The 268,920-nt window shown below is 36.8% G+C and overlaps 8 protein-coding genes and 1 non-coding gene across 26 annotated transcripts in view; 3 read left to right on the forward strand and 6 right to left on the reverse strand.

Moving 5' to 3' along the window:
- Positions 1-8,922: 8,922 nt before the first annotated feature.
- LOC129268423 (uncharacterized) lies at positions 8,923-35,476 on the reverse strand. Of its 2 annotated transcripts, none has more exons than XM_054905974.2 (8): positions 35,259-35,476; positions 26,570-26,752; positions 24,977-25,145; positions 24,137-24,597; positions 19,537-19,723; positions 18,713-18,858; positions 16,494-16,564; positions 8,923-11,150 (listed from the first exon to the last, which is right to left on the reverse strand). In XM_054905974.2, exons 2-8 carry the CDS (start codon positions 26,714-26,716, stop codon positions 10,754-10,756), a joined length of 1,578 nt encoding a protein of 525 aa, XP_054761949.2. In that variant the 5' UTR covers positions 26,717-26,752; positions 35,259-35,476; the 3' UTR covers positions 8,923-10,753. The 2 variants fall into 2 exon arrangements, with proteins under 2 accessions (XP_054761949.2, XP_054761951.2); XM_054905976.2 differs by having other exon boundaries at positions 19,543-19,723; positions 35,259-35,347.
- A 1,199-nt stretch (positions 35,477-36,675) lies between these two features.
- LOC129268897 (alpha-1,3-mannosyl-glycoprotein 4-beta-N-acetylglucosaminyltransferase C-like) lies at positions 36,676-67,761 on the reverse strand. Of its 5 annotated transcripts, none has more exons than XM_064104496.1 (5): positions 67,583-67,761; positions 59,577-59,813; positions 51,623-51,750; positions 45,352-45,448; positions 36,676-41,782 (listed from the first exon to the last, which is right to left on the reverse strand). In XM_064104496.1, exons 2-5 carry the CDS (start codon positions 59,680-59,682, stop codon positions 40,626-40,628), a joined length of 1,488 nt encoding a protein of 495 aa, XP_063960566.1. In that variant the 5' UTR covers positions 59,683-59,813; positions 67,583-67,761; the 3' UTR covers positions 36,676-40,625. The 5 variants fall into 5 exon arrangements, with proteins under 5 accessions (XP_063960566.1, XP_063960564.1, XP_063960568.1 ...); XM_064104494.1 differs by having other exon boundaries at positions 59,577-59,792; positions 67,583-67,738; XM_064104498.1 differs by lacking the exon at positions 67,583-67,761 and adding an exon at positions 59,918-60,038 and having other exon boundaries at positions 59,577-59,792.
- Positions 67,762-70,287: 2,526 nt separating this feature from the next.
- Positions 70,288-85,438, forward strand: LOC135155558 (uncharacterized). Its single transcript, XM_064105032.1, has 3 exons — positions 70,288-70,840; positions 82,893-83,192; positions 85,401-85,438. Exons 1-3 carry the CDS (start codon positions 70,288-70,290, stop codon positions 85,436-85,438), a joined length of 891 nt encoding a protein of 296 aa, XP_063961102.1.
- A 350-nt stretch (positions 85,439-85,788) lies between these two features.
- Positions 85,789-104,566, forward strand: LOC129267982 (uncharacterized). The gene is made up of 12 exons (XM_064104500.1): positions 85,789-88,402; positions 90,877-91,144; positions 93,723-93,856; positions 94,787-94,851; positions 95,164-95,230; positions 96,262-96,383; positions 97,358-97,456; positions 99,057-99,158; positions 99,832-100,032; positions 102,286-102,399; positions 102,943-103,077; positions 103,574-104,566. Exons 1-12 carry the CDS (start codon positions 86,851-86,853, stop codon positions 103,826-103,828), a joined length of 3,114 nt encoding a protein of 1,037 aa, XP_063960570.1. The 5' UTR covers positions 85,789-86,850; the 3' UTR covers positions 103,829-104,566.
- An 807-nt stretch (positions 104,567-105,373) lies between these two features.
- Positions 105,374-118,872, reverse strand: LOC135155471 (uncharacterized). 3 transcript variants are annotated; one of them, XM_064104501.1, is made up of 8 exons: positions 118,661-118,872; positions 116,194-116,366; positions 115,654-115,731; positions 112,350-112,518; positions 111,832-111,899; positions 110,955-111,083; positions 109,629-109,839; positions 108,136-108,408 (listed from the first exon to the last, which is right to left on the reverse strand). In XM_064104501.1, exons 1-8 carry the CDS (start codon positions 118,860-118,862, stop codon positions 108,233-108,235), a joined length of 1,206 nt encoding a protein of 401 aa, XP_063960571.1. In that variant the 5' UTR covers positions 118,863-118,872; the 3' UTR covers positions 108,136-108,232. The 3 variants fall into 3 exon arrangements, with proteins under 3 accessions (XP_063960573.1, XP_063960571.1, XP_063960572.1); XM_064104502.1 differs by having other exon boundaries at positions 118,713-118,803; XM_064104503.1 differs by lacking the exon at positions 109,629-109,839 and having other exon boundaries at positions 105,374-108,408.
- TRNAA-AGC (transfer RNA alanine (anticodon AGC)) lies at positions 106,341-106,411 on the reverse strand. The gene has a single exon. It is a non-coding gene; the product is annotated as a tRNA-Ala (tRNA).
- Positions 118,873-118,992: 120 nt separating the features above from the next.
- LOC129268896 (uncharacterized) lies at positions 118,993-131,886 on the forward strand. The gene is made up of 8 exons (XM_064104504.1): positions 118,993-119,159; positions 120,077-120,271; positions 122,821-122,959; positions 124,078-124,235; positions 126,320-126,403; positions 127,865-128,051; positions 129,894-129,953; positions 130,419-131,886. Exons 2-8 carry the CDS (start codon positions 120,149-120,151, stop codon positions 130,715-130,717), a joined length of 1,050 nt encoding a protein of 349 aa, XP_063960574.1. The 5' UTR covers positions 118,993-119,159; positions 120,077-120,148; the 3' UTR covers positions 130,718-131,886.
- Positions 131,887-141,523: 9,637 nt separating this feature from the next.
- On the reverse strand, positions 141,524-233,629 carry LOC129268420 (cytoskeleton-associated protein 5-like). Of its 11 annotated transcripts, none has more exons than XM_064104506.1 (45): positions 233,542-233,626; positions 225,051-225,219; positions 223,240-223,433; positions 222,524-222,650; positions 217,070-217,321; positions 216,375-216,510; positions 214,907-215,004; positions 213,893-214,006; positions 211,766-211,870; positions 211,025-211,114; positions 209,844-210,008; positions 208,325-208,453; positions 206,501-206,704; positions 204,420-204,509; positions 201,130-201,240; positions 200,100-200,192; positions 198,871-199,056; positions 197,457-197,554; positions 196,503-196,686; positions 195,879-196,124; positions 194,570-194,668; positions 193,559-193,672; positions 191,119-191,247; positions 187,834-188,028; positions 186,994-187,191; positions 185,604-185,726; positions 181,121-181,234; positions 179,806-179,955; positions 179,117-179,320; positions 177,647-177,782; positions 171,756-171,949; positions 170,425-170,573; positions 168,539-168,562; positions 165,893-166,087; positions 163,958-164,057; positions 162,027-162,203; positions 161,487-161,674; positions 160,423-160,498; positions 159,357-159,545; positions 157,707-157,865; positions 156,934-157,035; positions 155,482-155,674; positions 152,830-153,041; positions 150,053-150,088; positions 141,524-147,722 (listed from the first exon to the last, which is right to left on the reverse strand). In XM_064104506.1, exons 2-45 carry the CDS (start codon positions 225,105-225,107, stop codon positions 147,606-147,608), a joined length of 6,252 nt encoding a protein of 2,083 aa, XP_063960576.1. In that variant the 5' UTR covers positions 225,108-225,219; positions 233,542-233,626; the 3' UTR covers positions 141,524-147,605. The 11 variants fall into 11 exon arrangements, with proteins under 11 accessions (XP_063960576.1, XP_063960575.1, XP_063960582.1 ...); XM_064104505.1 differs by having other exon boundaries at positions 152,830-153,044; XM_064104512.1 differs by lacking the exon at positions 185,604-185,726 and having other exon boundaries at positions 233,542-233,629.
- Positions 233,630-237,420: 3,791 nt separating this feature from the next.
- The window catches only part of LOC129268418 (protein cycle-like), a 57,568-nt gene continuing 26,068 nt past the window's right edge, over positions 237,421-268,920 (reverse strand). Inside the window, exons 7-14 of the mRNA XM_064104516.1 lie at positions 267,950-268,067; positions 265,744-265,899; positions 264,164-264,306; positions 262,600-262,706; positions 252,701-252,807; positions 251,690-251,837; positions 246,959-247,159; positions 237,421-246,217 (exon numbers count right to left, since the gene is read on the reverse strand). Coding sequence (XP_063960586.1) covers positions 245,734-246,217; positions 246,959-247,159; positions 251,690-251,837; positions 252,701-252,807; positions 262,600-262,706; positions 264,164-264,306; positions 265,744-265,899; positions 267,950-268,067 — 1,464 coding nt within the window. The 3' untranslated portion in view covers positions 237,421-245,733. The remainder of the gene's footprint in view (positions 246,218-246,958; positions 247,160-251,689; positions 251,838-252,700; positions 252,808-262,599; positions 262,707-264,163; positions 264,307-265,743; positions 265,900-267,949; positions 268,068-268,920) is intronic.

A 268,920-nucleotide genomic window follows, 5' to 3' on the forward strand; every position in this document is an offset into this window, starting at 1 on the left:
TAAACTACATATATAATTGTATATTCATTTTTTTCATTCTGTAATACTAAGAACTGTCATCTATTAAAGCATTACTCTGTTCTACGTGTATGCTAAAAAATAAATGTGCATTGCCACAAGATGTGACTTTCTCATTGTCAATAAAAAAAATTGACTTTGATTTTCTGGAAACAAAACTTCTCTTGTATTGTACCAGGAACTAATAATATGAAACAAATAAATCGTCTATCTTTCCTGCTGTACATGTACCCAGGAATATATTAAAACTTTATACACTGCAGTCTCGCTCTTGAACAGATCAAGTAGCTAAATTCCATTTACTGTGATACTAAACATTTTTGTAAACAATAATATATATCATATATACATATTTTCTACATTGATTTTTTTTAATTTACATTGTTTTTTACACTTACATTATTCACAAAAGAACATACATGTAATTGGTGCTCATTGCATATTTATCAAGTTATGTAATGATTGCAGAAATGTATTTGTGACATTTGCATACATACATGTACACTGTGACAAGGTGGTCATATACATCTACATCAATACAGCGTACGCCCATTGACACTTCTCACCTTGGCAATTTTTAATTTCATGATCTTTCATCACACTACACATACATGTATATAACCCATCTCTAAAATTGCAAATTTACATTATATCAAATGTGATAGAAATCATGAACTGGTCTTTTGGCATACAATCACCTGTAGATAGACAGCTACTTGAAAGATTCTTTTAAAGGACAAATCCACCCCAACAATAAGTTGATTTGAATAAAAAGAGAAAAATCCAACAAGCATAACACTGAAAATTTCATCAAAATCGGATGTAAAATAAGAAAGTTATGACATTTTAAAGTTTCGCTTAATTTCACAAAACAGTAATATGCACATCCTGGCTGGTATGCAAATGAGGGAACTGATGACATCACTCACTATTTCTTTTGTATTCTATTATATGAAATATGAAATATTCTAATTTTCTACTCATTGTCAAGTGATACAACGATTGATTCCTCCCTGAACATGTGGAATTAGCATTGTTCAATACTATATGGTTCAGTCAAGTTGGTCCTTATTGTCAAAGCTATAAAAAAGGAAATATTGTATAATTCAAACAATAAAAAACAAAAGAAATAGTGAGTGATGGACATCATCGACTGACTCACCTAGTTGTGCAGATCACTGTTTTGTGAAAAATAAGCGAGACTTTAAAATGTCATAACTTTCTTAATTTACATCCGATTTTGATGAAATTTTCAGCACTATGCTACTTTGATTTTTCTCTATTTATTGAAGTCAACATTTTCCTGGGGTGGACTTGACCTTTAAGGAAGTTCACCCTGACAAAAAGTTTAATGTAAAAATAGCAGAAAAAATACTGAGTATTGCCGAAGGTTTGAGAAAAGTCCATCAAAGAATCAAAAAGTTATTAGAATTTTAATTATTTGATTTGTGACATCATGATCATACGTGAGCAGCTTTCCTACATACGGATACCATATGATAAAAATTCAATGAAATGTCATTTTCTCAGAAAATGGAGAATGGTTTTTACTGTACCTTCAGTACATCAATAGACAAATCATTTCACACCCGTTCCTAAAGAGAAAACAAAAATAAGTCGTCATGAACCATTGAAAATTTGAGACTTATGCATTCTATATTACATAACATATGGGGCAGCAGCTCAATTATGACGTCATGAATCCAAAACTTAAAATTCTAATATCTTTCTTATTTCTTAATCTTTAATGGATTTTCCTCAAACCTTTACCAATATTTTATCATGAAATTCCTTTCTGTTATTTTTACAACAAACTCTTCTACAGGATGATCTTCCCCTTTAACTGAGCAAAATACTAGAAGCGGAAACCTAGCTCTGATTTTTTTTCTGGCATTTTTTCTCTTTTTTTTTTTTTGGGGGGGGGTCGATGTTTGCGATTTTAGGATACGAGTGTGAATAGCGTAGAGCTCATGATTTTTCCACAGCACTTCATGACAATGATGTAGTAGTAAAATATACACGGAATTTCAATATTTACATGTGTAAAAAAAAATCACTTATACACTGACCGTCGTTGGCCACTCACAATGATCCAAATGGGAATGCGATTTAAAAGACTATACTAAAAGTGTAACACTAGGAATATTTTCCATATAAAAGTAGTGCCAATGGAATCAACATCAAATTATCTCATTTTGGCAAGTTCTATAAAGGAAATTTTACAAATAACTACATGTATTTGTCTGTATTTTGGACATTTCAGTATTATCTGGCAGTTTGAAAATGGGAGTGGATTTTATTTTACATATCATCGACCCTAATTTTGGTCATTCTGTGAGAATTCGCTTGCCCAATTTGATTAAGTAGTTTTGGTCTTTACTTCAAAACACTTTCCTGACTCTAACTTTTACTTGCCCTGGGCAATCGGGCAAATGCTTATGTAGCACACTGCAGAACCACTAGACCACATTATCTCTATAAACCATGTTCATTGCTTGTAAAAAAAACACATAATTCTCTTCTTGATGAATGTGATGCACCATACACAGAGCTGCCAAGTTGTATTTTGCATTTTCAGTATTCTTATCCCCAAAAATCAGTAATTTGACTAAAAAATCAGCATTTTTACCGTGTGAGATAAATATTTTGTATTTTTCCCCAAAAAAGTGTATTTCATAATAAAATGCTTGGCGCACTCGCCCATCACGGCGCTCAAGCTGCATGCAAGCTAAAATGCGCACTGCTCTTGCAGATGAAAAAAAAAAACATTGAAACTTGTGTACATGTATATCTCACCCTGGTTTTTACAAAATGATTGAAAAAAAAAACAAGTTACCTGAAATTACATTGATCTAATAACCATATTTGTGTACGTTTTATGAAATAGAGACATATAGAGATGATTTTTCTCAATAAATTTCGCATTACGAAACTTTGTGTTTAAAAATGGATCTCCTCTGACACCCCAATTTCAAATTCCAAGCTTCTTTCACTCGCCCCCCCCCCATCCCAATATCAACAAGGAATGGTTATCCTTAAGTAAACAAACACGCACTCTCCCAGCTAATCCACCTTCCCCCAAGGAGAAGTGACCTTCATAAGGCCTGGCAGAGAGGGAGAGAGAGCAAGAGAGAGAGAGAGAGAGAGAGAGAGGGAGTTAACTGGGGGTGATTTTTTAAAAACTTATTGTTATTTCGGCTATTGTGGGTCATTTTGCATCGTTCAAAATTTCAGTTCGATCTCCATCTAAATTTTGAATCGTTTTTAGACATGCTAATGTCCTAAAACAAATAGAATACAAATATATTCTTTCAAGATTACTGTCAGCCAGGAAGCTCTGAAGAGTTTGTTTATACTATTACGTAACAAGGACAGCTGCAATCCCACTCCATGCCGTTCATCAGCCTGATGTGGCGGCATGCGCAGTGTTTTATCAGCTCTTATCAGCAGCTGCAGTCACTAAATCGACCCCACCCCAGTTTAAACGAGAGAAATGAAACTTTCCCAAAAACTGAAAGTGGGGTGTCAATACCCCACTTGAGCTCCCATTGACTAACACGCAAGACATTATCAGCAGTCAGATGAACCCCACCCCAGTTTAAACGAGAGAAATGAAGCTCTCCCAAAATCTGAAATTGGGGTTTCAAATACCCCACCTGAGCTCCCATTGACACAACACGCAAGGCAATGGAGTTCCTGTGTTATAAGCTGGTGGGGTATTTTTTAAACACAGGATTCGCGTAATGGATTTTGTAAAATACAAAAAACATATTTTTTACAGAAAAAACATACTGCCGTATTTTGGTTGCAAAAACGTACTAAATACGGAAAAATCGTACTACTTGGCAGCTCTGTATACATGTATCCTGTTACAAATAGAATGAAAATTGTCAGAAAGTACATGTAAATATTTGCAATGGTTGTGGTTTAAGCCCGGGGGGGGGGGGGCCACTTCCATTGACGAGTGGATACCATGCGCGACCATGGGGTCTCGAAAAGCACCCTAAACAAGTATTTTCCATATTCTGAAAATGCACCCCTTAACAATTATTGGAGTCTGAAACCCTACCCTAAACAAGTATTGGAAACAAAACGATACTCTTGGCAAGTATTCCCTAAAATGAACCCCTAAACAAGTACAGCAATATTGTATTGTTATGTCATGGGTCCGTCGGTCATCGGTTTTACCTTTACACACCATTTGATTTAGTGCGGCCCCACCTTCCACACCTCGCGCAAATCGGACTCTAAACACGTAGTGTTGGGGCAAAAAGGACATCCTTTATAAAACATTTGAATCTTGTTTTATCATCCCCGCAAATTTGACCCTAAACACGTATAACTTTCCTAGCGAAATAGATACCCTTTTTTCATTATTTTTGTGTTTTTGACACCCTTAACACGTTACGTACATAACGTGCCCTATCTTGAAAAAGACACCCTTTTTACATGTTTTTTGGTCGCGCATGGTATCCACTCGTCAATGTAAGTGGCCCCCCGGGGGGTTTAAGCAATCAAACATTTCCATAATAGTCCAAGGATCTTTAGAAAAAAATTCACATTAATAACTCTTCAAGATATTGGTTTCTAACATTCATGTTTACTTTGTTTTGAAAAGGAAGGAAAAAAATCCAAACTGAAATGACCTTGGTTGATACATTCATGATGAACATGTTTAATTTTTCTTGTTTACTATGGTTTGGTATGGTAGGCTTATTTTAAGATCTGATGTTCGCTGATTTCATAGGCCTACAATTAAAATTAATAAAAAGAAATTAGCAAAATTACTGCCTATATCGTGACACTGCCTGAACCTCAAAAGAATGTCAAATATTTGTTATTTACATTTTACAAACTTCATTGTAAATGTACACGTAGCAGTTTTTAAAAAGAAAGCATATATTAAAGTAAAAATTACATCAAAAGAATGGTAAGGATTTTATAACAAGTATATAATCTTGTCTGATTATATTACATACACAAATGATATATGTATATTGATCTTTAAAGGGTATATGTAGTACTTACCTTTACTAATCATTATTTACAGTTAAAATGCACTTTAAACATGAATTGAAAAGCTATCTGGCACTCAATGGCTTAAAAATATAACCTTTAAAAAAGAGGGATTCTCAAAGATCAAGCTATTGAAAATTATGTCTGGGAACTACAGTACATGCATAACATTTCTATGATACTATAGCATGAGGAAAGTTCCAAATAGAGAAAAGGAATTATTTAGAATTTTATAAAAATTTGATTACATCATACTGGACATACAGTACATGTAATATGAGATGAACTTTGTTGCATCCTTGTATTCCAATTTTTTTTTTTTTCCTTCATTTTTTCACTACCGATTCATGATAATTAACAGAAAAAGACCTGGGCCCCGTCTTACAAAGAGTTGCGATTGATCCGATCAATCGCAACTAGGGACGGCCAGCAATGTCAACATCTATAGATGCATGTCTGTTCAAAATATTTCCTAACTATGATGTATATTCATGCATTTATTGTTTTCATGAAAATTCATTGTTTCTCTTTGTTTACATTGGGCAAATTTCCTGAACAAAAAAATATGACACTGATGGATTTTCATAGAGTTACGATTGATTGGATCAATAGTAACTCTTTTAGTTATGATTGATCTGATCAATTCTATGGAAATCCAGTATTGTAATTTTTTTTAATGTCCTTTTTAAACAAAAAGAAGCACATTGAATTTTCAAGACAACCATGGATGTATGAATACATCAGATATTTTGAACAAACATGCATTTCAGATGTTGGCGTTCCTGGCTTTCCATACTGTAGTTGCGATTGATTGGATCAATCGTAGCTCTTGGCGAGACAGGCCCAGGGCCCTGTCTTTCAAAGAGTTACGATTGATCCAATCAATCGTAACTATGGAAATCCATCAGTGTCATAATTTTTTCTGTAGGAAATTTGCACAATGTCCTTTGTAAACAAAGAGAAGCGCAGTGAATTTTCAAGAAAACAATGAATGCATGAAAATACATCATAGTTCGAAAATATTCTGAACAAACATGAATAATAGATGTTGACATTGCTGGCCGTCCATAGTTGCGATTGATTGGATCAATCGTAGCTCTTTGTGAGACAGGCCCTGGAATCTACAATTTCCTCACAGGATTCCCATGGCAGTGCTTTCATAATGATAGACTAATTAGAAGCTTGACAATGCTTCTCATTCCTTCACACGAGGGTAGATTATATAATTATTACTCTACAATTATTCTTTTCATGAGTTATTATCACTGTAAATATAATCAGCATATATTATATAATTATTACTCTACAATTATTCTTTTCATGAGTTATTATCACTGTCTGTAATATAATCAGCATATATATATGTATATATATATAATTTCTCTTACATCTGTGTTTAAGGCAAATTTTTTTGTCTTCTTTCGTTGATCGTAATGCGCCTTAACGCCCTCTACCTTCGTCTTTACGTCTACATGTATATGTGTATTATGACGGAATAAACCCATTCATAGACTTCGACCTTTTGTAGGAGGTAGGCATATATATATATATATATATATTCCAAGGCAAATGTAGGAAATTGTTTTAAAGAATGGCATACACAAACAATGAAAGAGCAATACACGTACATTCATAAACAGGGGAAAACGTTATTAATGGGGGGAGGGCAAACAGTAAAAAACATAACATTTTTTTTTACATGTACTTTTTCCCCCAATATTATTAAATTACATATAGCTGGAAAACTCCTCATGTTTGATTATCATAGCAATGGTTAGGTTACCACCCACACTGAGTGCCAGCAATTATGTCAGGGAAAATCACTGAAAGTCAATCCATGAACTGAAACATTTCCTGTTTCTCCTACCCTATTCTACTGTATACCACTGCTAGGTTACATCAAATTAAGGCAGTTTTTATCACATTTATAATACTGTTGCCGATGACCATATTGAGAAATTCTCCCTTTCTGTCATTTTTCCTTTTATCTTTTGTGAAAATGGAGAAAAACAGACATGGGTCAAACCCTTAATGGGAGATCTGTTGATGCAAGCCTTTAATAGTCTTTGCTAGTGTCTTCCGTTGGTTATCATTCAAGGGGTACTCCAGAATGAAAATAATTTGATTTGAACAGATAAAGAAAAATCATACAAACAAAATTCAGAAAATCTGATCAAGATCGGACAAGGAATAAGAAAGTTATGACATCATAAAGATTTGCATTATTTCGGTGAAACGGTTCCATGCATGTCTTCATGAATATTCAAAGAAAAAGTTAGGTTTATTCAAATTTTTAATTAGATATTCATTGCTACAACTTATTTTATCGAAAGGGAGAGATATCATTCACACTTGTATGAAAAAAAAATAATGATGATTTCATATAATAACATAAGAAAAAGGAAAGTGGGGATGTGACATCATCAGCCCCCTTATGAATATTCATGACAATATGCATATCTGTTTTCACATAATACTGCTAAACTTTAAAATCCAAATTTAACTTTGTTATTTGTTATCCGATTTTGATGAAATTTTCAGCATTTTGCTCTGTGAATTTTAGTCTATTTATTTAGATACAAATACTTTCAGCCCGGAGCATCCCTTTAAAAGAATATTTACAAAATATTAAACATCTCTTTAGTTGAAAAAATACATGTATATATTTACCAGAAAAATACTAGCAGCGTAGAAAATTGAACCCTAAACTTGTAATTCCAGCAAAAGCCTTGAATGTATACCACTGTACTATGGGCTGACATTTCACAATCATAACAATATTTTCATCTTTATCTTCAGTAATTGAAAAAAAAATCTTAAATTTTAATAAAAATAATGCCTCTAGCACCATCTACTGTGGTCGGAGACATAAAAAATATGGTTACACTTCGTAATTCCGAAGGTTCGTAATTCCAAAGGTTTTTTATTCCGAAGGTTCGTAATTCCGAGACACGTAAATTGCCTATACCTTGATGTTCGTTAATCCGAAAACGTAAAAGGGTTCGTTAATCCGAACATTTGTGGCGTTATTCCGAAGGTTCATTTTTCCAAAGTTTGATAATCCGAAAAAGGAAATAAGGTTCGATGTTCCGAAGGTTCGTTAATCCTAAAACGAAATAAGGTTCGTTGTTTCGAAGGTTCGTTAGTCCGAAAACGAAATAAGGTTCGTTAATCATTTCGTTTTCGGACTAACGAACCTTCGGAATTACGAACCTCATTTCGTTTTCGGATTAATGAACCTTCGGAATTACGAACCTCATTTCGTTTTCGGATTAATGAACCTTCAGAATTACGAACCTCATTCCGTTTTCGGACTAACGAACCTTCAGAATTACGAACCTTATTTCGTTTTCAGATTAACGAACCTTCGGAATTATGAACCTTCGGAAATACGAACCTTCGGAATAACCGAACATTCGGAATAACGAAGCTTCGGAATTACGAATGTATGCGAAAAATATATATATACGGTATTTGCGATACTCTCACCACCATCTTCTCCCCCACCCCACCCCTTCTCTCTCTTTCTCTTTATTAATAAAAGTCCTTTTAAAAGCTGCTTTATAAACAGCTGCACTACTTGATGTTTCAATGCAAGTATTTAGATGACAAATTAAAATAACATTTTTTGCTATAAACCAAATATGTACATGTACATGAAGTTGAAACTACAAATGTGGTAATATATTAGAAGAACTTTTAACAAATGTTAGGATTAAAACATGTACAGTACAATATACTGTGCATTACATAGAGATTTTTTAAGATTGTATTTATATACATGTATATATTCTTAATAACAATATACAACAAGCTTGATTTTTAACTCATTACTTTAATATTACACTGAGTTGTAAGATTAGCATTTGAAATGCAAACACGAGTCTAAAAAATTTCCATGACATACATACAAATTACAGGAAACCTAAGATACAATTACTGGTTTTGTATATTACTTGGATTAAAAAATCCTTGTTTTAACACTGTTGTTCGACTGTAAAGGCATGTACCTAGATCCAAGAAAATCTCAATAAAGGTGAACATTAATGAATACAAAGACAAGGCCTGTATAAATAGAGGTTTGTGATCGATTGCGATATTCCAAGAATGATTCTGATTGGACGACAATGAGTCTGATCAACACAATACACACGCAATAAGACTGGGCTTTTCAAGTTTGCAATTAATCTCTACCGTTCGTATATTAACAGAGCCCCAGACAAGGCTTTTTCAGAGTTCCTTTCTTTACACAAGCAAGCCGAAACATACATCATAATAATCGATATTAAAGGGGAATCCAACCCAAATAAAAACTTGTTTTTATAAGAAAAAGAAAATCAGACAAGTTGATAGGTGAAAGTTTGAACAATATTGGACAAACAACAAGAAAGTTATAAATTTTTAAAAGTTGTAAATATTGGTAATCACTATACCCATGGAGACTTCAAATTGGCCGCATATGGGATGTCATAGTGATGTAAGGCAAGGACTACTCTTCCATGTACTCCAATACATATTATGGCTAAAATGTCATTTTTTCCCAAAAGTTTTATTTCAAATTACATTTTTCTTTCATGAGGACATAAAACAATATACTACCTGGGTTATATTTAGATTACTGCCCCAGGGGAATGGGTACTTAGGAGAAAACCACAAATCCCTGATAATAAAGTACATGGCCTATGGGAAAGTTGTCCTTGCCTCTTGTCATAATTTACTTACCCAGTTGCCAATTTGAAATCTACATACTATAAATGATCTCAATTTTAAAGCAGCTATAACTTTCTTATTGCTTGTCCGATTTCTTTCAAACTTTCACCATTCTGTTTAATTGATTTTTCTCCTTCCCAACACAACACTTTATGGCCAAGGCTGGATTCCCCTTTAAGTACAAACAGATCACAAGTAAAGACTGCTGGATTCTCTCATTCCAGTGGGCTGTGGACACAAACTGTTGGTAAAGCGTCTGCCTGTCGAACCAAAGGTTGGAGGTTCAAGTCCACCCCTGGCAAACGACTGATGCAGGCTGTGTTACAGAGGAAAACAACCTGTCCCTTGCATAGGACGTTGAATAGAAGCCCCGTGTAGAGGAGAGTCACCACCTCTGCATGTTAAGAAGCCACTGCACTATTCGTATATAAAGAGAAGAGAAAAACCCTGGTGTAGTGGTCCACCTGCACTCCCCCCAATCAGTTAGAATCGGGAGGAGAGACCCGCGGGTCATGGTGATTCAGTTCGCTTTTCACCTCCCAGGCACAGCAGACCAGAAACAAATAATAAAAATACTTTGTAAAACATATAGCAACCTGGATGACATGTCATTTGAGTGTCGGTCTTTCCAGTGTACACGTAGGTCCACGCTCCCACGCCCCATCTGGACATGTCTGTTAAAATCGCCCCAGGACTGGAACAGGACGATGTCCTCGAGCAAGTACTAGGGCTAGAGTAGGCATGATGAAACCACTTGAGACTGCAGGGAGAATCAGACGAAGCAACACATTTTGGTCCAGACCTCCTATCATGCCGATCATCAAAGCCACGCACTGCCGATGACCTCGAGACTCTCAACGCGAAAAGCCAAATCTCGCACTCTTCGCTAGGCCAAACTTGTGTCGTACCCCAAGAAAAAGAAGCTTGACAAAAAAATATCCATGACAGAACCACTGCTCAGCTTTGATAAAGAGTTCAGGAGCCCAATGCATGATGGATAATCACATACCTACTTTCCTTTCTTGCTTTTGAACTTGTTGAAGAACTTGGACTGAGTTTCCTTCTTCTCTTGGTTGGCCGGTTTGTGGTGGGGTTGCGGGGCGTGGAACTCTTGTTGGATGACGGGTTCGGATTTGGAGAGGTGCTGGTGGTTGCACCTAATTGGTGCGACACCAGCCCCGCCCACTGCCCCGCCCACTCCTCCCTCAGATGGAGCCGAGGAATGCATGTTGGATGGATTCTTATTACTCCGGCTGAGAAGTTGAAGAATGTAGTCGCGCTCCTGTGACTGGCCGCTCATCAGAGCGTCGGGAAGCTGATGGATCGCGTTCACATCGTACACTGGAATGAAGCGACGATTGGACCCTTTCGTTTTGAATTCCCTTTGCATTGCATCAAAGAGTTTCCTAACAAAAGAAAAATAATGATATTAGACTTGAGATCAGGTCATGCCATTATAAAATGAGAATAATAAATACACTTGCTTATATAGTGCTTTACTTTATCAAAAGTCTCTAAGTGCTCTACATTAATGCAGCATTATTCCCCTGGCTTAAAGTAGAGCAGCTGTTACGCGTCTTAAGGGAGAATGAAACCCTTGAAACCAGCTGAATCCTTATCAAAGAGAAAAATCAAAGAAACATATTGTTGAAAGTTTGAGGAAGATTGAATGAATAATAAGAAAGTTATGAGCATTTGAATATTGAGATCACTAATGCCATGTAGATCCCCCCATTGGCAATGCGACCAAGATCTGTGATGTCACACACGTACAACTCCCTCATTACTTTAGTACTAATTTCACTTATATTCTCACTTTTATAGAGTCTATCACAAGGTGAGGTGTTCTCTTTATGAGAGGACAAGTACAGAAGTTTCATAACATTATATCATTGATGAATCGTTTGTCATATGATTAGAATGAGCAAAAAGAGATGTATATTTTCAGCGTCCAAAAGATGAGAGTTGTTCATCTGTGACATCATAGATCTTGGTCGCATTGCCAATGGGAGGATCTCCACAGCATTAGTGATCTCGACATTCAAATGCTCATAACTCTTCTATTGCTAGTCCTATTTTACTCAAACTTTTGTTGATCGTATCCTTTGATTTTTCTGCTTTCACAAAAGCTAACTTGTTCCAAGAGTTTCATTCTCCTTTAAGGAATAAATTCTTACCAGGTACCCATAAGCCTCACCTGGGTTGAGTGCAGCAAATTTCTTGCTGAAGGAAAACATGCAATAGCTTGGAATCAAACACATGTCCCTCAGATTGATATACAAGAGTCATAACCACTAGACCGCAACACCCCCATATCAAAAGAAGCATAATAATGTAGCTTTTGGTTTGAGCCTTTTGGTAATATTTGTGCATAGAAAAATCATTATTCTGATACTTGAAAATGGGATTAAACAATATCATTCTGTTTGAACATCCAGTCCTTCCATTGATTTGCACTCTATCCACAGACACTGCAATAACCATAATGATCACTAGGCGGTTTCAAACCGCCTCGATCACAAGAATCCCCGTTAAATTACGAGAACATTTTTAGGCTAAAAAATACCCATTAACTATTCCTGCATTCACAACGCCCCGAAACATACCCTTCGGCATAAATTCCTGAAGTTAGGAGCATGCGCAGTATGGTCTAATAAGCAGGCAAGGCGCGAGATTCAAAACCACTAGCCCAGCAGCCACCCACGGCGCCCGCGCCCAACGACACGCTGGGCTAAAAGTTCCCGTAAATTGCTTTCACATTGCCAAAATACCTGCGACCTTGGAAAAATCCCCGCGAAAGTTCTCGTAATTTCGCCAAGTACCTACTATTTAGCAGGTATTTTCTTTCGGGGAAATTACGCGTAGTTTGCTTTCACATTAATACCTGGCATTTTCTGATCGGGGTAAATTTCCCAATCAGAGAATACCTGGAACTGACGAACTTCGAGGCGGTCTGAAACCACCTACTATGACAGAACAAGAGGCCATTCTATGAAATTTGCCCAAACCAGAAGCTGCCTTGACCTGAAGAAACACTTCTGTAGTCAAAGAGTAATAAACAGATGGAATAAGCTCCCCAGTCTGCCATTGATGCTCCCACAGTCCTCAATTTTAAGAAAGAACTATCAAACCTGGGTTTTTAATGTATATGGGTCCCCTGGGACCTCCTTAACCCTGCCACACCATATTTCCTACTGTTTATGTATATACCTTGCTATGATGGGAAGGTGTGTTAAGTTAAAAATAAGCAGCACTATTTCCTCACTTGCACTCATGAAAATAATATAGACTATTTGTGAAGTCATTATTACATAATTCTTGTATTACCATGGCACATTTTTCTGATCTGCGTGAAGCCCAAATATTTATTTTGGCTATTTACGGACAGCCTTTCCCAGCGGCCTATTGCTGGTGTTGGGGTGGCAGGTCAAATATTATACAAATATACTGGGTTTGAGAAAGTAAAGTGGAAATATTTTATCCGAGGTTGGTTCCGCAATCACTATTTTACCCGAGGCACGAAGCCCCGTGGGAAAATACATGTAGTATATCAAAATTTCCGGACCAACCGAGGATGAATACTTCCACTATACTTTCAAAAGAAACGCCCGGTATACTGGATCTGGATGTATACAATGCAGGGCCCTCCAGGGCACAAACGCATCGGGTACTTGACCTGAATTTTGCAGGGACCGGCAGGTGCAATACACCGGGTGAACACCCTACTCTTTGACGAATAGTGTATTGGTTTTAACGTACATAGGTTGTGACTCTCATATACGCGGGACCAACATTTGCATCCTTTCCGATGGACGGAGTGATTTCCAACTGCGTTCACACCTGCACTGAATACACTGTTGAGGCACGTTAACACACAACGCTATGGCATCAGACTTTTTTTTTGTTAGACGCGTTTCGGCATGAGCGGGACTCGAACCCCTCACGTTGAGATAGATCTACATGTACGATCTTATCCGAAACATGCGCTCTAACCGACTGAGCTATGCTGCCTCTCCGTGCTTGATTTATATCCCTTCCATATTACAGTTTGAACAAGAAATATTGGTAATCTAGTCCTAATTGACCCATCTCCATGTTCTGAACAAAATCGAGACAGCAGACCTGCCAACCTCTGGGAATGAAAAACTGTATTCAGTGATAAAAAAACCTGTATTTTTCCCCCAAAAAAGTGTATTTCATAATAAAATGCTTGGCGCACTCGCTCATCGCGGCGCTCAAGCTGCATGCAAGCTAAAATGCGCACTGCTCTTGCAGATGAAAAAAAAAACATTAAAACATGTGTATATCTTCACCCTGGTTTGAACAAAATGATTGAAAAAAAAAACAAGTTACCTGAAATTACATTGATCTAATAACCATATTTGTGCACGTTTTATGAAATAGAGACATATAGAGATTATTTTTCTCAATAAATTACGATTTAGTTTTAATTTTTTTTTTTTTTTTTTTTTTTTACAAAAAGCGTAATTTTCAAAGAAAAAAATACTGCCGTATTTTGGTTGCAAAAACGTACTAAATACGGCTAAAACGTACTGGTTGGCAGGTCTGATGACAGGCTTAGCTCTGATTTATAGAAAATTAGCTTATAATTCTATTCTAGCTGGTTCCTAAATATACTGCGCGCAGCTACCGGCGGCTCCCAATGCATCACTCAAAGTGGTTTGGTGTTGCGCGACGGCTGTACTGAGATCGATCTTCTATTAAAGGGATGGTCCAGGCTGGAGATATTTATATCTCAATAAATAGAGTAATATTAACAAAGCAAATGCTGAAAATTCTATCAAAATCGGGTAACAAATAACAAATTTATTGAATTTTACATATTTGCATTATTCCTGTGAAACAGTTCTAGGCATGTCTTTATGAATATTCATTAGGTGGGCTGATGATGTCATATCCTCACTTGATCTTTTTAATTTTATGATATGAAATTAGGTTAATCAAAAAAAAATTCTACCTAGAACTAAAGCAATTGGATTGACAACTGATTACAGTGTAAGTGCGTTTCCTTTAGTTATTTATTGCTGCAACTTATGTTATCATAATGGAGACACATCATTTACATACATGAAACATTAATGATTTCATGTAATAACATAAGAAAGGAAAGTGGGGATGTGACATCATCAGCCCACCTAATGAATATTCATGACCCTGTGCATATAACTCTTTTCGCAAAATATTGATAAACTTTAAAATTCAATAACTTTGTTGTGTGTTATCCGACTTTGATGAAATTTTCAGCATTTTGCTCTGTGAATTTTACTCTATTTATTTAGGTATAAATATTTTCAGCCTGGACCATCCCTTGAAATACTGTAATTCCACTTCCGGTTGTGAAGGTTGTGAACTAACCCTGCTGAACTAAAATCAAGCAGCCCAAATTTTTCGATGATTGAATGATGGCCATCATTCAAGTCCACCCCAACAAAAACTTGATTTGAATAAAAAGAGAAAAATTCAACGAGCATAACACTGAAAATTTCATCAAAATCGGATGTAAAATAAGAAAGTTATGACATTTTAAAGTTTCGCTTCATTTCACAAAACAGTTATATGCGCATCCCGGTCGGTATGCAAATGAGGGAACCGATGACATCACTCACTCACTATTTCTTTTGTATTTTATTGTATGAAATATGAAATATTTTGATTTTCTCGTCATTGTCATGTGAAATGAAGTTTCATTCCTCCCTGAACACGTAGAATTCCATTATTTTAACATTTTGTGGTTCAGGCAATGAGGTCCTAATCGTCAAATTTGTCAAAATTGAAATATCGTATAATTCAAACAATAAAAAACAAAAGAAATAGTGAGTGAGTGACATCATCGACTCTCTTATTTGGATGTAACTGGCTCGTTCATATAACTATTTTGTTAAAAAAAGGCGAAACTTTGAAATGTCATAACTTTCTTATTTTACATCCGATTTTGATGAAATTTTTAGCATTGTGCTTGTCTGATTTTTCTCTATTGATTCAAATCAAAATTTTTCTGAGGTGGACTTGACCTTTAATTTTGTTTCCAGCATACAGATTCATTATAAACAAGCAAAACACGATTTCACATTGACATTTAGATATTGAAGGGTTTGTGATTCAGCTGGCATTTCACTTTTACCTGTGCACTGATTGCACTGCTCTCAGAAAACATCACAAAAATTCTGCCAAACTCGGAATAGTTGGCAAGTATGGAAAACTCACAGTAGGTGGTTTCAAACCGCCTCGATCACAAGAATCCCCGTTAAATTACGAGAACTTTTTTAGGCTGAAAAATACCCATTAATTATTCCTGCATTCACATCGCCCTGAAACATACCCTTCGGGATAAGTTCCTGAAGTTACGAGCATGCGCAGTATGGTCTGATAAGCAGCAAGGCGCGAAATTCAAAATCACTAGCCCAGCAGCAACCCATGCAAGGCGCCGCACCCAACGACACGCTGGGCTAAAAGTTCCCGTAATTTGCTTTCAGACCGCCAAAATACCCACGACCTTGGAAAAATCCCCGCGAAAGTTCTCGTAATTTCGCCAAGTACCTACTATTTATCAGGTATTTTCTTTCGGGGATATTACGCGTAGTTTGCTTTCACACCACCAAAATACCTGGTATTTTCTGATCGGGGTAAATTTCCCGATCAGAGAATACCTGGAACTGGCGAACTTCGAGGCGGTCTGAAACCACCTAGTGAAGAAGTTCTCAAGCTGCAATTTTCTCAAAGATTCTTACCAGTTAGTATTTCCACGCTGTTGGAATTCCCTCTTATAGTGGTCTGTGTAAATCACCAACACGTAATCAACCTACAAGTATGCACAAAAACAAATACTATGCATCAGTACCTTCTTCTTGTCAACTGCTTCTCCTTTACCCTGAAAGATCGTTTTATGATGTGACACTCAGTCAACACCATGAAAGTCTACATGTGGGACAATGTAGTCCAACATGTATACTTGCAGTGCGTTGATTGAGTGTAAAACGATCAATGATCGTTCATCAGATAATGTTGCATACATGTACTTGTATAACAAAACGATCTTTCAGAGTTATAAAGACAGAGGTATAAAATATTCTTCATATTTTGACAGTTTCAACTATATCAAAACAATTTCAAGGAAATATTGAAAATAGATGGCCATATTCATAGAATTTAAAGTACAAAATATGAAATTTCAGCAACTTTTGGTGAGAGTTTTTTTCCCCACCCGTTTAATGTAAATGCTCTAAAACGGTTTTCAATTTCAAACGTAATGACTCGGGCCTAATGTGGTCGAGCATTACTGGTCAAAATTGTGAATAATGTACTATTGCTACTCTTGTAACTACTATTAATTCTACAAGTATGGGTGGTCCTTTTCAGGACCAACACTTGCCTAAGAAAGATACATGGTGTACCATGAAACCTACTACACTATACTACTAATTCTACCGCTGATACTTCTACTCTTACTACTACTACTTCTACTACTTCTACTACTACTACTACTTCTACTACTACTACTACTACTACTACTAGTACTACTACTACTACTACTACTACTACTACTACTACATGTACTACTACTACTACTACTTACTACGTCTACTACCATCAAGTACTACTACTTCTACAATTGCTACTACTACTACTACTACTACTGCGCAATTCCATAAAATTATCAACCTTTTTGTATGTCCGACCCCCATTTTTCGAATGTTTTACTTCACTTCATAAACTGATCAAGTCATGGTCCTTTGAGAACATTTACAGACTGTCAAAAGAACAAAAAATCGGAGACAGAAAATTTCATGATGGTCCCATATACTGTACAACATGTACAGGGGGTTGGACGTACGGAATCGCCCTACTACTATACAGTATTAATGATGCTAAAAGTACTACTTCTACCACTAAGGATAATAATTTAATAATTTCACCTTTATTCAAAACAAAACAAAGGGAAGTTTATACATACAATGAAAATAAGTTCAGGTTACTCTTTTTTCTAGGACAAAGTACAGGACTAACAAAATAATTACAGATGCACAATATATAACATATTAAAATTTACATAAAACGGTAAATATACAGTACAATGGTGATTGCAGAAAAGAAAATTGAAATAATAGAGCAAGCACACACCCTTACAACTGAAATGGAGAGCATAGAAGGGAGATAGAAAGAATGAATTTGAAGAAGAGATATACGAGGAAGAAAAAATGTGACGAGCAAGAAGGAAAAAAATCAGGAAGAAAAAAAGGAGAGGGCAAAGAAGAAGAAGGAAGAAAAAGAAGTATGGAGTGGAATACAAAGTTTTGTGAATGATTGCATTATAGGTCACTAATACCCTTTTTACACACGCTAAAATTTCCTTAACCCCGTACTATAGGTGGGGCTAAATTGCTATTTAGCCCCACCTATAGTACGGGGTTAGGCTTAGCCCACTTTCATTTTACACAGCATTTTTGCAAAGTGGGCTAACCCCACCTTTAGTACGGGATTATTTGGCCCTGCAAAAAAGCAGGGTTATCCCAGCAATTGCGGTGCTATTGAGCGAAAGTACGGGGTTAAGATCGCTAGTGTAAAACGAAAGTGGGCTAAGCTTAACCCCGTACTATAGGTGGGGCTAAATGGCAATTTAGCCCCACCTATAGTACGGGGTTAAGGAAATTTTAGCGTGTGTAAAAAAGGTACGAGTAAACTACTTGTACTACGAATGATCGACAAAAACCACTAGTCCGGGGTTAGCGAGTTTCGTGTGTGAAAAGCAAGCATTCCTTATCCGGGGTTAGCAATAACAATTTGGCATGTGTGAAAAGGGGAAAAAAATAGTACGGGGTTAAGGATAGTACGGGGTTAGCGATAGTCCGGGGCTAAGAAAATCCTGTGTAAAAAGGGTATTATTGACAATAATCGCCAACCTACTTTTTTTTTTAAAATATACATTAATAATAATCAATTGCCAACTTACAGTGAAAAAGATGGGAAGAATTTCCTCTTGAAGCAAACTGTTCAGCATCCATGCTTGATGCCCTTTCTTCTCTAGTATCTTACATAACTTCCTTGACCATAGTTTGTCTTGCTCGTTCACCGATGACACTATCATATACCGCTTTACTGTTTATCAAAAATAAAATGTATAATTGCTGAATACATATTTGAACATTATAAGGAACTCAAAACTAACATCCTCTCTGTACTATACTAAATACAGTATATGTATATGTACTTCAAATCCATTTTCAAAACAAGATCTTTTTAAGAAACAATTTTTTTATAGTGTGTTCCTACATGTACATGTGCACCAAGTTGAAGTCCTTCCTCCTTCTTTTTTCTTCTTCCTCATCCTCATCATTACTACCATCACCATCATCACCATCATCACCATCATCATCATCATGATCATCACCATCATCATCATCACCATCACCATCATCATCACCATCATCATCATCAACATCACCACCAGCATCATCATCATCATCAGCATCATCATCATCACCACCAGCATCATCATCATCATCATCATCACCATCATCATCATCACCATCATCATCACCATCATCATCATCATCATCACCATCATCATCAGCATCATCACCATCATCACCATCACCATCACCGCCATCATCACCACCATCACCATCATCATCATCATCATCACCATCATCATCACCATCACCATCATCATCACCATCAGCATCATCATCATCACCATTCATTCATTCATTCATTTGTTCATTCATTGTTTCCCTTCACAATATTAAAGTAACATAAATTATATTCAATACATACATGTACATGTAAGGCCTTCGGCAGCTACATGTCTGGGTAAATGTCCATTACCGATGCTGTTGGCAGGAGGCACAGAACGCAAATCACCGTAGTCCCCTCCCTGTTGGAACCTCTCTTCCTCTTTCGTTACTTTTGAGGGAGCAACAGAGGGGGCACACTTTATCGGGATGGGACTCTGTGATATTTGCTGTGTATGTAAAATACAAGAGTAAATTACAAAAGTAAAAGTAAAAGTTTGTATTTATAATTCACCTCTACATGTGATCAAAAACTTGACATACATGTACATTTGTACATTGTACAATACACTGTAAATTGATAAAGAACAAAAATGTTTTGAACATACAGTACAATCATTACTACATGTACATGTACATATTTTTTCGAACATACATGTATACATCCAATGTAGGTCAACAAGTTCTAGTTTTAAAGAATGCTTCTTTCATTAAAATTCACAAAAATGTATTAAAATTATCCTGTGTAAAAAAAAAGGACTATAAAATCACACTTTAAATATGTACATGTACGTACATATACATAAAGTGCGTAATATACACATCACATGCCAGCTAACATTATTGAAAATGAAAAAAGGAGTCCTAATCCCACGTCGCAAATTTTTCTGCTTGATGTCAGGTGTACATGTATCTTCCTCACTTTTTTTAATTAAAACATGTTGAGCATTCTTAAATGTTGAGAAATTACAAGTGTTGAAAAACTATATTCTTTGTACCCCACCACACATATACATATATTGTATATGGGCCCCGGGGGGAGCACTCGACCAAAAAAGTAGTGGGTACATGTATGTGCCGCGGGCGAGACAAAAAACGGGGGTCTTAATTGGAGCGGGCTTATTGTAAAAAGGAGAGTCCTCGGAACGGGCTTCGGGACGACAAATGTTTGTGAAAACGGGGGTCCTTGGACCGGGTCGCCTGCGTATGATTGCGTATTCATCCCTATAGATGGAACGGGCATACAGTACGTGCATGCAGCTAGCCCGGCGGCAGATGCGATGGTCGGACAGCGCTCTGCGGCCGCTTTTCACCATAATTGCGGCTCATTGTAGCAGATCAATACGGCTGGAACGTCGTAACGGAAAAAATCGAAGCTTTGGAGCGGATTTCTTTCTTCTTTTTTCTCGATAAGAAGAAAATGCTATGCTTTGGAGCGGCTTTCTTTGTTCTTTTTCTCAATAAGACAAACATGCTACATGTATGCCTCGGAACGGAAATTTGAGTGTAAAAATGGGGGTCCCCTCCGCGGCACATACCCACTATGCATTACATGGATATACTGAGTGCCCCCCCCCCTCCCCCGGGATATGGGCCGACTTATTTTTTATCTTAAATGGAAAAACAGAGTGCACCTGTCTTTGGTTGATAAATGTCTTAAAAACTCCTAACTCCTGGAAAAAAGGAGTACATGTAGTTGGCAGGCCTGACATCACCACATTAGCCAGCTCATTCATCATTCATTAATTTTGAAAAGCCTTTCCAATGAGAAACAAAAATATATATTATGCACCAGGTGTATACATGTACATGTTTTTTGCACAAACAGATAGTGAAAACGATGTACATGTACAATTGTACATGTAGCAAATTCCTAAATTTACTCTTCGACCTTTACTGTAGGCAGCTCAGTGTCTACATGTCATTAGCAATGTACCTTTACACTGTTGTGTTATGTCCTCATTGTCTCTGCAAATTTATCAGGGTCTACATGTACATGCTCAAAGTCAAATTTGATCTCCCATGTAATGCAAAGGGTGATCTGCCTTTAAAAAGAATAGAATCAGCGTGACAGAGGACTTTGGACCTTGTCTGACAATCAGAAGAAATGACACTGATTTGCACGGTTCAGCTCTAATGCCCAAACCGCATGAAAGCTACATGTACCATACAACCTGTGTACTATGTACTAGTACGTGTACATGTATTTACAGTACAAGTACAATGTACTGTATGTAATACACCATTTCAGTGCTTCAATGTGCAACGCATTCAAAACAAATTATTAACTCAAAGGGGAGTAGCCAATAATACTGCCACAATAAAATAAATAAAATTGAAACATAAACTTTTAGTGGATAACAAATAAACTAAAAAGGTGTACTGGCCAGAATCTAAATTTCAATTACAATATATATATTGCTTTTCATCATTTTTTAATGAAATTTTTAGCATTTTGCTTGATATTACTGAATTCTTTAATACATGTAGATACCATATATTCAGCCTAGAGTACCCCCTTTATAAACTATATGATTCTAATAAAATAATACAGAGAGAGACATCAATTTATTTTAGCTTCTGTTGAAAATTTGAAATACCCCCGGTAGTTTTATACAAATCTGTTAATCTCAGATGTTTTGTTATGATTGAGCAGATTAAAAATGCAATTTGTCTGAATGAACCCCCCCCCCCCTCTCTCTCTCTTCACCCTTTCTATTGTACACTGTATCATTTACAATGCCTAAAGATCTCACATCATTGACCAAAATGGTTCCCTGCTAGACTCTGACACTTGCTAATATGTAAATTACATTTTACGTGTAACACTATTAAAAAAGACTATGCTATTTTGATGGGGGGGGGGGCATGGCTAATTAATCGCCCTCAAGATCTAGTCTGCTGGGCAAACCCTTCACTCGAGTTAAGGGTCTGAATGTGCAGACTACTAATGCCTTGTGTACTGAAGGCACTCTCGCTCAGGTATTGGAACAGCAAGTTTTGTATACATGTGCCAGTCTTTGCGAGGAGGCACGCTTGTTGATCAAAGTTCCAATCAGGGTCTGTGCCTGCAGACTACTCAAGATCTTCATAGTTTGCCACGCGATTGTGGTAAAAACTGGCACGCATGTTACCCACAGCATAATTTATAACCTAGAAATTCAATATCTACCATTGAACATCAACAAACTTTAATATTCCTCATGCTAATTATGCATAAGACCTAGGTTCCATGAGTCCAGGGTGCTACATAAGAACTTGCCCAATTGCTCGGGGCAAGTAAAAGTTAGAGTCGGTTTTGGGCAAGTATATTCCAACTATTTAAAAATCTACTTGCCCGACCAGGCAAGTGCTTCTAAAAAGTTATGTAGCACCCTGTCCATGACATATATTTGCTCCGGCGACAATTGCTCCGCTATTAAACTTCAACACACAAATGGAATGACCAACTTCAACCTGGATTTAACACTATACATGTACCCTAGATCCTAAACCAAAAAAACCCTAACATAAAACCCTTTTGCAACCCTACCCATATGTATCTTAGATGGAATAAAGCCTGGAACAATTGTCGCCAGAGCAAATGACGTGTCACCGAAACCAAAGGTTTGTTCCAAATCAAAATGCATGTTCCCACAAACAATGTTCTACATGTCGCTACATGTAGACCCATTAGTGGTGGTCCGTATTTCACAGCCTTACACAGTTTTTTCCAGGACAAGTGGTCTTAAAGCCAAAAGTGAAGGAACATCAATGTATTTAACAATCTGACATTGTAAGCAAATCTTTGAAAATAAACTAATGTTTACTGTATAAAATATAAAAATGTTTATGCAAATGAAATGAGATTACAGATGGAATTAAATGCAAGTGCAATTCCTCTTCACAAGGACTTTAGTTTTGAAGGACTTTTCATTTGAGAGTAGTGTTGGACGGAAGCAGTGTTTTTAACAATAAGTCAGTGGTCATAAATCTTCTGTGCCGGTCGGGCCTGGCCACTGCCGTCCACTGTACATGTAGCTATAACACTGATATTCACACTTTGAAAAACTGAACATAAGCAAAAAGTATAAAGAGTTTACATGTATTACTGGAAAGTTGACAATCTGCATTTTTTTTTTAACAGTGACTTTGTAGTTTTCATTGTAGTGCCAATTAAGAGTGCAATGATTAGCACTAGTAATTTTAGGGCCCGTATTCTGAAGTCGGGTTTGATTTAAACTCAGGTTTATAGTTGTGGTTTAAGTATGGATAGCTAATTATGAAATAACTCACTAACAGTAGAGATATAATATTTCAGCTCATTTGACCCTCAAATCATTCTCAAATGTCTAGGAAGTACATATGGATATAAAGATTATTGCCTCCACCATTGAGGAATCAGGTAAAAGCACAGTAAACATGAGAATTACATACAATGCAATCAAAATGTTGACACTTTTGGCTTCCCATAATTTTAGCAGAGTTACATATAAACTATGGTAGTTAAACCTGACTTCAAAATATGGGCCTTATACATCGGTCACATTCGCTCTACGGCAGCCGTACGGCAATCGAAAACAGCCGTTTTATTCATTTTTATACAAACCACCTACATGTATATGTAGCTGGTACAACTAAAAAAAAAGTATTAAAACGGCTGTTTTCGACTCGCCGTACGGCCGCCGTAGAGCAAATGTGACCGAGGTATAAGGGTCTACCGTCCACATAAATGACTAGGAAAGATATCATTTATCAAATGTACACTTTTGCTCTATCTCTTCATATGCCACTTGTAATTGCTAGCATGGAGGATAATGAGAAAATGCAAGTGTCTCTGAAAGGAGGCACTGTACCTCTAAAAGGATTAATGATCAACTCACCTCACTGTAAATCTTCTTTAGATTCATGGGACTCTCTGCCTTCTGGACGCTGTCCAAGGAACCGCTGCCACGACTGTTCCAGCTAGGCTGCGAGGAAGGTTCTTTCCGTTGCAACGGATCCGAATATCTCTTGGTCAATACATGAAAGTCTTGTTCTATGACCACACTGGACTTGGAACTCTCTCTGCCAAGACCAGGACTACTCCAACGTTCTTGGGTTGATAGGTCCCTTTGTTGCGACGGATCCAATGAGCGGAGTTCTTTCCGTCGGACGTCCGAATGACCATCGACTGGACAGGCTCCTTGGTGTCTACATGTATGCCCATTGTCTTGACCAACCCAAGTCACATTAGGATCCAGGGACACCTTTCCATCGGGATATATTTTTCCTTTAATCACAATATCTTGGCCCACATCCAATATTTTCGGCGCACTGTGCCTGGGTTCAACGATCTCTTTACCTATATGTAAAATGGCAAAAGGTAGGGTTTTGTGTCACTAGTAATTACATTTCTTGAATAACATGAAAAGGTCTGTGGCAAGTGGCGTGTTCAAGAGTGGATGAATACAAAATACATGCATACTGACTGCACTGTGTGAGACTCATAGAAGAATGTACATCATCATAATGATTTCAGTCAAAGTTTATAACTGTGCTCATACCTGACATACGACTTGCAACCATTCTTCTTCTTCCTCCTCCTCCTCCTTCTTCTTCTTCACTTTCTTCTTTTATAAGTACTATAATTATTATCATCATCATCATCATTTTCATCATCGTCATCATCATCATCATCTTCATCATCTCCATCTTCATCATCATCATCATCATATATTTACCTTGGCTTTCATAATAATCATACAGGTCTCGTGGAATGTCATTCCTGCCAATCGTCTTCAAATAATCCTTGAGCTTGCCGACATCACATCCACCACAACGCTTTTCCCAATCCGAAAGAAGAGCCTTGGGTGCTGATTGGCCATCTCTCAGCCCTTCGGTCGTGAATTTCTGAAAGAATGAAAAATCAAGAAACATTGATATTATGGATCAACTTAAAAAAATGGAGACAAAATAATTTAGATAAATTAATGAAAAGTTAAGGAATGTTGATAAATTATGGATGAACTGCATATATCTATACCTCGTGGATCAACTAGAACTATACAAACATGGAGACAAAACAATTTAAAACATTTCAGAGGGACGAATACTTGCAACCTACAACTAAAGGCCTGGTCCCACTGGCCGATGGGAGCAAAAAGTTTTCATGCATGTAAAGGACACAGCGAACAGGCAAATTTTTGGGGGTGGCTCCATCCGTTTTCATCCAATCCAAAATTGGACAAAATTAGGGGGAAATTGGACAAAATTAGGGAAAAATTGGCGAAAATATAACAGAAAATAACAGACGTTGGTGGTACTCAATGGGGATGTGAAACGGATGTTCATCGGAAGCCTAGCAGATGGAAGGAGATGGCAGCTCCAAAGGGGTTACCGGGGTTTTTAATACTTTTTACACAAGAAGCATACGATGCATAGATGTTCCATATACACTGTTGTACACTGTACCTCATCTTTCCTCCCTCTTTCGGTTGTTCAGCTGCAGTGAATATGAGTTGCAAGGATGCCCAGAGGATGCAGAGAGGATACAGCGGACGTAAATGGACATGGGAAGTTTGTTGCTCGTTTATGTTGCAAATTGACATCGGACACGGCGGAAAGTTCATCCGTTTAATAGAAGTTTTGTGCAGCTCAAAACTTTTTTTGCACGGATGAAATCGGTGTTCGATGGATAGAGCGTATGAAACACGTATTCAATGAGTAGCCTACACAACGGATGCGTAGCGTTTTCCCATGGATGGCTAGATTTTTTTTATGCTTTACGTCCTCTTTGCATCCATAGTGCAGTGGAACCAGGATTTTAATAAAGACGTTATTCTTCAAATTAGCAACATTCATGCTTTTTCCTTTGCCGGAAATACTACACACGCATGCCAATCTTTTTCAATTTCAAATTCTATGTATTAGAAATAGATATGAATGTTATTAAAGGTTAACAAAGATACAAACATTGTTTGTTTGTTTTTAATTATTCTTCCTTTCTTCTTTGGCACTGAATGAAATATAATGCAAGGTCACAGGTACATGTACAAGCATGTGTAAAATTTTTAACTTTCTCTTCTTTTGATGTGATTAATCTGGGGGGAGTTTCACAAAGATTTAAGTATGACTTAAGAGTCGTACTTAAATGCCTCGTTGCGTGCGACATAAAAGGCATGACCGCACTGGTCAGATTATGCCAAGAGGACGCGCACTACTGCGTATTGATCGATAATATTGCACGTTGCATATCATGTATGTGTCGGCATTTAAGTGCGACTTAAGTCATACTTAAATCTTTGTAAAACACCCCCCTGGAATTGAATACTTACACTTAGATCTAAAGTTGTGTATCCTAACTGTCCAGCCAACTGCCTCCAGTTTACCAGTCCTGTACCATCTAACAGACGTTCACTGAGGAAGTCAAGAGCTTCAATCGTAAGGTACTTAGCAACTCGCTCTTCACCTGGTCCAGCCATGGTAGGTTTCAGAACCAGAGACTACTATTCCAATTCCTGCAATGAATGGGTGTACTGTAAATATGAAAGCATTCAACAGATTCTTCTATTTAAAAAAATAGTATTACTGTACAAAATCAGAATGAAAATCAAGCAATAATTCTTCAAATAATGGTTACGTTACCCAAGTCAAATCTACTGGGAAAGAAATATATGACAATGTGACTTTATACATAATAGGAGATTCCACTTAGAAGAGGTTTTTACTCTTCTGGCGCTGGCTTGGTAAGTTAGAACAGAAAGAAAAAAAGTTTTATATACCACGTACACAGGGGCCGCGGAACAGTTTTCAAAGTGGGGGGGGGGGCTGAGCCAAAAGTGGGGGGCTGACCATGCAGAAAATCACAATCATATGGTCATTTTTATGTTTTTGTACACGGTTTTGGAAAAAACGTATGTTCAGGATTATCGGTATACACCAGAAATGAATAGATCTAGTCTAGACTACACTGGAATTTCGAAGTCTCAACATTCACATTGTGGTTTGGTTTTTTTTGCTCTTTATTCTTTGATACATGTAAGGGTACATGTAGTTCTAGATCTACATGTACATACCGGTATGAAACTCTTTCCGTTATACGTAGCAAATGATTTAAATTTTACTAGGTGGTTAGCCAAAATATGGAATTAATCATGAAATTCATCGGGAACCACTGTCAGTGTCGGCACCGTCCCTTCAGGACAATTCACTTTGTACATCAGCACTTTGTATTTATTACTTTCTTTCAACATTTATTCATTCACACACACACACACACACCCTCACACAATGCCCAGCTCCCTCGTTTCCACCTACTGGCTAATAACACCCGGTGGGCATTTCATAAAGCTGTTCATAAGCCAGCGCACGACACTAGCACTGGTCCGACAGTCCCAGACCGGTAAAAATTGTTGTTGGGCCAGTAACTTTTCAGAAATAGCCAGATTCACTGGTCCAAAATGACAATCAAAAATTATATCTTACTGATACAAATGATATTTTCTTCTTTTATAAATTATAGCTCTGGTGTCTCACTAAAAATGCTCTACAATATTGAGAAATGGCTCTCATTAATTATGTTGTATGTTATGTTTGATTGTTGTGTTTTTTGGGGGGGTAACAATAAGCAATAAAAGAAGGCAAAATGAACTCAAGCCTTTTCAATGTTTTTCTTTATTTTTGGAGACCGGTAAATTTCAAGTTCGGACCAGTAAAAAATGGTAGAACTGACTATCTACTGGTCCGACATGATCAGGTTGGGCCAGTAGAACAAAAGGGTGAGAGTGGATAAAATTTGAAACTTGATGATATAAAATAATTATTATTGTAATAATAATTAATTATAATCAAGTTTCAAATTTTATTATTTGTTAAATAATAATTTTTATCTATAAATTGATCTTCAAAGCATTTTGTAACATCGCTTATCCAAGCTACGTCATAACGATGGAGATGATCTTGGTATCATTAGAAAGAACTTTTCAAATTCAAGAGCTTTCCAGCAATAACAATATCATTGTGCCTTTTTCATTTCAATACATTGGCACAGCACATTGCACAAATAGCACAGACTCAGTTTTAGAACTTATCCAAGCTAGGAAGACAACAAGATAGACCTGGAAACTTGACTGCAGGAACAACTGTATTTTTCTAGTAGATGCGGTATAAAGGTATAAAGGTATGACTGACCACCGATTTAGAAAATTTTTGCCACATACCTAATTATTGGCAATGGTTGAGTGTGTAAGAAAGGTTCATCCTTCTTAACGTCACTCTTAACTTAAAGGTCCTATGAAATACAGCAAAGATGCTGATTTATTTTACCCGAAAAACATCCCACATCAGGTTCAACAGTAGAGGCGCACGGCCAATATGGGAGACTCTCTCCAATAGGGGAGACAATCTCCCACCTTGGAAACTTGCTTTGCAAAAGGACAAAAGAAACAACACCAACAAAAACATGATTTTTTTCCACCCAAAATTTTGTCTCACTGAGGTCAGAAGCCCATTTGTTATGTGTGTGATTGACAACAAAAATCCTTATCAAAACAAAAGAAGACGGTGAATTTTTAAAGTAGACGGTGAAAAGGGGTAATTTTTCATGAGGAATCTGCTTATCACATTTTTATTTGCCGCCAAGGTAATCCTTTTGCAGCAAATGTAAACAAAGGAAATTGATCTCCAAAACTGGAGACTGTCTCTGAAATTGGATACCCAAATTCTTTACAAAAGTCTCTGATATTGGAGATAATCTCCCACATTGGAGACAGTCTCCAATATTGGCCGTGCGCCTCTACTGTTCAAAGGCAGTTTTATATTGAAAATTGAGCCAAGTTGGTCCTTATTGTCAAATCGGCGCTAGTGTAGTTTCGCACCTCCCCGTTTAATGGTTTTCAAACATGTACAATCTCACCCTAAATAATTCACAACCTATAAAAATACTTGCATCTGAGCCTCCAAAGTCCAGTAGAAGTTGAATATTTGCCGTTTTGACACTTTTTTACAAAGTATTTCGGAATCACCCGGTCGCTTGATCAAGCTCAGCGCTGCACATAAGCAGTCGGTACGCGTACAGTACGTACCACCTAGTGAAGTGCAAGAAGAGCGAGTTTTTCTATGGTATCTTCAAAAAGATTTTTTCCCCTCTTTCAGCTTGCACCAAGTATTACGGTAGTGGTTGTGCAGAGTGGTTGATGTTTGTTGTGTGAAGGTATGTGTGTGGGGCAGGGTGCGTGTGTGTGCTTGTTTGAATGAAATAAGAAATGTGAAAAATGTGAATACACGTACATTTCTTATTTCATTCAAATCAAATTGCATCTCCCTCTTAACAGTCTCCATTGCTTTATTTCGTTAGGTAAAAAGAATGTCTGCATAATTACTCCTCGTGATCCAAGTCCCCCTCTAAAATAAAAAGGCAATTAACCCCGTTGATATTCATCTACCCCTCATTTCCCTCCTCTTCAAAACCACTCTGCCACTTTTAGACAGTTTCCTAGAGATGATAAATGAATATTTTCGATAATAAGAATCATTAAAATCAATGAAAATCACATTAAAAACACTATTTAACTGTCTTATTACTCCTCGTGATCCGAGCCCCCTTCCCGTGTTAAGACTGTCCAATTTCTCATAGGAGGGGACTTGAATAACGAGGAGTACTATTACTCGTGATCCAAGTCCCCTCTCCTAAAAATACAAAACGGCAATTAACCCGTTGATATTCATCTACCCCTCATTTCCCTCCTCTTCAAAACCACTCTGCCACTTTAAGACAGTTTCCTAGAGATGATAAATGAATATTTTCGATAATAAGAATCATTAAAATCAATGAAAATCACATTTAAAACACTATATTTAACTGTCTCATTACTCCTCGTGATCCGAGTCCCCTTCCCGTGTTAAGACTGTCCAATTTCTCATAGGAGGGGACTTGGATAACGAGGAGTACTATTACTCGTGATCCAAGTCCCCTCTCCTAAAAATACAAAACGGCAATTAACCCGTTGATATTCATCTACCCCTCATTTCCCTCCTATTCAAAACCACTCTGCCACTTTTAGACAGTTTCCTAGAGATGATAAATGAATATTTTCGATAATAAGAATCATTAAAGGAGAATGAAACTCTTGGAGCAAGTTAGCTTTTGTGAAAGCAGAAAAATCAAAGAATAAGATCAACAAAAGTTTGAGTAAAATAGGACTAGCGATAGAAGAGTTATGAGCATTTGAATGTCGAGATCACTAATGCTATGGAGATCCTCCCATTGGCAATGCGACCAAGATCTATGATGTCACAGATGAACAACTCTCCCCTTTTGGACACTGAAAATATACCCCAAAACATCTCTTTTTGCTCATTCTAATCATATGGCAAACGATTCATCAATGATATAATGTTGTGAAACCTCTGTACTTGTCCTCTCATAAAGAGAACACCTCACCTTGTGATAGACTCTATAAAAGTGAAAATATAAGTGAAATAAGTACTAAAGTAATGAGGGAGTTGTACGTGTGTGACATCACAGATCTTGGTCGCATTGCCAATAGGAGGATCTACATGGCATTAGTGATCTCAATATTCAAATGCTCATAACTTTCTTATTATTCATTCAATCTTCCTCAAACTTTCAACAATATGTTTCTTTGATTTTTCTCTTTGATATGGATTCAGCTGGTTTCAAGGGTTTCATTCTCCTTTAAAATCAATGAAAATCACATTAAAAACACTATATTTAACTGTCTTATTACTCCTCGTGATCCGAGTCCCCTTCCCGTGTTAAGACTGTCCAATTTCTCATAGGAGGGGACTTGGATAACGAGGAGTACTATTACTCGTGATCCAAGTCCCCTCTCCTAAAAATACAAAACGGCAATTAACCCGTTGATATTCATCTACCCCTCATTTCCCTCCTATTCAAAACCACTCTGCCACTTTTAGACAGTTTCCTAGAGATGATAAATGAATATTTTCGATAATAAGAATCATTAAAATCATTGAAAATCACATTAAAAACACTATATTTAACTGTCTTATTACTCCTCGTGATCCGAGTCCCCTTCCCGTGTTAAGACTGTCCAATTTCTCATAGGAGGGGACTTGGATAACAAGGAGTACTATTACTCGTGATCCAAGTCCCCTCTCCTAAAAATACAAAACGGCAATTAACCCGTTGATATTCATCTACCCCTCATTTCCCTCCTATTCAAAACCACTCTGCCACTTTTAGACAGTTTCCTAGAGATGATAAATGAATATTTTCGATAATAAGAATCATTAAAATCAATGAAAATCACATTAAAAACACTATATTTAACTGTTACTCCTCGTGATCCGAGTCTCCTTCCCGTGTTAAGACTGTCCAATTTCTCATAGGAGGGGACTTGGATAACGAGGAGTACTATTACTCGTGATCCAAGTCCCCTCTCCTAAAAATACAAAACGGCAATTAACCCGTTGATATTCATCTACCCCTCATTTCCCTCCTATTCAAAACCACTCTGCCACTTTTAGACAGTTTCCTAGAGATGATAAATGAATATTTTCGATAATAAGAATCATTAAAATCAATGAAAATCACATTAAAAACACTATATTTAACTGTCTTATTACTCCTCGTGATCCGAGTCCCCTTCCCGTGTTAAGACTGTCCAATTTCTCATAGGAGGGAACTTGGATAACGAGGAGTACTATTACTCGTGATCCAAGTCCCCTCTCCTAAAAATACAAAACGGCAATTAACCCGTTGATATTCATCTACCCCTCATTTCCCTCCTCTTCAAAACCACTCTGCCACTTTTAGACAGTTTCCTAGAGATGATAAATGAATATTTTCGATAATAAGAATCATTAAAATCAATGAAAATCATATTAAAAACACTATTTAACTGTCTTATTACTCCTCGTGATCCGAGTCCCCTTCCCGTGTTTAGACTGTCCAATTTCTCATAGGAGGGGACTTGGATAACGAGGAGTACTATTACTCGTGATCCAAGTCCCCTCTCCTAAAAATACAAAACGGCAATTAACCCGTTGATATTCATCTACCCCTCATTTCCCTCCTCTTCAAAACCACTCTGCCACTTTTAGACAGTTTCCTAGAGATGATAAATGAATATTTTCGATAATAAGAATAATTAAAATCAATGAAAATCACATTAGAAACACTATTTAACTGTCTTATTACTCCTCGTGATCCGAGTCCCCTTCCCGTGTTAAGACTGTCCAATTTCTCACAGGAGGGAACTTGGATAACGAGGAGTACTATTACTCGTGATCCAAGTCCCCTCTCCTAAAAATACAAAACGGCAATTAACCCGTTGATATTCATCTACCCCTCATTTCCCTCCTCTTCAAAACCACTCTGCCACTTTTAGACAGTTTCCTAGAGATGATAAATGAATATTTTCGATAATAAGAATCATTAAAATCAATGAAAATCACATTAAAAACACTATTTAACTGTCTTATTACTCCTCGTGATCCGAGTCCCCTTCCCGTGTTAAGACTGTCCAATTTCTCATAGGAGGGGACTTGGATAACGAGGAGTACTATTACTCGTTATCCGAGTCCCCTCCTATGGGAAATTGGCAGTCTCAACACGGGAAGGGGACTCGGATCACGAGGAGTAATTAGACAGTTAAATAGTGTTTTTAATGTGATTAATTTTGTTTTATTTAGTGTTTTTTATCATTGTTTCATCAACTTGGAAGAATATACAGCCACAGGAGAGAAAAGAAAAAGACTAGTATTGTCGTTTGAAAAAGTGTCCGAGTCATTTGTTATTGTGTCAACTCAATGGGAAAACGTGTGGTGGAAGGAAGCTCCCCGTTCAGTGAGAAGCTTTGCACCGTTTCGCACCGCGAACAATAGATTTCTTTAGAAAATCTTCCAACCGTGGGCGTGGATTCCATTGAAAGTTTGCTGATGTTTGAGCAGTAGAGGCGCACGGCCAATATTAGTGACTGTCTCCAATGTGGGAGATTATCTCCAATATCAGAGACTTTTGTAAAGAATTTGGGTATCCAATTTCAGAGAGAGTCTCCAGTTTTGGAGACTAATTTCCTTTGTTTACATTTGCGGCAAAAGGATTACCTTGGCGGCAAATAAAAATGTGATAAGCAGATTCCTCATGAAAAATTACCCCTTTTCACCGTCTACTTAAAAAATTCACCGTCTACTTTTGTTTTGATAAGGATTTTTGTTGTCAATCACACACAAAACAAATGGGCTTCTGACTAGCCTGGAGGCGTCTGGGGAGTGAAAGACATATACTGTACGTATGGTCCCTCCCCTAACGCCTGGGAGCCTAAGCTATATTCCCACACGCACGGGTACAAAACCTGAAACTTTCGCCCCCGAAATTTCTACTTTCCCTCTAAAAGATCTAGCCCTAAAACATGTACATGGAGTTAAACTCCATTCCCAACATTTCTGCGATATTGATTACATTTTTAAAGAAGAATTCATGAAAAAAAACGAGGAAAATGTTATGAAAAGATGAGAGAGCTTACGGCCGTGTTTACGTCGCCATCTTGATTTCTTTGTCTTCCGCTTGGCGACAGCACGCAATCAGCACGCGATTGCGTGCTGTCGCCAAGCGGAAGACAAAGAAATCAAGATGGCGACGTAAACACGGCCGTAAGCTCTCTCATCTTTTCATAACATTTTCCTCGTTTTTTTTCATGAATTCTTCTTTAAAAATGTAATCAATATCGCAGAAATGTTGGGAATGGAGTTTAACTCCATGTACATGTTTTAGGGCTAGATCTTTTAGAGGGAAAGTAGAAATCTCGGGGGCGAAAGTTTCAGGTTTTGTACCCGTGCGTGTGGGAATATAGCTTAGGCTCCCAGGCGTTAGGGGAGGGACCATACGTACAGTATATGTCTTTCACTCCCCAGACGCCTCCAGGCTACTTCTGACCTCAGTGAGACAAAATTTTGGGTGGAAAAAATCATGCTTTTGTTGGTGTTGTTTCTTTTGTCCTTTTGCAAAGCAAGTCTCCAATGTGGGGGATTGTCTCCCATATTGGAGAGAGTCTCCCATATTGGCCGTGCGCCTCTACTGTTGAGGTAGGGAGTTCGGTGAAAATGCCACTTTCAGAATTTGTATCTGTCTGTGCACCCATGTATAAAACAAATGTGAAGCCATTAAAGGAGGAGGAAAAACCCTATAGAAACCTATACCATGAGAAACTTTGAAGTTTTATGAATAAAATGATGTATTATTCAAGGGCATGCCTTGCCCCGCATAGCAGCGCATTGCACTTTAAAAAAAAGTATTATACAGTCCCATTCATTGCATTTTGTGTAAGTTATGAAAATCTACTTTTTGCTGTAAAAAAATCTGCACATTCTCCCATTTAAACAGAAATATCTCTGTCAATATTTGACATCATGAGTTGATTTATGCACCATTCTTTTTCTTATTTCACAAGCTTTCCAATGGTACAAAATTTGTTGGGATTCCTTCAAGATTTCATAAAGTAACTGTCTCCCCAACTCAAAGAAAGAGTTTACTTTTCTTTTTGACAGACTAAAAATCTGCATATTTCCCCCTGTAAATTGGAATATCTGCGTCAATATATCAGACAATGAGTTGATTGAGGCATCATTATTTTTCTTATTTCACAAGCTTTCCAATGATATCAAATTTGTTTGGGATTCTTCAAGATTTCAAAAAGTCACCGAACTCCCTAGTTGAGGTGTGTCTCAAGTTTGTCCCCAGTGACTTGGATGACGATAAGGCTGATTTTTCTCTATTTATTCAAGTCAGCATTTTCCTGGGGTGGACTTGACCTTTCAGAACAGCTTTATGAAACAGCACCCCCCCCCCCCCCACCCCCCGGATTAGAACTTCACTCCGACCGTGTAGAATTCATCACGGACTTGTGGTATCTCCCCTCGATATGCGTGCGGAAGAATTGCACGCACCGGTAAATGGAATGGTCCTATGCCCTATACTAAAATATTTTTTAGACGAGCGCTAGGCTAGAATAGTAGAAGAGAAGTCTATGTGCAACTTACGTTCTCATTAGACTTCGCAGATCACATTGTTACACATAAATCTCGCAGGCAGCACAAGTGGATTATCCGACAGATAAAGTCACTGTTGTCAAGTTGTAAATCTTATGATCAGAGTCAGTTCATTCGATCAAAAGATCTAAACTTACTCCAGCGTCAGTCGACCATTGTCGCGTCTCCGTATTTTGTTATTTACTTCCGGGCTACATATTTTTAATCGTAGATGGCAATATGCCACCTTGCATGCACAGAGCTCCCGAAGAGAGCATGGCTAACATGGGATTGATTAATGGGATTAATGGGATTGATCAATTTTTGCTTGATGGATGGATGGGTGGGTGGGTGGGTGGCACTGATCTCTCCACTAGTGGAGAGATCAGTGGTGGGTGGATGGGTGGATGGATGGATGGATGGATGGATGGATGGATGGATGGATGGATGGATGGATGGATGGATGGATGGATGGATGGATGGATGGATGGATGGATGGATGGATGGATGGATGGATGGATGGATGGATGGATGGGTGGATGGGTGGATGGGTGGATGGATGGGTGGATGGATGGACGGATGGATGGATGGATAAATGGATGGATGGATGGATGGAAGGATGGATGGATGGATGGATGGATGGATGGATGGATGGATGGATGGATGGATGGATGGATGGATGGATGGATGGATGGATGGATGGATAGATGGATGGATCGATGGATAAATGGATGGATTGATGGATGGATGGATGGATGGATGGATGGATGGATGGATGGATGGATGGATGGATGGATGGATGGATGGATGGATGGATGGATGGATGGATGGATGGGTGGATGGGTGGATGGGTGGGTGGGTGGATGGGTGGGTGGGTGGATGGATGGATGGACGGATGGATGGATGGATAAATGGATGGATGGATGGATGGATGGATGGATGGATGGATGGATGGATGGATGGATGGATGGATGAATCGCTGGTTGTGGATCGATGGATGGACGGATAGATAGATAGATATAGATAGATAGAGAGAGAGATAGATAGATAGATAGGATACGGTGCAAGTATTAAATAAATAGAACCTACATTAAAATGAGGAGGGGGAATTAAACCTTGTAATATAATAAATTCTTGTCATAATATAGTTGATATTTCGTATACCCCATTTACATTTTGTTTTGTTTTTTAACCATAAGACAACATGTCTATATTGCAATGAAGTTCGTCTTAATTGTTAACACGAAGGGCTTGCAGTAGCGCAAAACCCGGAATTTCAATAGTTTATTAAACTGAAGAAGATGGCGTGCAAATGCAAATTTCAGTACAGAGAATTTCTCATTGGCATAGTTATAACGTTTCACAGAAAGAGGGAAAGAAAGAAACAGAGAAAGAAAAGCCATAACAAAACAAACAAAGCACAATAACATAGAAATCTTGCATTTATTCATACGTTCCATTCCTCACCTATTACTATCTCGGATTACTATAGAGAAGATTAAGTATGCGATTCAATGCATTTAATACTAATAATAATAATAGTTGGATTTATAAAGCGCTTTTTGCCAGAGGATACAAAGCGCTGCTATTATTACCCCGGCTTTAGCTCGAGCTACCATCACCGGCGCTCAGTGCATGCAAGGAATTACTCCTGCCGGGTACTCTAAATTACAGGGATTTAAAATAAGTCCAGATGGACTGTAGCTAGGGACCAATCGATTTCTGAATTTAGTTTTAATCCTAACGACTTAAATTTAAATCTCAAATGATTTGAATTTAAATCTTTCGAGATTTAAAAATGAATCTTAAGGATTCAAACTAAATCCGGAATTCGATTGGTCCCTAACTACAGTCCATGTGGACTTGTTTTAAATCCCTGTAATTTAGAGTGATACCCATTCACCTCACCTGGGTCGAGTGCAGCACAGTGTGGATAAATTTCTTGCTGAAGGAAAATACGCCATGGCTACGATTCGAACACACGACCCTCTGTTTCAAAGGCGAGAGTCAGAACAACTAGACCACGACGCACCCACTTAAAAAAAATTTTATGAAATGTATACCTTAATTGATCACCCTGTTTTGGTCAATTCAATGATGCGATTACACAATTTTCCATTCCACATAATGTAGTTACCACTCATGTTACCAGGAAACATATACCAATTAAATCTTATTGGCTATTTTCTGTATTTTGAAATTATTTAGCTTTTGATTAATATAATGATGATAATATTGTTATTAATAATGATGATGATGATAATAATAATAATAATAACAACAACATCAATAATAATGATAATAATAATAAAAATAATAATAGCAGTATATCTACCCAGGGCAGCCATTTCAGTTCCGAAAACTGTGTTTCAGCTCGGCTACCTAGGCGCTGAAGCATTTTATTTAAGGAATTTCTTCCTACCGGCTACCCGATCACCTCACTTGGGTTGATGCAGCTCAACGTAGGTAAATTTATTCCTGAAGAAAAACACGCCATGGCTAGGGATTTTAACCCAGATTGAAAGACGATAGTAAAAGCACCAGACCACGAAACCCCATAACGTGGTTAAAGCGCCATGGTGTAGCGGCTCTGACTCTCGCCTTGTAATCAGAGGGTCTTGTGTTCGAATCCCACCATTGCGGGTAAGGCGTCAATCCACAATTTGCCACTCTCCACTATATGCAGGTGTTAAATGGGTACCAGGTATGATGCGAAAGCCTATATGTAGTATGCCGAGCAATTGAGTCTTGGAACTCTTGTTGGAATGCTCCCCAGGGAGTGGAGAATGTGCATACAGTATGTGCGGGTATATGCACGGATCCGATCGATGACCGGGGTAATAATATATCATGTAACGCACTTAGAGACGTCGTTCCGATGTGTTAAGCGCTATATAAATTCGAAATATTATTATTATTATTGGCAAAAAGAAGCTGCTGAAAACTGCTTATCTAATAAAAGAGAGTCAATGGAGTAAATTAAAAAGTCAATAGGGGCCTAAGCTTTCGATCCTAGCAGAATCTTCGTCGGAGGCAAAATGACAAACATATAAAGTGGAACAACCATAATGGTTGTTCCACTTTATATTATTATTATTATTATAAAGACAAAATGAGATGAATGTGCACATTGAAACAAGATAAGGAGACGGATCCATGAGTGTTTTCTAGTTTGATCATATACATAAGGTTAAAAGGCACATATTAATATGTAAAGATATACATGTAATTAATACAAAAAATACGCGATGTGCTTTCAAAAATGTGATGAGGGTGAAAATCATTTATACAGAAAATACAGTTTTATTTTGACACAATGATTCTTAATATAAATATAACATTGTCTAATAATATTCAACGGGGTAATCAAAGGGGTGACCAAAATGAAGTGAGAAAAATCAAACTAGTGAAACATTAAAAGATCATCAAAATCGAATGAAAACAAAAGAAATTATGTTAACAATAAATAAAGGCAATGATTTTTTCAAGTTTCCTCGTTATCAAAAACATTGTATCACGTTACATTTATAATGCTATTGTATTCACCCTGCCAGTGCGAGAGAATTACCTATCTGAAATATCATACAGAATCTGAAATAACGAAATAAATTGTATATAAAAACATGTTCAAGAACAGATAACACAATATATGAAGAGTTCTATTCTTTAAAAAAGTGATGTCATCAAAAATGATAATACAGCTAATTTTCTTCTTTTACACACTGACCAATAATCACTTGCGCTTAAGCTGCCTTTTGAATAGATAATATGCAACACAACGGTTTCTATTGCAGCAGAGAACGTCAAATTGACTTTGGATTGCACGATTACCTCTACAAGAGACCTAAAAATATCAATTCAATTTATGAAAAATTCACGTGAAAAACAGAAAGTTATTTTTTCAGTTCAAATATCCATACCACCCAAAACCACCATGATTGCATTTGCATTTGACTGAACGCAAAGCAATATGAAATTATTATTCATGCATGCAGCATTATGGGGGAATCACACTGGAAGATGAATTAAAGGTCTAAGTCCATCCCAGGAAAAATGCTGAATTGAATAAATAGAGAAAAATCAAACTAGCATAGTGCTGAAAATTTCATCAAAATCGGATGTAAAATAAGAAAGTTATGACATTTTAAAGTTTCGCTTATTTTTCACCAAACAGCTAGTGATATGCACAACTAGGTGAGTCAGTCGATGATGTCCATCACTCACTCATTTTTATTTTTGTTTTTTATTGTTTGAATTATATAATATTTCATTTTTTATAGATTTGACAATAAGGACCAACTTGACTGAACCATATAGCATTAAATAATACTAATTCCACACGTTCAGGGTGGAATTAATCGTTGTATCACTTGACAATGAGGGGAAAATTAGAATATTTCTTACTTCATATAATAAAATACAAAAGAAATAGTGAGTGGATGACGTCATAGTCTTGTTGGATTTTTTATTCAAATCGACTTTTTGTTGGGGTGGACTTGTCCTTTAAAGAAAGATATTAAGAGAGACATTACTTTCTTTTTCTTTATGCTCGGGTCTAGAGACAGTGATTTTCCCTTTATCGGTAAATCAAAACAGAAAATCCATTCTGTTTTTTTTATTTTCCATGTGAAAATTTATTGAATTTACCCTTTTTTGCAAAAGAGGATTTGTACTTTTATTCTGTTCATTCCTAAACGACAAAACGGAATTTCCTTTGTATATCGAGTTTAAAATGGAATTACAGTTTTTCAGAAACGGAAAACGTCATATGGTTAATCGGAAAATCATTGTCCCTACAGGTCCTGTGCATAGGATTTACTATCAGTGGCGTACGCAGGAATTTTTTAAGGGGGGAGGTCTCAAGCTGAATGAAATATTTACAACCAAAAAAAGGGTCTTCACCATCAATTTATGTCGTTTCCTACCCCTAAAAAAATTAACAAGCAAAAAAAAAAGTTCTTCAAAAAAAATAGGAGGGTTTTGAATTCTTATGGGGGGGGGGGCCAGTATCAGTAAATTTAAGGGGGTCGAAGCCCTGTAACCCCCCCCCCCCCTGCGTACGCCACTGTACTTCCATGGTAACAGTGATCAACAGCCAATCAAAACCAAGGGTTGCTATTGGATGGCAAAATTGTCATGGACGTAACTCTTTTAAAAAGAGGTCCCAGATGTGTAGAAGGTCTCATGTGCTTAAACGGTCAAACCTGCATAATTTTAAAGCATTCCAGGACAAATTTCATATATCTGCCCACCATGCCCAAGGATGAAAAGAAAATTGGCATATGAGCAAATGATCTTCATGGACATGTTCCTGTAAAACATACTTTGGCATATTCAAGAGAATATGAAAGGTAAAGGATTATGAAAAGGGTTTTACAGTCAGCGATGTATCCAAACAGCAATCTCTCTTATAACTCCCCACTGAACCTGAGAAACAAGAACGTGAATACGGAGACACGCCACAGTTTCAGTAAATTTCTCTTGCACATTAATGTCGATACTTCCTTTTACGAATCGCCCCATCTCAACATAGCTGCTACATTCTGGTAAAGTCTCTTCACTTCCACTTTGGAGTAGGGTAGAGCTCAACTCCAGTGCTGCCACTTCTAACATGTCCGCGGGATTTTTATCCGATCCAGTCGCAATGGCGATGCGGGATAGCACTGTAGGATCATCAAAGACAACAACTACTGACTGGCCCTCTTGAGGACTCACCGCCCAGAAGTACCCAGGCTCTATACTGTAACTCAACTGTGGCCCAAGGTACATACTGAACTGCTTCATATCGCTGTACACGTTGGCTGGAGGATTGTTGCTATCTGTATACTGGCGTTTATCAAGGTCAAAGAAGTTGTCTTCCAGGTGGCTTTCCTTATCCTTGAGCGACGATTGCTTCCCCTTGTGCTGGAAAAGCGACGGCAGCCGTTGGTGCGTCTCTTGCTGGCCATTCAATGAATTGAAATACCGATAGAGGAAGTCAACGGGCTGCTCCTGGTAAAAGAACATGATAAACTGTGCCAGCCTGTCCAGGTCATAAGCATGGAAGAGCTTCCCGATGAAACCGAGGACTGAAAACTCCAGTGTTATCCAATCAGTGCTTCTCTTCGACTGAACATATTCTCGAATTGCACTTATATACCCTGTAGTTGTAACTACATCATCCTCAATTTGGATGTAGTATTCTGAAAAACTATCAGCATAGAACATGAAGGCAAAATCCACACACTGCTTTGAGCGCCAGTAGACCCTTTCTTTAGAGTCGCCAAATAACAATTTCAAGTTGTCAAGGGGTGGGTAGAATCCTTGAGGAGCTTGGATGACTTGCATGAAACCACTTTCAAGATGGCTCAGGTATCTGTCCATCAAAAGGTTCTTCAAGACCATGCGCTTCTCTTCTTCAAAATCTGCCAGGAATATAAAGAGTGTGACCTCTGCCTGTTCCTCTGGGGTCGAGTTCTCGATGAGGGAATCTAGAGTTTGCGTCAGGTAGTGTTCACTCTCTCTTTGAACCGTGGGTATGCCTATCGTCAGAAAACCTGGAGAACAGAGTTGAAAAAGTTCGTCAGATATTGCCACTTACTGTATTATTTTTTCTGCAATAAGGCCTCAGTGCCGAATAGGCCGCACCAAACATTAGGAGATTTGTTTTTCCATGGAAAAAGGTAATCAAATACAAAACATCTTATGCAAGAAAAATATGAAGCAACATTGAAAATTGTGATTAACAGACCATTTATTTAATACTGGGCGAGGTGAACATGCTGAAACTTGACAAGTAGCCTAACATTTGTTTATCATTTCGAATCGCACAGCTCCACTGAGCACTGGTCTGAATCTTCATGAGGTGTATCTAGTAACTAAACAATCCTTATCATATTGTCATTCCCATCGACTTTATCTGCGCTATAGGCCTATCATAAAAAGAGACACAGGACACAACCCGACTTTGCAACATTTTGTCTTCCAAATTTGCTTTGGCTTTTATGCCGGCAAAGAGGGTAGTAATCTGCTCTTAGCCAATGTAAGGGTTCGCAGTAGCTTATATTATTTGCCTGTTACAATAACCCAGAAGGAAAAACCAGTAAGACCAGTAAGAATGTTTCCTGGTTTCCAGTAGAATTTTACTGGTTTCCAGTATATTTTTACTGGGCCAGTTGATTTTTAACTGGACCAGTAAAAATCAACTGGAGACCAGTTCCAACAATTGCATTCCAGTTGAAGCAATTAGTAATACCAGTTTAATTGTTTTTCATCAAACTGGTGTTTCTGGTCCAATAAATGGTTTCCAGTAGATTTTTACTGGTTTCCAGTATATGTTTAGTGGACCAGTTGATTTTTAACTGGACCAGTAAAAATCAACTGGAGACCAGTTCAAACAATTGCATTCCAGTTGAAGCAAAGTAGTAATACCAGTTAAATTGTTTTTCATCAAACTGGTGTTACTGGTCCAATAAATAATAACTTTATTTCAAGTCAGATCATTTGACGAATTATGGAAAATGAATCTCGCAATTCAGAAAAAGTTATTATCGTTATCATTGTTATCATCATTCTTCTTATAATTATCATAATTGTTATTATTATGATTATTATGATCATTATTGTCATCATTCTTATTACTGTTATCATTGTTATCGATATTGTAATAATTATTATTAATATTATCATAATTATCAAGTATTATCATTAAAAATTCATTGAAATAATTATTTCCTTTAATTATGATTAAGATCAAAGCAAGATATATTCCTCTATATAGTCAACTGGTCTAAAGTAATTCATTGTTTGAATTTGAACTGGTCAAGACCATACCAGTAATTCTGATGATGCTGATCACGTGGTTTACCTCATTTGCATATGTCCTATTTTAAAAAGAAAAATCAGGATTTAGAATGGAATATCCTTGCAATGGCACTCATTGTTGTTTAAAAACTTTCCAAATAAGTGTGTGAACTAATTCACAAGGAAAATGTGTAATTTCATAAATCACATTCAAAATAACAGCAGAAAGATTAATTTACTAACCATCTTTTCCATCATATTTCACTGACCATGGTATATAACAAACCAAATGCATGTAATAAATTGATCCAGTAAGACTAACTCGGAAACGACCTGGCGCAGATAATCTACCAGATTGAAGAGCGCCAACTTAACTCCAACACCAACCAACCAACCAGTACGAGGACCAGTTCGAGGACCAGTCAGACCAGTAGAAAATACCAGTAAAGACCAGCTTAAATTGGATACCAGTACATGAAGATCAGTGAGACCAGTAACAACCACCAGAAACAAGACCAGTATAAAATTCCAGTAATTCAAGAACATTTTAATTTTTAACTGGACCAGTATGACCAGTTAGACCAGTAAACCGATGTTCCAATTTCCAGAGTAACCAGTTAAAATTATACTGGTCTAACTGGTCCAGTGGAACTGGTTTTTCCTTCTGGGAATAATAATAATGTCATATTTTACCCAGGGTAGCCAGTTTAGTTCTAAAACCCGTTCTCCCAGTGGGCCCTGCTTAACATTACCACCAGCTTTAAAGGACAGGTCCACCCCAACAAAAAACTTGATTTGAATAAAAAGAGAAAAATCCAACAAGCATAACGCTGAAAAATTCACCAAATTCGGATGTAAAATAAGAAAGTTATGACATTTTAAAGTTTCGCTTCATTTCACAAAACAGTTATATGCACATCTCGGTCGGTATGTAAATGAGGGAACTGATGGCATCACTCACTCACTGTTTCTTTTGTATTTTATTATATGAAATATGAAATATTTTGATTTTCTCGTCATTGTCATGTGAAATGAAGTTTTAATTCCTCCCTGAACACGTGGAATTCCATTATTATAACATTTTGTGGACCAGGAAAGGAGGTCCTAATTGTCAAATTCGTAAAAATTGAAATATTGTATAATTCAAACAATAAAAAACAAAAAGAAATAGTGAGTGACACATCATCGACTCTCTCATTTGGATGTAACTGACTCGTTCATATAACTATTTTGTGAAAAATAAGCGAAACTTTGAAATATCATAACTTTCTTATTTTACATCTGAGTTTGATGAAATTTTCAGCAATGTGCTTGTCTGATTTTTCTCTATTGATTCAAATCAAGACTTTTCTGAGGTGGACTTGACCTTTAACTAGCATGGCTACCTTGATCGGGTGCTCGAGCAGTCGAGGAATTTCTTCCTAACGGGTACCCATTCACCTCACCTAGCTGGGTGGAGTCCAGCACAATGTGGGTAAACATCTTGCTGAAGGAAAACACGCCATGTCTTGGATTTGAATCCACGTCCCTTTGATTGAAAGACGAGAATCGTAACCACTAGAGTAGACCATGACGCATGGGAAAATACTGACATAATTTTTATACAATGGAGTGAGCGAGGTAAAGGGTAAATTTATGCCAGTAACTTAAAAAAAAATCATTCACAACTCTTGTAATTAATTGTGAATTTGCTATTATTGGCTAATGTTTTGCTTCTGACCATCTGCTAGTAGACCAAGTTAGTTTGGCCAAGATGGTATTAGACAATCTCAGAAACAGACCATCTGCTAGTAGACCAAGTGGGTTTGGCCATTATGGTGTCCCGATGGTGTAAGCGATCTGAAAATTAGACCATCTGCTAGTAGACCGAGTGCGTTTAGCCATTCAGAATCAGAACATATGCTGGTAAACTAAGTCATGTAAGTGGATACAAGACTTGACTCCAACAATAAGTAGGCTACAGATATATTGCCCTTTTTGCCCTTGGCCCAATGGATTAGTCTCCGAATTTTGAAACAGAGGATCGTGGGTTCAAATCCCAGCCATAGCGTAGTTTCCTTCAGCAAGAAATTAATCCACATTGTGCTGCACTCAAACCAGGTGAGATGAATGGGTACCTGGCAGGAATTTATTCCTTCAAATGCCGAGCGCGTAAAAGCTGCTAAAGCAACAGCCAGGGTAATAATATCCAAGTCCTTTAATTGGAAGCGCATAGAGACGTTATTCATGTGTTATGCGCTATACAAGAACTGATTATTATTATTATTATTATTATTGTTATTATTTGCATACACGTAAAGATAAATTATCCAATACTATATACCTTTCTTTTCCTTTCTATTCCCTAAGACAAGGGATTTTCTGAGGTCTACTTCACTTGGTTTGGTCCATATCCGAACAGTCCCATCAGACTCTGAATTCTGTAAATCAATGAAAAAATGGCAGATTGAGTTCAATATCACTTTTAAAGCATTATCTTTCTTGATATTGATAGAAACAGTAAGTTCTATGAAAGATATCAGGTGCTTTGAAGTACATGTATGTACAAACAACGCCATCCATTCATAACGGAAAAACGAGGGTTACAAATAAAGAAGGTCTTATGAACATCAAACCTTAATATTTATTATTTGTAACAGAGACATTTCCGTGTTAACATTATGGCTTAATTAGCACACTTTGATGTGATCAATGACTCCTATTATGAAAGTCTTCTTCTGTGGAGGTGCCGTGGTGTATAGTGTTTCATTCACTTAACTTTTAAAACAAGGTTCGAGGGTTCGAATCCCACCCGGCGCTAATGTCCTTTGGCAAGGTACCTATCCATGTTTGCCACTCTCCACCCTGGGGGCCGTTTCATAAAGCTGTTCGTAAGTTGAGAGCGATGTTAAGAACGACTGGTTTCCTTTCTTACGCTCTAAACTTTCACCAATGAATATACCATTTACCACAAGAAAGGATCACCAGTCATTCTTAAAGTCGCTCTTAACTTACGGACAGCTTTATGAAACACCCACCAGGTGTTAAATGGGTACTCGGTAGTGTGCATGTGGACGTCAAAGCGATTAGATTGGCAATGTTTGATTTGATTTATTGTTTTCTTCTGCATCCATAACATTCGTATAATACATTTTTCATAACATAATGAACATAATGTGCTAGCATTTTTGGCATGAATCATAAATTAAGAGTATTAAAAAGATAATTTCAGACAAAAATGATTAACTATATGATATTCACAATTTGCAGGAGAAGGATTGTCATCATAAGCAGATTGCTTGAAAAAAATGACAATCTCAAACTTATACTAATTGAATTAATTAATACATTTATAAAGCAGAATGGGCATACATTTTCAAATACGAAACATGAATTCATGCAATATTATAGTATGAAGATGAAGATGATAAAGGTGAGGGTGACGGTGATATGATGATGTTGATGATGATGATGATGATGATGATGATGATGAAGGCCATGGAGATGATGGTGGTCATGATGAAGATATTGGTAATGACTAAATCGAAGGAGGAATAAATTCACGATAAAAATGATACGACACAGAAATTTTACTTCAAATATTCTGATAATAACATAGATTTAACGTTTGCCTTAAATGAGTGAAGAGACGAAGATTGTTTTACAGGCTCTGGTAGAGAGTTCCACAAATCTGGACCATGGTGTCTTATGGATCTCTGCGCAATAAGCAATTTAGGGTTGATTAAATGGAAATTTGAAGAGTTACGGGTAGGGTAAGAATGAATAGATGTATTCAGAGTATAAAAATTGTGGAATGAAGGTGGGAGCATGTTATTTACGTACTTAAACATAAGTAGTAAACTTTGAAGAGTATTTATGTCAAATACTGTTAGAGTCTTTAGTTTATGGAATAATGGATTTGTGTGTGATAAATATTGGGAATCAGTACAGATTCGAATTGCTTTTTTCTGTAATAAGTATATTGTATTAATTTCAGTTTTTGCACATGTTGCCCAAACTATGTTGCAATATGATATATAAGGCAATATTAATGAATTGGAGAGTATGACAAGAGTTGTATGTGGAATTATGTTTTTCATTTTGTAAAGTATACCAACGTTTCTAGAAATACTAGTAGTTATACAACGTACATGTTCATTCCAATTTAAATTTTCATCTATTGTGACACCTAAAAACTTTGTTTCTCTTTTCCTTTTGAGAGGAGTATTGTCTATGTTTATATTGTAAGGAAATTCGTTATCATGTGAGTGTGTATGCTTGAAATATATAAAGTTTGTTTTATCTATATTGAGTGAAAGCTTATTACACTTAAACCACAAAGATAGTTTTGGTAATTCACGGTTAATTATATCTACTAAAGTTTCTAAGCTATTATGTGAACAAAAAATGTTGGTGTCATCTGCAAATAATACATATGATAATAAAGGTGTTACAGAAGTCAAATCAATGATATATATTAAAAAAACAAGGGGCCTAGGATTGATCCTTGTGGAACTCCGCATTGTATTAACTGAAAATCAGAAGGAATATTATTGTGAATTACATATTGTTTTCTATTGGACAAATAACTCTTAAACCAAGATAGTGTAATTCCGCGAATTCCAAAATGTTCAAGTTTTTAAAGTAATATCTGGTGGTCAAGAGTGTCAAAGGCTTTGCTTAAGTCCATGAATACGCCTATTATATGTTCTTTTTTTGCCATTGCATTTGTAATTTTATCGTATATTTGTATTAACGCCTGATCAGTCGAATGTCCTTTCCTGAATCCATATTGGTTAGAATTTAGAAAATGAAAAGTATCTAGAAACTTATAAAGTCTATTGTAAATAATATTCTCTAATATTTTGGAAATGCTGGGAAGAATAGAAATAGGCCTGTAATTTGTTATTTCATGCGGATTGTCTTTTTTTAAAACAGGATTTACCTTTGCAATTTTTAGGGAATCAGGACATATTCCGGTGCTAATCGACAGATTAAAAATATGACACAAAGGAGAGGCAATATAGTGTATGATCTGCTTAAGAAGGAAAGTACTAATTCTATCAATTCCCTGTGATTTGCTTGATTTGAGATTTTTTGTTATTTCAATTAATTCCTGAACATTTGTTGGGTTAAAGAATAAAGAAGAGTTAATGGGTGTGGGAAGAAATTTTCCAAAATTTTCATCAGTTCTGTCAAGTTTGTTTGCCAATGAGGGTCCTAAGTTAACAAAAAAGGAATTAAAGGTATCAGCTACATCTTCTGAATTTATCGCAACATCATGAGCTGTGAAATTATCTTTGGGTAATATTTTGGGTTTCTTTCCAATCAAATCATTTATAATCTCCCATGTTGCTTTCATGTTTGATTTGACTTTGTAAAGCTTCTCGGAATAAAATAATTTGCGAGAAGCTCGAATTGTATTGGTTAGTCCATTTCTATAAATTTTGTCTTTATTTTTGTTTTGAATAGAAGGGTTCTTTAAAAATGCCTTGTAAAGTTTATTTCGGGTACGTATGGATCTTAAAATTGCTTTAGAAATCCATGGCATTTTTGCCTTCTTTCTTTTGACCAGTGGTATCAGAGGAAAATTCTTCTCGTAAAATGTCTACAATTTATTGTTAAAATTTGTGTATGCAATGTTTGAATTAGACTCATGAAATACATCCAACCATTCTTCAATAGCAAGATCCCTTTTAAACAATGCAATGTTATTTTGAGATTCTTTTCTATACATTGTCGATTTGAGAATATTTTCTTTTTGAATATCATTATCGCAAAATGAAAAAACCGGCAAATGATCCGATATATCAGATATTAACAATCCGTTGGTAATATCTCTGTTTAATATATTTGAAGAAATGTTGTCGATAAGTGTTGATGAATGGCTATCAATTCTAGTCGGTTTATCTATATGGGGATAATAGCCAAATGAATGCATTGTGTGTAGGAATAAATCTTGTTCATTATTTTGGGATAACAGGTTGATGTTAAAATCACCCATTAAATATATTTGTTTCTCTTCGTTTCTAATAGTATGAAGGCACGTTTCAAGGTCTTCACAAATAAATTTACTTTATCATGAGGGGGTCTATAAATCAATCCAATAATTATATTTTTGCTTTTTGGCTTCGTGATTTCTATGAATAAAGTTTCACTCTGTTTTAATGATATTTCATTCCTTACTTTGAATTTTAAATGTTCACTGATGTAAAATGCTACACCTCCTCCTCTTTGATCTTCCCGGTCACGCCTAATGAGATTATAGTTTTCCAAACTGAATATGTTAGGTGAAGTATTGTGAAGCCATGTTTCCGTGACACCAATAATGGAAAATTTGAAATTGTTTAAAGTGAAAAGTAATGATTCCATTGACTCAAAATTTTTGTTCAAACTACGAGCATTAATATGAAGCAAACTGAATTTATGTTCCATGTCTCTAAATCTAGAAGTAAAATCTTCGGTTGAGTAATAGTTATTATCAGATGATATATTGTTTGTATTGAAAATAGAAAAAATGTCCATGTCATTACTCAGGAGGATAATTTGATATTACCAAAAACTTAAGATTATTGGTATGATATGTGATTTGTGTGTAAATTTTCTGTGTCATAACAGCAAGATGGTGGTAGTAATGGTTATGAGATGAAGAGAGGATGAAGTTTAAAAAAACTAATAAAGGATGAATGTGAAATCGAATTTGCTGTTGGTGATTATGATGATGATGACGATGATGATGATGAAAATGATGACAATGATGACAATGATGATGGAGGTGATGATTGGAGAATTGAAATCCTACAACCGGAACCTGATAATGAATATTCATAATCGAAATGTAATGAACACTCTTATTTCTGAGTGTCTCAGCCATGATTTGTATGCGAAGGAACATTTTAAACACGAAGTATCAGTGACACTGTAATGATAAAGATACAAAATAAAGGTTTCGATCCTATCGAATAAAAATATACATTTATATATATATTGATATAATTGGTCATCGACATCACGAAGTGCCTCAGAGGTCAGAGTCAATACAGAATCAAAGAATAATTTTAATTTGTTAATTTCTAATGAGATGTCAATTGTTGAATATCTCGTAAAATTTCAGTCTTTTATTTTTCTTGATCGATCACTTGTGTTGGTATTCAAAAAAAAAAAGAAGTAAATTCTAAAAGCTAGAAATTAAAGGATGATAAATTAGCACATAATGTCATGTACAACCAAAGGGTGGTGCCATAATGGATATATTGCATGCGTGCTGGTATAATCACATAATGCATGGTTGCATAGGGCCTATACACATAATGGCTGCATACAGGTTGATTCAGCAAAAGCTGGTGGATGTAAAAAAAGGGAAAATTTCACAATGTCCAATAAATTTGCTACTATTGTCAATAAATGTCTGGACGATCAAATGATTATTATAAAAACTGCCCTGACCTGGCAACGGGTAATACATGGACAACGTGATGAGTTTATTCACCGATTAATAACAATGGAACACCCCGTCACGTCACATGGCCACCGAGATAACATGAAACATGTATAAAGGAACGGTCCAGTAAACCGCCATAGGCACAGTTGATATTATCCGGGGACAAAGCAATGAGGTGTCCCTAAACTCACTCATATAGTGAATTGCAGCAATCAGGAAGTTGATTACATAAAACATTTTTTTTTTGTATTTCCCTTCCCTTTGTTTATCGATTTAGTCTAATTTTTCACTTGAGGCGCCAAAAACAAGATAAAATTAAATGTAACAATTCGAGCCTTCCAATTTAGAGTTCACTTTTCCCGTAAAAGATTGATATCAGCTCACGGTGAGTAAACTACATCCGCGTGTGCACCTTCACATTCTAGTTCTACAGCAATAAAAAAAAAAAAAAAAAACGAGATCCACAAAATACATCCACATGTCTTCATATTAGAGTCTCACAATATGTGATGAAATATGAAGTATACTAATGGTAGTCACTTCTTTAACAATTTCTGCAGAAATTTCGCATCTCCAGTATGAAAAAAAGAAAGATTCACATAGAGCTAGATTTAGCGTACACTTTCACAACTAGCTAAATGAATCTCATGATATATTGAAATTGAAATTTAATTGTGGTGTTTACAAAGACAATATAATATATTCAATATTTTCCTTCTAGATAATCTAGAAATTATCGCATTTAACTGAAGCTCTATAAATGTGTGCATCGATAAACGGTTGCCTGGCCAGGATACTCCCCAGGGAGTGGAGACGGTGCATTTTATGTGTGGAACAGTGGTGGATCATGTTACCTGGGTAATATTACAATGTAAAGCACTTAGAAACACTCTGTATGAACCGCGATAGGCCTATAAATGTAATTATATACTGTCAAAACGTGCAAGTGTATGACAGTCACAATTTTAATGATTTATATTGCATTTTAATGCATGGAGGGATGCGCATTTTCAACATTAGACTAAGCGTCAAATATACCAAACTGATAGTTGACCAAAAATCAATCTATCAATCAATCATTATCAACCAATCAATCTATCAACCAATCAAAATGAGTAGACTATACCCAAGAAGTATAGCAACTATACTTATAGACCAAGTAAGATTGATTTACCCTCCCCGGTCCACGCTTTCTTCCATGGTCGCCGTCAGAGCACGTTTGTTTGAGCATACCGATGGTGTCAAACAAAGTGTCCCGCTGTTTGACGAGCTGGGCGTGATTGGTTGGCTCCGTGTCTCCATCTGCATATGAAAAGAAAAATATGATATCAATTCTATTAATGCATGATGATTATGATGTTCATGAACAGCTTTTGTATAGCGCCATTTATCTGTAAAGAAATTGAAAGGCGCCGGCTCCCATTAATATGTCACGCATTATTCACAAAGTTTATGGAAAAGATGAGTCTTTCGTTCAGATTTGAAGGTCTCATTGTTGTTACAATTGCAAGGGTTGAATTTTGCCATGTTTAATCTAATTGTTTATTTTACACCTTGTTTTCCATAGTTCTCTTCACTTCCCATTTCTATACCATTGTTACACACCTGTTTCTCTCATTCCTTAGTTTCTACATCACATCATTCCATTGCCATTCCAACTCCATGCAGCTCCACATGTTTCTATTGTCCTTGTCTCATTTATATTTTAGAACATTCTTCTTCATTCATATCATCTTATCTCATCCTCATTGGTTCACCTTTCACCCTTGGTTCTTCCACTTTTCTGGGTTCTTCCATTCTTTCTTTCTTCTTCTGTTAGTTGAATTTATCATGTGACACTATTTTTTAATATAATTGAATATATTATTTGTAAAGGCAATGCCTAGTGACGTCTGGATTTCAGGCCAATAAATCAGAGCATCACTGGACTTCATTTTGTTGACATCTTCATTTTGAGTTTAGTTTGATATGATTTGAGTTTGCTTGCATACGACTGTTTTTGTGAGGTGGATCTTAAAACACTCGGCCACTCTACACAATCAAGAAGCTCGATTTGCAGAGAATTCCAAACTAAAGACAATGAGCAACTGACGGAAAACTCTATGCCCATAAGGTTTCAGACGGGTACTGAGCACATGAAGAATTAGTCCAGCAGAACTAAATCACGGGACTCGCAGCGCCTACAATGATTCGACAAGTTACATAGCTCGGGGTTATAAGTACATGATATAACATGATATATGTTAACCCATTGCCTACTGGAACCAGGTGACCAAATGTACAATTCTTACATCACACATTAAAGGGGAAGAATGTTTGTGGTAATAGCAATCGATAAGGTCGGAAGTAGTTATCCTGCAGAAGAACTGCATTCTTTCCATGAATTCTGACGAATTGAGTGGGGTTTTAATAATAATGATAATAATAATATGCATTTGTATATACCGCAAAAACTATTATTCTTTTGCGCTTCCTATGTGCTGTACATACTATTGGAATAGATAGGTGTTTAAATTTAACTTGAAACTATGTAAATTTGTTGAATTCCTAATGTTGAGGGGAAGTTTGTTCCATATATAGTCGTGGGGCTGACATCAGAAATGACCTATCTCCTAGTGTTGATTTAGTCTTGTGTGGGGGTACTTGTAGTGTAAGTGTATCTTGTGAGCTAAACGTAGGTGATGGTCATGAGATCGGGATTTCAATTTCAAGAGATCTGAGATATAACTTGGGGCCTGACCATTAAGACCTTTAAAGACTATCATTAGGATCTTAAATGTGATTCTTGGCCGGACAGGTAAGCGTAATTCTCTCAATAATGGGGTGACTGGAATGAATAGAACTGCGAAATCAGGCTCAGAATGACTCCATGCCTACAAGATCGATGTTAAATGACACGGCGCTTCCATTATGCAGGCAGGCAAATGGCATTATTGATCTGTTTATGGGCGTGCTGGTTTTTAATAATAATAAATATAAGTATATCTGATGCGTACTTTCAAAATGAACCCTAACTCAATGCGCTACATATAAAATAAGCAAAAATTAATATCGGAAATATTCATAATCATCAAACATAACATTCGTATAAGAAAAAGTAAAGACTTCTCCAATATGCTTGTAAAAATAGGTAATGTCTGACACTTGATCGGAATGTCTTCAGACTGTCCATATTCTTGATAGTATCTGGAAGTCTATTCCACATAACAGGGGCCATATGGCTAAAAGCCCGATCTCCATAAAGCTTGGCATGGTTATATGCGAAATCACTTTGATGGTTGACATGGAAGATCGCAAAGAATAATGGCCCTGCTTCATGACAAGAAGATCATTGATGTAAGTATTTTATCATCATTATCATCATCCGTGAAAGATCTGTCTTCTCATTTTTCAGGTTCAGGAAATTAGGCCTACTCTCCATCCATGTCTGCATATATTTTTTTACAATACGAAGGTAAGCATCATTATGGTCAAAATCGACCTTACTTGAAAGCCACATAAAGTTGAGTGTCGTCTGCGTAGAAATGGTACTTTATGCCGTGATACCGTGCAATGTCTCCAAGAGGGGTTGTGCACAAACAGCAACGGTTCCAACACAGGTCCCTGCGGCACACCACAATCTATGATGAATTTCTCAGAAGTGGTGTCCCCAACTCGCCTACATGTATGACTGAAACCATTTGATAACATCACCAGATATTCCCAACTGAACAGTAAGACATCCTTCTCAGAAGAAGCTCTTTATCAACAACGTCAAATGCTGCTGAGAGATCGAGCAAGACAAGAAGCACCATCTGCCTTTTACAGCTGTTAAAATATCATTTGTCACTTAAAGACAATTGACCTTGAAATGGACAACGCAGATGTCAAGAAAGACACATTTTTTAAGGCATTTCTGGATCAAATTTGCTCAAATATACGGTAAATATATTCTAATTTAATCATTAAAGATAGTTATGACTTCTAATTCAATCCAACTGAAAAGTTTATAGGCCTAGTACTTAGTAAAATCCCAAAGAACCATCTCATCAATTACTAACATTCCTTTTAATTGGTATACTTTATAACTAATGACCGTCAAGTTTTAATTAAATCCGTTCCCAATTCGGCCAAGGGTTGCCGACTCTTGGGGCCAAGATGACACCCCCTCTACTCTCATTTCTTTTTGTCATGAGCATCTTTCTCCTTTAGACCAACCTTAATGCTTTCCTCCACCATTAACTTACCATATATTTGGCCTGCCCTTTTCTCTTTATCCATAAACTTCCAGGGGCCCATTTTATGAAACTTGTTATAAAGCAAATTTTCAATAACAGTTAAAAGCTACTGAAATAATAATAATAATAATAATAATGGATATTTAGAGGCGCTAAAAACAAAAAGTACCATAGCGCGTACAATGTATGAATAATTTAACATGAATAATAATTTAATAACTACAATATCCAAGATAAAAAGGGAAATTAATTATTGAGGAAAAAGGTATGTCTTTAGGGAAGATTTGAAGCCAAGAACACTGGAAGCATTTCTTATAGAAAGAGGGATAGCATTCCAAGTCTTGGCAGCTGCTACAGCAAAACGTTTTTCGGCAGAGGAGAGTTTTGACAAGGGAATGCAAAGTCTGCATGTGTCAGTGATTGAACGAAGATTACGAGAGGGTGTGTATAATTTGATGGTATTATTAAGATATTCAGGTGCCAATTGATTCAGAGTTTTGTATACATATAAACAGACTTTAAACTGAATACGTTGGAATAGAGGTAGCCAGTGGAGTTCCTTAAATAGGGGTGTAGTATGAGTTCGGGATCCAAAGCCAAAAATTAATCGAGCGGCACGATTCTGAATAACCTCAATTTTTCTTCTATCCCTAGCTGACAAAACAGTGTATAAGCTATTGCAGTAGTCTAACCGAGAAAGAATAAGTGCTCGCACAGCATGGTGACATGTCTTAAGATCAATGAATCTACGAATCCTCCACAAGTTGCTGAGATGATAATTACATTTACGGACAACCTGATTTACTTGAGCAGACAGTGTGAACATGTTATCAATGCATACTCCAAGAACAGTAGTTTTAGTGGAGAAGGGGATGCATTGACCATTAACATTAAGCTGGATATGTGATATTGATTGCAGATGGCGGGCAGAAGAACAGAGAGCTATGAATTGAGTTTTGCTATTATTCAGCTGGAGATAATTAGATGACATCCACCTACTTATTTCAGAAATACAAAGAGAGGTTTTCTCAAGTGTTTCATTTACATTTTCAAAAGAGCGCGGGTCAAAGGAACAATATATCATCTGCATAACAAATATACTGTAGACCATGTTTATTAATAATGTCAGAGATGGGAGTGATATACAAACTAAACAGAATCGGCCCGAGAACTGACCCTTGGGGTACCCCAAACTCAGTGACCCACGGGTCAGACAACTCTCCGGCTATGCTTACCCTAGATGACCAACCAGTCAGGTAAGACTTAAACCATTTAAGAGCTAGACCCCAGATATGTGAAATCGAGATTTTAAGCGATTCAGTAATATGGTATGTTCCACAGTATCAAAAGCTGCACTTAGGTCCAATGAGACTAAGAAAACACACTTATGCTGATCGAAAAATGACAGAACATCATTCTGCAATTTCAAAAGGGCTGTCTCAGTGCTGAAATAGGATCTATATGCTGACTGCATTGGATCGTATTAGCCATTATCATTTACGTGTTCTGTTAGTTAAATTGATACTACCTTTTCTATCACTTTAGCAATATGTGAAATATTACTTACAGGCCTATAATTACATAATGTGTCTTTATTCAGATTGTTTTTCTTGATTATTGGTGTTACTATAGCCTGATGAACATCATCTGGAAATGTACCCGATGATAATGAGCTGTTTACAATAGAGGTCAGAGCAGAAATATTGCAATTGACAAGTTTTTTCAAAAGCCAAGTAGGTTGAGAATCTGTTAAAGAAGTGGCATTAGACATATTGCTCACAATGCGTTTGATATTATCCTAATTGACAACCTCAAAACAATTCAACATACTTTCATGAAAAGAACTGACTTCTTGATTATCTACACTTCTTGGTTCAGGTGTATTTGTGACATTGTTGCGGATATCACTTACCTTCTTGACAAAGAACAAAGAAAAACGATTTGCTAGATCAAGAGGATTATCATACACAGGGAGAAACTTAACATCCTTGTGGAGCAGATTATTAACAACTTTAAAAACTGTTTTGACATTAGCTTTACAGAGTAACTCCGTATAGTATTTTTGCTTAGCCTCAACTATTAGGTCGTTAACATGCTTGTTAGCTAGCTTAAAAGCTGTGTGATCAGTGTCAGAAGAACTTTTGATCCATTTCCGTTCAATCCGTCTTCTTTCTCGACGCGCAGTAAGGATTTCCTCATTGAACCAAGGATTGCGAACCCTTGTGGAGCGGAGACATGATTTCTGAGGAGCAAACTCATCAACGCAGGCTGCTACAGATGTGTTATACGCAGTAAGAACTGAATCGACATCACCAGCCGAGGACAAATCATTGAGTTTGTCAATCAGTGCCTCACTAAATCCTTCGATGTCCATCTCCTTGAAGTTCCTGAAAGTCCGCTTAACTTTCTTCACCACCGGCCGAGGATACCTGAGTACAAACCGGATGCAGTGATGATCAGACATGAGACTATGATGAATGACAATGTCTTCAATTATTCAGTCACGACGGGTAGGACAGATGTCTGCAGAGGATTGTCCTTGATGATTACTCTCATCTCTGGTCATTACAAGGTCCAAAGTGTGACCCATATTATGGGTAGCTCCGATGACATGTTGAGCCAAGTTAGCAGATTCTATGATGGAAAGGAACTGAGCTACATCAGACTTTGAAGGTTTATCGACATGAATGTTAAAGTCCCCCAGAAGAAGAACTCGCCCAGCCAATCGTGATATCTCAGCAGTAAGATCATTAAATTCTTGAAGAAAGTCTGTTGTACGGAGCTGATTCTGCACAGAAGGTGGTGGTCGGTAGACCACCAAGAAATGCAATTGACCTGCATTACTAACAACATGTGCGAGCTCAAAAGTCGAAAAGGTCATAGAGTCATCCATTTTCAGCTGTAGTTGAAGTGGAGACTTAAAAATAACCGCGATGCCGCCATGAGGATCAGTTGGTCTTGGAGCATTCACAAACGCATATCCAGCTGGTAGGCATTCTGCGTTGACGACTGGATCTTCTGCTTGAAGCCATGTTTCTGTTATAATCATTACATCAATATCGTGTTCAGAAATATAATCATTGAGTAGGAATGTCTTATTACGTACATAGTGAGCATTCCATAAACATATCTTTAAACAGGATTCATGAACCTTTTTGTTATTGGTATCAATAACAATCAAGTTATTGTGATTAATTCCCTGCACAGTACATTTGTTGTTCAGACTAAACTGAGAGATACCAGTAAGTACTGGGATTCTACGTTGCTTTCTACAACCTCCCCGTTTCCCACGATGAGCTTTCTTTTTTTAGTTTACGATTTATTCCTAACCTCTTGATATTTCTCAAAACATCAGGATGGAGGAAATGGTGTTGTAGTTTAATGATTAGAACATTACATTGGAAAAGATCAAGTCTAGTGTAAGATTTACAAACTACATCATGAACAATGTGTCTGTCATCTATGAGTGCTTGTGTACAATTCTCAGAGAACAGAGGTCCAGGATTTGGACTGACATCACCAGATATAAGTATTCTCAACCTAAAAGAGGCATTTGAGTTGGAATAGTACAACATATGTGATCCAATAACTTTCACTCTAGATGGTGATATTACACTACAAGGTCTATACTGTAATACTACTTGACAATCAACAACATGTACACTGGCCAGTGTAAGAACCATAACAAAGGTGACAACCCTGATTATCTCCATTGTTAAACCAAATCACATTCATGGACAAATAAAGAGAAAATGACACGGATGGTTGACATTGAATAGTCAAGTACATTAAAAGAAACACAGTATGGCAGCAAGTACAAACTCACCTAAACATGTACAGCATAGGTATATGCAAAAAAATCAAAGTCAATCACTGACAATACAATATATCCTTCAATCTGATTGGCTGATAGTCAATTTTTTTTTTTTTAGAAATTGAGCATTAGCTATTATAACAAGTCTTTGTGAAATAATAGCTAATGCTCAATTCGCTTTGCATTGGTTCATCATCTTTTTTCCTTTAAGACAATCATGGCCCATTCAACTCAAATCATTTGTCTTTATCTTTTTCCCCAACAGTTTCTCCCCAGCCACATCTGTCCATTTGATAACTTCATAAGAGGGATAATGTTGTCTTGCCCTAAATATATCACAATTCAAGGACTGTAATTTACACTATTTTTATTGCTTATTTCTTATAGAACAATAATGATAATTATAATTTATTTACGTAAAGGCGGATATTAGACCAGTCGTCTTTGGGCACTCAGGAATGGTGAAGAAAAGAACGGACGCCTCAGTGCAAACCAAGATCTCTCTTATCCGCGATTGTATGACATCCAGCTAGAAGACAACTATCTTGGGCACATTGTAACCAGACCGATAAGAAAACGATCCCGGACATAGTAATATAAAGTTCTTAGTTGCACTTGGAATTATATTGGTGCTTTTTGTTAGACCAAAACAATTCAAGGAAAGTATGCGGACTTGATCCTGATCAGAGGAATGATAATAATGATAATGATGATGATAATTATAATAAATAATGATAATAATATATATCCATTTATATAGCACAATTACTATGTGCATTTACTCAGCGTCAAGGAATGGGTCCAGTGCAGCACAATGTGGGTATATTTCTTGCTGAAGGAAAACACGTCATATACAGGTGTAATTATTAAAATAAACAGTAAGGTATATTTTGTCTCTTCACAATTATTTAGAAGCTAGATCATAGCATATTCTTTAAGAAACCAACATGCATGTTTGTTTCATCATTACTGGTAAACTTAAGTAAATAGGTAAGGTTGACAAATAAAAGCAGGAAGCTAAGGTTGTTCTGAATGAGGATGCTCAAGACAGAGTGAAAATGTTGACTGGATTAAGTAACGATGAAATAAATTCATACCTTTTGATGTAGGCCTATAGAGCAAACTTGCATTCCAGCAAATCACAATGCACAAAACAACGACGCCAGCATAGATGATTTTCTGAAGTAGTTTTGGGCGTGACATCTTGTTGAGTGGAGAGAACTCAGAAGTGTATGGAGTTAGCTACTGTATCGTGCCTTTCATTTCTCAAGTCATTCTTTTTTTTTGGTCAACCATGCATTTTGTGGACCGGTCTGAAAAAGAAACACATCACACTATTTATCCAATTAATACAATGAAAGAGATTGAGAGTGAGAGACAGTGAAAAGGGAGGGAGAGAGAGAGAGAGCAAGGAATTGCGTGAAAAGGAAAATCACACCTCTAACAGTTGGCCTCTAAAAGCTTCAATGTCACCAACAAAGAAAAAATCGTTGAATTGTTTTGACAACAGCTAAAGCAAAACTGGATTTTCCTGACACTAAAAAGATTCGTCTGTCGATATTCACATTTCGGATTGTAGACAATCCAATGCAAAGAATGTATTTCCGTTCCATGAAATTAAATTGTTTGTTGGTTTCATCTAAATGTAATTAGTAATTATTATGCCAATCTATTTTATACAGAGAAATAAACATTAGCTTCTTAATCTCAAAATATTTCTTTTTCGATTTTCATTTCAATTTTCGCGGTCTCTTTTTTACCATAGGCGTCACACCGACCTTGAGCCATTTTCGCCTTCCCAGTTTCTTTAAATAAAAGATACATCTCATTTAATTGCCATCTCTCCGTCTCACCATGGACCTACTAGGTCCATAATCTCTCTCTCTCTTTCACACTGTTTTGTGTCATTGCTGAACGTTTCATTTATTGTATCAGGGTGCTACATAACTTTTTAGAAGCACTTGCCCAGTCGGGCAAGTAAATTTTTAAATAGTTGGAATATACTTGCCCAAAAATCTATTTCACTTGCCCCAAAAAATCATTGAAAAAAAAAAGTTTTACCTCTTTAAAAGAAATTTCTGCGGTTTTATAAACCATTGACCTTTTTCTCTCTTTTGACATGAACTGATCTACTTTGTTATTGCATTTCTTTTTCCAAAGTGATTTTATTTTGCCTGCCATGACCAAAATTAGGGTCAATATCATATCATATCGACCCTAGTTTTGGTCATTCTACTGTAAGAATTTTGCTTGCCCAATTCGGGCAAGTAGTTTTGGTCTTTACTTCAAAACACTTGCCCGACTCTAACTTTTACTTGCCCCGGGCAATCGGGCAAGTGCTTATGTAGCACCCTGTTGTATATTTACATGGACATCTATATTATCAGCATAACAATATCAATATCGGTGGCGTTATGAGCCGAAAAAGTAGGCAGTTTAACATTGTGTGGGGGGGAAGAATTTCTAAAAAGTCTCTGGCGAGCGAAAATACTAACATTTTTTATATGAAAAGTTGAATTTTGTGATAGATTTTGACAATATTTACTGGTAACCCCCGAGGGAATGCATTATTATTTTCAAAATACTTCTTTTGGACTTCAATGGAACTTCCCCCAGTTAAAACAAATCACGGTTCATATAACCAGTAACTACCAACCATATACGGACGTAAATATCCACAACTTATAATCTTTTACCGGTTTCAATTAAATCAATGGGTATAGGGGCCTTTGCCCATGCAGGGCCAATCCTGTGGATGGTGCTTTATTTTGACAGACAACCATCTCGTATATACATGAAGGCAATTATTGTATAGTTCGAACCTGCAATTCATTTTTTTTCCTCTTAATTTATGTAATAATTTTTCTTTGCAGAGCCTTGAGCATCTAATTAAGATGTAAAGTTCGCTCATCATCATCATCATTATTGATTTTATTAATGATGACAACAATAGCATTAATTATGATAATAAAAATAATATATTTATAAAATATTATATTTTACCTTTTTCTCTTCTGTTTTCTTTTCTTTGAACTTTTTTTGTGGGGGGTCACTACAAGCCATATCTATATTCCATTTTGGAAACCTACTACCATTGCAATTCCTTTCTTTCAAAGTACATATTTTTCAAGAAAGTATTTTTCAAGAAACTATTTTTATAAACAACTACAGTTTGGCATTAAATTTTTCTTCACCCATTTAGAATTTGCACCGTTTTGTATAATTCTGTTCGATAACGACGTGAATATAAATATATTGGTGTAAATGGAAATCTCATAAGGCCCATTTGAGTAATGCGAGCGCGAAGCGCGAGCTGAAAATTTTACTGCAATGATCTAAAAAAAATATATATTTAGATCTCTTGGTATGATTATTCATTACGAAGGAACGTGTTTCACCAATGATGAACGCATCAATTGTGACCTGGAAATTCTTGATATTTAGACCTGAAACGTGAACTTTTTAAGCACCTGTCGTAATCATAAGAATGGATGATACTTGGGAGCGCGAAGCCGAAAGTTTTATATATTGACGCGAAAAGGGTATATTAATTTTGTTAAAGGCCAACTCCACCCAAGAAAAATGTTGATTTGAATCAATAGAAAAAAATCAGACAAGCATAATGCTGTACATTTCATAAAAATCGGATGTAAAATAAGAAAGCTACGACATATTTTAAAGTTTCGCTTGTTTTTCACAAAATAGTTATATTCACAATTTAGACACATACAAATGAAATAGTTGATGATGTCCTTCACTCACTATTTCTTTGTTTTTTATTGTCTGAATTATACAATATTTCAATTTTACAGATTTGACAATAAAGACCAACTTGACTGAACCATAAAATGCTAAACAATTGTAATTTAACACGTTCTGGGAGAAATAAAACTTTATTTTACCGGACAATGAGGAGAAAATAAGAATATTTCATATAATAAAATACAAACGAAATAGTGAGTGATGTCATCAGTTCCCTCATTTGCATACTGACCGGGAAGTGCATATAACTATTTTGTGAAATTACGCGAAACTTATATAAAAATGTTATAACTTTCTTATTTTACATCCGATTTTGATGAAATTTTCAGTGTTATGCTTGTTGGACTTTTCTCTTTTTATTCAAATCAACTATTTGTTGGGGTGGACTTGTCCTTTAAGTACTATTTTTGTCTCACTTATCAAATAAGGCAACCTGAATTATGTGTTATTCGGACCTGAAAAGGGATATTTTAAGCAGGGACTAATCCAGCATTGTCCATTTTTATGAACATTTTCCCCAATCAGCTGCTCGATGAGCTATAAAAGCTGATTTTTTTTTGGGGGGGGGTGGTCGTCTGAGATTACACTTAGATTTATTGTATAAATCTTTTCCCCCCTCATATTCCAAAGATGAGGACTGAATAAATGATGTAAGCGCGAGCTATTTTTTATGAACCAGATAAAGAGTAATGTTAAGTATAATCATGTATGAATTCATTTATCAAATAATGCGAGCGCGAAGTGCGAGCTGAAAATTGTTGATGTTCAGATCTGGGCCCCGTCTTACAGAAAGTTACAATTGATCCAATCAATCGTAACTCTATGGAAATCCATCAGTGTCATACATTTTTCTACAGGAAATTAGAAAAAAGGTCCTTTGTAAACAAAGGAGAACACACCAAATTGCCAAGAAATGGATATACATTCATATCTAGAATTTTTTTTGAACAAACATGCATTTAATATGTTGACTTTTCTGGCTTTCCATAGTTGTGATTGATCGGATCAATTGCAACTCTATGTAAAACTGACAATTTTAGGCACGATATCAATAACAAACAGTATCCATATCTCACTTAATAGTTCATGTGAGTGCAGATCGAGTATGAGCTGAAATTGCACATAGACACTGGCGGATCCAGGGGGGGGGGGGCACATCCGGCCCGTGCCCCCCCCCCTTCCCCTTGAGAGGCATAATCAAAATTTGTAATGTAAATATGCCGTTCTAACACAGTCATGTGTGCCCCCTTTTGAAAACGAGGACTTTGTTTTCAGAACCGGAAATTTTACGCACTGTTTGTAATACTGATAAACAGAGGTCTCATCTATGATGTGTATGATTTCTATATTATATATATATATATAAATATATATATATATATATATATATATATATATATATATATATATATATATATATATATATTTATATTGAACTTTGTATTTTGCATTAATATGTCTAATTTATTGAAGGAAACCTTCAATAACAAGCTTTGCTTTTCAGAAGGTTTCTATTTCATTTCATAACGTTATATAATATTTGACTTTACTTTGTAACTTTGTTGAAATTTTGGAATGAAATAAATTCGTTATCAATCAATCAATCGATCATCTAACTAAACAATCAAAGCGACCACTATCACGAGCTGAAGTGTTTGGTATACCTGTATGCCAGGTATACTGACATGTAAAAAAGAAGTATTTATATAGGAACTCATCGAGGAGATACTTGTCCCAATAATCAAATAATGAGAGCGCGAATCGCGAGCTGATCTATCTATCTATATATATATATATATATATATATATATATATATATATATATATATATATATATATATAAGGAGTCGTTATGAGGATAGGTCTACTATCACTATTACTATATCATTATTATTATCATCATCATAATTATTTAATTATTATCATCATCTTTCAGTACAGGTCTTTAAAAAATCAACAGAGATTTCAATTTTTTAAAATCTTCACAAATAAATTTTCATTTTAAATATCTATTTTCCAGTAAATTATGCTTAGTTGTTCAAACTGTTAAGCAACTCTGATGTTCATATTATTGTAAACAGTGATGTATAAAATTGAATTCTAAACAGTTTTTTGCTGGGTTGATAAAAATATTTTTAATAGTCTTCACTGATCATTCAGCTCAAGAATATATACATAATATGAAACATGAAATACATAACTTCTAATTATTATTATTATTATTTATTCGACAAATATAAAAAAGTACATGCGGGAACGGCATGTGGGTCAGGGGGCACAAAAGCGAAATTCAGCACTGTTGCCCGAAGGCATGTTACCCCCACACATGCCACTCCCAATCTGATAAGATATTACAACATATTACGATATAAGCATACCATGAGTTACAAAAGTTGCAGAATATAACTTTCAAATAATTTAACATTGAGTAAATACCTAGTCTAAAAATACAGAATATAGGGCCTGACACGTTAGCGTACCTAAGGGGGGGGGGGGGAGACTGCCCCCCTGACGAGTCACAACACATGCAAGGGACGTATCTCTGCCCCCCCCCCTGACGAGTCAAAACTGATCCCTGACGAGCTAAGTGGGCCCCTCCTTTGAACGTGAAGACCTTTTTTTTTTGGGGGGGGCTTGTCAATTTTATTCTGGTGCGAAATGTCCTTTATTTGTGGTTGAAGACTTTTTTTTGGCGGACGAATTTGCCCCCCCCCCCCCCCCAGGGACCTGGGAACGATTTTTTTCAGTAGGGGTGCTGAAATCTCTCCTCAAAGGTGGGGGGGGGGCACAATTGAGTTTTCCATTGTTCTGTTATACACACACACATACACACACACACACACACATATATATGTACATATATATATATATACATATATATATATACATAATATATATATATATTATGACAGTCACTTCTTAGCTTTTTTTCTTGGAAAAGAGCATAGATATATAATTAAATAATTCGAGCGCGAAGCGCGAGCTAATTTTTTTCTTTAATTTCATGTATTTTGTCCTGAAAATTGAACATTTTGAGCAATATTTGTGGTCCTGAACAAGATGCGTATGTAACAAATAGCGCGATCAGCGCGAGCAGATGTTTTTAATATACGCTCTTGCCTGATCGAAAGGAACCTGTAATAAGGACTGTTTGCAGTTACCCATGAAGACGAAACATATATCAACAATCAAATAATGCGAGCGCGAAGCGCGAGCTGAAAATTTTGACATTCCGACCTAAATAATGAACATTCTAAGCACTTTTTGTAATCATGAACAGGATAGCTATATAACTATATAATTGATGCGAGCGCGAAGCACGAGCGGAAACAAAATTTAGAGTTTAGACCTAAAAACGAGACATTCTAAGCACTTTTCTTATCATGAACAGGATAGTTTTATTACTGTACAATTGATGCGAGCGCGACGCGCGAGCGAAAATAAAAATGAGATTCAGACCTAAAAATGGGACATCTTAAACACTTTTCTAATCATGAACAGGATAGGTATATAACTATACAATTATTGATGCGAGCACAAAGCGCGAGCAGAAACAAAATTGAGATTTCAGACCTAAAAACGGGACATTTTATTCATGTTTTGTAAATCAAGAAATTATGTGTTATTGGATATCTTCCTACATTAATCATGTGAGCGCGAAGCGCGAGCAGAAATTTTTTAATATTCTTATCTGAAACTTTATAATTGAAGCACGCTTAAAGAGGTTCTCCAGACTGAATGCAATATGGTTTGAACAGATAAAGAAAAATCAGACGAACAAAAGAATGATTATTTGATCAAAATCAGACAAGGAATATGATAGTTATTGCATTTTAAAGATTAGCATTAAACAGTTTTAGGCATGTCTTCAATAATATTCAATGAGCAAACTGATGATGTCATTCCCACTTGTTCTTTAGTATTTATTATATAAAATTAGGTTTATTCAATATTTTCCCTTCAAGGACCAAAATAATTGAATTGACAACTGATTTAGTTCATTAGATATTCTTTGCTTCAACTTATTTCAATAGAAGGGAGACAAATCATTCACACTGTTATGAAATAATGAAACGATTTTGATTCCATGTAATAACATAAGAAAAAGGATAGTGGGGAGGTGACATCATCAACCCAATAATTAAATATTCGTGACGACATGTATATCACCAATTTCACAAAATATTGCTAAACTTCAAAATTAAATAACCTAACTATTTGTTATCAGATTTTGAAAAATGTGTTTATTTTGAAAAAATTGTATTGAAAAAATGTATTTGATATATTTCAGTACCCCCCAAAACAAGCTGCGTCTATGAATAAACATGCATGCGCGTGTTTAGACTTAGACCTGGTATTTCTGGGCATTCTAAATACATTTTATTTTTATAAAATCAATAATGCGAGCGCGAAGCGCGAGCAGAAAGTATTTGATATTCCGATCTGGAAAAGGGTGAATTTAAAAACTATTTCAAGTACTGTGTCGGAAAATTCTGAAGTGGGGGGATTCCTACAAAACGTAGTTTATTTTCATTACATTTCTGTCATTTATCATTCCTACCAGATTTCCAGGAGGTGCTGTCTATGGAAAATAACACACGCCCAGCACCCCCAAGGAAAATTTTCGGGTGCTTCAGCACCCCCGCTTCCCATGGCCATGGGGTAGGGCGAAAAAGACTGAAAATTTGATTTCTGTTGTCTGACTTGTACTTGTTTATACCATACACGGGGCGGTCAGGCGCGCGCACACTTGGTTCGACATAAAATCTGGAAGTTTCAAATCCATCCACACCCATGTCCCTCCCTGCTATCGAGTAGTATGTATGGTTATCACGTATAGCGTGCGACCAAGTCTGCATCGGAGTGCCGAAGCTTGATTGAGTCGCGTTAGGCATGATAGGAGTGATATATGTTATTGGAATATGTGAAAGACAGTATGATGGGGTGACCATAATTTGCGCACATTTTAAACATCATCATGAAGTTGATTTTCCATCAAAAATTTCTCACAGCTCACACAAAATTAATCAAAATCATGAATACCAAACGGAAGGCAAGATCCTAAAGTCAAATTCGCTTGACGGAATATAAAGTAGGTTAAGGGTTTCGCTGGTATCGTGATCTCGAAATTCCACGGCGATCGACTACTCCGCGCTCGGCTGAAAAATTGTCATAAAAAAGTGTGACCTTAATTTGCGCATGGACCTACTAGCAGGTCCATGATTTGCGCACGATCGTTTTGCAAGGCTTTAGAAAAGAAATCAAGCAAACAAAGGTAAGATAATTGTATCAGATGGAGGTTAAAATGCCATAAATTCGGTTGGTATCACATTTTACTTACTTATTTGGAGACCTCCGCTTGCAAACTGGCGATTTCTTGATGCTTGTCGAGAAGGTCGGATTTTCTCGGAGCGGACGCAAACGGTAACAAAATTTGCCGATGTTTTGCCGATATTTTCATAGAGACCTTACCGTCAAGAAAATTACTATACTGGGTAATTTTAAGTCGCTCTTACTGTTGGTGATATCAGTTTTTCAAAATATTGATTAGATATTGAGGTATTCGCCCGTGCGCAAAATTAGGTAACGCGCGAATTAAGGTCGCACTACCATACTACATGATTTGTGATTGTCGGATGTGATGTACATTATAACATATTTCTGGGGGTGCTTCAGCACCCCCAGCACCCCCGCTTCCCAGGTCCCTGCCCCCCCCCCCCCCCCCCCTTCGGAAAGTCCTAGGTACGCCACTGGCCTGACATAGAAATGACTTTGCAGCTATTTCGAATCAAATAAAACCGAGTATTAAATTTATGTAGGCCTACATAATTCGTGCCGTCATGCGGATGGAAAGAAGTGAATATCGTGTTTGTCCGACTTGTATTCATTTGTATAGTAAGGTTCCAGTGATCATCTATTTGTACTTCGGGCTGTTGTTCGTCGGAATTTGTATTGATAAGTAATGATTTTGAAACTTTGCTGTCGAATGTCGCACGTGGATCGTGACTTCTAATCAAAGGGTCTATATATTTCCTTTTAATTTCTGACTCTTAGGGGATCTTTAATACTTAGTCATCAATATAACAAATTTGTAAATAAATTACTTCACTAAAAGCTTCTGCTTAGAAAGGAAAGTTTCTTGTAAAAATAGCAGGAAAAAAAATAATAAAAAAGTATTGGTGAAGGTTTGAGGAAAATTTTAGGTTTTGAATTTGTGACGTCATGAACGAGCAGGTGCCCCATATGTTTTGTAATATAAATTGCATGAATTTCATTTTTAAATGGTTGATGAGTGATTTTTGTTTTCTTTTCATAATCGGTTGTTGTCTATTGATATATGAAAGGTCACAGTAAAAAACATTTTCAATTTTCTGAGATGACATTTCATTGATATTTTACCATTCGCTATATGTAAAAATTCTGCTCGCATATGACGTCACAAATCAAATAATTGAAATTCTGATGACTTTTCAATTCTTTGATGGATTTTTCTCAAACCTTCGGCAGTATGTTTTATCATGTTCTGCTAATTTTTACAATAAATTGTTTGTCAGGGTATCCTCGAAGTATGTGATGATCTATGTAGACAGTACGGGACTATGTTGGTCGTTGTGTTTTTTTAAAAATTAACACTTACAATAGGTGAAACAATATCAAGACAAGTTTTAAAAGGAGAAATGTAAAAGAGATTGAACGAATTTCAAATTATGTATGTGAGTTACATCTTACCCTATATGATGTTGTATTATATGTATTGGTGTATAATATACACACAAACATACTGAAGGTATTCTGTATGTTTTCAACTTTGCATTGATTATAAAGATGTGATTTTGTAAAAACTTAGCCATTTGCATCTATTACCTGGTAATAGAATTATGATTATTATATTATTGTATGTGTTATTCATGTATTTACGTTGGGCGCCTTACAATATGTAGGCCTATAATGTGCGCCACATCCCCATGCAATGCAAATCACTGACAGTGCCTCTTTTAGGGGGTTTTACCGTGTAAAAATAAACTCTTGAAACAGCTTGGAAAACATAAACTATACAATAACAAATCAATGAAAGTTGGAGAACACTCGAACAAAATAATAAATAAGATATAAGAACACTTGTATCCATCCCCACTTAATCCTTTTAATCAGCATTTTACCTAAATCAACTCTTATCAACTCTACCCATAGATAAGGTTTTTGTTTTAATGAGCAAGGCGGGGTTTCATAAAACATTTCATATATAAAGAGTTTCTTGTAGAATTAGCAAAAACAAACATTTTAAGGTATATTTTCAGCGTTCGAAGGGGAGCCTCTTAGCTAGATGTACCTCTGTGACATCAGAAATTTTGGTTGAATGCATTTAATGGGAGGTACGTGGCCTACATAATTAGTATAATCTCAACATTCAATCGTTTCCGAGCATGTTTTCTTTATTATTTTCTTCAGTTTCATTAATTTGTATGTTTTCTTCTTTCATAACTTGTTTCAATAGTTAAATTCATAGTTTCAAAAACAAAAAAAAATGCGAGCTAAGACGTCAGATAATTAGCGATGACAGAGAGAAAAAAAAATCGTGTAGGGGGCCTACTACGAAATGTTTGCCATTTCAGTCAATAGACTCAATAATCGACGGTAACCGATTGTTTTGTTTTTCGAATTCCACACGAAATTTACTTAACAAGTACCATCCGGATCTCCTAGCTGCCTCCGGGCCGGATAAGGCTCACTTTTTCCTTTTTTCCTAGAGAGGAAACCGAAACCTATAGTATAGTCTATAAGCCTACCAACCATAACCCGTACTTCATTTAGATGAGTCATTTTACATGACAGCCATGACAGCCCATATACAAAGTAGACACGGGCAGGACTGATCTACTTTGCTTTCATAAATGATTATAATATCCAGTCATTATTCTGTGCATCATATTCGTCATCACCTTAGAGTGTTGTTCTATGCCAAGATCACTAAAGCATGACGTAGAATCAGAAGTGCTTTGACGAAAAACATACCACCCACTAAACTATACCACCACTTGCACGCTTATGGATAGCAGACGTGTTTTGGATCCTCATACCAAACGAACACACAAACCGGAATTACCGGTGCATGCATCGCTTATGGGATCAACGCGGGGAGGCAAGGCTGACACTGGAGTTGAATTGCCGTACGACTTCTCGTACATGTACCGGCACAGTGAGTCTTCCTGGTATCAAATGGCGAAATCAGGTGGTAGCATGGACGACGATATTTCGCCTCCACCGACATTCCGAGAGAGTTTTACCCCGACCAAGAAGGGAAAAAAGAAATTCCCAGCATTATCTAAACCAAAACCGAGACCACCTCAGACTGGGCAAGATAAAGATTTAAATGCAAAGCAAATGAACAGGCGAAAGGGAAGCAACCCACTTTTTGTGTTGGATGATGTCAGGAAATTACGCACCAACTCTCTTCGAACTGACGACAATGTTGATTCTGAACCGGGAGAAATCTTCGATGATGAACCCAGGTTTAAAAGCGAAGGGTACAGGCCAAGACCTGTATTCAACAAAGCACCAATACCACGCAAATCTTCAGAGGGTCTAGGAACGAAGAAAGGTGAGTATACAGATATTTTAAAAAACTAATCCCGACCACATCCCTAGCCTAGTTACAGCAAGACTTACTACAGCTCCATGGTTACATCAAGACTTACAGGGCACAGTTTCTTTTTGTTATGATCCAGATTATGTACTTTTGTAAATATTATTATATATATTGTAAAGGTTGTTGTTATTGTAAAACTATCAAGAAAAGAAATCGCTATTTATAATATATTCGCGATCATGACGATGAGAGGACAAAATCACAAAAGAAAAATAATGAATGATCCCGGAATGATCATCATTCATTTGAGCGCACATAATAACGTTGGCATAGCGCGTATATATATAGTGCTGGTAACTCCTTGGTCTATATGATATACTATAATAGGTGTACCCTCCTCTCAAAGTTGAATCTCAGTGGATAGTATGGATTTTAGTTTGGATATAAGATGTTATGGACTGCTACCCAACTTGCACGTAAGTTACTATAAAATTTCCAAAATAAGTTGTCCTATGACAAGTATGTGTTTTCATGTATATCAAATTCCGCGTGTTGTTGAGTCAAAGAGACAGAGGTTATCCAATATCCATTCAGCTCCAACAAAAAGTATTATCACAATTTTCGACGCCAACCTAGCTCGCGTCTGTGACAAGAAATTGAAAAAATAGATGCATTCATGATTATGGTAGTCATGGAAACGTGCAGGTTAAAAAGCATGTATACTAAAGGTGAAGGCTGAAAATATTAAGCATAAGTGAAGAAATTGTTGCCATATAATCGCATGAAAATGACGCAACCACAATCATGAATATGCATGAAAAGATCAAGAATATCGATAAAGGCCTATTACATGTATGAGACTAATTCAGGATAAAAAGAGGTGACACTGACCTCTAATATAACTCTATCTTAAAATATATATATACATATCTAATTTTTGAAAGCGACGCTTCTTTTAAAATCTACGATTTTATTGTGTTATTTTACTTAACCAATCGTATTTTATTTACATGTAGGCCTATAATAATAGGTCTTTGGAGGTGGTAGACTGCATAAATTTTACTTGAATTATTGTCTGCAAATTAATCTTCCGTTTTTCTTGCTCTGAACGGTTTGAAGGACTAGTGTGTGTATGTGTGTGTGTGGGGGGTGTATTTGATGTGTGTGTGTGTGTGGGTGTGTGTGTCTGTCGATAAATCGATCGTACGATTATTTACGTCTGAAACGAACTTTTAAAGGGGAATTAAACCTTTGTAACAAGTGGGCTTGTGTGCTGGAAACAGAAAAAATCAAAGAATACGATCAAAGAAAGTTTTAGAAAATCTTACAAATAATGATAAAGTTATGGGCATATGAATATTGCGATCACTAATGCTATGGAGATCCTCCAATTCGCAATGCTACAAAGATGTGTGATGTCACAGGTAAACAACATTCCCTTTGATGGACTATAAAATGCCCCCAAAATGTCTCGTTTTGCTCTTTCTTATGGTGATAAAAACTTTGTATCCATACTGTATTCTTTGAAAATCTGCCCTCCTATATATAAAGAATGCATGATCTACTGATAAGATGTGATTAAAGAGGCATGCAGTTTAATTGAAATGTATAGAAAAGTAATGGCAAAGTTGTTCACATGTGACATCACACATCTTTGTCGCATTGCCAATGGGAGGATCTACATTACAATAATGATCTAAACTTCAAATTCATTTATTCAATTTTTCTCAAACTTTCATTGATCTGTTTATTCCATTTTCCTGTTTTCGCACCAGCTATCTTGTTGCTAAGGTTTCATTTTCCTTTAGTAAGTCACGATGTGACTAAGGCTCGAACCTCTGCATTAATTTGTATCTTCCCACATAACTTGGATTATATAGGCACACGTCTAAAATAATTTTTTTTTTTTTTTTTTTTTTTTTGGGTCGTTTTATTGTCTCACCTGCATAGCAGAGTGAGACTATAGGCGCCGCTTTTCCGACGGCGGCGGCGACGGCGACGGCGGCGGCGGCGTCAACACCAAATCTTAACCTGAGGTTAAGTTTTTGAAATGACAGCATAACTTAGAAAGTATATGGACCTAGTTCATGAAACTTGGCCATAAGGTTAATCAAGTATTACTGAACATCCTGCCTGAGTTTCATGTCACATGACCAAGGTCAAAGGTCATTTAGGGTCAATGAACTTAGACCATGTTGGGGGAATCAACATCAAAATCTTAACCTAAGGTTAAGTTTTTGAAATGTCATCATAACTTAGAAAATATATGGACCTAGTTCATGAAACTTATACATAAGGTTTATCAAGTATCACTGAACATCCTGCATGAGTTTCACATCACATGACCAAGGTCAAAGGTCATTTAGGGTCAATGAACTTTGGCCGAATTGGGGGTATCTGTTGAATTACCATCATAACTTTGAAAGTTTATAGATCTGATTCATGAAACTTGGACATAATAGTAATCAAGTATTACTGAACATCCTGTGCAAGTTTCAGGTCACATGATCAAGGTCAAAGGTCATTTAGGGTCAATGAACTTTGGCCAAATTGGGGTATTTGTTGAATTACAGCCATAAATTTGAAAGTGTGTTGGTCTAGTTCATAAAACTTGGACATAATAGTAATCAAGTATCACTGAACATCCTGTGCGAGTTTCAGGTCACATGATCAAGGTCAAAGGTCATGTAAGGTCAAAGAACTTTGGCCACGTTGGGGGTATTTGTTGAATTGCCATCATATCTCTATAAGTGTATTGGTCTAGTTCATAAAACGTGGAAATAAGAGTAACCAAGTATCACTGAACATCTTGTGCGAGTTATAGTAGTTTTCAAAATCAGCACTGCTGCTATATTGAATCGCGTGATGCAGGTGAGACGGCCAGAGGCATTCCACTTGTTTTAACAGGGTAGCCCTTTCAGTTACAAGAACTGCTCGACCAAGGGGCCCTGTATCAACATAAATTAAAAACATAACAAAACAATATCACATAAAACCGTCAATAAATGTACATAATAATCAATGAGAAAGAAAAATGTAATACATAAAAGTAAAAAAAAAAAAATCACTAATAAACTTATAATAACAGAAAGTATTCATGGAATGAATAATTATGGTTAGTCTTCTTACAATTTTTGTTTGAGCTGGACAAGTACCCGATTAAACTCGTATTCAATTCAATTCATTTATTTTCTCTTTCAATCTTTTTACATTTACAATGATAGTTCAATATACATATTTACAAAATATAACATTTAAATCATTTTTTATAATACAATAATACCATGAAATCGGAAGGGAAGGAGACCAACTAAAAAGCAGAGCTTGTAGGGTGAAGGCCCCCTTTTATAAGTAAATTTTATGAATAAAAAATAAGATAAAATGAAGAAATAAACAATATATATATATATATAATGAATAAAAAAATAAACAAATAAAAATAAGTAAATGATAATAAAAATAAATGATTCAGTATACACTGTATACAGAAATCATTAAACGATTAAACATATATACAAAGAGAAATTAATAAACACATTTACATATTAAGTTCTGAATTACATTACTTTGGGAAAAAACGATAATCTAATATGAATTCAGAAGATATTTTTTAAGTTTTCCTTTGAAATTTTGTATTGAATTACATTGTATAATATCCTTTGAAAAAAGAATTCCATAATTTTGGTCCAGTAAAAACAAATGTCTTCTGTGCAAACGATGTTCTATTCAGAGGTAAATGAAAGGAACTCGCCTTGCGAGTGAAGTGCTTATGAATTGCATCATTTTTTACAAACATATTATTAAAAGGTAACGGTAATTGTTTATTGATAAACTTGTACATTAACTGTCCGAGTTGAAAAGAATATAAATCTTTAACCTTCAAGACTTTATTTATTATGGGCCTATCCTAATTTTGTTGTAGGCGCCTACGGTCTTGTGATTATGAATCCCAGTTAATTAAAACAAAATCTATTGAGGAATTGATTTTGACTGATTTTTTTATAAGCTGTGATTTAACGCGTGAGTGAATGCCGAATGGGAGTCTAAATCTAGTACTCGAGTCCTGCATCTCTGAACCTCCGTTTGCGTATATCCTCTAAGGGAGGGCGCTATGAGACTATTACGTCATAATGGCTCCGATGACGTCTTATGAATAACACATCGTTAAATGGATCCTTTCCGGGTTTACACCAATTCACGTTACTCTATCCCAGGCGTGATTCCAGGGGGGGGGGCACAGGAAGCACGTTCCCCCCCTTGAGAAGCAAAATTAAAATTTGTAATGTAGAAATGCCATTAAAACCGGCCCCCTCTTTTGAAATTGAAGACCTTTTTTTTGCTTGTGAAATTTTTTCGGGTACGAAATATCCTTAATTTGTAATTGAAAACGTTTTTTTTTTTGTTGCTTGTCAAATTTTTTCGGGTACGAAATATCCTTTATTTGTGGTTGAAAACCCTTTTTGGGGGGCTTGTCAAAATTTTCCTCCGAAAAATTTGCCCCTCCTTTTGGAAAATCATGGACCCGCCCCTGCTCTATTCTTACTCATGCACACCTCACAAGACGATCTAATAAATTGGTCTCATTTCTTTCCATTGGTTCGTTCTGGACGAATATTGACATAGACTATGCAAATATATCTTTAAAAAATAAAATTTCAACGTAGTATTTACACTGCAAAAACTCCGGTGTTGATTTAACACCAGCCTGGAATCTATGTATGTCCATACCAGATAAGTGTTAAACAACACCAGTTTCGTTTTGGTCTAACACCAGATAGGTGTTTATACAACACCAATTAGTATTAAAACAGCATCGGTTTGATTCCAAACTGGTGTTGTTTCAATACTCCTCTGGTGTGGATATTCCGGGCTGGTGTTAAATCAACACCGGAGTTTTTGCAGTGTAGGAAACCAACTTTGTCAGAGTAGCCTACACCACAGTTGAGTAAAGATGTAGGCCTAATTGATCTGACAAATCAATATTAAAGGGGAATGAAACCTTTGGAACAAATAGGCTTGTGTCGAAACAGACAAATCAAAGAAAGGTTTAGAAAAATCGGACAAATAATGAGAAAGTTATGAGCATTTGAATATTGCAATCACTAATGCCATGGAGATTCTCCCATTGACAATGCGACAAGGATGTGTGATGTCACATGTGAACAACTTTCCCTTTGATGGACTATAAAATACCGCCAAAATGTCTCTTTTTGATTTTTCTTATGGTGATACATAGTTTTTACATACTCTTTATCCATGATGTATTTTTTTAAGTCTGTATTACACGCCCTCCTATAGAAAGAACACATGATCTAGTGATAGATGTTATAAAAGAGACAGTTTAAGTAAAATATATACTAAAGTAATGGGGAGAGTTGTTCACAAGTGACATCACACATCTTTGTCGCATTGCCAATTAGAGGATCTCCATAGCATTAGTGATCGCAATATTCAAATGGTCATAACTTTCTCATTATTTGTCCGATTTTTCTAAAAATTTCGTTGATCTGTTTCTTTGATTTTTCTGTTGTCACTCAAGCTATCTTATTCCAAAGGTTTCATTCTACTTTAAGAGATGCATGGAGAACCATCCAACACATTCCCTTTAAAGCAACTTTGATGCCGCAATGATAAAATGATAATTATGTTAGACATATGCTCTCCATTGGATTGTTCTAGCAAGTTGTAAACAAAAGTTTCAGACCTATATAAGTCCTAACTATATGCAGGCCTATACTAGCCAGATTCAATAAGAAAATACTTAGTACATGCTTCTGTAATAATGGTTACTACTTTTCGCTGCCTCCGGTCGGACATCATGAGCAGACGCATTGCCAGCATTCACAGGGAAAGCAAAAATGAATGTTGCTGTATGATGTATCTATTGAAATGTGATTAGAAATTTCTCTACTGGCCGCACTGCAACACATAACATCGAAAATAGATTATTCCCTCAAACTAATATTTTTTTTATATACATTGGTAAAATGTTGATTTGAAAATCATCAAATTCTAAGGGTTTTTTTTCTAAATTTTGAAACTTTTATCATATCATATATTATCATTTCGCGCAATTCCATGTTTGGGTCACTAAAACAATTATCAAACACCTCAGAATGGTCAGCCTTGTCCACGCAATTCAGAGTCCTCATCATTATCAGAGTATCCAGATTCCAGACATTAGTCTATAGGACCTAATATAATTTATACAAAACAAAAAAAGTAAGTCCCCCCTAAATCAAAATGCTGTAACTTTCGAACGGAATAATTTTGAGACATAATATTTTGTAGGTGGTTTCTTACACTCATTAGGCAATTCCTGGTGGAAAATGAGATTGATCGGTTGGGTTATGCATTAGTAATCAAAGATTGAATTAAAAATGACCATTTTCGAAAGTCACAAGAGTCGTTTTTCAGATTGTGTAAATAGAAAGTTGGGCAAAGGCTGTTTTTTGGTGAATTTTATGGCAATAATGTTGTTTTACTATCCATCATTTAGCCACTCCACACACAATTTCGATAACGTATGTTCATGATTGAGTGAGCACATTTTTGTTTGTGATGACGCATCCTCTCATATGGGTTTATGGTAGTATCCTCTGTAACTTCCCACTGGGCAATTTGTTACCGATTACCAATTTTACCGGTTATTACCGGTAATATCACCCGGAAATTTGAGTAACACCAAATATTACCGTTATTACCATGTTATTACCGAAATTATGATTCCTGTTGATACCTGTTACTGTTATCACCCTGATGAAACCTACATTTACCTAGTTACAACAGGGTGATGAGGGGTAATAAGGGTAATGTTGAATGACTTTGATTGGTTATAACATTGCAAACTTTAGTAATAAGAGCAATCTTACAGCAATCCCAGCGAAATTTTCAAAGTCCAAAAAATTACTGTTATCACCCTGATGAAACCAACATTTTACCCAGTTACAAACAGGTTGATAAGGGGTAATGGGTAATGTTGAAACGCTTCCATTCCCAGACAGCAAAGTATCTGGATCACATACGGTTCTTATCTGGGATATCTGGGTCCCATATGGGCCCACATGGAACCCAGATGAAAACATATACTTGAACCCACATGGTGCCCAGATAGGACTCAGATGGAAACGAGACCTCCAACCCATGCGGAACCCATTAATATTGGGTAAATGGAGTAATATCAGATGGTAATATCAGGAAAATGCTGGGAATATTAGTTACTCATGAATATTCATTACTACAATAAATGGCCAAAATTTTAGCTAATATAGCTGTAATAATTAATGTGTTTATGTTTATGCAATTATTCCACCCAGAAAATTTTCAGAAAAATGTGTAGTTTATATATCATATTAGTCATAATCATGACATTAATTTTAGAAAAATGTTTTAGGGTTGAATAATTGTTAACCATAATTTGTCAAGTGTTGTAAACTCGCTCAATATATAGAAGTAAATGACAGGGTTTGGTGGATAGGTGTAGGATAGGATTAGGATTAGGATGTAGGATTTTAGGATAGGATAAGATGATATGGCTTAGAGTATGGAGTTGTAAAAATGTGCTTCAATGACCCTAATGACACTAATTGTTTTTTTAATGAGCCGACATTTATTGGGTAATATTGGGTAAACAGAGTAATATGAGGTGGTGATATCATTAAAATGCTGGAAATAGTAGTTACATCATACTGAGAAATATTGGGTAAATGGAGTAATATCAGGTCCAGATAATAAGAGGGAAGGATTGGTCTACTATTTCCCTGTTATTACCCACTGTTGTTACCGTAGTAATATCCATGTTATTACCTGTTACAACCCGGGTAATGTCAGGTAAAATGCCCAGTGGGTTGTTAAAACATGTTAAAATTGGAAGATGTTAGTGGCTCCCCTCCCCACTTTCAAATTCTGGATCCACCACTTATTTGTCCATAAATTCAACTGATCCTGAAATTTTTTTAGGAATAGAGTACATTTATGCAGTAAATTGAGTATTAATTCCCAAGTTTTCGAGTGTGCTCACTCAACCATGACAGTGTAAAAGTTCGGAAAGTGTGTGGTGATAAAATGATGGATGATAAAAACAACACCAATTAAGTTACATCTGAAACCGAATTTGCCCCCATTATTCACTTTATAACCCCTCAAAATGAGTCTGTGACATTAAAAATGCCCATTTTCCCCCTTTGAGGCGTGCTCACTCATCCATAAACAAACAAATCGATTTCATTTTTGAAAGTTATACGGCCCAAAATTTGATATTCTAAGGCACTTTTTAATACCATGAACGGGATGGGTATCTATCCAAACAATTGATACAAGCGCGAAGCCCGAGGTTGATAAACATTACTGTCAAATGATAGTGCTAAAGATAGCTTTTGAATAAAGTTCCACCATATTGAATAGGGGTTACTTATTCTCAAAAATATGCACCCATAGTGTACACAATGTCTATGAGAGAGGAAGTCAAAATGTTAATAAAAGTGAAATAAGGGTTTGTTTCATAGACGGTTTTTGTTATTTCTGTCAATAATTTTCTCATGAAACTTCGCACATGGCTTCAGAGTGACACTATCCAATGGGCTCGCACACTCAAATAACCATTCGATACGGCACAGAGCGGGGCCAAGGCCTAGAAATTTCTTCTCATTTGCATATTTTTTTAATATTGTGTGCTCACTGAAGCATTAAATATCGGGATTTTCATAAAAATCCAATCAAATTAACTTTGCACGAAGGTTTGTGACAGATATTCATAGTTAGCAATTTCATTTTTCCAATAACGTAAAAAAAAGCTTATTACATTCCACATGTTCATTCAAGCGTAAATGCTTAACTAAACGCCTTTGAATCATTGAAACATATTAATTGGTCATGAACATCACGAAAAAGGTTGAGAAAAAATAATTTCAGTTACCAAATTGAAGCATTACTTGCCAAAGATATTTGAAAATCGTATTTTTTTTTCATTACATGTTCATTGAGCCGTGAAATGATGAATATTGTTGAAGATACTCTTCCCAAAAATAATTGTCATCATTTTCGATCATTTTCATCGATAGAAATGTGTAAAAATTCCATTAATGGCAAATTTTGACTGTGTTTATTCAACCGTGAAATTTTCCAAAAAAATTGTATTGTCTTTAAGAAAGTACCTTTTACAAGCCTTCTGACGATTTTTCATGATGAGAATGTGGATTTCGTTCCAATAAACTGGAATCAAAGTCATGATATTTTGTTTGTGACTTTTAAAAACTGACAATTTTGCATTCTACCGGTGCTCACTGAAGCATAACATAAATATGTCCGTAACATTCACTAAGAGGGTAGCTTATAAAAATACCTACACGCTCATGTAAAAATATATTAACAACTCCCAGTGGTTCGGAAATTATGGATGTTTGTTTAAGGGGGGACTTACTTTTTTTTTGTATATTTTTTTATATTCAAGTTTTTATTGAAACAAACCATTAAAAAGACACAATATCTAAAAACGGATTTACATGATTAAAACATAAAAGGATGGAACAATATATTAAGATTTCGTATGAAGAGATGCAAAAGAAATATCGGGTGGATGACGTTTAGGGCAAATAATAAGTATTTCAGGCTCCCATTCACTTACGTGTTAAATCACAGCTCATCAAATATTCACTCAAGATCAATCCCTCTATATAATATTTTGTTTTAAGGCAGTGGTCCCCAGGCGATCAATCTGCAGGCACCATTGGCGGCGGAAGCATAAAAATTAGGGGGGGGGACGGAAAAAATATTTTCCCCGGAATTTTCCAAGTCGGATGCTAAAAGCAGTTGTTTATATATTTTGTTTACGGGGTAGTACATCTTAGTTTTTCTCACAAACATGATGAGATATCTAACAAGGCAGACGCATGTACAGGATTTTGCACCCCGTGGGCCCTACCTGATTTTGGTGCCATTGTGTACTTTTTTTTTTAAAGGGTGCCCCCATGAACATGAATGATGAACAGGATAGTATCTAAATATAAAACCTTTTATGCAAGCGCGAAGCGCGAGCTGAAAATTGTTGATAACCTGACGTAAATTTTGACACTCTAAGCACTTTGGGCCATCAAGCAGGATGGGTATCTATCTAAACAATTGATGTGAACATTTTTGATATTCTGACCTAAAATTTAGACATTCTAAGAACTTTTGATAATCATGAACAGAATAGAGTATACAGAATGTAAAATAAAAACTTTATGCGAGCGCGTAGCGCGAGCGGAAAATCTTTGATAGTTATACGGCCCAAAATTTGATATTCTAAGGCACTTTTTAATACAATGAACGGGATGGGTATCTATCCAAACAATTGATGCAAGCGCGAAGCCCGAGCAAAAAAACAAATATTGATTTTCTGACCTAAAATGTTGACATTCTAAGCACTTTTGGTCATCATGAGTAGGATTGGAATCTAACTATAAAACAGTTTATGCTAACGCGTAGCGCGAGCTCAAAAGTTTTGTTATTCCAACAAAAAACTGGACATTTTGAGCACTTTTGTGACCATGAACCGGATGGGTATCTATCTAAACAATTGATGCGAAGCGCGAGCTGAAATTTTTTGGTAATCTGACCTAAAATTGGGACATTCTGAGCACTTAGTAATCATGAACAGAATGGCTATTTAACTAAACATTTTATGCGAGAGCGAAGCGCGAGATAACATATTTGATATTACAACCCAAACCTTGAAATTCTAATGAACTGGATGGGTATCTATCTAAACAATTGACGCGAGCGCGAAGCGCGAGCTGAAAAAAACGATATTCTGACCTAAAATCTCGGATTCTTTGAAACGATGAATAGGATGGTCATGTTACTAAACAATTTATGCGAGGAGCGAGATGAAAATAAGTGATAAACTGACTTGAAACGGTAACACTTGAATTGCTGTTTTCTTCAATACATAAAGAGAATACGTATCTCACTACATTTGCCTGTCAAATAATGCCAGCGCGTAGCCCTAGCTGATTTTTTTCTGATATTCAGTATTTTTGTAAGCATTATGAACAGAATGCAATGGAAACTTGAATCGCAAGCAAAATAATTTGTGCATATTGCCTTCAAAATTTGATAAGCATATTCTAAGCTCTCCTAATGAGCAGATTACTGTATCTCACTTAACAGGAGGGAATGCGAGCGCGAAGTGCGAGCGAAATTTTCTTTTTTATGTAGTGACCCGATATTTTTTTTTTCATTTTCCAATTATCCCCTCCCTTTATTTTATTTACATTTCTTTTTCTTTTTATCTTGCTCTCTCTTTTTTTTATATACATATTTTCTTCTTCGTTTATATAGGTTTTAATGTTTTTTGTTTCAGCTGTTCAGTTAACTTTTTCCTCTTCCTTTCTTCTTTTCTTTCTTTCTTTCTTTCTTCATGTTCTTTCTTTCTTCCTTCTTCTTTTCTTCCTTCCTTCCCTTTTTTTCTTTCTCTCTTTCTTTCTTTCTTTTTAGGGGGGGACCATCCCCTCCTAAAATTTAGGGGGGACATTTCCCCCCCCCCTGTTCCCCCTCCCCCGTTTCCGCCGCCTATGGCAGGCACAGACCTTTGATTTTCGCAAAGTGCACGGCGCAGAGTTTGAAGAAATGAGACCTGGGGGGCGTTTCATGAAAGGACTTGTCGGACGTTTTATCCGACAAGTACCATTTTATCCGACAGTTACCATAGTAACAGTACCTCTCAGCCAATCAAAATCAGAGAAAGATGTCAGATCTGACAACTTGGCGGATGAAAATGTTGATGAAACACTCCCCTGATTCACTCTTGTACTGACACTGATTCTACTTCTGCTTCTTTGACACGTGGGTTTCGAGTCTAGCCCCCCCCCCCCCCCCCCCCCCGTCCCTAGAAATTGGATTATTTTGTTTAAGTGTCAAGTTTTAGTCTGCGCTTGTAGACTAACCAGGACGTTGGGCACTGGTTAGGATTACTTATATATTTGAAGTTGAACTTTCACAAGACATACACTCCAAACCGCACATCGCAGACATTAAGATAGCGACCCTCCTTCAATTAACAATTCACATTTTATATATTCCACAGCAAGCTACATGGGAAAAGAATTTGATGATTCAAATTCATCAAAATATCTCTTCGAGAACTCTAAGAAGCCATTAAAACAAAAGTGGACACAGTCACCACCAGCACCTGTTAAACCACCACCTGGCAACTTACCAGCTGCGACTCCACCAGGACCACCACCACCTGCAGCACATCTAGCGACCCCACCACCACCACCACCACCACCACCACCTCCACTGACCGTACCTTCGTTTCATCGGACGAATTTACCTCCAAAGGCGTTACTTGACGAAATTCGCCATCATTCTAAAGGTTCTCCAGGTAGGCATATTATAACACTTGTTTTTCTTTATGGTTATGTGTGTGTGTGTGCCTGTGTGTCTGTAACATAGAAAATTAAGAAAACTTGAATGAAGGCTCATTCCTACTATCTGAAGAAATAGAACGATTCTTGTTGTAGTGAAATACTGTTATGACTGTAGTTGAGTCTTTAATCAAATTTTCTTTGTGTGTTTTTTTTTCCACTACGGAGAGATTGCTAACAATAGCAACCATCATTACAATGGTTCAAGATTCACGTGTGAAAAGCCCGGGGGGCCACTTACAATGACGAGTGGATACCATGCGCGACCAAAAAGCACGTAAAAAGGATGTCTTTTTCAAGATAGGGCACTGGGCATGTTACGTACGTAACGTAATAAGGGTGTCAAAAACACTAAATAATGAAAAAAAGGGTATCTACTTTCGATAGGAGAGCTACGTGTTTAGGGTCGAATTTGCGAGGGTATAACAAATCAAGACTAAAATGTTTTTAAAGGATGTACTTTTTGCCCCAAGAGTCAACACTACGTGTTTAGAGCATTTGCGCGAGTGGGGCTGTACTAAACCCAATTGTGTAGGTAAAAGTAAAACCGACGTCTGTGACATAACAATTGAAATATCACTGTACTTGTTTAGGGGTTCAATTCAGGGAATACTTGCCAATAGTATCGTTTTGTTTCCAATACTTGTTAAGGGTAGGGTTTCACTCGCCAATACTTGTTAAGGGTTGCATTTTCAGAATATGGAAAATACGTGTTTAGGGTGCTTTTTGAGATCTCATGGTCGCGCATGGTATCCACTCGTCAATGGAAGTGCCCCCCCCCCCCCCCCGGGGTAAAAAGGCCCTCAGATTTCCAGCTGGCTTGATATCCTTTATTGAGAAAATACTTTTTCTGTGTCTGGATGGGCCTTTTCACACGTGAATCTTGAATCATTATTGTAATTATGATTGCTATTGTAATAATGACTGTGATAGCATTCGTGATTCTAATCATGTTCTTGTTTGGTTTCACACGTGCTAAATATTCGTCATTAGCCTTATTTTCACTTGAATCATCATTCAAATTACGTTTTTTTTGGTACTGTTTGAAAGGGCGGGATGTTGCATTAACTTACGAGTGACTTAACAAAAGACTGGCTATCCTTTAATAGGAACAACGACATCGCCAATGAAAATCTGGTTAATTAGTTACCACAAGAGAGGATCACCAGGCGTGCGAAGGGTCACTCTTTTGCTAAATTGCCAATTCGTCTACTGCCAACTATTCCACTCGCCACATGGTCTACACTGTTAGAAAATTTATCCTTAAAATAAAAGAAGTTCCTGCAGCAGAGTCTCGAGAGCACCTGTAATCATACCAGATTGCGTAATCTTACAGGAAATTGGTATTTGGTGTATGGAATCCTACAAATTTCCTTAAATAAAACACCCTTTTCCCCTTTTTAAACAGACCTGGGGCCCGTTGCAGAAAGAGTTGCAATCAATCGCAACTCTAAAAATCATGCGTAACTTGATTTTCGACCAATCAACAGCGCGCATTTTGACTTGCGATTGATTTTTTGACTTGCGTTTAAACGCAACTCTTTCTGCAACGGGCCTGTGTTCTGTTTAATTGCAGAAAAAAATCATGTTTTATGAATTTACAGAATGATTCTGTTATTGCATTCTGCAAAACCAGGGTTTTTTAACAGTGTACTTTCATTTAGTCTAATGCCATTTCTTCCATCAACAGTTCGTCTAACCATGGACCTGCTAGTAGGTCCATGGTCTAAACAACCATTTGGTCCAATCATCACTTCGCCGGATTAATCTCGAGATTGCAATCCTAAGTCAACTTCATTTCCCGAATCGGTTGTGATCTTTATTATTATTACTGTTAACAGGACCAAGCTGAAAAACAGTTAATCTGAGCCTGTTATCCTGTATAAAGATATTTTAATAAATAAAAATAAAAAATAAAATAAATTCCAACTTTACTTCTTTATCGCGAAATATACATGTATGGAAATATTTCGTATTCATATCACATGCCCTGTAGTATACAGCAAATAATATAAGTCGTCGACTCTCATCTGTATATGTGTTGGTCATATGAACTATTTTGTGAAATCAAGTTAGTTCTATGGTCTGAATAATAACATCTGAGTTTGACATGAAATAAGTAGGGTAAAGATTGTTGGCTTGTCTTGATTTGTTCCAATCATTAGTCGGGGAGACCGGACCTTTAAATGGCTTTGAGAAGTGAAATCGGGAGGATGTCACTTACGGAAGTGAACTTTGTGATTGGAGCATGGAAGATTCGATAGGACACATGCAGCAGGCTAGTCTGGTGTGCAAACCCTTCACTCGAGTTAAGGGTCTGAATTGCAGCCTACTCATGCCTTGTGTACCGAAGGCCCTCTCGCTGAATTGAAACGGCAAGTTTTGCATGTGCTAGTCTTTGCGTGGAGACACACTTGTTGATCAAAGTTTCAATCAGGGTCTGTGCCTGCAGACTAGCAGCAGGCTGTGTATCCAGGTTAGGCTAAGACCGGATATAATCATTATCGAGAATACTTTTCAGCATTTCCTGAATTAGAAAGTGAACGCTGCACAGTCGATCGACGATTGCCTTATACGTTGCGATCGTGTGGACCAGTTCATCCCAATGTATGTCGATGCGAGCGTGCTATACACATCAGTTGTTTTTGGCGGGACATGGAGATATTGATGGAGTTAGCATTTCTTTCAAAATTACCCTTAAGGCTACGTGTGTTGGAAAGAAGAATGTGAGGATCACGAGCTACTTGTCACCGTTTTTTTTTTTGTGGATTGCTGTTAACGTGATATGTTGCTGAATGTCATAGTTTTATGATATTATCTTCGGTATATGTTTTTTTTCTGAATAACTAGTGAGAAACGCGCGGGATCTGAAACATCCGCGCTTCTTTTCGAGACCTTGTGTTACCAGAGCTTGTCCCTGCGAATTGTTATCGCCTTGTATGTCTGACTATGTTGATATAGCCACTTCGAGGATCTTCTATCCGCCCTTCCACAGTTAAAGGGTGTGTTTGCTGAGGAAACCCCATTATGCGAATTCTATAGAATCGCGATCTTAGGTTTTAACTCGCACAATATCACTAAAGGGCTAACTACTCAGACAGGCTGAATGTTCCTTACAGAAAAGTGTTAGTATTGCAATATCGGTTTTACAATTCTTTTCGGACTGAATGTTCTTCATCAAACAACCAATGTGAACTGTTGAGCCGATAATTATGTATATACTTATATATAGATTCGATTGGAAGTGATTCAATGCATTTACACATTAATCGCGGAGCAAGAACGACAAGATTCTTTCTGTTTCGCAAAGAATCGTAAGTGGATAATTGAAAGCAGGATATGTTTCGCTTCTGCTCGGATGTTATGTTGTGTCCACATTCTGGTTAAGCTGTGCCTATATAGAACTCGCCTTCAACGGCATATCCTCATGACTTTGTGAATATGATCATTATGGACTGACTTGGGGATGCACACATGAAATCGCAACGCCTTAACTGTCATTGTTTTAAGAAATTCTGATGAGTGTTGCAGAATTATACTTCTAGAGCCACTTCAAAGTCTTTGGTTGCATCGTGAAGGTATTTTTTGTATTTCCTATCATCTGGTCAAAGATGTATGATTGATCTTGTCGCTATGAAGAAAATGAGGGTGAAAAGGAAGACACCCAGATCAAATCGGCCAGGAGCTACTGTTAATGATGCACCGAATCGCAGTACTCCGCTTGTAGAAGTGGATGGAAGTGGAATTCGGTTAGAACAGGATGAGAACTTGCAGAAAGCCCACTCAAGTACGGATGGCCCACGTCCTTTATTGGATGACTCAAGACGTGTATCTCCGCCTTCGTCGGATACGAAGGAAACTGCAAAGCTGGCTGAGACGTACGCTGCTATCGAACTCCTAGGCGCGTCTATTGGTGTCTTTCATGCTTCGACCAAAGTGCATTCGAATGTTCCTCATAAAGGGGTTAAAAGTCGAGAAAGATCCAAGAGTCCGGCCGGAGGGCGAAAAGACCAGATTCCGGCCAAGAGCAAAATGTCATTGCCAGGAAGCGGCTTGGTAAGGGGTGAACACAAAAGAAGTAGTAGGGAGATCAAAACAATGAAATCTTATCCAGCATCGAGTGCACCGGATGTTTGGGAAAAGACGAATACTCAACCCGATTATCTTGCTTACGATCGCGAAGAGGGTTACGATAGTGACGATGAAGCAGACATTGGTACCACTAGGAGGATAAAGACATTGGAAAAGCGTAGTCAGGTGAAGGACATGCCAAAGGATGTGACTGCATCACCAAAGAAGTCGGGTTCCCCGGTTGTTCGAAAGAAGATCACCAAGGTCACTCCAAGAGAAGTACCCGGGGAAGATGAGTCAGACATGGGACCTACCAGACTAAGAGGGAAATATGCGCCATCATCCTACCTTGATAAACCTTTGGACGAGTATGGTTCGAAACAAAGAGGAACGACAAAGACTGCAGGAGATCCGAAAAAGGCTACCTTCAAGGCCCAGTCGCGTCCTAAAGGGGATGACGAAAGAGATATAGGGCCCGCAAGATTAAGAGAAGCTCCCGGGGAAGATGAACCAGACATGGGGCCTACCAGACTAAGAGCTAGATATGCTCCGTCATCGACAAAGACTGCAGAAGATCAGAAAAGAGCCACTGCAAAGGCCCAATCGCGGCCTAAAGGGAATGACGAACCGGATATAGGGCCCACAAGATATAGAACAACGTATACGGACCTAGATGACAGTTTGGACAGCATGGACGTATCTCAGAATGCAATTTCAGAGTCATCGGTTAAGACTGCGGCAACCAAAGCAAAACTAAATCCATCAATGGGAAAGACAAAAGGCAACAAGAAGGCCATGGCTGGTGACTACATTGGTGTCCGAGCCAATGAAGGTGGTGCGTCATCTTTTAAGAAAGACTCTTTGTGGAAAGATAATGTTGGAGGACTGATCAAGAACGTCTATGGAAGCTTGATGAAGCGAAATGAAAAGAACTCAGTCAAAACTGGACAAGGAAAGGAAGTGCGAAACAAGGATGGTAGTCACCAAGGGAAAACTGAAACCGCAAAAGGTTTCACCGATTCATATTCTCCCTCTTCAAATTTGCCCACCCTTTTTCGCCAGCTGTCTACAGTCGCGCACTACGGAGATTATAATGGTAAATATCCTGATCAATATTAGATCATTATATTGATATTTCTTTTTACTCACATATTAAAGCGTGGTTGAAAAACACTGTTTATCTTTTCCCCATTATCATGATTATGTTTTCGCCTTTATGTTTATTTCGTTTTGACAGATGGTGTGATGCAACGGAGAACATGTATGTGGTATCCAAATGTGTCGATCCCTGGCGATAGGGGCTATACATCCCCAATGTTTTTACAAGCTCTGTTTCTTTTTAGTGCCTACATCATATGTAATCAAGCTATAGATTTTGTATTTGTATCATGGATTTATTGCCAATCTGGCTCAATCCTCAAACGCCTATGCTTGATTAATTCAGGTGGGGTAGCCTGTATTATCATCCCAAATTTACCGTGTTTACCGTAGAACATAATTATGATTAAGCATAATCGTACCCGTTTCATCATAATTATGACAAGTATGATCGTCATGATATGGAGAGTGTATAAGATGATCATTATGATAATAATAATACCAACATGCTTATATAGTGCATATCACTGCCAAATGGGTCTCTATGTGCTTAATTGGATATTATTACCCTGGCTTTAGCCCCGCAGCATTTTACAACGCGGTGGCATTTCAAGGAATAAATTCCTGCCAGGTACCCATTTACCTCACCTGGGTCGAGTGCAGCACAATGTGGATAAATGTCTTGCCATGGCTGGGATTCGAACCCACGACCCTCTGTGTCAAAGTCCGAAGACTAATCCACTGGGCCACAACGCTCCACACATGATAGCCTATCTGGTGACAAGACGACCACTGATTCCCCCCCCCCCTCGTCATTATACTATTTGGTTATTGAATTAAACCATTCCTTTCCTTTTGAAATCAGCTGGATCGGGAAATAAAAAAAATGTCCAGGGTGAATATAATATATAATGAATATAATATATAATGAATATAATATGAAATAAAAATAAAATGAATATAATATAATATAATTTTGTTATTGAAATAAAGCTGTCATTAATATAAATCAGCATTTAGAACTTCGAGTAGCCACATAACTCCCTCGCAGACAACAATATTTCATAATCCCCCCCCCCCCATGAATACGGATCGACATGCTATTGCCTCGTATTTTCGTCATTACTATTATTATCCTTCTTATCATTGTTATTATTATGATTATTATTGTTATTATTATTATTATTATTGATTCTCTTCTGGAGATGTTTATGATCTCAGAGCAATTGTAGATGGTAGTCCATTGGCAATTATAATATAATTGCCAATGGAATTCCATCTACAATCGTTACATCTGCAGATGTAAATTCTTATTATAACAATAATAATCATAATAATAACAATGATAAGAAGGATAATAATAGTAATGACGAAAATACGAGGCAATAGCATGTCGATCCGTATTCATGGGGGGGGGGGATTATGAAATATTGTTGTCTGCAGCTCTCTACCGAGGTGTTAGTGGCAACTGTAAGTTAATTGGGATTTGCATTTGCTATTTATCTGATCCAGCGTGAAGTTTCCCAAAAGAAAATTAAGCCAAACAGCCCCCCCCCCCCCAAAAAAAAAAAAGGAACAACAAATAGAGAGATTTTAAGAGAGTAAACAGTAATGACCACATTGGACTCTTAAAGCAGCGGCCATTAAGGGAAATTTCACGCATACACAGAGTTGGTTTTGATGAAAGCAGAATACTCAGAGAAAAATGATTAGTGAATGTTTGATAAAAATCCATCTAAGAATATTAAAGAGAATTGAATATTTTTTTATGTTTTCCCCTTTTGACGTCATTTGCGAGCAGCGCCCTATATTATTTAATATGATTTCTATGAATTCCGATTTTCAATCGAACATGATAAATGGAATTAGTTTGCTTATAAGAGGCTGTATGTATAATGATATGTCTGATGATGTTTTCCCCGCACAAATAACATCCATTCCTGATTTTGGGGAACACGGCAATTGGGGGAGGGGGATTTATAGCACACGGCGTATGGAGGAGCTTCTCGTCTGTGACGTCACAAAATATTTTTTTTTTAATTTATAACTCTAGTTGTTCCTTGACAGAATTTTTATCAAACCTTCACCAATATCTTTCTATAAGTTTTCTTTTTATATTATAACCAACTTATCGTCAGGATGTACCCCCCCCCCCCCCATTTTAGGCGGGACAGACGTGACCAAGAGTGAATTTAAAAGTGGCCATCAAAATGTGTTAAAATATCCTTCTTGCGTTTCTCACAGATTGATCTGTTTTCAGTTATGAAGATTTTTTTTTACCAGGGGGCCGTAACACAAAGCTTAGCAATGAACGTAGAGCATTTTCCTACGTTTGCTTCCATTTAATACCATGTACAATCAAACATAAAAATTGAGAGTACGATTAATCGCTGACCTTTGTGTTACAGGACCCAGGTTAATAATACCTAACAGGGATATTGTGCTCTTGTTTTTCTCTCGAATTCGATTAAGATGATGCTGGTAATTACGAGGGAGGTGACAACATCCCAAGCTACGAACCCGCTCCTCCCGAACCCGAATCAGGGATTAGCGGGGAAGATGTTTCTTTCGGCGGTCTTTCGGCACCGCCGGAGATCCTCGCTCGGGGCCCGAGAGCTCGCCGAGCATATGCCGAAGCGGCCCAAGCTGGCACGAAGAAAGTGTTCCGAACCCGTCTAATGCTTGTGGGACAAGAGCGTGTCGGGAAGACAAGTTTAAAGAAAACTCTGACAGGTCAAGGGTAAGTTAAATTGTCTCTCCGCCTCTTCTTTTTCTTTTTCCTCCAGCCCTGCATCCTCTTTCCCCCCTCCTCTTCCTCTCTTTCCCCCTCTCCTATTCCCCGCTTCCCCCCTTTCTCTCTTTCCTCCCTCCAAAAATACTTAAAATATTTAGAGTCGTTTAGAGTTGAGTTATTGGATCAAAGTTGATTGAATAGTTATAATGAAATGAAAAGAGGTAAAGAGGGTGCAAAAATCTGAAAATGTAATGTCTAGTAGACTGGCCAAAATATCTACTTCTTTTAGAAGTCTTATAATTCGGTACATAAATACAGGATGAAGTGACAATTATTTACCTTTTTTTTTATTCAGTTAGGTGATAGTGTTTTACTGCCTGAACTTCCACTGGAATAAAGATTTTATTACCATCATCATTATTATCATGATTATAGTCATTTGATGACGATGATGATACTAATGATAAAGATTATCTATATTATTATTTTTTTGACAAGATGATGAGTATTGTTATTATTATTATTCCTATTCCTGTCATTATTATTACTATTATTGTTTCTATTATATTAAAATGATAATAATTATCATTATTATTACCTTTACTATTACTGAAATGTTATCACTACCATTATTATCAATATCATTTCTACAATATAATGATATCATGATCTACCCCCGCCAAACAAAGTTTGAAGGGGGGGGGAACCCTTACAAAAAAATTCCTGTAGTACCCTGTAGTAAGTACTACAGGAACTACCACAAGGAAGTACTACAGGACATTACATGCATGTAGTTTGGGACGGTACCACAGAACTGTACAACAGGAGTACAACAGGACCGCGTCCTGTGATACTTCCTGTGGTAATAACCACGTATGACAGAAGTATCATAGGACAGCACTGCAGGACAGTACTACAGGCCATTTCCACAGGACAGTACCACAGGACAGTACTACAGGAATACCACAGGCCATTTCTACAGGACTGTACCACATGACAGTACTACAGGAATACCACAGGCCATTACCACAGGGCAGTACCACAGGACAGTATCACAGGACAGTACTGCAGGACAGTACCACAAGGCAGAACCCCAAGACAGTATCATATGACAGTAATACAGGAATACCGCAGGCCGTTACCACAGGACAGTACCACAGGACAGTACTGCAGGACAGTACCACAAGGCAGAACCCCAAGACAGTATCATATGACAGTACTACAGGAATCATACAGCCAGTACCACATGACAGGTGTACAGGAAACCACAGACCAGTGATGCAGAAATACCTAGGGACTGTGCCGCAGGACATATTCCTGCTGTACTGTCCTGTGGTATTCCTGTGATACTGTTCTTTGATAGCTTGTGTGGTATTATTGATCTCGGCCTGCCGCTTTCTTGTGATACTTTACTATGGTAATCCTGCAGAATTGTCTTTTGGTTTCAAGGCGTTGTGATACTATACTGTGGTAATCCTGCAGAACTGTCCTGTGGTATTTGTGTCTTGTGGTATTCTTACTATTATTGTTGTTATATATTATAATTATTATTATTACCTTTACTTTTACTAAAATATTATCACTACCATTATCAATATCATTTCTACAATGTAATATCATATTCTAATAAAGGAATCAGTGTACGGTCGAGCGTGCGGCCGGTCGGTCTGTTGCAAATCTTGCTCATCGAACTACTTCCTCAGATTTTAACAAATTCTCATGAAACTCGATCGGCACACATGGTGTGAGGGTAAAGATGTGCAAGACATATTTTTTGTATGTGTCGGAAATTGTGTTGCCATGGTAATGGCTATTATGGCAAAAAATAAGGTAAATATGTTGCAGCTCGAACTACTTCCTCAGTTTTTAACCAATTCTCATGAAATTTGGCACACATATTGGTCTTGAGGTAAAGATGTGCAAGACATAGGCCTATACAATGTGTGTGTCAGAAATAATATTGCCATGGTAACGACATTGTTTAAATTGTTTAAAGTGTGAAAATCTTGCGGTTTGAATTACTTCATCAATTTTCAACCAATTCTCATGAGATTTGGCCCATTGCTTTCGAGGTAAAGATGTCCAAGACACATATTTTGTGTTTGTTGGGAAACAAGTTGACATGGTAACAATGTAGTATATGCCCCAAATTAGTTTTAAAAAATATTGAGGTTCTTGTTTCTTCATCAGTTTTTATCAATTCTCTTGAAATTTTGCTCACACATTGGTCTTGTGGTAAATATATACAGGACATAGTTTTCCTCATGTTGGGAATTGTGTTGCCATGGTAACAACATATTATATGTCAAAAAATTAGGCAAAAATCGTACGGTTTGAACTACTTTATCTTTTTTTAACCAATTCTCATGATATTTTAGCTCACACATTGGTCTTGGGTTAATACTAGGCAAGACATATTTTTTTCATGTGTTGGAAACTGTTGCCATGGCAACGGCGTATGGCGGGGGTATTAATCACCTTCAGTGATAGTTCTAGTTCATTTCAGTTTATGTTGTATGAACATGCAGGCCTGTACATTATCAGACATTTTATAATTTGTATTGCTATGCATATTCTGCTACAGGTTTGATAAGAATGAAGCGATTACCGATGGCGTCGAGACGACAAACGCTTGTGAAATAAACATCCAGGTCGCAAAAGCAGGAGGAAAACTTTGGTCTATTCACAAGAAAGGGCATGAAAATGAAGATGCTAAAGGTATGTTTTTATCTTCTTATCCTTGTAAAATCAAGAAATCTAATTCAGTAGTATTCTCATAGTATTTGTCTAACACATTTATAAGTGACAATCGCGGCAAATTGCTGATTCGTCTATTGTAAACTCGTCTTTTTCATCACAAAGTCTACCTTTATTTAGTCTAATGCCATTTCGTCTAACAACCATTTGGTTCAATAATCACTTTGAGTAATCAAATATTCGTCTGTGACCATTTCGTCTCATAACCAGTTGGTCAAATATCCATTTTAATTTCATTGATTTTGCCCAATTAACACTTAATCCAATAAGACCAAATAGTGTATGGACTAAGTGGCTATTGGACCAACTGGTTATCAGATGAAATGATGAATGGACAAAATAGTAATTAGACCATTTGGATAGTGGACAAACTGATGGTAGACCAAATGCTAGTAGATGAGTTGGTAATTAGACGAATTGGCATTAGGCTAATTGAAAATAAACCACAATAGCATACCCATTCACCAAGTGTTATTTTCCAAAACTGGTGAAAATTTGTTTAAGAAAATGTTTTTGTCATGAAATGATGTAAAGAAAAAAATTATGTTAGAATTTAAGATATTTTGTGGTCATGCTGAGTAGCACAATCGCGTGTTTCTGTTTTTGGTGGTGCTGTTCTTATAGAAGTATATTACTGCTATATTCGTATATTTTTGTTAGTTCTCATAATTATTGTTACGATCATTATTATTATTGTTACTATTATTATTATCGTTATTGTTATTATCATCATTATTATGATTTTTTTCTTTATATCATTATTATATTCATCATAATCTTTATTCACACATATCATAGTCTGTAATTATTTACCGTTGCGTTACCATTTAGTAGTAGTATATTTGAATAGTTATTCTGATCATATTATCATTTCATTATTTATTTCTACAGAGGGTGAATACAGTAAAGCCCTTGCTGATGAAATAGCAAAGAGACTGATTGTAACTCCACCACAGGTAAATGCATGTATAATTTATGATTTAAACAGTTTGTGCCAGAAAAAAAAAAGTTCCCTCATTCCGTGGGAAGTCAATTCAAACATCAAACGGGGCTTGGTCAAAGCAGAACAATGAGAGAAAAACAGAGGAATTAATTTTTTTTTCCAAAAACCAATGTAAAAATGACAATTATGATTTCTGATTATGATTTGGAAATCAAATGCAAATATAAATTTTTGCATATTCTTATTTTTTTATTGTATTTTTTTTTTAAACAAAATTGAGCTTTCACATCATTGGCAGTACCCCCTTAATGTATTTTGTGTACAGGATCAAGAGAGTTTGGGACCTCAAATTGATGCAACAGATGGCAGAGGCTTGAATCCACAAGAAGCAGGTTTGTGCATATTTTATCATCATTGAAGAATAATTGTTATAATACGCATGATGACGGTGATCATGAAATTGACAAAAAATCAGAAATCCATATTTCATTGTTCAAAATAAAAATCTGAGAATAAATGTATTCCAAAAATTCATTTTGCCAAATTGATCGTGGGCCCGGCAGCCACTGAGCAGCACCAGATTGACAAGGCTTTATCACTTGTATTGTTGAACACCAAACAGGGTAACAGCTACTCCCATCTTTTTACGTCTTTTGGTCTGACGAGGCCCGGGTTTGAACTCCCGACCTCCCGGTTGTGAGATGGACGCTCTTCCAACTGAGCCAACGCAGCAGTTCAAATATTATTAATAGTAGGGGTAAAGACATATATTGATAATATAGATAATCATAAGTTTGATAAGTGATAATAATCTTCATAATTACAAACATTGTTGTGCTTATGTGGGAAAGACGATATTATTAATAGAGGTTCTTATAATTTTGATTAATTATGATTATATTTCAATGATATTGATTACAATTTTGAATATAATAATAACAATAATGATGATTGATAATGATATTTATAATGAAGATGATAATGATAAGTACAATAATGATGATAGTTAATAATTCATTATGATAATTTTAATAAATAAAATGATAATAATAGTAATTCTAATTTTCAGATATATATATATATTAGTTTCTTTTGACATCTTCTCCCTCTCTAAGTACAGACCAGCTTCTTGTGTATTATCATACAATTGAGATTTGCTATTGACATGCAAAAAACACTCAGAATATAATATAATCAATAATGTACAGCAATTATTTTTTCCATGCAAAGTGTCATAATAATCATTTTCAATCATTAATTTATACCTCTGTGAAAAGGCAATAATTGTTGCTAATTTGACATTAGAAAAGGGATATATCTCTAGACCTCAAAATAAATATGTTTTTCTATAATGTTTGATGTTTATATAGTAACGAGTTCCCTACGTATGCCTATGTTTTATCAATTTCCTTTACATTTGTAGCTGCATTTATCTCGGATGACGTGGAGGCGCCCACGGCTGGAATGGAGGATGTTAGTACTAATATGCCAAATCAAATCGCTAGCTTGGTGGAAAAAATGTTGAAGGAGCAGCTTCGCATGAAGGTAAAGAGTAGAGGGGACAATAAGTTTTTTTCATAAAAAATGGACTTCCTTTTTTTTTTTTTTTTTCTTCCTCTCTTTCCCCTCTCTCTGTTTGTCTCAGTCTTTTTCCTCCGTCTACAACCCCCCCCCTACTATGCTTCTCTACTTCTGCCCCTCTTGTTTTCTCCTCATCCTCCATTTCCTCTCTCGCAACATAGTTACGAGGCAAACTTTTCAAGCAGTGAGGGAGGGTTGGAACCTCGTGCCCCAGCATGCCTTGAAAAGTACATCACAATATCATTAACCCATCTCACAGAAAAGGGAAAGTGAAGAGATAGGGAATTGTAACACAAAGCATTTATTTTTAGTCAGCATTATTAACTCTTTGCCCGCTTTGTTCGACTACAGTCACATACAGTAGAGCAGACTGCCAAGTTTGACTCAAGTCACAATCTATTCACAATACACACATAGTACATTAAGTCTATTGTTCATACACACATACACAATAGTGATGCGTCCATCGCATTGTACACACAAAGCTTTTCTCTATACAATAAACCAATCAAAAGCTATTCTGAGCTGAATTGACATGGTCCATGCAAAACCCATTTAAGGTTGCACCTTGAAATAAATGTGGCGCAGGAGTGATTCCATCTGTGGCAGGCAAAGAGTGAAGGCAACTGGACATTGACTGTGGTAGAAGATTCATCCTAAAAATCATTTGTACTCTACATGCTAAATAAGTTCTGATCAGTGTGCTATTATCAACTCTAGCTTATGACGACCGTAGCAGGGGGGGGGGGGGAGTGCTGCCAGTGGAGTATTCATTGAGCCAGGTATGGTGATATGTCAATGCAGAAATTATCTTTTTTTCAGGCACAACTGAAGCCCCCCCCCCCCTTCCCAGTGAGAAATTACCATTAAAACAGCACCCAAACGGAAAGGTCTGTGTGTTATTCATGTGGATTGTATTCTTTTTTATTATGTTTTAGGAGGTTGGAACAGACAGTACTGACGGTGGTAAAGACGATGGTGTCTCGCTAAGTATATGGGACTTTGCTGGACACGACATATACTACACGACCCACCAGGTGAAATATAATTACTCTACCTTCTTTCTAAGAATTAACAAAATTGTCTGTATCAAGGAAAAAAAACTTTCCAACATTAGTGCTGGAGCTAGCACAAAAACTTCATCTTCTTACAACTTCTGACGCCTTTTATTAGGTTGTATCCATTTGGTCTTCAAGCCGATCGTCTAATTCTCAGATTATGTAACACCATCATGGCTGAACCCACTTTGCCTTCTATCACTTTAGTCTAATTATCATTTGGACCGAACATCACATGGTCTTGGTCTATTGTTATTTCATCTATGATGGTCTAATTTCCACCTGGTAGCTGCTGGTTTCGTAATGGACTCAGTAGCGTTAGACCACGTGGATATTAGACGAAATGGATATAGCCTAACTGGAAAGTAGCCATTGGGCTAATTGGCAATTAGACCAAATGGTTATTGGACCAAACTGTTTGTCGATGAACAAGGAGACGTAACTTCTGAAGGTTTCCATGGTGAAGAAGAGTAGTATAGGAGGTTTCACGGTACACCAATCTTTCTTGGGCAAGTGTTGGAACTGAAAAGGACCACCCAAGTTTGGGTGGTCATGCAGGACCAACCATTGCCCAAGAAAGATACATGGTGTACTGTTAAACCTACTACACTGAACTAGGAGACCAAACGGAAAGTTCCGTATAGAAAGTGGTTGTAGACCAAGTGGCAATTTACCTATTCTTTCTATGGTCTCTAATCGGATTGCACTTTTTCTTTCACTTTTTCTATTTATCTCCTCCCCCCTCCTCTGAAAGAAATGTTCATTCCTCCCCCAATACACCTGTAATCGGGGTGTTGCAGGAATATACTTAATTCCAACTTATTTTGCATTTCTTTTGCAATTGATATATCGGTTGTAACCGCAGCATATTGCCTTTTAATTCTTGTTGTGAGAAGTAGACCAGCAATTAGGGACAAATTTACAGTTAATTGCCAGACTTATCGTTTTGAGGCCCAATATTGACTTTGATACACACCCTCACACACACACACCTCTCTTTTTCTTTCCCACACATTTGATACATAAGTGAACAATATATTGAAATGAATAACTACCAATTTTTCTTTTAATGGCTGTTTACTTAGCCTAAGTTGTTTACCTTGACAGCCAATCACAGCTCATCATTTAGCATCCATTGTCTTTTTTTAATCTATTATGTATTGTTTCGTTCTAGCATTCTGCTCATTCATGCGATTTTACTCCGATGAGTGCATATGTTGAAAAGCTTCAGTATGTCAGTTTTTATTGCTATTTTCCGATTTGATAATGTGCCAAACACTTATTGAAGCGTTGTGGTGTTGCGGTTCTGACTCTCGCCTTGTAATCAGAGGGTCGTGTGTTCGAATCCCACCATGGCCTAGCGTACTTTGGCAAGGCGTTAATCCACACTTTGCCACTCTCCACTCAGGTGTTAAATGGGTACCTGGTAGGATGTGAAAGCCTATATGTAGTATGCCTAGTAATTGAGTCTTGAAACTCTTGTTGGAATAGAGACGTCGTTCCGATGTATTAAGCGCTATATAAATGAGGAATATTATTATTATTGAATTCTTTTTTACGATATTCCTTTGTATATAAGGTTTTCCTGACTTGGCGAGCCATCTACGTAGTCGTCTTCGATCTGAGTAGAAGTTTGGATTCAGTCGTCCCTCCAGAGTCCAGAGATGACTATTATGAAATGGTATTTGTTTATTTTTTTTTTTTCACTTTATAACACTTCTCTGAAAAATAATGCTTTCCCCATTTGAGTAGTCATGTTTCTAGTCTTATTCTTCAAATTCACAATTTATTGCTGCATTTTAGTTTACATCCCTGATGATATAGAAACAGAATTGAGAATTATTAAGTATCAAAAGCACCATTATGCCTCTTTGAATGGATTAAAATTGATCTTGTTAATTCCATCAATTTTCCAATTCAAGAGTTGTAGCGATTAGTATTTTTTGGAAATTCAGCAATCTACAAAAGATGCTGATGTCAATATTGGAGCACTCAGCAGGACATGTTCATCTTTACTTCTGTTATATTTTGTAAGACTTCTGGGGCTCTGTTTTTTTTTTATAAAGTATCAAGTATGGCTACTAATCCCTGAAGAAAATGCTGTCAATTATCGTTTTATATGAAAAAATATTTTAAAAGGAAAATGTGGATCCTTGTTATTTAGCAAGCGACATGTACCTTCATCTCAAAACCACGACTGATGATAATACTTATATTTCCTTCTTTCACTAGTCATAAGTGAAATTGGGCGTTAGTAAAAAAACATATTCCTGGTCACATGACTGCTTTCGACCAATCATTCGATTAGGATCCTCTCCATCTGTTTCATAGTTTTTAATTACCCACCAACACAGGCTAAAGGAGGTGCCAAGGCAGAGCTGACGTGCCTTGAATTCATCAACTTCTGGCTGTGCTCCATCTTTGCCCATGCCGTGGCGCCCTCGTCAGTCGTGGATAAGAATGCATCCAAAACCAGCCAGAAATCTCCGCCCATATTCATCGTCGGAACGCATAGAGCGAGTGTGACAGGGGACGCAAAAGAGAAAAATAAGAAGGTAACTCTTCATGATTTTCGTTTGCGTTTATAAGACAATAGCAATTCTGTTTGGTGTATTTTCAATTGGTGTGATGCCAATTTGTCCAATAACCAACTTGTCTACTATCATTTGGTCTACAATCACTTCTTCCAGTATCCATATTGTCTAATTAAATTGCCATCTCATCCACACACCATTTCGTCTACCGTAATAACCAGTTTGTCCAATAGCCATTTAGTCCATATACCATTTGGTCTAATTGGACTAAGTGTTAATTGGGCGAAATGAATGAAAATAAAATGGATATTAGACCCATTGGTTATGAGACAAAATTGTCATATTATTATTATTATTATTGGACTGAATGGTTGTAAGACGAAATGTTGATAGACGGAATGGCATGAGACTAAAGGAATGTATACCATGTGATGATGGACGAATTGGCAATAGAGGAATGGCAATTCACCATTCTGTTAACCCATCAAGCCTATAAATTACAGGGCTTATAATGGCAGCTAATTTTGTTATTACCTTGCGTGTATGTACATTGAAGGTAGATGGCAAATGCATCTTTGTGACTTCTGAAGGTATGATGATATACCAAGGTGTTTTTTTTACCTGACTGTTTCATTACGAGACAGGCCCGTTTGAATTTTTCCAAGTTTTTACTTTCAAACTCGGGATTGAAACATTGTGATGGAATCAGGCTGCACCCGCGATATTAGTCCTCTCCACAAACCAAAGAATGACCTCGAGCGCTAGGGATAACTGCAGATAATAAGCAGTCATTTAGCAGTGACTGAATTGCTATACTGAAATCACCCGGCATGGTGAATGAAAGTCTTCATGCCAAAAATTGTATTAATTGTCAATGGTAAAGTTGCCAACGAAAAATTCATATCCCGAAATAAACTTTGAAGCATGAAACATGGACCAGAAGAAGTTGGGATATTGCAATGAAATAATGAACAATCTAACGATCGACTCGCGTCTCGGGGGATTTGCCGAAAATATATTGTTAACACTGTACTTCGCCCATCACCAGAGCTGGGCTGCGGCTTGAAATTTGACCTCAGGAGCGAATTAATTCTGACTGGCTTGAATTTCTGGACATTTATGATTTATTTTCATGCTATCTCATTCATCTTCATTTTATCAAAAAGATTTCTTAAATTCATAGTTACCCCAGATGTCACTTTGAACGGCTGAAAAGGACCGAGTAAAAGCCAAGATAATTTATTCAGTCTCCTTTTCTCGACAAACTCTTTTCTCATGTCCGTACAAACGAACGCATATTGACTCATTGGGTTCCGAGTTTCTCCTCAAAACTCGGATCTCAATGTTTCACGGAGTTGCATACTTCTGTAGTCATCTTTCACCAGTCTAATTCCTAGACCACTATTACAGCATCGTTAATGTTTGGTGTGATTTTATGGTTTTATTTTGACGGAGGCAGAGGGACTAGGAGAGAGACGAAGAGATAAAAGTTATGTATGTATGTGTGTGAGAGAGGGAGAGATAGAGAGAGATTGCAAAGAGATGGAGGGAGAGAGCGAGCGAGAGAGATGAACCATTCATGCCTTCAAAATGTGTACAAGAGTACCTATCCGATTATCTGCGTTGGGTTGAGGCGGTTTCTGTTCGGAGGAAGAGAAGTGCCCCTGAGGAACTTGTTTACTTTCTTTGATAGGGCTGGAATTCTCCTTTATTCCAATCTCAATGTTTCAATTTTTAAACGTAAGGATTTCCTCATGTAGAAAGCACGAATGCCTGTGAGCAAGCAACCAGGGGACCAACGGCTTCAGGTCCTCTCCGAGGGACCTGGTAATGAGGATAAATGCCTTACGAAAGGGCACTAGCGCACCACTTGGGAATCGAACCCGGGTCACCGGAATCCGAAACCCCCGCTCTACCGACTGAGCTATCGCCTCCTCTTCAAGAGCCTTTTGAATGCCATGGTGTCCCCAAGTACTATGCCATTGAGAACAGCTTGAGGTTAAAGATGAAGAGGAGGTTTTCATGGCAAAGAAAAAAACATAATAAGTAATTGTGTTACTGACCTGGGCCCTGTTGCATAATAGTTACCATTATAGTAACTCTGCCACCAAATGGCAACTTGCATGGAATCCTTGATCCTGATTGGCTGATTAGCATTCTTACCATGGCAGTTACTGTTGGATGGCAGAGCTACTATAATAGTAACTTTTATCCAACAGTGCCCAGCATCGCATTACCGATCACTTTTCCGTTATTTTTCATTTTTCCTTCCAGATTGATGCTGCTTTTGAGAAGATCCGGAAGACTATCAAGAAAAAGCCTTTTGAATGCCATGTTGTCCCCAAGTACTATGCCATTGAGAACAGCTTAGAGGATAAAGATGAAGAGGTACATGTATATATATTATCACTAGATCAACTAAGTCTCGGCATAAACCTGGAGACTTTACCAATAGCGGTGGGTGTAAGTGTTGTGTCACTATCAAGGAAAGCAATTGAATGCCATGTGGTCACCAAGTATTATGCTGTTGAAAAAGGCTTAATGCGCTGGAGGCTGGTCTGAGAAATCTCAGAAATACAGCCAGGAGATTCCAGCATTAGAGACATCTTTTTTAAAGATATGCTTTATGTATGCTATGTTCTTGTCATTTTATTGTAACCTTTCATTAATAGTAATGGATAATTTAACCTGCAGTTATTGATATCTGCATTGTATTTACATGAATTTGTACTTACTACAACTGTACTTTGTATATTTCCATCTTAAAAGTGACCAAAAGAGCTGACATCAACTCCTTTCAGGCGTGAAGCCTTACTAAAATGTAGCAACAGACAGATATTTTTCTGTATTTCTGGAACAAACAGGAGATAATTTATACCGTCAACCTGGCTGAAGATTAAAGGTGTGTAATAATGTGTATTTGTTTTGCAGCTGATTGCATTAAGGAGGCATATCGAGAAGGTTGCGATGGACGAACCTTACATGGGAGAAGAGATCCCACTCAGATGGCTTTTATTTGAAGAAGCACTAGGAGCAGATAAAATCAATTATATGTCTTTAGACCAGGTAAATTCCCATTATTAAACAAAATTGGCATGTGTAATACAGTTTAGGGTAAAAGAAAACACATTGCGTGATACAAATTATTTAAGATATGATATATAATCCATGCAAGTCATGCTCTCATGACAATAAAAAAGTTTTCATAGTTTTATGGAGAAAAAGAGAACACTATCATAATTTATTATATATGTACATATTACATGTACGCGTAGATTTAGTTTGCAATTGAGCTTTTATACATTAGATAATATAACAAATATTCTTTTTGTTGTAATCTATTTTCTAGCACAAGAGAAAAAAAAACTCTACCCCAGTGGTAGATGCAGGCTGGGACATAAACTCCCTTTACGAATTTGAGAATCACCCACTGAACATATACATAATATTGCTATTATAATCTAGTAATACCATCACTTTTTAATGATATAGTTCAAAAAAATCATCAGGCAGTCAGTTGTTTCTGCGGTGGTTTTATGATCCATGATTTTTATTCTTCCAGACCAAGGAACTGACGCGTCCCGTCGGGATGGAATCCGAGCGTGAGCTTCTCACCATGTTAACATTCTACCATGATCTGGGTTACATAGTTTACTATGGAGGCATTGATGACCAAGAATCCGTCCTTAGGGACATTGTCATCTTGAATCCTCAGTGGCTAATCGATGTCTTCAAGCAGGTCATATCGATCTTGGACCCTAAAGAAAGGGTGAGTAATAAAGACCTTTGGTATCGACGATCAAGATTCTCTCCTTAGAGACATAGTCATCTTGAATCCTCAGTGGCTAATTGATGTCTTCAAGCAGGTCATATCGATCTTAGAACCTAAAGAAAGGGTAATATAAAGACCTAGGGCATTGGTGATCAAGATTCTATCCTTAGAGACATAGTCATCTTGAATTCTCAGTGGCTTATCGATGTCTTCAAGCAGGTCATATTGATCTTTGACCCTAAAGAAAGGGTAATATAAAGACCTTGGACATGATCAACAATCTTGAATCCTCAGTGGCTAATGGATGTCTCCAAGAATGTCATATCACTCTTAGAAATTGTAATATAAAGGCATTGGTTGACATTACAGAGTTCTGCAAGAGGTACGATGACCATGCGTATCGCTTACATATTTTAAAATTTGTAAGAAAACTTAGCCATGCGCAGCGGTTTGGGGGACATGTCTAAAAGCCACCGTGAATGTCAGATGAAAAGTAAGGACCAGTTAGAGGGTGGCAATGATTTTCTAGAAAATTCAGCATCTCACACGTAGGGGATGTGACCAAAGCATTAAAGGCGTAGGCTAACATTACTTATTTTTAAAAATCCTGAACCTTGATTTATGTTCGAATGGATGAAAAAACACTCACAGGAGGAATAGAAATCAATTTTGTGCAGACTCCACGTTATAGTGTATGGGCTGAAATAATGATGGAGTATCTGGTTACTTTATGTGTCACTTTTTTGCAACAATGAATAATGATATTTTGAGGCAATTCTTCTGGGCTTCATTTTTATAACATCCCTTGTAAAAAAGTACTGCGGTAGTACTGCGGTACAAGTACCGCAGTACTACCGCAGTACAAGTACTGCGGTAGTACTCGTGGTAAATTGGTCGGTACTACTGCGGTAGTACCGCAGTACCTGTACTGCGGTAGTACCGCGGTACCTATACTGCGGTAGTACTGCAGTAGTACCGCAGTACAGGTACTGCGGTAGTACCGCAGTACCTGTACTGCGGTAGTACCGCGGTACCTATACTGCGGTAGTACCGCAGTAATACTGCAGTAGTACCGCGGTACCTATACTGCGGTAGTACCGCAGTACAGGTACTGCGGTAGTACCGCGGTACCTGTACTGCGGTAGTACCGCGGTACCTGTACTGCGGTAGTACCGCGGTACCTGTACTGCGGTAGTACCGCGGTACCTGTACTGCGGTAGTACCGCAGTACCTGTACTGCGGTAGTACCGCGGTACCTATACTGCGGTAGTACCGCAGTAGTACTGCCGTAGTACCGCAGTACCTGTACTGCGGTAGTACCGCGGTACCTATACTGCGGTAGTACCGCAGTACAGGTACTGCGGTAGTACCGCGGTACCTGTACTGCGGTAGTACCGCGGTACCTATACTGCGGTACTACCGCAGTAGTACCGCTGTACCTGTAAACCTGTACTGCGATAGTACTGCGATAGTACCGTGGTACCTGTACCATGGTACTACCCTGGTGCTACTGCGGTACTTGCACACCTTTATGAAAACGATCACAATTTCATTTAGCTTAATCACAGTAATAAGAAAATTACAAAAGTATTAATATTATAAAAAGTTTATTTTGAGATATGTATATATATATATATATATATATATGTTTTAACATCTGTAATCATGTACTTTCTTACTAACATGACTAAGTTTTGGCACACACAATGGCTAAATGGTTGGTTGAGGTAACGGGATTCCTGAAGTTTTAGCACACACAATGGCTGAATGGTTGGTTGAAGTAAAGGCAAGTTAAAGTTATATGCTTAATATTTTACATGATAAAAACTGTAGTGAAAATCATCTGTACTCGAGTTGCAACAAAAACAAAGATATCTAACATCTCTACTTTAGTACTTTTATAACAACTATGACTAACGAGTTTTAGGTTCACGCACAATGTTTGTGGTGAAGGCAAGTTGAGATTACGCTTCATATAAAAAGTCTATACAATTTCCAAGAACTGTTGAGTTGTAAAACACTGTCCACGTACTTGTATCAAAGTTGCAACAAAAACATAAATCTTCCAATCTTTGACAAGGTAAGTAAATAGAAGTAAAACATGATTATTTAAAACCATTAAAACTAAACACATGCATCATATATGTAGAAATTGCAGCAGATAATCTATCAATAATATCTCAAAACTGTAGTTAAAAACATCTCTACTGAGTTGCAACAAAAACATGTAGATATCTAACATCTCTACTTTAGTACTTTTTTATAACTACTATGACTAACGAGTTTTAGGTTCGAGCACAATGTTTATGGTAAAGGCAAGTTGAGATTACGCTTCATATAAAGTCTATAAAATTTTCAAGAACTGTTGAGTTGTAAAACACGTACTTGTATCCAAGTTGGAACAAAAACATACATCAATCAAGTTCCTTCCAATCTTTGACAAGTAACACGAATAATACAGTCAATTCAATCTTTATTTCCAAATAAAGATTGAATTGAGCGGAGAATTAAACTGACCATAAATATATATTATAGGTAATAAAGAGCAAAGAAAATGGGGTTCCATCGGGATTCGAACCCGAGACCTCCGGATTGCTAGCCCGGTGCTCTACCGACTGAGCTATGGACGGCCCTAGTCGATAATTCGTCCCATAAACCCCTTAACTTTCAATGCTCGTATGGTCAGAAGCTATAGAAACCTGACATAAACCCAAAGGATAGAATCAACTTTATAGGCCTATGCGAGGGATCACGGCGAAGTGATGCAGCTTTTTGAATATATAATTAACACGAATAATACAGTCAATTCAATCTTTATTTCCAAATAAAGATTGAATTGAGTGGAGAATTAAACTGAACATAAATATATATTATAGGTAATGAAGAGCAAAGAAAATCTTTGACAAGGTAAGTAAATAGAAGTAAAATATGATTATTTAAAATAATGAATCATAAATAAATAAATGAATCATATATGTAGAAATTGTAGCAGATAATCTATCAATAATATCTCAAAACTGTAGTTAAAAACATCTGTACTGAGTTGCAACAAAAACATGAAGATATCTAACATCTCTACTTTAGTACTTTTTTATAACTACTACAGATAATCTATCAATAATATAACAATATTTGTTACAGCACTTTATCAATGTGACCTTACACAACAAATAAGTAGGGTAAATATATTGTGTACACATATAGAAGACAATGCCTTTAAAATGTTACATGAGCATACTTTGTTATTTGGCACAAGGCAAAGTTTTTAAAGGACGAGAGGAAATTTGCCACTTAAATAAATGGCGTCAAACGCATACACATTATCAAAGTTATTTTTCAGCACACAATGAATACATTTCAGCAATATCTTTGGCAAATAGAGTACGGAACAATCAGGAACATGAAATAATTTGGTATATTCCCGTCATTCAAAATCATAACAAAAGCAATTTTAATTCCATTCGCTTTTGTTTAAAGACCAGATTAACAATACCAAATGTCTCAAATTTTAATGCATGTTTGAGGCAATTTAGGTTCCCCATATAAATTTTGATGTCTTCCAAGAGACGTAGTTTCTTGTTAGTCTGATTTGATTCCATTCTTCAAGGTGAATTTGGGCTTTTATCCGTAGATCATATATAAATGCCATTTTTTGCACAAAAAAATCTCAAATTGTTTCCTTATCAGATCAAAATTTACTCAACAAGAAAGTTCTTGACACTTATTTGTTTAGAAGGGTGCCAACAAAGAACACTGATTGATGCGTGCGCACTGTCATTTGATATCCACATGCCAAAACATAAAATTTAATATATTAGTACCAGCTGGACGGAAAACACAATACATGCCTAGAATTGATGTGATGGCCCATGAAGAGCTTTTTATCAAAATAGCTTTAGAAACAGGTGAAATGTTAAAGATCATCAAGCGTTGGGATGCTACGCTACAGATCGCCATTTTGAACTAGGCTAGTTTGTGCGCAAGATGGCACTGTGTGTATGATAAACGATGCAGGAGCACCTTTAATATATCAGATAAGGATAATTCTGGCCCCTATTAAAACATTATTATTATTTTTTTTAATGTTGGTCTGTAGCAAGCATTATAGCAATGCCTGTGGTCTAAAACATATTCCAATCAACCAAAAAAATACACAGGAGCGACGGGCGATTCAGAAGTGCCAGAAACGTACCAAACATGGCATACTCGGATAGGTCGCATCATGATGATCATACTAAATTATATTTGGAACAGAATATGCATGTGCTTGTTAAGTCCTCTGATGCTGGCAGTGTTCGGCAGGCCCATGTTACTGACCTCGTCACTGAATGGTGCGAAGAATGTGGCAGGTCGCGCAAATTTGCCTCCTCTGGACAGTGAACAGGGGATAATTAGTAAGTAACAAGACTTAGCTCATTATTAATTAATTAGTCATCTTGACAAAGTGCTTCATTCGGTCTCATCTTGTGGTTCTTGGTTTAATTCTTTGGCTTGGTTTTCTTTGGCTTGGTTCTCTTTCGGTTGAGATCTACGTTTGGCCAACTTAATTTCGTTGCCAACTTTGTTCCGCATAACGATGCGGATTTCCGATGATGACACTCCTGGGAACTTTGACTTGACATGACCTGCAAAGGAACACGTAAAAAAAAAAAAAAAAAAGATTATAGTCAAGGTAGGTAAATGAGAATCATAGCACGACTTGGGTGCCAATGGCCACTTGAAATTTTATTTGGCCACTAGAAATAAGAAAGAAGCTCTGTATTAGCCACAAACTTGTTAGGTTCTACAACACACAAGTCTATGATCAAATATATTTAATGTGTTATGTTCACCTGTAAATAAAAAGCTAAGCACTAGCCCTGCATAGATTGGGCAGTGATATCTTTTTATAATAAGTAGGCTGATACGGGCTATTCCAGAGTCAAAGACATTACAAATATGAACTAGATGGATCTTCGATTGCGAACTATAAAAAATCCTGCTTCCGCTATCGCACAATTTAAAGGATGTAACTTGTACTTTGAATACAAAGCTATGAACAAGTTTATACACTACAAGTTTACAAACATTTGGCTCATCAAATGTTCAGCTATTTCATAAAATGTGTACCATCAGGATCCATTACATAATTTGCCCAAATATGTAATGTCCATGATGGCACACATTTTCCACTATAAACGAACAATGAATGAAGAAAATATTATCAAATCAAAATTGCTGGTAGCTTTGTAATCTGAGTAAAAATTACATAATGGACGGGTACATCTGTCAGAAGTGATCATGATATTGGGAAACCCTGTTATAACGAGCTCGCTTATAATGAAGTACAGGTAACCCTGTTTTAACAAGGTGGTCGGGACCATCAAATTTACCTCGTTATATTAAGCGGTACTTCGTTATAAACGGCAGATTTAATAATACATATAAAACACAGATTTACGATCGGGACCAAAGGATTCCCCTCGTTATAAGCGAGTTCGTTATAACGGGGTTTCCCTGTACCGCTTATAACGAGGAGAATCCTTTGGTCCCAATTGTAAATGTGTTTCTATATGTGTTATTGAATCTGCCGTTTATAACGAGATACCGCTTATGACAAGGTAAAATCGATGGTCCCAAACACCTCGTTATAAGGGGTTTCATGTGCACATGTACAAATTTTAAAATTTTAAAATCCAACCACTTTGTTAGCGGAGGGTTAATGATTAAAATGAAACATTAATGGCATTGCATAATATTATCTGCACCCACCAAATTTGTAAAGCTGACAAATTTAAACACAAAAACCAAAATTGTACATCTTGACAAATGTTTAATCAATAATGAGCTAAGTCTTGTTACTTACTAATTATCCCCTGAAGCTTGTCACTGTCCAGAGGTGGCTTTGCGCGACCTGCCACATTCTTCGCACCAGTCAGTGACGAGGTCAGTAGGGTAGGCCTGCCGAACACCGCCAGCATCAAATCGCAGGTGTACTTGCGAAAATCACCAGCGTTGCACCTGTCGAGGACGTTTCGACTAAGAGAGACCTTCGATCCAAGGGCAATCTGTTGGGACTTAAGAAAATACAACATGGTTAGTGATTATATGCTGATATACCCTACTGACTTAATCATGGCCAACATAAATGAGGGTAAATTTACTGTAACATATTTAATGCAATGGTTGAAATTAACAAAGATTTATACAAACCATTGTTCACATCTATGAAATACCATTTGTAAACTGATAGATAAAATAGATGGATCTTTTGACTGTGCGCAGGAAGGGGAGGACGGGGGTTGGATTCCACCCCCTCACTTTTTGCACGATAATTCTGCAACGCACGCAGGTATTGCCGCGCGACTTCAGGAGTTTTTTCATCGAAGTCTTCCGCATCGTATGAGACCAAATTTCGCAACGACCATGTGTATACCCTTTTGTAAGCGATTGCTAGCCCGGAAATCGCTAAATTTTGTGATTTGTGTACAAATCCTATGGAAACTGATTTTTTTTTCCAATAAGAGAAAAAAGCTTCATTAATTTTTTTTTCAATCAAAACTATCTTTTGATTTTGGGCTAAAAATTGTTGACTGATGGTAAATAATTTTTCCATCGAAAAAACAAACAATAAAAAATAAAATAAAATAAAAAAAAAACATAAGAAATTCCAAAAACAAAGAAATACACCAGGAATTATTTGGCTGTCGCAATTTTGAAAACATGTTATAAGTTATAAAATATGATGATGCACAAATTGAGCATATTGTCAATTATATTTCGAGATTTATAGACAAAAGGGATTTCGCATAATTTTGCATAATTAACAATACTGATTTTTTCAAAAAAATATTACAATCTTGTAGATTATGTCGCAGGTTATGGTGCCAACTTTCGTGGCGGCGGCGCGTTCTGCGGCCGAGATTTCTTGTGGGGGGGGGGGTGCGGGCTATAGACTAACCTGGCCTGGTGAGGACTAAATACTGTTAACAATATTGACAGTACACACTTAATGCAACAAATAAATGTTTCTGAAATATTTTGCCGATTTGCAAGCTCGAACCATCATATAATTAGAAATTGTTATCTTGTATACGAGCAGTAATCAATGTTAATCATGGTTATGTACAAATTTTCTTTTTGAATCTGGGCCACTTAGTCGAACTAAAATATTTATACATGAAGTAATTACCTGTGGTCGTGCTGATGATGGCGAGGATTGGGTGGAGGACTGGGTGGAGGAACGAGCGGGCGAGGAACGAGCGGGCGAGGATGATGTAGATGACCCTCCTGATGGACAGTGCATCTCTTCATGATCAGCCTGCCAATGAAAACGAAAATCCATATTTCATACCATCAAATATTTACCAAGATTTTACTGCAAAGTAGGTCAAGCAATCAAAGGAAACAAAAGCAAACAGAAAATAGCAAATAGCATAAGAGATTTGCATGCATGTTTCCTCCTCTAAAAAATGACTTCTAAATAGTTACTAATTCCCACTGATTCAGTTTTCATAGACCTATACAATATAACGATCCATCCAGAGTAATTCATCATAAACACAAATGCACGCTGGCCTGGAATCGCTTTGCCTAAAGGAGTGATCACACAGTCATGACTATACCCACAAATGCTGTACACATTTGCCTGCGGTATTAACCTGTACGATCGTAGTTCGCCATGTATCGACCATACCTACATATGCTCAATGCATACTGTATGCATATTTGCGAATGCCACAAGAATGCAGTGAGACAGCAGTAAATATGCGATACTCTTCCATCAAGAAAGAAGAACCAGTACGAGGGTTACACACTTGGTACAATTGCAGTAAGAATGTCATAGGTATTGTCCACCATTCTTACTGCAATCATACTGAGTTCGCAAGACATCGTACTGGTTCTTCTCCATTCTTGATGGAAGTGTTATCGGATTCTTACTGCTTTCTCATGGCATTGGCAAATATGTGAACAGTAGACATAGAGCACTAGTTCGTACCACATGCATACAGCAAATTCGTGGGTATAGTCATGTCCAGTGTGACCACCCCTTAAGATTCACAACATACCTTGAGTCTCGACATCTCCTCCATATCCACTATGAACCCTTTAAAGGTTTCGATGAATTTAGGCACTCCTTGAACAAAAACAAAATAACATAGATATTTATTCATACCACTAAAAATTGAACTATTTAAAACTATGAAGGTATTATATGAAGAAAAATTTGCCAAACCGAAGCTGAATACTCTAGAATGGAGAAGAGAGCTGGAGATTTAATACAAACATAAGATCATGACACAGATAAAAAAAAGTAGAAAACTTCTTTGAGAGATTGGGATACCTCAGAAAAAGAAGCCACTCCATGAATTTCACAAAGTTCAGAAGGCTTATACAGAGTTGTTAACATATGGAACAAGTCCCCTCATTCCAACTTTTTTTTTTACCAACTATTCAACATGAATTATTTAAATGGGCTCAAAAGGGCACCATAAACTAAAGGTTTGTTTAACGAATATGTGAGGTATATGACTATGAGGTATTGTCCAAGCATTTGAATACTAAATAATGGGAGGAAATACTGTACCTTGCAAAAACAACAGCTGTTGCTGTATCTTTTCCCTAACTGCCTTCTCCTTAGTCAGCTTCACCTGCAGATCCTCAGTCTCTCTCCTTGATTTCTCCAACTGCTTTTTCAGGTCAATTATCTCACCACTTGTTCCACTTCCCGTTGCCGTACGTCCATTTGATTTTTTCTGTCAGAATGATAACAAATCGGACACTAGTTAAAAAGTATGGTTTATGAATGTGAACCAGCGCAATTACCTCGTCATAACAGGATTTAGTTAATTTTGACCAATAACAAGGTTTCACTGTGAATTAGGATTTGTAAGATTTTACATGGCAATTAGCATACTTATCTAACTAAATATATTGACTTTGTACATTTATAATGTTTAATTACTTAGCTAAATATGTTCAATGAAAATTTTAAAGGATTCATTCAAATGTGTTAAAATTGTAGCAATCAATAGGAGGGCAAGTCCAAGATAAGGTCCCCTGAGAAGACAAAATTTCATCTTTGCTCAACATTGAAATGTTTGGTGTCATTTTGAAGCATGATAGTTGAAATTTAAAATTCTGTGAAGGAATAAATTGTATCATGCAAATTTATGCAAATTTCAGTGACTTAATTTGCATAAATTAGAAATGCTGTGTTACGTATGGGACAAATATAAAAAAATCATTATTATTTAAAGAGGAAGATCAGTAGTGGGCGAGAGGGCGTTGGAACCATTTAACTATTTTGGGAGCTGGAATGAAAATAACTAAAAATACTGAAGTAAGATCATTAATTTTAAACAAATGTCACGTTTATTTGATCAAAATCGGTTCAGAAATGGCTGAAATATCAAAGAAAACAGATATTTACTTTTGTACGTGGCCCACGTACAAAAGTCGATAACGGCCGTGTGTATTGATATTTGAATTTTACGAACGAATTTTCGCTCTTCGATGGATACAAGATCAACCTTTTTTCATTCATAAAATCACACAGAAGTAAAATTAGGTGTCCAAAATTCCACGATAGTTCTTTAATGATGTTTTCTTTATATAAATACCCATTAACCTGATTTCAAATACATTTCGAGTTCCTAAACCACTACTGATCTACACCTTTAAAGGAACACAATTGAAATTTTATTAATATGTGGACCTAAGAGGTTCATCATCTATTTTAATTTGGTATGAAAATTTATGCACGATGCAATTAATTATGCAAATTAGGTCGCGTCCTATCAGCGATTGTCCCATACGTAACAAATTGAGGACATTTTTTTAGTTTATTTCTGAATTTGTAAAAGTTATTGCAGTGATATTCTGGGAAGTTCTAATTTATTGTGCTAAGAAGTTAGATACTGGTTAGAAAGAAAAGAAATAACAATTAGACCCATTTTTAATTAGCAAATGAAATAATGTTACGTATGTGACAATGTGTTACGTATGGGACATCCCCATATATATTGCATGCGAATGTACATGCAGCAGGCATCAATAGTTTCTCAGTACATGAATGGTCAATGAGCCTGCAGCATGCATCCCAATCTTGCAGCCACTGTCTTGAGACAATACTAGACTGCTGCATTCTAAATGGGGAGAGGTAGGTAAAATAAATCAGCATGAAATGTGTAAAATATATTAATTTAGGTAGAGCATAATCCATACAGAAGTCATCACTTCATTTGAGAACAATCTGAATATGAAGGAGCACATTTGTTCTTCAAGAAATGCAACAACATTAAGCCATCCAGAAGAACCTGATTCAGATTGAAAGAATGCTATAATTTGATTAAAAAATACCCTCTTATTTATTAATTTGTAAGAAAGGTGAAAATATATGACAATCAGACAGTTGCCATTACTGTCAGCCTCGGAATCATGAGGAAGAAAACAAGTCTTGCAAAACAAAGTTCAGCTTTGCTAATGAACCAGAGACAGATTTTTTTTTTTACCTCCACCAGTTACTACCAATCAAGAAATTCACATCTTTACAGAGGAAAGTGTAGCTACTGAGTAAGATAAATACAGTGAAGAGGGATAACAAAAAAAAAAAAGAACAAATTTTACAAAAATTATGTGATGATGCAGAAGATGCCCATAAAAAATAGCCTTTCAGAAAAGTTTTGTTAGAAACTGTGACAACATCAAGAATTTTAACTGTGTATTATTTCATATTGTGGCCCCCCTGTTCAAGATTAAATCTACAGGTAGTAAAGATGTATTTGATAAAAGCAAGGGTGTGTATGCTTTCATTTTAGAAATCATGCAACTGTTTCATGGCATTTCATATTTAGGGAAAATACACTAATATAGACCAAGAACGGTGCACGGTGGTTCATTATATTCGCACAGAATGATCATACTTGTTTGTAGATCTATAGCTGGTATTACTCAAGTGGTTCTTCTTGAACAATAGAAAAGGCATTTTCACACAGTTTAATTATACAACTTAAAAGCCCAGTGAATGTATAAAAATTGCCCCCACCCCCAAATAAAAAAAACAAAAAAATATCATCAAAACTTCTATAATAATTAGCACTAGTAAATACATGTTCAAATCAGTTAGTGGTTGATTAGCAGCATGCCCGTATGAAACAAAATAGATAAAAATGAAAAATATAATCAAATATGATTATGGTTGTAAATTTTATTGGAATTTCATTTTCCTGACAATTTGCAAACAAATCTGATTAATTACAGCTTATTTCACTTTGGTAACCAGACCAAAAATCCAATATACGCTTTCCACACACTAAACGAATAGGGGAAAAAATGTCCCATACGTAACACGTCATATCTGTCTTTAATCAGAGCCTGTACTTAGAGCTTTCTGCCTTTTTACATGAAGTTTATCCTTGGTAAACTTGAGTGCTGTGACTTTTATCACAGTGAGTTTCAAGGTTTTAAATGAAATACTTTCTGAGCAATTTCAACTTGAAAAAGAAATTTAAAAAATCTCTTTTCTTCTGGTCCCATACGTAACAGCACACATTTTCTCTTCTAAAATCTCATTGTCAAGGTCATTTCTCACAATTTTTTACATGAATACACTTCTCCTGGATATCAATCACCATGGTTAAATTCAATGCAATCAAAGTTCCTTTACACCATTTTTCTGGAAATAAAAGCCTCTGAAATGTCCCATACGTAACACGCGCGTTATCTTGGACTTGCCCAGGACTGAGCATTTAGTTAATTGTCATATAACAGTGATTTTAGGACACTTTGCATATGTGAACAAACTTATAGCTTACTATGCATCAACAGGTACCTTAGATTAATCACGCTTGCAAGTTGCAATTCCAAGGTGTTTAAATAGCTGCACATACCGTTTCATTGGCACCAAACATTTGCTTCCTGAGATCCCTGGCCATCTCATTGCACTGTGAAATTTTTGATTTTGATTTCTGAAAAAGGAAAAGATAGAAGTAAAAACAATTTTATGATTTTTTTTAAATAGTACTGTTTAGCATCTTGGGAATTGTCTAGGCACACAAGTTACACAACCATTGGCGATTGCAGTTACTTCATGAAGAAAAATTTAGCAATATGTAGACGCTTAGAACCATCTGTATTAAGCACCCAAGAAATTTAAAAAAAGAGCAAAAACATGTTATTCTGTTTCTACAAATTGAAAACAAATATCCCTCCTTATACATTTTAACCAGAACATTTGTTTATAAATATGATTGAGCTGCATAATATTGAAACAAAGCCAACAATGTTATTTCTGTAAACTGTAAAGGATTTATTGACTATGTTTGTTGATGAGTTTGTAAATGATAACTGGATAGAAAGATTTTGTTAATCTGTCAGTCATCAAAAATTACTTCCAGTGTTGGGATATCATATGACACATGTACACACACCTTTGTTTCTTTTGGTTGAGGCTCCTCATCATCCGTCTCCAACTCCGAAGATGAATACATGTATGTGCGTGTTGGTTTCTTCTTTCTCTTCCCTCTCCCAGTTTCCTTATCAGTCTCCATTGATTGCCCGTCACACATCTTGTTCCTTTTTCTGATGAGATTATCCTTGGATCCTTTAAACAATTTTGAAACAAATTAAAAAATTAACTATACAATTTCAAACAAACTCACTTGGAGCTTTCCCACTCCTCATTTGGTTTGGTTTATGGAAATAATTAATACAAAAATCACTTTTCAAATGTCTCCATAATCATGATAATTGCTTTAACATATCAGGGAGACCCCGAAAATTTTTTTTAACAGGCTAGGGCACTTCTAAAAAATAATCATGCACATAATCATGTTTATGTCAGATTGTCAATTTCTAGTACCTACCTCATCATTCATGCAGCTCGTCAGCGCCACACATACAGACATAACTCTGGGGCGATCCGAATCCACTCAAAAGTGAACAAAAAACTAAAAAAGTTCACATTTGTGCAGTTGGCCACGGGAGGGAAGTCTCGGAAGCCATTAAATGACTGAATTTGTGCCGAATGGAGGGGGAAATCCGATTCTTTTATGGAGGCACAGCAAAGCTAGCATATTGCGTCATATTTTGGTGGTAATTAAGTATTGCATGATTTTATTATTTTAAAGCTGAATTCAGCTGCACAAATGTGAACTTTTTTTGTTCACTTTTGAGTGGATTCGGATCGCCACGCGCAGCGTGGCAATCCTCGGAGTTAACAGACATGTAACTCCGGGGATCGCTAGCGCGACAGCGCTAGTGATCCGGAGCCAAAAATGTCTAATGGGAGTAATGCGCAGCGAAAAACTGCTTTAAAATAATTAAAAAAAAAAAAAAAAAAAAAATCTGCTAGCGATGCCCGGAGTTAAATAACAGACATGTTGATAATGCATGTGAGGCTTGGTCTTGGAAATTTACTAGTACTACGTGATCATGTGGTCAGTGCCACTGTTTACATCGCACTCACTGCAATATACCAACATCATGGCAATGTACGAACATCAGAACATAAATCACAGACAATGTTTATAATATAGAAGAGTAGCTAGTAGAACATTCAAATACAAAGTCAAATTCAGTTAACAAAAATAACGGTAAAGCCTAAAGGTCTACAATTGCACACCCCCCTGGCATTTCAAAAGTGTATGGCCGATTGAGATGAAATTTGCACAAATTGATGCTCTAATAATGATTAATACATTACGATATCGGCATCGACATCCAATGCGATCGCAATGGAAAGTAGTTGTTGCCTCCGATCGTACAACCAATTGTGATCAATCCCAAACAATAATAACGCTGATCATAACATGTGATAAACTTTTTTCCATTATGAATATAAATTATAAGGGAAAAAATAACAGAAAAAAATGTAAAAAGTCTTGTTAATGTTATCACACTCACAGCGTTATAATTGTTTGTGATCCATCACAATTGGTTGTACGATCGGAGGCAACAACTACTCTCCATCGGCATCGCAATCGCAGCCATTGCCATGTTGACACCGATAAGGCGATATCGTGAGTTCCCGCCTTCGAATTTCTTTGAAATTTTTGTCACATATCAATCATTATTACTTAGTTACAAGTAGAGCATCAATTTGTGCAAATTTCAATCGGCCAAATATTTGTTGAAATGCCAGGGGGGTGTGCAATTGTAGACCTTTTTTTACCAAAATAACAATTTGAATCAATATAGATCTAATTAATAGTACATTGACTGTAATACTGGTAGTGGTACAAGTCAATGGACCATGTCAATTGACTGTTAACCCATCAGTGCCTAAGGCTAAGCCCCGCATATTTGTGGGATGGTAGTGATATTTTAACGAATAATGGCCAACAAAATTTACGACAAATACGAGTTGCCAATTTGTAGAGGAAAACAATGATCAATTTGGCCTTTAGGCTTAGCCTTTAAATAGCTCTCGTCCTTGATGCCTGGGTTAATGAGTCACAAGTAGATCTACTAACATACACAAGGTGTTTTACACATATGACAAGAATATATAGGATTAGGAATGGTGGCAGTGAGTGAGCATGTCAACAATAATGTTACATTCCCATGGCCATGCACACGTTTGTCTTCGGCTTCGCAGACGCAGTTTCTTTTTGGAAGGTTTAGATCTATTTGAAAGTCGATTTGAACTTGAAGAAAAATATGTAGGCCTACGTTAAATTCTTTAGACTTAAATATTGTATGACATCAGATGTGTTCATTATGAGATTGTGCAGCCGATCATATAATTTTCAATTTGATTTTATGCAGAGAATATGTATTTTTGACAGTATTCGTTGACATGTACGTCATTGTAAATATGTATGACCACAATTATCGTATAGTAATGCATGCATGATGCATGGGACTGAGTTGCATGGGTACACCGTACGGACTTACTATTTACAGCCAACACTGTTGCTCGATACTTCTCCGTTTTGCTGCCACTGACCCACATAACTTCAACAGCTTGATCGACATAGCTTTCAGGATCCACATCCTTGTCCGTGTCTAATATCCAAGAAAATGGTCCAATTTCGACGCTGTCATCGCTTTCAAATTCAAAAAGACAGAAGAACTCGTCTGAAGCTGGTGGCGGCATAGGCCTAGTGAGGCTGAGATCTTGAATGAAAAATAGACGATCGCGCGCGCCTTTCTACGATCCAATAAAAAAGGTGCACGCGCGTCACGTGATTTTTCGAGATACGCGCATGCGTCCTTCAGGTGATCACGATTGTCAAACAATCGCGTACATATTACATCGCATGATTTTACTGTTCAATGTCCATATTGCATGTAAAGATTAATTAGCCTATATAAATTTCCCGGGATAATTATCATCCTTTTCATTGAAGTCTTGTGCATCTGTTGAGACCAATTTTACGTTTGTGATGAACGGGTATACTGTTCTGAAATTACGAGCTTTTAGTTAGTCAGTGCAGACCATAACTGGCCAAATTTTGTGATTTGTGTACAAATCCTGTGGGAATTGTTTTTTTTTTCAAAGAATAGTCAAAACCCTCATTATTTTTCTTTTTCATCACTGCAATCATTTGATTTGGGGCTAAAAGTTGTTGAATAATGTTCAATATTTTTTCCATAAAAAGAAAAACAAAAAAAATATAATATCAAACAAATACATAAGAAATTAAAAACCAAGAAATACATGAGGAATTTGTTGGCTATCACAATTTGTAATGTTAAAAACCAGTTTATTTAGTAAAAATGGATGTTGATACAGATAATAAGCATATTCTGAGCCATATTTAGTGATTAGGAGTACCACGGTAGTACCACGGTAGTACCACGATAGTACCACGGTTCTACAAGTACTTCAATTGTACCGCGGTACTATTGCAAGAGTACCACGGTAGTACCACGATAGTACCACGGTTCTACAAGTACTTCAATTGTACTGCGGTACTACTGCATAAGTACCACGGAAGTACCACGGTAGTACCACGATAGTACCACGGTTCTACAAGTACTTCAATTGTACTGCGGTACTACTGCATAAGTACCACGGTAGTACCACGATAGTACCACGGTTCTACAAGTACTTCAATTGTACTGCGGTACTACTGCATAAGTACCACGGTAGTACCGCGGTAGTACCGCGGTACTACAAGTACTTCAATTGTACCGCAGTAGTACTGTGGTAGTACCGCAGTAGTACCGCGGTAATCGCAGTACTTTTTTACAAGGGATATCACAGACAAAAGTGACAAGTACGACCTAGCAGCTTATATCTATAAAGACATACAAACTACTCCTTTTTAATAGTAATCGTGTAAAGTTATTACTTTTGTATTTCAGGATGGAATTGTAAGTGATGCTTGGACAACCCTTGAGGATGATGGCATCTTGGAGGATAGGTTGATTCAGCATATGTGGAAGGGTTTCCTAGAGCAGAAGGAAGCGTTAGTCCAGCTCATGGCCAAGTTTGATCTCATCTGTGAGGCTCCGGTAGAGCAGCTCCAACCAGGAGAAGAGGAGAAAGGAGATGTTGAGGTAAATGCTCTTGTCATGTTCATGTGTAAAGTAAGAATTTCAGGGAATGTGCTTTAAGGGGAAAGATGCCTTTAAGCACATAATGAAGCAGGACCCTAGAAACAATTTTTTTTTACTTGGGCCGCTTAATCCCAGGGCCATGTAATGAGGTGAGATATAATAGTAAATTTGCTGAAACCGAAATATCTCTCCTTGATGATTTGGTCTTCTTGCAAAACATTATGAACTGATTTTAATTGAAAGTAGAAGTAGAATTGAAAGTAGTCCCTAGTATTTTGTTGCAAGTCCAAGTCAAGCTGCTTATAAGAAAAATAGGGACTGGAGTAACAGAGCTGCCAAATAGTACGATTTTGTCGTATTCCGTACGATTTTTCACTTAAAATACGACACTAGGATTTTTACAAATAAAATACGATTTTTTGAAAATATAGCTATGGCAAGATCGACATTACAGAGATCCACCTCAGGCAATCATTATTGAAAAATGTTAAGTTTTGGTGGCCCGAATCGGGCAACCAATAATTTTCACAGTAGCGCAATTTTTCTCCCGATTTTGCACGCATTTATCAACTTTTTACAGTTCAAATTGCAACCAATTTGTCATGCGCCCTTTTTGTTGATCTACACACAAATACACACACACATGACAGTACATAGGCTTACCGCTATAGCATACAGTAGCTATAATCCAGCCGGGCGGCCGGCTGGCGTGCGTGAGCTTTGCATGAAACCACTGCAGCTACATGTAGCTATCTGTGCGCTATCAGCCTATTCAGACTCGGGGAGCTATGATACGAAATGTTGCTGCTAAGAAATCTTCCACAGAACTTTGAAAATCTATGTCAAAGTCACATTTTACAACAATGAATTGCCCTTCTACAGTCCATATTACTCAAATCTGGTGTAAACTGACTATTTGCAAGCATTAAAAACAGGAATTATGACCTCTCTTTTGACTCAAAAAGACCGATTTCCAAATGTATTAATACACATAGGTGAGTACATCACAGTCCCATATGTGCATTTGTATGTATGTTGATACTTGGTTTCTTTCGAAGCTGTGTCTTTTCTAGCAAAAAATAAGCAGGCCGTTTTTTTCTTTTTTGTTTATAAATGACTTCTTAAACCACTCTTCAGAAAGAAAATACTTTGGGAAGGCATTTCATTGATATGAAATGTGAATTTTTCAAATATTTTGGCAAACAAAGTAAAGGACTTCTCACACTTTTTTTCCAGATATAACTTTTGCCGTTTTCTTATTTTTTTTAATTTTTTTTTGACAGTGGTTAAACCATATAACCCTTCCCATTGAATATGCCTGATTAAAGAATATGTTTCTACTGAAAAAATAATACAAGCGAAATTAAGGTTATAAAAATTGAAATGCGCCATCCCCAAAAGGTGAGTGAAAATTATTTGCTCAATTGGCTTAAACTGTTGCTACGTACAGCTGTTAAAAATATTTGTAATGGCTTCTCATTTTTACCCCTTCCCCATTTTTTATTAATTTTGTTTTATTAAGTTTTTTTTTCATTTTCTTTTGTTTCTTTTTTTCTTTATTTTTTTTTCTTTTTTACTTCTTTTTCCTGTTCTGTTTTTCTTCATTTTCTTTCTTTTGTTTTATTTCACTTATTTTTTATTATTTTTGTTTTCTTTTTGTAATATTCTTTTAATTTTTTTTTGCTCGTTTCCCACTTTTATGCATTGTTCTAATTTTGCAGCATATTTTTCTGTGATTTTCTCCGCTATAATATGCTGCAAAAGAGAAAACAAAAATAAATGGGATTTGGAGCCTGTATAATCTAGGTTTTAGGATTCAAAGAGGAAGAAAGGAAAAATCATTGTTTTGTACATTTATATGAGTTAGCTTGCACTATTTTTACTATTATGAGTGTGTGTCTATACAGAGATTTTTTTTAAAGTCCACACATCCTGGGAACAATACATTTTACTCTCTTTCAATCATTTCATATTTACAATGATAGAACAATTTATATTTTACCACAAATCAATTAGCAAAGTAAAATAACAGCAAACAAGATTTACATACAAGATGTACAAAATGAAAGTGACTTAGTGGTAGTGGCTGCAGAATTGATATTTCAGAAGTTTGTTGTATTCATTTTTAATGTTTTTCTTTATATTTTTGGGGCCACCAAACTTTAATATCGGGCCATCAAAACAAATAATTTGAAGGTTTTGGTGGCCCGAACGGGCCAGCACTAAAAAAAGTTAATGTAGAACCTTGCTTGTCGGATGTAAAAATTACAGTGAGCACAACAAAATAATGAGATGTATAGTAGGAAAGTACATAACGGGTACGAATAGGATTTTTTGTCTAAAAATAGGATTTTTTGGGTGAAATAATAGGATTTTTTGTCAAGTGTGGTTGGCAGCTCTGGAGTAATGACTCAAATGCAAGCTACACAACTCGAGGCAGCAACTCTGACAATTACCAAATATAAAGAAGTTATTTTGTAAATCTGCTTGAAGGTGAGACTTCAACTTTATCAGTAAATTAATCATCATTTGATTTGTTATTATGATAGGTATCAGATGATGCCGAGAGGAACATCAAGAAGCGCTACTACGTCCCCTCCAGACTGTCCTCCCATTGTTCTCCAGAAGAGATTGGACAGATCAAATCTTCTACCGACTTCTATGTTGACTTCAGAGGCTTTCTACCAGGTTAGCTAGGCCCTGTTGAATAGTAGTTATTATAAAATGGGTGATACGAATGCTAATCAAATGATTGGTTTAAATCTATCGCATGGCCAATCATTTATTTGAGCTAACAAGAAAATGTGCTAATGACTAGTAATAGTAACTACATGTATGGTTTTGAGATAAAGATGGTGATATGAATCCCAATCAAATGAATGGCTGAAATCTATCATGTGACCATTTAGTTTAGATAATATTAGAAAATATGATAATGACTTATATTAATGACTATGCAGCCCCACTTTGGCAAAAGGAAGCAAGTGGCACATCAGTCAAATTTGAGTTATTGTTTTTTCTGAAACACCCATTGTATGTTGCACATTCAGGCAAAATTTGGGAAAGAAATGATCGTTCTATGGAAATTAGATATTGGAGAAAATATGCTGTTAAATTCCATTTAACGAACACACATTGGTCATTTGCAACAAATGATACTTTTGTAACTTGCTTCCTTTTGCCAACGTACGGCAGTATGGTTTTGAGATGAGGACGATGATATAAATCCTAATCAATTGATTGGTTGGCTGAAATCTATCGTGTGACCAATCATTTATTTGAGCTAACAAGAAAACGTGCTAATGACTGGTACTAACGACTATGGTTTTGAGACGAGGATGGTGATACGAATCCTAATCAAGTGAATGGCTGAAATATATCATGCGAACAATCATTTATTTTAGCTGAACAAGAAAATGACTGGTACTGATGACTATGGTTTTGAGACGACGATGATGATACAAATCTGAATCAAATGATTGGCTGGCTGAAATCTACCGCATGACCAGTCATTTATTTTAGCTAACAGGAAGATGTGCTAACGACTGGTACTAATCACTGTTTTTTTGAGATGTGGATCGTGTATCAATTAACAAGAATCCACTTCACTGTCTTATAAAACAAATAATAGGCCTACACATCAGCTTGCTAAGGCATTTAAAATAACCCACGATTGTTACTTTTTAAACAGTCCAAATATAACTGCGAGATCACTACGCCCACACTTATTATTATTATTATTATTATCATTGGTAGTATCATCATCATTATAATTATAACCTATTGCCAATATCTCCTATCCACAGATGGCCTGTTTCATCGTCTAATGACGAGAGCAGTAAGATGGATGACAGAGAAAGACGGTGAATCCGTTATTCTATTCTATCGTCAGATCAGTCTCATGGTGGATGACGAGCACCATGCTTTACTCGAGATGTTACCACCCCATCAAGCGACTATCAAGGTTTGTTACTTCAGTTCCTTGACATCAGGGCCCCATCTTAAAAAGAGTTACGATTGATCCGATCAATTATAACTCTATGGAAATCCATCAGTGTCATAATTTTTTCTACGAAAAATTTGCACAATGTCTGTTTCTATGCAAAGAGAAGCGCGATGAATTTTCAAGAAAAGAATGAATGCATGAATATACATCATAGCTAGAAGATATTTTGAACAAACATGAATAATAGATGTTGACGTCGCTGGCCGTCCATAGTTGCGATTGATCGGATCAATTGTAAATCTTTGTAAGACGGGGCCACGCTCCGGCAACAATTGCACCGATGAAAAATCTACACATAAAACCTAGACTCCAAAACTAACCATAATCCTTGTCCTTACATTATTCTGAACCAAAAACTCTATTACAATCCGAACTCTTGCACAACCCCTCTGAAATATTAAAGGGGGAGTGAACTGTGTGTGGTCTCTCATTGACTGTGTGTTATAAATATATAGTCTTAAAATATTCGTTTCAGATATCTACTAATACTACAGAGAATAAATTGACCTGTAATTGTATTTGTATAGAGAAACTAAAATGTTTTGAGAGGAAAAGTAATTGTTTTGCTACTTGGTAAACATAATTATTGCGGTATAAATGTATGGAGTAGTTAATTAGCATGTTATCATTCAAGTGGGTCTATATTACTAGACTACACTAGCATTATGGGTCAGGAAACTGGCCAGGTATGAGTAGTTGAGGACTCGAGATGGTGCTATTGGTTTGTATCTGCTTTACGAATCTCCCGATTCTCTCCCCCTGTATCTTCGGTTCCATGACATTTGCTCTGGCGACAGTTGCTCCGATGGAAAGTCTGCAAGTCGAGCCAAACATAAAAACTTAACTCCAAACTTGAATAGACCCTAATCCTAATCTTTGACATTCTTCTGAACCAAAAATTCTATTACAAATGCAATCTTAACTCTTACACTACCCCTCTTAAAAATTAAGACAGGAGTACCGGCTTCAAGTCATGTGATTCGAAAAGCAAGGGTTTTAGATATCAGGTGCCCTGTAAAAATGACGTCATTTTAGAGATATTCAATTGATAATTTTGTTGACGACTGGCTTTCATTTATAAGTTTTAGCATAAAAAAGAACAAACTATACTACCCTACCAAGGGGGCTCGTATGATAACACACGGTGAGTTGTATATGGACTATGTGTAAGCTATTGGTGAATTTTAACTTCCGTCAAAGCAGTGATTTTGAGACGAAATTTTAGATTATCGTTACTCCGGGAAGGTATACAACATCAGCCGGTTACCAGCGGAGTAAGGTGCCGTTGACATGGTTGGGCTCGAATCATCAGCATAGAAGATCATTTATTTCAAATGTCATGTATTCCTTCATTTTGCCGATAATCTTGATATCGGTAAATCATTCAGGGTGAGGGTCACGATCATCCAAATTAATTCAGGATTCAAAGGGTTAAGCTTTAGATTTGCGACACAAGTCCTGTGAAACGCTCATTGCAAAACAAGAAACCTCTTATGTGCAAAATGACTTTGAAATTATTATCATAATGGAAATGATTGACAGTCAAACCACCAAATGGAAATGATTTTTACATAATCATAATAATGATAGTTCTTGTATACCGCATATCACATTATGACATAACATCCCTATTTGCTTCCAAAGAACTTGGATATTATTACCCTGGCTTTAGCTCCGCAGCCTTTTACAGTGCAGAAGCATGTCATGGAATGAATTTCTGCCAGAAAGTCATTCACGTCACCTGGGTGGAGTGCAGCACAATGTGGACAAATTTCTTGCTGAAGGAAATTAACACATGGCTGTGATTCGAACCCACGACGCTCTTGTTTCAAAAGCAGAAGACCAATGCCCAGGGCCGCAATGCTTTACAAGAAGCCAATGCCAAAAGTTTGACTTACAGGTAAGCCAACCTTGCAAAGCTACATCCTTTCAACTGGGGAAAAAAATTTGTGGCCACTAAAGGCAGGTTTTTCACTATAGACAGGTAGCCGCTTACACAGGTTTGTCTGTATTTTTATTTTGTTTTATCTTTGATGTTTCAGGTGACTGTATTCCAAGCCGCAGTTGCAGATTCCGATGGTGAAAATGATAATCATCAACCTCCCTCTCCAAGTGCTGTCAAAGACGTGAGTAAAGATAGGTTCATTGGTAATAGAAAACGAAAATTGTCAATAAAGGCCTAGCTGTCACGTCATTCCGTGCAAGCCTTGCGGGTGAGTTGCAAATGAATGCGTGCAACTAACGCACAACAAAGTTTTGAGCATGTTCAAAACTTTTCTGCATGTGACTTATGTGCGTTGCTGTGGGCAACTGCGTGCGAGATATAATTATAATCATGATTTCTTATTGAGCGCACACACTGTCCAGAGACGCTCATGGCACTAGCCCAGCAACAGTTCCTTTGGTTATAATACAAACAACAAGAAATATAAACAAATAAAAAAGAGATCTTAACAAATACAGCCGAGTACATAATTTCAAAAAGAACAGTTTTGTATCGCCCTCTGGAATTCCTAGCTAGATCCTGGGCAACCTGCGGGTAGCAAAAAAGTCCCCCGTACGTGACACACAAGGCTTGCACAGAAGAATGTAACAGGGTCTTAACACAGGTTTAAGATAATCTCAAATTGTCAGAATCCCACTGAAAGATTTATGAGAGAGAAGGTCTTGGGAGTGTTTCATTAAGCATCTTGTCTGTGAGAAATCACTGACAGAAAAATCAGATGCATGGATTTCAGTAGCTTGTAACAGTTTTTTTTTAGGTTTTTACATCAATTGCTTCTTGATATTTCACTCGTGCCTTTGAATAGCTGTCACTTCTGATACTCACCATTTTTCCGAAATATGGGGCATGGTGGCTCAGTGGAAGAGCGCCTCGTAAATTGGAGGTCTGGGATCAAATTCCCTCCGAGTCATACCAGAGACTTATAAAAAAGGGACCTTCTGCTTTCTTGCTAGGCGCTCAGCATTAATTGTTAGATCGAAGAAGGGTAATGATATCATATTATGTTATGTAGGGCCCACTGGAAGAGTAATTTCCTATTAAAGGTATTGTTTAACTTTGTGAGCAGCCGATTTAAAAAATTCTCAAACCAAGATGAAACATGTGTACAAGTGCATGTATTAGAACTAATAAACCCTGAAAACAACCATTATTGAGAATGAAAAGCTAAAACTACAAGGCAAACCCCGATTTTTTAAATAGGTGTCTTATAGACGCCTAAATAGTACACATAAGTGTATGGGATGAAATTAAGATGGTGTTTTCGGTCACTATATATTTCAATTTTTGAAGCACTAAATTATGATTTTTGAACGCAATTTTTTCTTGGCTTCATTTTTGTAACGTATCACAGACACAGGTGACAAGTGTGACCTTCTAGCTCAGATTTTTTAAAAGTCAAACCAATGTTAACCAATCACTTTAAACCAAAGTGATATCCTGAGTAAATAAAACAACATTATAATTGTTATTATTATTATTGGTGTTGTTGCTGTTATTATTATTAGTAGTAGTAGTATTGTGATTTTTATTATTATTTTAATTATTGCTATTATTATTAATAACCCTGATGCATTTTTTTCAGGTAATGGACTTTGTAACAAGGACCCTAGATAGTCTTCGTCAGCACTGGGCGAAGAGGATCCAGTACGACATCTGTTTCCTCTGCCCAAGGTGTAGTAAGAAGAAACTATTCCAAGACTGTTTCAAGCGGAAGTCACTCCAGTGTGGGTTACATAGGATCCCCACTACTTCGGTCAAGTCCAAGTTCGGTAGGTTGAGTGACCGAAGGGGTCCATGGGAGGGGGGGGGCACTCACAGACATCGGTGGTACAGGGATGTGCCGCTTTGATGGCCCCCTCATTTTCAGTTCTCTAGATACTCCCATTGACAGAAGGCCCCCCCTCCCTGTTCATAAGACCCTGTTGCAAAACATCTCTGTTCCAAAGCCCTGCCATAATTGTCCTGCGTGAGCACTGCAAAGCTAGCTACATGCACAGCTACACGAATCCCTCCATACCACGCCGCTAGCGCCATACATGGCTAGCACCCACGTGCACAGTGGTTAGTGCGCCCCGTAACTAGTACTTTGATCCCTTCCGTAGACCCTGTTCTTCACACCACCCAGTATATATTTAGTTCCCAAGACCCCGTATTTTACCCTTATAGTCAGTTCCTTAGTTCCTCATATCAGTGTGTTGTGAGGCACACTTGAACCACATGCACAGCATTAGTGTGCACCGTAACTAGCACTTTGATCCCTTCCGTAGACCCTGTTCTTCACACCACCCAGTATATATTTAGTTCCCAAGACCCCGTATTTTACCCTTATAGTCAGTTCCTTAGTTCCTCATATCAGTGTGTTGTGAGGCACACTAGAACCACATGCACAGCATTAGTGCGCACCGTAACTAGTACTTTGATCCCTTCCGTAGACCCTGTTCTTCACATCACCCAGTATATATTTAGTTCCCAAGACCCTGTATTTTACCCTTGTAGTCAGTTCCTTAGTTCCTCATATCAGGGTGTTTGTGAGGCACACTAGAACCACATGCACAGCATTAGTGCGCACCGTAACTAGTTCTACGATCCCGTTCCGTAGACCCTGTTTTCACACCACCCAGTTTGTTCCCAAGACCCTGTATTTTACCCTTGTAGTCAGTTCCTTATTTCTTCCTATCAGGGTGTTGTGAGGCACGCCCCCATCAAAATATAACTTTGTGAAGGTATATGTTTCAGTGAATAACTGCACACCACAGATCCTAAGCTCAGAGGTGGACTGAATGAGATATTAGACAGGGAATCAATTCCTTGTAAGTTTGCGAGGTTCTTAAAAAAAAATTCATTATGGGGATATCTGTAAGATATTGTGGGGGTAGGTGAGCAATTCTTCATTCTTTTATTGAATATTTTATTCAAAGACAAATTATTTCGTATAATTTTTATTGAAAAATTAAATTTTGGCGACAATGGAAGAAAATTTATTTTTATTTGAATAAATGAGTGAAAATATATATTCTGAAAATAGCCGCCTAAAGGACAACTAACATTCAGTTTTCAACGGGATATATACAAACATATAAAAACATACAATAACATAGGGAATTATGTCTATCCCAGAATATGCGACACTTGATCGAAGGTGGTTTAAGATTTGGTTATAAATGATGCAGTTATGGTATTTATTGAAATAATCATTGTCACAGTCAATTGCCTAACTACAAATGATCCTTATATTGTATAGAAACTGGGAGATAGCTTTAAAAACTGGCATATTGAAGCTTTAGGAGTAGTGAATTGATAGAAATATATATTGAATACATTATACTGAATATAGAGAACTAGTGCATACAATGTTGAGTATATAATAACAAACATACCTGATAAAGATCAAAAAGAGAAAAAGAAGACGAATAATCAGTGATAAAGGAGAAGAAAGGAGGAAAGAAAGTAAATTGAAGCAAACATACAAACGACAGCAATGCTATTATTCATAATGAACATTCAAAAGTAATGCAAATTCACTACATCATGAATATAAAGATCTTCACTATATTACCAATATACCAATGTTTTCCCCCATTTGGCTTGATTTTAATCAATTTTGATTACAGGTATACCTCAAGAGGGAGTGGATTCAGGGACTGAAAGTCCAATGATGTCTAGGAGATCAAGTAAGTATTTATTCTATTTTCTGCATTTTTCAGTTCAGATTTCTGTATTGTTTTTTATAAGTGAATCATTAACTCTTACTTACAAGCACATTGAAAGAATGACAATCCTAAACCTAACCCTCTGTCTTTTGATAACTCAGACAAGAGCAACTGTTGTGACACCAAATGTTCAGAATGTCTTGCCTTTCTTGAAAAAAATGTCATACATTTGACTCACACTAATCACTCTTCACTCAAAATTGGCTTTGTGAAACCTTAATCACTATTGAGAATTGCAAATGTGCAGATTTATATTACATTCCATTATTTGTTGTTCATCTTGACTCTAGCTCATCCATATATATTTTTCAAACTATCTAAGAGGGTAGAAATTCATTATCAATTTTAAGAGTGAGTGTTGAATACTTTTTTCAAACTTTATAAAAGTGATATATCTTTAATATCTTCCTTTGATATCCTTAACAGCTTGTAAAGAGAGCAGGGTACTATGCGACCTTGACTTAAGTGATCTTGCGGGGAAGATAGGACAGGAGTGGCGTCGCCTGGGAATCAGGCTTGGGTTAAACCAGGCAGACATTGATCATGTCACGGAGGACAATTCAAATGCGGTGGATTGTATTCTTGCAATGCTGAGACTGTGGAAGCAGCGGTCATCTTGTAGGGGAAATGAGAGACGGATGATTGAGGATCTTTGTTTGGCATTGGAAAACTGTGACAGGAAAGATCTTGTAGGCGAGATCAGAGAAGCGGCGGGATTGGGATAGCTGTAACATCCAAGCAAGAGTTGATGGTATCGTTGATTGCATTACTGTCTGGTTAAAAAAAGGTTGGATGAGTTCTGTTTTAATTTTTGGTGAAATTCCGTGTGAATATTCAAAGCTATATAGCCAGCCATTTTTTTCTAAGGTGTCTTTCAAAGAGTGGACAAGAAATCGCACATAGGTCGGCTCATCACATCACCAACTTGAACGCCTGACTACCACTTCGTACCAGCCCTGGCCGGGGAATGGGGTGAACACAACCTGCAGGGGCCTGTCTTACAAAGAGTTACAACTGATCCAATCAATCGTAACTCTATGGAAATCCACCAGTGTCATTAATTTCCTTTTACGGGCAATTTCCTTTACGCGCAACCAATTATCCATTTGTTTTGCTTTGCGTATATATACGGCCAATTTTCCATTTCTTTGATTCTTGTCACACAGCACTTTAGTTATCCATTTCCTTTGTTTTGCATCACGAGCGATCAATTGTTATTCATATACTCCAATTCACGTCACCATGCAACCAACAATCCATTTCTTCTTGTTCACTTGCCATCCATTTCCAATTTTTTCAGATCGTCTCTTTGCCATTACTATTAATTTCAAATTTCCGGTTCCGGAAATTTTCTTCATCTACAATCTCCAATTTCCTCAAACCCATTAATTTGTCATTTCTGGGGAGTAAATTGATTATTACCCAAGAATGTCTGGGATAGATGTAATCCACCTGAGATCTGTTATCTGTAGTCGTTCCGATATGATTAAAGCTCAGTAAAAATGAACTGTGTTCCTAATACACAGGGGGAGATAAATATCTCGCAACACGTACATTCATAAGCATAGGTGACAACTTCACCTATGCTAACGAATGCACATTTTGCGTTTCAATCTCAAAAAGTAGTACAAATTACTAGACGCCTCATAGTCCATACATGTAAATGTTGCTAAGTTTTTAATAACTAGTGGTATACATATTCTTATTAAGTAATATTTGGGCATTTCGGTCAAATTTTGATAAAAAATTCAGCTAATCATGTGACACATAGAATTTTGATCTGCCTTACAAAGAATCACTAGCGTACCTACGGGGGGAGCCACAACCCATACAAAAGACATATAACTGCCCTCCCTGACGAGCTTAAAATACCTTCTTTGCCCCCCCCCCCCCCTGACGTGCTTGAAGACCTTTTTTTTTTTTTTTTTTTTTTTTTTTTTTTTTTTTTGCTTGTCAAATTGTTTCTGGTACGAAAACCTTTATTTTTGTATTGAAGACCTTTTTTTTTTTTTTTTTTGGCTTGTCATATTTTTGGGCGGCCGATTTTGCCCCCCCCCCTGTGGAAAATCCTAGGTACGCCACTGCAAAGAATCATTATGTGGAGCATGTCATTAAACAGTGGACAGTGATTTTCAATGACTATTTGTTATAAGGTGCTGAAATCCTTGCACCTCATTGGATCAGAGCAATTAAATTGCAGTGAAAATCAATAATTGTTTCCTGAAATGCTTTCTATGTCTTGACCAGAGTACCTCAGTAGAAATAAATATTAACAAAAATGAAAGGGAATAATTCTGAATATTATGCCTGAAAATCTTTCTTTAGTCTCAAATTACATAAACAGTACTCAATAAACGGGGTTAACTTTCAATTTTACCTTTTATTGATGTTTGTATATCAGTTTCCAGCAACATTCTCTTTGATATAGGGGTGAACTATTTGTTTTTAAAAAATGTAATCAAAGCAATTTTCAATCGCGCATTACATTGGCTACATTTATTTCTAAGTTTTCACTTATGTGGAGAACTATATTTATCTACAAGTATGCAACAAATACCATGTTTACACGCTGCATCGGCTCGCGTTTCAGAATCGCGAGCTGATGCAGAATCTGCTTTTTTGTTGCGTGTAAACGCAATTAACTTGCATCAGCTCTCGGTGCAGGTTCGGCAATTTTGCACCACCAAAGTAGTAGGTTCAGAACCACGAGCCGATGCAGAATCTGCTTTTTTTCTACATGTAGAAAGCCGATTCTGCATTGGCAATTGGCGCGCATTTTATTTACTTAACAATTATGACGTACTTGTAAGCGCACGGATCCAGCGTTGTCTTTATTATAATGTATATTGTTGGTGAGAGGATCATTTCAGGTTTTTGCCACGCGAGTCGATTCTGCACCGCGAGCTGTGACAGCGTGTAAACGCAGTGCAAGATAAACCAAAAGCCGGTGCACGTGTAAACACGGTAAAAGTAATGTACCTTATGTGCACATCTGTGTGTGAGTTTAGATGCAGCCAATATGCAATGATGGAGCATGATGTTGGAAGTAATTGTTTCAAGTGATAACTTTTTTTTGTAAAGTGCAATTCTCGGGAAGATGTTCATATTTTTTTTTCAGGTGTGAATGTGTGTAAGATTTACTGGTATGCATGTATAGAATTACGTGCTTTCACCATTTGCCTTTTCTAGAAGAGCTTCCTTAATCACAACTGTCCTGCTAGAAAGAACAGTTTTCCACAATGTGTTGAACAGTATGGATTACAATGTGAAACTTCTTCCTTTTTACATTTTAATAGTGGGCAATTCCATAAAATGTGTACGTCCGAACCCTGATATGTGGGACCTTCATGAAACATTCTGTCTCTGATTTCTTGTTCTTTTGACATTCCGTAATGTTCTCAAAGGAACTTTATGACTTGGTCAGTTTCAGTCAGTCCGCAAGCCCTGAAAAAGTAGCTTCTTTTATCCAAGTGATATTCATGACAAGAGGGTTTTTGCATAGTTAATGAGCTTGGTGCGAACCAAAACACCTCTTTTTATTCGGCCATTGCTGCTCTAAATATTGACCAAATTTCATGTTTTTGGTATCTTTGTAAAGAAGAAGAATCATTCTTTTAGGTCATGTGTTTGGATTTTTAAAAGAATGTAATTGTAATATAGGAAAAACTTTTGATCTAAAACATGAAACAAAATTTTTTTTTTCATGCAACAAAAGTTGTTGTTTTCACACTTAATTTCTGTTTAGGCACAAATGATTTTTAAATCATGATAAAGCTGAAGATCTAAGCTTTAATATGATATAATTTTTATAAGAAGATGTATTTTAGATGGGTCAGCAGCCAGCTTTTCATAGGCCAAGTACATTTTGCAGCTCAAAAACAAGAATACTGCGCTCTGATTGGTCATAGACCACACATCCACGCAAATTCCAATGTTCCCCACACTGGGCCTCTGCAAGGTCACACTCACCATGTGGTAATCTCTTCAAATTACCCGCGCCTGTTTGTTTTGAAAACAGTATTCAGCCAATCAGAACTCTGGATTTTATGTTACTCAGAAATTTCAGAAATCTCGTCTTGCATCTTGATGGAAATAACTGGCTGCTGACCCATCTAAAAGATGCCACATATCAAGAGTGACATTGTAAGAAAGTATAGAGTTTGAGCTTTCTGATGATATAAATAATGTTGGTGCCTAAAACACAAAATGTTGCACAATTTGCAAGTGAAAACAGAGGAAGAAAATTCTGTTTGATGCATCTTTTCAGGTAAAAAATTCACTCATCTATCAAAATATTTCATTCAAAAGAAATGACCAATATAAAAGGGTAACATTTACTCTTGCCCATGGTACAAAAATAATCAATATTACTCAAGGAGAAAGTGGTTAAATTCTTTGAGAAAGAAAGTCTCACAATTCACGAGATTTTGCAGGGACATGAATTCAGCCACGAGAGGACTTGGATAAATCTTGCTCATTTGCTCATTAACACAGGGGCTTGCGGACTGACTGGTTTATAAAGTGAAGCAAGACTTGAGAAAAATGGGGGTCGGACGTACAAAAAGGTTGATCATTTTATGGAATTGCCCTAACTTGCATCCTCACATAGTCGATTATGGAAAAACTGTGGAAACCAAATTGCTAAATTTGAGCATGTTAAAAGTGTAAGTCACATTTTGATACATTCCACCGTGTGAACACACCATGAAGAGTCACACTGTCAAGGTGTCCAGTGTGAAAATATCTTCACACTGATAAATTTTAGCATTTGAACTTTAGTGTACATCTCCACACAGTTAATTATGTGAAAACACTGCAGGTCCTCGTGCCTTTGAAGTGACCACAGTGTGAAATTACATCCACACTGTTCAATTTTAACATGTTAACAATGTGAATCATAATCTGATGTATTCCATTTTATTGACACACTGTAGAGATGACCACAGTATGAGATTTTGTCCAGACAGGTTGATCATTTTAACAGTATAAGTCACATCGTCATATAGTACTTTATGTGAACACACTGTGAACACTGAAAGTGTCAAGGATCGGAGTGCATTTACAAGGTGTTTAAAGTGTTGTTAACTGTGGAATGCTATGAAAAACCTTTGCACTGTTCATTTTGAGCATTTTAAATCACATTATTATGTGAAAACACTGTTGGCACTCAAACTGTAGAAGCATCCAGTGTGAAATTTTCTCCATACTGTTCAATTTGAGCATTTTAACAGTGTTAATAATATGTTCACATAGTCCATTATGTGAACACACTGCATGTGGGCACTTACACTTTGTGTCCACAGTGGGAAATTATCTTTACACTGCTAAAATTTAGGCATGTTATTGTTAATGGTGTACCACATCTTGATATAGTCACACGCTGCAAACACTGAAAATGTCAAAGATTTGAGTGTGTTAACACACTGTGCTCAAAGTGGTGTTTACACTGTGGAATGCTCTATAAACCCTTCTTCACACTCTTAATTTTTAGCATTTTAAAAGAGCGTAATCACCTATTCACATAGTCTATCATGTGAAAACACTATGGGCACTCACTGTAAACATATCCAGTGTGAAATAACCTCCACATTTATACATATGGGCATATTAATGATGTGAATCCTATCTCCGCATAATCCACTAAGCAAATACTCTGTGAATACACTGGATATACTGTTCTTCCTAGTAGGTGTAATTGGTTGTTTTCAATTTAAATTGACACAAATAGGCCTATTTTTTCATTGCTGTACCTTTCAAAAGTTTTGTATCAGAAATAAAGGTTGAATTTATATAGAAATTCACCATTTTGAAACTTTTATGGAAACCAGCAATTTGACAGTTTGTATTACATTGTATTACAAGTGTCACTTTAGTACTTTTCTCAAAATATGAATATTAGCAATGGATACAATAATGGATACAACGATGTCTTTCATTTTCTTCTAAAGTCGTTCTTCTTGTGTACTTTATTACTTCTAGCTCTCTGTTTGCCAAATTATTTTGGTCAAACCACAAGATTTAATCATCTTAGGCTCTATTCTGTAGTCCAGGCTAGTCTAACACTGTGCTAAATTATGGAAAGCCAAAAATGTCACAATACTGTCTATATTGTTACCCTGCTCTTTCATTGTGCCTTAATAGTGAAGAAAACTATTATTATTTTGTTATTCAGTTTTGAATGATGGAATTGTCAAAATGAACTGATACAAACATTGTTAGATATGTCACAATTGGCTGTCCATAGTTAAACCACATCTTCAGACCAGTTTTAATTGAACCCGATGTCAGAATACATTACAGGGGCCGCGGAAACGGGGGGGGGGGGGGCTGCGGGGCTTTAGCCCCTGCCTTCTTTTCAAAAACCATGTACAAAAACGTAAAAATTACCATCTGATTTATTAATATGATTTATGATTTTATTGCATGGTCGGCCCCCCCCCCCCCCCCCACTTTCAAAACCGTTCCGCGGCCCCTGTATGACATTGTCTTTGAATCTTACTTGGGTATTTTCAACGTGAATTATTGCTAACATGCATGTGCTTTATGATGTTTTTTAAAGTCAGAGGAAACGCTGGGCACATGTGGATGAGATATCTGTATAATGTATTTACGGTATCAAGAAATGTGTGCCTAAGCAATGGAGACATTCAAATCTAAACTGAAGTCTTATCTTTTTTAACAGTATTATAGTTATTGGGACTTTGACACTCATCCGAACTCTCATTCTTTCTTTTCTTGTGCGCCTCTGAAAATAATATTTCTAGATAGATGGCGCTATATAAATGCCTATTATTATTATTTATTATTATTTAAACAAGAAAAATATATGCTGCCCCAAAGTTGACCCTCATAATTTGGTCCAACTATTCACATATTTCGTTTTATGAGTATTGTATGTAGGAGAATGATATTGATATGAATGCCTCCATTTGATTTATCATGAAATTTAACTGATGAGTGCCATGATCATCGAAAGGTGGACCTACAGGTTATGTGCTTAATGAGTAGCCACTATTATTATTGGTTCCATTACATTTGCTCTGGCGACAATTGTTCCTATGGAAAATCTGCAGGTTAAAGGGATTGTTTAACTTTGTGACCAGCTGATTTAAAAAATTCTCAAACTGAGTTGAAACGTGCGTATGAGTGCCTGTATTTGTCCTCAAAAACCCTGAAACAGACCACAATATAGGATGAAAAACTCTAATTTAGATACAAGTAGCAATTTATTAGCCTGATTTTGAGAACCGTCTAGTAGACGGGTTCAGCTTATGACCAGTTTTCTCCAATTTAAAAAGTCCGTTGGCTATTTTGACTGTCTTCTGTTGTGTGTATCTCCTATACACACACACTATTAGCTGCACAGTACATTCAGTGTATACCTTGTACACACTGTATGTAGGTCATGCTGTGTTCATCTAGAATTAATGTGTTGTGGTGCACAGATTCCCTGTATACACATAGTCATTGAAACCAACTCCCAATTATTTCAAACTTTGGTTTACATCTCCAAGGTTTAAAATTGATCCTGTAAATATAATACTTTGAAACTTTTGGGATGGTATTTTTACACTATAAGCCTAATGTTTAGCCCATTTTCAGGAACCAAAAGGAGAATTTTTAAAATCAGAACAAAGTGAAATGATCACTTTAAGCCAAACATGAAATCTAAACTCCATGGCCCGTATTCTGAAGTCGGGTTTAACTTAGACTTAGGTTTTAAGTTGTGGTTTAAGTATGGTCAGCCAATTGTTACATAAATCACTAACAGGAGAGATATACTATTTCAGCTCGTTTGGCTCTCAAATCATTCATAATTGTCTAGGAAGTATAAATTGATTATTGTCTTCACCATCGATGAATCAGGAAAGAGCACAGTAAACATAGGAAACGTACAACGTAATAAAAACTTTTGATACTTTTGGCTTCCCATACTTAAACCACAACTTTAAAACCTGAGGTTAAGTTAAACCTGACTTCAGAATACGGGCCCATGAGTAAATAAACCCTAATCCTTATCTTTACATTACTGTGAACCAAAGACTCTATTACAATCCTAACTCTAATGTAATCCTATGCCCGTTGAGGTATCAAGACCGGAGCAAATGTCGCAGGAGCAAATGTTGTAGCACATTATCATTTTTATTATTATTATGAATATTCAAGATTGTAAATAATATATTACACATTGTTATCCAAACGTTCTTTCAGCTGTATGATTTTATTTTTCTTAAGAGCTTTAACGTTTCAGAAATTCTTTTTTTTTTCATTTGGACACCAAAAGCTGTAAGCAAAAATGATTTAGTATTATTTTGCATAAAATAAAAAAGGTTATTCTGTGTTATTCTGCTTTTCAAATGGTTTGTTGTCCAACTGGCAGAAGGGTACCAGAATATATCCATACTTCAACCCCCAGCCATTCCGGTTGGTCAGACAGAGAAGTGTGTGTTAACTCTTGTGCGTACCATACTTTTCTTGTAGCTTGTGCTTGTGCTCTTTTGCCAGCAGCACAGGAATTGAAAATTGCTGCACATCTTACCACCACCCTTCTTGCCAGGCAAGGCGACAAATTTGGCTGTGATATGTGTTGTTGCTTTTATGATTATATTTTGTTACAATGACATGCCATAAATAGATACTTGTTGTGCCCATCGTTGAAGTTCGACTTGTATTGATAAAAAACTATTTGAATAAACATGATTCCATTGAAGTCATATGGGCAGTACAGTATTCAGTTCATTATACAGTGCGTCCCAGAAAAAACGAAACCGAGATTTAGCGATGATTTATCATAACTTAATCACAAATACAATAGACAAGTGACCTACCAATGTAAAGCTTAGAATCTCCTCTTTCATTTGATATTACTGATATTAATTCACGCATTAGTGAGCAAAAACAATTTGAAGAAAAGATACCAAAAACTAATTTGGCGGGGGGTATCTGAATTTCAAAAAGAAAATCACATGCCTAAAAAGTTCAATATCTGCTATTTTATTTGATACCTTAATCACAAAAAATGGTCAAGAAGTAAAAAAGTTATGTTCCCTCGAAACAATGCTTGTATTTCCATAATTTCTTTAAATAAACGTGTTTTCACCGGTTTCCCACAGAAGCTATCGCATGGTTAACAAAAGATTTAATGCATGGCTGATCGTCAACAAAGCGGAGTGTCAATTGAGTTTCAACGCTAGCCTGTAGAACCTCTTAATTTTATGAAATTATTGAAATTCAAGCCTTATTTCAAATAACCAGAACTTTGTTATTTCTTGATAATTTTCTGTAATTGAGGTATCAAATTAAAGAGTAGATATTGAACATTTTTAAAATGTGGTTTTCTATTTGATACCGAGATACAGCCCCCCAAATGACTTTTTGGTATCCCCTCTTCAAATTGTTTTTGCTCACCCATGGGTGAATGAAAAATAATCTAAGTAATTTCAGATGAAAGAGGAGATTCTAAGCTTTACAATGGTAGGTCATTTGTCTATTGTATTTGTGATTAAGTTATGATAAATCATCGATAAATCTCGGTTTCGTTTTTTGTGGGACGCACTGTATATCCCTCCAAGTATGCTATCATTCAAATTCATAGAATGGTATCATGCATAAGTAATTACCGACGCATAGACAGCCATGTATCGGTAAATGCTTAATATGCATGGTTGTTTTAAAAAATGTTTTTTTTTTTTTTTACCAAAAAATTCCACCATTCTATAAAGCAAATTATGCACAGGTTTGTTGTGCATCGGTAAGACTAGTGAGCATGCATTAACTATGGAAACTAGTCTAAACTCGCTCGGCTGCGCCTCTTGGGTTTACCACTTCCATAGTTACATGTACCTACAGATGCACTCACATCTGTGCATCATTTGTTTTATATTGTTTTTTAATTATCTTCAGCTGATCATGGAGTGAGTTGTACTGCTGCCAATTGTTTATGTGCATACGTGAATTCATAGTGGTCTGATTCAATCAGTCATTCAATTTAATTAAAGGAGAATGAAACTCTTGGAGCAAGTTAGCTTTTGTGAAAGCAGAAAAATCAAAGAATAAGATCAACAAAAGTTCGAGTAAAATAGGACTAGCAATAGAAGAGTTATGAGCATTTGAATGTCGAGATCACTAATGCTATGGAGATCCTCCCGTTGGCAATGCGACCAAGATCTATGATGTCACAGATGAACAACTCTCCCCTTTTGGACACTGAAAATATACCCCAAAATATCTCTTTTTGCTCATTCGAATCATATGACAAACGATTCATCAATGATATAATGTTGTAAAACCTCTGTACTTGTCCTCTCATAAAGAGAACACCACACCTTGTGATAGACTCTATAAAAGTGAGAATATAAGTGAAATAAGTACTAAAGGAATGAGGGAGTTGTACGTGTGTGACATCACAGATCTTGGTCGCATTGCCAATGGGAGGATCTACATGGCATTAGTGATCTCAATATTCAAATTCTCATAACTTTCTTATTATTCATTCAATCTTCCTCAAACTTTCAACAATATGTTTCTTTGATTTTTCTCTTTGATATGGATTCAGCTGGTTTCAAGGGTTTCATTCTCCTTTAATAATAATAGTCAGTTCTTGTATAGGTCATAACACATTATGAATAACGTCTCTATGCGCTTCCAAAGGACTTGGATATTATTACCCCAGCTGTAGCTCAAGCAGCCTTTCCAGCGCTCGGCATTTCAAGGAATAAATTCCTGCCAGGTACCCATTTACCTCACCTGGGTTGAGTGCAGCACAATGTGGATAAATTTCTTGCCGAAGGAAACTACGCCATGGCTGGGATTTGAACACACGACCCTCTGTTGTAAAGTCCGGAGACTAATCCACTGGGCCACAACGCTGGGCAAATGTGGATGAGATATCTGAATGATTATCATGATTATGTCTGATCAGCTTGAATGCAATAATGAAGTAATTAAGTAATGTTAACTTAATGATATTAATGTTGATCACCATCATCACAATCACCATCATCACAATTATAATCAACATCATCACCATCAATCAAATAATAGTCATCATCGATATCATCATGCAATGTGTTTGTATTGTATACATTCCATTTGAAATTTGTATTGTTTTGATACAATGACGAAGTATATATTATCAGGAGTGGAATAAAATACTGATTTATAACACTATTTGCTGCATTTCAATCTTTTAAAGTCTTGTGAACGAGGTTATTTGCGGTCAAATTGTCCACCAACTGCTCAACGCTGATAGTCCCGGGGTAATTATAATCTTGACAAACTAAATCTTTGTGACCACACAATTGACCATTGACCAGTCTTTGAAAACCACCTTTTTTTTTAAATAAGTGTTTTTGATACTCTTTAAGAGTTCACACGCGGCCCGCGTCCAAAACTGAAAAACACCCCCATTTAAACGTGTTTTTTTTTTGTTACGCAGGTGTACAGCAATATATTTGACTCCCCCCGGAGTAAATCTTTGTACAAGTATGTGTTATTCCAACAGGACAAATGTAAAACACAAAACCACAGACTGGTGTATCACCATTTTTATTGTACAAGTACATGTACACATACACACACTACTGTCACGTTGATGCTGCCAAGGACATACCACCGCACAATTAATCTTGCAGCAGCAGCAGAACAAAATATCATCGAACATAATCTTTATATCTGTATGTACATCATAACCCTGTAGCACAGAGCTTTGGGATCGATCATAAAGTTGAACTTTACGACTGATTGCATATCATTTTTCAATGCAATCAATCATAAAAATCAGTTGTATGATTCATTGTAAAGCCTTGTGTGACAGGGCATTTATTTTACAATCGTACTCAAGATAATTTGAGTATTCCATATACAAGTAACTGCCTGCCTAAGTTCATCTTCCATAGGTCCAATATTCGCAAATGTCAAAGCATTATTTCAGGCCAGAATTTGCAAAAAATGATATGTTGATGTGTTGTTAACATCTTAGTCAAACATTCCTGTGGTCACAAGAAATTTGGCGTTGGGCAAAATTGCCTACAGATGCCAGGATTTGCCTGGTAAATGACAGACATCTACATGTATGATTAGATTTGTTGATATCTTACTTATGATATAAAGTTTGATTAAACGCACACCTCACGAATATAGGGTGCTTCAATCAATCAATGGACTCTGTGGGGGTTTTACTCAAATTGATACACAGATGTATATATCCTTTTATAGTTAAAAGCTTTCCTTCAATCAACCACTCTCTTATAATCAAGCCCTGTTGCCCGAGGAACAGACAGGAAAATCACTATGTGGGACTACAAATACATTGAGGTAATGAAGCAGTTTTACATGTAATAACATGCTTGCCTCAAGTTTACCTGACATACCAACCTCAGTAGCTTACAATAAATGTATGCCATTACCTCATTGACTAATGGTTACAACAAATTCAACCGGTAATTCTCAACATTTCTTTTAATCGATTAATCAATTAATTTTATTGATATATCATCATCTGGGGAGTGTTTCATCAGCATTTTCATCCGACAAGTTGTCACTTGTCAGATCTGACATCTTTCTCTGATGTTGATTGGCTGAGAGGTACTGTTACTATGGTAACTGTCGGATAAAATGGGACTTGTCGGATAAAACGTCCGACAAGTCCTTTCATGAAACGCCCCCCCTGGTGAATTATATAAATATTATCAGTGCCAGTAAATTGCTGTACAGATACAAAACCCTATTATTAAAGAATCAGTGTATTTAATTTATGAGTTAAAAGAGTGCTGCAAAAAAAACTTCAATCAACTGCAATCTATTGGGAATATACATGTATGTTGCAAAATTGGAATTGATAGATTTTTTTGTGTGAATACCCCTTCAACCTCCCCAATTCAACATCGGTATGAATCTCAACTTCAGGTAACTCTGCCTAAGTCGACCTTCCACAAATGAAATATTCTAATTCCCAGCAATTTTTTTTCCATCAGATAATGTCTCATATACCCTTTTGAAAGTCAAATTTCTCCCAATTCAAACAGATTTCTGTAATCTAGACTTGGGCAGAGTTGGCTATAATTCACAAATTCTAAAATTTAATTATCAAAATGGTACATGTATCTGAGTGAAATTTAATGACTGGCCATATCCGTATTGATCAATCCAATGAGAGAATTTAACATTCAATGTAGGCTGTCATATTGTCTGAGGTTTCCTCACATATCAAAGAGTTGTAAAATAACTCAATATGATCAAACAGACGATAACATCAGCTGTATACATGAATAATCATCTCATAAATTCAAATATTCCGAGATAAATGTAGTTCAAGATATATACATGCATAATATCAGAGACAAGATTAATGCAATGCTATAAAACATGCCAATATCTGTACATTTCTTACGCAGAAAGCGGTCAAGTGTGAAAAGGCAACGGAAATAAAAGATACAAAAATAGCGATATATATAGAGATCTTGAAAAGAAAACGAAATCAAAGCTCTGGCACGACGTATGAAAAAAAAAATTAGAAAAGAATTCTGATTATTACTATCAAGGATACATCTCTTTCACACACAAACATGCATATTATATTTTACAGCTAAGTATAATGATGAATGTATACATCTACATGTAGTAAGCATTCATTCTTTCACATCAATATACATGGTCGTATTAACACGAATAAAGCCTGTACAAGGGGTATGTTCACATTAGGAAATATATATCGTTCGCAGTGTCTGAATATTAATCATGCATCAATAATCATATGTACAGTTCTGAATGCATTGTTTACCATGTGAACACGGCTTCAAATTCACCATTTAAAAAAAAGGGAATCTCTGAACTCTCCTCAAAATCTCAGGGTACAGATACATGTGATATTTTTAACTATTACATGCTCTTGCATCTTTTATAATCTTGCAATACATGACACATCCATGCAATAGCAATTGATATCACACTATTAGAACTACAGAGGTGTAACAGACAATATGTGTGCACACTTTACAGACAGTAGTCATATTCATATAATGTTAGGGAACAAGAAGATAAAATAATCCCCTTTTTACAAATATTTCATTATTCAATCATTTTCAAGACATTATCTTTTGATCTTCATGTGCAAAACAATTTATATTTTGCAGAAAAATGTAATAAGCCCGTTGATACTGAAATCTGTCTTTCCTTATAGCCTTGCCTAAGGATCACACAGTTCCATACATTTCAACACATGTCGGTCTATTGTACACCATGTGGCTCACGACCCATCTAGTCTCATATGCCATTTTCTCTGTATTGCCCTACCTTCTATTCCAAGTTGAATTTGAATAAGCAGCCCATTTTTACTCAAATTTTTTTTTCTGAAAAATATAGGAGGCTACAACAATCTCATATAATCTATTCATACTCTATCATGGTTGAAATCAATCAATGTTTTGCATAGAAAAGATAAACCCTTTGAATAAGAGATATAATTACAAATAAATCAGCACAGAAAATTTACATCTGAAGTTCTGAACATAGTGAGAAAATCTATGTTTTCTGCTGGGAGTATGAAGTGATTAACTAAAATCCTAAAACACAAGTCCTTCTTGTTCTAAAATATTATTTAACTGACCTTTGAATTAAAGATAAATCATTCTGGGCCCAACTGCTTAAAAATTCCTACTTTATTATGGTTACTTTATCATCCAATGGTAACTACCATGGTAAGGATGCTAAACAGTCAATCAAAGAATTTCAAGGAAGTTACTATTGAATAGTAAAGTAATGGTAACTTTTATGCAACGGGCCCAAAATCTTATATAATGGAAAATAATTTGACAAGAGTTATTGGTAATATAGCCAATTTCGATTAGCTGGATGATTTTGATGGCAAATTCTACATTTAAATAAAAAAATCTGACAGACCATATTGCACACATTTACTGAAAATGGACTAGTATTATCTATTGGAGTACGTTTTTTAAGTAGTAATGTTATTGCCTCGATAGAGCAAATTGCGTCACATCCTGGGTAATTTCTCAACCAATAAATGAACAGTTTTAATACATTGCATTCCATTCACGTTCCCATTTTAAAAATTTGTTATCCGAATGGGGTCAATTTTCCAATGAATTTTTGACAGACACCCCATTGCACACATTTACTGAAAATGGAATATATTCTATTGGATTACATTTTTTAATCAGTAATGATATTGCCTGGAACGAGCATATTGCGTCACATCCTGGTCATTTCTTGACCAATAAATGAACAGTTTTATTATACATTGCATTCCGTTCACGTTCCCATTTTTTAAATTTGTCATCCGAATGGTGTCAATTTTCCCAGTCTGAACACTGACTGTAACGTGCCTTTATAAAAGGGATGGGAGATTCTTTGTCATGGGCTGGGTTTGTGAAATATAACGCTCCCTAATGATGAGTAAGTGAATACATACACTGGTTGTTATATTATTGATACAGAAGAGCCCTGTCTTACAAAGAGTTACATGTAGCCTATATGGAAATCCAACAATGTCGTAATTCTTTTCTCCAGGAAATTTGCATGATGTCCTTGGTAAGAACACAGAGGAGCACACTGAATTTTCAAGAAAACAATGAATGTATGATTGATTATACATCACATCTAGAAAATATTTTGAACAAACATGCACCTTAGATGTTGACGTTGCTGGGTTTCAATAGTTGTGATTGATTGGATCAATTGTACATGTAGCTCTTTGTAAGACAGGGCCCAGATGCGAAACAATCCACAAAAACTTTTGATACATTCTGACCATTATCACACACTCCTAGCACACACTTATTAATTGATCATGAGTGCACAGTCGGTTCCACAAACTACTCCTATAAGTATATCACTCACAACCGATCTAATTACAAAAGCCCAGAAATTTTCACCAACTAATTCTTATCCCTGTAGCTTATTTTACAGCTAACCACATCACATTGGTTTGTGAAAATCATAGAATTAAAAAAAGAGAGAGCAGAGATCTACACATTTTTTAGCATTCATGGTATGATAAAAAACATAATTGGAGATAAAGGACAGCTGAGTTCAGCAACACAAACATGAGGGAAATGAGGTCAATCCTTCGAAGATGATACAAAAGTAATACTGGTGGATACCACAACAAAAGGATATGAACTCAAACAATGCAGCCAACCCCACTCCTATACATCATATATATTCACAATATACATGACTACATCTGTACATTAGACTGTATAGTTTCTCCTTAGATTTTTACATTGTAAAATGTACACTTGTATAAACACCATTTGTAATGGCAAGCAGTGGAAGCAGCCGTCGCTAAACTACCTCCTATATGTACAAGCTCATTTTCAGTCTATCGCGTTCTAATTCGTTCTTGGGAGTTCCACAAAATGTCAGGTTGGACTAATAAGCTCAAATTGATATTTTTAGCTTGTTTCTAGGTTTGAATAAAAATGTCTTCTTTTTAAGTCCAACTACAGTGTTTGTGAAACTACCCCCTGATATTCAAATGCAACACAGACACCATTATCTGTAGGTGGGACCACAAAATCAAAGAGCACAATGAGGAATTTTCAGTAACCTTCGTGAAGGCATAAACTAGACATGGAGCTATACTTCCCAAAACAAACAAAAACAAAGAAAAAATATTGAAAGGAAGCTCAGGGTAAAAAAAAAAATGAGAAAGACTTGAACCATATTTTTCGATCAAAAAGGGGCATCTGTTGCCTGGCTTACAGGCAGTTACTTCTGTTTGTGTTTAGTAACAGATCTTCTCCAGTTTAGTAGCAATACACATATTGATTTCAAGGAGATATTATTATGAAAGAAAGTGTATTATTGTCTATTGTATATTAACATCAATTATAAAGGTGCATGAATCTGATATAACACTTATAGTGATTCTATTACAGTCTTGAAAGTTTGGAAATGTTCATGCGTCTGAATTCTGAATTATCTCCCATCTGCAAGGTTTAGCATCTGTTCATAGAAATGACTTCCTTGCAGCAATTCTTTGACTCTAGAATCTACAAGGATCCTATGCTGCCGATAGATATGAATTATTAATTCTCTCAAGGTCAAATTGGTTCAGAAGCCATCCATAGCTGTAGGTTCTTGAATTGCTCAAGTCAACAAGGTTTGAAAGCTGCCCAAGGAAATGATTTCGTTGCAGGAAACGATCGACTCTGAAATCCACAGGGATCACATGCCGCTGATAGATTTAATGATTCTATCAAAGCAAAATTAGTTCAGAAGCTGTCCCTAGCTGCAAGTCCTTGTACCTCTCTCAAGTCTACAAGGCTACGAAGCTGTTCCTACATGTAGGTGAGTTTTACTTCTTTACTTCCTCAAAAGTACAAGGATCAGATGCTGCTCCTAGGTATATCTAATTGATTCTATCAGAGCGTAATTGGTTCCGTAGCCGTTCATAGACACAAGTCCTTGAATGTCTAAGTTGCAATATTTAGCTGTTGTTCATGGAAATGCTTTCCGTAACATTGAGAAGCCGTCCATCAACCAAATAATCATCACCATCATCAATATCATGTGTATGTATTGTCCATTGCGTCTAGTCCTTGAATGCTTTCGGTGTACAAGGTTTAGAAGCTAGTTCCTAGAAGAGTTTTACTTGCAGGAATTCTTGATCTTTTCCAATCTTTTCTTGATATCATCGACGTCCGGCAGAGGAGCCAGCTGAGGAGCGGTAGCAGGAAGGTTGGACGAACTGCTTCCTAACGAGATCTGAAGTTGAAAAAAAAACGAAAATAATCAAATAATCAAATGAAAATAATAGGTACCACATTTATATAGCATTGAAAACAATGATTCAACAGCACTGCATACTATTACTACGTCTTTAGCAAGGTTACCCTGATCAGACGCTCAATCAATTAAGGAATCCTACCAGGTAACCACTTTCTACACCTGGGTCGAGAGTGGCAATTGTAGTTAAACCCCCTTCCAAAGGGTGCGAGTGCAGCGGAGGGATTTGAACAACGTACCATGTGGTTCAAAGTCAAGAGACTTATCCACTGAGCCACAATAACTATACAGGTTCTGTAACAACATTTTCAAGACAATGACAAAATTTCAATTGCATTCTTACCAACTCTGCACTGTATATGATGAACCATGCATTTCAAAAATTCAGTATCATGACAACCTACCCAAATCCCTCAATAAGTTTTGGCCAAAATTACATTTCGGTTCTGGGAAATTCCATGTTCAACCCACTACATATGGTACCTTCCTAGAATGAGTTGTCTCTGTTAAGAGTTGAAATGCTCTCAAATAATAATAGCTTGAGCAGTTCATGACATTAAATTTGGGTCAAACGTAGAAAAAGGTTTATCATTTTGTGAAATGTGGGTCGGAGGTAGAAAAAGGTTAATTATTTTGTGGAATTGCTCTTTTCTGTTGACAAACGGTTAGAAGAAGCACTCACAAGATCTCAAACAAAATTACTTTGAATGACAATGTAATCACAACACAAGTTACACCAAACCATTCCAATACAATACACATGATCAGACAAGACAAGACTATGTCGGTTAAATCAAATCATCAATTGAAAATCATTGAAAGAGAAAAAGATGACGACCATAACAAATGACACTAGGACAGAAAAGGGAATATTTACATCACATTAATCACAGGGCTCGTCATGTTTCGTCTGATTTATGAAAATATCTCTCTGTGGGAAGGAGGCTTAGTTTTTTCAGGGAATCCTACTTACTGCCTTTATATGCAACATTGAATAATCTTTAACATTGCAGTAAATTGAGATTTTCCAGGGCTTGTTTGAGCATTCTGGAGGCGAAATTGCCCCAAGCAATCTTGAGCAATTTGGGTCTTGACATACACTTACAAAATGTTGCATAATGTCAGAACCACAGACATGTACCAAGGGTCCCAAAATTTGGTCTCAAAAGTTACAGAAACTTAAAAGAAAAAGTCCTGGAACAGCGTAAGCTTTTCGCATTTTTTACGAAAAAATATAGAGGGGAGCTCTCCCCCCCCCCCCTCCCTTCTCATTAGGGTTTCACCTGGGAAATATATATGTAGTTCATTTCAGCATTGTCATAATGTCAATACCATCACAATACCATGCGATCGGACTAAACATGACAAAAGAACATCACATAACCATATTGAATAGAATCATACAACAGCAAATATCAAGGTAAAAATGTATAAAAAAATATTCTGTAGACAGGCAAACATCTATATGTATATTCAAATAAAAATATATTAAAAGTATGTGACAATCAGACAAAATATCAAGATGCTTTTTGGGGTGAATTTGTTGGTTTTGGGTTTTGGGCATCACTGTGAAAGACGGAATAAGATTAAGAAATTAGACCAAAGTACATTGCATAGTGGCTCGGTGGTAGAGCATCTGCCTCTCTGAATGGGAGGTCGTGGGTTCAATACCCGGCCCAAATCATACCAACAGGGACATACATTTCAAATTGTACAACGCCTACTAGCTTCAGTGTTGTACGCAAGCAAACGGGAGGCTGAATGTCAAACATTTGTACCGTTGCACACGTACCGTCCATAATGTACCATTGCACAGTCAGGAACAATGTAACGACACAATAGAAATTATGACTCCATGCATTGCGCTTTTAATAGTAAATGCAGATGCAATGTGCGTAGGTCTTACTGGCTAAATGCGAATTGCTGCTTCAGATCAGATGCGTTGGATGCCCGTTTGTAGGATTTGCTTTTCGCTTTCAAAAATTCTTTCTCATTTTCATAGATTAACATATATGAAAAATCTATTATTGTTCGTACTTTCAGTAACTTCTGAGGCGTTGTACAACACGAATAGCGAATATTCTTATTTTTGCAATGGTGCGACATTTTGTATTTGGTGAAAGAGACACTCTATTCAACTCAGCTACGCCTCTTTGAATAGAGCATCTTTCTTTCACCTTGTGCGAAATCTGGCATCATCGACCTCAGGCCTATTCGCTTTTTGTATCCTGATCTCAGATTATGATTAGCAGACAAAGAGTTACACGTACAACAAACAAGCATGCAATGAATCAAGCAAACACTCTTACCCTCTCTGGAACAAAATGATGCCCACTTCCTGCTCGCTATGATTTGCATGATGGGATAGTATGAATGATATGAGTATAAATGGAATCATGGGTATTGGGAGTTGGTGGGATGAAGCTAAAACTAAAGCCAGCCTCATTGGGTGATTTCAAGTTCAGTGTTGACCTTTTGGTGTTGGTGTTAGGTCAATTTTTACACGATTATAACACCAAACATAAAATGAAGATGGTACCGAAAAGTCAGTCACTAGTTGTTGAGATGTCAGTAATGTGATCTGGATCAGTTTTACAAACTCTGAATAACTTTTGGTGTTAGTGTGGCAATCCAAATTGCAACACCAACACCAAGGCCAACATCGGACTTGAAATCACCCATTGAATGTAAATTAATCAACCTAAACTGTGGATTCATTTTAATATACTTGTGGTATTCTGATAATTAAAGGGGAAGCTCATCCTGACAAAAAAATTAATTTGAATAAAAAGAGACCAATCCAACAAGCATAACACTGAAAATTTCATCAAAATTGGATGTGAAACAAGAAAGTTATTATATTTTTAAGTTTCACTTTATAATTTCACAAAACAGTTATATGCACATCCTGATTGGTATGCAAATGAGGAGACTGATGACATCATCCACTCACTATTTCTTTTGTATTTTATTATATGAAATATGAAATATTCTAATTTTTTCCTCCTTTTTAAGTGAAACAAAGTTTTTTCTCCCTGAGCATGTGGAATTACCATTATTTTAACAGTTTTTTGTTAAAATCTGTAAAACTTGAAATATTGTATTATTCAAACAATAAAAAAACAAAAGAAATAGTGAGTGATGGACATCATTGACTCTCTCATTTGCATATTGCTGAGTTGTGCATTTAACTGTTTTATAAAATGAAAAATAAGCGAAACTTAAAAATGTCATAACTTTCCTATTTTACATCCGATTTTGATGAAATTTGCAGCGTTATATTTGTTTGATTTTTCTCTATCGATGCAAATCAACAATTTTCTGGGGTGTACTTGACCTTTAATAAAATGACATTTCATTGATTTCTTTTCTTAATTTAAGATAGATGTGAAGCTGCTCGGATGTGACATCACAAATGAAAATTAAAATCCTAAATTCTAATCACTTTTTAAATCTTTGAGGAAATTTCTTCAAACCTTCACCAATATTTTGTCATTAGTTTTCATGTTTTTTTTCTACAATAAACTTTTTGACACGGTAAACTTCCGCTTTAATGGAATACTAGATTTTATCTTACCTCCTTAATATTCGCCACAAAGACAAATAATTAATCAACATTGATTGTATACTCATATTATCCTTTTCTTATTTCACTATAAATTACATGTTTGGACAACTTTTCATTCGAGGATTAAAATGGTTAGTACTTTGTGCATAAGAAGGCACTGCATAGAAGCATGATCTAAGATAACCTAATGTTAGGTAAACTAATGCTGTAAGAAAAACCACTGAATGGCCCGTATTCTGAACTCAGATTTAATCTAAACTCTTGTTTATTTCAAGTTGTGGTTTAAGTATGGAAAGCCAATTGTGAAATGAATCTCTAACAGTAAAGGTTCAATTTATCAGCATAACTGGTGCTCAATTCATTTATATTTATCCGGGGATAAGATCTGAAATGGCTTTTTTCAGTTAATGATGGATATCAAAAATTTTTGGTGAGCTCAAAATATTTGGTTCTGGTAAAAAGCTATAGGCTCATATTCTAAACTCAGGTTTTATTTAAACTCTCGACCAACATCATGGTGAACTATGGAAAGCCAATTGCGCCACTAATCACAAACAGTGGAGGTTCAGTTTGTGAGCACAGGTCATGCTAAATACATAACAACTGTCTAGGAATGATGATGAAAGAAGTTAGTTTCACCGTTACTGCATGAGGGAAAGACGTGGTAAACATATGGAACATACACTGTAAACAAAATTTTTTGACTTTTTCAGCATCCCATAATTTTAGGACATAGGTAGACCATGGCATGAGTTAAACTGGACATCAAATTAAGGGCCATTTGGGTTAAGCCCATGTGGTATAATTAGACTCTCTGAGAAATAGACTAACTACTTGTACACCAATATGCTTTTTACACTGGATTTTCTTAACCCTGTACTACCGCTAACCTTGTACTATCAATAACCCCGTACTAAATATTTTTCCTTTTCACACACAACAAATTTTCTGCCTAACCCCGGCAAGGGAAATACTTGCTTATCTAAAACATAAACTAGTAATCCCTGACGTGCGGTAGCCATTCATGAGCGCTTATCTCTGATTGGACAACAGCGCTGGCTCCGTTGCCCCAAGGGTTATACATCGGGCACTGTCCTTGACTTGGCCTGGGTTTCTTTTTACACACTAGTAGCGATCTTAACCCTGGACTATTCTGCCGTACTTCGGCAAATGGAAGCAAGTTACAAAAGTATAATTTGTCATAAATGAGCAATGTGTGTTCGTCATTTACATACATGTAGGCGTCAATGCAATTTAACAGCATATTTTCTTAAATATCTTTCCGTAGAACGATAATTTCTTCCCCAAATTTTGCCTGAACGTGCAACATACAAAGGGTGTTTCAAAAACAACAATAACTCAAATTTGGCTGATGTGTAACTTGCTTCCTTTTGCCAAAGTTTGGCAGTATTACTCGTTACACCGCAAATTTGGCCCCACCTATAGTACGGGGTTAAGGAAATGTTTGCTAGTGTAAAAAGCGTACAAGTAAATATAAACTAATGTGCATCAACTTACCAGAGGTTCTTTATTAGATGATTCCGACTGAGGAGCGGGAATCTCCTGCTTCGCTTGGGGAGCAGTCTTAGGGACATTATCGATCACCCCTTCTTGAGCGTTCTCCAAACCACAGCGGGCGCGTAAGATCTTGATACGTCCTAACGGATCGTTCATCGCCTCACCTTCCGTGCCATCGCCAACGGGTCGTGGATTTGACATCATGATTTGCTCTGATAAAACAAAGAAGAGATTCTATTATGAAGATTTGAACTTTTATAAACTATGAAATTCCGTTGACTGAAAATCAAGATACGTTTGGACCTGCATTTGATTGCATGTCTTCCTGCAAATGAATGACAGTGGCCCCTAGAATGGCAGCGACAGGAAAAGTTAACTAAATACCTGCGGTAAATAACTGGGGCAAATGCCTTCTGTCCCAATTGCAACAGAATGGAAACAAACGATAGCAATTAAGTTAGTTAAATAGCACAGCGGAAAACATGAATCATAAATAAATGTTGTTATGGTGACGATCAACCTTGAATTTAAAGGAGAATGAAACCCTTGAAACCAGCTGAATCCATATCAAAGAAAAAAATCAAAGAAACATATTGTTGAAAGTTTGAGGAAGATTGAATGAATAATAAGAAAGTTATGAGCATTTGAATATTGAGATCACTAATGCCATGTAGATCCTCCCATTGGCAATGCGACCAAGATCTGTGACGTCACACACGTACAACTCCCTCATTACTTTAGTACTTATTTCACTTATATTCTCACTTTTAGAGAGTCTATAACAAGGTGAGGTGTTCTCTTTATGAGAGGACTAGTACAGAGGTTTCACAACATTATATCATTGATGAATCGTTTGTCATATGATTAGAATGAGCAAAAAGAGATGTTTTGGGGTATATTTTCAGTGTCCAAAAGGGGAGAGTTGTTCATCTGTGACATCATAGATCTTGGTCGCATTGCCAATGGGAGGATCTCCATAGCATTAGTGATCTCGACATTCAAATGCTCATAACTCTTCTATTGCTAGTCCTATTTTACTCAAACTTTTGTTGATCTCATTCTTTGATTTTTCTGCTTTCACAAAAGCTAACTTGCTCCAAGAGTTTCATTCTCCTTTAAAGACATTATCATGAAATCATTGCTTGCTGAAAATGCAGGGGCCCGTTTCAGAAAGACTTGTTATAATAACGACTGAACGGTTTCTATAATGAGTTTTCAATCAGCCAATCAGATTGGAGGATTTCTGTAGCTTTTAACTGTTGGCACAAATTTGTTATTGCAACAAGTTTTATGAAACGGGCCCCTGACGTCTTTCCTCGATTCTGATTGAGAAGCATTATTCCTATGGTATTGAGGTTGAATCCAACCCAAATAAAAACTTTGATTAAGAGGAAGTAGAAAAATCAGACAAGTTGATAGGTGAAAGTTTGAACAATATCGGACAAACAATAGGAAAGTTACGAATTGCTAAAAGTTGTAAATATTGGTAATCACTTTACCCATGGAGACTTCAAATTGGCCGCATATGTGATGTCATAGTGATGTGAGGCAAGGGCTACTCTTCTATGTACTCCAATACATATAACGGCTAAAATGCCATTTTTTTTCTCAAAAGTTTTACTTCATTAGATTTTTCTGTCATGAGGACATAAAACAACATACTACCTGGGTTATATTTAGATTACTGCCCCAGGGGAATGGGTACTTTAATAGGAGAAAAACACAAATCCCTATTTATTAAGTGCATGGCCTATGAGAAAGTTGTCCTTGCCCCATGTCATATTTTACCTACTCAGTTGCCAATTTGAAATCTACATATTCTTAGGTATTTCAATTTTAAAGCAGCCACAACTTTCTTATTGCTTGTCGGATTTCTTTCAAACTTTCACCATTCTGTTTTATTATTTTTCTCCTTTCCAACACAACATTTTATGACCATGGCTGGATTCCCTTGAACTGTCAGATAAAATAAGACCTGTCAGATAAAAAAAATCCAAAATGAAACACTCCTCCGGTATCCTTGAATATTGGACTTGATCTTACGGTGGCACGACATTTACTCCTGCGAAGTTTGCTACGGTCTTAAAGGTAAATGCCAGTTGTGGTGACGATATCAAAATGAGTTCGAACAGAATCCAATGAAATGACCACCAAAGTGTCTGTTTGTATAAATAAAACATATGTGCCAAAGAATTCTGGAAGAAATTGTGTAATTGCTGAGAAATCAGCAAATAAGCACAGGATTCGGGTCAAGCGTCGGGCCGACATTCAAGGCAATAATACACTGTCCCACGTGCGCTTATCTGTGTTGGTGATCTTCAGTGTGAACATTTTTCAGCATAGATTTCAAGATTTCACAAAGTTCAGTTTATGTAACTGTACCAGATCTAGATCCTCGATGATATACAAGCCTGGTTTACAGACTTTCTCATGAAATCAGTGTTTACTGCAACTACTGGCATTTCTCTTTAATATCTCAGAGAGCATAGGGTTAGAGTTCGGATTGTAATAGAGTTTTTGGATCAGAATAATGTGGAGATTACGATTAGGTTTTATTTTAATTTGCAAGGGTGGATTTTACGTTTGGCTTAACGTGTAGATTTTCCATCGGAGCAATTGTCGCCAGAGCAAATGTCATGGAACCAATCTTACCTGATTTATTTTCATGTTGGCTATCTTTGACCATGACGTTGGTGGTATGGAAGTTCTTGTCTCCTCTCTCCTTGGCGATGTTCTGAAGACCATGAGTGATGTAGGTTTGGAAATATTGTGACGTCTTCTTGAGGAACGGATCGATGTCGACCTCGGGGTATTTCAGCTTGAAGTCATACAACTCGGCCAAACCCTGGAGAATGGATTGTTTGAGGTCATATGTCATCATGTTTTATCATTTTTATTATTCAAGATGACAAGATTAGCATTCAATGCTACATTTTTCCCTTTAAGGTTAATGTATCAGAATTAAAATAGAAATTAATAAAAAAGAAAAAAAAAACTTATACCACAGCCATAATAATTTGCATTAATTCTCATCAAAAATGATACTTTAATATTGTTGTTTCTAGAAGTGTAGGCCTGATCATACAGGTAAATAATTTTTGTACATTTATTAGGCAATCCTTTCAAACTTTTAATACACAATAATAGTTTGTGTTACCAGGGCCCATGGCATCATAATAATAAGAAGAAGGAGGACGAGAAGGAGAGGAAGGAGAGGAAGGAGAAGGAGGAGGAGAGGAAGAAGGAGGAGGAGGAGGAAGAAGGAGGAGGAGGAGAGAAAGAAGGAGGAAGAGAGGAAGGAGGAGAAAGAGGAGGAAGGAGGAGAAGGAGGAGAGAAAGAAGGAGGAAGAGAGGAAGGAGGAGAAAGAGGAGGAAGGAGGAGAAGGAGGAGAGAAAGAAGGAGAAGGAGGAGAGAAAGAAGGAGAAGGAGGAGGAGGAAGAGAGGAAGGAGAAGAAGGAGAACGAGGATGAGAGGAAGGAGAAGGAGAAGGAGGGGGAAAAGAAGAAGAAATCAAACTTATGTCACTCTAAATCCACTCTGCATGAGTGATCAAGTCGATTTAAAAGAAATTTGTCAGGAAATTAAGAGGAAATGAACAGAACACAAGGTTTACTGATTGAGCTGATTTTTCACGATTGATCATACATAATAATCAGTACAATCAATGATAGAAATTGGTTACACAATCAATTACCAAGCTCTATGGCCCAAATTCACAAAGGTGGTTTTGAAAACCAACGGTTGAGTCCATGGTTTATGCAGATTTCCTGTATAAATTACGCTTATTTCAGCGCGTATCTGGTGCGTGTATAAAAAATGTCCAATTCTGATGCGCGCTTTTGTCACAGTCTTCAAACAGTGGACTCATGAATAAAATAGCGTATCTAACCATGGTAACAGGCGTCAATTTGGCGCACTGTGACAAAAGCGCGCATCAGAATTTGACATTTTTTATACACGCACCAGATACGCGCTGAATTAAGCGTAATTTATACAGGAAATCTGCATAAACCATGGGCTCAACCGTGGGTTTTTAAAACCACCTTTGTGAATTCGGGCCTATGTGACGGGGCCCCGTATCGCAAGCAGACAGGTGGACCTACCTCCCTTGTATTTTCATTGGATCCAATCTTCTGGAAGATGTGTGCAAGAAGGTCGTTTGTCCTCCCAGGGACAGCTCTGCGGGGTGACTGCTTCACATTTTTCTGTGCAAAAAGGACGTCAGTAGCATTGAATTACCACATACAGTTTAGGTAAAATATTATTACACCTTTTCCTACTAAGCTTCCTTCCATATGGTATGGTCTACTAATTCTTCCTCAAGCTGTAGTCATTTCATTGTAATTCAGTCAAACTGCTGCATCAATAACAAAATATCATTGAATGTTCATTACAGATTTTCATAGCGAATTAACGGCTGAAAAAAGGTTACCAGTTACAATTTTCTAACATGAATGTTAGATAACATTCCAAAATAATTTTATAATTTTATGCCTCCCCCACCCATTGATGCTACAGTATTGTAATGTCCACTAAAAAAAATAATGTTATAATTTGATATCACCCCCCCCCCGACCAATTGATGCTACAATAAAGAAATGTGCACTAAAACTAATTTATAGTAGTAATTTGATATCCCCCACCCACCCATTGATGCTACAATATTGAAATGTACACTAAAAATAAAATCTTATAATTTTATATCTTCTTCCCCCCCCCCCTCCCCCATTGATGCTACAATATAAAGATATGTGTCACATCAAATAAATCAGCCTTGGCCTGGAAATGTTGAAATTTAAGGCATTGTGCACTGATTTTCAACATTTTCATTCTCTTCTCTCTGAGACTTTTATAATTATATTTTTAAAAAACTTACATCGGAATGCATTCTGACAATATCAGGAGCTGACCCGTTGATATGATCGTTGCTTGTTGAACTGCTAACGCTGCTAGAGCTGCTACGAAGAACCTTCTTGAGATAAGATTCCACTTCGGAATCTTTAGTATCGGGAATCAATGTTAGGTGGTTCAGAACCTAAAAGGGTAAATTAACAAGAAAGTAAAAAATTTGCTTAGGACTGAATGGGAGGTATACGATATTCTTTTCTTGTGCAATAAGGCCACAGCACACCTTATGATTGGTCTGCAACTTGATTTTGGAATAAAATACTTTAACTTTTTTTATGACTATTGAGACATGGAACCTCTTCCTGTGCAAAGTTCTAAATCATTGTATGAATACTTATATTCAATTTCATGATTGTATGCTCTTCTCCTTATAAGAATAAAAGCAAATTCAATTTATCATCGTAATATCATCATAATCATCGTACGATTGGCTATGATTTAAAACCAATTTGGCCTGTACTCCAATACTTGTTTGCAATTATCCAAAAGTTCATTACTATTTTTACAGTCAATATTAACCTCAATTAAAAGTTTCTATTCATTAATATTTTCAGATAATATTTAAAAACGGAATTTGTTAAAAATCAAATTATAAACCAGTCATAAGATTTACAGTGACCTTAATCAATACCTGAAAGTTTTAGACAAAATAAGTCATTAAAAAAGTCCACCCCAACAAAAAGCTGATTTGAATAGAAAGAGAAAATTCAAACAAGCATAACACTAAAAATGTCATCAAAATTGGATGTAAAATAAGAAAGTTGTAACATTTTAAGATTTCGCTTAATTTCACAAAACAGTTATATGTACATCCTGTTCGATATGCAAATGAGGGGACCGATGACATCACCCACTCACTGTTTATTTTGTATTTTATTATATGAAATATGAAATATTTTGATTTTCGCCTCATTGTCATGTGAAACGAAGTTTCATTCCTTCCTGAACACGTGGAATTCCATTATTTTAATATTTTGTGGTTCAGACAAGGAGGTCCTAATTGTCAAATTCGTAAAAATTGAAATATTGTATAATTCAAACAATAAAAAACAAAAGAAATAGTGAGTGACATCATCGACTCTCATTTGCATATCACTGAGTTGAGCATAGAACTTTTTTGCAAAAAATGAGCGAAACTTTCAAATGTTATAATTTTCTTATTTTACATCCAATTTTGATGAAGTTTTCAGCTTTATTCATGTGTGATTTTTCTCTATTTATTAAATCAACTGTGTTTTGGGGTGGACTTGACCTTTAACTATTAAAAAAATAGAAATAAATTGACATTGTGCAGACTATAGCAGCAGCATCGGGCACATAGAAAGTTATGGCTATCAGAAAAAGTGATGACTTTTATGTGCGAGTCCATCCCAACAAAGGTAGATTTGAATGTAAAGAGAGAAATCAAACAAGTTTCATTTAACTTAATTTTGTAAGATCAGAATGCTAAATGGTAAGCATTCACATTATATACACATAGACTTTCACAAAACTTTTCCACAGACTCTAAGACAAGTATTCACATTATTATACAAGTAGACTTTATCACAACTTGACACAGGCTTTAAGAAAATAAACTTAAGCTAAATGAATTCCAACTGTTCATTGGGAGTCTTACCTTCTGGCCGAGTATCTTAGCCAGCGAGTGTAAGATGGTCTTGACGGTACGGAGTGGCGTATCGCTAGGCTGATCGCGCCAGACGGACGACGGGAACGCTTTGAGGAACTGATGAAGATCCAACAGAATACGATCGATGTTGAGCTCGTTGATGATGTTGGGCATGGTGCGGACAAGCCTCCATAAACACTGATAAAAAAAATCAATGAAAATTACAATTATGATGACATTTATTCATCAATATAAGTCGTAATAGCATATTTAGCATTTGATTAAGATCAAGCAGAATAAGATCGCTGTTGAGCTTTTTTTTTTTTAAGTGGCCAATGAATTATAAGAATAAAGTATGCAGAATTTTCCCTTTCTTTTCTAATTCATGGATTTACCCAGTTGTCTTTCAATAAAGTAAACTTCTTTTTTTCTTTTTTTAAGTGCCCAATAACTTATAAGAATAAAGTATGCAGAATTTTCCCTTTCTTTTCAAAGTTACAGATTTACCCAGTTGTCTTTCGATAAAAGTAAACTCGTTTCAACTTTATGCTCTCCCCTTATATCATTTTTTCTGTCACTGTTACTGTCCCTTTAATTGGGATTTTGGGTCCTGTCACATACAAGTCACTTTTATCACTGGAGCGTTGTGGCCCAGTGGATTAGTCTTACGGACTTTGAAACAGAGGGTCGTGGGTTCGAATCCCAGCCATGGCGTAATTTCCTTCAGCAAGAAATTAATCCACGTTGTGCTGCACTCAACCCAGGTGAGGTGAAGGGGTACCCGGCAGGATTATTTCCTTGAATGCATGAGCGCTGAACGGCAGCTCGAGCTAAGGCCGGGGTAATGATAATAATAACAACGAGCCTCGGAATAGAATATTTCTAGATAGATGGCGCTATATAAATGCCTATTATTATTATCATTATTATCATAAATTAGGTATATTCATTGGAATCCTTGATTTTGATTGGCTGTTTAACATCATTACCATTGAAGTTACCATTGGATGGCAAAAAACATTTTAGACACTTTTGTGCAACCGGGCCCTGGAAAAGAAATGATATTCTTTCATACCTTCATAATGAGTGAAGCAAACTTTGTTGACCCGCTTTCACGGGCTACACACTCCTGGAGGAGCTTTATCAGAGCTCTGTAAGCAAAACAACGAAGCAATAGAAATAAATCTAAAAAATGAAATTGGAATAACTATCATAATAACATGTAACATTTACAAAGTGCTTAAAGGGGAAGTTCACGCTGACATAAAGTTTATTTTGAAAATAGCAGAATTTTTTTTTTAATAGTGCCTAAGGTTTGAGAAAAATCCATTAAAGAATTAAAAAGTTATTAGCATTTTAATTATTTGATTTGTGATGTCATATGCGAGCAGCATTCCTACATAGCAAATGTTTAAAAAAAAATCAATGAAATGCCATTTTTCAGAAAATTGAAAATGGTTTTTACTTAACCTTTTGTATATTAATAGACAAATCATTTCACAACCAATCATGAAAAGAAAACAAAAAAGTACCATTAAAAAAGTGAAATTCATATTACATAACACATGGGGCAGCTGCTCGTTTATTACATCACAAATCCAAAACTGAAAATTCTAATAACTTTCTTAATCTTTAGCGGATTTTCCTCAAACCTTCGGCAATATTTTTGATTATTTTTCTGCTATTTTCACAACAAACTTTTCTTCAGGGTGAACTTCTCCTTTAATACAAAGTTTCTAAGCACTGAATACTACCTAGCTCTAGGTTTCTATTTGACTTATCAAAGGTTGACTTAGGCAGAGTTTACTTTAGAAGATGTAAAGAACACATGCTTCCATTTTCTGGTCTGAGAAATGCTTTGACTTAATATACGGGTCACATTTTCATAAAGACTTGTTATAATATCAAATCTACTACCAACCAATCAGACTGAAGGATTTCAATAGCTTTTAACTGCTATTGCAAATCTGTTTTTATGATCTTTTTTAATCAGTTGATGTACATACACTTGCACACTGTAATTCACCAGCATGGCAATACACGAGACAGTACGGTTACCTAAAGAAGGTCAACTTATCGACTTATCGAAGGTCGACTTAAGCAGAATCTAGTGTATGTAAGAAGAAAAACACAACTTACCCCATTGCCGCATTGTGGTTTGCATTTTCCACCACTTTTGCCATGACGATGTTGAAAGATCGGACCACCTGGGGTCCGTCGTCGAAGGTCATGAGGCGGTCGTCGATAAGGACTGTGATGAGGCCGTTGATGAGATCACACAGGACATCCTTGGAGGCTCGCTGGCTAAGGTTACTGTTCTGAAATACCTGCAAAGTCAAACAAAGAGTCGAGTCAAGTCAGTTCGGGGGCATGGAATGGCTTTAGCCTGTGCCATCTTGGGTTCCATGAACATAGAAGCGCTTCCAGACCTCTCTATCCAGCATGGCTGTCCTCATTTCATTAACTCTGATTTTGCTTTAACCTCGAGGCCCGTATTCTGATCTCAGGTTTAAATTAAACCCTGCTTTAAAGTTGTGGTTTAACTATGGAGAGCCAGTTGGGGCACAAATCCTAACAGTACACATCCAATTTATTAACTCATTTGACACTCATATTGTTCATAATTGTCTGGGAATGATAACTGAATTATTTTTCTTCATTATGAAAGCAAAATCTTACCGATACAAGGAGAGCTGCCAGGCACCTGTACATTCGGATCACATCTTTAGAATTGATCTCATCTCCCATGTGTTTACTGAACGCCATACGGAGCTGAAGCGACGTCGCTACGAGCAGTTGATCGACGTGTTCTACCACAGCTTTGGTCTTCTCCTGTTCCTTCAAGATCTCATCCAACTAAAGAGAAAAAAAGGCACATGTTAGAAAGAGACAATCACAGAGACAGATGAAAACAGAAAGAGAGAGACACACACAATAGACAAAGATGGATATAGAAAGATGAGTCGACATGGACAAAGAGACTGGTTAGAGAGACAAGATAAAAGACAATCACAGAAAAAGAGACTGGTTTAAGAGACAAAGAAAGAGAAAATCACAGAGACAGATGAAGACAGAGGGAAAGATAGACACAAAGACAAATATGGATATACAAAGATAGATGGACATGGACAAAGTGACTTTGAATGAAAAAAAATCACAGAAAAGGAGACTGGTTTGAAAGACAAAGAAAAAGACAATTACAGACACAGATGAAGACAGAGACACACACACACACAAATGACAAAGAGACAGATAAATATAAAAAGACAAAATGAAAAGCAGACAAACAGACAGATGGAGACATACCAAGGTAAACAGAAAATGACATACAAAGATAAACCAACAAATGAAAGACACAGACAAGCATACAGAGAGATTAACAAAGACAAACATACAGCCAAAAAAGATAAATAAAGAATGCAAGCAGAAAAATGATACACAAAGACAAAGAGATGAAAGACACAAACAAACAGAGGAGACAGAGAGATAAACACAGTTGAACATACAGACAAATAAGATATACTAAGACAAACAGAAAACGACGAACAACGACAAAGTGCACATGAAATGCACAAACAGAGAGACACATTGATAAAGACAAACAGAAAAAGACATAAAAGCTTGACCGCTCACAAAGGCGGTCTCCTGCAATCATTAATAAGATATTTTTTAAAGAAAATATACATTACATCCTTGTATTCTTTTATATATCAAGATATATTGTTAATGTTGTTAGGAATCAATCCTTAACCCTCAAGCTCCCGGGGTATTTTGATTCTTGTCATTCCCGGGGGGGGGCCATTATGGCCCCCCCTTAAGATCTCGGCCGCCGATCGCGCGAGCGACGCAAAAATTTGCACGCTGGTAGTGTGTGATGTAATCTACAAGGCTGTATGGTAAAATTTTCCAAAATATTGAGATTTTATTTTATATGAATTAATTATGCTAATTTATGCATAAATCATACTTTTTGCTCTAATTCACTAAATAAAGCTCCTAGAATGCTAATTTTTGGTAAAAATATTCTTTGTAGCATTCTTAACAATCGCAATTCAAAAAAACTTCGGTTTGGAAATCAATTTCTTATGTATTTTATTGTTTTATGAATTTCTTATGTATTTCTTTGTTTTTTTACTTTTGGTTTTTTATTGTTTTTTTCAATGGAAATCGTTCCAGACTTAATTCTGATCATAAACAAGGCAAAATTAATTAAGTTTAATCAGTAAAAGTAGAAATAATGATACATTTATGAATTTTGGCTAAATACACTATTTGCATTGGATTTGTACATGAAATCACGTTTATGAGCAATTTTGGGTCTGACATGCACTTATATAATGTTGCGTAATGTCGTAACCGCGTACCCGGGCGTCACAAATTTGGTCTCAAAATTTGCGCGAGACTTGAAAGTAAAAAGTCAGTAAGCGGCGAGGTCAAAAAATTTCTCGCAGCAGATATATCGCGAAAATTGTTGAGGGGGGGGCCATTATGGCCCCCCCCGGGAGAATTAGGGTTAATGTATATTTTCAAATGCAAACATGCTTTATACATATATCTGTTTTATTATTTGAATGCAGACACAAAGCAAATAATCAACTGTTAGAACTTACTTGCGCTAAAGCCTGTATGCTGATAGCGATGTCGTTGCTGGCTATTTGTGATATCATGAAGTTGAGTTGCATCATTGTCGGCATGGCTGACATCTGTACCCTGTAAAATACATTCACAAAACAGGGGTCCATTTCATAAAACTTGTTATAATGACAAATTTGCAATAACAGTTCAAAGCTACTGAAATCCTTCAATCCGATTGGCTGATAGTAAATTTGTTAAAGAAATTGTCCATTTGTTATAAAAGGAGAATGAAACCCTTGAAACCAGCTGAATCCATATCAAAGAGAAAAATCAAAGAAACATATTGTTGAAAATTTGAGGAAGATTGAATGAATAATAAGAAAGTTATGAGCATTTGAATATTGAGATCACTAAATTCAATGTAGATCCTCCAATTGGCATTGCGACCAAGATCTGTGATGTCACACACGTACAACTCCCTCATTACTTTAGTACTTATTTCACTTATATTCTCACTTTTATAGAGTCTATCACAAGGTGAGGTGTTCTCTTTATGAGAGGACAAGTACAGAGGTTTCACAACATTATATCATTGATGAATCGTTTGTCATATGATTAGAATGAGCAAAAAGAGATGTTTGGGGTATACTTTCAGTGTCCAAAAGGGGAGAGTTGTTCATCTGTGACATCATAGATCTTGGTCGCATTGCCAATGGGAGGATCTCCATAGTATTAGTGATCTCAATATTCAAATGCTCATAACTCTTCTATTGCTAGTCCTATTTTACTCAAACTTTTGTTGATCTTATTCTTTGATTTGTCTGCTTTCACAAAAGCTAACCTGCTCCAAGAGTTTCATTCTCCTTTAATAACAAATCCTTATAAAACAGGTCCAGGGACCAATTTCATAAAACTTGGAAATTTGCAATAACAGTTAAAAGCTACTGCCGTACAATTCATCGAGGAGCAAATCGGCGCATTATCATTCATGTGGGTCTACAGCACAAGACTACACTGATGATAATAATGCATTATGGGTATCTGTCAACCGATCCATCTGATTGGTAGAAATAAAACAAATTTTCATCTTTTCGCATTCAACTTGGTTTTGACCTTGCGAGCTTTCGCCTACTCGTTTCTGCAGGCTTCTTCATACTAGTGCTGACTTGCCATAGATGGGGGTAGTATCGGCAGCGCGGCTCATAAGGTAAAATCCAAATTGATTGTGAAAAGATGAAAATTTGTTTTAGATGCATTATGGGTGGGGAACCTGACCAGATTTGAGTAGTGTAGGACTAGAGGTTGTATTATGCAAGGCTGCTGGTTCATATTTGCTTTAAATATTAAGACCCGTTACACCGGATTTCCTACCCGGGACCAGTCTCGGGGTTCCCTGAGACTGGTTTCCAAAAAGTTGACCTAAATTCTTGACCCCCTATTACACCTGAATCGTAACGAGTCTCGGGGCACCCTGAGACAGTTTTCTGTGCGTTTACACCAACTTACCAAAGCTGTCCGAGGTTTTTCAAGGCGCCAAGCACGCGCTGTGTTTGTTGTTTGGATAATCATTCCACGTGTAGAACATCAAGCGAACCTGTTTGCTTTTACACCGAATCCAAAGCAGTCTCGGGGTGCCCCGAGACCACTTAGGAAATCCGGTGTAACAGGGGTCTAAATTTCCGATGAATCCTTGCCACCATCGGATCCAGGGAGGGCACAGCAAGCCCCTCCCCCTGACTTTTGACAGTCAGAGCAAATATCTTTAATGGGAATAAGTCGTTAATTCGCTTTTCCTCATTTTTCAGTGAAAACCTTTTTTTTTGGCTTGTCAAATTTTACGCGGGACAAAATGACCTCCATTTTTTTAGTGAAAACCTTTTTAAATTTTTTTTTTTGCTAGTCAAATTTTCCTTGGGAAAACATGCCCCCCCCCCCTCCTTTTGGAAAATCCTGGATCCGCCCCTGCTTACTTTCTCTTTGGCAAAACAACCGGTTTCTCCAGGTCGTTGACTTCTGTATCCTCTAGTTCTAACGTTTTGAGATCGGTATCGTCATCATTCAGACCTAGCTTGTCAAGGTCTAGTGAAAAGACCTTAGGGATTGATGACTGGTTCCCTGCTGGCTTAGGGGGCGCTGTTGCTGGTCTCTGCGTCTTTCCTGGATTCCTATTTAAGGTAAAAGTAGTTGCAGCAAACAATTATTTCATGAGAAAGTCTTTAAAATCAAGGTTAAATGCCACATTATCACAGATCTAGTTCTGGTACATTGAAATAAACTTATCTTTGTAAAATCACGAATTCTTAGCTGAACTCCGATAAATCTGATGATCACTAACACAAAAAGGCATAAGTGGGACAGTGTATTAATATTGCTTGGAAAAGTACCCGACATTTTATGGAATTCTGTGGTTATTTTGCTCATTTCTCAGCAACATTTTCTTCCAGAGAAATTTGGCGCATATTTGGGTGGTCATATTATTGGATTCTCTTCAAACTCATTTTGAGATCATTACCCCAACTGATATTTAGCTTTAAAAGGAGATGAAAGGCATGGAAATTATAGTAATAGGCATTTTGAAAGTCTGTAATGATATTACATTTCTAAAATTTAATGGTCATTTGTTGAGAATTCAAGTTTGACAGCTGTACAGTACTTGAAAAAAAGACGTTCCACTGGAAAAATAATGTCTTGCAACCGAGCAATAATAAAATGTCAGTTGTATAAATGATATGAGAAGGAATAATTTTCCTGGTATTGCATCGCAATTTGCTCCACATTTTTGAAAGACTGCTATGCATGAAGTCTTTTGTATAGCATATTTTACATAGGACTGTACATTACTTAATTGAGAGCTTTTCTCTTATGACCAAAAAATGCTATTCAAATTTGTAAAGCAAAATTATTCCCTGTATGATATATAGAAGCAATCAGATTAAAAAAAAATATATTCCCTAGCAAGATTGAAAGAAAGAAAATGAACACACAAACTCAGAAATCAGCTAATTGTTTAATGCAAAACAAATGATTGTAAACGTCATGAAATATGGGAAAGAGGGATTAGAAAATTCACAGATCAACAGACGAAATATTGCCTTGTGTAAAAATAATATCTTTATTTTCTTTAAAAAATGCAAAAACATGGCACACTGGTATTTCAGGTTGGAATGATAAGATAAATGTATATATGAAGGCAGTGGCGGAGCCAGGTATGGGTACATCAGGCCCTTGTTGAGAGCCATAAAAAATATCTGTTAGGGGAATACATCGTGCATACGCAAGTGAGGACCTTTTTTCTTTCGCTTGTCAATTTTTTCCTGACATAAATCACCATTAATTGGGAGTGAAGACCTTGGGGGGAGGGCTTAAATTTTTTCTGTACAAAAATGCCCCCCCCCCCCACTTTTGGAAAATCTTGGATCACCCCTGCATGAAGGAAAGGGATTTGTATAAATACATAAACAGTTGTACATTTCCCATTTGAGCATGAACTTTTGATATTGAAAATTTCAATTTTTATTAATTGCCATCCTTTTTCAATCATTTATAGGTCTGAATGGGAGAGAGATATGACAAATCCTGAGACCAAGGATTTTACTAAATATAGTCAGGGAAAGAAATATTTTAAGAGCTGACAATCTTCACAAAACAGTGTTTTGTTGTACTATTGCAACTAAGCCAAGACAGAAAGTTAATCAAATGATAAAAAGCAAAAGAGTAGGAGAGAGGGGGAGAGAAAAGGAGAGAAAAGGGTCATAAAATACAAGCGACAGCAACAAAGGATATATATTGTGATGAGTTTAATTGTACTGAACACTTTTGATTTGTATGGAATAATCTTAGTGTGATGGTAGCAAAATGAAAGATAGAGGCTTAACCAGTTTCCGGAGTCGGTCTTTTGTTTTGTCTGTATCACACACACACACACACATATATAGTTATACCATAATATACATTCTGAAGCAGAACTCTATATATTAGGGAAACTCCAGCATGATTTGATCAAACAAAACACTGAAAATTTCATCAAAATTGGTCAAGGAATAAAAAAAAATTATGATATTTTAAAGATTTGCATTATTTTGGTTAAACAGTTAAATGAATGTCTTCATGAATATTCAACAGCCAAACTGATGATATCATATCCCCACTTGTTCTTTTGTATTTTATTACATGAAATGCTTATTCAAATTTTGACCTTTAAGAGCTAAATCAAATGGATTGACAACTGATTTAATGCATAATTGCCGCAACTTTTTTATGACAAGCAGGAGACACGTCATAGACATGAGTATGACAATATGAATGTGACATCATCAGCCCACCTAATGAATATTCATGATGACTTGCATATCTGTTTTCACAAAATATTGCCTATTTCAATAACTGTTACTTGTTATCAGATTTTGATGACATTTTCAGCATTTTGCTCTGTGAATTTTACATTATTTATCTCGATATAATAATTTTCAGCCTGGAGTACCTCTTTAAAACAGACAGAGAGAGAGAGAAAGAGAAAGATGTATGCGAGAGTTAAGGTCCTTTTTCTCATTCAATCTAAACTACAACACTGCACACATATATGAAATGAAAGCAAAACTTGACAACAAGCAACCAACCTGTAAGCGTCTCTCCAGCCCGGCCTGCATGCATTAGTTACATTGGATTAGAAATAAAGCAATATAAGACTGTGATTGTGAGCATACCCTTCAGAAATGTGTTAAGATTGGATCTATTATGCAAAGCGTGAATACTGATCGATCATAAAGAATCAATTGCATGTTCTACCATCAATTGTGAGCTTCTACTACAATGATCACCCAAAGTATTTGACATGAACCCTGGGGGCCGTTTCATAAAGCTGTTCGTAAGTTAAGAGCGACTTTAAGAACGACTGGTGATCCTTTCTTGCAGTAAATGGTATATTCATTTGCGATGGTTTAGCGCGTAAGAAAGGTTCACCAGTTGTTCTTAAAGGTCAAGTCCACCCAAGAAAATTGTTGATTTGAATCGATAGAGAAAAATCAAACAAACATAACGCTGCAAATTTCATCGAAATCAGATGTAAAATAAGAAAGTTATGACATTTTTAAGTTTCGCTTATTTTTCACCAAACAGTTAAATGCACAACTCAGCGATATGCAAATGAGAGAGTCGATGATGTCCATCACTCACTATTTCTTTTGTTTTTTATTGTTTGAATAATACAATTTTTCAATTTTTACAGATTTGACAATAAGCACCAACTTAACTTAACCATAAACTGTTAAAATAATGGTAATTCCACATGTTCAGGGAAAATAAAAGTTTGTTTCACTTGAAAAGGAGGAGAAAATTAGAATATTTCATATTTCATATAATAAAATACAAAAGAAATAGTGAGTGGGTGACGTCATCAGTCTGCCAATTTGCATACCAACCAGGATGTGCATATAACTGTTTTTGTGAAATTAAGCGAAACTTTAAAATGTCATAACTTTCTTACTTTACATCCGATTTTGATGAAATTTTCAGTGTTTTGCTAGTTGGATTTTTCTCCTCTTTTTCAAATCAACTTTTTGTTGAGGTGGACTTGTCCTTTAAAGTCGCTCTTATCTTACGAACAGCTTTATGAAACGGCCCCCTGGCATACTACATGTAGTATATGATAATGACGCAAAATTTAAATACAGGCAACTCTCATTATATGTTGAATATTTTGTGACCTAAAATATCTGTTTGATTTAGGATTTCGATTTAGAAGAGAATTACACTCGTTTCACAGAATTTAAGTGCGACTTATACATACAAGTACCAAAGCTCACAGTGCATCTGTCAGGAGATCTAATTGATGGTTACACAGCAGCCCGCATCTCATTAGCATAATTATCTAATTAATGCAGTGCTGCATTATATAATGAAAACAGCTGTGAATATGAAAATAACTTCAAGTCACATCTAAATCTTTGAGACACCCCCCCCCCCCCGGACCCTTCTCTGTTCGACATGATCATAAGTGAAGGGGTTAGTGAATGATTCATTTTACTAGGAAATCAATGTGACTTTGTTTCATGCACTGTGAAACTTGCACAATACACATTCATATCAATCATGCATTTAATTAGCTATTCATCATACATGTATGTTAATCAAAAATAAACTCAACTGATGGTATTCTGATGGCCATGGATTAGTTAAACCTTGGTTAACTTAGATCATACTTTCATCGAGTGCCACTTGTCGACTTATTCACCAATTAAAACTTATTCTTACCCTGCTCCAAAATTTTATCAAAAATTGATTGAGTCGCGAAATGGGAACAATATGAAAGTACAAAAATATAATTAGTTTTTATGAATTTAATTGGTAAATTATGAATGCCACGAATATGTTCATTTTTTAGTGGGGATCACTAAATTTTGAGTACCACTGTACTTTGCCAGGCATTTTGTCCCCTTTATTTGAATGGTTAGTAATACGAGCTTAAGGTTATGCAAAGGTCAAAGTAAGGTCGAAGGTTACATACGGGAGGTTTGATTTCTTGGCGTCGGGTCGTTGAGCTGTCTTCTCCTCTGCATTCTTCTGAGCTGGGGCGGGTGCGGTCTTGGGCGGAGCCGGCTTCTTGCCCGACCTCTTGATCCTCTCTTCCAGTAAACTCATCTCTTTCTCATTCAACTAAGCGGATCATGAAGAAAAATAGAAAGAGAGAGTGTGAGATCAAGAGAGTGATCTTAATTCATTACTAACTATTATTTGAAATAAGATTTGATTCCTCCTTAAATATGAGCGGTCACCATTACTGCAACCTCTTGCGATTTCATCAAAAAGCTTCCTTATTGTCAAAATAAGAAAAATATGAAATAATGTATAATTCATAAAACAATATACAATAGAAATAGTGAGTGAATGACATCAACATCATCTCTCATATTAGTTTGATATGCACACAACTGTTTTGTGAAAAAGTGAAACTTGTAATGTAATAATAATAATACATCACTTATATATGTAATGCATAATAAGCAGAAAGTATCTCTATGCGCTTCACAATAAACCCCCCAAAATACATATCATAACATAAACAAAGGAATAGGCCTATAAATAATGACCTTCTTATTTGACATCCGATTTTCATGAAACTTTTAGCAATGTGCTTGGTTAATTTTTCTCTCTTTATCCTAATCAACTTTTTGATAGGGTGAACTTGATCTTTATATCGATGTGTACTAATGAATGTAGGGTTTTCCAAACAAAGAACATTAAAGGGATCGTTTAACTTTGTGAGCAGCTGATTTAAAAAATTCTCAAACTGAGTTGAAACGTGCGTATGAGTGCCTGTATTTGTCCTCAAAAACCCTGAAACAGACCACAATATAGGATGAAAAACTCTAATTTAGATACAAGTGGCAATTTATTAGCCTGATTTTGAGAACCGTCTAGTAGACGGGTTCAGCTTATGACCAGTTTTCTCCAATTCAAAAAGTCCGTTGGCTATTTTGACTGCCTTCTGTTGTGTGTATCTCCTATACACACACTATTAGCTGCACTGTACATTCAGTGTATACCTTGTACACACTGTATGTAGGTCATGCTGTGTTCATCTCGAATTAATATGTTGTGCACAGATTCCCTGTATACACATAGTCATTGAAACCAACTCCCAATTATTTTAAACTTTGGTTTACATCTCCAAGGTTTTAAAATTGATCCTGTAAATATAATACTTTGAAACTTTTGGGTTGGTATTTTTACACTATAAGCCTCATGTTTAGCCCATTTTCAGGAACCAAAAGGAGAATTTTTTAAATCAGAACAAAGTGAAATGATCACTTTAAGTATTCAATAGCTCATACTCACATTTCCAATGTATTTATAGACGTCTTCTCCTACAATGCTGTAGACCTGTACAAGGGTGTTGAGGGCCGCCGAGCGTACATTGTTATCTCTATCAGCAATCTGACTAGCGACCTCTTTGAGTGCTTTGGGAGGGGATGGCTGACAGACGTTGAGACCGTAGAGCTCTATCAGGATGCCTAGCTCGTCCAAACATTCTGAAAAAGGAATGGGTGGAATTGAAGAATTATTATTCAAGGAAATAGGATATGGATTAAAATATAAGATGTATCAGTTGAAGATAAGCACCCCTCGCTCAAAAAAGAAAAAAATGAATGAACAAACAAATGAACAAACAAATAAATAAATACATTTAATAAATAAACAAGTGGAATGCCTCTGGCCGTCTCACCTGCATCACGCGATTCAATATAGCAGCAGTGCTGATTTTGAAAACTACTATAACTCGCACAAGATGTTCAGTGATACTTGGTTACTCTTATTTCCACGTTTTATGAACTAGACCAATACACTTATAGAGATATGATGGCAATTCAACAAATACCCCCAACGTGGCCAAAGTTCTTTGACCTTACATGACCTTTGACCTTGATCATGTGACCTGAAACTTGCACAGGATGTTCAGTGATACTTGATTACTATTATGTCCAAGTTTTATGAACTAGACCAACACACTTTCAAATTTATGGCTGTAATTCAACAAATACCCCAATTTGGCCAAAGTTCATTGACCCTAAATGACCTTTGACCTTGATCATGTGACCTGAAACTTGCACAGGATGTTCAGTAATACTTGATTACTATTATGTCCAAGTTTCATGAATCAGATCCATAAACTTTCAAAGTTATGATGGTAATTCAACAGATACCCCCAATTCGGCCAAAGTTCATTGACCCTAAATGACCTTTGACCTTGGTCATGTGATGTGAAACTCATGCAGGATGTTCAGTGATACTTGATTAACCTTATGTATAAGTTTCATGAACTAGGTCCATATATTTTCTAAGTTATGATGACATTTCAAAAACTTAACCTTAGGTTTTGTTTGTTTGTTTGTTTTATTTTTATTTCTGCGTTCACAATACATTATCATAAATATTTACATTGTTTGTAATATACAAAATAATTCATAATGCATACAATATAAACATAATACCTAATTTGAAGGAAAAAATGGTGTGGGCATATACTTCACATTTTGATAATAAAAAAGGAACATTAACACAATTTAAATGAACGCAGGAGACCGCCATCGTGAGCGGTTAAGCTTGTAATTGATGGCGGCCTCATAAAAAGGGTTCGTGACTATGATTGGTATAATTACTGAACAAGTGGGTGCAATGCAGGTGCAGGTGCGGGTGCAGAAGATAGCTGTAGAATTTATATTTTTTATTTAATTTATAGTGGTAAATGAGGATTAATTTGAAGGTTGGGATGAATAAGATCGAATGATATTTCTTTTAACAGTTGATTTTAAAGAGTATAAAGTGGAACAAGATTTAATATTTTCTGCAAGATTATTCCAAATGTCTGGACCATGATGTCGAATTGATTTAGAGGTAATTAACAGTCTGGGGTTTGTGAGATGAAAGTTTCCAGATGTACGAGTTGGGTAGGTATGGACAGAACTATTGAACTTAAACATATCATCAAAAGACGAAGGGAGTAGGTTATTAATATACTTAAACATAATGATAGCTACTTGAAGAGTATACAAGTCGGCAACTTTTAGTGTTTTCTGTTTGAAAAATAATGGATCAGTGTGAGCCAAGTAATGAGATCCTGTACAAATGCGAACAACTCTCTTTTGTAATTTGAAAATAGAAGTCAGCTTTGTTGAGCCACAATTAGCCCAAACAACGTTACAATAAGTAATATACGGGAGTACTAAGGAATTGTACAATAGGAATAAAGTTTTAAGAGGCAAAATAAATTTTAACTTAGAAATAATTCCAATGCTTCTCGAAATACACATTGTAATATGGTGTAGATGCTCATTCCAAGATAAAGCTTCATCTATGATAACCCCTAAAAATTTAGAGTGAGTTTTCCGTTCTAATGATTTGCCGTCAATCTGTAGGTGAAATTGGGTGTTAGAAATATGAGAGTGATGTTTAAAATATATGTAGTGAGTTTTTTGTGTGTTCAAAGATAATTTGTTAGCTTTGAACCACTGTGATACTTTGTTTATTTCATGATTTAAAATATTGTATAACGAAGTAGGATTTGTATGAGAAAAAAAAATATTTGTGTCGTCGGCGAATAATACAAAAGATAAAATGGATGATGTATTAATAATGTCATTGATATATAGTAAAAATAATAGTGGGCCTAATATGGAGCCTTGAGGGACACCACAACGAACTAAAAGTGAGTCAGAGTCATAACCATTAAATGCGACGTATTGTTTTCGATTTCTTAAGTAATCTTTAAACCAAAGGAGGGATTGACCTCGTACGCCATAATAATTAAGTTTTGAGAGTAGAATGTCGTGATTAAGTGTATCAAATGCCTTACTAAGGTCACAAAATATGCCAATGACATGTTCTTTATTTGCAATGGCGTTTGTAATTTTATCATAGATTTGGATTAAAGCCAAGTTTGTTGAGTAATTTTTCCTAAAGCCATATTGATTAGAATTTAGCAGATTGTGTTTGCTGATGAATTTATAAAGTCTGTTATATACTATTTTTTCTAAGATTTTTGATATAGTTGGGAGAAGAGAAATGGGGCGATAATTATTAATTTCATGAGGATTGTCTTTTTTGAAAATTGGATTGACTTTGGCGATTTTGAATAAGTCAGGAAAAACTCCTTGTGATAATGATTTATTAAAAATGTTACTAAGAGGATTAGCAAGTGGGTGAATTATTTCTTTTAAAAGAGACATACTAATTCTGTCATGTCCATGCGATTTTGAACTGTTAAGAGACCGTGTAATATTGATAATTTCAGTTGGGTCCATAGGGTTAAAAAATATAGAGTGCGGATTAGGTTCGGGGAGATAGTCGGTAAAACGCGCATTAGGGCTATTAATTTTGCTTGAAAGTTCGGGTCCGATATTTGTGAAAAATGAATTAAATGAATTTGCTTGAAGGGAAGAGTCAATTTTAAAACCGTTAAGAGTCATATCATCAGTAGGAGGGGAATCTGTTTTTGTTCCCATTACCTCTTTAATGATTTTCCAAGTTGCATTAGTGTTTGAACTGGCATTCTTTATTCTATTAGCGTAATACATTTTACGTGATATACGAATTAATTTTGTCAATTTGTTTCGATATACTTTATATGTTTTTAAGTTAGCTTCGGACGGTTTGTGTAAATGTGACTTGTAAAGGCGATTACGTGTATGTATTGATTTCAATATACCTTTTGTTATCCAGGGATGTTTGGGGGTCTTTTTTCGATTATTTTTCATTCTACCTATGGGGATATTCTTATCGTAATAATGTTGTAATTTATCATTAAAGCGATTATAAGATGTGTTTGCTCCAACTTCATTATAGACATCCTCCCATTCCTCAATTGTTAAGTCTTGTTTCAATAATTCAATATTACGTTTAGATTCTCTTCTATATGTATGTTGGTTAAATGTTTTGAGGTGTGGTAGTTTTAAATCACAAGTTAGAAATATTGGTAAGTGGTCTGAAACTTCAGAGCATAGAATTCCTCCTATCATTTTGTTGTTCATGTTATGTACGTTGGAAAAAATGTTGTCAATTTGAGTTGATGAATTTTGGTTGATTCTAGTGGGATTATTTATGAATGAATTGAAGCCGAATGAGTACATTAGTTTCATGAAATTATTTGATTTATTATTGTCGATTGAGGGTAAGAAATTGATATTAAAATCACCAATAATAAAACAGTTTTTATTTTCATTACTTATTATATGGAGATATTGCTCTGTTTCCTCATAAAATGAATCAAAATTAAAACCTGGTGGTCTATAAATTAAACCTATGACGACATTGTTAAATTCTGTGTTTTCAATTTCAATAAACAAAGATTCAGCATGTAAAAGTTTCACGTCGGAACGGATCTTAAATTTCAGTTTTTCGGCAATATAGAAGGCTACCCCTCCGCCTCTTTTCCCTTTGCGGTCTGCCCTAATCAGCTTATAATCTGGTAAATTAAACAAATCTGGGGAATTTTCGTGTAACCATGTCTCGCTAATACCAATAACAGAAAATTTAAAATTGTTTAACGTGTGTAAGAGATTTTCAAAATATTCGAAGTTTCTATTCAGACTTCTTAAATTTGCATGTAAAAGAGAAATATCATCATGATTATTATTAAATATGTTATTAAATTCTTGAGGTGTGTAATATTTACTGTTGTGTGAATTTTCTATTAAATTATCAGGAATAAAAGAGAGTGAATCCATCAAAATTGATATAATGTAAAGTACCGGCGATTATGTAAGGGATATACTGCGAGCGTGCTTGTGGTGAAGGTGCGTGTGATAGTGATTGTGTGTATATTCATGTGTAACTGTGGTGCTGATGTGCAGTTAATATAAATGAAAAATATGTCTACAAAAATAACAAGACCCATCTTGGTCAGCATATACAATATAGGAAGCACTACGGCAGAGCTCTGCCACCTAAGTACATATATACAAGAGTTGAAATAATTACATATAAATAATGAACGATTACATACAAATGAATTAAGAGCAAACCCAAAATATGCCTACGGATCTAATGTGTATTACTATTGGCATGGTAGATCACTCCATTAACTCCATGTATTAACGCAGTAGGTTAAGATTTTGATGTTGATTCCCCCAACATGGTCTAAGTTCATTGACCCTAAATGACCTTTGACCTTGGTCATGTGACATGAAACTCAGGCAGGATGTTCAGTAATACTTGATTAACCTTATGGCCAAGTTTCATGAACTAGGTCCATATACTTTCTAAGTTATGCTGTCATTTCAAAAACTTAACCTCAGGTTAAGATTTGGTGTTGACGCCGCCGTCGCCGTCGCCGCCGTCGCCGTCGGAAAAGCGGCGCCTATAGTCTCACTCTGCTATGCAGGTGAGACAATAAAATGAATAAGTAGATAAATAAATAACTAAGAACTAAATACAAAATAAAAATGAAAATAAAAGTTAAAGTTCATAAAATGCTAAAAATTATTCTGTCTGATCGTACTTTTCTCTCACATTCATTCTTCTTCCTCCTTCCCCTCATCCTCTTCTTCTGCTCCTTCTCTTCCTTTGATCTCCTGCTTCTCATTCTCTTCCTTCTCTTTCTCTTCCTCATCTTCCCTTTCACCTTTTTCTTCTTCTTCTTCTTCTCCTCCTCTTCCTTTCATCTTCTCCTTCTCCTCTTCCTTGTCTCTTCCTTCTTATCTACCACCACTCCTAACCTATTCTCTGTCTTGGGTTCTTTGATCTTTATCCCATTCATAAGCCAAAGGAATCCTAAAATCTTACTGGCAGGGTAAAGCTTTTCTCCTTGTTTATAATCTTATCACCATTTTTTTTTCTCTCCCCCTCTCTCTTTACTTTTCCCCAATGTACTCCCTTGTCCCTCCACCCCCCCCCCCTCTCCCTCTCTCCTCTCTTTTCCTAATTCTTCTTATAGTTATGTCTGCCTCCTTCAACATTGAGGATTCTTGCAAACTCTATGATGCGTGTCAGTTGAAGTCTACATCCTTTCATGTGCTATCTACAATTAGTTTACAAATGTTTTCACCTCTTTATAGTGGAGGTGCTTGGCCGAGTGGTCTAAGGCGCCTGGCTATACATGGAAAGTCCGGGGTTTGATCCCTGGCCGCGGCACCTATGCCCGTGAGCAAGGCATTTAATTAACAATGCTCTTTTATCCTGCTTTCAAATAAATGGAAATGCTAAAAAAAAATGTTAATAGTGACAGTCCTAACCTGTTCTTTGTCTTGCGTTCTTGGACTTGAGGCCATCCATAAGGAATCCAAACATTTTACTGGCTGGGTAAAGCTTCGTGAGAAGCTTGATGACGGCTTTCACATCCTTACGTACGTTCTCCTTTGGGTCCCCAATCTGTCGAAAAATAAGAATTAGTGAGAAAAAAATTAAAGGGGAATCAAGCCTTGGCCACAAAATGTTGTGTTGGGAAGGAGAAAAATAGATTAAACAGAATGGTGAAAGTTTGAAAGAAATCGGACAAGCTATAAGAAAGTTATAGCTGCTTTAAAATTGAGATCACTAATACTATGTAGATTTCAAATTGGCAACTGGGTAAGTAAATTATGACAAGGGGCAAGGACAACTTTCCCATAGGCCATGTACTTTATTATCAGGGATTTGTGGTTTTCTCCTAAGTACCCATTCCCCTGGGGCAGTAATCTAAATATAACACAGGTAGTATATTGTTTTATGTCCTCATGAAAGAAAAATATAATTTGAAATAAAACTTTTAGGAAAAAATGACATTTTAGCCATAATATGTATTGGAGTACATGGAAGAGTAGTCCTTGCCTTACATCACTATGACATCCCATATGCGGCCAATTTGAAGTCTCCATGGGTGTAGTGATTACCAATATTAACAACTTTTACAAATTCATAACTTTCTTGCTGTTTGTCCAATATTGTTCAAACTTTCACCTATCAACTTGTCTGATTTTTCTTTTCCTTTTAAAAACAAGTTTTTATTTGGGTTGGATTCCCCTTCAACTAAAAATATTTGTTATATGATTGAAAAGAAAATAGTCATCATTACGTATTAGTTTATAATACTAGGTAGACCAATATCCCGGTATCAATAAAAAAATAACTTTTAGGACTCTAATTCAAAGCTTGCTATACTAACTATTTTTATGTTAATATTTTACGGATTGGCTTTTTTTTTTTAATTCATTGCAATGACCATTTATTGTGGAAAATTTTGTGATGTTGAACTCACAAAATATGAAAAGGTAAAGCCACACTGAAAAATTCACATCGGGCAGTATTTGTTGTTATAATAGTCTGCAATTTCAATCTTCTTACTTTATCATTTTCATGATTTAATGTGTTCCTGAATTTAATCTTGATCATTTCAAAAAAAAAATTTACTCCAATTATTTAACATGAGAAATTAGCGGTCATTGTTTGTTGCATTTCTTATGAATCCGTAAATTTTTTTCATTAGTTTCTGACAAATCCATGACAAAATTGTGTTTTTAGGCGATATGTGATTTCACAGTGAGCCATGACCTGACAACCCCTTGTCACATTTTGATAAAACTCGGTACCGTGAAACATGAAAAAAAAATCATAGAACAGCATGTCAACATATAAGGCATTTGAGCCAAAGTCCTGAATTCGATGCAGGAAGTTGGATCAACTCGTCCCCCCCCCCCCCCCATTCAATTTAGGATTACAGGACTTACTTTGAGAATGAGATAAGGGATGAAACTATTCGCCTCCTGATCCAGAAGGCTGTAATCCATGGATGATAGCATGGTGAATGTTGAACGAAGAAACTCCAACACCTTCACTAAAACACTAGTGTTGGTATCAAAGAATCTCAGGGATACCCATTTCAGTAAGACATCAAGGTTGGATTTGATTGCATTCTGATTGCTCTCTACAAACTGTAATGAGGAAGGAGAGAGTGGAAAAGTATGATATGTGACTGATTGCATTCTTGATTGGACTTGATTGCATTCTCAACTGGATTTGATTACATTCATGATTGTATTCTCAACTGGATTTGATTGCTGTCATGACTGCACTTGATTGCATTCTCATCTACATGTAGATTTGATTGCCGTCATGATTGCATTTGACTGCATTCTTTTAAAAACTTGATTGCATTCTTGATTGAATAATATTGCATTCTTCAATGGACTTGATTGCATTTGATATCAGACTTTTTGCATTCTTATTGCTCTCTATATACTGCAATGAAAAAGGATAAAGCATGAAAGGATGGTACATGGATTTCTTGTATATTTCCCATGAAATCACTATTTAAAGTGGTTTTTCTATTGATCTTACTTTTGTCTAGGATCGATGGACAAAACTTTCTGTAACAAAACCTGGAAATTGAAAACATCAAACTATTATGCAATGATACCTGTGTTAGTATGCCCACAGCTGCTATATGTTTTTTGAAATCACTGTGGAAGAGGAGTCCAAAGAGAGTCCTGCTGACGCACGGCTGGATCTGATCCTTTAGCTGATCAACATACTCGCCACGAGGGGTCGTGAAATTCCATTTCAGAACCTGAATATTTGAAATATGAAGTTAAACGTAAAGGTGAACACTACAGCGGTTGTCTTTATAAAATGAAGAATTTTGTTATTTTGATACTTCGATTATCCGCTAAATGCGGGGCTCCTGGCTTAAAGAAGGCGGGAAAACATTGCTATGTATAAAACATTACTCTGTATATGGATTGAAAAACACCATGGGAGAAAAATCCTATTCATGCAGACATTCTAAAGATCATTTTAAAGATATCCGTGACTGAAACATCATCATTCAATTTCTTTTACCTGTAACATGTAAATTTTCATTTTTTGAACCACTTAAATGATTTTAGTTGAAATTTTCTAAGCACTTCCTTTTTCCAAAATTTAACAGATTCGGTTAACAAATGGAACTCATAAGTTCACATTTTTTAAAGTCAAAGAAATGTTAACATAAAAAAAATGAAATGAAGTTGAAATTCACCCGGCACCACTCAAAGGTGAAAGAAAGACATGGCATAGACCAGGGCCCCGTCTTACAAAGATTTACAATTGATCCGATCAATCGCAACTATGGACGGCCAGCAACGTCAACATCTATTATGCATGTTTGTTCAAAATATTTTCTAGCTGTGATGTATATTCATGCATTCATTGTTTTCTTGAAAATTCACCGCGCTTCTCTTTGCATACAGAGGACATTGTGCAAGTTTTTCGTAGAAAAAAATTATGACACTGATAGATTTCCATAGAGTTACGATTGATCGCATCAATCGTAACTCTTTGTTAGACGGGGCCCAGGGTTCCATTCAATAAAGACAATCAATTTCAGTAGCTTAAAAGTGTGATTGCAAATTTGTTATCATAACAAGTTTTATCATCGGGCCCCAGGTGACTAGAATAGCACGTCAATGATCAAGTTTATTGTCCACCTATTGCTCATTGACTATTTGGGGGGACTACTGTCAAATACCGGTGATTATAAACATTTTCTTACTCTTCAGCTGGATGTAAAGAAAAGAATATTACAAAAGGAATTAATGAATAATCATCAAATCACAAATGCTGATGTCAGTGAATTTGAAAACCACCTTGATGATTTATCTCAAATGACCTTTTACTGCTCGTGCAAAGTTAAAATGGCGAAAAGGCTTAACAAATAATAATGCTGCCATTTCTTCTTCGTCTTGAATACCTACCTTAAGATCTGATTCATCTTTTAATCTCCTGTCTTTGCCGTTGTTCTGAATAACAGCCGGTCCCGTATCCTCTTCTTCGTCTTTCTTCTTCTTAGATGGAGCAGCTTTTCCTGCCTAAAAAAAATCATAAAATCCATAAAAGAGGAATTAATTTAGTTTTTAATTTCAACATTATGCTTTTAAATAGTGCTTAATACATTGAAGTAATGTCTCTAAGCTCTTTAAACATATAGGCCCGTATTATGAAGTCAGGTTTGACTTAGACCATGGTCTAAATCTGTGCTAAAACTATAGGGAGCCATAAGTGTCAAAATTTGTATTAAGTTGTGTGTTTCTTATGTTTACTGTGCTCTTTCCTGATTCATCGATGGTGAAGACAATAATCTATTTATACTTCCAAGACAATTATGAATGATTTGAGAGCCAAATGAGCTGTAATATGATATCTCTACCATTAGTGATTTATGTTAACAATTGGCTATCCATACTTAAACCACAAATTTAGACCTGAGTCAAAGTTAAATCCGACTTCAGAATACGGGCCATGCAGTCAAAACTGACTACTAGGCCACCCACGGGAAACAGGAAAATGCCCCTAGAGACTGCTAGCCTTTAATATAGACAGGTTCCATAGCACATATTTCCTTTGAAATGGGAAACAATTTGGTGGCCACTACTGGCAGGTTTTCACTATCGACATGTAGTTGCTCAGAAAGATTTGACTGATCGATTACCCACATCATCTTGCCCGCACAAAATGCATGCACTTTCTCCACTCCTTTGGGAGTTCTCTTTTTCATAGTGCTGGGGAATGACAAAAGCCTGTTGCAGGAACAGTTGCAAAAGTTGCCATCGAACCTGCCAGAGCAATGGTCATGAAAGCCAAGAGGGTGTTTCATAAAGCTGTTCCTAAGAGCAACTTTAAGAACGATTGGTGAACCTATCTTACGCATTAAATATTCACCAATGACCATTTTAGGGGTGAATATCCTTTACCACAAGAAAGGTTCACCAGTCCAGCTTTATGAAACGCCCCCCCCCCCCCCCCCCCGGTCCCAGGTAAAAACCCCAGTCATGGGCACTGTAATTTTCAAGCATTCATGGATTTTTTTTCCTATCTGGCACCCGTTTAATACACCTAGGTAGAGAGTGACAGATGTACATGTAGATAAAAGCCTTGCCAAAGGACATAAGTGCTGTGGTGGGATTTGAACCCCAAACATTGTGGTTCGGAGTCTGGTGACTTATCCACTGAGCCACAACAACTCTACACCTATGCATGTATATGACAAGGCAGTAAAGTCTTCAAACACATCACAAGTGCAAATCAATTTAAAGATTATCAATCATGACAATTAAATCAATGTAACTTCTGAAAGTTTCCATGGCGAGGAAAAAGAGTGTAGTAGGTTTCATGGTATACAAATGATGCACAGATGCTAGTGCATCGGTAGGTTTTGTGAGGATAAGACAACTATGAAACTGTTACACCCACTCAGCTGCACCTTGTGGGTTTAGACTAGTTTCCATAGTTATTGCATGCTTACTCGTCCTACCGATGCATGAAAAAACCTGTGTATCATTTGTTTTATAGAATGGTTTTTTACAAACATGCATTAGTAATTACCGATGCACGGCTGGCCATGCGTCGGTAATTATTCATGCATGATAACCATTCTATAATACACCATGTCTATGTCTATGTCTACCCAGATCACGGCCGTGTGTAAATCAGTCAGGTATCAATTGCGTAATTTAGGCATCATTTGCAAGTATTTAACCCGCTCCGCTACAGAAAAGATAATACATGCTCTGGTATCATCTCGACTTGATTTTGGCAATTCTCTTTTGTTTCAGCTTCCACAATCCCAACTCTCACGCTTACAAAAATTACAGAATTCTGCAGCCCGTATTGTTACCCTTATCAGACGCTCTACTCACATAACTCCAGTTTTGTATACCGTATTGTATTTAAGTTATTATTGTTAGTTTTTCACTGCATCCATGGATCTGCCCCAGAATATAATGTTAATTTGTTGATGCCATACAATCCTCCTCGACGTTTAAGATCTTCCAATTCAAAATTGCTTACAGTTCCTAAATCCAAGAAATCATGGGGGGATCGGTCATTTGCACATGCTGGGCCATCCTAGTGGAATCAGTTGCCATATTCCATTCGTAGTATTTCAAATATCGATAATTTTAAAATTACTGTACTCTAAAAACCCATTTGTTTAAAATTGCCTTCCAGTAGTTCCTTTCATTGTCATGACTGTCATTCTTTTATCTTTGTCACTTCCTGTACCGTGTAATTTTTCTCTTATTTCCTTTTCGCAGCGCCTTGAGCACATAATTAATGTGGATTTGGCGCTTTAGAAATTATTATCATTTTATTATTATGTAAATTTCGTGGGCAATGGTTGGTCCTTTTCGACAAGAACACACTTGTGGAAACGTCAAATTTGGGTGGTCCTTTTCAGGAGCAACAATTGCCCACGAAAGATACATGGTGTACCGTGAAACCTACCACACTCGGTTAAATTAAATTGTTAGTTTGGGATGGAGTTCTGTACATAGTATTGTGGTCTGTATACACAAACATTGTCTTAAAAACGGGAAGAACTGTGCTTGACCATGTATGAAAACTAATGTTAAATGCAAGACAAGATTTTGAGAATGAAACAAAAGACAAAAACAAAATTCTCGAATTCAAAATCACCAGTAAATATAAGTAGGTGTAGACAAAAATAAATAAATGGAGTTATCCATGCCAATAAGGACTAAGTTATAATTCATACATGTTAGAAATATAAAATACATGTCCATGTAGTTATTACTATACTGTATTGAATGTGAAAATGACAAAATTACAATGGGGTTATGACCTCGAACTAACAATAATAAACACAAGAATGACACTTAGGGTGTTGCAAGACAATAAATGCAATTGGAAATTTCAATTGCAGATTTACAAATGAGAGATCAATTTTAACTAAAGCAAACCAATTCATATCTGCTGATGCAATGAACATATCAGGGGCCCGTCTTACAAAGAGTTGTGATTGATCTGATCAATCACAACTATGGAAAGCCAGCCACGTCAACATCTAAAATGTGTTTGTTCAAAATATTTTTCATGAATGTGACCATAATTCATATATTCAGTTTTCTTGACAATTCAGTATGCTTCTCTTTGTTTTCAAAGGACAATGAGCAAATTTCCGAGAAAAAATAATGACATTGATGGATTTCCACATAGTTGAGATTGATTGGATCAATCGTAACTCTTTGTATGATGGGGCCAGGAATCTATTGTAAGTTTGCAATCAATTGCAGAAATTATGGTTGATTTAGAAGACAAAATTGATTTGCAATCAATCACAAGGTTCATGAAATGCCCTATTAGATTTGATAAAAAGCAGTCAAATTATATGGAATTTAGTTCCCTTTTTTTTTTACTGTAGGTGAAGATATTTGGAATAATTAAAAATCTCATCTTGGAAAATATTTCATCTTGGAAGTGAAACCCATGTAAACAGTAGCATCTGATAAAGAAAGAATTCATGTGAATCATATCAAAATTCAAATGTTATCAAGTGCTCAACTTAACCCATTGCCTACTGGAACCAGGTGATTCCTGTACAAAGTCTATGGGAATGGCAAAATTAAGTAATCAAGTCAAACTGGTTAAGGTGATAATTGAATTATTTAAAGTGAATGGCGTACCATGTCTCATGGATACGCAAAGTATGAGGAATATCAAATGCAATGATTCCACACACTGAGATACAAGCGATATGATTGGTCGAAAGTTAATTACATGATGAAAGAAACGTCACCTACAGATTACCTATATGGAAAAGTAATACTTATGTTTCAACATTAAATCTTTCTGGCTCAGCGCTTTGAACCAAGGAGTCATGGAAACAATACCATTACTTGGTGTGTGCATGAAATGAAAGTGCATTGCCCTGTGCACTATCTGGGATGAGAGTTGATAAAAGTGCATTGAACTATATACTATCTATTGCTTACTGCTTTTGATTAAAAAAATGGCCATGGGTCCAACCATATACACAGAGGGAATTCCAATTTGCCCGTTTTTCTGAGAGATCCTTTTCACAGAACCACAAACATGTATGTACATCATTTCCATTTTCATATTTTCTTCAAGCAATTCCTTAACACATTCTTTTTAACTTCAGGTGCCTCTCAAGGGCCTCTCACATCTTTCTGTTCAAGCCTTGCATGCGACTTGCGGGAACAATTTTTGCTACATGCAGAACGCACACACTGGAAAGTGCCTAGCACGTATCGCGCACATAGTTTCCCCGTAGGTGCACACGCAAAACCGTCTCGTCCTTTTTAGGCTGAAATACAGTGATTAAATTGGATAAATCATGGGTTAATAAAAGCATGCTAAATATGTTAGGTTAGTATGACCGTCGACTCATGCCCATAAGAGTATCCACTACTCTGGTACCTTTCCCTTCGACGCTGTCGCCGCCCCTTTGCCCGGCTTGCCCTTGGATGGAGCGCCCTCACTTGGTGGCGCACTGGCAGAGCTTGACAGGCTACTGGTAGATCCAGTGTCATTTTGCACTGGCTAGGGTTCAAAGGTCAAAATATGGTTGAGTAGAAAGTGGACAGGCGCAGAAAAGGAAAGATGAAGCAATACATATCACAGCACGTAATCAAAGAAAAGGAATTTGTCAACATTGATGGGAGTTCAAAGGTCAAAATATGTTTGAATAGAAGTGGAGAGGAGCAGGAAAATAAGATAAAGCAAAGGATCATAGTCACGTATACAAAAAAAGCAATTACAATTCATTAACATTATAGGGAGTACATCACTGTGAAGCCTATGTACAAGACTAAATAGAAAAGACATTTTAGTCCTTGGGCCCAGAATCAGAAAGCTTAGGGTTTGATCGTTGGGCTGACTTCTAGGATCAATCAGACACAATAATCAATGCAATCAATCGTAGAAATCGGCCCTGCGATCAATGATTCTCTCAGCTTTATGCCACAGGACCCTAAACTTGCAAAGTATGTAAACACTGATAAGGTGAGCATTTAAAGGTAACAGCTCATAAAGAAATCTGTAGACAATTAGTTATGTTTGCAGGTTTCACAGTGACAAACTACTTGTAACAGTTTTTGAGAAAGTAGAAATTTTGAGAGGGGGAAAAAACAATGAAAAAAAATCTTCTCACGAATGGGTAAGAGGAATAGGGAGATAGGCAGAATTTCAGCTCCACAAAGAAGACAATAACACAGAGACATCTTATGCAAGATTGAGAAAGGCTAGGACAATGTCTACTTTACAGAGATGGTGCAAAGCATTTGGGTATGCAACAGAAGGTCATATTATTGGAGGGATTTTAAGCAACACTATCATTACATAGCTGTTAGTTGTAAGATGACCTCTTGAACTCAAGGAATGGTGCATCATGGGTAAATCATGTCCGGCTCACTAAAGACACACAGTACTGTCACTGAAGCAAAAGGTCAGTCATGTCTATGACCCTTATTTGCATCAATGGTCAGTCAAGTACTGTGAGTGAGTCGTAAGTTGCAGAGCGTTTCATCAACATTTTTGTCTGAAAAGTTGTCGGATCTGACAGCTTTCCTTGGTTTTCATTGGCTGAGAAGCACCATTGCTATGGTAACTATCAGATAAAAAGGACTTGTTGGTAAAACATCCTTTCATGAAACACTCCCGTAAAGTGTGTCAATGTCGAGACTGAGGGTGCGTCTCGTACCACATATGTACAGCTCACAAAGGGAAAATGAACCACCATTCCTGGGGGTCGAGAGGTGCGTCTTACAACTGACCGCTGCAATAGAAGTAATCAGGGAAGATATCATACCTTAGCCGGAGCGGTCTTTGGTCGTTTGGTTGGAGCAGATTCTTTCTTGGGTTCGGGTTCCTCTGCAGGAGCCGCTGTCGAAGGTCGTGAAGACTCTTTCTTAGGAGCCTTGGTGGCCTTCTCTGGTTTGCCTGGCTTGGCGGGAATGTTAGGGCGTTGTTTCTCCATGATCCCAACAACCTGGTCCTTAGATGATGGCTGAGTGTAGGAGACAGAAAATATAAAAGCTGTCATTAACATTCACATTTGCACAACAGGTGTGATAGTAAATAATAATGCATGGTCACATGATGTCATTTGACCAATGAAAGTTGCTCTGATTTGGAACCTGGTTAACAAACATGTTTTACTTTTAGCGTACCAGTCATCTTAACCATCTTCTAATATGAAAGATGCATCAGGAAGAGATATAGAACAGATGTAGCATTTTTCCTGACATCGGCATTCATACATGTGATAGTAAAAAATAATGCATGGTCACATGATGCCATTTGACCAATGAGAGTTGCTCTGATTTGGAACCTGGTTAACAAACATGTTTTACCTTTAGCTTTCCAGTCATCTTAACCATCTTCTCATATGATATATGCATCAGGAAGAGATGTACAACAGATGTAGCATTTTTCCTGACATAGGCATTAATAGGTGATAGTAAAAACTATTGCATGATCATGTGATGTCATTTGACCATCTTCTCATATGATAGATGCATCATGAAGAGAGGTAGAACTGCTATAGCGTCCTTCCTGACATCAGCATTCACATTTGCACAATAGGTGCAATAGTAAAGAATATTGCATGGTCATGTGATGTAATCTGACCAATGGAAATGGCTCTCACCTTTAGCTTTCCAGTCATCTTGACCATCTTCTCATATGATAGATGCATCATGAAGAGAGGTAGGACGGCAGTAGCATTCTTCCTGACATCTGCATTCCTATCCTCCAAACCAGCAAACAGGAGAGGTACGGCCTGAGAGAGGTCGGACGGTAATGATCTGTATTTACCCATCCTCGTTTCTAACCAACCAAAGATCTGCATCAGAGATAAAGAATCAATTCAATTATTGCATATTAGGGGCATCATGGTCTAGTGGTTATGACTATCGCTCTCAATAAGAGGGACGTGGGTTCAAATCCCAGCAATGGCGTGTTTTCCTTCAGCAAGAAATTTTTGCACAATTGTGCTGCACTCAACCCAGGTGAGGTGAATGGGTACCAAGCAGGATTAATTCCTTGAAAAGCACCGAGCACTGAAAGGCTGCTTGAGCTAAGGCTCTGGTAATGATAATAATAGTAACAATGGGCCTCGGAGTAGATTATTTCTAGATAGATGGCGCAATATAAATGCCTATTATTATTATTACATTTAATTTAATCCAAATGGTTTAATATCATAAGGCAATTCTACAGGGGAAAATTACATGGGGACTCCAGGTCATTTTGCCTCCAAAATGCTAAGAGCCCTGAAATTTTTTTTAAAGCCCCAGAAATTTCCCATTCATTACAATGTTAATTCTTATCCAATTAAGAAGATTTAGGCAGTAGGTTGTGAAAATTAGCCCAAATATTTAAAACAAGTGGAATGCCTCTGGCCGTCTCACCTGCATCACGCGATTCAATATAGCAGCAGTGCTGATTTTGAAAACTACTATAACTCGCACAAGATGTTCAGTGATACTTGGTTACTCTTATTTCCACGTTTTATGAACTAGACCAATACACTTTAATATAGAGATATGATGGCAATTCAACAAATACCCCCAACGTGGCCAAAGTTCTTTGACCTTACATGACCTTTGACCTTGATCATGTGACCTGAAACTCGCACAGGATGTTCAGTGATACTTGATTACTATTATGTCCAAGTTTTATGAACTAGACCAACACACTTTCAAATTTATGGCTGTAATTCAACAAATACCCCAATTTGGCCAAAGTTCATTGACCCTAAATGACCTTTGACCTTGATCATGTGACCTGAAACTTGCACAGGATGTTCAGTAATACTTGATTACTATTATGTCCAAGTTTCATGAATCAGATCCATAAACTTTCAAAGTTATGATGGTAATTCAACAGATACCCCCAATTCGGCCAAAGTTCATTGACCCTAAATGACCTTTGACCTTGGTCATGTGATGTGAAACTCATGCAGGATGTTCAGTGATACTTGATTAACCTTATGTATAAGTTTCATGAACTAGGTCCATATATTTTCTAAGTTATGATGACATTTCAAAAACTTAACCTTAGGTTAAGATTTTGATGTTGATTCCCCTAACATGGTCTAAGTTCATTGACCCTAAATGACCTTTGACCTTGGTCATGTGACATGAAACTCAGGCAGGATGTTCAGTAATACTTGATTAACCTTATGGCCAAGTTTCATGAACTAGGTCCATATACTTTCTAAGTTATGCTGTCATTTCAAAAACTTAACCTCAGGTTAAGATTTGGTGTTGACGCCGCCGTCGCCGCCGCCGCCGGAAAAGCGGCGCCTATAGTCTCACTCTGCTATGCAGGTGAGACAAAAAATTGCCTACAATTCGGTGCGCCATCTATCGCTTAGCAGGCCAATTTGTAACTTATGGGTCAACATCACGTGCAGGCTTGGCGCATAGTGCTTGTGTAAAGATGCTTCAAAAATGAAATCCATATGATAAGCGGAGGAAGAATTCACCGAAAACGGTCTATTAGTGTTAACATACCTCAGCTCTAAATACAGGTTATCTTTAGCTAATACAGTGACGAGAATCTCATCTTCAATAAACAAAGCTAACCAAGTACGTAAGTTTTATATAGTGTTAACATACCGCAGCTCTAAATACAGGTTTATCTTTAGCTAATACAGAATAAGGATAGGCTGAGCAAGGCAATAAAAACTGCCAGTAAAGTGATAGGTTTGCCAATGACCCAGTTGGAAGACATAGCTTACAAAGCAGTCTTGGACAAGCTACATAGTATCATTAGAGACGATAACATCCCCTCCATGAATTTGTAGTTTTTAATAGGTCTGGGCGGATCCGGTTACCAAGAATAAGGACTAGCAGGTTTAGATGTTCTTTCCTCACAAATGCAATGGTTCTGTACAATGCAGAGTTTAAACGATGACCCCCCCCCCCCCTTAAATTTTTGTCATGTGCAATATTGTTTGTAAGAGGGCAATACCCTTCAAATTGGGACCGAAATACCGACAAGTACCTACTCCAACATGTATTTCAATCTAATTGATTTTGTGTATTATACTTAATTGTCATGCTATATTACTTTTATACGTTGCAGGGGCAGCTGTGCTGAGGCTATGCTGCTCGGTCCTGTGGGGGGACCACCGGGCGTGGTGGTGGTTTATAGCACTGGTTGGGTGCTGTTTTCGACATCAGTGTTGTTGATGACTTTGAGTGGTGTGTAATGTGGATTGGTATGATGTGTTGTGAGTTGTGTTGTAGTGTGATGTGTTTTTGTAATGAGTGGTATGGGTGTGTTTTTGTAATGTGTTTATTAGTATGGTGTGGGTGGGTTTTTGTGTTTTTGTAGTGTGATGTGTTGTGGCGTGGTGCTTGTGATTGCTCAGTGTCGAACCGGGGCCCATGGATGTGTTGGACCGGCACCGTGCTTGGGGTGTTCCCCCCACGGCACCAGGTAGAGTTTCAGTGCAGCTGCCCTTGCAACGTACCATTATATTGTTTTGGGTTAGTTTTATGTCACTGTGTAATTTTGCATTCCATCTAATGCCATTATTTTTTGTATTATTTATTATATGTTATATATTGTTCTTTGTATACCAACAGCCGGAATATGATTTTTATGCCAATGTATTTTTTTTTTTGGAGCATGACAATAAATTTTAAATATCTGAATATCGGAGTGCTAACCAAGTATGTACATTTTATATAGTGTTAGCACTGATTTATTTATGTAGTGTTAACACTTAATACAGGTTTCTCTTTAGCTAATACAGAGATGAGAATCTCATCTTAAAGAAACAACGCTAACCAAGTATGTGAGTTTTATATAATAATAATAATAGAACAGTTTTTGAATAGCGCATTACACCTTCCAAAGGTCTCAATGCGCGTTAGGAAAAAGAAGGAAGAAACGAGTGTAGAAAGTAGTGTTAACATACCTCAGCCCTTAATACAGGTTTATCTTTAGCTAATACAGAGACGAGAATTTCATCTTCAATAAACGGTGCTAATCCAGTCTGTTCCTCCCATGCAGTTAGTGATGCTAGAGCAGCAGCCCTCACAGAAGGCTAAAAAATAAACAAAAGGAATCACAAATACTTCATTATCGTTTATGTATCTATTAGGGCAGTATAAATGTACCAGACATATTTTCTTTTTCTATTCTAACCTAGCTCTTCAAGAGCATCGGAATTATCTAATGTGAGTGATATGTGCTACACGAATAATTTTCATTATTATCATTATCATTGCATTAAAGAACTTAATCCTCTCTCTCTCTTGCTTTAAAAAAAAAAACCTACGAATTACATCATACAGTCTCTTTTTAATTTCAAATAGAATACAGGCCTTAAAAAAAACAAGGCAAAAGCGATTTTGTGTCTCGCCCACTTATGAAAATAACCAGAAATATCGTGATTTGCAAGGGCACGCAACAGAACTGTATCGAAACTTCATTGTGAAATGACTGGGATGGAATAAAAGTTGTCATAAAAGTCTTGCAAGTAAACTTTAATGTTGCCCCAAAAATAACCTTTGACCTTACCATGTGACCTGCGACTGCAGCATAACATGCAGGTCCCCCAAGTCCATCTACCATCCAAGTTTGGTTGAAAAGTGACTTACGGTTGTGGAGTTATGTGTCATTAGGTTTGTGACGGACGGATGACGGACGACATTTGGATCCCTAAGTCTCGCCTTCACCTCTGGTGGGCGAGACAAAAACCAATATCCAGCCCATGCCCTCTTCCTTTCTAATCAAAATTCGAGGCCACTAAATATGTGCCCTTTTTGGCTGGGTGCCCTTTCCTTATAAATTTTATTTTAAACTCTTCATTACATGCCCCCCCTAAAGGTCACCTTGGTACCCTGTCTGGCCTTGGTGCCCTCCGCTTTCTGACCAATTTGAAATATTTGATTTGATTTGATTTATTGTTTTCTTCTGCATCCATAACATTCGTATAATACATTTTTCATAACATAATAAACATAATATGCTAGCATTTTTGGCATGAATCATAAATAAAGAGTATTAAAAAGATAATTTCAGACAAAAATGATTAACTATATGATATTCACAATTTGCAGGAGAAGGATTGTCATCATAAGCAGATTGCTTGAAAAAAATGACAATCCCAAACTTATACTAATTGAATTAATTAATACATTTATAAAGCAGAATGGGCATACATTTTCAAATACGAAACATGAATTCATGCAATATTATAGTATGAAGATGATAAAGATGAGGGTGACGGTGATATGATGATGATGATGATGATGATGATAGTGACCGGCTCGGAAAAAAATTGATTTTTAGTTTTCGGGGGCTTCTTTTCACAACTTAAAGCTAAATGACAGTAGTTGCAGTAAAATACTGATTTCGTGAGAGTCTGTAAACCAAGGTTAAGTATTACTATATCATCGTGGATCTAGATCTGGTACAGTTACATAAACTGAATTTTGTGAAATCATAATATCTAAGCTAAAAAACGATCACACTGAAGATCGCCAACACAGATAGGCACACGTGGGACAGTGTATTATTATTGCTGGAATAAAGACCCGACGGAAGTGACAGAATCCGCGCTTATTTTGCTTATTTCTCAGCAATTACACAATTTCTTCCAGAATCCTTTGGCACATATTTTTTATTCATACAAACAGACACTTTGGCGATCATTATATTGAATTCTGTAAAAAGTCATTTTGAGATCGTCCCCACAACTGGAATTTATCTTTAACTTTCTACCTGAATCTGCAACATTGGATAGGTTTAAACACTGCATTGAATGGAGACTTTCCTTTTTTGAGTTTCCAAGGCTCTTTCAAGCGTTTCGGGAGGCAAAATGGGCCCGAGCCCTCGTGTAATTTTTTTATCCCCCTGAGTGACCCTCACCAAAGTGGCCTTGCCCCTCCAAAAATCCTATTTCGAGGTCTTGAATATTTAAAGTGATTGGTTAACATTGGTTTGACTTTTTAAAAATCTGAGCTAGAAGGTCACACTTGTCACCTGTGTCTGTGATATGTTACAAAAATGAAGCCCAGAAAAAATTGCGTTCGAAAATAATTATTTAGTGCTTCAAAAATTGAAATATAAAGTGACCGAAAACACCATCTTAATTTCATCCCATACACTTATATGTACTATTCAGGCGTCTATAAGACGCCTATTGACAAAATCGGGGTTTGCCTTGTAGTTTTAGCTTTTCATTCTCAATAATGGTTGTTTTCAGGGTTTATTAGTTCTAATACGTGCACTTGTACACATGGTTCATCTTGGTTTGAGAATTTTTTAAATCGGCTGCTCACAAAGTTAAACAATACCTTTAACTCATTCCTTTGATACACATTATTTTCTTGCACATTTCATAAACTCACCTTACTATCCCCACAGAGTAAAAGAAGTCCTGCGGCAAATGTTTTCACATGCTGCTTGGAGGCAGGACCCAGGGCCGTTGCTATCGTTGCTAAGATGTTCGCCGTTGTCTGCGCCTGGATAATGGGGAAACACACAAGAGGACATCTATAAACTCCTCCATGTGTAGAATTTCATAATCATATATTCTCAGGGTTCAAATTAATCAAAGGTCATCAAAGTTCAAGGCCCTGTGCCTGATATGACCCGAAGTAAGAAAAGACTAATCGCTCAAACCCAGGTGAACGAGCCATACACTGGTCTTTTAGGAACCCGACTTGGATTTATGTTAACAAATGTTCCTGGCTTAAATCCGCTACCTGAGAAAGCGACCAACCAGCGAACTATCGTTTGCATCCATGAACCCTGTATGACTTTGTACTATCGAAGCAATCGTACAGGTCCCGTGACATCATCAGGTAATGTAAGTGCGGATTGGCGCATCAGTAAGATCATAAACAATTCATAGCAAGCAGTGAAAGGTAGGTTCCAAAAGGAATCGCGACTTCGATCTTGCATTCACCCGGGGTTCCGCCAGGTCTCTTTTTCGACCGCTAGTCTCGTTTCAGCCACTACTTGACAAAGAATCAATTACTTGACCAACTATAAATTACAAGCTCTGCTTTTGAATAGTTTGCCCTTCATATCCTCATCTTATTGATATATCTGTCTCCAATCTGAACGTTCAATTGTATAACCTCTCTCTTATTCATCATGAATAATGGTGATGTATTGTATTATTTTTTGTCACTTATGATTTACTGTCTTTTGAAGGACGTTACATTGTATTTGATATTTTGTGAGATATGAAAAAATAAACCAAACTGATATATAACTGAAAGAATATAACCAAGTCACAAGGCCTCGTCAAAAGACTAGTCACAATCTAGGTTTCCATGGTAGTTACTATAAATGCAAAGTTACCATAGATGTGATGCGACACTTTATGAAACAGGCACCACATGAATTCTTACCAAGTTTTTATTGGAGTCCCCTAGTCTCGCTTTCAGTGCTGTTGGTAGATCCCCGAGGCTTGGCGTGATGAACTTAGCTTCCTTCAAGATACCTGTTACCTGTTACAATTAACAAAAAATCAGTTACTAGCTTCAACTTGGAAATAAATGTTAAAGGATAGATTTTATTTCTTCTTTTTTGTGTGGAAAAGTGAAAAATGATTGTTAAAGCAGAAATGAACCAGCAGCCTTAATGGCCCCATCTCAAGTCCTCAACTACTCACATCTGGTGGGTGTTTCATAAAGCTGTTCGTAAGTTAAGAGCGACTTTAAGAACAACTGGTGATTCTTTCTTGTGGTGAATGGTAAGCATAAAAATGTTCATTGACAATGGTTTAGCGCATAAGAAAGGATCACCAGTCGTTCTTAAAATCGCTCTTAACTTACGAACAGCTTTATGAAACGGGCCCCTGGCCAGATTATTTACCCATGATGTAACATTACGAGCTGTGTAGTCTTGTAATATAGGCCCTCTTGAATGAAAACATGCTAATTCACGACCCAATACATTCATACCACACTAATCATGTTAACAAGTAGTGAAACAAGTACTTTCCTATAAAAAAAATTCATAAAGACTTGTTATAATAGCAAATACACAATTTCTATAACAAATTTAGCATCAGCTATTGAAAGGGGTGTGAGTGGTCACAAATAAAAGGATCTGAAAAAAGCTGAAGAGTGTTGAAAAAGTCTGAAATAGAAAGAGCTCCCATACTTTTTGTACAGAGGAAGGCCAAAAATAAGCTGAAATTAAGCTGAAAATCGAAACAAAAAATCTGAAATCAGATAAAAATCTGAACTCTCACACCCCTGTATTGAATGCTTTCAGTAGCTTTAAACTGTTACTGCAAAAATTTGTTATAATAACAAGTTTTATGAAACAGGCCCCTGGTGGGTGTTTCATAAAGCTGTTCAACTGGTGATCCTTTCCTATGGTAAATGATACACACCAGGGGGGGGGGGGGGTTCAGAAAAGTTTAAGTATGACTTAGAGTCACACTTAAATGCCGACATATACACGATGTGCAACATGCAATCTTATTGATTTAATACGTAGTAGAGCGCGTCGTCTTAGCAGGATCTGACCAATGCGGTCATGCCTTTTATACGGCAAGCAACTAGGCATTCAATTGCGGGTCTAAGTCATGTTTAAATCTTTGTGAAACACCCCCAGGTCTGAAATAATGCTCCAAGTTAGGCAATTATTCAAGGTATCAAGGGTCAACTAGTTTCCTGGACATCCTTCAAAGGCAATCGTGGTACAAACCTTCTCTAACGCCTCGCCCCTGATCTTCCACTTGCTATCTCCCATCTCTGCGACGAGTTCGGCGGTAATCTGACTGGATATATCCGTCCTCGGGATCAAATCAGCCACGTTCATTCCTCCTCCTCCACCTCCTCCTCCTCCTCCTCCATCTTCATCGTCCTCCTCTTCATCATCGTCGCCGTCATCGCCTTTGTCATCCTTCTTGGAGATCCCGCGGAAAGGAGCAGGAGGCTTCTGCCCTGAAACCTGGAGTGTGGATTAAATAAATAGTTTGTTTAAGAATTTTATTCTATGGTTTATAAGTTGGTAAATATAAGCCACTTGTTATCATAACATCAGGACTAAAAGTTTTTTTTTTCTTGAAGAATGAACTCGCTCCATAACAAAATATAGTGTTGATTGGCCCGAGTAGCAGAATTCCTTAAGAGAACCTTACACCAACAGGAATCATGCCATGATAACTAAAATAATCAGATTAATATAGCTCCTTTCCATAGGATACATGCAGTCCCTAGTAATAATATAGTAGTGATCGTCGGACTGCTATAATTCATGATTGATTTACTAAATTATTATTTTTCCTTTGGAAATCGATTTCTGATAATTCCACCCCCGTCATCTTACCTTTTCAATTTCAGCATCAATCTGAGATAAGAGGGCGGCCTTTTCTCCGTCAAACAGCATACGTAGATTAGCTCCCATGTACATGTACATCACACCTAATAGGGAAATCGCCGACGTCCTGACCTGTGGGTTGATTGCCGCTAATGCTGTCTTGATGAACCCAATTACCTTCTTGGGTGTAACCCTGACAACAGACAAATACAAATATAATGTATTACAATAGTAATAATTAAATATTTTGTGCAATCTGTTATAGTTTTCTCGGTTTTACTATCATGAAATTCATTGGATCCTTCTTGTTTTGTAACAAAGTGGCAACTATTAATTGCATAATTAAAAGTTAAAAGTTGTGGGGGCATCGTGGTCTAGTGGTTACGACTCTCGTCCTTCAATCACAGGGACGTGGGTTCGAATCCCAGCCATGGCGTGTTTTCCTTCAGCAAGAAATTTACCCGCATTGTGCTGCACTCGACCCAGGTGAGGTGAATGGGTACCCAGTAGGATTTACTCCTTAAATGCTCTAGCGCCTATATGGCGGCTCAGCTACAGCCGGGATAATAGTATGATACCAAGTATCAAGCGCAGTAGAGTATATGCAATTAAAGTAGCTGCGCTATTAAATGGACCATATTATTATAATAGTTATAATGATTTGTACTTGGCACAAATTCAATTTGTCAGCACAATTGGTACTCATATTGTCATATACTCATATATTGAATAATAACTAGATACATTTCTTCACCAATAAAACATAGGGGAAGAATACAATAACGATAAGAATCAAACGAGGTAAAGCACAATGATAGCATTTTTGGCTTCCCATAATTTTAGCTCAAGAGTTTGACCATGGTCTATAGTTAAACTGGACTTCAGTGTGCAGCAAATAAGCCAATGGTTAACTGTGTCAGAATACCACATATGTTTGTTTTCCAATCTATAAGAAATACTCACGTTGAAAAACCAAATTCCTGGATGGCTTGTGCAAACCAGTTCAGAGATTCTGCCTGGTTCTTGGGGTTCTTCTGCTTCTCAAAGGCGTATGTTATCGTCTACAACAAAACAAACAATCAAATAAAAATCACTAAAATACAGAAAATTGTGCAGGTAACTTTGCCTAAAGTCTTGGGCGATTATTCAACTTATAGGAGGTTGACTAATGTTAAGTTGTTTGTATTCATTTCTATCATTTATAATTATCATTTACTAAGCATTTTATTTTTTTTTAATCAAACGTTAGGGTGGAGAAGAATAAACTGTGCCCTGTAACACATAATGTAGCATTTGATCATAGAGCTGACTTTTTGATTGAGTCCACTGCTAATCATTTACAATTTATTGTACACATCAACTCTAGGGTCAATTGTTTTTTACTCAAGTCAACAGCAGGGTTCCCAGCTTTTCAAGAAAACAAAATTCCCTGATACAGTATTTCCCAGATTTTTCCCTGATGAAGTTTAAAAATTCCCTGACAATTACTTAAACCCATTCCCAGTTTTGCATGTTTTCTAAGTTGTTGCAGTGAATTACATGTATTTTCAGTATAAAAACAATAATGTAAAACTAATTAGTACCACCATAATCAGTCATTCAATGGATATTGTTTTGATATGCCACAAAATACAACAGTCTGACTGACTAACGTGCTTTCGATTTTTGGGTTGGTCTAATTTCCCTGATTTTTCCCTCATTTTAGGCATTTTCCCTGATTGAGGTATTTTTTATTGAATTCCCTGATTTTTCCCTGACTGGAAAAAAGTAAAATAATTTTTTGTGATTTCCCCGATTTCCCTGATGGGCTGGGAACCCTGAACTGGCTTTCACATTTGGCTGTGTGATTAATTGCGAGCATGGCGATCATGTGCAAAAATGTTGACAAAACTCTTGCTCCTGTGACAAATACTCTAGGCTTTATTTTGTCTATGAAGTAGGGTTAACATTACAGTAGGATTTTATTTTAGATTTAGGGTTAGGTTAAGGGTAGGGTATCGTGTTAAGTCCACAGTTAAAGTTAGTCATTGGATTCGTGTGTAGAGTTTGTAGCGGAGCAATTGTGTATGTGTAATCATAAAAACGCCCAACATAAAACGCATGGCCATACCTTGTTCTACTGTTTATACATAATTTTCCGTTCTTGTTTAATCTAGTTTTATCTATGTATGTCTGTCTTGGTGTATACTATGATGTTTGTTTATATGGACCTCTGCTTATGCAGTTGTGTCTCAAATAAAGTCTTGAATTGAATTGAATAGTAACGTGATCAACGGTCCTACGACTATTTGTGAAAGCCTCTTTTTGTAAAATAAAAAAATAATTTAAATATGAAATAAATCATCCTTATTCAACGGTTGAAATTTCAAAGCCTTACCTCTTCAGCAACATAACCAAGCTGGCAAGCTTCAGCGATAGCTGTCAATGATTCCTTGACCTTTGACCCTGATTTGATGTCACCGACCTTGTCGATGAGAGGAGCTATGACAACCTGAGCACACCGACGAGAGAATCTAGCTTTCTCGGCCAGGAAGCCAACGAGACATATCTTAGCGTTCATCACCTGTGAGAATAATAGCGATATGGTTTGTTTTGTTCTGAAGTTCATTTATTAATTCACATATTTATTAATTTGTTTATTTTCAATTCAAGGTTTATTAAAAACATGAGTCGCAGCCAAATGGCTGAATTGGTCATGTATACAAAGTAAAAACAATTAAAAGACTCATTACATATTTCAAACATTAAAAAGCAGTACACCTTTGTAAAAACTGACATGAGAAATATGTGTATAGGCAAGAATACTTAGGCAATGAAAATTTACATACATGTACGTAAGGTATGCCTTTGTTCATCTATTCATGATGTCAGTCATTTGACAGATGTCCCTTTATATGTTCATTTGTCCAATTTATCCATCCATCCATCCATCCATCCATCCATCCATCCATCCATCCATCCATCCATCCATCCATCCATCCATCCATCCATCCATCCATCCATCCATCCATCCATCCATCCATCCATCCATCCATCCATCCATCCATCCATCCATCCATCCATCCATCCATCCATCCATCCATCCATCCATCCATCCATCCATCCATCCATCCATCCATCCATCCATCCATCCATCCATCCATCCATCCATCCATCCATCCATCCATCCATCCATCCATCCATCCATCCATCCATCCATCCATCCATCCATCCATCCATCCATCCATCCATCCATCCATCCATCCATCCATCCATCCATCCATCCATCCATCCATCCATCCATCCATCCATCCATCCATCCATCCATCCATCCATCCATCCATCCATCCATCCATCCATCCATCCATCCATCCATCCATCCATCCATCCATCCATCCATCCATCCATCCATCCATCCATCCATCCATCCATCCATCCATCCATCCATCCATCCATCCATCCATCCATCCATCCATCCATCCATCCATCCATCCATCCATCCATCCATCCATCCATCCATCCATCCATCCATCCATCCATCCATCCATCCATCCATCCATCCATCCATCATCCATCCATCACTCCCTCATTCTAACAATCATTTGAATACAGGAGCAAAGTACTAACCTGAAAATTGGCCTCTTTAAATCCTGGTTTCTTGGCAAGAACTCGGACAAATACCTGAGCATTGATGATATTTTTCTCCATATTCTCTACTTTCTGTAAAACCAAAGACAATAAAAAATATTGTATGACACCTAGATAGATCCTTGTGATTTGACTGGTTGTTTGATATCGTTCATTCAGCCCATTTTGCAATGACGTCATCAACCGTGCAATTTTGGATCCATTCATCATGCAATTTTGGATCCATACGATTTTGTCCATTGCACTCGCGCACCGAGACTGCAGCTCATGCACCAGCAGTGCGCACGTTGTAATGACGTAACAATCAACAAACCAAACTCGCACTGCATGAGCATGTTTTGCATCGAAATTCATGAATTTCATATGGAAAAAAATAATTTTTTAGGTGTCATATAAACCAAATAATGAATGTTTTTTCATTCGTGCAATGGACAGGATACTTCATTCGGTGAAAAATGAAATGAAATGATCCATTCAACTCGGCTACGCCTCGTTGAATGGATCATTTCATCTTTCACCTCATTTCAACTACTATTAAATAGTTAGTATTCATACATGTACATGTATACCAGATAAACTGAATTTTTACATAAAAAGTGTATTACAAGGTGCCATTCTTCAGGAAGTCAAAAAGGAGCAGAAAAATTAGAGAATCATATCAATAAGGGCTTAGTGCAAATCATGTGATTAAAATATATACATACATATTGTCATTTAGCGCTTTCCATTTAAACATGTAATAGGCGCTTTACAATATACAGTATTAAACATAACAATATAACAATATCTCTACTCTCCACATGTTTACAATATATACAGTGGGTGTTACAGAGAATATCTATTGGATATGAGCCATCTGTTCAACTTTTATTTATTACAGTGAGGGCAAAATCAATCCTTTCCAATTGAAAGTTTTTGACAGGAAATTTAGGAAGAATATGATAGCTCAAATTAGCAACCTCTACAGCTTTCCTATCTCTTAAATTTCAAAAGACTATGAAAAACTTGCCTTTGTGAATTCTTCCATGGCTGCCAATCTTTCTTTCCAATTACTAGAGGCTAGTTGAGTTAGGATAGATGATGAGAGCAATGCTGCGGCCTTCTCCTCCACCTCCTCATCCTGTCAATGAATTATTCATAATTATAATAATAATAATAGGCATTTATATAGCGCCATCTATAGAGAAATATTATATTCCGAGGCGCGAGGTTATTATTATTATTACCCCGGCTTTAGCTCGAGCTGCCTTTCAGCGCTCATGCATTCAAGGAACTAATCCTGCCGGGTACCCATTCACCTCACCTGAGTTGAGTGCAGCACAATGTGGATAAATTTCTTGCTTAAGGAAATTACGCCATGGCTGGGATTCGAACCCACGACCCTCTGTTTCAAAGTCAGAAAACTAATCCACTGGGCCACAACGCTCCACATAAGTTATCTCATATGAATATTCAAAATAGATTAACCCTAAAAAGACTGGGGGGGGGCTGATTCAGCCCCCCCCCCTTGACATTTTTCGCAATAAATCTGTAAGGCGAAAAGCTGGCGCGGCGCCATTCCATGACTTTTTTCTTTCAAGTCTTGCGCAACTTTTGAGACCAAATTTGCGACGCCTGGGTACGTGGTTCCAAAATTACGCAACATTTTGTAAGTGCATGTCGACCCGAAATTGCTCAAAAACATGAATTTGTGTACAAATGCAATGCAAATTGTGTTTTTAGCCAAAATTCATAAATGTATCATTATTTTCAATTTCACTAATCAAACTCAATTAATTTCATCTTGTATATGGTCAGAATAAAGTAGCGGACGATTTCCATTGATAAAACAATAAAAAACAAAAAGTCGAAAAACAAAGAAATTTTAAAAACAATAAAATACATAAGAAAAGAATTGTGATATTTTTTTTTTTTTAAAGTACATTTGATCAGAATCCTTCAAAGAGTCTTTGAATAAAAAATTAGCAGTTTAGAGGCCTTATTTAGCTAATTAGAGCAAATCTTTGATTTTACGCATAAATTAGCATAATTAATGAATTATGAGATTTTTAGGAAAATTTCATCCTAGAGTCTTGGAGATTATGCCATGGGTAATGCAAATGCCAATTTTCATCGCGATCGCGCGGTCGACGGCCGAGATCATAGGGGGGGGCTGAATGAGCCCCCCCCCCCCGTCTTCTTAGGCATCAAAATAGCCCAGTCTATTTAGAGTTAATCATCATTCATTTGCATATTCATTATGATTCTCTTCAGCTACTAGAGGCTACTTGAGTTAGAAAAGACAATGAGAGTAATGCTGCAGCCTTCTCCTCCACCTCCTCATCCTGTCAATGAATTATTCATAAGTTATTTCATATGAATATTAGAAACAGATTAATCATCATTCATTTGCATATTCGTTATGATTCTCTTCAGTTACAAGAAGCTTATTGATCTATGATAGACGATAAAAGAGAAGGATATAACTAAACCATGGCTATCTAAACCGTTGTCTTGGCTCAGTTGGTAGAGCGTCCATCTCATAACTAAGAGGTCGGGAGTTCAAACCCCGGCCGCGTCAGACCAAAAGACGTTAAAAGATGGTAGTCGCTGCTACCCTGTTTGGCGTTCAACAATTAAAGGGATAGAGCCTTGTCGATCTGGCGCTGCACAGCGGCTGCCGGGCCCATGATCAATTGGACAAAGCAAATTTTTGAAGTATTTTTTTTCATGTCTATTTTTCGAACAATAAAATATGGATATTCATTTTTTTCATGGATATCTGAATACTACAGTATTAAAGTGGAACAAAGTCCTCTTACTTTTAGCTTCTCATAATTTAATAAGTAGAAATAGAGTTCATAATACAAGCCAAAGGCAAAGACTCTATGATATCTATATCAACCCCCGCCATCCTGAAACACTTTCTTTCCGTCATCTGCCCTCTAGAACTCAGTCTTTTTTCTTTTCACCCTCTAGGCGCCTTCCAAGACTTTGGGACACTCTTCCTCTAAGTGTAAGAGATAATGCTGTTTCAACTTCCCTCTCTTCATTTCTTTCTTCTTTAAAGGGAGCACTCTTGTCCAACTCATAAATAACTCCATTTTCTTTCCATTTATTTTTTTTTTTGCTTTCCTTTCACCACCTCATTATTCGTGCTATGATTCCAACAATGACATTTCTTTAATAATTATTTTTGTCTGCTGTATTATACAGTGCATATATCTCTTCCCCCTCTCTTCTCCTCTATTTAGTTGGAACTTTATTACCTCTAGAACAGTTATACTAAATTAATTTTTGCCATTACACTTTTCCTGTAATTTGATATGCTTGCCATATTACCTATATAATTACATGTACTTTGCATATTTCATTCTATGATGTGCATCCAACAATTGTGTTTCCTTTATTGTAATTTGATTCAATTATCTGTCAGTAAGGATTTAGTATATAATTAATATTTTTTTTTTTCAATTAATATTTAGAATAATGCTCAAGTAGTACAGGCTGTATGATCTGTTATATCCATTTGGTACAGTTGATTTTTTTTTTTTTTTTATTCCTCTTTAGCAAAACTGTTGGGGGCACATAAAATTCTAAAAATCTCAATATCATTTCTATATTTTTTTAATTATTATTATTACTATGCAGTTCTTAATTTCTCTTCTTTTTCTTCATCAAAGGAGGCAAGTTTCCTGTAATTTTACTATTTGTTGTCTCAATGATTGTTATGTATTAGGTGCTGGAGCCTGGCGAGTACACATGTCATTAATAGGAATGTGGAGGCATGCTCTTGCTGTTGTCTAGGGCATTCCTCCTTATTTCATTTCATTGTTGCTTTTCAGGCTCTAGTACCTCACACAAATCTAAGTTATCTTTGTGCTATGTTATGTTAAGCATTACACACATATCAGTCCGGCATGGGTATTCAAATTCTTCCCAATACCCGTCTTTATTCCTTTTACTGTATCTTGCCTGGCGTTACGTACATACTTTTTAAAATAATGTTTGTCAATGTGTTGTATTTGAATTTTAATAATGTGCAATTTTATATATTGAATGTGCAATATTCTCTCAACGGTTTTTCCATGAGGGCTCGCATGCCTCTGGGCAATAGTACTGAATTTTACTTTTGCGAGCCCTGGCCCATGGAAAAACCGTTTTCTTACTGTTTTCTTCTTCTCTTTCATTTCTACCTTATCTATATTTAATTATTCAATTTCAAATTGTATTTATGTAATTACATTGTACAATTTTTGTATGTTTTTATGGCCAAATAAATAATAATAATAAAAAAGGATAGAGACTAATAAGACATACCGTTAATAAAGGTTCTGATTTCATGTCATCTTGACCCTCATTCTTTGGTGCTTTTTTCTTTCCTCCTTTCACCGCTTTACCACCTTTAGCCTGTAAGAGAAAAACAATAATATCAAGATGAAATACATGTACTTCTGATATCTTAAGATGATAGTGATGGTGATGATAGTCTTGGCGATGATCATGGTAAAGATGATGATGATAGTGATGATGATGATGATGCTGATGATGATGGTGATGAAGTTGATGGAGATGATGATTATTATTATTACAATAAAAACAACTGTGATACTATATCTTCAGAGCTGCCAAGTTGTATTTTGCATTTTCAGTATTCTTATCCCCCAAAATCAGTATTTTGACAAAAAAAATCAGTATTTTTACCGTGTGAGATAAATATTTTGTATATTTCCCCAAAAAAGTGTATTTCATAATAAAATGCTTGGCGCACTCGCCCATCACGGCGCTCAAGCTGCATGCAAGCTAAAATGTGCACTGCTCTTGCAGATGAAAAAAAAAAAAAAAACATTGAAACTTGTGTATATCTCACCCTGGTTTTTACAAAATGATTGAAAAAAAAAACAAGTTTCCTGAAATTACATTGATCTAATAACCATATTTGTGTACGTTTTATGAAATAGAGACATATAGAGATGATTTTTCTCAATAAATTTCGATTTTGTAAAAAAAAAAAACCACGTATTTTTTAAAGAAAAAACGTACTGCCGTATTTTGGTTGCAAAAACGTACTAAATACGGAAAAATCGTACTACTTGGCAGCTCTGCATCTTGCATGTATGAGATCTCATGACAAAAACATGAAAACTTCAGTATAAGCAAACGGTACGACTATCATACGACAACAAAATATCAACATTCTGTAGTTGCAAACTAAGGCATGTACAAAAGATTCCATCTTCTCTTACAGAGAATTGCTTTAAAGGTCAAGTCCACCCCACAAAAATGTTGATTTGAATAAATAGAGAAAAATCAAACAAACGTAACGCTGAAAATTTCATCAAATCGGATGTAAGATAAAAAAGTTATGGCACTTTGAAGTTATGCTTATTTTAACAAAACAGTGACATGCAAATGGGTCAGTCTTTATTTTACATTTAATTTTTTTCATGAAATTTTCAGTGTTATACTTGTTGGATTTTTCTCTTTTTATTCAAATCAACTTTTTGTTGGGGTGGACTTGTCCTTTAAGAAAGGAAATTTACAGGGTAACTCTGCCTCAGTCAAACCTTTTGGGACCTCAGAAATCTGGTCAACTTGGGATAAATTCAACTTGTTTTAATAATCTGGTATTTAAAAAATTGCTTCTACTTAATAGGCGAATATTTGACTAATGGAAGCACTGGAGTAAGTTCAAGCAGCAAACCTTTTGTTCAGGGGCGGATGAAATATTGTGCCATTCCCCCCCACTTGAATAGTATGACATCATGTATTAACACCCATGTATGAACCTTGAACCACGAAGAGTAATCCCTTTCAGCAGCTTCAAAGCTATCCCGGGATGAAAGGTTGGCTTAGGCAGAGTTACCCATGTATCGAAACGGTGACACAGTATTTGCTCCTGCAACATTAGCTCCGGTCTTAACATCTCAGAGGTCATAGGATCAGAGCTAGCATTGTAATAGAGTTTTTGGTTCTGAATAATAATAATAATATGCAACAATTATATAGCGCTTAATACAAATGTTTCTAAGCGCTGCATACTATCACCCCAGCTTTAGCTCGGCTACCCTGATCGGACGCTCGAGCATTCAAGGAATTCCTTACTACCGGGCACCCATTTACTACACCTGGGTAGAGAGTGACATGTGTAAAAAAACGCCTTGCCAAAGGACGCCAGTGCTGTGGTGGGATTTGAACCCCGGACCTTGTGGTTCAAAGTCCGGAGACTTGTCCACTGAGCCACAACCCCTGTACAGAGGTGAATAATGTCAAAATAAGGTGTAGGGTAAATTAATTTTTGGAGGTAAGATTTTATGTTGGGCTTATATGCAGATTTTCCATTAGAGCAAATGCCATGGGACCATTGAAACAACCTCACAGACAATTACAAGAGAACTTACTGCGCCCGAATCTGTCTTGGGCTTTGATTTGGCAGTTCCTGGTCTGCTTCCAGCACTCTTAGCTGGAGCCTTAGAAGGAGCCTTGGAGGAGGAGGCCTTAGCAGCAGGAGCCTCCTTGGATGGACCTGCCTCTGCTTTCGGTTCCTTGGATTTCTTCTTCCCTCCGCCGTGGGCTAGCTCTACCTTATCGCTATATTCCTTGATCTGAAAGAAGTAATCAATGATTAAAACATCAATTTAGTCAAATATGAACAATACCTTCTCGTAATATCTTTTATCTGAAATAAGACCAATATTATCAATCAATTATTGAGACATCAATTAAGGCAAATACCAAGCTCTACCTTCTCGCTATATTCCTTGATCTGAAAGAAGTAATAAATGATTAAAGGTATTGTTTAACTTTGTGAGCAACTGATTTAAAAAATTTTTAAACCAAGATGAAACATATGTACAAGTGCATGTATTAGAACTAATAAACCCTGAAAACAACCATTATTGAGAAAGAAAAGCTAAAACTACAAGGCAAACCCCGATTTTGTAAATAGGCGTCTACTAGATGCCTAAATAGTACACATAAGTGATTGGGATGAAATTAAGTTGGAGTTTCCGGTCACTTTATATTTCAATTTTTGAAGCACTAAATAATTATTTTTGAACGCAATTTTTTCTGGGCTTCATTTTTGTAACATATCACATTCACAGGTGACAAGTGTGACCTTCTAGCTCAGATTTTTTAAAAGTCAAACCAATGTTAAACAATCACTTTAAAACATCAACTTAGTCAAATATGAACAATACCTTCTCGTAATATCCCTTAATCTGAAATAAGACCAATATCAATCAATTATATTGAGACAAAAATTAAGGCAAATACCAAGCTCTACCTTCTCGCTATATTCCTTGATCTAAAAAAGACAAATATCAATCAATGATTGAAGCATTACATAAATAATAATAACAATTTTAAAAGTTCTTGTCTAGCGCATATCACATTATGATTACGACATCTCTACCCAAACGATTTGGATATTATTACCCCAGCTTTGGCTTGGTGGCAATAATTACTTACAGTGCACACGCATTTCAAGGAATGGATTCCTACCGGATACACATTTACCTCACCTGGGTGGAGTGCGGCACAATGTGGATAAATTTCTTGATAAAGGAAAACATGCCATGGCAGGGACTTGAACCCCAAACCCTTTTTTAGTCAAATATGAAATGTTATCAAACAAAGGTGTCAAGGTAATGATGTGGGCAATACAAATAGAGTTTAGTTCAGGGGGTGTTATCACAAAGTCTTGAGTCTGACTAAAAATCACACTTAAATTCTGTTACATGCAGTACACAACGCATCACCGCGTTGGCTGGAGGCCGCACATTACTGAGATAATAATAATACTAATACGTCAATTTATATAGCGCAGTTACTATGTGCACATACTCAACTGCACTTTGATACTTGGCATCATATTATCACCCCGGCTGTAGCTAAGCCGCCATATTAATAGGCGCTAAAGCGTTCAAGGAATAAATCCTACCGGGTACCCACTCACCTCACCTGGGTCGAGTGCAGCACAATGTGGATAAATTTCTTGCCGAAGAAATTACGCCATGGCTGGGATGAATTGATAAATTTCGGAAAAAATTCATACAGAATGATTAATCAAGGCCACAGCTAAAATATCAGGTTGCGCATTTGCAATTTCAGTATGACATTGCAAATAATTTTTTTTTTGTGACACAACCTAATCCTTGATTAGGCAATGTTACCATGGTACCAGGTAGTTACGTTTGATGCCAGCGTTACAATGGACTCACCTTGTCTAACTTGATCTTTTCTAGATCGGCCAGAAACGGGTTCATTGGCTTCTCTCCAACCACCTTCAGCGCTGTCCCCAAGGCTTCGGACGAGGCTTCTCTGCAGTCTGGTGTGGTATCAGCCAGTTTCTGGAGAGAAATATAACAATCACTATCAACTCAGTTAGAATCATGAATTAATTAAAAAGATTTTAATCTTTAAACTTGACAACATTTAACTTTCAATTCATCAGTAATAAAATAGCTGCATTATTAAACTCATTCATAATGATGAATCAAGGCCACAGCACGTCTCACAACTGAGAAACAGTCTGATTTTCTGAAAATGTAAATAAGACTTTTTTTTATTATCATTTTAAGGTCCAAATTACTTGTAAGAATATCAGTATAACATTATTTTATGATTGCAGGCTTTTGTTTTATTCGTAGCAAACTGAAGAATTGCTATGACGTCATCACAACTATTCAATTTGCTTTTATTCTAACAAGGATGGTAAGCATAGTCACAGATTTGAACATAAGTATTTGTACGATGATTTAGAACTTTCACAGTAAGTTGTTCCATGTATCAATACTCGCATCAAATTTTACTACGTTCTATTCCAAAACATGTGCAGTTCAATTATGTTCAATTATTAATTGAACCATATTTCTGTCCAGGTTATTATTTCTCATTTAATATCATTCATAATCATTTCATAGGTACAGAAATCTAATGATCAATACTGCATCATAGCATTTAGATGATCTCGGATACTGCCGGAGTTGAATGCAATCCCATGATGCATCATGTTATAAGAACCCGAACTGCACCATACAGACCAATATTTCTAAATCTGTGAATTAAAGATAAGTACCAGTTGTGGTAACGATCTCAAAATGAAATCGAACAAAATCCAATGAAATGACCACCCAAGTGTTTGTATGTATAAATAAAAAATATGTGCCAAAGGGCTCTGGAAGAAAATGCGCAATTGCTCAGAAACGAGTAAAATAAGCACAGAATTTCATCAAATGTCAGGCATTTTTTCCAAGCAATATTAATACACTGCCCCACATATGCTTTTCCGCGTTAGTGACCATCAAAATTATCGGTTTTGCTCTAAGATTTTGTGATTCCACAAAGATAAGTTTACATTATTAATGAACCAGATCTAGATATATGATAATATAGTGACAATTAACCTTGATTTAAAAGACTTTCTCACAAAATAATTGTTTGCTGCAACTACTCGCTTTTACCTTTGAACTTAACATTGGACAGATTTTTTTTAAAGAATACAGGGAATAATTTTGATCTACAAATTTGAATAGCATTTTTGGTCATGAGAGAAAAGCTCTCAACTAAGTAATGTACAGTCCTATGAAAATATGCTATACAAAAGACTTTATGTGTAGCAGTCTTTAAAAAATGTGGAGCAAATTGCGATGCGATACCAGGAAAATTATTCCCTGGAATATAGAAAAGCGGCACCTGCTATGCAGGCGAGACAAAAACCAGTGTGAACTATGGACTTACCTTGACTAAGGATGCACAGAGTGGTTTGAGTATGGATTTAGGAAGCGTTGCCGGAGTACACTGTCTGAATGCTCGACACAGGAACAACGCTGTCTCTGTTCTTATCGAGGGATTCTTGTTGTCGAGTGCGGCTAGGACGTCTTCAAGAATGTTCTGGAACGTTGTCTGGAGAAAAGTGCAAACACACACCACATTTAACCCTAAATAGACTGGGCTATTTCGATGCCTAAGAAGACTGGGGGGGGGGCTGATTCAGCCCCCCCCCTATGATCTCGGCCGTCGATCTCGCGATCGCGACGAAAATTGGCACACGTGTTACCCATGGCATTATCTACAAAACTATACCATCAAATTCTGCAAAAAATCTCATGTCTCATTAATTATGCTAATTTATGCGTAAAATCATAAGTTTGCTCTAATTAATAAAATAATGCCCCTGAAATGCTAATTTTTGTGTTTCACATACTCTAGATAGGCATCTGATCAAATTTATTTAAAAAAAATTTCAACATCACATTTATTTTCTTATGTATTCTATTGTTTTCTAAATTTCTTATGTATTTCTTTGTTTTTCGACTTTTTTTTTTTTTGTTTTTTCAATGGAAATTGTCGGGGACTTTATTTCGACCATAAAATAGATAAAATTAATTGATTTTAAGCAGTAAAAGGAAAAATAATGATACATTTATGAATTTTGGTTAAAAACACTATTTGCATTGGATTTGTACACAAATTCACGTTTTTGAGTAATTTTGGGTCTGCATGCACTTACGAAATGTTGCGTGATTTCGGAACCGCGTACCCGGGGGTCACAACTTTGGTCTCAAAAGTTGCGAGAGACTTGAAGGTAAAAAGTCAGCGAGCGACACGGTCAAAAAATTTCGCGTGGCGGATTTATCGCGAAAAATGTTGAGGGGGGGGCTGAATCAGCATGTACTTTGTGAGATTAACCAAAACTTTAAAACGACACAACTTTCTTAATTCACATCTGATTTTAATGAAATTTTCAGTGTTGTGTTTGTTTAATTGTTCTCTTTTCCATTTAAGTCAACTTTGTGTTAAGTTGGACTTTCCTTTGTAATGGGCAAAACTTAAATCAACTTTACATTCTAAACTGATAGTAAGACAAGTTTCTCCGTGACTAGATATTAAGGTGTATATTGTACAGATTGAATACTTACTGATGGAAAGATAGCGTCTATAGCCTCTCTCAAGGCTGTAACTACATTTATTTTCTTCTCCTTGAACTTGTCTAGGATTGAGGATATACACTGAAAGGAAAACAGAATTAAAATGAAATTAAGAGAATAATCGTTAGCAGTAGTTGTAGAGGTGACATTGACAACGTCATCATCATCGTTGTTGTTGTAATTATCGTCGTCATTGCAGCATCATCGTCATGTCATCATCATAAATTGACCATCGTCCTCATCATATCATTATCTCTTCATCATCATAATCATCATCACCATCATCATCATCATCATCATCATCATCAACTTATTTCATCATAATGGAGACACATCATTTACACATGTATGAAAAATGAAACATTTATGATTTCATGTAATAACATGAAAAAAAAAAATTGGAGATGTGACATCATCAGCCCACTTAATGAATATTCATGACAATGTGCATGTGGCTGTTTTCACAAAATATTCATGAACTTTAAAATTCAATAACTTCGTTATTTGTTATCCGATTTTTATTAAATTTTCAGCATTTTGCTCTGTGAATTTTACTCTATTTATTAAAATATAAATATTTTCAGCCCGGACCATCCCTTTGTCTTACTTTTACGTCTTGTTTACTTTATTTCCTTCATTTCATGTGATCAAACCTTATTTTCTTACCTTGTGGATTTGTATATTTTTCTGGTATGTATGCTTTTTATAAGTGGAAAAATGAGCATTACTCACCGCTACTGCATACGGAGCAAATTTCTTGCGTATTCCCAAGGCGATGCCTGCCATGCACTTTCCTGCGATGGCAACTATCATCACATTGTTGTCCTTGGCTATCGTCTGCAATAAAAAAAACAATACGGGGGGAGATTATTTTTGACAATAAAACAAGGAATTGTATTTTTTTTTCTTGGTGTGTCTTTTTATCCATATGAACAATATCAAAAACATGTACAGTTGTGCTCAAAAGTTGGTGGACCCCGCCACAAAATGCACTCCTTCATGCTGAGTGTTGAATGTAAACAACAACACTACAATGTTCGGCGAGTACCCAGAAATAAACTTCATCAAATGTAACATTTTATCACCTGACTTCACAATTAAATATGTTCATTTTCTGGTGGAGTTCACTAACTTTAGAGCACCAGGGTACATCAGATTTCATTATTTTCTTTTTTGAATAAGACCTTTGCGATGTTAAGCAAAGATACAGTAAATGAAGCAAACTCCAAATCCCCCAAAATCTTGAAAACCATCATCTATCAATGCAATTATTTCAACCATCACTAGTTGCAATACAATTGCACGGATACATCAAAATACAAACCAACCCCATAAATGACAGTTTGGTTACCATGGAGAAAGCATAGCTTAAAAATGGGCCTACCAACCTTAATAATAATAGTAATAATAGCTGGATTTATTAAGCGCTTTTTGCCTGAGGATACAAAGTGCTGCTATTATTACCCCGGCTTTAGCCATGCTGCCATATAGGCGCTGAAGCGTTCAAGGAATTACTTCCGGTAGGTACCCATTCACCTCACCTGGGTTGAGTGCACCACAATGTGGATAAATTTCTTGCTTAAGGAAAAAACATGCCATGGCTGGGAATCCAACACACGTCCCTCAGACTGAAAACGATAGTCAGAACCAAGAAAAACAAACGCATCTCCCCTATTCTACAATCTCTCCATTGGCTTCTGGTACACTCTCGCATAACCTTCAAGATTCTTCTCATTGTATACAAGATTAATCATGATATGGTACCCAAGTATGATTATGCAGTTCAGGCAGCAGTAGGTATCTAAACCTTTCAGCAGCTCCATTTTACCACCATACCTCCCTTTAAAACATTACTTTCCTTCCAGGGCGTGCTAGGGATGTGATGAAAACAATTGGTTCACTATACCTGTATAAACTTTTGCTTTTCTTTTACCTTGTTATTTTTTAATAACTATATAGCCTTATATCTTATCTCCTTCTTCCACTGGGGCCTATAACTCACAAGCTCTGCTTTCAACTTTTAATAGGCCCCTCCATTTTTCACTGATTTAAATTCTTATTGCGTATAATTTCTGTCTCAAGAACCATTTATTTCAACTCAAGATAATTACCCCGGTATGTTATACTCATGTCAAGCATGTAAATGTTTGTATTTGAATTATGGAAATAAACTAAACTGAAAAAAAAAAAAAAAGTATCTCCAAGACCTTGTCTCCCTTCGTTCCTCCTCTTCAGTCAGATCCCTCCGCTCATCCTTTTCATCTAATTTAAACCACGGCCCGCGCACAAAGACCAGATACGGTGATCGTGCCTTTTCTGTCATTGTCCCTGCCCTGCGGAACAAGCTCCCAAACCATATTCAAAATGCTCCCTCTGTTGAAATTTTCAAATCCTCCCACTTATCTTTTTTCAACACTAGCATAGTAGGTTTGTTTTATACATTTCATATTCAGCCCACCTTTGCACTTTGAAACACCAGTAGAAAGTGGCCTATAAATGTTATTATTATAACCACTAGACCATGTGGTAAACCGGTGTGTTGGCTCAGTTGGTAGAGCGTCCGTCTCACAACCGGGAGGTCGGGGGTTCAAACCCCGGCCGCGTCAGACCAAACGACGTTAAAAGATGAAAGTTGCTGCTACCCTGTTTGGCGTTCAACGATTAAAAAGGGATAGAGCCTCGTCGATCTGGCGCTGCACAGCGGCTGCCGGGCCCATGATCAATTGGGCAAAGCAAATTTTCTGAGTATTTAATTTCATGTCTATTTTCGAACAATAAAATATGGATTTTCATCATTTTTCATTTTTCATCATGATGCCCCAACTTTACACACTGAAAATGATATCTTTTCCTCCTCACCTTCTTAAGGACCCTGACAAGTTCAGCGAAGTCTCCCGGTTCTATCTTGGGGTTAGCTGTCAAGGGTTGTAGGACCTCTAAAGCTTCCTTTCTCGTCTGCCATTTCTTGGCTTCCTGTAAGTGGTCATCAATATGTGAAAACATTTATTACCAGACCTGCCAACCTCTGGGAATGAAAAATTGTATTCTGTGATTAAAAAAAATGTATTTTTCCCCCCAAAAGTGTATTTCATAATAAAATGCGTGGCGCACTCGCTCATCGCGGCGCTCAAGCTGCATGCAAGCTAAAATGCGTACTGCTCTTGCAGATGAAAAAAAAATGAAACATGTGTATATCTCACCCTGGTTTTAACAAAATGATTGGAAAAAAAACAAGTTACCTGAAATTAAATTGATCTAATAACCATATTTGTGTAAGTTTTATGAAATAGAGACATATTAGAGATGATTTTCCTCAATAAATTATGATTTTGTAATGGTTTTTTACAAAAACATATTTTTTAAAGAAAAAACGTACTGCCATATTTTGGTTGCAAAACGTACTAAATATGCCAAAAACGTACTGGTTGGCAGGTCTGTATTACGATGGGAGACAAATGACATCATTGTTAGCATGTTAAAAACAACTGCAAGTCAAGACAAAAAATGTTTATGGACAGTTTCCTAGCTACTCTGAAACCAACAACAAAAAATTAAAATGAAATGCTTCTCATAGGTTATAAACAGAGATTTTTGCACATACAAAAATTCTCACAGACCAGATGTTAATGGGGCATATAAAATTAAATTTGTGACAATGTAAATGACATTATCTTTTTTTTTCTTGTTAAATCTTCGAAATTCACTGAGGAAAATGAAGATAAAACATTAAAATGTAGAAGAGTTAATCCAGGAATATTTGAGGATTTCCCCCAAAGAGACCCTTGAAACACAACTTTCCTTGAAGAAAAGCTACTTTTGACATAACATAAAGTAGGATGTTTGAGTCTTGGGCATCCTTATCAAAGTACTGACCATGTTTTCATAGAAGTCTTTGGGTAACTTGGAGAGGACATCCACAGGCTCTAGGAGATCATAGGGATCTACTGCGGGACCTGCTGCATCCGCTTCATCTGTAATGAGACAAATACAAGATAGTGAGTAGAGAACATAACCAATGAATGAGATTGACTGATTGGGAGGTCGACTGTACAGTACCCCCTGCCTGAACGACAAGATAGTCATGCAACGGCCTTAAGTCGTGATAAGCCGATGACTAATAATTGGCTTTAATATAGCACGACATCAATCTACGACTGCTCAAACGCAGAACCGCTACACCACGGTGAATGAGTTTTGGGGTATCTTTAGTACCAAGTTGAAGAAAGTCAGAGGATTTGTGGTCATTGTTCAGATAGGAATCGCATGTCGGCTCAATAAACACATGTTTGGACGTTATCTTTAAGAAGTTGGAAGGCATATTGACTGGACACTTAATAAGCTTAGGACTATGGAGATCGTGGCTGGATCGTGGGCGCACGCATGATACGTTGGGTCGTGACCTCAATAGTGCCGCGACGGACCATGCGTGCGACCACGCCATAAGTATATAAATAGCCTGATCTCTGAGTGAGTTAAGTCAGTTTCCAAGTTAGTTTCCCAGTTTATAAAGTTCTGTCAGTTAGTTCCAGTGAGTTAGTCAGTCAGTTTCAGAGTACAGAGTTTGTCTTGTGAGAATGCACGTCAAGTCAATGGACATCTAGTGGTAGCCATCGCCCGCATCGCGTATCGGTCATCATCAGCAGCTTCGTCATGTACATGATGTATGGATACTTCGAGGACATTACCAGACACGTATCCTAAGAAGGACTGAACGAAGGATCAAGGTAAACCCTCGTCTCTATACCTATACCGCAGGCGGGTAAGGTTACTACAGGACTACCGATATGTAACTAATGTGTTACAAGCATAAATCTCAAGTCACAACTTCAGACTGATCAAGAAACTCTTTAAGTACCTCACTAAAGGTATGAATTATTCTTAATTATTGGCTCTCAGGGAATGTTTTATGAAAAAAAAAAATAAGTCAGTAATTTCCACTGACTACTGTTATAAGCTACTGAAATCCTTGCAGCTAATTGGCTCAGAGCTTAATAGTCAGTGAGGTTGTGGGCTCAAATCCCAGCCATGGCACAGTTTCCTTCAGCAAGAAACTGATCCACAATGTGCTGCACTCAACCCAGGTGTAGTAAATGGGTATCCAGCAGAGGCAGCGGAACGTCAGGCTCGGACAAAGAAAGTGAAGGGGCTCCTTTTGTCTGCCAAACAATAGGTGCCCCTCCACTTTCATTGTATGAGCCTGAATGTTCCGCTGCCTCTGGTACCCCGCAGGAATTAGTTCCTTGAAATGTACGCTATAATGGCTGCCAAATCCTTTGAAGCAAATAGAGATGTTTATATCATGTGATATGCACTACACAAGAAATGTTTATCATTAACTAACCTTCCTCATCTTCATCTTCGTCAGCGTCATCCTGAGCCATCGCTTTGGCCTTGAGGTCCTGTTGTGATTTAAGGAATCTTGTCTGCTTGGCAGGCTTGCCCGGTAGTTTCTCAAACTCCTCTTCTAACTCTTTCAACTGTATCGAACAAACAAAATAACTACCACATCAATTACCTCTGACATTAAATTACTAATCATTAACCTTTAACATTCATAAACTTTGACGTCAATAACCTCTAAGATATCTTGTCTGCTTGGCAGGCTTGCCGGGTAGTACACTGTAACTGTATCAAACAAACAGAATAATTTCCACATAATTGACCTCTACTCATAACAAGTGGAGCGCCTAAAATTGACATAATTTGAACAAAAGGATGTTCTTCAATAAAACTTTACAGGGCAACTGATACAGAAACTTTAAAGATAAATGCAGCAACAATACAACGACAAAAAATCAGATTTTTCGAATTTGAAGAATAAAAGCTAACTGAAATTAATAAAAAATTGACCAAAGTAATACCTTGCCAAGAGGCCTGTTTATATCAGGAATAGTTGAGTTTCAATGCATCCCGAGAAATCACAAGCAAGTCCAAATGCATGCTGCTAATTGGTTGAAAATAATTTACGACTGATAACTTGAATTGCAATTCATCGCAACTCCTAATACAACCGGGCCCTAGAATAGCTCAACCTACCTGCACAGGTTTGATATTCTGTAAGCTGGGTTTCATGGCAGCTCCGATCCATCGATAGAGATCAATCGCAAGCTGCTTGGCCTTGTCTCTCACATTCTTGTCGCTGTGCTCCAGAACCTTCGGGACCGACTTGACGACGGGTTTCAGCGTGATGACCTTTGACCCGAACTCCCTGACGGCTGACGCCATGACCTCCAGGCAGGCAGCGACGATCTTGGGTTGTTTGTTGGTGAGTCCCTTCAACAGTTCCTCCTGTGGGCATTGCATAGAAGAGAGAGGCATTTCATGAAGGCTCTTTTTCAGTGGCTTTTAAGGACTAATGTTAAAGGTAGAAGACAGTAGTATCAGCAAACAAATATTTCATAAAAAAGTCTTTTGAATCAAGGTTAATTGTCAAATATTATCATACATCAAACAATTAAAAAGACTACGAAATAGCACTCTTCCTTACTTGGTTAAGACTCTAAATCAACATTTTACTTACTAGGCCCATGTTCTTTCTTTTTGCATTTTATGTGAATCGAATGGACAGATCAGTTATCTCCGTGTTATTGGATCTTCTTAGTACTCAGAATTTTAATGTCGTCGTTTTACTATTCATTTAATTTTTACACAATTGTGAATAAGGTATTTATTTATATTCATTTTATGTTTCTTTGTATTTTGATCATGTGCAATATCAATATTTATCTACCAATGTCAATACAGGAGCATTCTTTATTAAATGTTGTAATATTCAATTAAAATATTTTACTTAATATATTCCCAATTGCATATTTTGTTTAATCACTGAATTAGTACGATTTATAATTCATTACGTTTAATCATGAATGATATTAATTTTATCACAATGTGAGTAGAGATTGCATGACTTTAGTTTGATTTTATTTTTACCATATATTAACCCAGATCATTCAATTTTATTTTAAACCTGTGCAATATCAATCTACAAACAACCAATTTCAAAATACAAGCATTCTTGTATACCGTAAGTAACGGTGTATTAACCGCACCCGTGTATAAACCGCACCCCCAACTTTGGACTAAAAAAAAAAAAAAAAAAAATCCTCACATTTACATGCATATTTGAGGTACGAAGAAACAAAAACTAAGTTAAAGATTTCAAAGTATTCAAAGAGATTACCAGTATGCAGAAATCTGCTGTTCTTGATCAATTCATCTACAAATGTTAGCAAGAAAGAAAGGTCCCGCCAATATTGGCAATTTACACACTCACTCACCTCACAGTCACAGTGTACACACACACAGCACTGCCTTTCTTGTACATGTACATTTCAAACTTCGATACGGTACCACTACCAGTACATCTAATCAAATTGTGATCTGTGTCTTTCACATTTCTTGCATCACAACCTCACAATCACTTTCAGAATTTGTCTAGCATTCGATGTCTTAGCATGAATTTTGGATACGGGATTACAGGAAGGTTCAAGAAACAAAGAAATTTGTATTTTTTCCAGTTGTTTGACGGCTTCGTGCCGTCTCTATCGTGCGTGGTGCACGGTGTACATGGTATCTTATGAAAAGCAAACGGGAAAGAAAAAAATAAGCTGGCGCGAAACGGGACTTTGAGGGGTTAAATTAAATGAATAGCGCCAGCTTAAGTCGCACTAAAACCAAAATACAACGCAAGCTAGCTCTTGGCTCTCGCGCGCTCAGCTGTGACAAATTATTACCGAGAATGCTTGGCGTCTCTATGAACTTAGCCAGGGAACTTCGCTGCTTTGAATCGAGAATAAAGTCGAAATTAGTGTCATGAAGGTGGGTGCATTTGTTACGACAGTATTTGATCATAAGATCATAATAATCGCTACCCATTACCCGCGGCTCATACCCCTCTAAACGACATTGCACTGGGCGGCTACGGCCGGCCACTCGATGTGTTGTGAACTGGCAGACTTCTTACATGTTCGGGAGGGGCTACGCGGGCGGGCTCAGACCCGTCACCGTGTATAAACCGCACCCCCGACTTTTGCTTATATCCCGCCGAGAAAAAGGTGCGGTTAATACACCGTTACTTACGGTAATAATATTCAATTTTAATAACTTTCTAGTAATATCATACTTCCTAGATTGCATTGTTATTCCCAGTGAATACACTTTTATTTCTCATTAATAATTGTTCCAAAAAGTACTACTTTCAATTGTGCATGCATGTAACTATTTCATTTACTATCTATTTCTCGAACCAAATGTTTAATTGTATTATTTATTTTATCTTGTACATACATTGTAACCATTGCAATTCAGTCTTTGGACTGCGAGAATGGATATTTTCAATAAAATCCTTCAATCAAATCAATCAAATCAAATCAAACAATTATTTCATGAAAAAGTCTTTTAAATCAAGGTTAATTGTCAAAATATTATCATACATCAAGATCTGGTACATTAACGTAAACTCCTCTTTGTAAAATCATAAAATCTTAGCTCAAAATCAAATATTCTGATGATCAGTAACACAGAAAAGAATATGTGGGACAGTGTAATAATATTGCTTCGAAAAATATCTGACATTCAATGGAATTCTGTGCTTATTTTGTTTATTTCTCAGCAAATTTTTTTTACGCATCTTCTTCCTTAGCTACATGTATTTGGCACATATTTTTTTATTTCTACACATAAACACTTTGGTGGTAATTTCATTGGATTCTGTTCAAACTAATTTTGAGATCGTTACCACAACTGGTATTTATCTTTAAAAGCTACAGAAATCCTTGGATCTGATTGGCTCAGTGGAAATTTGAGAGTACAAATCACTGACAAAATACTGCATGAAAGAGCACGGTAAGGTTTGCCCCAGGATAACTGTATAATTTTCAGTTTTTATTCCTTGCTGACAAAAAAAAAATTGACCCAACAGCGACACCAAAAGGTCAACATTGAACTTGAAATCACCCAATGTCCGTCATGAATAATTGTTTAAAAATATGTCAATGTTTGTATGCACCCATCTCTTTTTTTTTCCAGCTCATGCTAACAAATGAATCAGGTGCAATGTAGGAGGGATATAAGCAGTTTCATACCTGTATTTACAGTTTGCGCACGAGATGAAGGTTATTGGCAATAAGCCGGAATAGAGTACCGAACTGATGACATCACAAAAACCTTTGTAGCATTTCAGCGTTTTTGATACCATATTTTGGTAGAGCATGATGAAAAACCCCAACTACCAAAATTTGGTGGGAATCGGTCCATGGGGGCCTTAGATATGACCTCATGAATACATATTTAGCCCCATTGAAGTCAGTGTATTATTGGCCTGGTTCTAAATGTTAGGAACCAGGCCAATAATACTTTGACTTCAATGAGGCTAATTATGTATTCATGAGGTCATATGTTGGGGCCCCATGGACCGATTCCCACCAAATTTGGGTTGTGGGGTTTTTTTCATCATGCTCTACCAAAATATGGTATCAAAACCCTGATATGCAAAAAGTGCAAATTGATGACGTCGCACTTCGGTACTCAATAGTGCTTTGTAAATCACCGAGATGAGAATGATTATTCGTAATGTCACAAATATGCACGATATCAGAGCTGCCAACATTGGGAAGATAGAATCCAGTAGATTTCGCGGAGGTACTATGGTTTTGTGAGGGAGTGACGGAATGCTGTCCCACGGAGGGGAGTTTTGGGTAGCAAAACACATTAAAAAACAACATTTGATATTTTCAATAATTCATAAAAGAATGCATTGAACGTGAAAATACCTTTAAATGTCCAGAGGGGAAGGAGCTTCAGTAGTGGTAAACATGGTACATGAGCTTGCCTGGCCCTGTACTAGTGTAAAGACTTATAGACTCTAGTCTATGTGGCCTGTAATTAATTAAAGTCTCTGTCTGAGTGATTCTTGTGAAAATTGTCACACAGTCCCATTCCGCTTGAAAATTATCTTTAAACTTCAAAAAATATTTTGTTGTCTTGGTCTTGGATGACTCCATCTCCATAATCTCCATGGTCACTGACAATGCGATTGTAGTGTGGATGAATCGGGACGAGGCGTGCTTCACACTGCACAGCTCAGCCAGCCAGTGCCAAGCTAGCTCACTCACGATAGAGAAAATGTTTGAATCCGATCAACCCAAGTGAAACTTTAGTAGGCGAAAAAATCTCCACTTTGCTTCTGTTCTTCAGGATTGTCAATAAAATTATTCCTGAAAGTAATCCACTTGTTAATCCCATGATTGATCCACAGTTTCAGCTCGAATAAAGCGCACAAAAGCTTACGAAAAATGCCCCGCAATGCTCGTGGACTTCCCTTGTCGCGGCGTAGCAGGCCGGAGACCAGGCAGGGCCGCGCCGGGGCGCATCGGGGGGCATGTGCATCGAGTGCCGCTAAAGTGTTTCCATCCCACACATTTCAGAACCCGGAAATAAAATGGCTTGTTAGATTAATTCACCAGTCGTTTTGTAAAATTATCTTCATTTAGATTGGAAATCAATGTACGATTATAAAAAAACTGGTATAAGTTACTGGATAAAATGAAAATGTGATCCGGAGGTTCCACGTGGGTGTAAAGGGAGTTGAACATGCTAGACTCGTAAAACAGCCGTTTGTATGAATTTTACAATTTAACAGCTAAAAATCACGATTATCCGGGAGATTTTAGCATGGGGTCGGGAGAACGGGAGATTCGATCGAAATCCAGTATTCTCCCGCAGGATCCGGGAGACTTGGAAGCTCTGCGATATCCTATTCAAAGAATAATTTAGGAGAGTTCTCAGTTACATATGCTTGGTCTTGTAGGTCAATTGATTACTGTAAAACATTGCCTATTTGTAAAGATAATAGAAATACCCAATTGCATTCTCTCATGTTTAGAAAGAACAATGATATTGATGCTTTCTCATCAAGACCATCAGAAAACATGCATATTATATTATTACCGTACAGTTCTGGCTCAGTTCTGGTTCTATCAGACATACATGGAATGGTCCAGATGTTTGGAACAATCATAGATAGGACACTAAATAAGCCTACTCGATGTACATCTTACTGTCATATACCATTTCAATCATTGTACTGTATTTAACCAGTTTATTTGGAAACGCCAATTCAGCGTCACAAAATTTCAAATATCATCATTATATTGGGCAACCATAAAGCCTCAACAATGATACAGTAAATTACGAAGAGCAAATAATCTGGACTTTTGAAACAAAGAACAGTTTCACGTCTGATCTGGGAGACTTCTTCAGCACGTCTGAATTGGCAGGAAATCGTCGTTGCCGCTTGGCGCCGACACACAACAACAGTTGCTATTGTCAGACGAGCTGAAGAAAAGTCCCAGACCAGACGTGAAACTGTTCTCCGTTTCAATACCAGTTAGTCCAGATAAACAGAATTATTTTCTCTTTGTGATTTGTATTTCTTCCTGGATGAATCAAGACATACATCAGTTTAATGATACAGAGACATATGATGCATACCATAACTTGTTCTTGTTTCTCCAGCTCTATGTAGACCTTAAGAATCTCCATGCCCTTCTCTTTGGTCTTGGTTCTCGATGAGTTCAGACATTTGGCTACCACGCCTGCGGTGACTTCACCTACAGTTCTGTAAAGGGGGGGAAAGAACATTCAAGCAATTACATATATTCAAATTTTAAAGGGGAAGATCACCCTTACAAATAGTTGCTTAATATTATTATTATCATTATTTCCTGTTCTTTTTTGTTAACAGGGCCACATGGAAGACCACCAAATTGGTGATATGTGCGACCCTGTATGAATGAATGAATGAAGGAATGAATGAAGGAATGAAGGATGAAGGAATGAATGAATGAATGAATGAATGAATGAAAGAAAGAATGAATGAATGAACGAACTAACGAAAAAACAAATAAATAAGTAAATAAAGAATGAATAAACAAAACAAACAAACAAATAAATCAATAAAGACGGAGGAGGGAGACAAGGAGGGAGATGAGGTAATGAGGAAAGCCGGAGAGGAACGTGAAGGAAATAAAGACAGGGAAAAGGAAGGTAGGAGGAAGAAAAGGGAGAGGATGGGAAGAACTGAACGTAGAGGAGGAGAATCAAAAGTACACTGTAGTTTTTAAAAAATCATTAATTTCATTTAAAGGGAAAGAAGAAGCAGCGATAGTTTTTCAAAATAACAGATAATTACATGTGACGATACATACTTTGGTGCTATATGAGCGCAATCTAAGAAGGCCAGCGCTGCATCCAGTCCTTTCTCCTGCGCTACGGCATTGCTATCAGTCACAAACTTCTTCACCAATCCAGCGAACTTGGTGAACTCAGAACTCTTCTCATCACTGATCTTTTTGAACAGTTTGGCCGCCTCCTCGTAGCCATGGAGACGGGCTTTCCAAACCTGAAATAAAATCGAGAAAATTTAGTTTTATATACCTGGGGGGTGTTTCACAAAGAGGTATTAGTGTGACTCAAAGTCATGATTAAACGCTGACGTGAACCTGGCCCCCCGTTGCATAAAAGTTATTATTATGGTAGCTTTGCCATCCAATGGTAACTACCATGGTAACGCTGATCAACAGCCAATCGAAATCTCATTGATTAATATACAGCAGTGTGCATCCTCTTCACAATGATTTGACAAATGCCACCCTTCATTTTCTTCTGCATTCAAATGGACATTGAAGTGCGACTTTTAGTCCCAATTTAATTGCAAATTATCAAATGATTTTAATAATGGTATACCTTTTGCAAAACAAATATGTGATTATTTGCTCTACTTAAGAGCTATCTACACTTGTGCTAAAAAGTTAGTGAACCAGGGGGCCGTTTCATAAAGCTGTTTGTAAGTTAAGGGCGACTTTAAGAACGACTGGTGAACCTTTCTTACGCGCTTAATCATCGCCACTGAATATATCATTTACCACAAGAAAGGATCACCAGTCATTCTTAAAGTCGCTCTTAACTTACGAACAGCTTTATGAAACACCCACCAGGCCAAAGAATGCACTCCTTCATGCTGAGCGTTACATGTATATTCAAGACAACAACATTGCAATGTCCGGCGAGCCCAGAGAAACAAACTTTGTGAATGTAATATTTTATAATCTGACTTCAAAATCAAATATCTAAAATGTGGAAAAAACTTGAAATATGTTCATTTTCTGCTGGGGTTCACTAATTTTTGAGCTCCACTTTAATGACTGGATTCAATTGCAAATTCATGAAAAATGATTTACAATTGATATTGACCAATGATTTACAATAGATGGCAAATTAGTTTTTCATATTAAACACTACCTCAGTTTTAGGAAATAGCCGTAATGGTGCTACGGTGTGGGAATTAGACCAGTTGGTAGAAGACCAAGTGGCTGCATGCACTATTCTTACCTCATGTTGGCACAGGTCATAAGTAGACAGCCTCGGATCAACATCCTCTAGATAATGATCACTGATCGATTCAAGACTACCCCCTAGTAATACTGGCATATCACCAAAATAGGCACGCTTCTCACGTCCGTCCCCCATGCTCATTAAACGTTGAACTTCATCCAAATTTTAATGCAATTTTCACTTGACTGTAGAACTCGCATACTTTACTCTAAAAATTATAGAATTGTAGCAAATTATGATGCTCGTGTACATGTGTATGTGCTGGAAAAATTCACATTACAATAGCGGGTGGAATATATTGATTTTGACTACAGCACAGCTGTTATTTTCTCCTCTTCAGATACCCTAGTTTTATTGGACAGTGTTGTAAATTTCACAATATCAAATTCCCAGTTCTCCCACTTTGACCTCTATTTTTATAGCGCGAGACAAAAAACCTGTACCAATAATATACATGTATATCTTGAAAAAATGCTTACTACAAAGGATAAATTTAGTGTCACTTCATTCATAATAATTAATATGTATTTATAGTTGAATTCTTTAATACTAATTATACTATCATTCACTAATACAAGATCATAAATGTATTTGAACACAAATGAATTCAAACTTAAATACTAACCTTATGAACACATTGTTCATCAATAGGAAGCTTCAGATATTCTTGATCATCTCCCATAATGCCTCATCGGTCAGGTGATCAGTATATGGTCAGGTGGTCAGTGTAGGGTCAGGTGATCAGCTGCAATCTGTGTTAATTCTGCCTCAAAGTGAATTTAACAGGAACTAGTCTGAAGAGACAAGAAGGAAAAAATCAATGACACCATATTTATGACATACATACATCAGAGCGCCTTGTATCCAAATGAATGCACAGCAAATTAACATGTTCATTAATGGAGATCTTTGCTTCATCATCATCATCATCATCATTATAATTACAACTATCATAATCATCACCCGGGGGGGCCACTTACATTGACAAGTGGATACCATGCGCGACCAAAAAACATGTAAAAGGGATGTCTTTTTCAAGATAGGGCACGTTACATACGTAACATGATAAGGGTGTCAAAAACACAAAAATATTGAAAAAAGGGTATCTATTTCGCTCGGAAAAATATACGTGTTAAGGGTCAAATATGCGGGGATGATAAATCAAAACCAAAATGCTTTATAAAGGATGTCCTTTTTGCCCCAACACTACGTGTTTAGAGTCCGATTTGCGCGAGGTGTGGAAGGTGGGGCCGTACTAAACCAAAATAATGGTGTCTAAAGGTAAAACCGACGACCGACGGACGCGTGACATAACAATAAAATATCTCTGTACTTGTTTAGGGGATCATTTCAGGGAATACTTGCTAAAATTAAAGAGTATCGTTTCCAATCCTTGTTAAGGGGTGCCTTTTCAGAATACGGAAAATACATCGCTGTACTTGTTTAGGGGCTCAGTTCTGGGAATACTTGCCAATAGTATTTGTTTCCAATACTTGTTAAGGGTAGGGTTTCACACGCCAATACTTGTTAAGGGGTGCATTTTCAGAATATGGAAAATACGTGTTTAGGGTGCTTTTCAAGACCCCGTGGTTGCGCATGGTATCCACTCGTCAATGGAAGTGGCCCCCCCGGGAATCATCATCATCATAAACTTCATGATCATCATCATCATCACCATCATCATCATTGATCATCATCATCATCATCACCATCATCATCATCTTCTTCTTCCTCCTCCTCCCCCTCCTCCTCATCATCATCATCCTTACCATCATCATCATCATCATCATAACACAGAATGATTCTGAACTAGACTTATACTTTCAAAGCGTACACAAAGAAAATACAGTATCCTCCATGTTAAAGACACCATACATGTACAATACATGTACATGTTATGTACTGGAGGCACATGTACATGTGGCTGGTCTATAGTGCACACTGCACAGTATGCCAAATTGTGTAATTTCATGAATGGAGTTCATGATTCAGGATTGCCCAATTGCTCTTCGGTGAAACACAGTATGTATAATGTAAATGTACATTCATGCATACATGTACATGTGCACACAGCACATGCATGTCACTCTTGCCCTATCTACATACAATACATGTACATCAGACCTGCCAACCTCTGGGAATGAAAAACTGTATTCTGTGATACAAAAAACTGTATTTTCCCCAAAAAAAGTGTATTTCATAATAAAATGCTTGGCGCACTCGCCCATCACGGCGCTCAAGCTGCATGCAAGCTAAAATGCGCACTGCTCTTGCAGATGAAAAAAAAAAACATTGAAACTTGTGTATATCTCACCCTGGTTTTTACAAAATGATTGAAAAAAAAAACAAGTTACCTGAAATTACATTGATCTAATAACCATATTTGTGTAACTTTTAAGAAATAGAGACATATAGAGATGATTTTTCTCAATAAATAACGATTTTGTATAAAAAAAAAAAAAAAAAATACTGCCGTATTTTGGTTGCAAAAACGTACTAAATACGGCTTAAACGTACTGGTTGGCAGGTCTGGTACATGTACATTGTATGTTAACATGTCAGAGGAGAGCCCAAAATTTTTTCGTCGTGTGAGAGTGTACAAAGTGTTTTATATGGTTTAATGGGGAACATGAAAACAGAATGACTTTGCCTCTTTCCTATGAAATTGTCTATTAATAGTATTAAAACATCTTCGTTAATATGTAAACAGTTAAACTTTATTGATTTGCAACTTACAGTATTCTATTCTTATTTTCTTTTGGTCTGAAAGAATGATAAAAACTGCAACACATTTTTATCTGTAAACACATGTACTGTATACAAAATACCGAGAAAATATTAAAATATTCTATGAACATGTACATAATACAATACAAGCAGGCCCAAACCTCCATGCATCAACTAATATCCATCTCTTTTCTTAGAAAATAAAGAAACGGACTCTCATGAAAAGGAACAAACTTTCATTATACACTCAGGAAATCTTTCCATGTTGACACTCCCCTTCATAAAACAATGCACTCCATCATATGCATTGTCTGTAATAATGTCTTTTATGGGTCTGAAATCAGACTATCCAGACAGCAATTGTATTTATAGACATGGAGGATGAGTCATCCGTTGTCGGGGTGCATCCCAGCAGTGAGTCGCATCATTACATGCAGACTCCAATGCAGCCACTGATAATAATAATGCCCATTCCAACTACATAAATTGCACCTCAACTTGCAAGTAGTCTTGCCTTTCAGACCAAGTAAATTTACGTACTATCTGTATGTGTGTGAGTACATCATGTGTACGGTATTCTTTCTATCCGATTCTCAGATTGAGGATGAAGGCCTGCGTGCTTGAGTATATACACACATCGAATCAAAGTCCCTTCTCTCCTCTGAGCTCTCTTTCTCTCTCATTTTATACATGTGTAGTTACATGTAAGTTCAGATGAACACATACATGTATGTACATTGTACATGTACAATGTAGATGTGAACTGTGAAGAATGTAGAAGAATTTCATTGTTCCTACCTCCCCCCCCCTCCCCTCCTCTACTTTTAATTTATTAAAGTTTAGATTTTTTTCTCATCAGATTAGACCTGCTCACCTGTAAAAAAGATAAATGTGATTAAATTAAACTTTTAAATTCTTTTATGCTGGAGGGACAAATGCACATATGCATTTGGAATAGACATATCTGTATTTAAACAAAGACAGACCGTATGCTGTCAGTCAGTGCCCTGAAATCAACAAGAAAATATGTGTTTGTAATGTTGTTTTGAAAGTGCACTTGCAAAAGGATTAAAGGAATTCACATTATACTGTTTACATGTATCTGGGCCCTGCATCAGTATAGGGTAGGAAATACTTTTTATTTTTTTTAAGCCGTTTTTTTTTCTACATTAGGACAATTGCAAAATTTCGGGGGCTATTTTTCTCATTTTTAAGGGCTACTTTTTAGGGGCAACAAACAATTTTGCATTAAAGGCAAATATCATTAAATTCTACCATTTAATAGTTTATAGCACATTGATTTTCTTAATAATCTTGAATATTGTTTGCTTGGGGCAACTCTAGAAAGAATGGCAGCCCCCAAAAGCATGCATTAATTGGGGGAATTTTAGGGGAGATTTGAGCCGTCATGACGGCAAAATTTCCTGTGAAGCATTTCCTATGCACGCTGAATCAGTAGATACACTTTCCTACAGCCTGGCAAATACATGTAAATAACCCAATATGAACATACATGTACATGTAAACTAGCAGCACTTACAATACAAGCACTTGATTCTCTCTCTACATGATTTTTTTTTCATATCATCCACTCAGCCAGTCTTTAAATCTTTTTTTATCGCAAACTGTTTATTTACCACTTTGCGGGTACAACAGATACATGTAGTAGGTAAGCCAAGGGGCAATAGAAAATAAACAAAAACAAAATACCTGAATAATCTTCAAAGTTGCTACATGTACAGTATGTAATGTACAGTGTACTAACTAGTACGACATGTACATGTACAGATGTACTAGTTGTAGTCCTTTAGCTTGCCCAGGAGCACTTTTGGGAAGTTCTCCGACAAGCTTCTTAATTGATTTTACAATGTAGTAATTTGAAATTTAAACACATTTCTGTGTTACATGTACATTTATTTTATTGGGAGTCTCATAGACATTTAATATATAAAAAAGAAACTTTTAATGTACATAATTTCACAACTTCATGCCCCCCTCTTGCATCTACAAGATTCTACCCATTTGTAATCCCTCTTTAAGAAAAGTTATCATTTCTCAAATTGTACCTCAAGTCATGCTGTTTTCAAGCATAAAAAAATGCTTGTGATGTGAAGTTATGGCAAAGCGCTATACAGTAGGGAGGTCATGAGGGGTTAGCCCACTATACATGTAAACTGTCTGTGATCTCAATATTTGTTTGGAACTTTGGGTGGTAATCCTTATAAGATGGAAATTTCAAATTTATAACAAAAATCATCAAATTCACTTTGCACACGATTCTGGGATTTTGATGAGTAAGGCTGCATTTTGAGGCCATCACATGCAATGCCCGAAATTCAATATTTTTCCACCATTATGAGTCAGATTTTTTAATGAACATCTGTCTATGTATTGCATGTGTAAAGTATGTGTTCGTTGCGTATCTTCTTTTACTAGAATCGCGCAGATACGCGTGTGCGCAGACTTGCGGGAACTTGTCATACATACATGTACATATGCCCAAGACCGTGCCAAGTCTGCCAGACCCAGCGGGCTGCGAGTATGGTAAGGTGCCCGAAGTCTGTGCAATGCCCCTCGATACGTACATGTACGTGTAACATACGCTATTCTAATATTAAAAGACCCGCAACAACTAAAGTTTACACCTGCGATACATCCATGTAGACATGTATCTACATGTATGTATATTCCTTTAAAAATCTGACTCAAAAAATGTGGTAAAACATTGAATTTCAGGCATTTCCTGTCTGCCTCAAAATGCAACCTTTCTCATCAAAATCTTTGAATATTGTGTAAAGTTAAAGGAGAATGAAACCCTTGAAACCAGCTGAATCCATATCAAAGAGAAAAATCAAAGAAACATATTGTTGAAAGTTTGAGGAAGATTGAATGAATAAGAAAGTTATGAGCATTTGAATATTGAGATCACTAATGCCATGTAGATCCTCCCATTGGCAATGCGACCAAGATCTGTGATGTCACACACGTACAAGTCCCTCATTGCTTTAGTACTTATTTCACTTATATTCTCACTTTTATAGAATCTATCACAAGGTGAGGTGTTCTCTTTATGAGAGGGCAAGTACAGAGGTTTCACAACATTATATCATTGATGAATCGTTTGTCATATGATTAGAATGAGCAAAAAGAGATGTTTTGGGGAATATTTTCAGTGTCCAAAAGGGGAGAGTTGTTCATCTGTGATATCATACATCTTGGTTGCGTTGCCAATGGGAGGATCTCCATAGCATTAGTGATCTCGACATTCAAATGCTCATAACTCTTCTATTGCTAGTCCTATTTTACTCAAACTTTTGTTGATCTTATTCTTTGATTTTTCTGCTTTCACAAAAGCTAACTTGCTCCAAGAGTTTCATTCTCCTTTAATGGCTGCAATGCAGACATGGATGCATGGGGCACCGGTTATTTTTTTCAATCTGAAAATGACTGACCGAGGCTTTTCCAATATTTTTTTTTTCTTTTTTAAAGTTTTTTTTGCCACTCTTATAGTAAGGTGCACATACATAATGTACATGTACATGTATGCGTATCTGCACGATTCAAAAGCGAAGACACACAAGGACCACAAAATCTACATCTTTCCATAAGGCAGGGCTCGACATTAATAGTGGCCCGGGGCAACCAAAAATGAGTCGGGCCACCAAAATTTTGTAAAAGCCTGCAATTGGTGTCCCAGTCAGGCTACCAAAGTTTTGATAAATTGTAAAGCTTTCTATTGTTTGCTTTTCGGGCCACCAAGAATTGATGATTTTGGTGGACCGATCGAGCGGGCCACCAAGAAAAAAAGCTAGTGTGGAGCATTGAATAAGGACAATATTCTTTTAAAAATCTGACTCAAAATTGTTCAAAAATAAATTGAATTTCAGGTACTTTATAATGTGATGGCCTCAAAATGCAGCCTTCTCATCAAAATTCCTGAATCATCTGTTACATGAATGGGTGTGCAGACATTGGGCACCATTTTTTTGTTCAATCTGAATATGACCACATACATGTATAAAGCCAAGGTGTTTCCCAAGAAAATCATTTCTCTCACATTCCTATGAGACTTTTGGTACATGTACTCATTTAAATGTACATGCAAGAAACATCATCTTAGATAAGTTTTTGTGGAATAAAAATAAATTCATGATTTTAAATCTTAATTAATTTCTAGGTGCACAGAAACATTATCAATTGACATTTATGTGAAATAAAAAGATATTCATGAATGTTTACACTTCTAAATAGTTCATTTTTTGGGGAAGACATGGCCATGGGGGTGCTAATTAGCTGAATTTCCTAAGTAAAAGTGAAATTAAATTTCATAGCAAGTCTCTCAATCACTTCAAGGTCAATACACCCACCACTTTTCTGAATATCGCGATCGGTAGCGGCAGTACCGTAATTTGGCTGGATCTCGAGGTCATCGTCGATTTCATATTCAGACATCGCTTCCCTTGGCAATGCTTGGCTTCGCCTTAGTTTTGATAGGAATTTGGCGACCAAAAGATGCGTCTGCGGCAGCTCATCCGTTTGTTCGCCACATGTTTGCAAGATTTTGGTCAGTAACTTCAATCCAAAATTACAGCAAATCTGATCCAACTAAGCAAAGCGATGTCTGAGAATTAAAACGATGACATGACATCGAGGCCGAAATAGAGCAGTTCCCGATAGCAATTTTCTGAAAAGTGGGGGGCATATTGACCTTGCAATCACTCACACTATTGCGAGGTTAGTATATGGATGCTATACGAACCTCGCACAACCAACGTGTTTTTGTAGTGGATTTTAGAGTTGCCGTTAACATCGCTTCATAACGTGAATGATGTTAGCCGAAACCCATTCCGCTACTCACCAGGGCTTTTTCTGGTAGAAAGCGTTCCATTATCAATTTTTAACATATTTTTTTAATTTAAAAAGGACACAAAAAAGAGCAAAATCGCTTACCTCCACCTGGAAAGTGGCTTCGCACGTCTCTTCCACGGAAATAAAAGGAAGGTCGTTGGTGGCGCTAATACAGTTCGCAACCTTAATTCAGCTTGGTGGTATTTTTTAAACTAGATTCATGATTCATTGTATGCGCAATTCCAATAATTGTTTGATAAAATATAGACCCCAATAAATGCAATAACTTAAAAAACATACTTTTTTATTATTTTTGCTGACGATAATACTTTTTGGAAAATATTCAAAACGATGACAAATTAAACAAAAAATATAGAAAATTCTATGTACCTTGAACAAAGCCCCGCAAGTGCTACCGTTCGTTTGTCAATTAATGTTCCACCAAAGTCTTTACAGTAAAAAGATTGAACACTTTGCCGACTTCGCGTAACGCTTTGCATCGATTTACGTGTAAGATAATTTCTGTGTCTAGTCTTTCAATTGTAGTGTCTTTGGACTTTGATATGAAGATAAATCGCGCGCCCTCTTTCGCTCATTAGATGAAAAGTTTGAGAGCTAGAAAGGTAGCTCTCGTATTTTGTCAACGAGAAGAAAAATCAACGCTTAAATGACGCATTTTGAGGGATATTCATCAAATTATGAGGAATTGACTTCACATCGTTTCGTAAGTTTCGTAGGAGGACTTCATTCTGTAAGTCCTCGTATTAATTTCTCGTAAATTAATGTTATTTGTTGAATGCGCCGTGCCTTCAATTATTCTGTAGTCGGCGGCTGAGATGTATCAATATCATGTAGCCGTGGGTGCTTGCAATGTGATTGAGAGAATTGCTGACATTTGCGAACGATTACTGGAGGGGAAATTCTCTTGAAGTTGAAGTCAGCCAACACAAAACTGCGCCATATATACAGATATTCATGACATTGGCCATTAAGTAACGTGCTCGGCATCAGACATTTATTGTCAGAAACAACAAATAATGTCAACAACATCATCACCATCCCCATGAAAAGGCATGATCATGAATGATCCCCAACCCAAGCACAAATTCACTGAATTCATCTTGATTCTTGTTTATTATTTCATTGACTCGATTGTCATGTCATTGTCATCACACAGAAGTCTCAGAACAATTGAAGTTTCTCTCTCACTCTCTTTTTCATAAACCGTCTTTTCATTTTCAGTCGGCAGGCATGTCTTTGCAGCCGAGTCTTCCCCTTCGTCATCACACGGACACGGTTGCACATTTCCACATCACAGCCACAGGCACAGCTCAAGTCAAGTCTCTCTCAGTCAAAGTCTGCACTGCACTCAAAACTTAGTTTATGTGCAAAGTCAATTGGAGATAATTGTCAATCACGTCGCTACAACTTCTCCAATGGGAAAATCATAGAATGTTTAATAGAGAAACAAATTACTTTAACTAGCATTGCTTGAAATATCAGAAATTTCGTCAAAAAGTTTTTAAAAAGATAAAACTTACCCTATTTCGCAGTAGAAGTCTAAATCCGTCCCGTTATATCTCTGAAATGTTTTCAAATCGGATGTGGGTCCGTGAATATGAGAGCTCGACCGTGATTGGTTAATACAGCTCACTTTAGTGATTTCGCGTGTCAAAGGTTTGTGTGCTTTTCCCATTGTGTTGTTAATTGACAAAAACCGTCTGCTACGCTCGCGGTTCATTCAAATTTGGTGAAAGATTGATTGATAAAAATTCCTCTTGTCCCATTCAGATGTTATATTAGCCTGATTAGAATCATGGAGGTAAAAAGAATGGAGTGACAACGATATGCAAAGAGCTTCCAATTTATAAAGCAGGGGCCGCGGAACGGTTTTCAAAGTGGGGGGGGGGGGGGGGGGCTAGCTGACCATGCAAAAAATCGCCACTCATAGGCTATGGTAATTTTTACGTTTTTGTACACGGTTTTGGAAAAAAGTGTGGGGCTGAAGCCCCCCCCCCCCCCCCGCTTCCGCGGCCCCTGTAAAGAAGTACAAAAGAAATACATAGATGCAATATGTAGCCTTTGGTGGCGACCTGTGATGCCGTCAGTTTCATGGAAAAACTGAAAAATGATTTGAGGCGAATTAGAATTATTGCTGGAATATTTCCACTTTCATTTAAGCACATGCATAGATATTGAACACATGACGAATTATATATCAAAGGCGCAGTGTGCCTGATATTGGGCGAAATATTGAATGATAACAGTTTCAAATTGTGATAAACCGAATAATTTGACATTTTTAAAGTCAACATTTTACACTAAAAATGTCACGGTTATGATTAGTTTGTTGGAATGTATCAATTTGTGATGCCATGTGCCAGAACTGCGGCCAAATGCGGCCAGTCAAATAATTTCAAATCATATTTCAAGAAATATTGCAACATTCATTTTTGCTGTCCCCCAGTGTAAAAGTGAGCCACGTGTCTGCTCATGTTATTCGACCAGAAGCAGCGTAAAGTAATCATCATTACAAAAGCATGTTTCCTTTTGTAATTCGCCTGCAAGTCTGTATAGGGCTACAGTGCATGCAAAAACGGGACAGTTTTGAAGTCTATCAAAAATTTTGTTTGAAATCAGAATGTGTATATTTTGATGTTAATAGATGCTCTTAAGTCTTATCTTTCAAATGCCATTAGACAAATAATTCGTTCATGTTTGAGCGAACACGAACGTCTTTGTCAGGTTTTCAAAAAAGGCTTGCGCCAAAATGGCACTGAGAAAATTGAAAATATCGATCATCAGACTTTTTGCTAATCAGCAGACTCCTCTTAACCTTTTCATTATCTTTGTCATAACTTTTTGAATTATTCTGTCAAAAATATATTTACAAAACTATTCTATTTACTTGAATTATTTTGTTGGGATATCTTTTAGCATGAATAAAATTATTGTTAACCCAGGTAAGGGGATATTCTTTGTTAAAGGAAGCTTGTAATTTATCAAAATCATTTCATTTTGTGCTACAAAGGTTACGGTTCCTTTGAAAAACATATTAAACAATACTGTCCTGTCAAGTACACAATTTAACTTGTTCAAGGAATCAATGTTCCCTTGACAATAGGATTCATGTCTTTCAAAGGCATCATAATCTTTGTTGCACATATTTTTTTTTATATCATTTACAAGCTCTTCCCAGCATAGACAATTCAAATCTCCTAGCTCATGGAATGACAAAAAGTTGTTGTTTTTCTTACTTATGAAGGAATATTCAATGCTAAAAGATAAGCTGTTTAAATGAAAACACAAAACAATTCAGGCCAGTGTAGTGAAAATATGAGGGCGAAGGGCGATTTCGCCCCCATGACAGCCCCCAAAAAATGTGTAAAATGGCCCTTGGGGCAATCATCTTTTCTGATGTTGCCGCATTATCTGCCCCATCAATATTCAAGATATAAAGAAAATCAATATTCTACGTCAGAATAATGAAATATGCTTTCAGAGCATATTACTCATTGGGGAGAAATGTACCGCGTACCCTTGAAATTAAAGAAATACCACCAGAATTCAGCCATCGCCCCAATATGGCAAAATAGCCCCTAAGATTAAAAAATTATTCCTTCCCTGAATTCAAGTAAATCAATACATGTAGCTTTGTAAATGATTTTTGACAGCATAATTAAAAAATCATGGCAAAGATAATGAAAATGTTGAGAGGACGGCTGCTGATAGCTAGAAGTCTGATCATCAATATATTCTCATTTTCTGCCATTTGGCGCAAGCCCTTTTTTTTGAACCCCTGACAAAAACGTTTCGTGTTCGCTCAAGCATGAAGGAAACTTCTTTTTCTAATGGCATTTGAAAGAGAAGACTTAAGAGCATCTATTAATATTAAAATATAGACATCATAATTTCAAACAAAATGTTGATAGACTTTTCAAAACTGTCCCGTTTTTATTGATACGCACTGTAGTTAGGCAGGAATCTTTTGTCTACAATCTGCACGAAATATGCAATGAAAAACATGTGTAACATATTTTATCATTGCAGCATCAAAGTGGCTATAGGGAAAGTGTTGGATGGTTCTCCATGTCTTAAAACTCCTTGTTAGAATACAACTAAGTCTACATGTAGCAGCCATGGGCGCCGCGGGGAAACCCCTTCCCGTTCACATAAAAGAGGACAACGGGATAAAAATCAAAATCCTCTGAGCAGGGCTGGCGGCACTGGTGACGTTCGGGTATAATTTAGGCTAGATGGAAGTGCCGTCACATCATTCCAATAAAGTAACATGATACAGATCTCTTTTTTATAGGGGGCCTGTATTCTCCTTTATTTCTTTTTCTCATTTTTCCCCACTTTAAAAATTGAATCACTGATGAGCAACAAGGGCTAACCCCCCCTTAATCGCCGCCCGGGCCCCTCTCTAAAGTCATAAAGGCCAGGGAGAAGAGCATATGAGGAGGAAGAACAAGAAAAAGAGGAAGCACAGATAGAACGAATAGAAGTAGGCCTATTAACAAAGCAAAAGCAGAAAATGGAAGAGAATCAAAGAAAACGAACCACTGCATTAGAAGAATGATGTAACCACTGTTTTTCATGACGTAGCAACATTACAAGATCATGACTAGATCACTCAACTTAATCACCACCATCAACATTGCAAATGTCATTTATCACTCCCACCAACCATCACCATCATGATCATCACCACCAAAATCATGTTCATCAAATCAGGTAAAAATATAATCACCATCATCATCACCACCACCATCAGAACCATCATCACCACCACATTTATCAAGACATACACATTGCAGCGATATAGCATCAGGGGTGAAATCGTACATATCTCTACTAAACAAAACTATGGTCTACAGCAAATTTTAGCCTCTGCAAACAAGTAAAAATGATAACAGGATTTGTTCAGGAATGGACGCATCATCCTGATGTATTTTATAGGATATCGGAGAGCAAAATCAGTGAAATATTAATTAAGCCGACAGCTAATGAAAGCATTTAAATACAAACTCAAGAACAAAAGGCCAAAATAATGAGAAAAAAGGCTGACACCCTTAGAAATTGATATGGGTGTCAAAATAAGGGACTTTGGGCATTTCCAACATTTGTACCAAAATCAGGGATTGCACAATCGCTGCTGAGATAGCTTTTCATGAAATAGTCTATCCTATCAGCTCATTTGCCAGTCTCACTGAGGCTACATGTGGGGGGGGGGGGGGAGGGGGTTATGTAACCTTCATAAATTCTTGCCATGTATTCTAAACCTAACAAGACAAACAGAGTAGCATTTTTGACATTTGACTGGGGGGGGGGGGCACTACAAACTAAAAAATATCTCAAAAACAATATTGGAACACCAGAGGAAGCTAATATATAAAATAAACACTCGAACTACATCTTTATTCCGACATTTAGAATATGAATTCTTTTCTTTAATATTTCCTATGTACAGGTAAGAATGCACATGATTTGTCAACAAATATAAACAAAACATAGATACATATAAAGACATTCGTACAACTCTGTGTTTCAATATATACCAAAGAAAATATATGATAGCTAGACACCTGTGATGAATTCAATAGTTATATCTCCTGAAAAATAATGAGTGGATGATCAAAGCTTACAACTAAATACATTTCAACATGGACATAAGGGCCCCATCTTATAAAGAGTTGCGATTGATCTGCTGAACCACAATTACGGAAAGCCATCAAAGCCAACACCTAAAAATTTTGAACAAATGTACATTTTAGACTAAAATGTATGTTTGTTCAAAATGTTTCCTAGATATGATGGCCATGGCGTAATTTCCTTCAGCAAGAAATTTATCCACATTGTGCTGCACTCGACCCAGGTGAGGTAAACGGGTACCCGGCAGGATTAATTCCTTGAATGCATGAGTGCTGAGAGGCAGCTCGAGATAAAGCCGGGGTAATAATAATAATAGCAACGCGCCTCGGAATAGAATATTTCTAGATAGATGATGCTATATAAATGCCTATTATTATTATTATTCACACATTCATTGTTTCCTTGAAAGTCCAGTGGACTTGTCTTTCTTTACAAAGGACATTGTGCAAATCTCCTGTTGAAAAAAATTACGCCATTGATGAATTTCCATACAGATTAGGTTGATTGGATCAATCGTAGCTCTTTGTAAGACGGGGCCCAGTTCTCTCCAGGTTGAAGAAAGTGTCTGAACCGGGTTTCTGAGACTTTTGAGTGGCGCGGAGCCGGAAAATTCTGGAGACTTCCTGCTTGTTGAGTGATATCTCTCATTATATCCATCATAATAATCTGTGGCAGGCGATTGGTCTAAACCCTGTCATGTGACCAAAGATATCCATCAATGTCAAGACCACCTCCTCTGGCGGCCGTACATATTTGTTCACTAGATGCGGGAGTTGACAATTGGCATCATACATGGCTCAATGCTTTGTTCAAAGTGTGAGATAGATCAAAACAAAGTGCGCCTTTCTTGTTTTTGTTTTTTGCCCCCGGGGGGGAGGGAGGACAGAAGCCTCCGAAACCTGGAGCATGCAGACACTTTCTACCATCTAAAGGAGATTGATGTTCCCATTGAAACATTTGTGGAACTTTAGTAATAGCAAGTTCAGATCAATTATCAATCAATTGTACTTAGGGATCAGGGGCGGATCCAGGATTTTCCAAAAGGAGGGGCATATTTTCTACAAGAAAAATTTGATAAGCAAAAAGAAAACGTTTTTCACTCCAAAATGGAGTTCATTGGTTCAGAGAAAAATTTAACCATGACATATCCCCCTAAAAATATTTTGTGTGCCTCTCAAAGGGGGGGGGGGGGCACGGTTCGGACGTACCCCCCTACCTGGATTCGCCACCGACAGGGTTCTTAGGATTACCTAATTATAATACATGTCACATGGCAAATGATGATTCTCAAGGTCAGTCGTTACATAAAAATTAAACAATGTGTGTAGTACATGTAATTAAAGTTAAGAGTTCAGGGGGGGTGGTTCACAAAGATTTAAGTATGACCTAGAGTCGCACTTAAATGTCTAGCTGCGTGCAGTATAAAAGGCATGACTGCATCGGTCAGATCATGCTGGAGGACGCACACTACTGTGTATTGATCAATAAGATTGTGCGTTGCATATCATGTATGTGTCTTCATTTAAGTGCGACCTATTATAAAGTCATACTTATATCTTTGTGAAACACCCCCTAGTTTCAAATTCAAATTATAGAGGAAACTGTGTCAAAATTATTGTAAAATGGCTGATAACAATGCACCAAAGAACTGGTGTTCATGATAAAACTTTTGACTCAATCCGCACACAGATAAGAATGTGTGGGACTTAAATTTACGAAAACTACATAGTCTGGGTAATAGTTTCAACTCTTTATTCACTATACTTTCAATGTGATGGCATTTGAATGAAATTCTATCTTCATATCATGAAAAGAATTAGATAGTTCAAAATGACCATTCCCATCTTCCTACTTTCCTATATCTATAATAGTCTACAATGTCAATACTTTCAATGTATTTAATCATTATCTGGGAAATCATGCATTATTTTCAAATTATTTGAAAACAGTTGAATCCATGGTAAACACAAATGATACCACAGTGTAATGTAAATAATGTCAGTTATTCCTTACAGGTAATTTCTCATACACAGGTTTTCACAGCCAAGATAATCATTAAAGGAAATTTCATTTTCCTGATCATAAATTGACAACAAAACAACCTGTTCAGTTTACTACACCAATGAACATATAAAGCACCTATACTCAATAATTCACACACTTAAAATGCAAAGAGAATAAAATATATCGTTTTCTTCTTTTCAAAGTTTCAACAAACTGCGTGGCAGGCCCAGTGACACAAGAGTTTGCGATGAATTGAAAATATAAAAAAAACTACTGTAATTAGACCCTTGTCAATGTCTTTAAGCAAAATGAGCATGCCACGCTCATCTTGATCAGTCACTGGCATGTAGCAATTGATTGCCAACTTTTATAGGGCCCTGGACCCCGTCTTACAAAGAGTTACGATAGATCCACTCAACCACAACTGTGGAAAGCCAGCAATGTCAACATCTAAAATTGTTATTTGTTCAAAATATATTCTAGATCTAATGTATATTCATACATTTTTTTTCTTGAAAATTCATTGCCATTCCCTTATTAGAAAAGACAATTGCAGTGGTGGATGTCCATATTGTTGAGATTGATCGGATCAATCGTAATTCTTTGTAAGACGTGGCCCTGGCGTTACTTACAACTTGCCAGATATTGAACATTGCAATCAATCAAATATATTCAGAACAAGATTATTACAAAATACAATGTATAAATCAAAATAATACATTAATATTCCCACATATTTTCTTTCTGTCATTTTAAATCAAAATAAATGAGGGAACCTCTTTCCATTGATTCTTCACACATTTTTACTTTAAAAAAAAACCAATTAAACTGGAATTCTTTCAAAGTTGGGATGGGACATAATTGTACTCGAGTTCACCATACAGGCCGATGAGTCTGGAGAATTTAAAGGAGAATGAAACTCTTGGAGCAAGTTAGCTCTTGTGAAAGCAGAAAAATCATAGAATAAGATCAACAAAAGTTTGAGTAAAATAGGACTAGCAATAGAAGAGTTATGAGCATTTGAATGTCGAGATCACTAATACTATGGAGATCCTCCTATTGGCAATGCGACCAAGATCTATGATGTCACAGATGAACAACTCTCCCCTTTTGGACACTGAAAATATACCCCAAAACGTCTCTTTTTGCTCATTCTAATCATATGACAAACGATTCATCAATGATATAATGTTGTGAAACCTCTGTACTTGTCCTCTCATAAAGAGAACACCTCACCTTGTGATAGACTCTATAAAAGTGAGAATATAAGTGAAATAAGTACTAAAGTAATGAGGGAGTTGTACGTGTGTGACATCACAGATCTTGGTCGCATTGCCAATGGGAGGATCTACATGGCATTAGTGATCTCAATATTCAAATGCTCATAACTTTCCTATTATTCATTCAATCTTCCTCAAACTTTCAACATTATGTTTCTTTGATTGTTCTCTTTGATATGGATTCAGCTGGTTTCAAGGGTTTCATTCTCCTTTAATCTGCAGAAATATAACTCAACCTGTACACATTGCTCACGTCTTATATAATATGACACAAATGTTCACACACTCAATATTACAATACATGAAAGTGGAATAAAATTCTTTGTGTACAAAATACTTATCATCAAAATATATACCAGTATAGAAATCGTACCAACAACATAAAATATCTTTGATATTGTATTTTACAAATATAGCCGTTTTGCAACATGATTTTCTTAATGAATGATCTGAGCACTTCACATAGATTTCTTTAGTATAAGATTTTATTTGGACCACCCCCCCCCCCCCCTTTGCAAATAAAAAAATAAATCACTATCGTAACTTTGCCATCAAATTGTCACTCTCATTGTTATGTTAATTGTCTTTGGTTGTTTAATATAAACACCAGTTGTGGTAACAATCTTAATGTTAGTTAAAATTGAATCCAAAAAAGGTGACCACCAGTGCTTATATGTAGAATACAAAATACAGTCAAACCTGTGTTAGTGGCTACCTCTCTATAGCGGCCACCTGCCTATAGTGACCACTAAAACTGATTCCCATGGAGGCAGATTGTGTGTATAAGAAATTTGAAATTTTTAGCTTCCCATAATTTTAGCAGAGTTAGACCATGGCCTAAGTGATACTTGGTCTAAGAGTACAGGTCATGTACATCTGTAAATGGCCTTGTTTTCATAGGCCTGTATTCTGAAGTCGGGTTTAACCTAAACTTAGGTTTAAAGTTGTAGTTTAAGTATGGGAAGCCAAAAGTATCAAAATTTTTATTAAGTTGTATGTTTCTTATGTTTACTGTGCTCTTTCCTGATTCATCGATGGTGAAGACAATCATCTATTTATACTTCCTACACAATTATGAATGATTTGAGAGCCGAATGAGCTGAAGTATGATATCTCTACTGTTAGTGATTATGTAACAATTGGCTGTCCATACTTAAACCACAACTTTAAACCTCAGTTTAAGTTAAACCCGACTTCAGAATACGGGCCATAGAAATTAAAGGCGGTGATGTGATAAATGCATACTTGAAACATAGCAAGAACACAAACTCTACCTCACATAGTACCAAATATTTTGGGACTTAGCCCTTGGAGATGGTAAGCACAGAGGATTAGGGGGTTCCATTTCGCCACGGTTTTAGAAAAATGGCTGACAACTCGCACAAAGGCTTCCACTTACATTTTGTTTCTGGAAATAAAAGTACTTTCAAATTTAAGACACATATATCACCAGGCACAAGCAGTATCATTAACATTTTCTCATCTATTTTCAAAAAGGACAACAATTTGAGAGCGAAGTTGGCTCAGTCGGTAAAGGGTCTGCCTGTCGAACCAAAGATCATGGGTTCGAGTCCACCCCTGGGCGGATGACTGAAGCCAGTGCGTTGTGTGTAAACATCTCTCCCCTGTTCCATAGATGCAGGCTATGTTACAGTGGAAAACACTCCATCCCTCAGATAGGATGTTGAATGGAGGCCCCAGGTAGAGGAGAGTCACCACCTTTGCACGTTAAGAACCCACTGCACTATTCGTATAAGAGTAGGGGGATACCCCGGTGTAGTGGTCCACCTGCACTCCCCCAATCAGTTATATCAGGAGAGACCTGCAGGCCACAGTGATTCAGTTCTCTTTTCGCCTCCCAGGCACAGGTGACGACAAACAAATAATAATAATTCTAAGAAACTGACTTTACTGCATCCCCCACCCAAATAAAAAGTGTCCATTTTCCAAAGCTAGATCATACAAATGTGTATGCCTGAAACAGTGGCTTGTTTCAAAAACTTGTTACAATATAACACATTTGTAGTAAAATTTTAAAGCTACTGAAATCATTCAATTTGGTTTGCTGATAGTAAAATTGCTATAAAAATTGTGCATTTGTTCTAACAACAAGTTTTTGTAAAATGGACCTCAGTTATGAGTGGAGGGAATAAATCATATAAAAAAAAATGTATTGTGGGTATTTGCATTTTATTTCACCTTACATTTGAATTAAAGGAGAATGAAACTCTTGGAGCAAGTCAGCTTTTGTGAAAGCAGAAAAATCAAAGAATAAGATCAACAAAACTTTGAGTAAAATAGGACTAGCAATAAAAGAGTTATGAGCATTTGAATGTCGAGATCACTAATGCTATGGAGATCCTCCCATTGGCAATGCGACCAAGATCTGTGATGTCACACACGTACAACTCTCCCATTTGGACACTGAAAATATACCCCAAAACATCTCTTTTTGCTCATTCTAATCATATGACAAACGATTCATCAATGATATAATGTTGTGAAACCTCTGTACTTGTCCTCTCATAAAGAGAACAACACCTCACCTTGTGATAGACTCTATAAAAGTGAGAATATAAGTGAAATAAGTACTAAAGTAATGAGGGAGTTGTACGTGTGTGATATCACAGATCTTGGTCGCATTGCCGTTGGGAGGATCTACATGGCACTAGTGATCTCAATATTCGAATGCTCATAACTTTCTTATTATTCATTCAATCTTCCTCAAACTTTCAACAATATGTTTCTTTGATTTTTCTCTTTGATATGGATTCAGCTGGTTTCAAGGGTTTCATTCTCCTTTAAGGTTTGGTGCAGGATCAAAATGAAATACCTGCATATATTTCTCCTTTTTTTATTATAAGACCACTTTGTAGATTTCTAATATCCAATAAGAAAATTCGTAAGATATGAAGTGTTGGAAGTGTCCCCTTTTTTTTTTAAAGAGAATTTTAAAAAAAATACAGAGAGAGGCATCTAAGTTTTCAAAAGAAATTGACGGTTAAAAGATGGCCATTACACCTCTGAAAGATTGGAATGTTAGAAGATACTTGAGTATCATTGACACTTTTCTAGAGGTTTAGACAGGTTTAAGTGCAATAAATGCATACTTTTACACATAGTTATAACACAATCTCTATCTCACATAGTACCAAATATTTGGGTACTTAGTCTTTGGAGATTGTAAGCACAGAGGATTAGGGGTTGTTGCAAGAAAATATTTGCAATCAAGTGCAAATATTCTGTTGCAATTTTACAAAGGATAGATCAATTTCAACTCTAGCAAATCAGATTTCACTCTTTGATTCAAGAAGCAGATTAGCAATTAATTTGAAATTAATTTCGAAACTTATGATTGCTCTGGGGACTGAAAATAGACTTGCAATTGATCGCAAGTTTCTTGTAATGCCTGATTAGTCAACCAATTCAAATACAAGACTTTCATCTAAAATGAAAAAAAAAAAAACATTAATGTGAATATATATATACCTGGTGCTCTGAAAAAATACACACATGTTCATGAAGTTGTACCGTACACAAAATATACTTCACAATCTTTGCATTGACTTTACATGTAAATATAAACCATGGTATATTGTGAGGTCACAAAATGTCATTAAGGCAATTAAAAGCCCACACACTGACTATATTACACAAATTATAGTGAAGTGAGACAAAAAGAGTTGATATAATAAATATATAGTACCATGGAAATTCATGGCAGTTGACGATGTCTTTCAATATGAAAATATTATACCCCAAGGCTTTTCGCTCTGACTGAAGGGAACTTTTTCCTTGGCCGTGTAATATGAATGATGAGAGTAGCATGATCATAGACTTCTAGCCTAATGTGAAAGGGCCCACTCACTAGCTGATGCCCGACAATGCCCATCCAAGTGAGAATGACAGGATTGTCCAGTTCACATAAACCCTCATCAGATTCCCTGTTCTTTGAGAAAAAAAAATCCATAGTGCCCATACAGGAGCACCTTCATCCATTCATACGGTGTACCAACACACTGGCTGACACCTACGCCCTTTTGGTAAATAATTTCTTTGACACACAACATGAAGACGAATAACAACAGTGACTCTCATTTACTTCAGTTCGAAAAAATATCTCCATCAAATCCATTTCTTAATAATGGATACTGACATCAATGGTCTTCAAAATAAGATTAATTACTTGGAATGGGGTGGTCACAGAATTCCTTTGGTAGAGACATGCTTGGACAAAGGTTGATCTGCAGACGATAGGAGATGGTTGGTGGGACAGCAATCAAGAAGGGGCAGAAGGACCTTGACTCCAAAGGATGCGGGTGAGGCAGGTCAGAAGGCACGATCTGCATGAAGACTCTTTCCCAAGGAAATTTCATTAAGGACTCTTTCCTGATGACATTAGAAGACTCTTTCATGAAGACTCTTTCAAGAAGACTCTTCATGAAGACTCTTTCCTGATAAAACTTCACATTTACATGTACACTTTCCTGATAAAACTTCACATTTACATGTACTCTTTCCTGATAAAACTTCTTTACATTGTACCTTGTAGTCGTTTTCCCCGAAGTCCTCCGCCACGAAGTGTTACTTTAAGACTCTTTCCTGATGAAACTTTTTTATGACCCTTTCCTGATGAAACTTCATTCCTGATGCAACTTCATTAAGACTCTTTCCCAATGTTCTCTTAGTGACTACCGCTCAAGCTGACCTTTAGCCTCCAAAAAACAGATCACTCCAAGGTATGACAAGGTACAGTTCAAGGCAAGTTTGTTCGGACAGGAAGTCTCCATCCCATCAAAGAGGCCACGGAAGATCGTTAAAGTCTACCGACCCACCCAAACCAGCATCAGCCTCTAGTAAGCTCATAATAAACGCCATGGCTGCTTCATCGTCCCCACCCATCTCCTTCACCTTTGCCGCTGCGGCTGCAGCAGCACCGGGTGTACTGAGTTCCGCAGCAAGAGCTGCCGTAGACAATCCTGCGGCCGAGGACACCTCCGCGAAGGGATTCTGCGGTAGGTTCCCTGTGGTGTTTGTCTGGTCACCGCATACTACTGAACTATTGTTGAGGAATGACTGGCCAGTCTTGACCGTGGTGGGCATCTTCTCTGGTTTAGGGTCACCAGGGATGTTGCCGCTGCTTTTCCGGACCTCCCTGGACGACACCTTGTTGGTTTCAGAACCCATGGATGATACAGCATCTCCAGTGATGCCTTGGGAATCTACCACAACAGGACTAGCGTCCTTAGACTCCCAGCCACTCGATGAAACTTCATTTCTATTCAACAAAGTGATAGAAAGGGTTATTAAAGAAGCATTAGTGATGATATTTGTAGTTCATTTTTTCCTTCCAAGTAGCCATCCAAACCCCATGAGCTACTTCGCTTTACTTCTACTTCTAAAGTCAATCTTTTTTTAGGGGCCCTCTATCTATCTTTATTTTCCATCATCCTCTCTTAACACTTAGTAAAAATATCAGATCTGCCAATTTTTACATTTGCACCCTTAGCAAAACATTTGCGATCCCCTTGAAAACCACACTTTCCAATGTAAGAGAAATTCCAATATACCGCTGAATGGCGTTTTGTGGTCTAGTGGTTATGACTCTTGTCTTTCAATCTGAGGGATGTGGGTTTGATTCCCAGCCATGGCGTGTTTTCCTTCAGCAAAGAATTTACCAACATTGTGCTACACTTAACCCAGGTGAGGTGAATGGGTTCCCTGTGGGAATGAATTCCTTGAATGCTGAGAACCAAGGCAGCCCAGCTAAAGTAAGGTTAATAAAATAGCACAGCCCACTGGGAGAACAGTTTTCAGAACTGAAGCGGCTACCCTAGGTAAATATGCCGTTACTGTTGTTCTCGTATTTGTAGTTCTTGCTGTTGTTGTTCTTATTACTACTTACATTCTTTCCGCTTCCATAACATCTTCTATGATTGACACAGATTTTTGTCAGGTCACCCTACCATTAAGCCTTTAATAAGCATAAGAAAATTCCAAAATATTGGCGATAACTTACATTCTTTCCGCTTCCATGACCTCTTCGGCGATCTTCCAGCCGATCTTCCCTGCTCCCATGTGAGTGTTGTTGGTAGATACACCAGGTATAGCCGCTGACTTACTCAGGTTGGTGATCAGGGATTGGAGCTGTGATGATTCCTGATCTTTGGTTGTTGGACCACATTCATTGCTGTTAGATGGGATGGCCTCCTCTTTGTTACTGGAAGAGGGAAGACAAGAATAGAGGGGTAAATGATTCTTGATCTTTGGTTGGTGAACCACATTCGTTGCTGTTAGATGGGATGACCTCCTCTTTGTTACTGGAAGAGGGAAGACAAGAATAGAGGGGTAAATGATTCTTGATCTTTGGTTGGTGAACCACATTCGTTGCTGTTAGATGGGATGACCTCCTCTTTGTTACTGGAAGAGGGAAGACAAGAATAGAGGGGTAAATGATTCTTGATCTTTGGTTGGTGGACCACATTCATTGCTGTTAGATGGGATGGCCTCGTCTTTGTTACTGGAAGAGGGAGACAAGAATAGAGGGGTAAATGATTCTTGATCTTTGGTTGGTGGACCACATTCGTTGCTGTTAGATGGGATGGCCTCGTCTTTGTTACTGGAAGAGGGAAGACAAGAATAGAGGGGTAAATGATTCTTGATCTTTGGTTGGTGGACCACATTCATTGCTGTTAGATGGGATGGCCTCGTCTTTGTTACTGGAAGAGGGAAGACAAGAATAGAGGGGTAAATGATTCTTGATCTTTGGTTGGTGGACCACATTCATTGCTGTTAGATGGGATGGCCTCGTCTTTGTTACTGGAAGAGGGAGACAAGAATAGAGGGGTAAATGATTCTTGATCTTTGGTTGGTGGACCACATTCGTTGCTGTTAGATGGGATGGCCTCGTCTTTGTTACTGGAAGAGGGAAGACAAGAATAGAGGGGTAAATGATTCTTGATCTTTGGTTGGTGAACCACATTCATTGCTGTTAGATGGGATGGCCTCGTCTTTGTTACTGGAAGAGGGAAGACAAGAATAGAGGGGTAAATGATTCTTGATCTTTGGTTGGTGGACCACATTCATTGCTGTTAGATGGGATGGCCTCGTCTTTGTTACTGGAAGAGGGAAGACAAGAATAGAGGGGTAAATGATTCTTGATCTTTGGTTGGTGGACCACATTCATTGCTGTTAGATGGGATGGCCTCGTCTTTGTTACTGGAAGAGGGAGACAAGAATAGAGGGGTAAATGATTCTTGATCTTTGGTTGGTGGACCACATTCGTTGCTGTTAGATGGGATGGCCTCGTCTTTGTTACTGGAAGAGGGAAGACAAGAATAGAGGGGTAAATGATTCTTGATCTTTGGTTGGTGAACCACATTCATTGCTGTTAGATGGGATGGCCTCGTCTTTGTTACTGGAAGAGGGAGACAAGAATAGAGGGGTAAGTGATTCTTGATCTTTGGTTGGTGGACCACATTCATTGCTGTTAGATGGGATGGCCTCGTCTTTGTTACTGGAAGAGGGAAGACAAGAATAGAGGGGTAAATGATTCTTGATCTTTGGTTGGTGGACCACATTCATTGCTGTTAGATGGGATGGCCTCTTCTTTGTTACTGGAAGGGGGAAGACGAGAATAGAGGGGTAAATGATTCTTGATCTTTGGTTGGTGGACCACATTCATTGCTGTTAGATGGGATGACGTCGTCTTTGTTACTGGAAGAGGGAGACAAGAATAGAGGGGTAAATGATTCTTGATCTTTGGTTGGTGGACCACATTCATTGCTGTTAGATGGGATGGCCTCGTCTTTGTTACTGGAAGAGGGAGACAAGAATAGAGGGGTAAATGATTCTTGATCTTTGGTTGGTGGACCACATTCGTTGCTGTTAGATGGGATGGCCTCTTCTTTGTTACTGGAAGGGGGAAGACGAGAATAGAGGGGTAAATGATTCATGATCTTTGGTTGGTGGACCACATTCATTGCTGTTAGATGGGATGGCCTCGTCTTTGTTACTGGAAGAGGGAAGACAAGAATAGAGGGGTAAATGATTCTTGATCTTTGGTTGGTGGACCACATTCGTTGCTGTTAGATGGGATGGCCTCTTCTTTGTTACTGGAAGGGGGAAGACGAGAATAGAGGGGTAAATGATTCTTGATCTTTGGTTGGTGGACCACATTCATTGCTGTTAGATGGGATGGCCTTGTCTTTGTTACTGGAAGAGGAAGACAAGAATAGAGGGGTAAATGATTCTTGATCTTTGGTTGGTGGACCACATTCATTGCTGTTAGATGGGATGGCCTCGTCTTTGTTACTGGAAGAGGGAGACAAGAATAGAGGGGTAAATGATTCTTGATCTTTGGTTGGTGGACCACATTCGTTGCTGTTAGATGGGATGACCTCGTCTTTGTTACTGGAAGAGGAAGACAAGAATAGAGGGGTAAGTGATTCTTGATCTTTGGTTGGTGGACCACATTCGTTGCTGTTAGATGGGATGGCCTCTTCTTTGTTACTGGAAGGGGGAAGACGAGAATAGAGGGGTAAATGATTCATGATCTTTGGTTGGTGGACCACATTCATTGCTGTTAGATGGGATGGCCTCGTCTTTGTTACTGGAAGAGGGAAGACAAGAATAGAGGGGTAAATGATTCTTGATCTTTGGTTGGTGGACCACATTCATTGCTGTTAGATGGGATGGCCTCTTCTTTGTTACTGGAAGGGGGAAGACGAGAATAGAGGGGTAAATGATTCTTGATCTTTGGTTGGTGGACCACATTCGTTGATGTTAGATGGGATGGCCTCCTCTTTGTTCCTGGAAGAGGGAAGACAAGAATAGAGGGGTAAATGATTCTTGATCTTTGGTTGGTGGACCACATTCGTTGCTGTTAGATGGGATGGCCTCGTCTTTGTTACTGGAAGAGGAAGACAAGAATAGAGGGGTAAATGATTCTTGATCTTTGGTTGGTGGACCACATTCGTTGCTGTTAGATGGGATGGCCTCGTCTTTGTTACTGGAAGAGGAAGACAAGAATAGAGGGGTAAGTGATTCTTGATCTTTGGTTGGTGAACCACATTCATTGCTGTTAGATGGGATGGCCTCGTCTTTGTTACTGGAAGAGGAAGACAAGAATAGAGGGGTAAATGATTCTTGATCTTTGGTTGGTGAACCACATTCATTGCTGTTAGATGGGATGGCCTCGTCTTTGTTACTGGAAGAGGGAAGACAAGAATAGAGGGGTAAATGATTCTTGATCTTTGGTTGGTGGACCACATTCATTGCTGTTAGATGGGATGGCCTCGTCTTTGTTACTGGAAGAGGGAAGACAAGAATAGAGGGGTAAATGATTCTTGATCTTTGGTTGGTGGACCACATTCATTGCTGTTAGATGGGATGGCCTCGTCTTTGTTACTGGAAGAGGGAGACAAGAATAGAGGGGTAAATGATTCTTGATCTTTGGTTGGTGGACCACATTCGTTGCTGTTAGATGGGATGGCCTCGTCTTTGTTACTGGAAGAGGGAAGACAAGAATAGAGGGGTAAATGATTCTTGATCTTTGGTTGGTGAACCACATTCATTGCTGTTAGATGGGATGGCCTCCTCTTTGTTACTGGAAGAGGGAAGACAAGAATAGAGGGGTAAATGATTCATGATCTTTGGTTGGTGGACCACATTCATTGCTGTTAGATGGGATGGCCTCGTCTTTGTTACTGGAAGAGGAAGACAAGAATAGAGGGGTAAATGATTCTTGATCTTTGGTTGTTGGACCACATTCATTGCTGTTAGATGGGATGGCCTCGTCTTTGTTACTGGAAGAGGAAGACAAGAATAGAGGGGTAAATGATTCTTGATCTTTGGTTGGTGAACCACATTCATTGCTGTTAGATGGGATGGCCTCTTCTTTGTTACTGGAAGAGGGAAGACAAGAATAGAGGGGTAAGTGATTCTTGATCTTTGGTTGGTGGACCACATTCATTGCTGTTAGATGGAATGACGTCATCGTGGTTACTGTATAAAGCGGAAGACAAGAATAGAGGGGTAAATTATCCTTAATCCTTGGCTGTTGGACCACATTCATTGTTCTATTTCATGGAGTTTTTATTTTGCATTGGAATATTTATAAGTATATATTTTACTTTATTCTCTATTGATATTTATGCACTGTTTTCACTAGCGTACCTACGGAAGGGGGGGGGGGGCAGAGGGGGCAGTCTGCCCCCCCCCCCGACGAGCCACAACCCATGCAAAAGACGTATCCCTGCCCCCCCTGACGAGCTTGAAGACCTTTTTTTTTTTGGTTACGAAATCCTCCATTTGTGATTGAAGACCTTATTTTTTTTTTTTTTTTTTTTGCGGACGGTTTTGCCCCCCCTGTGAAAAATCCCAGGTACGCCACTGACTGTTTTGTTGTGTTTTTTATGAATGTTTAAATAAATAAATGAATAAATCAATAATAATAATTATAATACAAACATATCACTTCCAAATGCATCTCTATGGGCTCAACTGGATATTACTACCATGGATTTAGCCCCGCAGCCTTTTACAGTGCGGTGGCATTTAAAGGAATAAATTCCTGTCAGGTACCCGTTAACCTCACCTGGGTTGAGTGCAGCACAATGTGGATAAATTTCTTGCCGAAGGAAATTACGCCATGGCTGGGATTCAAACCCACGACCCTCTGGTTAAAAAGTCAGAGGACTAATTCACTGGGCCATAATGCTCCACAATAAATCAATCAGGGGTTACTCACACTAATGTATTGGTAGAGACAACGTATTCGATTTCCTTGGTCCAAGGATTCCGGAAGGTGAACATTCGTGATCGGAGAAGAATAAACTCGCCATTCTTCGCTCTGAAGCGATAAGAACTTGTTAAGATCTTCTCTCGACTCGACAGTACTGTAACAAAAGACAGGTATTTCTCAAACTTAGTCAAGTCAAGTTATCATACAAAGGGTCCTAAAGATAAATTTAAATTTTTGAAGAAAAAAAAAAAATATCCATAATAATAATAATAAATTCATAGCACTCAAAATCTATTTAACAATAAAGTGGACATTTAAAAGAAAAAAGTTTGTTTCAAGCATAGTCAAATCAACTTTGTCTAAAGTGTCCCTAAGATAAGTTTCAACTTTTGAAAAGACCCTTATATATAAAACATCTATAATAATACATCCATAGCACCATAAAACTATTCAACATTAAGTGCATATTTGAAAGAAAGCATTTTTTCTTTCAAACAAATTCAAATTTAGTATTATTAATAATACTGAGAAAAATGTTCAACTTTGTCCAAACATTATAAATTGTTCCCAACTGGTTTTCCACTTTTGAAAGACCTCCACCTATACACAAACTTCTTTGATAATAAATTCAAAGCACCAATAATACAATTAAACAATAAATGGATAGAAGAGAAACAAGGTATTAATTAAAGACAGGTAGTCCTTCTATGAATGTGATCACTGAGCTGGGCCGTCTTACAAAGTGTGTGCGATTGATCCGATCGACCACAACTATGGACGGCCAGCAACATCAACATCTAAAATGCAAACTTGTTCATAATATTTTTCAAATATGATGTATAAACATACATTCATTGTTCTCTTAAAGATTCAGTGTGATTCTCTTGGTTTACGAAGTAGATTGTGCAAATTTCCTGCAGGAAAAAAATATGGTATGGATGGATTTCCATGCAGTTGAGATCGATTGGATCAATCGTAACTCTTTGCAAGGCGGGGCCCTGGTTTGAATGTACTTACCTGTTTTATGATACTCTGCCATTATAGATATATCGTCTATGTGATAATACTCGTAACATGAGGTACCTAACAACTCCTGAGGAAGGTAGCCCATTACGGCAGTAGCTCTGAAAAAAAATATATATATATCATCATTAGAGATGAATTCCAGTTGTGGAAACAATTTCACAATGATTTCATAGAGAATCCGATTTAAGATGGGCTTTTAATGCTTTGGAGATGGAACCCCCCCCTCCCCCTCCACCCACCAGACATTTTGCAAGTTTCAAGTTTAAAAATTTATTGATCGAAATCCACACATATTGGATCATTTTCAATTTTACAAAACAAACACTAATGGACAATTACAGTGAAACACAAAATTACAAATCCAATATATAATACTGTAACGATCCTGCAACTAGGATCGTGACGTAAACAATCAGCCCTGCGCATGACTATTGTTTACTCATTATTCATAGCTGTTGCGAGAATTTATTCAACCGTGAGTATCATGTCTTTCGGTTATTATTAGAAATTACTTAAGATTTCATATTCCAAAATGATTAATGTATTAGGTTTTAATACGAGACCTACATTTTTAATGAAGAAATGTTAGGAGATAAGTTGTTTTGCAGTTTTGTATGATTGAATTGGTGTAGATATAGATTGAATACCGGTAATTCATCACTGGCTGTGTTTATGTATGTACATGGTAATTTGCATAAGAGCGCAGCCGGCGTATTTGCATAAGTGCGGATGAACGTTTGGAGTGCACACGTCCGATCGCAGCGCTGGCAGGTTTTGATAGATTTTTGACGAATTCATATCTTTTTAAGTATTGATATGAATGGTTCTGTATATATTTCATTGCAAAAAGATATATCCTTTTGGAAACGTATCGACTTATTGAATGTTTTGTAGTAATGAACGAGAAATTGTGAATAAACTGGCTTCAATAAAACACAGTTCGAGTTCTCTGTACATTATACGCTGCGCGTAGACGTGTGTGTGCTATCCAAACTCGCTCGGCGCACCGTTTTCACCTACGTCCGCAACTTGTCCATATAAATAAGAGACGTTTAATCGCGGGGCTGGCACAACAACGGAAATCTGACTGCAGAAGACTTGCCACGGGGAAGACGTTGGAAAACTTGGAAAGGTAAACAGACGCAGGAAACAAGCCTATAGCCAAGGCCTATAGACGCTGGAAACCTCGATATGAATTTAATTAAGTCCCTATATTAACCCATATGTATGAATATGAGAATTCCCCAATAGAGGTCCAAATTAATTAGAGTATAGATCTTGCTATGATATAAATTTTCTTAATAATTATTTTGGGCGAGCGACCTGAAGTAAATAGTCCAGGAATCAATCTCTTCGTATATATCAACGCCGGAATTAACAGACGTGGAAACGAATGTCGAGACTGGGAAGCTGGAAATAGAATTTTTCTCTTAACAAGCTAGATGCCGGTTAGATTTGGAAAATTCTTATACTTGGAGGCCCAAAATAAAAGTTTAATAATTATCCATTACATTTCTCTGATAACAAAAACATCTTAGAGCTTATTTGTAAATATTAGACATTGTTTACCTGTAACAGTGGCGAGTCAAGTAATGTACATGTATATATATTTATGCAATTTGAATAATAAAGTGCACCGTTATTTTTCTTTTTGCCATTGAAACTAAAATCTGAGTCACAAACCCCTGTGTCTTTCTTTGCTGTGTACCCCCATAGTCATATATTTTGACGAGACGACCCTTAAATGCAAATAATCTATAGCGAGCCGCTCTAGCATTTTCTTCCACTCTTATGATAATTCTCTTGGAAACTGCATGCTCGGAAGGTATTGAGATAGACAACATGGAAATAGAGAAAAAGCTCAGGTGATCCATCACAGACTGAACACCATCCTGACGTAGCACGTACGTGCAGTCGCCGCTGGCTAACGTCAGCTTAATGGACGACGCCATATTGCCAGATTCAGGCAGATTTGGCCCGCGCCCTCTCCGGCTAACGCTCGGCTAAAGCTCGAACGCCATTCACCCATACACTAATTCCCCTTGATTACCGTTGTTAAAAACCTCTGTCAAATCTTTTCCAGCATTTTTATGAATTAGCGATTGATGTTTTTCCGTTTATCAGATATCCTTCATTATACACATATTTTTTTCATATTTATAACATTTTTATTTTAATCACAATTTTAGTCCAAACGCGGGTCAGTTTTTGTTAACCCACGTTGTTTGTGCATGCCCACGTATAGCCTTACGCGTATTGAAAGGAATGATGTTGGGTCGAAAAACAGAATTGTTATTGTTTGTTCCTTGTTTGTTGGGGATGAAACTATGATGGCGACCAGTCACGTTTGACTGTACCGCCAAATAGTTCAGATTAATTAATTAAGGTCAAGGTGAGATAAGAGAAATGAGCAAGGGGCATTGTGGTGGGGGAGGGGGAGAGGGAGAGAGGGGGGGGGGGTTACGAGGGCCGAGTGGGGATACAGTTTCATCATGCAGTACAGGGCGTCGATGAACACTTTTATTTTTTTCTCCAAAATATGGAAAGTGACAGAATAATCAGAAAAAGGTTGATTGGTTCTGATTTTGAAATAAAAACAGAATTTATCAAGATTGCTGTTATTCTTCATGGTTGTAGAATTTAATTTAGTTTCTCTGATAAGTATAATTCTTTCAAACAACTCAAATTTTGATTAATCGTATTTCATTTATTTCACTCTTTTCTTTCGCCTCGTTTTTTTTTCTTCCAAAAAACCAGGGAGCTGAAAAATATGAGAGCTAGAACCTAAAGATATGGGGTAGCTATGACGTTGGAGGGGGCGCAGCCTCATGCACTTGCAGATCCAAATCAATTTTCACAGGGGACACTTAGAGTAGCCCCTATTTCTTTAATATTATTTTTACAAGCAAAAAGAAGTCAATGAAGACATCAGGCCACCGACAGCTGCCTCGTCAAAGGGGGGGGGGGGGGAGTCGATTATTTTGAGTATTTTTTTTTCATTTTGTCCTCAATAAGGGGGGGGGTTCAATTAATTCTAATATACACTTCTATTGTCTTTATATATGGGGGGGGGTCTGCTACTGAGCATGTTTTTAAAAGGGCTTAATAAGGGGCTTAATACAACAGAAATTGTACGATTTAATACAATAAAATGTATCATCGAGGTTAATACTAAATTAATACATAATTAATAATTGTTTTAATTGAAAATGAAAATAATAAAGGCACCCATAGATCTTAACATCTCATAAATACAGGCCTAAACCTGTATTGGAAGTTGAACAGGCATAAAGTATAAATGTTTAGCTATAGCTGATGCTTTGATCCCGCAACCAAATAATGTTATCATAAACTAGTAGATGTTATATCAGTCATGTCAGTGGCGTAACAAGTGATAATAATTGAGGGTACTACGATATGGCGTATCAGGCAAAATTTATAAAATATATAGCTGCAAGCAAGCGACATAAGCATAATTTGACTTTTGGTTACAAAAATCCAATTGAACAACTTCGCAAGATTCTCTTACCTTTTCCTTTTTTTTCTTGTTCGTGAATTGGGGGCCGTGCAAGACCCCACCCCCCCCCCCCCCCCCCCATACAGCACCACTCTTTGTTGTCACTGTCTAAAATTTGATTTAAACTTTGAGAATTTGAATTTCTTATCTAAGTAATCCAAAGGGATAAGACAAAAATATTTGCAGATTACTTATTTCAAAGTATTTTTATACCTATAACTCCCCAACTCTGCTCTAGCTGCACTGCACGTTGCCTAACGGCCTTCCACCAAAGGGCCAGGCCGACTCGCCCCGTGAGCAAGTGACCGCGTTCGCGTAAGTTCACCCGAAGCCATGACTAAATTCTGACCATAAACATCACCTAACTAATCACTCTCTGACAATATTTCAAAGTATCTTTTATTACAGTCGATCCTTTGGGCCATTAAACGATAATATTTCCAATGTTATCATGACAAACAATTTTAATGAGATAGTGGCATTGTAGAAAAAACAAATTTATAAGCACGAAATGGCACCAGATAAATCATCAAACATACAGCGCAGCGTTCGGGACTGGTGAGTGGTACGGCTCTCTTGGAGTTTTCGCCCCGACGAATTCGGCGAAAACGCTACCATTGCGCCGTGCGAATGTTCAATCTGCGGCTCTCAATCAGAGACTTGAATGTCTCTTTTTGCATTATCGAAAATGTATCATAGACTTTGTTTGATTTGTTTACAAGTAAGTTGCATATCCGTCGTGATAATTAGGAAAATCCATGATGTCTTCTTCTAATTCTGTAAAAATTACCTCTTCAAAGTGCCTGTGTCAGAAAATTGCCGGAAATCGTAAAAACTTGCCTAAAATGTCTCTTTTTGAAAGTTCATCCATGGTCTGGAAAAAAATGTTATAATTTATGTCGACGTATACCGTAAACAAATACATCCTCGATCACTGAAATGAAGTGTTTGCTAAGCTTTTATATCTCAGACCGCGTTACCATGGCAACTTGGGAAAACCTTTATTTTTTACTAATAAAATTTTGGTTTTAAGGGTCATTTTAGAGACATAAAACTAACCATATTTTGAAGTATTGGGTTTAAATTTCACATAAAACTGAATTATCTATGTTTATACTTTCGTATATGAATATTCATATTTCTTGTAGAATCTTAGTTTTTGATTGGTCAATGTTTCAGTCATGGATAATAACTGAGCGTTAAAAAATCTGAAAATGCGCATTTTATCGGCAACCAACAAGCAAGATGGCGGAACACATTAAGTTGGCGCTATGCACGTACGTGGTAGAGGTTGGAATGGAAGAAATAAATGAGAGCGGCGGCCGCTACAATACTGTACAAGCTATTATTTTCATGGGAGTATTAATTCCGCAGATTTCGAAAATATTGACACAATTATTAGTCAGTGCCAATATCCCCTACAGCAAAGATTTGCTATTAGATACATCCAGTGTGATACAAAATGTGGGACATGTGCCTCTGTATGTATAAATAATAAGGTTCAGAAAGTACAGTTAGTGATTCAAAAAGTTACCTAAAATTTCACCTTTTTTTTATTTCTCAAACAAAATCAGAGCCTAAACTATTTTCTCACATAATTCTATCAATATTTATTCACTCACTGTAATATTAAAATGTATTTTCCATGAAATAATTTGATTTTATTGTCATCTGATTCACTATATACACACGTATTGGCAGCTATTTGCATACTCATTAATATTCATAAGTCACATGACCATAGCTTTTACAGGTGTAAGATTCTGTTCACAAATTTCAACAACTTTGCACCGAAACCAACTTTTTAAAAAGTGAATCTAACAAAACACAACTTCAAAAGATTACTCTACAGATCAAACTGTGACATTCAGATCTAAAGGTACAAAAAGTGAAATTTAAGCCACTTTTTTCCACATTTTGTAACTGTTTTTACAGGGACATATTTATGTAGAAACCACACATCAGTTTAGAAACCTTGAGGAGCATAGTTTAACACATAATTTGTACTAGTTTTGCTTCTTTGATATGATGTGGAAGTGTTTCTTACATCTTCCGATCGCGAATTAAACAACTCGCGAAAATGTCATGACCCCCGCGATTCGCGAAAAAATTATGTACGCGAAAATAACAGCTTGTACAGTATATAACTATAAATTTGAAATACAGAGACAACAATACATTGATAGAAATATAGTGGGCCCCTTCCAGATAATAGTTAAGAAACATTAAAGATACTACAGTCACATTCCTGAAAAATTATGTTTAACAATTTTCATGTTGAACCCTAGAACATATTCGATACATATTCAAAACAATAATTGTCCTCTTATAGCATAGGTAAAATGATATGTTTTCTTTTTTTTTCTTTTGAAAGTTTCTTTACACGATTTTTAAACATGTAAATTATACTAGGCTCAAATCAAATTTATAAAACAGCCTATCAAAAAGATGATGATTATCGCGGATGGGAGGGGTGAGAGCCTGCAGACCCCCACCCCATCCCTAAATAAAATAAAGGTTTGCATGATATGTCCGCGATGCACATAGACGCCACCAGGGTCACGTAACACAAAGGTATTAAAGGTATTGCTTAACTTTGTGAGCAGCCGATTTAAAAAATTCTCAAACCAAGATGAAACATGTGTACAAGTGCATGTATTAGAACTAATAAACCCTGAAAACAACCATTATTGAGAATGAAAAGCTAAAACTACAAGGCAAACCCCGATTTTGTAAATAGGCGTCTTATAGACGCCTAAATAGTACACATACATGTAAGTGTATGGGATGAAATTAAGATGGTGTTTTCGGTCACTTTATATTTCAATTTTTGAAGCACTAAATAATTATTTTCGAACGCAATTTTTTCTGGGCTTCATTTTTGTAACATATCACAGACACAGGTGACAAGTGTGACCTTCTAGCTCAGATTTTTTTAAAAGTCAAACCAATGTTAACCAATCGCTTTAACCGTACCATTGATTTTCACGTTTAATTGCACATTGTAGTCAATAAAATCAATTATAGGAAAAATGTTCTACGATGATTGCTAAGCTTCGTATCACGAGTCCTAGAAAGCTACATGCTGCTGTGTGAATGGCATCCAATAAAATGAAAAAATTGCTTCTGTCATTTTATATATGAATTTTTTTCATCTTACATTTCCTTTTGACTTTGAGTCAACATGATAATATGAACCATGGACAATTGTTGTTGCGGCATTTATATTTTGCCCCCACTGATACATTTGTTGAGCATTCTATTTTATTTATTAATCCATGCCCTCCTCCCCGCTCATGTCTCCCTCTCTCGTTCCCTTTCCTTCTCTTCTTTTCTCTGCCCTTTCCTTTGTATTGTTTATTGTATTGTATTTTTATCTATAGGCGTATCCCGCCACAAGCCTCAGCTTTCAGGGTATATGCCTTCTTCTTTAACCCCAACATGTACATATATTTATATTCTTCATAATATTGATTTTTGTATGAATTAATGTATACAAAAAATGTAATGAAATGGAAGAAAATAAATGTTTATTTGAATTGAATTGAATAGTTCCAACTTCCCCATGAATACTGGCAAACATGGTTTTAATAGGTGTAGCCTTTAACCTTTAGCCTTTAGGCCTCAAAGGCCCCCCCCCCCCCTCAACGATTCGTGCCATACTTTCAAGCCTTGCGCATCTTTTGAGACCAAATTTGCTATGCCCGGGTACGCATGTCAGATAAAAAATTGCTCAAAAACGTGATTTTGTGTACAAAGTCAATGCTAATTGTGTTTCCAACAAAATATCATAAATGTATGAATATTTCAGTTTTGCTGGTCTAAATAGATATATTTTATGTTGTTTATCATCCCAAAAGTGTCCTTGACGAAGTTCATTGAAAAAACAATGATAAACAAAAGGTCCAAAAACATGGAAATACATAAGAAATTAATAAATCAATATAATACATAAGAAATTGATCTGATCAAGGAGGTTTTAAATGAGATGGAGTAACAGCATCTCTTTGAACAAGGTTAAAAGCCGCCAGCAGAAAGTATGTCAGGCATGCACTTTGCTCAACATCTCTTGCAATTGTGTAGACAAATGATTCCCGCATGACTCGCAGCTATAGGTCATACATAAAGGGAAATATGCTTTTGTGATAATTACTTTTTCGCGGCATCTTCATGATCTTAGTCTGGTTATATGTGTAGTACATAATTCGGAGGCATGCGAAAATAAACTATGCAATATGTCCTAAAATATGACTCAAATTTGCTCTACTGGGCATGTGCGGACACTCATCTGGCATATACAGTAATAAACAACAATATTCCACCGACAACATTTGACATTTTTATTCGCCGCAAACGATCGGAAAAGTGTTAAAATCTGGTTTCAGTAAAGGTCAAATTCTTTTTTTTTCCACCAATTAAAGGTTAATTTATATAGTCTGGGCAAAAATCTTGTCGTAATAGTTCTTGGTTATTGATGTTTTGTCATGCATTCAGATTTCAGTTTGTTTATTAATATGAAAGATGGAAAATTGATACAAATGAATATTCGTAAAATTTCACCCCTCGTATTTCTTCACTGAAACTGGCGGCTTCGAAGGCGGACATCAAAATGTCCTTATTGCTGTTCTTTCTTTTGTGCTTCTTTAGAAATGAACATCTGCTTGAATAAATTTGTTGCCTGTTGGAACTACAATCATAGAATCTTCTTGATCTGATATTGGAATTTTTTTTCAACTTCATTTGAATTAGAACATTTGGAGCTTTATGTAGGGAGTTAGAGGAAAAAGCATGATATTGCATACTAATTACGCATAAATGAGCATAATCAATTAAAAGTAATTTGCATGAAATAAATTACTATAGAATTTTGTAGATTATGTCCCAGACAACGCGCATGCTAATTTTTGGCGTGATCGCACGATCGACAGCCGAGATTTCGAGGGGGGCATGGGAGGCCCCCCCCCCCCCCTTGGCCATGTGATCTCCCATAATACCCTGGCCTAGATAGGGTTAAGCATTGTCAATTTGATCTACTGTGTAAACACTGTGATATACATCTAGTGTTCTATGTATAGCATCCCTAAATGCATTATTAATTTAAAGTCAAGACAGTTGGACCTTATTATCCGACAATCCACATAACAATTTTTCCTGGAAGGCAGGATATATGGCTTCGGGTGACTTAAAGGTCAAGTCCACCCCGGAAAATTGTTGATTTGAATCGATAGAGAAAACTCAAACAAACATAACGCTGCAAATTTCATTGAAATCGGATGTAAAATAAGAAAGTTACGACATTTTTAAGTTTCGCTTATTTTTCACATAACAGTTAAATGCACAACTCAGCGATATGCAAATGAGAGAGTCGATGATGTCCATCACTCACTATTTCTTTTGTTTTTTATTGTTTGAATAATACAATGTTTCAATTTTTACAGATTTGACAATAAGGACCAACTTAACTTAACCATAAACTGTTAAAATAATGGTAATTCCTCATGTTCAGGGAGAAATACAACTTTGTTTCACTTGACAAGGAGGAGAAAATTAGAATATTTCATATTTCATATAATAAAATATAAAAGAAATAGTGAGTGGGTGACGTCATCAGTCTGCCAATTTGCATACCGACCAGGATGTGCATATAACTGTTTTGTGAAATTAAGCGAAACTTTAAAATGTCATAACTTTCTTATTTTACATCCGATTTTGATGAAATTTTCAGTGCTTTGCTTGTTGGATTTTTCTCTTTTTTTTCAAATCAACTTTTTGTTGGGGTGGACTTGTCCTTTAAGAACTAATTAATTTTCAATAAGGGCTTCATTAGTCTGTATCTGGACGTGTGTGATTGCATTTTGTCTGCACCAGTGTGTTCAAAGCTGAATGCAGACAAGAAAATACATACGTGCAGCTCTAGACTACATGTAGGTTTACATCAATAAATACATTGCTCCTTTACTTTTATAATTACATTATGTTACATTCTGGCTTTTAATAGTCTTATAATTGTGCAATCATTTCACTTTCTCTTTGTAATAACTTTGTTGCTAAATGGCGCACATTTGCTAAATTCATGCATCTATTATTCATTAACACATTTTGTTTATTCATATTCCGCTGTGTCGGTGCAAGAACGCCGGTAACCCCACACTTTTGCAGATAGCAAGCGCGCAAAAATACCCTTAAGAGCAGCACGCATAAGTGCATTGTATAAGGGCGATTCTGCACTGATTTAGGTGCGCGAAAATGTTTTGCAAAGGGCTTCTTGCACCGACACAACGATATGTAAAGCATACAGAGAAGAGAACTACACTAGTTATAATGTGTTAATTAGTATACTCCATTATTATCATAAAATTAACTAAAGCCTCACCTTTGATCTACGAATGTGTATTTACCATCCATCGCATGCCTGGAGACAAATTCAATAGGTTTGAGTTGAATGTTATTGTTGGGGGAAGGGATCGGGCTCTGGATAGTCTAGTAAAGCAAACAAAAGAAAGCATGATTAGAAATTACTATAAAAGAAAACATCATTTAGTGACGACTACAAGGATAAAGACATTAATTATTGGACCAGAAAAAAATGAATTTCAAATGCAAAGCGTACAGAGAACACAACATAGAAAGTAAAAAGGGTGCATCTGGCTGTAGAGAATTTCGGTCCACTGTGCAATAATGGCTTTATGGCCTATGTGTCTATAAAGGATTTCAAGAAGTGAAGTTAATCGTCCAATTTTCTTTTTTTTAAACCAAAACAACATGAACTTGGGCAGTAACACAAATATCTTGGTTCACTGGCGGATCCAGGGGGGGGGGCACAGCCGGCCCGTGTCCCTCCCCCCCCCCCCCTTTGAGAGGCACAATTAAAATTTGTAATGTAAAAATGCCGTTAAAAAAGAAATGTGCCCTCCCCCCCCTTTTGATAGTGAAGACCCTTTTTTTTTGCTTGTCAAATTTGTCGTCAGGAAAATGTGCCCCCCCCCCCCTTTGGTTGAAATACAGAATACAGGTACATTGCTAAATTTATATGTAGGAAAGGAAAAAAAGATAGAAAAGGGGAAAATAATATAAGACAAACGATAGAGACAGAAATGGAAGAGGGATGAAAAGAGAATATATGTAAAAAGTTGAATGGAGATGAAGTTTTGCTCGATTTAAGTTTAATGCCAGTTGTAGTGAGAATTTCACAGTGGGTTTGTACAGAATCCATTAACATGACCCCCAAGTGTCTGCATGTAAAAACAGAAAATGGAGGATATTGTGTATTTGCAGATAAATTAGGTATAGCTAAGGTATAGTATTAAAGCCAGATTGCGGATTTTTCCAAACAATAATAATAATACACTGTCCCATATGAGCTTTTCCATGTTGGTGATAAACAGTGCTGTTGTTTTTTAGCTTAGATTTCATGATTTCACAAAGTTCAGGAACTTTACCAAATCTAGATCTAAGATGATAGAGTGAACATTCCCCTAATATTTTACATGACATCAAAATTTACTGAAACTACACTATACATTTTCTTTAATGTAAAAGAAAGTAGTTGCAGCAAGCAATTATTTCATGAGAAAGTCTTTTTGTCACAATATTACCATAGATCTAGATCTGGTATATTAATGTAAAATAATCTTTGTGAAATCATGAAATCTTACCTCAAAACCAACAATTTTGATGATCACTAACACAGAAAAGCATATGTCGGGCAGTGTATTAATATTGCTTGGAAAAATACCAGACACTTTACGGAATTCTGTGCTTATTTTGCTCATTTCTCAGCAATTACACATTTACATGTACTTCCAGAGCCATTTGGCACTGTTTTTATTCATACACACAAACACTTAATAGGTCGTAATGTTATTGTTACCACAAATGGTATTTATCTTAAATATTTCACACTTCTGATTAAAATAAATAGTTTATTAGAACTCTACCTGTACTCTGGCTACTGCGACAAGACAGCTGAGATTGCATCCATCGATGTCGACTTCCATCTCGTCTTTATCCAACCCGACCTTCGCTGGAGGCCAACTCTTCAAGTAACCTGTACAGTGTATCGTTGCATACTTCTTGCGATCTATCGCATCGATTGAAAAAGAAAGAAAGAATGGGTTGGTTTACGTGGTTTCAAAGGTGAGGCATTTGCAGGAAATAAGATTACAGAGTTTAAAAGGTACTCCCTATCCTTGTTAATACAGTTATCATCTCTAGCTCACTAGCATTGTCATTGTCACTGTCATGATGTCATCATTTTCATCATCACCATCATAACCATATCATCACCCTCTATCTCCTCTCCTTCTAATCATCATCCTCAGTTCCTCACATTTTCACCATCATCCTCATTTTCACGTGGAGCGTTGTGGCCCAGTGGATTAGTCTTCGGACTTTGAAACAGAGGGTCATGGGTTCGAATCCCAGCCATGGCGTAATTTCCTTCAGCAAGAAATTTATCCACATTGTGCTGCACTCGACCCAGGTGAGGTGAATGGGTACCCGGTAGGATTTATTCCTTGAATGCTTTAGCGCCTATATGGCCGCTCAGCTACAGCCGGGGTAATGATAATATACCAAGTATATTTCAGCGCCTTGAGCACATAATCAATGTGGATTTGGCGCTTTATAAATACTCTATATTATTATTATTATTATTTTCCTCCCCGTCATCCTCATCATCATCAATATCATCATCATCATCGTCATCATCATCATCACCATCGTCATCATCATCATCAATGTCACCATCATCATCACCATCATCATCATCATCACCACTATCATCATCATCATCATCATTTTCTCCTCCTCATCATCATCATTTTCTCCTCCTCATCATCATCATTACTATCACTTTCATCAATATCACCGTCATCATCATTACCATCATTCTCCACCTCTCACTCATCATCAGCAGCAGCAGCATCCAAACAACTTTTGTCTAGTCTGTGTCAACCAACCAATTGATGGAGGCAATGAGATGGAAAATGGTTATATTTTTTTTTCTCATTAATTTGTCATGCAAATTGGCAAATCATTACATTCATTAACTACCGGCCAATTCCATAAAATAATTGATCTTTTTGTACATCCGACTCCCGGTTTTCTCCATTCCATAACCTGATGGACCGGTGCAGGTGAAGTCATATTTCGCCTACGATAGCCGTATGGCGAGTTAAAAAAACAGCTGTTTTTATTTTAAAAATCTGCTTCCTGGGTGTGGTTCTTATAAAAATAAGTAATACGGCTGTTTTTTACTAAACGTGCGGACACAGGGGGGAAATGTGACTGCTGCATAAACCCACGATAATTTTAGAACAGCTTGAATTTCAATATGGACTAGACAATAGTGAACAAGGAACAGACGGACGGACACCGAGCGTGATACCATAATACGTCCCGTCTAGGACGGGCGTGTGAAAATCATTCAGGAAAGTGTCAGTATTGAAGGGCAAACATACATGACGTTGCCAATTTGACGAGTAAACACTGATCAAATGGAGTGGTAAGGACATACCTGCTGGTTGTTTGAGCCGCTTCCACTGCTGACCATCTTCTGTCTTGACTGCATGCTCGGGGCTGTATATCCTCATCCTACAAAAGAATGACCGTCGAGCTCCTGACGATAGCTGAGGCGGCGACATCGTCATCTCCGATTTCACCAACATACCAGCTAAAAATAAGAAAATAACAGATAACATGTTGGCTAGGTGCAATGAAAACAAAGAATGGTTCTTTTGAGAGAGCATGTTATACAAATATACAATGACACTCGAGGATCTGGCTAAAACTATTCGCATCGAAGGAACATCATATAGTACTATTTTCCCCGAGGGCCATCGGTCCAAGGGAGAATAGTACTATGTGATGTTCCTGAGTGCAAATAGTTTTAGCCAGTTCCGAGAATGGGTCATTGTATATTTGTTTTATATCCCTTCCACTCATATATATTCTTCATACGATATTCTTCGTTGATACCCGACTTTTACAGCAAAACGATTTTTAATAAGTCGATGATGGAACAATCGTTGAGAAGTTGAGAAAACAATAAGCCTTGCCGTATTGATCGTCTGTTCAGCGAGCGCACCTGGTTAGTGCAGCTCGCCGAAAGCTTCCCGTGGCATGCAGTAGAGAGTACCGTTGGGCTGAGCAGCGCTCTGCTCGCATCGCGCGCACAGCTCGCAAATCGAGTAGGGGGCGGGGTCAAAAAACGTATAGTTCACTTTTTCCCTAGGGAAAAAATGGACTATGCGTGACGTCAGCAAGGAAAATGAACTAAATTTCATGGCAAACGTTTTTCGTAGCAAAACTATTCTTTTTCTCCTTGTGTACACTCTCAATACAACAATCTTAAGTAAGGGATATAATAAGAGCTATCCTTAAGAAGAATAACCCATTAGTTCCAGACGAAAGCTGAGGAGGCGACATCGTCATCTCCGATTTCACCAACATACCAGCTAAAAATAAGAAAATAACAGATAACATGTTGGCTAGGTGCAATGAAAACAAAGAATGGTTCTTTTGAGAGAGTATGTTAAGAGCTATCCTAAAGAAGAATAACCCATTAGTTCCGGTCGAAAGCTGAGGAGGCCACATCGTCATCCCGATTTTACCAACATACCAGCTAAAAATAAGAAAATGACAGATAACATATTGGCTAGGTGCGATGAAAACAAAGAATTATTCTATATCTTTCATAGAGTACAGATTCAATTATCTGTTCAGAACTTTAATAAATATGGTGTCTGATTGGGTATATTTATGTGCAAAAAGCTAGTTTACATACAGAAAAATACAAGTTAAATGATTTGGTTTCTGTTTGTATTTATAGATCATGATAGTTCCAATAATTGTACTAAAACTTTGGTCACCATGTTCATTATTTTCCTTCCTTTGTTATATTAATGTATACTTCAGTTTGTACAAGTACTTTATTTTACTATGTCTGACAAAATATAATGTCATCTGAAAAAGGGCTAAAAAGCATTTTTTTTTAATATTTGGTTTAACATATAAATAAATAATAAATATACCAGTAGGGTTTGTATAGTGCACGTATCCACCATGCTAGGCGCTCCTATATTACCCAGGCAAAGCTAGTGTACCAATTCTGGTGCGCACAGGAATTACTTCCTGCCGGTACCCATTTACCTCACCTGGGTTGAGTGCAGCACAATGTGGGTGAATTTCTTGCTGAAGGAAAACACACCATGGCTTGGAATCGAACCCACATCCTTCAGATTGAAAGAGGAGTCTTAAAGATAAATTCCAGTTGTGGAAACGATCTCAAAATGACTTTTTACAGAATTTAATATAATGATCACCAAAGTGTCTGTTTGTATGAGTAAAAAATATGTGCCAAAGGATTCTGGAAGAAATTGTGTAATTGCTGAGAAATAAGCAAAATAAGCGCGGATTCGGTCACTTCCGTCGGGTCTTTATGCCAGCAATAATAATACACTGTCCCACATGTGCCTATCTGTGTTGGTGATCTTCAGTGTGATCGTTTTTCAGCTAGATATTATGATTTCACAAAGTTCAGTTTATGTAACTGTACCAGATCTAGATCCACGATGATATATCAATACTTTACCTTGGTTTTACAGACTTTCTCACGAAATCAGTGTTTTACTGCAACTACATGTACGTTCATTTAGCTTTAACCACTAGACCATTATGCCCCCATGTGCATAGCAAGCAAACATCAAAAGAAAAACACTTACTCTTGGTATCAATGAAACGTTCTCTGGGTGAAAGGTCAGACGATGAGAGTTGCTCTTTGACCTTGGGGACGTCTTTGGGATGGAGGATATCGAATAAACTCTGGCCAATCAAACGTTCCTACGATGAAGAGATCACATTAAATATCCTTTAGTTTCTCAGGAGTGAGATGTTTGGAATACAGCAAGAAAATATTTTTCTCAGATCATCATGTTATGATAATTTGCTTACAAAAATACTTTGTTTTGATATGCAAAAAAATATGTATTGTACCTACTTCAATTTATATTGTTTGTATAAGTTTCATTTGCAATTGTCATTTTAATTTTATACTTCCACTTTAATTTGTTCTGTTGAAAATGAAATAAAACAAATTGAAACTGAAATTGAAAAATTCAAATTGATATTGGCAATCAACAGTGTTCTAGCTAGAGCCTGTTTAGCGGTGGTCACATTTTCACAGCAATACAAAGATTTAAGGCCAAGTTTTAGTGGTTTTAAATGCTGAAAGCGAATGAACATCATGTAATGACAACTCGACGTTAGCATATCTTTGAAAATAAACTCATATTTATCAAATAAAGAACATTATTGTAAATTATGCAAATAAAACAAGAATAAAGATGGAAATTAATGACAGTGCCATTCTTCTCTGCAAGGAGTTGTGTTTGAAACACTTTTTATTTGATGACGATGATGATGTTGATGATAATGATGATAATGATGATGACGATGATGTTGATGATGATGATGATGATGTTGATGATGATAATGATGATGACGATGATGTTGATGATGATGATGATGATGATGATGACGATGATGTTGATGATGATGATGATGATGACGATGATGTTGATGATGATGATGTTGATGATGATGATGATGATGTTGATGATGATGACGATGATAATGATGATGATGATGGTGATGATGATGAAGATGATGATGATGATGATGAAGATAATGATGA

This window comes from Lytechinus pictus, chromosome 9 (genome assembly GCF_037042905.1).
Source record: "Lytechinus pictus isolate F3 Inbred chromosome 9, Lp3.0, whole genome shotgun sequence".
Classification (NCBI taxonomy): domain Eukaryota; kingdom Metazoa; phylum Echinodermata; class Echinoidea; order Temnopleuroida; family Toxopneustidae; genus Lytechinus; species Lytechinus pictus.

Coding starts and splice junctions, on each gene's coding strand:
- LOC135155558 (XM_064105032.1), top strand. CDS start 70,288: ATGGATAGCAGACGTGTTTTGGATCCTCATACCAAACGAACACACAAA. Junction 70,841..82,892: donor GGGTCTAGGAACGAAGAAAG/GTGAGTATACAG, acceptor TATATTCCACAG/CAAGCTACATGGGAAAAGAA. Junction 83,193..85,400: donor TCATTCTAAAGGTTCTCCAG/GTAGGCATATTA, acceptor TCCAATCATTAG/TCGGGGAGACCGGACCTTTA.
- LOC129268420 (XM_064104505.1), bottom strand. CDS start 225,107: ATGGGAGATGATCAAGAATATCTGAAGCTTCCTATTGATGAACAATGT. Junction 164,058..165,892: donor GTTGTTTTGCCAAAGAGAAA/GTAAGCAGGGGC, acceptor TGTATTTTACAG/GGTACAGATGTCAGCCATGC. Junction 150,089..152,829: donor CATCTAATAAAGAACCTCTG/GTAAGTTGATGC, acceptor TGCAAATCATAG/CGAGCAGGAAGTGGGCATCA.
- LOC135155471 (XM_064104501.1), bottom strand. CDS start 118,862: ATGCCGCCACCAGCTTCAGACGAGTTCTTCTGTCTTTTTGAATTTGAA. Junction 115,732..116,193: donor CTCAACCAAAAGAAACAAAG/GTGTGTGTACAT, acceptor TTCCTTTTTCAG/AAATCAAAATCAAAAATTTC. Junction 108,409..109,628: donor CAAGCTTCAGGGGATAATTA/GTAAGTAACAAG, acceptor GTTCCTTTGCAG/GTCATGTCAAGTCAAAGTTC.
- LOC129268897 (XM_064104496.1), bottom strand. CDS start 59,682: ATGTCACGCCCAAAACTACTTCAGAAAATCATCTATGCTGGCGTCGTT. Junction 51,751..59,576: donor CTATAGGCCTACATCAAAAG/GTATGAATTTAT, acceptor TTTCATATGCAG/ATGGAGACACGGAGCCAACC. Junction 41,783..45,351: donor GAATAGAAAGGAAAAGAAAG/GTATATAGTATT, acceptor TCTGTTCTCCAG/GTTTTCTGACGATAGGCATA.
- LOC129268896 (XM_064104504.1), top strand. CDS start 120,149: ATGTGGAAGGGTTTCCTAGAGCAGAAGGAAGCGTTAGTCCAGCTCATG. Junction 120,272..122,820: donor AGGAGAAAGGAGATGTTGAG/GTAAATGCTCTT, acceptor TTATTATGATAG/GTATCAGATGATGCCGAGAG. Junction 128,052..129,893: donor TTCGGTCAAGTCCAAGTTCG/GTAGGTTGAGTG, acceptor TTTTGATTACAG/GTATACCTCAAGAGGGAGTG.
- LOC129268423 (XM_054905974.2), bottom strand. CDS start 26,716: ATGGCTGGACCAGGTGAAGAGCGAGTTGCTAAGTACCTTACGATTGAA. Junction 19,724..24,136: donor TAAAGAAGATTTACAGTGAG/GTGAGTTGATCA, acceptor TTACATACACAG/CAAATATCACAGAGTCCCAT. Junction 11,151..16,493: donor CAGCGTGGAAATACTAACTG/GTAAGAATCTTT, acceptor TTCTTTTGTTAG/GAAACTCTTTGATGCAATGC.
- LOC129267982 (XM_064104500.1), top strand. CDS start 86,851: ATGATTGATCTTGTCGCTATGAAGAAAATGAGGGTGAAAAGGAAGACA. Junction 95,231..96,261: donor CTTGAATCCACAAGAAGCAG/GTTTGTGCATAT, acceptor TTACATTTGTAG/CTGCATTTATCTCGGATGAC. Junction 97,457..99,056: donor TATACTACACGACCCACCAG/GTGAAATATAAT, acceptor TTTGTATATAAG/GTTTTCCTGACTTGGCGAGC.